This window comes from Podarcis bocagei (assembly GCF_964188305.1).
Source record: "Podarcis bocagei genome assembly, chromosome: 11".
Taxonomy (NCBI): Eukaryota; Metazoa; Chordata; class Lepidosauria; order Squamata; family Lacertidae; genus Podarcis; species Podarcis bocagei.
In genome coordinates, this window is record NC_138136.1 from 42353645 (window position 1) to 42584534 (window position 230890).

General features: G+C 43.2%; 4 protein-coding genes and 2 long non-coding RNA genes across 12 annotated transcripts; 2 read left to right on the forward strand and 4 right to left on the reverse strand.

Annotated features, from left to right (window-relative positions):
- Positions 1-20323: 20323 nt before the first annotated feature.
- LOC308597024 lies at positions 20324-22106 on the reverse strand. Its single transcript, XR_014012807.1, has 2 exons — positions 22027-22106; positions 20324-20596 (listed from the first exon to the last, which is right to left on the reverse strand). It is a non-coding gene; the product is annotated as an uncharacterized lncRNA (long non-coding RNA).
- Positions 22107-76592: 54486 nt separating this feature from the next.
- On the forward strand, positions 76593-116022 carry ANKRD55 (ankyrin repeat domain 55). The gene is given in 12 exon segments (XM_081212891.1): positions 76593-76975; positions 83564-83686; positions 87616-87746; positions 88511-88620; positions 92443-92503; positions 94929-95057; positions 99055-99239; positions 100600-100767; positions 105848-105975; positions 105978-106508; positions 108834-108935; positions 114230-116022. Coding segments are annotated over 12 exon segments (1989 nt in total). The 5' UTR covers positions 76593-76935; the 3' UTR covers positions 114511-116022.
- On the reverse strand, positions 92496-94933 carry LOC308597412. The gene is made up of 3 exons (XR_014012956.1): positions 94660-94933; positions 93692-94482; positions 92496-93458 (listed from the first exon to the last, which is right to left on the reverse strand). It is a non-coding gene; the product is annotated as an uncharacterized lncRNA (long non-coding RNA).
- A 27467-nt stretch (positions 116023-143489) lies between the features above and the next one.
- On the forward strand, positions 143490-178404 carry IL6ST (interleukin 6 cytokine family signal transducer). Its single transcript, XM_081212733.1, has 16 exons — positions 143490-143673; positions 147716-147796; positions 149215-149526; positions 151263-151401; positions 153072-153226; positions 156635-156786; positions 159589-159745; positions 162809-162891; positions 163755-163974; positions 165531-165707; positions 166656-166757; positions 167400-167546; positions 169194-169334; positions 170349-170445; positions 171674-171755; positions 173447-178404. Exons 2-16 carry the CDS (start codon positions 147730-147732, stop codon positions 174140-174142), a joined length of 2727 nt encoding a protein of 908 aa, XP_081068859.1. The 5' UTR covers positions 143490-143673; positions 147716-147729; the 3' UTR covers positions 174143-178404.
- A 4283-nt stretch (positions 178405-182687) lies between these two features.
- On the reverse strand, positions 182688-204402 carry LOC308597153 (interleukin-31 receptor subunit alpha-like). 6 transcript variants are annotated; one of them, XM_081212755.1, is made up of 19 exons: positions 203964-204402; positions 203325-203517; positions 201405-201479; positions 200937-201118; positions 199905-199993; positions 198777-199067; positions 198429-198546; positions 197480-197691; positions 195919-196076; positions 194695-194848; positions 193683-193762; positions 191414-191636; positions 190604-190786; positions 189532-189633; positions 189114-189260; positions 188057-188197; positions 186861-186954; positions 186485-186551; positions 182688-184115 (listed from the first exon to the last, which is right to left on the reverse strand). In XM_081212755.1, the coding sequence occupies exons 4-19, from the start codon at positions 200972-200974 to the stop codon at positions 183642-183644; spliced, it is 2571 nt and encodes an 856-aa protein (XP_081068881.1). In that variant the 5' UTR covers positions 200975-201118; positions 201405-201479; positions 203325-203517; positions 203964-204402; the 3' UTR covers positions 182688-183641. The 6 variants fall into 6 exon arrangements, with proteins under 6 accessions (XP_081068881.1, XP_081068883.1, XP_081068882.1 ...); XM_081212757.1 differs by lacking the exon at positions 200937-201118 and having other exon boundaries at positions 203964-204401; XM_081212756.1 differs by lacking the exon at positions 200937-201118 and having other exon boundaries at positions 201361-201479; positions 203964-204401.
- Positions 204403-213403: 9001 nt separating this feature from the next.
- LOC308597324 (interleukin-31 receptor subunit alpha-like) lies at positions 213404-228693 on the reverse strand. Of its 2 annotated transcripts, none has more exons than XM_081213218.1 (6): positions 228661-228693; positions 222563-222651; positions 221406-221523; positions 219093-219304; positions 216376-216530; positions 213404-215184 (listed from the first exon to the last, which is right to left on the reverse strand). In XM_081213218.1, exons 2-6 carry the CDS (start codon positions 222630-222632, stop codon positions 215014-215016), a joined length of 726 nt encoding a protein of 241 aa, XP_081069344.1. In that variant the 5' UTR covers positions 222633-222651; positions 228661-228693; the 3' UTR covers positions 213404-215013. The 2 variants fall into 2 exon arrangements, with proteins under 2 accessions (XP_081069344.1, XP_081069343.1); XM_081213217.1 differs by lacking the exon at positions 228661-228693 and adding an exon at positions 224584-225174.
- Positions 228694-230890: the final 2197 nt, after the last annotated feature.

A 230890-nucleotide genomic window follows, 5' to 3' on the forward strand; every position in this document is an offset into this window, starting at 1 on the left:
TGCGCTAACCCGGAAGTTCAATCTGGAGTAACTATCAAGGACATACAGTGGTACCTCAGGTTACATACGCTTCAGCTTACATACGCTTCAGGTTACAGACTCCGTTAACCCAGAAATAGTGCTTCAGGTTAAGAACTTTGCTTCAGGATGAGAACAGAAATCGTGCTCCAGCAGCGCAGCAGCAGCAGGAGGCCCCATTAGCTAAAGTGGTGCTTCAGGTTAAGAACAGTTTCAGGTTAAGAATGGACCTCCGGAACGAATTAAGTACTTAACCCAAGGTACCGCTGTATTTTAAATACCTGGCTCCAAGATCAGCATATAGAATTCAATATATAGTATAAATGATTTTTATGGTTATTGCTGTTTTTCCTTTTGTTATTTTTCTGAATGATGCCATGGCCTATGGCTAGTGCAATAAAAGTCGATGATGATTATGATGATATATAGTATAAGCATCTTCGCTTTTCCCTGAATATAAATACTCAAACTGTTATAGCTTTTATGGAAGCTTATCTATCTGTCTGTCGGGCACAGATGGCACCTGCTAGTGTGAAGGTGGGGAGATGACTGAGTTCTGAATCAGCCACTCAGGTTAAACATCTTCTGGCCATGCATGTGCATCTGGCAGAACCTCCTACCCAAACACGTTAGCTGGAAAATGAGTCCCATGGGTGTCAACAGAACTTATTTCCAGGCACGGGTGCTTGGGGTGTTTCATAGGCTGCACCATTGTGTCTGAATCTCAGTTTCAAGCTCCACTAAGGAAAGACCTTAGTGAATCAGTAATTCTTCAAAGGGCAGCCTAAGCAGCTGTATGTTCAGCGGGCTCTTTGTGTAGTTAATGTTTTTCTTTTAATCTGCCTCATGAATGTGTATTGCTGAAAGAAGAGATTACCACATGTAGCACAACTTGAAACTAGTTGGCATAAATATTTAAAAGAATTAACAAAATGAGCACCACCGCAGCAAAATTACCATATAAAATGGCACATTGTGTCCTTTGAACTAAATTTAGTTGTTGCCAAGAGTATTTGCACAATGTGCAAGCAATGAAAGGAGTAGTGGCTTAATTTTCCCTTGATGCCAATTCTGCCCTTTTATAGTAATGACTAACTAATACCAAACCTGACTGGCTGCTTCCTCACCTGGATCCTTGTTTGGTGACTCATACCCAAAGCCTCATTCAGGCTGTTCAGGTTGTTTGATTCTATGCCACAGGACAAGCTCTTCACAACCAAGAGATATGCTGCAAACCGTTGACAAACCATCAATTAATTGCTCTTTTTTATTGGCTTTATTTACATAAACTCCAAAACTACTTTAGCAACACTAAAAACATGCTTGCCCAGAGGGGGAGAGAGAGAGAGAAGTGCGTGCTTTATGGCTCTATCTGCACTATATGGCCATGAGATTTGGGGGGGGTGTGTCAGTCTAGAACAGCAGTTCTCAACCTGTGGGTCCCCAGATGTTATTGGACTACAACTCCCATCATCCCTGAGCTCTGGCCTTGCTAGCTAGGGATGATGGGAGTTGTAGTCCAACAACATCTGGGGACCCACAGGTTGAGAACCTCTGGTCTAGATGATGCCGAGTTCCTCCCCATTCTTAGGATCCTGTATCTGTGAGGGTCGGATGTATGAGAGCCAGTTTGCCCAACTAGTTTATTTATTAAGGTAATGACTTTGGCTAGCTAGTTAAGCATCACAATTAACTGTGATAGGAATTTTATGGTCTTAGATATATGGTAATGTTCATAACTGCACATACATAGATCAACACAGGAAGACCAACCTGGAACCATTTTGATTCCTAAACTGACCAAATCCTTTCTCTGCAAGGTTAACCTGGAAAAGCCTCCCCATTGTCTCTTTCCTCACAAATCCTGTCTCAAGGATATGTCTGTTTGAATAAGGTGTGAGCCTGTGACCTGGCCCAGGAAATAAGTATTTTACCACTACAAAAGAATGGCCAGGCTCCCCAGGAAATCCAATCAAGTAACCTGCTAGACAGGAGATAAACAACAACAGGAGAAAAACAATATTAAAATTTCTGTGATGTAGGTGGGATGTATCTGAGGGGTGGTCTTAGGTTACACCCCTTCTGTGATGTATGCATAATGTTTCTGGGGGTGGTCTTGATCTAGAGGATGGGAATTTCAAAAGTCTTTATAAGCCCTTGCACAGCATTTTTGTGGGTCCTCCTCCTCTCCTGCGAGCACCCTGTTGCAACAGATCAATAAAGATCAGGCTTACTAGCTGCTTTGCTTCTCAATATTCTCTGGTTGGCCTCTGTTATTTTCTCCTACCAATAGGGAACCTATGTAAGGACTCTATATGGGCTCTTGGATACCCCATAAGGGAAAAGGGCATATTTTTATTTACAACATAACATAATCCAAAAAGTTGCTCTGTGCCATAGAACAAATGGGTGGGCCTCCTCCCCTCCTCCTTCCTGCACCTAGCTGATAGGTAGGAGAACAACAGCCAGAGTCATGTGGGTGAGCTGCGCTGTGAACAGGTTGGGAGCTGGAGGCATAAAGACATGCTTGTTCTATGCTGGATCCAAAGCTGCGACTAATGAATAAGCGAGATATTTTGGGGTGTTAATGCTGTGAGCCCCTCCATCTTATGACCACAGTCTCTGCTGACCTTCGTTCCAAGGAAATAGAACCTGTTCCTGAATCTGTGCTAGAACCCCCTAGAACCTCTCACTGCTTGGAGAACAGTTCTGAAAGTTTTCATTTTCTCCACTTCCCTAGTGGAGGTTAGGTCCCCCCCCAAAAAAAATGTTCCATCATTTATTGTGGCAGCTAAAAGTCCTCTCCTCCAGATGAAAGTTAAATCCTGTACACACACAAAAGGCTAGGTCAAGGAAATTGTGGAGGATGCAAAATGGTGGTCCCCGCTGTTGACACAGTTGTTGCCGTTGTCATATACAGTGGGAACATTGCGAGCGAGCACCCACCCACACCTCATTTGGGGGTGAGGAGAAAGAAGTTGTGCTACTGCCACTGCTAATGTGGAGTCCCATCCCCTCGAAACTGTTGGAGAATTTATCCTGTTCCTGGAGAAATTTGGTAAAATGGTACCTGCAGTTTCTCTGATCACAACTAGGGTGGAGAATCTCAAGAGCCCCTCTGAGCACAGCTCTGTTACAAATGTTTTTGGCAGGCAAATTAATCTGCAATGCAATTCCTGTGCAGAAACTGGAAAGGAACCAAAAACAACCCCTCTCCGAACAATATAGTTGAACCAGATTTTACATTTCATGCCCCAACAGTGACTGTGCTATATGTTTTTTCAGTGGTGCCAATCAGATTGCAACAAAAGAAGTTGTGGATGGTTGATTGTGAACAATTTCTCCACCTTTATTTATGTAAAGAGGTTGAACAAATAACAGGACAACTTGAAACATGCTCCAGTATTATTATTTTTCTGCTTCAAGGAATGGCACCTGGTTCTTCATCTTTTACCTTCAAATGTCTATTCATTCATTTATTAAATCTGTATACCACCCTTCATCCAAAGGTCACAAGGCGGTTCACAACATAAAAATACAAAATGAGAACACAAAATTATCTACTTTGGGACATAATGTCAATAGTTTGAATGCACTTATCTGTGAAGGAGCAGGTGCCTTGGGGGACTGGTACTCCCTGGTACACAATATTTCAAAAACTGAGATTCATTAGGGCTATTATCTATCTGTAATTATGCACCTCACAGACTATTAGAAAAGCAGCTATGGGGACTTGCCAAAACTGAAAGGTCTAAGCGACCTCCCACTACTCCACTTATATCACAGCCTTCTGAAGCTGCTTTTGAGTTTATTTTTTAAAAATTACATTATTATGTACAGTTTCTGTACACAATATTAATTCTGCCAGTTAAGTACTGCCTGTATTAAGGAAAGCTAAAGCCTTCACTATGAGGCAAATTCTTCTCTGTGTGATAACAGTTCTTCTGCAGTTCCCTTTCTATGAACCTTGGCAACCATGGCGAAAGTGGACAGCAATGGACAGGTACGGATTGCCAGAAAAACATGGTGGGATTTCACTTAAAACATCTTATCCACATTCGTTGCAGGGCAGAGTTCCGTCAAAACATTACAGGAATTCCAGAAAAGCGTGTAATCTACTTTCATCGCTGCATGACAGTCTGGATAATGTTTCTTTTAACTAGCTTGGATTTGCATAGTGTTAAGCCTCTTTGTAGAAGGGGTAAAAAGCAAAGTTATTCTGCTTCAGAACTCCTCAGGCTGTTCCAGCTGGTAATTTTTAGGAACGCTCATCACTCAATTTCATCACAATTCTTTTGCACCAGAGAAGTAAAGTCCATACCAAAAATGTAGGGCATCGCTATTTGTTCCACCTTAGCTGGGCTTCCCATGTGGTCACATTAGCTGCTGAATTTTCAACATTTTAATGAATCTGTGGACTGAGACATTTTGGACTACAGCTTCCATCTGTCCCTGGCAGAATGGCTGGTGGTTAGGAGTGATGGGACTTGCAGTCCACAACATCTTGAGGTCATCATGTTGGCTCTCCAGGCTGCAGGCACTGCTACTTAGAGATGGCATGAAAAATTGACTAAAGGTACTTGAAAAAGTCAATTATCCCTGCACAATTCTTGCAAGGAGAATCAAGGTGAAAAACACTGCCCACCCCAATTATGCTTACATGCCCCCCTATCCCATTACTCCAGGACAAAAGCATACATTGGGTACAGGCAGGTAGTTCTGACAGCACAACAGCTCCTTGGGCAAGAGTGGTCCATCTCTTTGCCCTGTGCGTTGTTTAAACATGAAAAGAGGCACAGCAAGCATCTACTTCTGCTTCTGATTGTGAGGGTTGAACTACAGCTCCCATAATCCCTGGCAGAGAGTGCCAGTGGCCAGTTGGCAAGAATTGTAGTTCCACTGGCTGCTGGAGACAGTCATCTCCTTTTAACAACAGTGTCCCTGGGAACTATGCTACGTTATGTGTTATTCCCATTTGTGCATTCTGTAGGATGGAAGCAGTCGACGCAAGTTCCTGCTGGCATAGTCCGGCTACTTCAAGCTGCAGCAAACACTTTTTTCAGTTTAAAAGGAAGAAACAAAAGGAAACCTTCTGTCACCCTGTGTCATATAGGTAAAAGGTAGATGTAAAGGACCCCTAGATGGTAAAGTCCAGTCAAACACGATTAAGGCGTTGCGGCTCTCATCTCGTTTTCAGGCCAAGGGAGCCAGCGTTTGTCCACAGATAGCTTTCCGCGTCATGTGGCCAGCATGACTAAACCGCTTCTGGCACAATGGAACACCGTGACGGAAACCAGAGCGCAGAGGAACACCGTTTACCTTCCCACCACAGTGGTACGTATTTATCTACTTGCACTGGTATGCTTTCGAACTGCTAGGTTGGCAGGAGCTGGGGCAGAGCAACGGGAGCTCATCCCATCGTGGGGATTCGAACCGCCAACCTTCTGATCGGCAAGCCCAAGAGGCTCAGTGGTTTAAACCACAGCACCACCCACATCCCTGGAAAAAGGTAAGGCTCAATCCCCACACCACTTAATATATGGAAACATCCTGCCACAAACACACTTTTGTAGGGCACAGAGAGTGAGGAGAGATTTCTAGCATCAGGAAAGGAGGAAAGATTCAATTTGCATTTAAAGACAAACTTATTTAATCTGCACTTTCTGATAAAGGATGTGAACCAAAGGACAGCCATCCTCTCAAATTCACACTTTTCTGAATTTTGCAGTGCTGTTCTCCAGCAAACTAATGCGTCCAAAAACTTTTACTAGCATAACATGTGCCTATAGCAGTGAAAATAACACATTAGGAAGAATTGCTTTCAAATTTGTGTATATTAGTCAAAATTGCATATAAAAATGTTTCTTAGGCGAAATTCACACTGAATTGCTGATGAGTTTTTGCAAAGTTAAAAAAAATCAAAAATTGCTGCAGAAATGCGGAGAACTGGATTGGAAAGAACGAGAAATGCAGAGAATCAACACTGACAGATCCACCGTTCTATGTGTTCTTATGATTCTTGACCTGTTGGCTAAGGCAGGGATGAGAGACGCTGTGCTCCTCCAGATGTGCTTGGACTCCAGCTCATGTCAGTTCCAGCCAGCATGGCCAATGGTTAACGGAACATCTGGAGGGATACGAGCTCCCATCCCTGGACTAAAGGATCCCCAGACCTGTCCCTTCTCCTCTCCAGAAAATATTTGAGTCACATCCCATACTAAATACCAGCTATTACTGTTGCCCACCAAAATCTTGTATGCTTGTGACTACCGTACATTTCTTGGGGACACACCTTCACTGCATGTAGCTTAGCTTGTGACCTCAAATATTCTGTTACGCAGAGATTAATCCACTCGGGGGCATCCAGAAAATTCTGGGCTTCTCGGCATTTACTTGCATAATGATCTTGCATTGATCTCCAAAATTTGAGCATTCATCATAACATATTTACATTTCACGGCACTCTATTGTAACTTCCTTCAAGTATGGACAGCTGCCCACAATAGTTCAGTATCTACTGTCCAGTTGGCCTGATCATCATGTATATAACATAATGTGAAACAAAACACACACACACAACCAGGAGCTACTGTGCTGAACCTTTTTGTTAGTTGTTTAAATTTCCTTTAGACATCCTGGAGCATTGCAGAAGCACAAGCCTTGACTTTTTGCCAGCCCTGGGGGGGAAAAGAGTGGGTTGGGGTTTTTTTTTCCTCTTGAGGGGGGGAAAACCCTAACCTATCAAATCATTTCTGTTGCCAGGGGAGTGGAGAGAAAATTCAGGAAACATCCTTTTAATGTTCTTTATGGTGTTTACTCTGTTGCAGGGAAGCCAAGAGAAAGGCAAGAAAGGTTCTAGGGATGCAAAAGCTGTGTGTGTTTAACAGGAGTGACACAAACAGTTGTGTTTCTCTTTGCCCTCTGCTGAGAGCCTCAGGGAAGGTTCCCTAAATAACGAAACAGGGAGAAAGCACACCCAGGAGATTGAACGTTAGCTCTCTAAGCCTCCTTCTCCTCCCTCAGGCCCTCCAAAGACCAGTCTCAGTGCTATGACAGGAAGCACACAGCGGATGTTTGATGAAAAGGCCATAGAGCTTATCTTTCATTTGCAAGGGTTTTTTTTTTCCCTCCCAGGAGAGGGGCATTGGAACTGCTTTGTGAACATGTTTGCTCTGAGAGATACGTGGTCCAGTTCTTTTGGAATTGTTGGCTTCCTCCGCTAAGGCCAGCCACATGATTCATAGCATTGTCTGATATATTTGCCAAGGAAAGCCTAGTCAGAATCAGATCAGCTCCTACCCCCCTCAGGGAATAAGGCTCTCAGAGAAGGCCACGACAGAGCCTCACAAGAGGAGCATGTTATTGCATTTTACAGGAAGGAAGATATGTTGTCTTGAGATCAGCTTATCAGCTGACTTTCCTGTGAATAAGAGAGAGAACTGTTTGGGGCCTCGCCCCCCCTCCCTTCTTTCCTTTTGGTCTTGTGGATTGCCACCCCCGTAATTCCCAACCAAAATCCTCGGAAGCTCCTTTCAGTTCAGCTGCATCCAGGACTAAACAGTCCAGCATTAAGCAAACAAATAAAAGCCCATTGTGAGGCCGGTCTTTTTCTTTAACAAAAAATAAAAACAATATTTCATATCAAATGGACTAAACAACAAAGCAGAGCTCTCTTTGGCTACTGCCCGACATCTCAGCCTGGTTCTTCTGCTGCCCCTTCCCACCTCTGACAATGAACAATTAAAGCTGTTGTGGTGAAATAAGAGTTCTGCAATCATTGTTCAGAGAGTCACTTAAAGAAAGCTTAGTAGGTTTTCGCTGGGGAGATTTCAGTCGCTTTTGATACAGTGTGCAAGTGGAGATGGGTGTTGGTGTTGGAAGAGAAAGAGTCACTGTGCTCTCTTGTTATTTCTCCCTGAAGCTCCTGCTTTCATCGGGTTTTCTTCTCATAAATGGTTGCTGGTTTCCTCCTGTTCTCGCTGTAACAAATGCAATTCCGTGATCAGGAAATTGCAGAGGATTATCACATGTTTGCTAAGGCAAAGATGATTGGCTTCCTATTCCAAATCTCTGATAGTTTGCACATACTGAAGAATGCTGTGTGTGACAGAAGGGTTAATTGCAACTGTTATGGTTTCGAAAGTATTTTGATGATGGTATGAACTGATGTCCTTCATTTCCTCTGTGCCCATAGAAAGCAACTACTTGGCTTAAAATAATGCACGTCTTTTTAAAGAGCTGATTGATTTGGCCAGAACAAACAATTAACTGAAGAAACTCCCTGGTTTCCAAGGAACACATGTTTTATGAGACAGAAGTCACTTTAAATCCTTGCATTGAGCTGGCCACATTTATTTAACATCCACCGGTTTGTGTAATGATATTTCAGTAAGGTTTTTATCTAAGTTGCTTCCTTTTGCTTTCATCTATGCTGAATTCCTTTAGCTGCTAATACTTAAAGCCTTTGAATTCCACTAATAGTCAAGAGGTCACTAAGGGGTTGGAAATTGGGTCACTGGAGACTTGATTTCATTCCTAGTGAAGTCAATTGGAGTTCTGTAATAGACTGAAATGAGAGCAAGGAGGGAAGCTTTGGTAAACTTCTTGAGCAATGCACTATAAAGTGTGTCTCTTCCCTCTTCTGAAATTTGCAGTGTCGGCTGCATCCAAAAATATTTTCAGTTTGAGACTCAGTGCCCTGGGCTAATTCCTCCCAAGCAATTCATATTCATGTAGATCAAAAGCTGAGTGACAACATTATCACAGTTTTCATTCTCATGCATCAAACGTCTGTTTGGTATAATGAATTGTGCTAGGCAAAAAGTGAGAGAGGGTGATTCTGCTAGCAATCTATAGATTCTGTTTTAAACTTTTGAGTATCAGCTGCTGAAATTGATATTAGTTAAGTAATTAATAATACCTTACATATTGAAGATATTGGGACGCGGGTGGCGCTGTGGGTTAAACCACAGAGCCTAGGGCTTGCCAATCAGAAGGTTGGCGTTTCGAATCCCCGCGACGGGGTGAGCTCCCGTTGCTCAGTCCCTGCTCCTGCCAACCTAGCAATTCGAAAGCACGTCAAAGTGCAAGTAGATCAATAGGTACTACTCCGGCAGGAAGGTAAACGGCGTTTCCGTGTGCTGTTCTGGTTCGCCAGAAGCGGCTTAGTCATGCTGGCCACATGACCTGGAAGCTGTACGCCAGCTCCCTCGGCCAATAAAGCGAGATGAGCGCCGCAACCCCAGAGTCGGTCACAACTAATGGTCAGGGGTCCCTTTACCTTTAGGTATTCAAGATGTTACTTATCTCCTGTCCTCCTAAAGCTCCTTGGATTAAGTATTATGCTGCAAGGATGGGATCCAGAGAACCCAAAATGACATCCCATTTGTACAACAGGGATGTTTGACCCCCTCACCATTCCTGTTCCCTGAACACCCTGAAAAGGTTGTGGGCTTCGAGGGTCCTCCTGAATGGCATGAGGGAGGCTGCAGCTTCAGGAAGTAATGGCAGAAATTATAAGCCCCCACCTGCACTATACCTTTAAAGCACTATGATACCACTTTTAACACTCATGGCTGCCCGCCCCCTCCAAGAATCCCAGGAACTGTTAAGGGTGCTGAGAGTTGTTAGGAGACCCCTATTTCCTTCCCAGAGCTACAGTTAACAAGCAATCCCTCATCCCATTTTTTTTGTTTTTGTTTTTAATGGAAGTTGCTTTGTGAGGTGTCGGCCCTAAAACAGGGATGTGGAATCTGTGGCCCTCCATATGTTGTTGGACTCTGACTCCCATCAGCTCCAGCCAGTATGACCAATGGCTAGGAGTGGTGGGAATTGCAGTCCACCCAACAACATCCATAGGGCCAAAGTCTCCTCATCCATGCTCTAAAAGTGGAACATGTAAACATCTCAAAGTAATGACTCGCTCCTTGCTACTCACAGCTCGTTAAGTGCAAGGATACCTACAATGAAGAGCAACAAGTGCAAATTAAGAGGGGGGAAGTCAAGCAAACCAGGTCCTAGATATTTTAATGTGCTTAGTCGCTTTGTCAAAAACTGATTCCGCACTATGGTGAGAAAACTGATCAGGTGACCTCTGCACCTGCCCAGCTGCCCAAACTGTTGTTGGCCAACTTCAAGGCCCCTGCTGCTCTCTCTTCTTATGGCTCTGTGCCTGGCCCATAGCTTCCAATGAATATCCCAAAACTTTTCCCACCAGAAATGTCCTGGTGTTTTTTCCCTACCATTTCTGATGTACTAGAGTTGCATGGCTGGTACACAAAGGTCCTGCTTGCTGGCTTCCCATCTGGCTGGCCAGTGTGAGAACAGTTTGCTAGATGCTTGTGCTTCCGGCCTGATCCAGAAGGATTCTTCTTATGTTCTTAAGTCCCAGACATTGTGGAGGATCCCAGGCTGCAGCTCCTCCCCATAGCAGCTTTAACCTAGTTTCTGGTGAGTTACTAATGACAGGCTGGGGAGGAGCAAATATGTAGATTGAAAATTTGTAGTAATGAGTCATAAGGGGTGGAGAGTCATTGCAGTACAGCTACTACTTCAAGGTCCTGTGCCTAATTGTGGTACTACTTAATAGGCACTTGCATATTCTCTCCGGCATGCTTTTCTCTCCACAGGGCTAGAGGCTTAAGTACACACACACACACACACCATAGTTGTCAATTTTTCCCTTTTCTTGTGAGGAATCCTATTCAGAATAAGGGAATTTCCCTTAAGAAAAGGGAAACGTTGACAGCTATCACACACACACACATTGTTTGTAATTTTAAAAATAAAATATGACATAGAAACACCATCAAGGGACATATTATATCACAGTAATACTACACATACTATGAATATCACAAATAACAAAGACTGCATTAAGAATAAAAGGGGCAGCACAACTTCCGGCCTCCCAGGAGAGTATCTGGTTAAAAGATGCACTGTGAAATGATCCATCCTTCTTTGAGTCTGTCTTCCTGTAAAATAAAAAGGACCCAGAAGAGGTGAGAACAATACATCTTGCACACTCCTTATGGTGTCGGTACCTGAAGAAAAACAGCAAAAGGGAACACTTTAAGAACACCGCAGTACGGTATTCAGTTCTACAGCTGCCTCTTCGCTGAGGCTAAATCAAATACTGCTCCTCTGCAGCAGTAGTGGATCTGGCCCTGAGTTTTTCCACCAAAAGGATTTTTGTCAGCATGCCACTTGGGAATGGTTTGTAAACATGTGAACTCTTAACTTTCAAAGGGTCATTTCTTTGTAAATGAAGTGGCTTGGAATTTTCCATATATAAATCTTTCATCCCCTAAAATGATCATGAGCTGAATATAATGGAAGGGAGGGGTTTGTTTTTGTTTTGTTTTGTTCTTTCCATATTTTGGCATCCTGCAAGCTAATAATGTCTGCAGATTCTGGGTCTCTACGGAGCATATGCATCAGGGTACTGGTTTGTCTGGAATAGATGCAGGACACCAGGCTGCTCCAAGATGGCGGCTGTCAACAGGATAGCAATATATGACTAGCTATGTGGGCTTATTCGGATCACAAAGCACTTACCAGTTATTTGCGTTTGGGGCTGCTTAGGGATATAGGGTTTAGGCAGTGCTGGATTTATGTACAGGCTAAGTAGGCTGAAGCCTAGGGCCTCTAAATCTAAGGGGCCTCACCAGCTCTCCTGCTCTCCCAAAATTGCAAACCCAAGACTTCATGCAAGGGCAGGGCAACTTGGGCCTCTAAGTCTAGGGGGGCTCACCTTATGTCCTTTAGAGGAGAAATTGTGAATTAATTTGTAGAATTTTAAATATCCATCATCATCCTTGACTTTACTCAATTTTGTTTATAACACTCTTCCATTTTCTTTTAGTTGTAAGGGTGGGGGGTGGGAAGGGGCCTCAAAAGTGGTGTAGCCCAGGGCCCCTCTTCATCTAAATCCGGCCCTGGGTTTAGGGGGGTATTTTGTTTCATGGTGGGGAATCGAGATTTCTTAACTTTTTTTCCACACAGCTACTATGGAAAGAAACATAAACATTAAGGCAATACTCGACTTTCTCAGCAAGTTGAAAAGGTTACTGTCACTGAGTTCCCTTCTCAGCCTGTCTTTCTGGAGCAAAGGTTTTCTATGCAATCCTCAATGCCCACCCACAGAGTATGATGTTCAGCTTAAAAATAGTCATACGGTCCAAAAAATGTGGCTGCAGATCTTATCGGCAGCTATTTTTGCACCTGACTCCATCTAGGTCAGTAATGGGCTGATTCAATCACTGACCTAATGGTCAATGTTCTAATGAATTCAACAATCCTTGGCCCTCAAAACCTAAGACCCGTGGTTGTGGCTTCCCAGGGGCCATCAGCATCACTGAGTGAGAGACTAGGGTGATGTTTGCAAACCTGTTCTTAAATCTTCACTTGTCATCTCCCTTGTGAAAATTCCACCGTGGGTTGCTTTTACTGGTTCCATGACCAGCTTTGCAATTTGGAGCAGAGACACACAGCTATCTGGGTCATCTAATCTCTGGGTGCCTTTAAAAATCTGAATTAAAAACAACTTCACCCAAGTGACACAAGTGAATACTGCAAATATGAATTCTCTGACGTGGCACGAACATGTTTAGGAGGGACTTTGCTTCACTATTCCACTGGATTCTGAAAGAGGATTGTGGAGCAGAGAACACTAACCACAGAACATGATTTTAATCTTACTTTGGAAGGTTATCCAGAACTAAAATGTCCTGAACTGAGCCAACCAAGCCAATCTCTGTCAAGAAGCATGACTGCTACATAATGCAAAGTCCTCGTCGACATAAGCATATAAAACAGGACAAATCCAGCTTAAAGGATTCCCTATCACTTTATTAGATTTGGCGGATGTCGGAGCATAAAATGTTGTGCCAACTGCAACTCTCAGTTTACACCAGTGCTAATTTTTATAAACTGGCCCATTTAAGAACAGAAGAGGGTAAAATTTCTCCAGATTCTAGAGCAGATGGAAACAGCCAATCCCTCCTCTGAAAACAAAGCAGAGGAAGATCAAGCCTGCTTGTGAATTTTTCGGTATCTGCTTACCAACCTTCTCCTCTTTTCCACATTACTCCTGTAAATCTAAAAACAGAAAACTTTTTCCCTGGACAATCATGTAATAAATGAGAGCATTGTAAAGCTGATGGACCCCGTTCAAAAAGTTTCCATTTACAACTCGTATATCAAGTTGTGGGTTGTGTATGGGATTTCTGTGCTCGCAAAAACTCCATGAAAAAAAACCAACAATTGGCACAGAAAGCTGTCTCGGAAATAAAGATGTTCTGTATTGTACAGCTGAATAATTAATGTCTCAAGAACAAGAACGTTAAGTCACGTATTTAGCTTGAATCAGTGTAAAAGGGGGGGAGTTGCAAGTTTAAGTAGGCAACGATTTGCAACAGGAATTGCTTTCTTCTTATAACAAATGAACTCTGGGAAAGTGCAAAAGTTGAAAGATTTTTTTTTAAAAAAAAGAAAATGATCAAAGGTCCCAACAGCCAAAATTTGAGATCTCTGAAGGCTGAAACTGGATCTTAGTTTGCTTCTTTCGACCATAGTACTATCCATGGGCCTTGTGCCAGTAGTTTAAAGCCATTGATAAGCACAGTTAATTTCTCCTTCATCTCACTCCCAGCTGGCCAGCACCACACACTCTTGATTCGTCTGTAATACTTGTTCCTCTTTGTCAGAAGAAGGAGAACCAGTTCCAGCTATGGAGGTAAGTGTCCCAGAGAACCCCCTCTGCGCTCATGTTGCAAACCCATCACTCTTCCTAATTACTATACACAAAACCAGCTGGGAGTTTTTGTACAACAATGATCAACCACAAATGAGTCAAAAGAGGCCCAACAACAGGGAGGCAGGGTGGGAGATCTGACAACCAAGGTGCTGGATGAGAGGCTAGAACATGGGTAGGCAAACTAAGGCCCGGGGGCTGGATCTGGCCCAATCACCTTCTAAATCCGGCCCGCAGGCGGTCCAGGAATCAGCGTGTTTTTATATGAGTAGAATGTGTCCTTTTATTTAAAATGAATCTCTGGGTTATTTGTGGGACATAGGAATTTGTTAATCCCCCCCCCCAAAAAAATAGTCCGGGCCCCCACAAGTTCTGAGGGACAGTGGACCAGCCCCCTGCTGAAAATTAGACATTTACATGATGCTTTTATTATATTTTAGGGAAAGTACTTGGCTGGATAAGTTACATGCAATGTGGCAGTTTCCTAGGTAACTACTTGCTTTTAATTGAACAGTAGGGAAAATATTTGTGCAACTTATTGGCACATAAATTAAAGTTGCCCTCTAACAGCCTTAAATTCACACAATGTGCTGTTAAAACCCAATTGTCCTCGTTTTCTAGATTTTCCTTGAATGACCAAACATCACCAGAGTGCTGAAGGATTCCACAGCCATTTCCATGGTCGTGCTCAGTAATGGTGTGCGCAAGCTTGGTGTTTGGTTGGTAACCTCCACTATTTTATCACAAGGCCTTGAATATCTGACATTTTATTGAAAGGCATAGCTCTTGGAGTCATGCCCAGCGTCAGAACATCAGTTCTTAATTTAAAGCAAGTTTCTAGTCCTTGGGGTGGGCTGTGCGTGTGTGGAGCAGCACAATAAACAACACAAAAGCAGGAAGGCAAATGGCATGAACTTCACATTTATATATGCAAACATATAAAAATCTATTAAAACCATACAAATAAGTACAATTTAAAAAAGAATGGCACCAGCCCTTTCATTACAAGAAGTTAGTCAGAGAAAGCCTTCTCCCGCATTCCTACCCAGCATGCCTCTGAGGGTGGTGGGAGAGAAGGCCATCTCCTAAAGATCTCAAAACCTGGGCAGGTTCATATGAGGGAGTGCAGTCTTCCAGATTGCTTGAATATAATAATAATAATAATATTTATACCCAGCCCATCTGGCTGGGTTTCCCCAGCCACCATGGGCGGCTGCCAACAAAATATTAAAAATACAATAAAACATCAAACATTAAAAACTTCCCTTCAGATGTCTTCTAAAAGTCAGATAGTTGTTCCTTGGCACCTGATGGGAGGGTGTTCCACAGGGTGGGCACCACTACCAAGAAGGCCCTCTGCCTGTTTCTAGACACACAGGGCTTTATCTCAATTCTGCTCAAGGAGTTTCAGAAACAGTAGCATCAGTCAGTTGTGTTTTCTTTTGTGTTTCAGCCCTGATGCACATCTGGATTCTCTTATATTTTGCGTAAGTAGGTTCTGGACGGTAAAGTCTCTGAGATACTGTGTTAAAACCAAATGTATCCTCCCAAGGAGAATGTGCTGATAACGTAAGTCAGAGTCAAATGAAAAGTCAGTTTTATAGAGTTAACATGGAATGAAACTACTCTTCAAATAAGTTGGAAAGCACTGCTGGGCCTCTCTGGTAATTTATTTTTTTAGGAGGTAATGATGAATGAAAATGATTGGCTTGTCTCAGGGTATTACTAGGGAGTGATCCCAACATGACAGCGGCCCTTTGAATGGCAGCGTTTGGCAGGGCATTAAAGGAGAATAAATGAAGATATACGTGGAAATTAGAGCAGTACCAGCGTTGCATCTAGTGCAGGATTTTACAAACTAGGAAGGTTAACTGGAGAACCTGTTTAAAAGAAAGCATTTATAATTGTCATTCATTTTATTAAGAAACTCAAAGAGCCCTTTTCACTTAATAAAAAAAGCCCAGCTTCGTACAAGGTACCCTTTGAGAACTTCATCAAAAGAAATATTGTTTGGTTAATGGCTAAGGCCAGGTGTCCTCCACTACAGAGAGGCATCTTGTTGATATTAAAGTGAAGTCTGAAAGCGAGAGTTGGGTCAAGATGCCCTTTTGTAGGCAGTATAAATATGATGCAGTAATTCTCTAATAAGGATCGCAAGGCAGTAGGCTTCCAGAGTGCTGAAATGTGCTCTTGTGACATCTACCTGTATCACTCACCATTCTTTATTCAGCCTCCACAGGCCGTTTTTTTTTAACAGCATGAGACAATTTGCAGGTCATAATCTTATTTTATTTTTTGTTTATGTCATTAATTTCCTTTCTTCCTGGTGGTCTGTGGAAAATGGCCATAGCTGAAGGGCAGAGCATCTGTTTAGCATGCCAAAGATTCTAGGGCCAATCCCTTGCATCCACAGGTAAGACTTCGAGAAGGATGTAGGAGGGCTCTAGGACCCTGCCATATTACCAAGGTCTGCCTCTGTTCATATCACCCCAGACCATTTGTCATGCTAGCTGGGCCTGATGGGAGTTGGAGTCCAGTGACATCTGATAAGTCACAGATTCCTCATCCCTGGCCCACATGACAGAACTAAATATGAAATAATACTGGGTCTCTGTCAGATACACTAATATTTTGGCATTGCATTTTGTTGTTTTCAGCAGCGGTTGGCCAAACGAAAGGAATGCCATCATTTCTCTACTGCTTTACTCAGGAAGGGACCATGGTTCTTGCTCGTCAGCAGTAAAAGATGAGTTTATAAATAGACAATTTCTGAGAGGCAATGGGGAAGAGGAGGGGTTTTCTTCCTGGATGGTTTCTGGCACAGGCAAGTGCTATTTCTGACAAATGCAGGGCTTCCTGTCATTTCTATCTCTTAAGAGCAGCTCCACACTCAACATGGAAAATGTGCTTCAAACATGTAGACAAATGTTTCCTGAAGCAAATATGTAACAGTGTGGATGCCATAGAAATGTTCCTGCTTGCATGCAAATGAAATCCCTGAACTAAATGGGACACTTGGATGCAAACACATGGGTGTTTAAAGAGTCATGGAGGCATGGGCTGGCGATCCACATTTGATGTCTTTCCTGGAAGCACCTGAGGATGGGCACCAAGAAAAGTGTGAAGCTTTACCTACTTTTATCAAAGAACAATTTCAGATAAAAAGCACAGAGATAGGCAACTTCTCCCAAGCTTGAATGGAAGTAAGCAAACAGCTTGCAAATGTTGGAAATAGCCAGGGTTATTTTCTGAGCTAATCCTATTTTGGAAGATGACCATCAGTGATACAGAAGTAGAGTTTTGGGTTATATTTCCCAGTAACCACTGAGGTGTTTTTTTAATCCTTGTGTGCACTGGAGCACCAAAGCCAGAGAAGAAACTTCCCTTACTCTCTCTCTCCTGACCTGGCCAGGAAAACCAGATTTACAAGGAAGATTGGGGAGGGGGATTAAGGGACTCCACAGATGAGAAAAGGTAAATCAAGAATTATTCCCTGGTATGGGTTTTAACCTGTCAGAGAATTCAGGGGCCTTGAATTTTCTTTGTAGTGAGCATAGGATGGCACACATTTCACATGTTTTCAAAGGAATCCTTCTGGTTAGGATGCGATGGTGTATGTTACTAGCAAATGTGCCAATCCACAGCTGACAGCATATGCTGTCAACAGCTAAAGCAGTATCATATGGGAGACAAATGGAAAAGAGTCGAGGAATATTTGAAAATTCTGAGGTAACCCCCTTACTTTGAGATTTTCCCCATTATCGTCTTCTTCTTTGGCGACCACTCATAGTCAAGTAAGAACACGGTCTTAACAGTGAGTCTGTAAGTGACTGTAGAGGCCAATTCTGGATCCACACGTCCTTCCACAGTGGGGACATAGGTTTCCGGGCAGGAGTTGATCACAGCAAGGGTTTGCTAAATGTGCCTTCCTCTTAGCACATTTCTCCCTTTCGTCCTGAGTTCGAGCATCTTCAAAGATGCTCAAAGATGCTTTCCCCAATGTAACCTTATGCCATTGGCATGGAGATGTCCTGATTTCCTTATGATAGGATAATGGATTGTTCTCCCCCACACTATTTATCTGAAAAGCATCTTGCAAGAGCACCCACAAAGGGCTGACCCCACGATCTGATTCCTTCCCACTCCCCTAAAAAAGAAATCTAATGACTTTTTCAAATCCAGCTATGCTATTTCAGATGTAGAGGATGGCCCTAGTTTATGAAAAGCAGAGCAAGGAGGAAGTTTTAAGCTTGAGTGATTTTCTTATGTAATCTCTCTCCCTGCGCTTGGCATGGTCATTGAAGGGGGATATTGGCCAGCTGGCTGTTCCAGGAATTTGAAATGTGAATTATACCCACCTGCCAAAGTGGAGGCTGAAACCTGTTTTGCCCAGCCTCGTGGATAATTTATACTGGCATTTGAGGCAACAAGAGTTATGAGAATTTCAGCCAATGCCTAGCATATGTTTACTAAGGTCACATCCACACCATATGTTTAAAGCAGTACTGTAACACTTGAACAGTCATGGAGAATCCTGGGAATTATAATGCTGACCTCACAGAACTACAATTCCCAGCACCCTTCACAAACTGCAATTCCCAGGATTCTGGAGGAAACCCAAGTTGCCATTTGCTCCAATTGAGCTAAAGAGCAGTTTTCCCCGGGGGAAAGCAGCACGACAAGAGGAAGTGTGGATGAGCCCTGATTTGCCATAAATGATAACAGGCTCAAATTTCCACATGAATAAGCCACAATAACTGACCAGAAACTGGAGGAGATTGTACTGTATCAGTTTGCATCTGTCTGGGCAGCTCTGGTTAGGAATTGAGGAAACTAAGCACAAGTTGCTGTGAATCTGGTTCTGCCTGTGTAATTGCTTTTGTGATCCAATAATACCCCTTCCATTTCTTTACATGTAAATAAGCATATTATTTTGAAGACATAATAAGTTTCCTGCATGCTCTTCGCCAAAGTAACTAAAGTCTCTTCCAGCAGATGTATTTGTTGAGTATCCATTATGATTTGCTTGCACAAAGCTTATGCCAAGGTTAGACTATGACTGGTCTTCACTGAGCTTTCACTCCAATTTGTTTACAGGGCAGTTATACAACAAATGAGCATTCATCCTGATTTGCTTGCAGGATGCTTACATGCCTTCCTGGCAATCATCCCACACTTTTCAGTGGACTCCCTCACCATTTGTTGTTGTTGTTTAGTCGTGTCCTACTCTTTGTGACCCCATGGACCAGAGCACGCCAGGCACTCCTGTCTTCCACTGCCTCCCGCAGTTTGGTCAAACTCATGCTGGTAGCTTCGAGAACACTGTCCAACCATCTCATCCTCTGTCGTCCCCTTCTCCTTGTGCCCTCAATCTTTCCCAACATCAGGGTCTTTTCCAGGGAGTCTTCTCTTCTCATGAGGTGGCCAAAGTATTGGAGCCTCAGCTTCAGGATCGGTCCTTCCAGTGAGTACTCAGGGCTGATTTCCTTAAGAATGGAGAGGTTTGATCTTCTTGCAGTCCATGGGACTCTCAAGAGTCTCCTCATCATTTACCTAACTGCAAAAAGTCAAGCGTTTTTCTTTAAAAGTGGATTTGTTGTGCTAGGGCAGGAGTCAGCAAACTTTTTCAGAAGGGCCAGTCCACTGTCCCTCAGACCTTGGGGGGGGGCAGACTATACTGTATTGGGGGGGGGGATATATGAACGAATATATGGAAAAAAAATATGAACGAATATGAATGAAATAACCCAGATATGCATTTTAAATAAAAGCACACATTCTACTCACGTAAAAACACACTGATTCCTGAACCATGTGTGGGCCGGATTTAGAAGGCAATTGGGCCGGATCCAGACCCCAGGCCTTATTTTGCCTACCCATGTGCTAGGCCAGGACAGAGACTTTAATTCACTTTACTTGTTCAAATTAAAATTTCTGGTATGTACTTAAAACCCTTCCACAAAATAGTGACCGTCTGGAGGCACCCTGGACTGTCCTGAATGTCTCATCGGCCAGAAAAGGAGTTATACGGAACATTGTATTTTCACTGAATAAACAATGCTTGAAGTTAATCTTCAGCTGACTGTCCTTCCCTAAGTGGTTTCTGGATTCTTGCCTGAGTGCATTAAGAGATGAAAGGATGCTGCATATCAGTTTGTCTTATTATTTTGTCCTACAGCAGTAAAGGAACTTGAGATGATATAATAGCAAATAGCAATTATTTTCAACCATCAGTGGGTACATATTTGGCCACAGAGTAATGTTCCATCTATTATTGTTACTATTATTCAGCATCTTTTACTGTTTTCTTCCAGGAAACTACAAGTTTTGCATTCTTTGTTGCAGAATGTAGATTTACCCTGGACTTTTTAAAACTACAGTACAGTATTTAATCCACAGTACTTAGGAATATAAGTGCCTTGTGTCCTTGTTCCATGTTCCCAGATGCTCTGGGTGTTCAAACTCTGTTCACATGATAGTAACTATATGCACATCAAGCTATTCTAAATATAACATCAGACGTGGGCATTGATTACATTTTGGCTCACAGGGTGTCTTCCACAGTAGCGGAACATCATTAATAATTTCAAAGATATAAGAATAGATGGGAAGGGGAAGCAGAATTGCAATGCCAGATCCAAACTGCCCATAATCTATTGGTACATTTTAAAGCTGTGGTCACCTCAGCATAAACTGAATCCCCACAAACAAATGAATGGTCAATAAAACAGACCCTCCGGAAGCAACCTTGGTGGTCTTGTATACGACTCTTCCACAAGCCCAGCTGCTAACATGAGAAGCATAGAAACCTTGATCACAGGGCTGCTGCAAAGATAAAGAAAATAAGATTATAAAACATAAATGATAATAGAGTTTAACCGCAGATCTCCGTGGCAATCCTTTGACTGCTCACTTGGGAATGTGGCCCATTGAACTCACTGAGGGTAACTTCTAAGGACACAGGCAAAGGAAAACCGGCGCATATGCTTGTATCAGAGAAAAGAGTTTGATCTGGGGAAAGAGGATTCAAAAGTCTGTGAAGCTCAGTAGCCAGTTGAACAAAAAAAAATCTAACCTTTATATTGTCTAGTGTACATGAAATTGGTGCTCTAAAAACAACCCAATCGAGATGCGTCATCGCACCAGCAAGTTTTTAAACATTGTTCACTGTCTCTGACAGAGGTGCTGAGTTCCACCCAAAAATTGGAGGGGGGGCTCATCGCATGCACGTGATGTCATGTGTGTGACACACACGTGTGACATCACGTGCATCGGGAGGAGGCCACAAGGCCCACTGCCACCATGTAGAGGCCCAGCAAGGCCCACCGCCATCGCAGGGAGGCCCAGGGAGGCCTGCAACCATCGCAGTGAGGCCCGACAATGCCCAGCCCCTCAAGATTGGGGGGGGGGCTCAGTCCCATCCCAACATACTTTGGGGAAACTGAGGTGTCTTCGGCCCCATGGAGTTGGTGCCTATGGTCTCTGATCGTTTCCTTTCTGTTTGTTATATTTTTTTCTTCTGTGCTCCTTTAAGCATCTGTTTAATACCTTGCACTGCCTAATGGTTCTTTTTTGTTTTGTTATGATGGAGACTTTCTTCTCCCTCATATGTTTCTTATTTATGCTCCACATTATTGCATTTGCAACACTCTTTCATTTCCATGCAAACGTCCGGAGGTGCAATGAGGTTTTGCAATGTTCAGCTTCATCCCACTCTCCCCACACTCACAAAAAAAAATTAAACATCTGGCTCAACATGTAAGTGAAAGAAGACCCTATTTCCCCAATTTTTTCTCCTTCAGCAGCCACCCCTTGGAAAAGACCTTTCTAATTATTGTTGTTTTTCTGTTTTATGCCTATTTATTGATTGTATTATTTTACTTCTGGTTTCTGTTTGTTTTAAACACTGTTTTATTTTGAGTGCTGGGTTGTGTTACTGACTGTTGTGCAAACTGCTTTGTGACCATCTATGGTGAAAAGCTGTCTATAAACATTGGAAGGAAAAACAAATAAATTTACAGGGATTTCCTACATATGCTTAACCAGGAGTAAGTTCTACTGTGTTCAGTGAGACTTAATGCCTTGCGAGTGGGCTTAGGATCACAGCCTTCATTACTGCACAATCCTGACAGATTTCACCGCAGAGCCGTCTGACGTGGCATCTGTTAAGCAACAATGCCCCAGAGGTTTTCCCCAGTCTGTGTCTTGCGCATGCTGCTTCCCCAAATGCTTTAGGGTTGCAAAACAATACTCACAGGCTGCAAATAGAACTGAGAAAACGGCAAGTTCGACACTTTCAAAGAAACACAAATACAATGTTTGTCATGTGGCCCTGTTGAGGGGAAGAGACCGGAAACCTGCACAGGAAATCCTCACTTGAAATATTATTTAACTTCTTCTCTGCTTGCAAATTTCTTATAGCAGCTGATGCCAGTCCAGCCCTCTGAAAACTGAAGGCTTGTAAGCTAGCAGGAACCTATTACGTAATCATCACATCGTTTCCAAAAAGGACTTCAGTTCTATGCAATTGACTGTGGCAAGCAGTTATTTGGCACCGGGTTGAGCCAAAATCTGAACACATTCACACCAGCTAATCTTCGGTATGCTCCTTTACAGTTGTAGCTTGTGTAAGGCAAAGGGACCCCTGACCATTAGGTCCAGTTGTGGCCGACTCTGGGGTTGCGGCGCTCATCTTGCTTTATTGGACAAGCGAGCGTACAGCTTGCGGTTCATGTGGCCAGCATGACTAAGCCGCTTCTGGCAAACCAGAGCAGCGCACAGAAACACCGTTTACCTTCCTGCCGGAGCGGTACCTATTTATCTACTTGCACTTTGATGTGCTTTCGAACTGCTAGGTTGGCAGGAGCAGGGACCGAGCAACAGGAGCTCACCCCGTTTCAGGGATTCAAACCGCGACCTTCTGATCGGCAAGTCCTAGGCTCTGTGGTTTAACCCACAGCGCCACCCGCGTCCCTTTTTGTAGCTTGTGTAGTTTGCTCCTAATATTATCTCCAATCCCAATATGCAGGTTTGCCATGTGGTGCCCAGTTGGCAGGCCCTTCCTGCTAGTGGCCCCCCATTGGTAAAATGCCCTCCCTGGTAAAGTGTGTTTGCCTCCCTCATTACTGAGTTTGAGGAGAAATTTTAAAACATTCCTGTTTACCCAAGCATTTGATGGCTGAAAGATACTGTTCCTGTCAGTTTCCTGGTTGAAAGATATAGTTCGTTGACATCTGTGCTTTTTTTTGTTAAAAAAAAATATGTTTAGGAGTACTCTCATTTTCTTACTCATATTGAAATACTACCCATCAATGAGGCCAAACTTAGATTCACAAAATGTTGCGTACACCCAGAAAAAAAGCACTGGTTGACATTCTTAACCATAAGAGTACTGTATGTGATTGTTTCACATGTTTTGAGAGTTTTAAAATGTTTTAAACATGTTTTGTTTTTAATTGTATTGTTTTATCACTTTTGTGTTTGCTGTCCTGGTATCCTTTAGGAAAAAGGGTGGGGTATAAATTTTAATAATGATGATGAATAATAATAATACTTCATAAAACAGTTTTAGAACTACTATAATGTACCTTAACAGCATCTTCAATTGTTTTAAATTATTGTTTTTTCTATGTTTTTAGCGATTCAGTGTCAAGCAAGGGAACAACCCTCCAAAAAAATCACTGAAAGGAGTACACTTTTAATCCTGACAGGTATCAGGGACAGTGTATCATCCATCCCCCTATCCAGCATCTTGGCTGAGCCCTAAAGTCTGTAAAAATTCCCAGTGAGGCTATCCCTCTTCTTTCATTTAATGCAAAATGAATTTTGAGATGTCCTGAGGGCTTTAAAAAAAAAATTATTTTCCCAAGGAACATTTAAAGGCCACACCAATTAACATTTCCTCCTAAGGCAAAGTGGAGCTATCTATTGTCACGGGAAAATACTGGTTCCACGTGCTTCCAAACGACTCTGCATATTGCTATGATTTCTGTAAAGCATACCAGCCATTAAATGTGACTGGAAAACCTCAGCTTCAGCCCTCTTGCTTTGAAGTTCTATACTCAGACTAACCCGAGGACACCAGAACTGCCTAGAGCCAGGGGAAAGGCAAGGCAGCATTTCAGTGAGGTCATTTGCTTCAGTAACAGTTTGAACATGGGCGGGGGGGCGGGGCTGGCTGAGGGAAAATCATTACTGGTAGGTTACAAATATCCACTATCAAGGATGATGGGTATTTTCACTTGAAAAATAATAATAAGTGAAGCTTTTAACCTACTTTCAAATAAGCAAACAACATTTTCCCCATTCCAAACAAGCAGTACAAAAATGTTTGCGAATTTGTCGATTTCAGCTTTTCTCCGTTTCTCATTTTTCCAGTCTCAAGTTCAGTTCTTCACATTCCCATATCAGTCTGCAATTTCTATGGTTGTTTGTTTTTTAAAAATATGTTTTATTAATTTTCAATTATTGAAGTCCAATAACAGCCACATTTTATCAGGCAATTTCTATGTTTTTAAAAATCCTCATGAAAATATGTCAGTGTTTTAGTAAGGATTTTTTCTAACATACAGGTCTTTGTATGTAATTTTGCCTACTATGAACATTCTTGCAAATCACTTTTACCTCACATAATGCATTTTGTATGCTATTTTCACTAAAATACACATTTTTATGCACACCTTATTGTAGAATGCACATTTTTGTGTAGGTTACTTGGCTGGCGAACTACATTGCAAAATTTGGAGAAGTGTGAATTTCAAAGAATGGCTGCATTTTGTTTGGTATTTTGTTTTGTGAAGTGTGAATTAGGTAGGTTCACCTTTCAAGTGTGAACGTGACTGAATTTCTCTCACCCATTCCTACTCGGGTTTTCTGTCCGTTTCTTTCTTCTTCTTTTTTAAGAATAATTTTTTATTAACCGACCAATCACATCAAATCAAACCAAATTACATAAATTCCAAATTACACAGCCGAATTTAAAATTTTTGTTGGGGGTACCCATATTTCAAGTTCCGAAGGGGATCCAATCAACTTCTTGCTTCTTACTGCTGTTTTAATGTCAGCAAATCTAACCTTATGATGTTCACAGTACTATCCAGTCCTTTCTTATTGTTTTTCCACATCTCTTGTTATTTTCATATATTTTTCCTTTCTCTTTGTGACCTCTGATAGTCTCCACAAGCTGGTTAGAACAGTTTGTAATCCTGCGTGGATATTTTTTTTTTTATCCAGTAGCCATATCCAGACGTTTTCCATATAACATCACTTCCATACATCAAAACAGTCTTAGCGTCATTAATCTTCACCAATCTGCCTCCTTTCTCAAAACCTCTGAGGAGATTCACCAGGAATGCAGTCTGAAAACAGGTCCGTTCCTCCTCCCGGCTATAAATCCTTTGGCAAGATGGTGACTCCGAATTAATTGCTGCGCCATTCCAAAAGCTCTTATTGCTTCTCGATCTCCATAAAGCATACTTTTGGTTAAAGTTTATCTCCACACAGACCTTAATCATCCTGCTTGGGTCAGTTCAACCGACGATTCTAATGAGGAGGGGTTCTTGTAAATCACATAGAAGGAAAGTAAAAAAGTCCCCCCCCCCGATTCAGTCCCGTTGTCAACATACCCAGCCTTTGGTGTATCTTCATCGTAAAATATTCCTGTTTCTCCAACCCGTCGTCTTCTTTCGCAGAGGTCACTTAAATTAGCAGACTTCACTCCCCTTCTTCACTTGAAATTTGTGCATTTGCTTCTTTTGTAATTAATTATTCCAAATTGCTGCAGTTAGTGCGCGATCAGAGACAGCGTCCAGGAGAGCCGAGGTCCACACGGGGGCATTCTGCCTAGGGCCCTCACCCCCTTCTTTCGAATTAGGGGGTGATTTATGGGCACAGCAGGCAAGGGCAGTGTCCCCCATTTCCTTGGGGCAACAAGGGAGGCTGCCTACTCCCATAACAGCCTCTTAATTACCCCGTGTGGGTCGGAGAGATGGTATTATCGGCCATCTTCCAATGCGCCCCTAGTGGCCCCCCCTTCTGTTCGTTTCTTAAAACTGCTTGGATAACTCAGCCAACTGGTGTCAAGGAAAGATAGAACTTTTTTTATGTATGCTACTACAGCAGCAAGAATACTCATCGCAAAGCATTGGAAGACTCAAGATCTACCCACCCTGGAAGAATGGCAGATGAAGGTGATAGACTATATGACATTGGCTGAAATGACCGGCAGAATCCGTGATCAGGGGAAAGAGACGGCGGATGAAGATTGGAAGAAATTTAAAATCTATCTTAAGAAATATTACAAAATTGATGGATGCTAAAATGTTGAGGTTTTTAGAAAAAAAGGAGATTACAGCGACAAAAGATTAAGTAAAAGAAAAGAATAAATAAGGAACAAATTTGATAAAATTAAGTTTAGGATTTGCTGAAATAATTTTGGAAATTGGGATGTAGAAAGGGGAGGTTTGGGGGAGTCGGAGAAGTGAGGTTTATGAAAAAAGGATATGAAATTATACATGTTTGTTTGTTTCTTTATTTGTTTGTATTGTTTATAAAAATTTGTAAAACCAATAAAAAAATAAAAAAATAAAACTGCTTGGATATGGCATCATTCTGGAAAAATATGGGAGGAGAATAACGCCATCAGCGAGGGGGCTGGGGCACGTTGGGAAAAGAAAATGGCCATTGCCAAGAAGGAGCTAACATGAGACTCTCTTTTGCAACTGTAGAATGTAGCCACACGTACTCCCCAAATGAGTAATGGATGGGTACAAGTGGGTAATGAAAACAAAGCCCTGTTTTTTTACCCTTGGCATTCATTTTGTAAAATAAATGAAAATCCAACTGAGTGTGCCTCGTTCAGTTTAATTTTTTCATTCATTATTAAACCGATTGCTTATTCCCTATAAAGCACCTGTCAGGCCACAATGTATTGTTCGTGGGGTTGTGTCTGCAGGCCTAACCTAATACTGCTTGTTACAAACACCTTCATTATCCCATTCATCTGTTAATTTCCATTTAAAGGTACATTTACATTCTATATTTGACATGGCCATCCAAAATGAAAGTTATAGATGGGTGATTTTTACACAAGCTGACCTGGTTTCTCTGCTGCTGAGGGAGTGTTGTTTTTAACTGGTTGATTTATTAATCTGATGTGTTTTCTCTCTACTTGCTTTATATACTGTTATATTTTACAAGATGGTTTGATGTTGCATTTTATCTTGTTCATTGTTAGGCTACATGGGTGCCCTAAGCAGCTATCAACTGAAATGATAAACAACGGCAAATACTAAGCACACATGCAAGGTGTAAAGCACTGCAAAACATGAATTCAGTGTTCAGGATCAGATCTTGCGAGTTAATTTTGCTCAGGGAGGTACCAGGAATCTGTAATGTACAGTCTTAAAGCTAAACATCCTTTTGATTATCATGCCCCAACTGACTTTTTATTTTATTTTATGGCATGTCATTTCACCAGGGACATTGCTTTGTTTCACAGATGGTTTCCCCACAGATAATGATTGCTGGTTGGCCAAGTTGGAACCTGACAGGATTAAGGAAATCTAAACTGACAGCTGGTTTTGTGCAAGGAGGCATAATGTGGCTGTTGTTGCAAGAAGCAATGTGGCGTGTCAGTTCACAAGCGCAGAACAGGAAGGCCTCCTCTTTGCAGGATATGTAAGCGCAGTTGAGAAGTTAAAAGAGCACATCGGGGTTAGTTTTCCAGTGTACAAATGCAGTCTAACTATTTTGTAATGACATGGGGTGGGGTGCCTAGATGCAGCGATCTCCTGCGTCTAGAAAAGGGTATGTGGTTCAGTACAGCTTCTCTCACAAGGCCAAGAAAAGCTGCACCTTCTGAAAATCCCTTTCCTAAATCAACAAAAATGTTGTTGTTGTTGCTGCTGTTGTTCTTTATTATCATTTGTATAACGCCCTATACCCATCAATCTCTGGGTGGTTCACAACGTAGAATTACAATATTAAAAAATGCAAAACACATGATAAAAATAAGAACAAGACAACCCAATAATCACCCATTCCACAACTCATTTAAAAGGGCATCAGATGTCAATCAGCCAAAGGCCTGGTTAAAGGAAATTTTTTGGCCTGGTGCCTAAAGGTTTATATTGAAGGCGTCAGCTGAATCTTCCTGGGGAGAGCATTCCACAAACGGAGCAACTGCAAGAAAGGCCCCTTCTTGCGCTGCCACCCTTCAGACCTCTCACAAGAACGGTCACAAAGAAGGGCCTCAGAAGATGATCTCAGGGTCTGGATTCATATGGAGAGAGGCAGTCCTTGAGATATAGTGGTCCTGAGCCATTTAAGACTTTATAGGTCAAAATCATCACTTTGAATAGGGCATGGAAGCGAATTGGCAGCCTGTGCGGTTTGGACCAGAATCGGTGTAATATGCTCAAACCATCTTCCCCAGTGAGCAACCTGGCAGCTGAATTCTACACCAGCTGAAGTTTCTGAACTGTCTCCAGAGGCAGCACCATGTATAACGCGTTGCGGTAATCTGACCTAGAGACAGTGGCCTCCTTTGCATCTGGTCACCTTATACTGGGTCTGTGCACTGGATTCAGTCAAAGCCCAGATACCGAACCAAATTTTCTGGCAAACCCCAGATACTGAACTGGGCTTTGGCTGGATGGGACTGAGATACACACACCTTAGATCATTCCAGGATAGCTCAGCCCACCCAGAGCAATTCAGGGCTGTCAAATGGTGGGAAAGTTGGGTAGCGGGCAGTGAGAAAAGGAGAGGGAGTCAGCCTTTGCAGGCTGACAAAGCAGCACCCAGCAAGATTGAACTCTCAGCTCATCACCTGGTTAGGAGAGGGTTCAAGCCTGCTCTCTGCAGGGGTCTGCTTTGCTGCTGAAGCAGCACTGAGAAGGATTTAACACAGCAGCTCCTCATTTTACTGCTTCCTATTGATCTTGGCAGTGAGATTTGCGATGAATAGCTCTGGGCAGAGCTATAGAGTCCTATCAGTTTTTGTTCTGGGGGAGGGGGGCATAATTACTGATTTCTGTTCTTTGTTTATTTTTCCCCCATTTGCCTGTTATGAAATAGCATTCTATAGCTTTTTAAATGTTGGGAAATGCAAGAAAATCTGTAAATGAAGCCTTCCTACCCCTGTGGGAACAGAAACTGACTATTCAACAGTAATCCCCCAGTTGCAGTCAACAGGAAGCAGTAAACAAGTAACTTTTTAATTAACTGTAGAAAGGGCTTTGCTTAATGGAAGTTACTTATGGGTAAACATTTTAGATGGATCTTGGTCAAAGGAAAAGGACATTGCTGGATGTGATATTGCAGAGCACTATTGTGGGTATAATTTGGAACCTCCAGAGCAAATTATACTTTCAGCTAATTACAGAAAAGCAATGTCTCAGGAGTGCTAGAGGAAGTACCATAAGTAATTCTAGTAGTAAGACGCATAATAAAAAGCAACAAATCATTTTTGTTTTTCTTTTGAAAAATACAAATGAGACTTAAGGGAATGTTACAGATCTGAACGAGACATTCATATCAACATTGTAATTAAAGCTCCAGTACTCCACAAAATGCTGTCAAACTTTCCCCACATGTTTCTACTTGCGGATAGCTCAGTTGGGTTACAGCATGGTTCTGATAACACCAAGGTCGCAGGTTTGATTCCCTTATGGGACAACTGCATATTCCTACATTGCAGGGGATTGGACTCCATGATCCTCAGGGTCCTTTCCAACTCTACAATTCTATGATTCTATGATTCTACTGTGGCCTTCCGGAAGTTGTTGAACTCCAACTCCCATCAGCCGCAGCCAACATGGCGAATGGTCAGGGATGGTGAGGGTTGAAGTCCAACAGCATTTGGAGGGCCACAGGTTCTCCAGGCCTGGACTAAGTTGAAATGAAAGGAGAGGTGGCTGCCTATTTCATTCCCTGGTGCCTACAGATGCAGTGTGGAGGTGGGGCAAACACAGTGGCATGTTTGACAAACTCCTTTGTAGAGTTGTAACCTAATTAAGTGAAGTAAAGTGCTGGGCTCATAGAAACTCTGACAACAAAGTTTTAACAGACCTGAAATGCTGAGTTGCTATGGCAACAAAGGAAAAAGTCCAAAGAGCTGAAATCTGGAAAATTCTGGGGTGGAACCAGAAATTAATTAAGGAACCTGTCAGAAAGGAGAGACTCGTTTTTCTCCCTTGCTCTGTTTTTTTCTGAGGTTTCTAGTTTTAAACTTTTTATTATTAGGCAGTTCTAGCAGATTCACCCGGTGCATTGCCCAACCTATGAGGACTGCCAGTAAATTAGGGCTCTCTAATTATTTTAATTCAGACCACAATGTGACTAAAAAAAAGGGGTCATTATTAACCATAAGCACAGCTGAACAAATAAACAAGACACAAAGGCTGCAATGGAGACGAGAGGTTATTACTGCAAGATATAAAGATGTTTGGGGAGGACAGGATGCTATTTTGACCTGCATTGATTTCTGCCCCTTCCCATGACTATGCAACTGAGAAAATGCATGAATTTGTATAATTTATTTATCACACAAAATTCTGCTTTTTGTTGGCATGAAACTGATATTTATGTTTATCTTTAATGTAGTATCATCACAGCTCATGCCCCTTGATCTGATGTCCTTATACAGTGGTACCTCAGGTTAAGAACTTAATTCGTTCTGGAGGTCTGTTCTTAACCTGAAATTGTTCTTAACCTGAGGTACCACTTTAGCTAATGGGGCCTCCCGTTGCCGCTGCGCGATTTCTGTTCTCATCCTGAAGCAAAGTTCTTAACCCGAGGTACTATTTCTGGGTTAGCGGAGTCTGTAACCTGAAGCATCTGTAACCTGAAGCGTCTGTAACCCGAGGTACCACTGTACAGTATAATTCATCACCTCCAGAACACATTGCTAGTTCCTAATAGCTGTGTATAGGGAAAAGTACATAGCAATGCTACTGGGACATGAGATAAGGGAGTGGGGCAGCCATTTTGGTGTCAGCCTCCTTTCAGCGACACCCCTCTTCAACCAGATCACCATTTTCACCCCCTCTACCTTGCCCACCAGCAACTGTTTTGTAGCATCAAGATGTTTCACACTTGCAAGATCTACTTTCCTTTTTTGTTAGGATCCAAGGCCCACAAATCAGAGCAGGGCTGCCCCAAAACATTTTGCTGCCTTCAGCGAGAGACAAAATGGTAGCCTCCAGTACAAGATGGTACAGAGGGAAACTGGCAAACTGAATGTAGGGTTTTAGCCCCGATTTTCTTCTTGGATTTGATTCAGACTTGGCCAGGCCCTGTCCCTGGAGAACATTTCAGTCTTGAGATGGCTAGGGAAGAAATGCCTGGGAAATATATCCTAACATTATAATTTTATCTGGGGAAACCCTTCTGTAGAAGGATGCAAGTCACTTCTGTAGAACACTATGGGGTAGGGAAGGGTTTGGCTGAAACATTCCATTTTCCACAGTCTATGCAAAAATTTACCCACTCACTTGCATGGCACAAGATGTAGACTATGCCCACCCACAATTCATTCCATTGTGGTTCCCCCTCTTCATGGGATTCTCAGGGGAAAGACTATGCAAAACAGCAAATCAACACCAAGTAATCATTCAATAAAGGCATTTCATGCTTAGAATTAGCATAAATTCATAAATTCCAGTGAAAGTCACCCAAGGACTTAATGAATAATGGAACAAAAAATAGGTTTTGTACTATGATTTTTTTTAAATTCTTTTTACACTGATGGAACCAGCTGCAATTCTGAAATACTCTTACACGTAATTTTATAATTGCTTTGTTTTGACAGTTGTGCTGCTTTTTTATAATAATTTCCCTGTTCACACAGTTTTGCTTTATTTGAATGTATATTCCCACAGCAACTTAGAAAGTGCTAATAATTAAAATGTTTATGTCTTCTTACAGTAGAAAAAGAGCCTTTAAAATGGGGGGGAACCTGTGGCCCTCCAGATATTATTGGACTACAACTCCCATCATCCCTGACCATTGACTATGCTGGATGGGGGTTAAAAGATAATGAAAATGGTAACTGAAAGATAGTGAAAAGCGTGTTCATACATTACACTGATAGCTCGGTTGGTAGAGCATGAGACTCTGATTTTCAGAGTTGTTGGACCAAGACCCACGTTGGACAAAAAGATTCCTGCATTCCAGGGAGTTGGACTAGATGATCTTTGTGGTCCTTTCCAACTCTACAATTCTGTTTCTTTGAATTCACACTGTATGTACAGCTGTAAGAACCTAGCACTATTCAGGGGCAATAGGAGTTCCCTTGGGGCGTACGATCATGCCTTTAGCCTTGCCCCCATTCATTGCGCATTTATTGACAGCTTCAAACATGCTCATGTGCAACTTGTTCAGCAGTAGACCTTTTCTACTCCTGTAGACTCTCTTTGCAGTTTAGAACTGTGGGGTTCCACCAAACAGAAATATTACAACCAGGTATTTTTATGCTCAGTTTCAGGCTTTGGGGAATCAGCTTCCTCCCCCATGACCATAAATGAGCAAATCAAACAAAAGGAATTCTTACCAGTTAGTTTCTTTAATAAACACAGCAAAGGACAAAAGAAAGCATCTACCCAGAATGGCAGTGCTCCCAACTAAGGCTTAACCCCCCTCCGTTCCTATTAATCTACATCACTCCTAAATTTTGTAACCTGAGCTTGTACCTTCTGCGCTTTCTGTTCTGAGACTTTCTGAGCTCTTCTTGACCTTGGGTTGAGTGGAGGAATACTGTCCAATGACCGTGAATCTGCTAACCCTCTCTCTTCCAGTGTTTCTTCTCCTATCTGTTCCCCATCCAGTATTTCCCAGCTTTTGCCTTCTGAACTATGCCCCTCTGCAAACCACTGTTCCAAATCTATTCTGTCCTCCTGCTCCTGGGAAGATGCAGGAGCAGGGGGAGGGGGAGGGGGTGGCTCCCACCATTCCTCCTCAGTGCAGCCCTCCACAGCACGGTCCCTGACACTCAGGTTTTTTCCTACCCTGTCTTGTTAAAGGTAAAGGGACCCCTGACCATTAGGTTCAATCACGGACGACTCTGGGGTTGCAGCGCTCATCTCGCTTTATCGGCCGAGGGAGCCGGCGTACAGCTTCCGGGTCATGTGGCCAGCATGACTAAGCCGCTTCTAGCGAACCAGAGCAGTGCATGGAAATGCCGTTTACCTTCCTGCCAGAGCTGTACTTATTTATCTACTTGCACTTTGATGTGCTTTCAAACTGCTAGGTTGGCAGGAGCAGGGACCGAGCAACGGGAACTCACCCCATCGCGGGGATTCGAACCGCCAACCTTCTGATCAGCAAGCCCTAGTCTCAGTGGTTTAGACCACAGTGCCACCCACTTCCAAACAGTTTGTTAGTTGAGCATTAAGCAAATGTTACCCCACACTTTCCAGTACATTTCCCCATAATTTTCCTTATCAGAAAACACTCAATTTGGAAGAAACTGGGTTTGTTGCAGAAAAGTGCTAAATCAGCTTTAATGGTGCAACATGAATTTGTCGGCTTGTGATTGAATCCACCTAAAAATAGGGTCTGGAAGTGCCATCTGAGGTACTTTGCCCTTGTCTCATCAATGGCAGCTGCAAATATGAGGGTCCTGATGGATATTTCTGTCCAGAGACATAAACTGGGGTACCTGTGAGACTCTGAGGACTTGAATATACATTTATATACTGCCCAAGCCGGCACAGTGGGGAACTAATTGTGGTGCTGCTAATGCAACGGTTTGACTTCACCCCCGGAGGTGGACTCCATTGTCTCTTGAGACAAAGGCCAATGGCAGCATTTATATCCCACCTTTCTTCCAAGGAGCTCAAGGTAACATACAGAGTTCTCCCCCCTCCTCATTATATCCTCACAACAATCCTGTGTGTGGTAGGTTAGCTTGAGAGACAGTAGGCTATATTCAACTAAGTTGTTGCACTAACGTAAGCTAGAGTAGCAATTCCCACCAACAAAATGAGACACCCCCCTCCCCACCTGTGAAAATATAAATTAATAGGAGGAAACATGCAAATTCTTCTCTAAAAATGTTGTAACAATCCCAGTTAAAGTCTGGCTTTGGTTGTGTTGCTTTGTGTTGCTCCCAGAAGGACAGCTTAGAAATTTGCAGAAGCTTTGCCTGATGTAGACTTTGGAAGTGCATATAATTTCAATGGGCCAATCTCTGTGGCTGTCAATCTATTAAAGTGCTTAATAATGAAATCTGTCAGATCATCCACATCTGGCGGAATAATACACAGAGATTAGTTGAGTAAAATGCAGGGTTATTTGGCGAAATTTCCAGAAAACCACTACATGGCACTGTGTTTGTTTTTTGTTATTTATTTATTATTTTAATAGGTCAGCAACTTTGGTCCAGTCTATCTCAAGTACTGCTTGGTTCATTCTATGCCATGCCCAATCACTGAAGTCTTCGGGGGGGTCCCTGTTAGTGGTCACCTTTGGATTGGATGCATGACACATACGTATGCACCAGGAACTGTGCATTTCAAATTGCAGGCCAAAGTTTATGGAATTCTCTTCCAGTTGAGGTCAGACAGGCCAGGTCATCTGGGGAGTCACCCCTAACATGCACCAGGTGCTACGATCCCACTCAGGCTACCATTGGGAGAAGAGCTATGACCCATCAGCCCCCATGTGGACTCCCAGACAGATTCGCCCCTCCTGCACCTCTTTAACAGCGTACCCAATCAGCCAAAGATCCGACCCAATGCCAAGTTGTGACTGTTGCTATGAGGTAGGTGAAAACCCACAGGCCAGCCAATTTCCCTGCTGGAAAAATGGCCCCAAATACAGCAACCAAAAATGGTCCCAAATACAGCAAACCATAGCAAGGTCCTCGCACTGGTCTGCCTGCTCACCTTCAGGCAGAACGCTTACAGCCCAGGTGGGCAGGGGGTGAATCCAATGGCAATTTCCCAAGAGGGTTACTACATGAGGCCTCTTATATACCCCAGGGGTGGGCCTAGCTTAGCCCCTGCCACACCCTGATTGGCTCATTCATTGAGTCCTCCTCAGAAGACCAGTGAGGCCAGAGAGGAAGCACTGGGTGTCCCCTCCCATGACCATGCAGGAAGAAGACGACCCCTGGGGCCGGGCCATGACTGCCCCACATGGCAAACAATACTCTGCCAGAGCCCCAGATGAGCGAAGATTGTAAGCCGCTTTGACATATTATATATAGTAAGTGAGTGAAGTGAGTGAAGTGAGAGCTGGACCATCAAGAAGGCTGATCGCTGAAGAGTTGATGCTTTTGAATTGTGGTGCTGGAGGAGACTCTTGAGAGTCCCATAGACTGCAAGAAGATCAAACCTCTCCATTCTTAAGGAAATCAGCCCTGAGTGCTCACTGGAAGGACAGATCCTGAAGCTGAGACTCCTATACTTTGGCCACCTCATGAGAAGAGAAGACTCCCTAGATAAGACCCTGATGTTGGGAAAGATGGAGGGCACAAGGAGAAGGGAACGACAGAGGACGAGATGGTTGGATAGTGTTCTCGAAGCTACAAACATGAGTTTGACCAAGCTGCGGGAGGCAGTGGAAGACGGAAGTGCCTGGCGTGCTCTGGTCCATGGGGTCACGAAGAGTTGGACACAACTAAACGACTAAACAACAACAACAATATAGTAAGCGATGAGTAAATGTAAATAATAATAATAATTTTAAAAATATGAGTCTGCAGCTTTATTTCATTGCTGATAATACTGAACAGATATAGGTCATCTTATGCTTGATGCAGAAAGTGCACCATTAGATGAGAGAGAGAGAGAGAGAGAGAGAGAGAGAGAGAGAGAGAGAGAGAAGAACACATTAAACCTTCCAGACCAAACAGCTTATTTTCCAACCCAAACACTGCTTCTCTTTAATTGCTTGCCTATTAAAGAGCACAGTGGCACAAAGGAATGCTGCAACGTAGCTACGTGCCAAATATGTTCATAAGGTTCCAGGGTAAAGTTGGGCTACATGAATCACAGCACTTCCTTGCCGTTCTTGGCACTTCCGCACGATTCCTTTCATTACTCCACCCACAGCCTCCTGAATCCTGATGGCGGCCCAGGCCAGGAGGAAGAACTGGGTGCGATTGTGGACCTGCCTCCTGAAATGAATGGATCGGAAGGAGAATCTGCTTTGCACGGTCAGGAACAGTGCCGGTTTCCAAAAGCCTGCGGAGAAGCCATTGACGATTGTTCCTTCTCTGCAGGCATTGGTTGTACGATCCTGACATTTGATCGGAGCCGCGTTCAAGCTTTGTGTCACCTTCCTTTGCCATTTGTGCGACAAAGGGGCTTCTATTAATCAGTGGAAAGGAGGGAGGCAACAGGACTGGGTACTTATCAGGGAATGGGCACAATGACAACATGGACTCTGTGCCAAACGGCAGAAAGGAAGAAGAGCAAATGCTCACTTTGGCACACTCCTTGTTCCTCTAGCGCTGAGGGGTCAGTTTCACCACTCTTATTCCTTTGCTGTTTCTTTCACACTCATCTCTCTCTCTCTCTCTCTCTCTCTCTCTCTCTCTCTCTCTCTCTCTCTCTCTTTCTCTCTCTCTTTTACCTCAGGGATTTAACTTTTACCTTAGGGATTTAACTTTTTAAAAAAACAACAACACACAAATACTCGTGATCTTTCAACACTTTAAAAACAGGAGTGGAAGCGGAGAGAGGAGAGCCGTACAATAAAATTCAAGCAGAAATGATATTCCTCTGTTACACAGTATCCAGAAAACCCAGCATGAAAAAGCTGAGAATGATGCTTACATATTGTAATGCCAGGCCAGTGTGTCTGCGCACATGCATGCAGAGGGGGTGAGTGAGAGATCCGTGCATTTCATTCATTCATTCATTCATTCATTCATTCATTCATTCATTGACTACGCTGGAATATTTATATTCCGCTTTATATATCTGAGGCATGGGAGGAAAACTGAGCAGCTGGATCTCACTCAGCCCATGATGGAGGCAAGTCTTCCTTTGTGTATCTGAAGAAGTGTGTATCTGAAGAAGTGTGCATGCACACGAAAGCTTATACCAAGAACTAACTTAGTTGGTCTTTAAGGTGCTACAGGAAGGAATTTTTTTATTTGTTGGCAAAGCCTTCCCAGATCTATTCCTCCCAACGGCACCATAATAAAGACACTGTGGTTATCTATTGCACAAGACTCATCAAAACAACTTCTCATAAGGTGGTAACTTTCACAGAACATTTTGTTATTGGGAAAATTCCCTTCTTCCTGCTGTCTAGCAGAACCATTTGGAATTACTTGTGCTTTCTGACATTATCATTATTATTGAACACATGGGAGTAAGTGGTACCTTGGTTCTTGAACTTAATCCTTGGTTCTTGAACCTAATCCATTCCGCGAGTCCATTTGACTTCTGAAACCGTTCAAAAACTAAGGAGTGGCTTCCAATTGGCTGCAGAAGCTTCCTGCACTCAAGCGGAAGCTGCATTGGACGTTCGGCTTCCGAAAAACGTTCGCAAATCGGAACACTTACTTCCAGGCTTGCGGTGTTTGGGAGCCAAGCCATTCGAGTACCAAGGTACCACTGTGCTTATTTTACTTTATTTACTTGTAAAGTGCCGATGTCAAAGTTGCTTCTCCACCAGCGGCAAAAGTGGCACAGAAGCCATGTTGATGGGGGGCATGGCGGCAGTGGCACTGGAAGTGGGTGGTGCTGCAGTGCCAATGGTGGAGGCAGCGGAGAAGGCAGTGCAGCAGAGTGGGGCGGGACTTCCTGTTTCGCCTTGAGCAGTGAAACGGGACACACAACCCCAGCCATCAGTCCTAACTCATGAGGGATGTAGAAGCAGAGAGCATGTTCATAACCCTTGGCCACCACATAATTAAATGTAAGACCACAGCACCTCCCAAAAGTTCTAAGAATTTCCCCACAACCGTATATTAATTCCATCTTTGAAGGCATTTCACTGGCACTCACCCCGAAACTTGCAAAAATTGCTGGGTCAAATCTTTCAGCCCAGTGTTAGTGAGAGCTAGTCCTGCTGACAGGATTTATAGGCCATGGAACATATATGAGGGAAAAGGTAATGACAGTATCTGCCAAGGACAAGAAACTGCATCTAAAAGACAATCGTCTCTGAATTCCTCATTTAACATTGACATATATCTTCCATTCTGCTGCATAAATGCCAAAAAAACTAAGCCAGGAACAGGAATCATTCATGTTCTTTTTGATCTATTTGTTTAAGGGATATTAACCAATGCTTCAATTTTTTCAAAGCAGACAAGGGGTTGTGCAGAGGGGGGCATGTTACAAGTTCGTACCAGACCAGAGAAATTATGGTTGGGCAATGACAATACTTCTTTATTAAGACAGTTTGACCTGATTGAGCTTTATGCCTAAAATATAGTGGGATAGCTAAAGGACTCTCAGCTGGAAAGGAAACCTTAAAAGGAATTGTTTTGCCTTTAGGCTCAGTTAAAGCTGCACATTCCACAGTTTATAAAATCACCTGGTAGAAAACATTAGTGGAGGAAGCATAACTTGCACTCCAATCTCCAGACTGAACCCCTGTGTCGATTTGCACTGTGTGCATAATTTCAACTGTTTATCTGGAATCAGGGGGGAAACTGTAGCTGGCATTATGCAAAGTTCCCAATTTTAAAAGATTCCCATTCTTTATTTGGCAATGGTGGTTGGGTGGGGGGGTTTGGGGGGGGTTGTCTCCTAATCAAAAGTTTAAAACAATTAAACATACATACATACAAACTAACAAATTCCATACCTGAAACCTTCACAGGGTCTAAAAACTAGTCAGTGAGTCTTAAAAATAGCTGAAAGTTCCACATTTAATAGTATGAGTTTATTAAATCTTTTCCCACAATAAATTAAATTAATGTAAAGCGCTGCTCTATTAGAAAGATGTAGGCATCATCCTTATAATGTGAATTATAGCACAAATTTCCCGAGAAGAAGAGATGGATAGGTTTGTCAATTTTGGTTTTTCTCCGTTTCTCATTCATCCAGTTTTAAGTTCAGTTTTCCATATTTCTGCATCTGTTTGTGATTTTAAAAAATGTCTTTGTAAAAATTCATCAGCATTTTAATGATTTTTCCTCCCAATACACCTTTTTCTGTGCATAATTTTACCTAATATACAGACACATATACACATTTTAACCTAATTACCATATATTATCCTGCCTAATATACTCAACTTTATATAATGCATTCGTGTATGTTATTCTCACTGATATATGCAGTTTTGTATACATTCCCCTAATATATACATTTGCATATACAGATAAGTGCGGATTTCAAAGGATAGCTGTGTTTTGCTTCATTCATTGTTTGCGAAAGTAAGAATTAGGTAGTTTCACATTACAATTATTCAAACAAAACTGAATTTCTTCCCTAATCTTAGTTAGAAGTAAACCCTGCTATGTTCTGTGAAGCTTACTCCCTAATAAGTGTTTAGGATTGCAATCTGAAAATAAAAACTAAAATTAGAGCTGTCACATGGCTGGCAAGTTTTCCCTTGCCACCCTTTCTTAAGCTTGTTCCACGGAGCAATCTTCTGCCCTCAAAATCATGAATCTTTGCCTTTGTTTCCGTCTCTGCGTTTATAAATCAAAGCAGCCAACCTATTTCTAGACATGTCTTCAATTAGTTCCTCAGCAACTTGCAACTGTATTAACACAGCTGTCTGAAGAGGGTAGTTCAATAAAATGTAGCCTTTGTCAAGGGAGAAGAAAAGGAAATTTTATTAGTAGGCCAGCCAGGATGTTCCCACAAGCTGAATCTTCTTTTCTGCTTTCTATCATTGCTCAGATCTCTGCCTGTCCACCCAATTCCATCGCAGTCAGCACTGCGTTCCCGTTTTGTTTAGCCATTTTCAGTGTTGCAATCTAAAGCAATTATGTAGATGGACGGAAGGCTACATTAAAGATCTTGCTAAGCTCTATTCTTTCATTACGAAAAACAGATGTGGCTCTTCCATAAAAAGATCATGTTGTGATTCCACAGCTCTGGTTTTCTGTATTCACAAACCAGCTGATTGTGAGATTTCCCTTCTTTCATGTTCCTTATAAAGAGAGATGAACCCACCCACCCCCGCCTAGCCTAATTCTCTGCTGAAAAATAAAGATGCCAAACTCTGTCAACTCCTACATGCCTGTGAGTTTGCTCACTAGGTCTTGCATTGATCTTCTGGGCATGCCTTCCCCCAACCTGATGCCTCCAGATGATTTGGATCACAGCTCCCATCAGCCCCAGCCAGTAGGGCTAAGGGTCAGGAATGATTGGAGTTGTTGTCCAAAAACATATGGAGGACAACCAGGTTGGGGAATGCTGGCTGATGTAGGCACCTGGATGCAGCTGTAGTCTTTGGTGGACAGTAGACAAGCTCAAGCTGACCAGATGCTTCATCCTAGCAGGATGGAAGTCTTTGGCATTTAAGTCCATTGAATGTGCTGCTAGCTGTTTCCTGCAGCAGTGCGTGGAGCTACAAAGCAGCCAACGTGGAAGAAGGTGGAGGACCAGAAGTGAGATCATTTTATAGTAGGTCAGTGCATTTGGCTGTTCACCAGAAGGTTAGTGGTTTGAGCCCATCCAGAGATGGCTGTGAGCAGGATTCCTGCATTGCAGGGGGTTGGACTAGATGACCCCTGGGATCCCTTCCAACTCTACAGTTCTATGATTCAGGGATCAGAGAATGGTCAGCTGTCAATCATTTAACTATATCAGCAGTCCACTCCAGTGTTACACCATGTTAAGGGTCTAGGAAAGTGTCCTAATAGTGAAATTAAAAGGATATAAAATAATTGCACTTTTATTGCAGACCTCTTTAGGAGGGGGATTAATATTCTTCCCAAGCTAACTAAGGCTACAGTCCTAACCCCTCTTACCTGGAAATGAGCGCCAATGAATTCAGTATGGATTACTTCTGAGTAGACATAGTTAGGGTTGGGCTGTAAGTCCAATGCATCGTCTCACCTGGGCGCAAACCCCATTGAACTTCATTGGGCATGTATAGGATAGCATGTTTAGAAGCCCCATTTATATTTGCAACTCCTGTGTTCCAAATTCATTTTCTTTTTCAAATGAAAGCTGAAAGGGTAAACCCCGTTAACTGTTTGTTTGGTTGTTTTTTTTTAACTTTATCCGCCTGTATGAGTCATTGAGAAAGGAAAAACTCTGCTACAGATTCCACACATGAATATCTCATTTCCAGCTCTGCCCCCTTTCCTTACATATTGCCCTTGCGCTAAGACAACTGACAGTGCTAATTACTGTACTTGTAGACATTAACTTAATTATCCTAATCAGCCCACCACGGAGCTGACAGGTATGCTTTTTATGTCACAGTTAGTTCATAACATGTAATCCACTGTGAATAGGCGCTCTCTACTCACTTCCCTTGCTATGTTCACAAATCGCTGGCTTGCCTCTCTCCTCTGGACAGCAGCTCACTGTGACCTTGTTGTTAGCAAGGAAGGACTATGAGGCGGGAGTGTAGGTCAGAGAGTCAGTCTGCTCTGACCTACTTTTTCAGACACAGCGTGAAAGATGAAGTTCTAGGGAGGAAAAGAAGTTGTAACCGGACTAGTTGTAGCAGCGGCAGCAGTAGCTGCCATCTTAGTAGAGCTGTATATCATACAATTAAAACACCCACCCACCCCCAAAAAATAATCCTGGGAAATGTAGTTTGTTAAGGGTGCTAGGAATTGCAGCTTTGTGAGGAGTAAACTATGATTCCCAGGTTTCTTAGCAGGGGTGCTCTGAATATGCTTTAAAGCCCAGTGTATTTGCAGCCTCTGTGTTTTCAAACCACAAACTGGCTGGGCTAGTTGGGCCACTGGCCAGAACAGCCCTCTCTTTCAAGAGATTCTTTGTGGCACTAAAGGTATGAATTAGAGAGGAGATGCAAATGCAAATAACTACTCTTGCAAAAAAAGGGGGGGGGCAAAACACCAAAACTGCAGCAATGCAAGGGAAATGCATGCACAGGTAAAGGGCTGCTGTTATACTCAGCACAATTCAGCCAATGGCATCATGCTGCCATAGATCATGCTGCCACCATTGCTCCTCCTTTGTGAGGCAACAGCACAATCAGTCCCCATCCCTACTTTAGTTTCTAGCGTTGTTTGCTGGTACAGTATTAGTAGTAGCACTGACCACATCCCTTAGCACCTGTGTGCTGAGAAAGAGCCAAAGGGGTCCCTTGCAGCTTGGACGAATTAGATTGGAATGATAATGTATAGTTTCTGGAGTTCAAATGCTTTATTCATACAGGAACTGTGTACAGCATGAATGGAGATGACAGAGAGAATATAGCAGACATTTTCTCAACAAGTTGGGAGAGAACAAACAAACAAAATGGCTCAACTTTTAGGGGCAGACTTAGACACAGAAGCAGAAACAAGTGTTTGCTAGATTGCTAAACAAACAATGCTGTCATGTGGTTTGAAGTAATGCATGCATTAACCAGAATTTCAGAAGTATATTTGCTTCTTTCTAACAGGTCCTTCTTCTCAGAGCCAGGCATTATGGGAGAGGTAGCCAAGAGAATGTCTGTGCCACCACAACATTTTGCTGCAGTGGCTAGAAAGAGGGGTGTGTGTGTCTGTGTGTTTAATTTTTATTTTTAGTTTTTAGTTTTAAAAGTCTTTCTAGCTACCACAACAAAATGCAACAGAAGGGCAGGCAATGCCAGTGCACCTTACCCATAATGCCAGGCTCCAATAAGCACACCCCTGGCCTTTTCTCAGTGCCCAGGTAGGGCAGGGATGTAGAAGGCAAGTAACTAATCAGCTATTGTGGAAAGCTGGGCCCGGTGGTAAGTGAGTGTGGCAGGTCAGGCCAGTGATAGGCCCTTCTAAGACCTAGGGCCCTCAGCCCAAGCCCAACCTGGCTAACTGCTGGCACCAGACCTGCATAAATCCCACAAGCTACCCAGAATGTCTGCAGCAACCTTTCTCTGACATATGGCTTTTCTGTGTGCAGAGGGGAGCATTTAAACATGGGAAATCTCTCCCCACTTCATTCCCAGCTGAAATGGTACAGTCTTATCAAAGCTTTAACACTTTTTTTCTGCTGAAACTATGAGCTAGTCTCATAATCTTCCAGAAGCATGGCAGGAAACACACCAGGCTGTATGTGATCAGCCCTGTGATTTGCAGACAATTTAGACCAGCAAGACCTGGTATAAATGCAAGCGCAAATTACAAAGTAGGACATGCTGCTCACTACATGTTGAGGTTCTCACCTTTTTGTCTTAAGCCACTGACTTGAGGGGCTCAGGACACATTCCTCATGTCTCAATACAGGTCCAGTCGCCCACAGCACCCACTTAGCCCTAACAGGTCCAGCTTAAAATTCACATGCTGGGAATCCTGGATTTCTTTTCCACTCAACTGATCTCTGGATTGTCCATGGTCGGAGGAGGAGCTGTGAGGAACATGAAAAGTCCTCCTTGAAAGCAATGCCTGATGAAATTAAGCACCTAGATTCCTCAGAGTGAACCCCTAAGGGCCTGGGAGTGGGCAACTTTCACAATCATTGTAGAAGCTTCTCAGGTGACGTGGATGCATGCAAACCTTCGATCTTCATCATAATCTGATAGCTCTTCAGCATAATCTGATAGCTCTTCAGCATAATCTGATAGCTCAGTGTGGCTCCTCGTGAGAGAAATGCCCTGGGGGTTTAGCCAGGCTGAATATGGCAACAGGGGTATGGGAACAGATTGTAAACATTTTTTTTTTACGGGGGAAGTAATAAAAAGGTACAAATGCAAGAAGGCAGGCATGTGATTCATTAACTGAAACTCGACTATCAGCGATTGAAAATCTAACAAAACAAGACATCTGTCAGTGAGGCTGTGGTTTATGAGAACAAGCCCCCAAGTTCTGTGCGTCAACAAAATGGTAATTTTGACATGGCTTTCCCAATAAGCAATGCTAAAGATTTACAGTCTTACAGGTACCAGTATGCAAAGGGAGCTGAGAAGCCTGCCAAATGGAAGATCAGCCACTAACATCAGTGTTGCACAGGCAGCACACCCTCCAGCCTAACAAAGGGACCTGTTGAACAGACAAGTGGCAACAGACAGTGGGCGTCTTTTCACACGTAAGGTTTAAATCAGCTTATGTGTAAATTGGCCTATGATTACATCCTCACCATACTTTTAAAGCAGATTTATACCACAGAGCCTAGGGCTTGCCGATCAGAAGGTTGGTGGTTTGAATCCCCGCGACGGGGTGAGCTCCCGTTGCTCGGTCCCTGCTCCTGCCAACCTAGCAGTTCGAAAGCACGTCAAAGTGCAAGTAGATAAATAGGTACCACTCCAGTGGGAAGGTAAACGGCGTTTCTGTGCACTGCTCTGGTTCGCCAGAAGCGGCTTAGTCATGCTGGCCACATGACCCGGAAGCTATACGCCAGCTCCCTCGGCCAATAAAGCAAGATGAGCACCGCAACCCGAGAGTCATCTACGACTAGACCTAATGGTCAGGGGTCCCTTTACCCTTTAACTTTATACCACTTTAACAGTTATGGGATCTCTGAAAATCCTAGGAACTGTAGCTTACCCCTCACAGAATTACAGTTCCCAGTCATGTGCTCTAAATATATAGTATGGATGTGATCTATAATCCAAGCAAAAACTTTTCTTGGGTCAGAAGAACATTCAATGATTACATCCATCCCACACATTTAAAGTATATGACTTCCACTCACACACCAAAAAAAACCCTGGGAACTGTAGTTTGATGAGAGGGTTGGAAAGTGTGGAAGCGACCAGTTTCTCTGGTATATTTTCTTACTTTAATCATTTTTCACGCATGAGTAAAAACGGTGCAAGAGAGACACAGAGGTGCTTGTTTGTCTCGCATATGGATGCTGTCTGAACCTAATGAGAAATGGAAATATTGTAATATTGGCACTGGAAAAACAGAACAAACTAAAAAAAAGGGTTGATGCCCTGAACACACATTTGCATTAGTATGTCTGCCTGCATCACAGAATAACATCGCATTGTATATATAGAATTGAGCCAAAAGAGAATTTTTGGCATAGTTTTCACTGTTGTAAAAAAAAACACTTCTTTTTTTTTGTATGCTTTGCTGCCTTGAAATTGCTAGATTTTATTCTATTTTATTTCTCCCACCACCACCCCCGCAAGTCATAGGCAGTAGAAGGAAGTGTCAAACAGTCGTTTTTAAGTCTCCCAGGTATTGTGCAGTCCCTTAGCTACCCCAGAAAGCACATTTTAGGGAAGCAAGGGAGACATGTGATCCCTGAGCTCATCCAATCCTGGTCTGTGATGCTCCAATGCTTGACTTAACTAAAACAAAGGCAAAATCACTTTACACACCCTGAAAGTCCCCTGTCCATATGACTGGTAGCATCTCCAGCCTAGACCCAGCCCCAGCTTTTCCTGTGGGCTGGTGTCTGCTTACAAAGGCTCTGCCTAAGCTTTAACTCACTCCATTGTGGAGTTTCCCTGAGCTTGGGCAGACGAGCTCAGAATTGCACAAGGAGCCTTTCTGCCAGGACTTACAATGTTCCTTGTGGGCTAACTCAGGGTCTACACAATTTCCTGGAATCTGGAAAATCAGCCTTGGAGGGCTTTTGTCTTGCCATGGCTCAGTTGTGATTAGCATTTAAGACATTGATAAAAGGCAGGAAATGCTTTTGATTTTCCTGCAATTTGCTTTGCTGTTTGATTAATCGTTCAGTCTCTTCAAACATGCAAATTCAAATACTAAAATTGAAACTCATGAGAATTCTGGTTATCTCTGGTTTTATAGCAATTATCTTGTGTGGTTCTGGTTTGAACCCTAAGTAGAGCCTACACATAGCTGAAGACTCCAAGTGACTGTAGTAGCTAACTTGTTGTAGCATTGCTAAGAAGTAGAAGAACCACAGCAACCATTTGTGGAAAATGCCCTTTCTGCCCTCAATCATCAGTGCCACTTGCAGTTGGCTTACTAATTACTCTCCAACAGTGCACCAGCTTGTATGTAGTATTGTTTTTGTTTTTATTTTAGTTGAATATTCATAAACCACACTTTCCAGAAAATATAACAAGCTCCAGCTGTTTAGGATTTTGTGAATTAGCACAAGTTGCTTGGACCTGGTCTGACAGCAAATCTGCAAGCAATGCTGCTCTCTCAGCGAAGGACTCACAGGGTGGCAGTAACCTGCTCCCGTGAACAGTCTAGGTCTGCATATCAAAGGCAAAGAAGTCAAAACAAACCCTTCCCATGCAATGGATGGGGCTTCAATATGGCTAGGCTCAGACTGGGAAGACCCAGGTTCATCTTCCTTTGCTCAGCTATGAAGCACCGTCCAGGCTTTGGGACCAAACTGATTCAGAACCATGCGGGGAACCTGCAGAAAGTCTGGTGCAGATCTTCAGTCCCAACGCATGGAAGGTGGGGGGGGGCTGGGCCTTCAGAAATGTGATGGAGGAGGAAGAGCTGGTGAGTGTGTCCCCACTCTCCACCCTATGCCCTACCCCCATGCAATGGGGAACATGTGAGGGTGTGTGCGTGTGCCCAAAGAATGCAGAGTAATTTATTAGCCGCTCTTCATATCTTTTGCTTCTCCCACCATCAGCCTCATTTTGAAAGGTAGAGATTTACTACGCGGAACAAATGCTCTTGTTCATTCATCCAAGGGCAAGAGAGTCTCTGGTGCAGGGCTAAGGCAACTGGCTGCCAAAGAACGCCTTAACTCTCTGAACCTGGGAAAGGCCTACACCTCCCACACCAGTGGCTTTCAAATTGGAAATTCCTCGGCACAAAAGCTTCAGCCCACGGGACTTTTCCAGACAAACAATCAGCTGGCAGTGCTGCGCAGGGCATAAGGGTCTTGGCTGGGAGCCACTTACTATCTTTTTTTTAAGCATGCATGCTTTATCCTCTTTTTTAAGTTCATTCGGAGAGCCAGATTCATTTTTTATTTTTATTATTTCCAAGGCAGGCTTCCATACCCACATCTTCTGTGGAATGTGTTAATAATTTGCTATGTGGAGATGAAAGGCTCTTTGATAGGATGCAGCATAAACACATCTCAGCCTGTTCAAAGGTCTTTGTCCAGAGAGAGAAGCACAGTTTCTCTACAGTGGTTTGGATGGACAAATCTGACATTTTGAGCAGAGCAATCCCATACCCTAGTTATGCTGGGGGTGGAGATACACTAATACTATGCTGGTGGGATGGCCGCTGTGACCTATACATGCTCAGCTCAGGAGGAGGAAAACACAACACCAGAAAATGAAAGAGGAGGAGAAGAAGAGGAGGAGAAGGAGGAGACAGGCACACCCACCGCATCTCTGGAAACACAGAAGGACATAAGAGGGAGGTGTTGCTATTGTCCATGGAAAGCACTATCTCCTTGACCAGAAAACCTCTTAATTTTGGGACAGGCTTAAAGAGTATATGCATGGTGTTGGGCCAAAGAGACAGACTGAGGATGCTGCTAGTTCATTGATTCCTGATCGAGATGACTGAGGGGGTCACAGAAGTATGGTTGGAGGACCCCAGGATGATAGCCATGGCCAGGTGACTTCAATATCCACACAGAGGCTACTGCTGGGCCAGCTTGAAGCTTCATGGCCTCTGTAGCAACCATGGCTCTCTTCCAAATGGTCCCCATTCCAACACTTCAGACTGGGAACACTCTTGATGCAGTCTTTTCCCCAAGCAATATGAGGGATGCGGGATTCCCTTGCCATGGTTGGACTGGCAAATAAGGTTGGACGACCAATAGCAATCCCCCCTCCCCCATAAGTGGTGGGCCCACTTGGATGGTCTGTGCTTGGAGACTGATGGATAGCCCTGAAGTGGTGTACTAACTTAATTATACCGCAGTGGAAAAGTGACAGTGCATAGTCAAGCCAATGATATATGGTCATGTAGATACACCTAATTAGCCACAACACTTTGGGGAAGTTCTTCAGTTTAATTTGGAACAGAGTCTTTTCTTCTTTGTGTAGTGAATTGGTGTCTGAACAGTTTTTTGCAGAGGTCTGAAAACAATACGTTATTTTTAGACTGAAATAAATAAAAAACCAATCAAAGGGTGTTTTTTCTTTTTTTCTTTCTTCTCAGCGTATTTCATGGGGAGAGCACTCCACTTTTATTTTTGCCATTCCCAGGCTAGAGTGTCATTATGTTCATCATTCTTGAATAAACACTGCCTCTGAGATTGTATAAATAACCCTTAAAAGATAACTCAGGGAACATTAGAAAGCACATGGAAAGCACGAACTGGGCACAGATGAAACCACTTTGAGGGGTCACATTTGGGAGCTTTCTGAGTAGGGAAGATGATACAAAACGAGGGAAATTTGGGATAAAATTTTAACAACCCTCCTTTCTTTTATGCCTTGCGAATTCCTTCTTTTAAAAAATAAACACAGTTTATTTTTGGAAAGAAAATTAAGGGCCATAAATTTTGCACTGATACTCAGCGGATCTGATTGAATGGAATGTAGCTTTCCTACAGACTGGAATTATTAGAATGCAGACTTTTTACACCCTTTTATTATGGGAGGCTTTTCACTAGAGTTGGTGCGTGATAGCTGCTATTTTAGGAACCAAGTTTTACTATTACTACTTCTAATTGGAAGAAGTGGCAGGCAGCTTGTAATTTGCATGTTCCCGCAAAGGGCTGTTAGCAAATTCTGACATCTTGAATGCCAGGCACTTCCCTCCCCTTGCATCCCATAATGCATTTTAATGAATCCCCATAACGTTCTAATTATATGTTACAAGACAGCTTTTATTTTGGATGACACGAAGAAGCGGCTTTCTATAGTTCTTGCCCTTTCAGTAAGAAGGGCTGGGGAAACTGCAGCCCTCGCATGGCCAATGTGCTTTCTTGTCAAAGGTAGCACTTAACAGTCGCTTCTATGGCTCTGGATATCTACACAGACCAATTTAGTGGTCCACGCTCTATGGAGCAGTTGCAGCAACAGAGGACCACTCAACCCTCCCCACATCCCAGTTTATGTCCCTTCCCACAATGCAGCCAGAAACTGTGCCTACATGGCAATTTTCTCTGCTCATCCCCTTTCAATCTCCTCCTAGTTCTGGGAGACAATGTTACAGCAGAGAGCAGAGAAGCACCTAGTCCATCACTTGCCTGTCCTGCCTCTTCCTCATCTTCTTCCAACCCACCTTGTGCTCCACCTTCCAGCTCCGAAGCTCCCATTGCCTCCAATTCTTGTCTTCTGGCTGGTACAGTTCCCCACAAATCACTGACGCCCTCTCTCTCGAGCCAGACTCCAGCTTCCACCGGTGTACACCCATCAGCGTCCTGCCAGTTGCCTACAGCCAGCAATCAGAGAAGATGAAAGCTCTAATCCTGCAATGTCTGGAGGACCACAGGTTCCCGGTCTCAGCGCTAAGAGGTACTGCTTTCCCTGGTCTACTTCTCACTAGTTACCTGTGTCTGAGCAGGACTACCGGTACTTCAGACTGCAGGAGGATGCCCATTTCACAGAATGGTCCCTCACAAGGAGGGTGGCAGTGACCATGTTTACTAAGGCAAGTAAAAGCCTCACCCTGTTTGCAAGGGTTAACAGGCAGCAGTGATAGTGGTGGTGCTTTCTCCTTGGAAGGGAGTTATTCAGCCATTTCAACAGACAGCAGCTGATGAAAGAATCGGACGTAACTAGAAGAGGAGACTCAGTAAATGAAGTTGCTCATTCAAAGGGTAATTTATAATTAACTGGTATGTGTATGAAAGGGAGGAAGGTATGGAGGAAGGATCAAGAATGTGTTGTGAACGTATATGTGTGTGCAAATAAGTCATTTCCATGAAATTTTGTGGGTCTCCATTTGAATGCACATAAATTACGAGAGAGAGGGGAGGGGTATTATTGCAAACCTAGTGTTATATTAACCATAATTCTTGTCATGTCATTGATAAAGCAAAGCTATTTTCTTTGAAAGCTAACAGTTTCCTGCCTCTCCCCTCTCTGCCCTTTTTATAGGATGTTGTTAAATTAGCCATCAAAGCTGCCATTCCTCTTGTGATAGATTTCCAGCGCCCTACCACTAAGAACTCTTGCCAATGCAATCATTTTAAGAATGAATTTCCGATCCTTCTTAGAAACATCTAATAATAAAAAGAGAAAGATTAAGCAGATCCAGATTTAAGTCAGGGCCAGGGATTTCTTTAATAGGCCTGGCAGTCCTTTCCCAGTTGAGAAATTGGAAGCAAAGAAGACCTGTTCGTTGAAAGCAAGTGTGTTCAGCTGTGCTTAGCTATCTCCTTTTCACCATTTTGAACAAGAGCACACCAGCTGCACTTACAGTCCGTCCAGTCAACCACAGAGGTGCAAATGATAAAAAGTGATCATGACAAGCCAATTTTCATCATAATAATTAAAAAACCGGCTGCATCCTCACAGGATTTTGTTGGAACCTTTCGTAGCAAAACAACTCCATCCAGAATCACCATTAAACAGCATGCATGTGTCTAGACATCTGCCAAATGGAATCAAGATCTTTTTCTATGAATATTGTAGGAACAACAAAGAATCATCAGAGTCTCACCAGTGCTTAGCTGGGAACTATTTATTTGTTAGAGGGACGCGGGTGGCGCTGTGGGTTAAACCACAGAGCCTAGGACTCGCTGATCAGAAGGTTGGCGGTTCAAATCCCTGCGACAGAGTGAGCTCCCGTTGCTCGGTCCCTGCTCCTTCCAACCTAGCAGTTTGAAAGCACGTCAAAGTGCAAGTAGATAAATACGTACTGCTCTGGCGGGAAGGTAAACAGCGTTTCCGTGCGCTGCTCCGGTTTACCAGAAGCGGCTTAGTCATGCTGGCCACATGACCCGGAAGCTGTATGCCGGCTCCCTCGGCCAATAAAGCGAGATGAGCATCACAACCTAATGGTCAGGGGTCCCTTTACCTTTACCTATTTATTTGTTATAGAGAACTACCTGGAAGATCCAAGCTAACATTTAGACTGGTGCAATCAAATAAACAAACGTTATGAACATTAGGTGCCTTATACTAGTCCAGACTATTTGCCCATCAAGTGCAATATTGTTTGCTCTGACTGGCAGAAGCTCTATAGGATCTCAGGCAGAGGTTCTTTTCATATCACCAGCTGCTTGAACCTTTTAACTGGGAGTGCCAGAGGTTGAAGTTGAGACCACCTGCATGCAAAGGATGTAGCGATATGCTGTGGTGCTTTACTTGTCTCAGTTTGTCTGTGGACTTAGCTCACTCCTGAGCAGAAAGTTTTAAACAGTAACTGGCTATGCACTGAATGCATTGAGTGTATTACCCAATCCCTTTGCTGCAGTACTGTTGCAAAGCAGGTTGAGATGTTGGCACAAAGCACTCTGCTATAAGGCACTATCGCTGGCAATGACAAATGTTGAGTCATAACCATTAGAACGTCTGGTGGACTCTCTGAAGAAGTGTGCATGCACACGAAAGCTCATACCAAGAACTAACTTAGTTGGTCTTTAAGGTGCTACTGGAAGGAATTTTTTTATTTTGGTGGACTCTCCCAATTGTTCAGAAATCCATCAACCAACCAATACAAAGCAAAATGCTCTGGATTCCCTTTTTGTGATTGGATAATAGAGATGTGGATTCTTCTTCCTCCTCCAATTTTGCAGAAATAAATTAGGTTGATGGCTGGCACACCAGTTTGGTATACAACTGAGGATTTAGTGCAAGACAATATGTTCTCTCAGCTCTGCTTACACAATGCAGCTGCGGCATTCAATGAGTGATGCGGTTGATTAAATATCTGCATTCCATAGACATATCCCTAGGATTTATACTGCGCCAAGGCATTTCTCATATTTATAGCTGATACAGAATCAGGTCATGAAGCAAATAGTCTTTCTTTGGCTCGCTTCCAGCAAATTACCCTGGCACCAATTGCTGTGCTTCATAAATTATATCTCATCCATCACCTGCAAAAATGCATTTGCCGACCTGCTTCCTATAGTTCAGTCTGAGTAGAAAATCCTGGCCAAGCAAACAGACTGCAATCCTAAGCAACTTTCTTGGTAATAAGGCCCATGGAAGTCAGTGACAGTTTTCATTGAGACCTCAGCAGGAACTCTTCCCTCTTGAGTTGTGATCTTCATGCAGTCTTCCCACTGGGCATTGCAGGACATAATGGGTGCAGGCACACTGGGCACCATGCTCCAGGGGGCAACAAAACAATGATGTAGAATGAAGCATGAGGGGCAGGGGGGAATTTTAGTGTCGCACAGGGCGGCATAGAAATTTGAGAGTCCAAGGTCCGTCACTGCTCCCACCCCAGTTCTCTTGACATAGGAGAACAGTAGGCAGAGTTGTGTAGGGAAGGGGAAAGCTGAATCCCAGAAGCTGCAGATGGAGGAATATGTCTTGCTCTGTACTGAATCTAAGCAGGACTTTGGAACTTCTCTGGAAACCAAAGTGGAAGCAAGATCTGTTGGGGTGCTAACACCATGATACCCTCCATCCTATGCTCAGGTTGTACATAAGTATAATTAAAATCATATATCCTGAATATATGTGGTCAATATCTCTATTGACCTTTATTCTAATGAAACCAAACCCTGGAAAAGCACTTGGATCCCTGTTTAGAGCCTGGGGTAGCACATAACAGTATTATTCACAGATATAGCTGCAATTTCTAGAGAACGAGCCCCTCACGGTTTGTTTTTCCAGTAGCGCGCACTCAGTTGCAATAGCGGTCAATAGTCCTATAGAGCAACTTTGAGGTTTGCTGCTCTAACCGATTTATTTTCTTTGCCTTCTTTTCATGTGTGCATTGGGACAGAAAGGGAAGACCCTCTAGAGAGGAATATGCTGATACTGTGCAGGCTGATCAAAAGACCTCAGAGGTCAGCAACAGCTTTTCCCACTAACTTCAGAGGGTTTTGCGTTAAGGCCAAAGAGCCGAAAGTGAAGCGAATGTTCATTTACATTGTTTTATGCCTTTGTGTTCGGGCTCAATTGCATTTACAACACCAGAATTATCTGCATGTGATCACATTATACTTGTACTCACAAGAAACAAGTCGCTGCCAAAAAACCCAAAAAAACCATGGTTTTTCAAAGCTAAATCTAAAGTTCTCACATGGGCCAGTCAAAACACCAGCCAAATATTTAGCACCCACATCTTTTGTCACATTGCCTCTGAGACACACATGCTCAGTCTTACATGTATTCCAAAAGTGCTATGTTTGTAATATACAGCACTTTAGAATTGAGTGGGATACTTTTATGAGCTGCTAAATGTAATGCAGAGAGTTTTACATTGTCAGTTGGGGCCGTTCTGGAACAAGTGTCAGATGTCAGAAATTTGTTCAAAGAGGAAAAAATTCAGCGAGAATAGGCCTGAGTACAAGGTGAAGCCAAGAAACATGAATGGAGATTTGGCGGATGAAACAAAAATGACAGGCTGAGAGAGACCCGGTGGAAAGAAAATTGGCCAGTAACTAAGCAAAGGGGACTTGGCAAGCATTGTGCAACATTCCCTGCTGGAAAACCCATGAGCTTCAGTTTGTCGTACACATGCATCGGATTTCACATATCAAACCTTATATCCATGGAATTATGTGTGCCAGGAAGCGTCATTCCAAGGAAGTGTATATTTTTACCCTCATCTGGCTACATGCCTAGCACATGGTGAATGAGTTTTGCAGAGCAGAAAACTGACCCTTAAAACTAGCAACTCCTAGATGACAGGCATTATCCGACAAGGCACCAAAACACTTCAAAGCGGACTCACCGGGATACTGTGGAAGCAACTCAACACCCATTTATTCCCCTTCCTGGACTGCTTCCGTTTTACCCAGCCAAGTTTTGTTTTAGACTGAATCCTATCCACACTTACTTGGAAGTAAGCCCTACTGAAATCAATGGGAGTCATCTCTGTGGACTCACACTTTTAACATTTTTTTGGGGGGGAGGATAGTGCTCATACTTGAGTAACCCCAGAAAAAGCATTGTCCCTCTATCACCTACAACTGAACTAGATTAGATGTGGTGTTATCCGTGTCTTTAGAATTATTATTTTTTAAAAACCAAATAAATAGCCAGACAAGCTGGATTGGGACCACAGCAGGAAGGAAGGGGGCTTTAAGCCTTTGACCCCACCATGGTCCTGAGCCTTGTTCCATTGGGTGGGAATCACTCTTCTCTCTGTGTAGATTTATGTAGTCAATAGCCTCTGACCTTTCACTAAGAGTTCTCTGAAAACTGTTGGAAAATGTCGACAACAGTGGACTAGCTTACTCGTTTTATGGGGAAACACACAAGGACGGAAGGAGGTGCATTTACTGAAAAATTGGGCCTGGTTTGAAAACTAATGGTTTCCCCACTTTTGAGAGGATGCTGAGAATGGTCTCTTAGGGAATACCAGTCCTTTCAAAAGATCTAAGGGAAGAGGTTGTATGCTGGTACTAGAGCACGTGCTTTGTAGGAACACAGCTCCACCTTCAATCCCCGGTATCTCCAGTTTCATTTTTGTTCTTTTGTGGTGGAAAAGATTTCCTTCTGCCCAATACTACATTATTTATAATGTGGGCATGCAATTGAAGTGCTGTATGCTTCTACAATACCAACACGAGAGTATCCCCGGAAGCTGTTTCTCAGAAGAGCCCAACAATGCTTAGACCTGCCATAGTCCATGAGACGCCAGTGGCGTAGCGTGGGGGGTGCAGGGGGGGCCGGCCGCACCAGGCGCAACATCTGGGGGTTAGGGTTAGGCAAATCCACGGGTTAGGGGCGCAAATCCATGGGTTAGGGGGCACAAATTACTTGCCTTGCCCCGGGTGCTGACAACCCACGCTACGCCACTATGAGACGCCATTTTAATTGTCCTGCAGCGACATTATGGTCATATCCACACCAAACATTTAAAGCAGGTGGCTGCCCCTGGAGAATCCTGGGTAGTGTAGTTTGCCCCTCACAGAGCTGCAATTCCCAACACCCTTAACAAATTACAGTCCCCAGGATTCTTTGAGGGGAGCCATGTGCTTTAAATGTATGGTGGTGCGGGTGTGAGCTAACCTTGGCCACTCCAGGGCATTGTGAAAAATTTCAGTGGCAACTCCCAGCCACCCTTGGAGTGCTGTGGCCAGTGGCGTAGCGTGGGTTGTCAGCACCCGGGGCAAGGCAAGTAATTTGCGCCCCCTAACCCGTGGATTTTGCGCCCCCTAACCCGTGGAGCGCGCCCCCCAGATGTTGCGCCAGGTGCGGCCGCCCCCCCTGCACCCTCACGCTACGCCACTGAGTGCCACGCTTAGCCTTTGTGGCCAGGAGCCATCGCGAGCATATTTTAAAGAGGTCTAGAAAGGGAGAACCCCCCTCTCTTTTCCCAGCCCCCCACCCTCGAAGATGATGGTGGCGGTGAATTACATTTGTATACCGCCCTTCATCCATATATCTCAGGGCGCTTCACAGCATAAACATGGCCGTTCACATCCTGCACCGGGTCTTTCCGCGCTCCCCACGATGCCCACCGGCTACCGAGGAGAGACCCCAGACCCGGGCTTTGCGCAGGGGGGTGTCTATTCCCTCTGTGCGCCAGGTGCCTCCAGTGAGGCTGAAGGGCAGAGGGATGGGTGCTCCTGACAGATTTGGATTTTTATGACTTTTTTGTATTAGGCTTCTGCATTCTGGCCATCTTTTAGCGCAGTGTTTCTCAACTGGGGGCCATATGGCTCCCTGGGCACTCCCCCCAGGATATTCCAAGGGGGCCACAGATGAAAATCGTGTAAATGGGGCGGGTACGGCACGAGACTGGGGGGGGGGGCAGAGAGAGAAGTGAGAAGTGAAGAAAACAGAAGTGACCTAGAGAAATAAACAAGAAAAAGACGTTGCTGTTTCTTTGCAAGAAGTGCTGCTAGAGCTGCAGAATGAAGTAGCAGCCAGAGTAACTTTCAGTCAAGAAAAACACCGTTTTTGGATAAAGTGTACAATATCTTTAAAGTTTCCACAGCTTTGGGATAAAGCAAAATTGTTTTAGTGGCATTTCTTACGTCTTACTTAGTAGAAGGAGGTTTCTACCTGGCCTGAGCAGTCTGAAGGGCGGGGGGGGCAGCAGAGCGTAGAGGAGAGGGTCCCTGCCTAACCCCTTTCCCACCAGCCATTATCCAACTCAATATTATTCCAGGCTGAGCCTGCTTCTCTCAGCCCCGGGAAGCCATGAGTCAAGAGAGAGCCGGAGAGCCAGCGCTGAGAGCCGGAGCCAGCGGCGCCCCCTTCTGCCGGGAGACCCTCGCCCACCCGCCGGCTTCCTCTCGGAGGGTTTAGGCGCAGTGAGGCCCCTTGGAGCTCTCCTCCCTCCCAGTCGGCAGAAGCAGCTGCCGCCTGTGGCTGGGCCGAGGGGATGGCGTCGGCGTCGGGGTGCGGAGGCTGCCCATGCCCGGCCAGGCGTCGGTGGCAGCGTCGGCACTGCTGCAGCGGCTGCTCCTCCTGCGAGCAGTGAGTGGAGCGCAGCTGCAGCGGCGGCGGGGGGCGCGCGCGCTAGGGGCGCAAGGCTGGCGGTGGCGGCGGGGAGCCCGGCGGAGGAAGGAACTTGTCCCTTCCCTCTGGACTCGCGCCCCCCCCAGATGTTGCGCCCGGTGCGGCCGGCACCCCTGGCACCCCCCACGCTACGCCACTGGCTGTGGCCTCTGTCAGGTAAGCCCATCGATGGAAGAAGGCACTTGGCCAGGAACTCCCTCAAACCTAGATACATCTTGGCTGGTTTTCCTATCGCAACAAAACACAAGGTATTTTTCTAAGCAAGCCCAGAACTGGTTTTCTGCCTTTCATCTATAACGTTCTGTACCTTTATCAGCATAGTTATGTACATAAACTATATCAAATGGACCTTTAGTTAAAATGTGGCAGCTGGCTTATGTCAAAGCCGAATGATTTTTTATCTTTAATCTTGCTGCTAGGACAGCTAGACTAGCACTTTTAATGATTCACGCGAGGCAGGGAAAAAGTTGGCCTCTGGAGGAAAAAACACCAAGAGGTACCATTAATCTATTTTTAAATAAACGGGGCGGGGGGGGGGTTGTAATAAGTGCTTTAAGCTGAAGAGGAAAGATCCTGAGCTGGAAAAGAACACCTATGTCCTAGCCCAGCTCTTTGAACCCTGAAAAGGGTGTATATAATTTGCTGTGGATTCCCCTCCCCTCCCCCGCCAAGTCTGCCAAAAAGCAAAACTCTTTCACAATCTTGCCCATTTCAAAAGAGGATTTTAATAGTTGCTGAAACTGCATAAAAGAAGGAAATACTTGAAATCACTTCTCCTTTCGAAAAGGATTATTATGTTGCCACTGGGGAGGGTGATGCACAGCTTGGAATAGGCAACTTCCATCAGGACTATGGTGCAAGGGAGAAAGATTAGCCCCCTCCCTGCATGCCACGGGGTCCCAACCTTGCTACAATAGGCAGTTACACATTTTACCTAATGTCTGGTTTGGCCCTGAATTTTGAGAACTTGCCATCTTGTGCATTCACTTTCTAAGAGGCTACTGTTTTTCCTTTGACCCCATGGCTGGTCCTACTGGCAATGCTTCTGGGGACAGGTCTTTCCTTTTGTGCTTCTGGGTCCTCTGATTTCTCACCTGTAGAGGCCGCCTGGTTGCTAGAATCGAGAGAGGAGCAAAATCTCTGCTGGGGTTCTCTCAACCAGAGAGTACTTGCCCCAAACCTGGATCTTGGCATCCAGGAAATTCTCCTTTAATATGCCAATTTTTCCTTGCCAACCAACAGATACAACTAAGTCTAGTGCCATCTAGTGATCAAACCATATTATGACACTATCCACCCAGTACTTATGTGGTTTTAAAAAAAATAGTATGACATCAGGCTATCAGGACTAAAATAGCATCTACATTGAGCACATTTCAGTGCTAGGATTCTTGAATATACTCTATTCTGTCCAGGACCCAAGGAACCATGCAAACAATTCCATGAGCCAAAAGAGGCTTTGGGCTTGAGTTTCCCCAAAAACAGTATTATATGCTGCCTAGCAAGATGCTTTTGAAGTGGAAGGGACTTTTTAAAAACAGTTTAGGGTGTGACATGGAGGCAGGGTCTGATGAGGAGGGGTGAGATGAAGACTTGTTAGTTGATCTCTTAGATTTGAAAGGAATTGATGAATTAGTCGATGTTGTCTTTCTTTTGCTGTTCTTAGAGTTATGGGTTGTTGTTTTTTAAAAAAACATCTTTGACTTGTATTTTATTGTCTTGTTTTCATATTTTATTGTTGTAAGCCACCTGGGGCCTTATCAGCAAAGGGAAATTTATAAGACGGATGACAGATAAACAGACAGACAGATAGATAGATAGGGCAGCTTTATATGTTCCTACATGTGAGATAAGTTACTACAGACTTTATTTTCAAAATATTTGACTTATATTTTTATTGCCTTGTTTTCAAATTTCATTCTTGTGATCCACCTGGGGCCTTATCAGTGAAGGGATATTTATAAGACTGATGACAGGCAGGTAGACAGACAGATAGGGCAGCTTCCTATGTTCCTATATGTGAGCTAACTTACTACAGACTGCATGCCATGGGCCCTCAGGCACAATTTTTACTATCCCTGTTGAAATAGAATATATTTCCAGGTAGAGAGAAACTTAGATATGGAAGATAAAAAAAAAAATCAAGGCAATGCCTATTTTTCTGTAATAGCCTCTTTTTTTGCTCTCTTCTGCTATCTCAAGCAATTAGACATTTGGATTAGCTGGATAAGGGAGGTCACAGACAATGCATGATGAAACTGGAACAGATGCCCTGGAAGCATATTGTGCTCTGCTAACCTCTTGGTGCCCATTTTCTTTTCTCCACCCCCACCCTGCCTCTAGTTAGGAATGTACATTTGTTTCAGACTGGTCAGTGCTGGTGATGCTTTTCATGTGCACGGGAATCATCCAAATGAACTGTAGACAGTCTGTTCCTTTGGGTCTTTGTTGCATTTTGACTCATGTGTCAGAAGCACGTCTCACAAGCAGCATTATATAGTACAAATGCAATGTACCATATCATGGATGAGGATCGGGGAATTAAGATTAATCCAGATAAGGTTGGGATTATGATAGTGGTAGTGGGGAACCTGCCAGGCTGGCTAGCAAGGGAAATATTGGTCCTGGAAATAATCAGTCCTATCTGTTAAGGTATGTGTCCCAAACAATTAAACCCCTGTGTTGCAAACAATTACTTTATGACCACTGCTCCATAGCAATTGTTGGTATACAATTCCATTCATCATATAGATGGGTTTATGAAGCATTTCTGTATCCTTCTGCTGTGCTGAGGAAGAATTCCACGAAACAGTGGGTATATCCAGAATCACTGTTCACTAAATCTGTTTGCGGACCACTTCGGCAGCGTTGGACGTCATAAAACAAAGCTTTACGGCTTGTTTTCACCAGATAAGAATCTGATCCATTGCTTCTTTCAGAGACTTGCATATTCCACAAAGATTTTCAGTGACTTATATGTTTTCAAGAGAATCCATCCAGAGTGCATAATTTGTGACTTCCAGAGATTTATAAGATTTCTGTTTATTTGGTTTTGCAGAGGTGCATATTTCATATATTTCATACTGTTCAATGTTCTGTATAGATTATACATAGCTTATATTGACATTGCATTGTTGTACTTGGTCATCGTGTTGCCTTTGATATCACTGAAGGTATGTGTCCCAGCACGTGGGATGGAACACAAGACCCATCAGACCCAAACAACATGGCCACTGTTCAGGGATGACAGATGTTGTCAGGGCAGGCTCAGGACATTTTGCAGCCTGAGCCAAGCAACAAATGCCTCCCCCCAGGCACCAGATGGAGACACAGAGTTATTTTTGCCACGGCCATGTTATTTCCTGAGGATTAAAATCCCACAAGCACCTCTTCCTAGCGATAAAAATACAATAATAAATCAACTCTTTACTGCCCTTTTGAAACATCCAGAATCAGCTAACTGAATCAGTCACTTCACTCTGCCTCATGGTAGGGCTGGGGTTGGGAGTCCAACAACCTCTGGGAGGCCACAGATTCTTTATTTGGTGGAGGGAGTCACCTGGGGGAACTTTGGGGCCCAGCAATGGCAAAGTGGCAGGTCATAAGAAGAGGATCTGACCCAAGGCCGATTTAGTCCAACATTTTGTTCTCATGGTGGTTAACCTATGGGAAGCCCATAGACAATCCCTGCTTGCAACAGTAGAAGAAAAAGAGGAGGAGTTTGGATTTGATATCCCGCTTTATCACTACCTGAAGGAGTCTCAAAGCAGCTAACATTCTCCTTTCCCTTCCTCCCCCACAACAAACACTCTGTAAGGTGAGTGGGGCTGAGAGACTAGCCCAAGGTCACCCAGCAGCTGCATGTGGAGGAGCGGAGACGCAAACCTGGTTCCCCAGATTACGAGTCTACCGCTCTTAACCACTACACCACACTGGCTTGTGATTTGCAGCTACTCAGAAGCATACTGCCTCTAACCGTTGAGTGAGAACATGGCCTCTCCATGAATTTGCATAAGCATCTTTTTCAGTTGTTCAGGTTGATGGCCATCACTACATCTTGTGAGAATGAATAGTTTGAACTATGCACTGTGTGAATAAGTGGTTCCTTTGTTCTATCCAGTAGTGCCTTTGGCCAGCTTCAGTGTAGCCACTGCTGGCAAGACCTTTATATCAGTTGCTCCTTCCCCTTCCCCAAGGAACATACTTGCCTCTTCTTTGGTGGCTTTCATGGACTTGTTCACATTTGAGCATTGAGCTTTTTCTCCATTTCTTCTGTTTCTCCACTTTTTCTCCATTTGAATTAGAATGAAGAAGTTCATATCCACACATATTTGAATTTTTATACCATGTTGTTCTCCATTAACAATGATGTTACTTTTTCTGTTTTACTGGGGTCTGTCCATAAAATGCAAATTTCAGTGGCAGAACATCTGGGTGTTGCTTCAAGGAGCACTTTTGCAAAGGGTTTTCAGAAAGCTCTCCTGTTTGGGGCTCCAGAGGTTCATGCAGGGTTTGTCTGAAAGCCCTTTGCAAACTGCAAATGAACACAGAAGCCATTGCATGTTCCCAAGTGTGGAAAATAAGTGAGTAAATTTGGAATTCGTATTGTATTTCTTAGGTTGATCCCTTTTTTGTTGGGCGTATATAAACCGCTATCAATAAAAAACAGGATTGTTGCCTAAAATGCCTTCAAAATTATTAGAGAGGAAAGAACTGATGATATGCTTATGGTACACGCTTGAGCTGCATCTTAGCTCTTCTGTTCTAAACAGAAAAGCAGACAACCCAATTGCCATGGGTCTTGCAACAGCTTTATGGTCTGCAAACATTCCTTGCTGTGAGAACACATGTACAAAGCTGCACAGGGAATTTCCTCCTCTGCCGCTCCTCCCCCAAACAAACTGCTAAACGGCATTATATATATCTGGTATAAATCTGTTTCAGAGATAACAAGACCTAAAGGAGGTGTAGCAGGTGCTGAGCATTGAAGTACCATCTGGACCTGTCGAATTCCAGTCAAAATAATCTCCTCGGTGCTTCACTGAAGGGTGGAAGTGGGAATCTCATAATATGAGCTCATCACAATTCCATTTGACCCGCTGCTTCCCCCTGAGGGAAACTCACTGTTTACCACTGAATTGGTGCAAACCTCAATCGGGTTTTCTCCAGAGTGGCATTTGCTCTGATTTAGTGCCAAATGGTGGGTTTTCCATGGAAAAATGGAGGTACAAATGCAAAATCATTCAGACTCAAGCCTAGAAAGCACGGGAAACCGCTCAGACCGATACTTTCCAGGCATGGGACAATTGGAAATGTTAACAAGCCCTAAGTCTAAACCACGATGAATTGAGGCAGAATGGGGACCTTGAATGGAAGCATCGGTGTTGTTTGTTTGCTTTTAGAAATTGCAACGCCGCTCTGGAAGCATTGTTACAGGACCATCCAGACATTATGATCCAGGGCCATTCACCTGTATTTGTTTGTTTCCATTCATAACCAGATCATTCACTGAAAAATCCCGGGTGGAAAATACATATTGCTGCATTTCGCCCCAGTCTCCAAGCAATGTGCGATTCCAAGGGTTCTAGACCCTTACCCAGGGCTTGCTTTCCTCAGAATGAAGGAGACTGTGGTGTCTTTATAATATGTGGCTTCTTTACACATATATACAACCTGAGCCTGCAATGGAGGCATTAACACACCAAGAAGGTGTCGCTTCTCCCATAGCCACAGCCTTAAGGTAAAGGTAAAGGGACCCCTGGCCATTAGGTCCAGTCGTGACCGACTCTGGGGTTGCGGTGCTCATCTCGCTTTATTGGCCAAGGGAGCCGGTGTACAGCTTCCGGGTCATGTGGCCAGCATGACTAAGCCACTTCTGGCAAACCAGAGCAGCGCACGTAAACGCCATTTACCTTCCCACCAGAGCGGTATCTATTTATCTACTTGCATTTTGACATGCTTTTGAACTGCTAGGTAGGCAGGAGCAGGGACCTAGCAACAGGAGCTCACCCTATTGCGGGGATTCGAACCGCCAACCTTCTGATCAGCAAGTCCTAGGCTCTGTGGTTTAACCCACAGCGCCACCCATGTCCCACCAGCCACAGCCTTCGCTTTCAGCAGAAGTCAGGCATGGCTCTGTCTCTCAGCTGCCCAGCCTGCAGTCTGCTTCTAGCTTCTGACTTTTGTCCTTCTAGCTACAAGCCAGGTGAGGGAGGGGAACCCACCTACTTGCCCTCTGGCACAGAGTTACTTCCTTGTTACCTTAATGACCCATACCTAAGGGCTCTTGCCTGGCTAATTCAACAATTGAATCCTTGCTGTGTCCAGGAATTAGAAGGCTCACTATTCTCTTTCAGCCTGGGTCAACTTGTAGCTGAGGGAAGTCATTAGGATGCCTCTCCTGAGATCCAGACCACTCCCTGCCTGCCTTACTCATCCCTTCCGCTGCTGTATCTGGTTCTTCAGCATCCTGTTAGCAATGAACTCCAACCTGGCCTGCCTCTTGGGCTTCTAGTTACCTACAACTTCTCCAGCTGCTGGATCCTGCCAGCACTTGAGAGCTGAGAGCTTGGCAAAGACACACAGCTTGAAATTTAATCTAAACTGCTTTTGCCGGTGTTTTTACATGACAGTATATCCCTCTGGAGCACACTTCCTTGTGTATGTGATCACATAAACTGCAGGAAATCTGGAGAGAGACCAAGGGCATCTTCATCAGGTTGTGAAACTTCCTTACAGTATATTTCTTGACAGGACTTTCCTGCTTGCTTTTAAATAGCACACTTCTTCCCTGCAGCTTTCCTACTCAATTCCCGCCCCCCACGGGTTCCAAATTTTGTACTAGTGCCCCCTTCCTTTCAAACTGGAGTATAGACACCTATCACAGCATACATGGTAGCATCCTAACTATGGTCACATCCACAGTGTACATTTAGAGCACATTTAGAGCACATGACCTCCCCCAAGAATCCTGGGAACTATGGTTTTTAAGGTTTCTGGGAACTGTAGTTTTGTGAGGGGTAAACTACAGGTCCCAGGATTCTTTTGGGGAGACCGTGTGCTTTAGTGTGGATGGTAGCCATATAGTTAAGCTGCATGTTTGGGTCCACTGACTTCCATTTCTGCCTTGGCAGATCTGATCTGCCTTCTCCTCTTTGCTTTGAGCAGTTTCTGTAGTTCTGGCAGGTGGGCAGGGCGATGCAAACTTAGAAATAATAGCTATACTCTAAACCGAAATACAGTATTGGAAGACACAAGACTTACCCACTCTGGAAGAATGGCAGATGAAAGTGATGGACTACATGGAATTGGCGGAAATGACTGGCAGAATCCGAGACCAGGGAGAAGAGTCGGTGGAAGAAGATTGGAGGAAATTTAAAGACTATTTACAGAAATATTGCAAAATTAAGGAATGTTAGAATGATGTTGGATTGAAGTTAAGTGGTTTCTAGCTGTAATGGTTTAAAAGAATATGGAAAAATTGGATTTTTAATAGGTAAAAATTTAATGTCATAATATATTAAGATTAAAGATCAGGATAATAAGGAGGGAAAGGAATTGCTGAACTAATAAATTGAACTGGAATACAAAAAAGGGAGGTATGAGGAGGTCCGGGAAACAAGTAAATGAAAGATAAGTGATGTAAAGATGGAATTCTTCTTAACTGTTTTTTATTTCCTATTTTTTCTTTTTTCTTTTTCATTATGTAATACTGTGAAAACTTTAATAAATATTTATTAAATATATATATATATATACGCTAAACCGAAATACACCTCACAATAGTGGGGAAGACTGTGACCTGTGTGCTTGCTGAGGGAGTCACTGATGATGGTTAACTTCAATACTTTTCCTGTCTTACCTTCATATAGTTCAGTTGTCATGGGAAAAGGTGAGGTATAAATAAAAGTAATAACGATGGTGGTGGTGCAGGAAGCATGCACAGCCTAGCACTCAGACTGCTAACTTCCTAGCAAAATTTGTGCAAACAAATCAGGATGCATGTTCACTCAACATGACTGGAAGTGAGCTTATTCAGCAATTGTATCTCCTATAATTGAACTTTCCTTCCATAGTCAATATCAATACCAATTTTGATTTTGTTGCCAGGGTGGGTGTGAACTTCCACCGTACAATAATTTGGTTTGAAAAACAATCTCACATTGCATTTCAGTATTTTCATTTAGGTCCTAAACATGCTATGAGTGTGCTATTTGTTCTTTCTTCCAAATCCCTTAGACTTCGGTTGCAGGAGCCCTTCTAATTAACAAGCAGTATTATCTAGATAATCTCATTAGATGCTAGAAGCCTGATTAAAATGTCCAGCCTACCAATGACTGATAACATGTGACTAAAATACATTAGGAAGAACTGGGCTCTGTGGATCCCCCAAAATTCTCAGTGGGCAAAGCCGTGTCTTTTATGTTTGTGGGATCTTTTAAAAACAGTTATTAAGCTACTCTGTGTTCAGAGACCATTCCGGCTGCTTCAGCAACCTCTGTGTCAACATTCATAGTGTGACCAACACTTATAATTTATTAGACCTACTAAACATAGGAGAGGCAGAGCAGTGCTAGTCACATGATACTTGGGACAGGAGCTGGAGCAGGAGAAAACAAGCTTGCTCCATCTTCCATGTGGCAACCCTTCAGATATTTGAAGATGGATATCATAGCTTTTCCAGGTTAAACATACCCAGCTCCCTCAGCCGTTTCTCATAAGGCTTGGTTTCCAGATTCTTGGTGATCTTTGTTGCTCTTCTCCAAGTCCTCCTTCTTCACTGTTTCTCCTTCTTCCTATCTACAGCTACTTCTCCTTCCTGCCTGATGCCCCACCCATTGAACATTCCAGATCACTCTGGACCACCCAACCCATGATGATCTGAGGCTGTCTCAACCTTACCAACCAATCCCTCTGAACAGGCCTGATTTAGCTCAGGCCTCAGCCCAATTTAGTATACAGCCTTAGGACTTATCACTGCTCCTCAGTGAAAGTCCTAGCTCATTTGTCAAGCTGGGAAGAACCATCTGGATTTGACTGACCATTTCTGGCTACCCTAAAACTTTTAAAAAGGAACAGGCAGGGGAGGAAACTGATTTGCAAATACCTGTTGATTGCTGAGATATCATCTGGCCACCATAGCATCCTATAGCAGAGAATGCTGAACTTGTCTGTCTTGAAGCTCTTAATATATTGTGCCTTGCTTTAATTGCTTTTTTTTAGATTACATTCTTTCAGTGAATACATTTAAATAAATAAATATAAAGAAACAATTCCTTGTCTGTCTTCACTGAGATAAACTTGGATACCTTATTTTTCATGTTTATAGGTGAATTATTCATCTAGGTGAGTTGCTCTTTTTGAAAACAATTGCAAAGCACTCCATTAGCTCAGGTATATGTAGTAGATAGGTAGCCGTGTTGGTCTGCCATAGTCAAAGTAAAAAAGTATCTGAAGAAGTGTGCATGCACACGAAAGCTCATACCAAGAACTAACTTAGTTGGTCTTTAAGGTGCTACTGGAAGAAAAAAATTTTTTTACTTTGACTCAGGTATATGGTCATCCTCAGTTCAATTGAAAAAGTTCATATGTGGTATGATTATACAGACCAGTCATATAGAAGGAGCATCACCCGCCTTGATGATTCCCCTCACCTATTGTTATAAGAAGCCTTTGGGGAGGGGTGGAGAATCTGAATAACAACAACAACAACAACAACAACAACAACAACAACAACAACAACAACAACAACAGTAATAATAATACCTTTATTGTACAACCTGTGTGCAAGGAAATTAAACAAGTCTCCCTCCTCCCCCCAAACACTCAATCTCTTATCGAACAACACACCACCTTGCAAGTCAATTTCGCTGTTATTTTCCGTTCAACAGCCCATGGATAGAAGCTATTTTTTAGTCTGTTGGTACGTCTGATTATACTTCTATATCTCCTGCCTGAAGGTGGAAGATTAAAGAGGTGATGGCCGGGGTGTGAGTCATCCCTGAGAACTTTTCTCGCTCTCCTAAGGCAACGATACCTTGCAATGTCATCTAGTGGACTCAAGGGACAGCCCATGATATCATGTGCTGTATTCCCCACCCCTCTGAGTGAGTGAGGATGGGGTTTCTACACACACACACACACACCTTCCTCATAATTTGAACACTAATCTTATGTTTGTCTTTCCTACTTGCACTGAAATTTTAATAATTGTATAACAAAGCAAGAACAGTGCAAAAATGAAGGAGAAAACTACCCCCCACCCTGATTAACAACAACAACAAAAACCCATGCAATTTTTGAAATATGTGTACATAAGCATATAGGCAATTTAGGTGTCAGTTCAGCACTGCAATATATATATCTTTTAGGATATCAAAGAGAAGCAAAAAAGTAGCAAAGAGCAGACCTTTTATGCCATCTGGTGGAACTTTATTTTATATGCATCTAATGACAATGTGCAAGGATACCTATCTATAGCTGCCTCGGGAATATGGAAACCATGAGGAGATATAGGTAATGTATTTATTTTGTCTCTTGCACTCATTGATCATTATTATTGAGGATTTAGCAAAGTTTATAAACAGGAACCAAACAGATTCAAAGGTGTCCATTTTCTGCCCACAGGCAACCTGACATAGATCTAATGTCACCCCATGAAAATCCTTCCAGTTGTGAGCTATGATGGTTATTGTATGTTTATTGTATGCTTGGGAACAGGAATGCTGTCTCAAAATGGATGTTTTTTATATTCTGTTTTAACATGTTTATGTATTTTTATTACAACATTTTATTCTTATGTAACGTGCTTTGGGATTTTTGTTCATACGTACATTCAGTAAACCAAAGAAACAAACCAAGCAAAATTCCAGTCTAATATTCAGCTACTGACTTTGCAAATAATAGAATAATATTTAATAGCATTGGCCCCATATCATTTGTATGGTACTCAGATGCATAAGCAACTTGCACAGTTTGGGGAAGTTAATAATAATATTTGATCAAGAGATTAGTTTTAACACCAAGATAATTGAAAAAGTTTTTATTCAACTCTTATAAAGTTGATCGGTTCAGTATGTGCAGTTGCTACATGTTTAGCTTTCCTAAAAGCTAAATTTGTGGAATTTGGTTTCCTAAATCCTATTTTGGACTGTTTTCCTAGTTGCTGTAAACTGTTACAGTGTTTCACATACCAAATGACTGGTGATGCCTCTCTTAATTTTTCAGAATTACTTGCTATAATAGAAACATTATTCTGACCAGCTCATTTGGCCACTATTGCTGTTCTTCAGGACTGAAAACTCATGCCAATCAAAGTCTGCCATCTCTTGGCATTCTAGAGCATTGCACACATTATAGAACTTTGAGGCAAAGACCTTGTCAAATCAGTGATGGTGATTTCTTAAAATTTGCAACAAAAACTCAGCTGGAAAGCCCAGGCACAATATTTGCATGGAGGCAAAGCCTTCCATGGAACCCATTGATAAGTGAGGCCTGAGAACCATTGGCCAGTTATTCCTGTGGAGCAAATTAGCACCCCAGGAAATCAATAGCTAAACATTTACATGGTTAAAGTCCATTGACAACTAAGGAGGAAGAAAGAGCATCAGTGGCTTCTAGTCATGAAGGCTGCGTCTACAGGGGAAGTAAGAGTGCAATTGACTTCTTTTGGATGAGCTATAATCCCAAAATTTTCCTCATTTATTTTGCCTGAGATTTAGGAAAGGCCAAGAGGCCAATTAGGCCAAGAGGCCAAAACCCCATTATCTACACTCTTGGTTTTATTTTATGATTGTCTTCCTTGGTGGAGATGTAATTGCTGCCCCACAGAAAGCAGTTTGGCTATCTAGTATATTAGTATGGCTGTGATTGCCAAGTAGCAGACAGGAGTTCGTGATCTTTCTAATTCAGGTTTTATTTCATACATAAAAATGTGAGATATATTTTCCTCCAGTGTGTAAATGTTTCATATTGCAGCTATCATGACTGCAGTTTGTACATTCTCAAGCCAATAAGCACATTCTCCTGTTAGTATGCATAGTCTCCAAGGTAAAAAAGGTAAAGGACCCCTGGAGAGTTAAGTTTAGTCAAAGGCGACTATGGGGTTGTGGTGCTCATCTCGCTTTCAGGCTGAGGGAGCCGGCGTTTGTTCACAGACAGCTTTCTGGGTCATGTGGCCAGCATGACTAAACCGCTTCTGGTGCAACAGAACACCATGGCAGAAAGCAGAGTGCATGGAAATGCCATTTACCTTCCCACCACAGCGGTGCCTATTTATCTACTTGCTCTGGTGTGCTTTTGAACTGCTAGGTTGGCAGGAGCTGGGACTGAGCAACAGGAGTTCACCCCATTGCAGGGATTCGAACTGCCAACCTTCTGATCAGCAAGCCCAAGAGGCTCAGTGGTTTAGACCACAATGCCACAAACATCCCTTTATAGTCGCCTTTATACTCTCCAAGAAGCATGCCTTTCCTACCGTTTCTCTAGTTCATAAGTGTGCAATCTGCTCCCCTCTCACCCTAGTCCCTCTAGCCTACTGTCTAAACTTACATAGCTCACAACAAACCTTTACACAGCTTGTAAGCTTAAACAGCTTATAAGCTTTACCAATTCGTACCTTTTTGTGTGTCAAGACCCCTAAACCACCCCCTTGTTGATGAATAAGACACAAGGAAACGGATATTAGGTTAATGTTATTGAGCAAATTTAGGCCACAACTTTATTGGTGACAGAATGTGAGCGGTATTGGCTTAGGCATTGGAATTGACCCAACTATATCAGACTCCTGCACGTCATGCAGGGAGTCCTGTAAGGGTCAACCATTGATAGGGGGAGCCCCGTCAATACAAACCAACACGAGCTCCCCCAGGGTTCCCGACGGGGTCGTGGCATGGCCCTAGCCCCACCCCAGGCTTCGGTCAAGATCCACACCTCTGGATTCCTTTAACGGAATACCCTTAAGCTTGGAGGAGCAGGTGATGGCCACACACACCCTCCCTCAACATAAGTTCAACCAATGCCTAACCGCCAAACCTTGCAAAGTTGTGATGATTGCTACGAGGTAGGCGAATACCAAATGGCCCATGCCAATTTGCCAAGTGGAAACATTCCTACCAGGCCCCTCAACGACGACCAACCAAGGTCCATACCAAGGGAAATGTCGAAACCTGAAAATTAGGGAGGGAGATTGAGTAAGTGGGCCAAGAGGAAGCTCTCCAGCTTGTGCCTCAATTTAAATGGGGCCCGGCCACACCTCCCCAGCAGATTGGCTGGCTGGACAAGGACGTGCCAGGAACCTCCGGGTGATGTGGGACTTCATCCCCTGCCCCCAGAGGGGAGTGGGTGGCCACCTGGTCCACCGCAACTCCTTCCCACTGGGAAGTGGAGCAGATTTGCTTTCCATTCTGTTATGACTGACTTAATCGTAGAATTGTACAGTTGGAAGGGACCCTGAGGGTCATCTAGTTTAACCCCCTGCTATGCAGGAATCTCAACTGAAGCATCCATGATAAATGGATTTGAGCCTTTTCTCCAATATTTTGCATAACACAATCTTGCTGCATCAATCCTATAAGATGTTTGTTCCCTTTGCTATGCAGGGTACTTTCCATATTAGTTAATACACATAAACAGTGTCAAGATCTAACTACTTTGGCTGTTCGCTCTGTTTCGTTTCTTATTTGGGACAAAGCCTTCTCTGGTTTGCTACCCATAGCTCCAGCACAGTGGTTCACTTAAAGAGAGTGTTGCAACACTGTCTACGATTACAAAACCTTAGAAATTCAACTGGGAACATGCATCCTTTCAACATTCTTCAAAGCATCGTTGAAAAATTAGGAAGTGAAATCCAAAGAGGAATCAGATCCTGTTCCTCTTGCAGATGAGAGACCAGATGCCAGCTGTGTAATGAAAACTCAATTGCTATATACAAATTATAGATGAATGCCCTACAGTCTCTTTAATTTTTTAACTCTGTTTACTGACGGTTGATACATTTTTATGTGTTCTTCAGAAACATTTAGAAGCAGACTGTCTCTGATTTGAGACAACTAAGTATCAGGTGCATATATCTCATCCATTCACCACATTTTTGAAAATTTGAGATTGATGTCCTTCATTCAGATTGATAGCCCAACCTGTCCCAAAGACATGGGATAGGCAGCAATAATCTCTCCCATGTAATGCTTCAAAACAAAAGGAGATTTTCATCCTGTCACTGTCCAGTCTCACTTCTTAATATTATTAATGTTAGTATTAGTGTAATCCATCATTCATCACCACTGAATATTTCAGTCCCAGAGCTGCTGAAGATGGAATGAATCCAATTAAATTTTACTCACAGTAGACCCACTGAAAGTAATGGACCTAAGTTAGTCATGACCATTAATTACACTGGGTAGGACTAGCACCAAATACAATGCAATGAAATCAAATAACAAAAATCTAAATGAAAATAAAGATTAATAAAAAAATTAAATGGCATAAAAAGTCCAGTAAATACAAGAAACAGATGAACAACTCCCTCATAAAATTAGATAGCAGTGAGGACAACAATTAAACTTTTCAATTTAACCAGATACTTGGTAAAGGAAATGGGATATACAATGACTAAAACAATCAAATAGTTATAGGCACAGTTCCCATCCCATCTCTCTCTGTTACTATTTTTGAACACGGACAACCTGTGCAGGGAATATCATGGAGGCTGCAATTCTGCAATTCCAGCCACTGAAAGACATCGGAGTAGCCTGAGCCGTAACCAAATGAACTCGGAAATGCTGCCTATATGGCATACTGTCAGCATATCTGTGGTACAGTATTCCCTTTGTTTTCAACTTAATCCTTTTGCTTCCTCTGCTCCTTCTTGGAAATGCTTGTTAAATTGGAAAAGTAAGCCCCTGGCTTGGAAGTAACCAACAGGTATGGTCCCAGTTACTGCTAATTTTTTTACTTTCCTTTTGATATGGCTTCTTAATCCAGGCATACACATCCTAAAACGAGACTATAAAATGGGATTGTTAACCTTTGCTTTTGTTTTAATCATTCAACTCCACCATACACCCAGCGGCTTTTTGCCTTAGCAACCAGGGATTTTGAGAATCCCTAAGAAACTTCAATCTTTCCACCCAGGAACACTTCTTGTGTATTCAAACCCACCCCCACCCCATCCCCGTTCCTCTCTTCTAACTCTCATTTCCCTACTTTCTCTATCTCCTTAAGCTGCTGAAGAGGTACTCTCAGCTCCAACACAGCAAGACACCACCTCCCAGAAATAAGGAAAGGTATTTTAAAAATTACTCCTTGTCTGGAAACCTGGAGAGCTGATGCCAGTCTGTGTCAGTGCATTAGACAGACCAACAGTCTGCTCAGCATAAAGCAGCATTCTGTGTTCCTAGCCTAGAAGAAGTGCAAAGGGTTTTGCAGGTGACTCAGGGACTGCTGCTGCACTGCACATCACTTGTAAGACGGCAAAACATTCAGGAGAAGATTCCAGGCTGCTTCCGGGAAAGGGACTGAAGCAATCCAGGCAAGAAAAAGGTGGAGGGGGAAATGAACGGCTTGTGTTTCACAACTGCTTCATGTGGCATTTCACCCTTTATTTCCAAGTGATTTTGCAAAGCAGGTTAATTATTTAGTACTACATAAATGGGTTGGGGGGGGAGTAAGTCACTCATGACATCACTTAGGGTTGCCAGGGCAACAGCATCTCTGTTCTTGAGGCTCACACAGGGGTGGAGGGGTGCGCAGGTGATGTCACAAGACTGCTAACTCTTCAAAGACAAAAACAAAACAAAACCTGGTACCAAGGTAGATAGCCAGCAGTAAAGAGACAAGAAAGCCAAGCTGCGTGAAGGCCTGCAAGACTGAGGGCAAGACATGACATGCTATCAAGATTAAATCATGCTTTAGTTCTGTTTAAATGAACAGTGCTTAGTCGTGATCCAACTCACTCAGCCCCCTACTGCAAGCCAACCCCCCCCCCCCACTCTTTTAATAGGCTTTTTCCCTCTGGAAAAAATACAAAGGATTTTTAAAATGACAACAACAACTTATGCAACATTTTCTTTTTTAAAGTGGTAAGTGAAACGCTTTTCATAAAGCCCATTACACTCAGAGTAGAGTTCCTCATTCTAAGTTTCAAAGGCAGTTATGTTAATACATTGCTACTGCATTTGTGAGGATTACTAAATTAGGCTCTCCAGCTTTTCATAGATGAAGACGGAGACATACTGGAAACCCTCCCATCTTCATCCAAGGATCACTGCCTGGCTCCATACACCCACCCTAAGTACATCCACCATTTTTATTCCAGAATCAATGGAGACTGAGTACTTGTTTTTCCTTTGTAATCTACACAATCTGCCAGCATCCTGGCATTGAAGCCTGCATTTATATCTGTCCTGGGCCCCACATGGAAACACAGACACCTGTCTTATATTGAGTCCGGCCACTGGCCCACCAAGCTCAGTATTGTCTATTGTAGCTTTCTTTAATTTCAGTGCCACCTTTCATTTGAGGATCACAGGGCAGTTTACCACATAGAGACACAAAAAGCATAGAGTGAGAGACTAGGGTGATGTCCACTGTTTCCAGAAACTCTTCTCACTGTGAGATTTTGTGGGTGAGCTAAGAGTTTGTTTGGAGCCTGGGTGAGAACCTAGAGGCTGAGAGGGAGGGTGCGTCAGAAGGAAAAGGAATTGATATTGATTTATATATTTAAATGCATTAATGTAACATTTCTATATGTAACTGTGTGTTATTGTAATATTTAAAGTTGTCTGTTGTTGCTTCAGTTGTTGTTGGGGGGTTTTTTGTATACTGCTTAGAGATCTTTTTAATATATTAAGCGGTATAGAAATTAAACACTCAATCAATCAATCAATCAATCAATCACCAGGCAAGCCTCGCTAGGAAGAGCATTCCACAAGTTGGGAGCCATTGCAGAAAAGGCCTGCTCCCCTCCAACATTTCTCCAATGAAAATACAGGTGTCCTATTCAATGTTGTTGTTGATGATGATGATGATGATGATGATATCCTGCCCATCTGACTAGGTTGCCCCAGCCACTCTGGGTGGCTTCCAACACACATAAAATGCTAAATAATTTTTTTAAAAAAAAAACCAAAAACATTTTCCTATACAGATCTGCCTTCAGATGTCTTCTAAAGATTGAATAGTTGCTTATCTTTTTGGCTCGGGGGGGTCACATAACTCCAATGAAAATAGGGACATCCTAAGGAAAAGTGTCACTTCCGGGTTAGCGCCTCTGGCAATGGCGGATTTCCTCTGATCGGGAGGAATCCGCTCCATGGAAATCAGGGTCTGGACCACCATGGCGAGGCGGAGACCCATTAAAAACCACAGGCGGGAGAAGCCTGTGGACGTGGGATTCGGTGGGCACCTTTTGCGCCTCCCCTACTCGCGGGGAAACCCGGTTTTGGGGTTCCGGAGTGACGTGGGGTGAGTGGCGCGGTGCTTCGAATCGACTGCTTCTTTCACGGAGTGAAGCCGCAATGCTGTTGCCGGAGAGCGCTGACTTTTTCTCGTGGACAATTGGATTTTAAACAACTACCCGTGAGTAGAACGGAAAATTGGATCTTTAAACATCGTAATTTGGCATCGAAACGGGAAGGTTTCAAACAGGAAGTCCGCCTTCCCCTTTTGTAAATAGATTGAAGCAAAGACGTTGCAAACTAAAGTCTTGAAAGCCTTTTGTAAAGGATTAAATCTCCATCGGTTAAAACTACTAAACCCCCCTTGGAAGCAGGAGAAGTGGGGGGGAATTTTAGACTGCCTAAGCCTGCAGGAGAGAGAGCGAAGGAAGATAAATTACCACCGTTTTGAACCTGGGAACGGGCTGCCAGTAATCGACGTTTTGGGAAAGTTCATTGACTGTGAATAACGTATGTTGACAGACAGCTAAATAAGAGAAATATATTGTTTCCATTGTTTCCTTTTGCACTTGAAAAGGAGCAAATGTAACTGAAAATCGAACTAACTTTGTTGCTGGATCTGTGTTTAAAAGGACGGATACAAATAGAAATTGTTTCCCCTAGAGGGAGTTTTTGAAACTGTTGCAGGAGTGGAGCTGGGGAATTTTCCAGCTGTAGAGATTAAAGACCGTGAGAAACAGAGATTGACCTTGGACAAGAATGTTGACAGAAGAAGCCTTAGTGATTGCATTTTGCAAGACAAGTGCTTTATTGGAACAGCTTCATAAGAAGATGGATGTGAGGATTATTAAAATTGACAATATGGGACAAAAAATGACTGATTTGGGACAAAAAGTGAATACCTATACAGAAACAACTCAGGATTTGATTCAGGAACCTGTTTTGACATAGCAAGCTGTGGAGAAGACGAAGGAGAAAGTTGTTGTTGAACCTCAAGTAATTCAAGTGGAGGGAGCCCCGGCCTTACAGAGGCAATTTGATGAACATAAGTTGTTGCCCTTTACGATTGAACCCAGAGAAAGCCAGATTTGGAGGGATGGAGTCCCGCTTGGATTGGAGAAGGAAAGTTGGATAGATCACCTTATGCAGGTTTGGGACCTGGATTTGGGTCAGGGGGAGATTGGAGTTGTGGGGGCCTTTAGTTTTGGAGGGACTTTGAAACACGCTCTGAAATATCTTTTGGACTTTAGTTCTGACTATGGAGAATGGGCTGACCCGTCGAGAAGGAATAAAGACATTGTTAGGTTGGAGTTTCCCCGAGATCTACTCCTCAGTGCCAAAGGAAGGAAACTAAGAACAAGATCAGCAGAAGACAAAGTAAAGCACATGTATAAATATAAAGAAGATCTGCAGAAGGGACATGGAAAAGAGTTAAGAGCCTCGGATAGAAGATCACCAGGTTGATGGACCATATGGAATTGATAGAAAGGACTGACAGAATCCGAGTCCAGGGAGAAGAGACGGTGGAAGAAGATTGGAAAAAAGTTTTAAAAAATTATTTAGAGAAATATTGTTAAATTAATGAGTGTTAGAAAAATTGTTGGAATGAAATTATACGGCTTTAGTAGAAATGTTATAAGGAGTTAAGTATAAATAAGTTTTAGGGTTTTAATGGTAAGATAAGGTTAAAATAAATTAAGACAATTAAATGACAGAAAATAGTGAAAGATGGAAAGGATTTGCTGAAATAATTAATAACTAGAATACAAAAAAGGGAGGTGTGAGGAGGTCGATGAAACAAGTTAATGAAAGATAAAGATATGGAAATATTGGATGTGTTTCTAATTGTTTTTGCTTTTGTTTTTGTTCTGATGTATTGTGTTTTTTGTTTTCTTTTTTTTTCCTTTCTTTTTTATTATACGTACTATAATGTATTGATTTGTATTGTTTATTTTTTCTATTTTTTCTACTTCGTTTTGTAATTCTTAAACTTTTAATAAATATTATTTTAAAAAAAACAAAAGTGACACATTCCGAGATTAAATCAGAAACTTTTGTAAATCTGTGACTGTCCCTGGAAAATAGAGACAGTTGGACACCTCACTGATGCTCATACCAAGGTGATGGGGAGGGTCGTGAGGTGACAGGAAGGAGGTTTGGGGTTTGGTGAGGCATGTGCTAGGAACAAGAAAGGACAACAAAAGCCAGTCACCACCAGTGATAGGGAGATGTGTGGGATGAAGACATGTAAACACCCCACAGACAAATCAGGATGAATGCTGATTGTCCAGTAACTGTTCTGTAAACAAAGCGGAATGAATGCTCATTAAAGAACAGATGCAAGACTCCTCCAGCCATCCTTTTTATTGTGACTGCATTATGGTTTGTTCTCATGATGGTATCAGAGCAGTTGAATGTGGTTCCGCTTCAGGTTACATACGCTTCAGGTTACAGACTCCGCTAACCCAGAAATAGTGCTTCAGGTTAAGAACTTTGCTTCAGGATGAGAACAGAAATTGTGCTCCAGCGGCGCAGCAGCAGCAGGAGGCCCCATTAGCTAAAGTGGTGCTTCAGGTTAAGAACAGTTTCAGGTTAAGAACGGACCTCCGGAACGAATTAAGTACTTAACCTAAGGTACCACTGTATATTAAACAATGCATGTTTAATATAATATAAAGACTGCCATTCTAAATATACCTAATGGGCTTTTTCCAAGTGAATATGCATAAGATTGTGGGCTGATTAACCCAGGTTGCTAGGTGTTTAGAGTTGGGGGGGGTATTGTTAATGGGCAGCAATATTCAGAGAGAGTGTGTTGATTCTTTTTGCCCCAGTACAGGCTGTTTCACCTGAGTAATGAGAACATCAGCTTGCAAACGGCACCGCAAGCTTTGCACATGCTCTGTCTGGCGCGATGGATTCTCATTCATCTGCGGAGACTTCAGTTTAAGCACGGCATTCTTGCAGCTGACGGTGCATTCTCAGCAGTGCCCTTCTCAGACACAGGATGAAAGATGGTTTATTTTCCCTGTGAAATGATGGTACCTTAGGTCATTTCCAATCAACATTTTGAATAGGGTCTTTTACAGATGGAAGATATTGTTCTTCGTACATGACTGGAGTGTGGTTGCCTTTCTGATAAGCTGCAGCCATAAAGCAAATTTAATCCAGAAAGGAAGACTGGCGGCAGCAATCATTGAATGCGTTGTTTACTGGTGTAATATATGGGCTATTGCTACGGCGATTGCAGAGGTGAGGGGGGAAATGCAATAGGCAACCATGGATTTTAGTACTTCATCAGTGTTTGATCAACAGAAAGGTAAGCTGTTTGTTGTTAATGCTCATATTCATTCATGCTCATATGCCTGTTGCTGTTGCTGTCTCATTCACATCAGACAGAACGTTTCATGTTACATGTGGGAATTCTTAGACCATTTGAATTTCATGTCAAACTGTTCAATTCGACTATCTGCACATGTTGATTTTAAAAGGGGGGTCTATTTCAGTTTGTTTTAAAGGCAGCCATTTCAGTATGCTACAGTATGGAAATGGTTAACCAAAAGAGGCAAGTTCTATGGAGAAAACTGACTGTGTTTGACATTTTCCTCATATTTGACAGGAGATTTCTACTTTTACAGCTAGTAAAAACCTAACTAATTAGGCTTCTTGGTTTAAATAAAATATTATGAATTAAGTGCAAGCCATTGAAAATTCAGTGGCTGGAGATGCTCTCATCTTTCAATAAATCCTTAAATTGATGGCATGGATACTGACAAACTACAAACGTCCAATTGTGTATTCCAATCCAATAAGCAAAGGTGCATTTTATCCAGGAAAAGTTACTACAGAAATAAAATCGCTTGCTCTGTAGTGTGATGGAAGAATTTTATTTCTTGGATTTCAATTTAATTTACTCTATGATTTTTTATTCTAAGTGCCCGATTCCAAAATTTCAATAACTTTTCATATGGCATTTGTACCCACCAAATGATCTGAAATCATGTCAGGCATTGATATTGCACCAAAGAACAAGAACCAAAGAACAAGGTGTTGATGATCGTCCTCTGGTCTTGTGTCTGCACCTGCAAGTTGTACATGTTTGCTAGGAAAGCAGAATCAGGCCGACATTGAAAAGCATCTTGGCTCTATGACTTCATGAACGGGCACAAGCATAATGTTAGAGAATGAATGCTGTCTGCTCAGTTTCTTTGCCATGTCAAAACAGTTGTACTATTTTATGTATAGACCAGTTTTCCGTGCTGAAGTCTCTGCACTATCTATTAATTTTTAAGAAAAGGATAGTAATTCTAATCCACTCTAGTCACTGAGATGGGCATGCAGAGCTCCTCTACCCACAAATGCTTCTCCAGTTAATTTGACCAAGGGAGCAAAGCCATGAAAGGTTTCCTTTGAGTATGTGGATCTGCCCACGTCATGAATGTGAATGGAGACAGAGTGTGCATAAAAGCGTAAGAACTGCTGTATCAGACCAAAGGTCTATGCAGTCTGGCACTCTCTCGTCTCCAGCAGCACCCAAGCACACACAATCAGGAGAAGCTGAGAAGCAGAGAATGATGGAGAATCCTTTGGTTCCCAGCATCTTGGAAAAAGGAGTGTCTAATAGTCTAATTCTCTTGGAATAAAGAAACTCATTTCCCAGCTAATGAGGCTAATAGCCACTGACGTACCTGACCTTCATGAATTTATCTCATCTGTGCCTAAAGCCATCAGATCACTAAACCTTTGCATCTTCATCACATGGGAAGGAGAGGGGGGAAGATAACTATGGATTCTGGAAAGTGCCTCTGAGGATGTGCAGAGGGCATGCTGTGCCTCACTGAGGCTTCTACACATTTGAAACTTAGGGCAATGATAGAATTAGGTAAAGGGTAAAGGGACCCCTGACCATCAGGTCCAGTCGTGGCCAACTCTGGGGTTGTGGCGCTCGTCTCGCTTTATTGGCCGAGGGAGCCGGCGTACAGCTTCCGGGTCATGTGGCCAGCATGACTAAGCCGCTTCTGGCGAACCAGAGCAGCACACGGAAACACCGTTTACCTTCCTGCCAGAGCGGTACCTATTTATCTACTTGCACTTTGATGTGCTTTCAAACTGCTAGGTTGGCGGTAGCAGGGACTGAGCAACGGGAGCTCACCCCGTCGCGGGGATTCAAACCTCCGACCTTCTGATTGGCAAGTCCTAGGCTCTCTGGTTTAACCCACAGCGCCACCCACATCCCTTTGAATTAGAATTAGCACCTCTCATTTTACGAATTAATCAATTTATTGCTTTTATCAATGCCCACACCTCTGCAAAGCTGCACGTGAGGACTAGCTTTTGCCTGTGTGTCTCCTCACTTTGTACTTGGCTTTTTCTGTATTCAAAGACAAGGCAGACAATAGGAAGCAACCCGTTGCACTCCCCACTGTCCTCCATTGACCTCATCCCACCACTGGCAGTCCCCACTGCCCCTGGTATTTGACAGTTTCTGCCAGGCTTCCCAGCATTTGGATATCACATGTTCATCATTCACCAGAAGATAATAGCATGCAGTTTGCCTGCTTTCCATCACCTTCCACAGAAGTATCCCAGACTTTCGGATGCTATGGGAATACTGAGAGGAAAAAGAGAGGGGGGGAATGCAAGCATTTTACCTTTGGATGTTCATGGACAGGCATAAATTAAAACCTGTGCCTGCAGCTGTGTGTGAGAGAGTCTTCCTTCGTGAAATCCAGAGCCCCAAACGTGCAGTTGTATGCATGGGGGGGGGGGCTGTTATTAGACATTATTATGAATGAATGAATGGGAGTGACAGGGCCAGCTCCAGATTGAAGGGATCCTCAGTGTAGTATCCTGTGGTAGACCGGCTCCCTTCTCAGAGCTCCCCACCCCCTTGCTCATGAGGCTGGTGGCAGGAGGGAAGCAGAGCAAAGCAGCTACGAAGCTGCTCTGGTGGTAGCTTGGAGCCACCATGTAAATGACCCTCCAGTGCCCCTGACACAGTATCACTGCAGTGCATTGTGGGAAATCTAAATGGTGCTCCTCTCCCCTAGAGCACCTGAAAAGGGATGTCCATCACCAGGGAGCCCTGCCAGGTCAGGTGCGAACATTTGTTTACTTATTTATATTTGTTTAGTTCTTTCTTTATTGTGTTAATATCCTGCCTTTTTCTCCAAGTAGCTCCAGGTGGCAAGCATGGTTCTCATACCCTCCAACTGGGACATGCAAAAAACTGGGTCATGCATCTTCCGGGAGCGGGCTCCCATGCGAGTCACGTGACCCACGTGTGATCGTGACCTTACAAGATGTGTGTTTTTAAGGGCTGGGGCGTGGGGGGCCGTGACACCATAGGTTGATTGGATGGACCCAAAGTGTGGTGAATGTGTCTTTACATGACGGTGGATTGCCTACTGCCCTTAAACAGGAGGTAATGCATCCATTCCAGAATATGCCCACCTATCTGCCTGCATCTTGGGTAAGGTGGTGGACAGAGGGATGGGTAAGACACTGCAGGAGTTCCTGGAGAATATGAATTCTTTAGATCCATTTCAATCTGAGTTCAGTTCTGGGAGTGAACTAGCCTTGGTCACCCTGATACATGACTTCTATCATGAATGGGACAGGGGGAATACAGCTCTGTTTCTGTTTCTCAGTCACTCAGCGGCTTTTGATACCATTGAGCATGGCATCCTCATGGACCAGCTCTGTGGGATGCGTACTGGGGGCACTGTTCAACAGTGGTTCCGCTAAGGGTCATGTCCAGAGAGTAGCACTAGGAGATTGTGTTTCAGCTCCACGGTGTCTGTGCTGTAGTGTACCACAGGGTGCAAATTTGTCCCTAATCTAACATCTCTGTGGTGCCCATCCATATGAGGCCACTGGGTGCGGTCATTCAGACTTCTGAGGCAAAATGTCATCAGCATGCTAATGACACATAGCTCCACTTCCCCTTAAAATCTGAATCAGGAGAAAGAGGCTGTACATGATCTGGACTATTGTCTGGCTGTGGCAGAGGAAGGCCCATAAACTAAACTAGAACCCTGGGGAGATGGAGGCACTGTGGGTTGGTAGTTTTTGTGTCTGGGACACTGACACATGATCCGGGTGGGATGGCACTCTGGACATAACAGATATGGAGTTCGGATCTATCTTTGTCACTCGGATACCCTCAGTGTCTAAGTAGGAGTGCCTTTTGCCAGCTATAGCTGGTGCACCAGCTATGGCCATTCCTGGATAGGAAGAATCTGGCCTTGTAACAAGAGTGGCAAACCGCTTTTGGAAATGGTTTTAAGTTGAATTAATTCAGTAATGATTTGTAATAATCTGGAAAATCAATAAAAAATAATTGGGGGACTGTGGCTTGCACTGCCCATGACAGCACATGGGCCTCTGGCTCCATTCAATAAACATGTGCATGTTCAGCTTATCTGAAAAGGGATGCTTTGAAATTTGTAGCTCTGTGCATGCCACATAATCAGGATCCCCAGTCAATCAGGAGTCTCTTATCATACAGAACTCCTACAGGCACGAAGCTGCTCTAAAGTAGCTTTGCAGATGTTGTGCTGAGCAGGCATATGGCAAGGGATGGCGCCAGCAGCATAGTCCCACTGCCCCCTTCTTCCCTTGCATCTCCAACAGATGAAGATGGTCTGAAGAGGGCTTACACATATGTGAATGTCTTATCCCACTCTAAATATCAGCGGCACAGAACATGTGATTTCTTGAGCACTGACCAAAGGCCACAGCACGTATAAATAGTTTCATCTGAGTCAAAGGACTATTAGTTGCTAGGCTACCTTTCTGCTTACCAGAAAGAAAAGCGCCTCGTCTACTTGACAGTTACTGCTGTTGGCTGCAATCATGCAAATCGATGTGAGAGGAGGGAGGGGATTGGCATAAACCCATTGCAGGCTTCGATGCCTTTGAGACATCAGCAAGTGCTGAGCAGCAGCCTTATTGTGGATTCCTCTTACGTAGAAATCACAGACTGACTAAACCACAGGCTGTTACACTTCCCTCCCACTGTGCTTCCTCTTCTGCACAGGTCAGTGAAGCCCTGCAAGATGAAAGCGCAGGCATATAGCATGGGGTAATATATTGTTACAGAAATTGGGTGCCACCCCCAGTCTTTGCCGAGTGGTGGCAAGATTCCAGGGGGTTCCAGGTGTTCACCCAGGGCCTGTGCTGCTTTGGAGAATTGAAGATGAAGTGGAGACTGTGTTATACAGTACCATAACTGCATCAATGTACTGCCAAATCCCAAGAGTTTAACCCCCTCTAAATATGTATGTATGTACATATTTTAATTGTGTGTGTGTGTGTGTGTGTGTGTGTTGGCAGGCCCCCCCCCTTTGATGGCTAACAACCAAAAAAGAATCTTTTAAAAATGTGTAACTTCTTTAAAAATTAAAGCACATTGAAAGCATATATAGCAATACTAGGTAAAGGTAAAGGGACCCCTGACCATCAGGTCCAGTCGCAGATGACTCTGGGGTTGTGGCGCTCATCTCGCTTTATTGGCAGAGGGAGCCGGCGTACAGCTTCCAGGCCATGTGGTCAGCATGACTAAGCCGCTTCTGGCGAACCAGAGCAGCACACGGAAACGCCGTTTACCTTCCCGCCGGAGCGGTACCTATTTATCTACTTGCACTTTGACGGGCTTTTGAACTGCTAGGTTGACAGGAGCAGGGACCAAGCAACGGGAGCTCACCCCATTGTGGGGATTTGAACTGCCAACCTTCTGATCGGCAAGTCCTAGGCTCTGTGGTTTAGACCACAGCGCCCCCGCGTCCCTTTAGCAATACTAAACTAATACTAATACCAGCAGAACCAGCATTAAAAATATATTAAACTCTCAGATTCTAAAAGTTCTGGGGAGAAAAACACCTCCACCTTTTCCCCCCAAGCCAGGTAGAGCACACGGGGCCTCTACTCCAGGCATGGGGACCCTGCGCCCTTCCAGATGTTGCTGAATCATGACTCCCACCCAACAGTCCCAGCCTGCATGGCCAATGGCCAGGGGTGATAGATATTGTAGTTCAGCTGTTAAGTTGTGGGTGAACATATCAGACGACACAGCGATTCTTCAAACAGCTCTTGTTTATTCAAGGCCAGGACAGAGCTGAACTGAAGGGTCCAGTCAGCCTGCTTATATAGAGCTCCAGTACAACGTAACTGTAACAACTTTCTAAAACTATCCAATCACTGAACATCACTTTTGATCCCTTATTTGCATAACTATCTACAGTATCCCCCTGCTGGCCCAGGGTGAGAACTTCAGTACATAACATCAGCAACATCTGGAGGGCCAAAGGTTCTCCACACCTGTTTACACCAAAGATGTCACAACTGAAAAGGCCTTGCCTAACTGCATTTATTATTATTGTTATTTGCTACATTTATACCCCACCCTTCTCACCAAGGTGCCCATGGTGGCAAACACTTCTATGATAGAAAAGTAGTTAAAAATAAATTATAGCTATATTTTAAAACAGTTTAAAATATCTAAAAGCAATTAATCACAATGAAATAATTATTTTTTAAAAACTAATTTAAAAAAGCATGTGTCTGAATAGGCCTGCTGAAATAGAAAAGTTTTGAGTTTCTTTTTGTTTAAAAAGTGACTTATAAGTGCAAATCATAATCTTAACAATCTAGATCATGATCTGCAGCTTCCGTCATCACCAAAGTGCATTGAAGACGTTTGGATTGGAACAGCAAAATGCCTGCCTGCCCTTTTATGTTAGGATTTGCTCCTGCGTTGTGAAATGATGTTTTTCTTCCTTCTTCTATGTGACTGTCTTTAATGTGAGGGCTGTATTTAACCTTGTCATCGATCTTCTTCAAACCCCACCACCAACAAAGACAAAAACAAAATATTTTGTTTTCCCTGCTGCTTTTATTCCCACAGGCGATTCAGCAGAAGAATTCGACTTGACTCTGGTATATCAAGCAGCAGCTAATGGGGATATCAACACTTTGACGGCTGTCATTCGTGAAGATCCCTCAATACTAGAATGCTGCGACAGTGATGGTAAAGTGATTCTTTCTCTGGTTTTCAGTTGCTAAAAGTTGTAACTAATTGCTATGGTTCTGCTGTTTTTAGCATCACTTTCGACATCACAGTATCACGGCTAGAGACTTCCTTCTTTACAAGTGAAAGAAAAGGGGTAGTGATTACGGTAGTTCTTTCTTCCTCCTCTCTGTTCTCAACAATATATGGCACAATCATATATTATAGCTGCACAACTCCCAGAAAGTGAATTCTTCTCCAGTGTACCTAATAACAAGCTGAAGGGGCTGAAACTCAGCTGGACAGCACTGCTTTGTATGCAGAAAGTCTAGAGGTCAAATATTTATTTTTGACATTAATTTATTTTTGACATTTATATACAGTCATACCTCATGTTGCATTCTGCTCTTGTTTCGGACTTTCAGCTTACGAATGTGGAAAACCCGGAAGTGTTTACTTTTGGGTTTGATGCCCACGCACTCACAGAAGCGCTCAATCGCGCAATGCACATACACAGAAGAGGCACTCTAGTTGTGGACTTTTCGGGGTGTGAATGGCACCCTGAAACAGACTAAGTCCGCAACTAGAGGTACCACTATACCAACTTTGGGATGCGGGTGGCGCTGTGGTCTAAACCAGTGTTCCCCAACCTTGGGCCTCCAGCTGTTTTTGGACTACAATTCCCATCATCCTTGACCACTGGTCTTGCTAGCGAGGGATGATGGGAGTTGTAGTCCAAAAACAGCTGGAGGCCCAAGGTTGGGGAACACTGGTCTAAACCACTGAGCCTAGGGCTTGCTGATCGGAAGGTCGGCGGTTTGAATCCTCGTGACGGTGTGAGCTCCCGTTGCTCGGTCCCTGCTCCTGCCAACCTAGCAGTTCGAAAGCACGAAGTGCAAGTAGATAAATAGGTACTGCTCCGGCAGGAAGGTAAACGGCGTTTCCGTGTGCTGCTCTGCTTCGCCAGAAGCAGCTTAGTCATGCTGGCCACATGACCCAGAAGCTGTACGCCGGCTCCCTCAGCCAATAAAACGAGATGAGCTCCGCAACCCCAGAGTCGACCATGACTGGACTTAACTGTCAGGGGCCCTTTACCTTTTTAAACCAACTTTGTCTTCCAGCAATCTCAAGTTGGTACATGGTTCTCTTCCCCTCCATTTCATCCTGACAACAACCCTGTGAGGTAGGTTAGGCCCAAGGTCACCCAACGAGCTTCATGGCTGAGTGGGGATTTGAACCCTGCTCTCCCTGGTCCTTTTAGTCCTACACTCTAACCATCACACCGCACTGGCTCTCAATCTCCACAATCCCCAGCATCTCCAGGAAGGCCTTGAAAAACCTCTTGCCTGAAACCCTAAAAAGCCACTGCTAGCCAGAGCAGACAACACTGAGCTATGACCAATGGTCAATTCAGGATGAAGCAGCTTCATATGTCCATAACTGTAATCCTAAATGTTCACAAACAGCAACTGTGAAAGAGTGAGAACTATATACTATGGGAGCAGCTCTGAGTTGGTTGGTTGGTTGGTTGGTTGGTTGGTTTTCAGTGTAGAAACAATAATGTCATCTGTAAGAGTTTCAGGACAACTGTTCTGGTTAATGAATGAGGTAACATCAGGACTGCTTTACTATTGCTTGTGACAGTTATACATACGAGAAGTCAGAGGACCAGCAAGGATGGGGGAATAAAGAAAAGGCTGGTGAATACTTTCCTTTGCTTTGATGGCAAACTTCACCCTAGCAGTTTAAGCAGCATTGCTTCTTTGCAAGATTGTTTGCCTTGCTGGATAAAAACTAAAGGTTGCCTTTCAGCTGGCTGCACATCTTTTGTTTTAAAGCCTGCTGTGTTCTGTCAGTTGAGCTTATGAAATCTGAAGCACCACCGAGTTGACACCTACGCCCAGGTGAATTTTAGCAGTATCAGTCATTCCTTCTTGTATCGAAAAACCCCATGCATGTGGGGATGTTTCCAGCTTAGCTAGAATTAGCTACCTGAATTACTAGTTTTCCATATGCAAGGAGCTTTTGTCATGCTTTGAACAATAGTCATTTGAGTTCCTGAAGTAGCACAGTCTAAGGAAATCTGCAGCCAGGAAGGCTGAACTGCATGGTTTTTCTGAACATTTGAATTAGCTGCTGGTGTGTAAAGACATACCCCCCAGCTGCCTGAATAGCCAGCACTGTGGCACAACTCTGCTGACCAGCGCCAGAGTGCCAAATTGGAAGGAAATCCCTCCTGACGTCCCAATTTGGAGGGCAACAATATTGGAGGGTATGTAAAAGAGCTATCTGTACATTTCTGTGCCACTCTACGTAGCTTGGTGTTCACGACAGAAGTGTGGAAGATGGAAGCGAAAAAAGAAAGTAAGAGGCCGGTGACTAGTTCCCCAATTAACTTGGATCTGGTTAATTTTAAAAAAGCTGCACCTAAAAATGAAAGTCATTAGGCTGGTCTTTCAGTCACAAAACATTGCTCCATCCATGATGGTTGCTGCTCCTCATTCCACAGTTTTGCTTTTGATTTGCCTCATTCGGTTTCTGTGCAGCTTTTGCATTGCAGAGGACAAACATTTGCCAACATGCAAAATGATCAGTGCATTAATAAACAAGGGATAAGAGACAAAATGGTGGGCACATGACAGGCTTAGGAGGCAAACAGTGATGTGGAATAGTAGATATATGTGTTGCAGGAATGACTATTATGTCGGGCTTCTACAACATGAGAGCTGTGAGAGGAATTCTAGATTGCAGGAAGCCACGGTTTGTGGGTCTAGCATCCTGTTCCCCACCCGCATCTCTCTGCCTCACTCTCAAGCTAATAGTACTGATTCCTTTGCCTAGGGGTGGGAGAGAAATTTGAATTAGTTTAAAGGTAAAGCTGCCACATTTTCACTTTCCAAACAATACAGTACGTGAAATGAAATACAGGCATCTTCCAAAATGTGCATATTCCTGAATTTTGCAGTGATGTTTTCCAGCCAAGTCGGGTGTACAAAAAATTATATACCAAAGGGCACATTTTAAAATTCATCTATTTGTGAAAATAACACACACGCATTCTGTGGGCTTCTTTGGGAGGAAGGGTGAGATAAAAAAAGTAAATTATCGTTATAATTATAGGGGAAATTACTTTGCAAAAAGGCTTATGCATTTTAGTTAGGACTTAAAATAAGGAAACAAATCGTCTGCAACCCTAAGTGAAGCAGTTTGGAGCCCTATCTCCCCCAATTTTTTCTGCCCAACGGGGGCAACTGGTGGGTAAGGTAAGGCGTGAAGTCACCCTGAAAGCTCTTGCTAATGTTTAAAATAAAAAATCTTGAAAGGGTAGTGGGTGTAATTTACTTTGGTATCTGCCTCAGATTATTTCCCTTCCCGTTTCTCCCCCCTAAGCTAGCCAGGTACAGAATGAATACACACAAACACACGTCAACTAACACAGTCATATAATATAGCTAACTTATGTGGAGTTTGAAATTGGACTCTCCTGAGAGGTAACAATACTTCCAGGAGTGCAAGCACTTTTTAAAGCAAAATGAAGCACTTGATATACTATACATGTGTTTTTTACTAAAGGTAAAGGTAAAGGAACCCCTGACCATTAGGTCCAGTCGTCTCGCTTTATTGGCCGAGGGCGCCGGTGTACAGCTTCCGGGTCATGTAGGCAGCATGACTAAGCCGCTTCTGGTGAACCAGAGCAGCGCACGGAAACGCCATTTACCTTCCCACTGGAGCGGTATCTATTTATCTACTTTCGCTTTGACGTGCTTTCGAACTGCTAGGTTGGCAGGAGCAGGGACCGAGCAACGGGAGCTCACCCCGTCACGGGGATTCAAACCGCCGACCTTCTGATCAGTGAGCCCTAGGCTCTGTGGTTTAACCCACAGCGCCACCCGCGTCTCTGTTTTTGTACTAACTGTGCCTTAAATGAAATACATTTTTTCCTTTCCAAGGCTGTACTCCCTTGATGCACGCCATCTCAGGACGCCAGCTTGATACAGTGAAATTACTGCTGAAGATGGGAGCCAATATCAACACCCAAGATGCATGTGGGCGCACTAGTTTATCTCTGGCAACCTACCTGGTATGGAGCTTTCCTTCCCCTGTACATAGTTTTTAGGAAAAATCAACAACAAAAAAGCAGCATTCTGGAACTATTATAGCATATGATTAATACTGGCAAAATACGACATTATCAAAGGGACTGCTGACAGTTTATATCATTAAAGATGCATTTGTTAAACTTGCAACAGCTCCACTAGGGTGTTTTTTTAAGCACACACATCATCTTCTGAAGTAAACATTTCCTTTGTCCAGCGTTATGTTGGATATCTCTTCATCAGAAAAAATGTCATTCGGTAATCATATGCTGCGGAACTAGAAATTGCAAAACAGAAGGACATGTCCTATAGATTCTTCCTCCTGGTTGCTATAAATTATTTTATTGCACTAGAAATCATTTTTTGCATTGTGTTCATGGACCCCCACCAATGGCTCCCCCTAGTTCTATGGACCACAGGTTAAGAACCCCTGCTTCAGCAGATGTAATGCCATGAAACATCAAGGAAGGTAGACCTACAAACTAGCACAATCTCTGGGGTCTTAAAAGTGCCAGGTGCCAATTAACTCAGTATTTAGGTCCCAAACCTAGAGATATACGTCTACATCTTACCTAGGAGTAAGACATGCTGGAATCAATGGGACTTGTTTCTGAGTAGTCGTGTACAGATTGCACTGTTACCTTTTTAAAAAAATATATATTGTTGAAACAAATTCATATCCAGTACACATATTTTTTCAAAAAAGTTTCCAATTTGCACAGCCTCTTTCCTTTTGATTCACTTTCAGGGGTGGCTGGAAGGTTGCGTCAGCCTGCTGAGAAATGGTGCCAAACAGAACATCCCAGATAAAAATGGAAGATTACCACTACATGCTGCCACTGCTGATCCCAATGTCAGGTATGTTCTTTGAGCTACAGATAATGAATCTTTTAATAGATCTGTAATCTGTAGCTTTTTCATTATTGCTCATAGTGGTTATAACATGTTCCCTCTTAGGTAATAAAAGAGGTTGATAAGACTCATTAGAATTTCAGCCTTTTTGTATTATTAATCAGACTTCTCTACTTGCCTGGGCGTCCTGTACTAATAATTAACTGCACATAAAGGGTTGCTGATGAAGGTTTTCACAGCTGTGGTGTTGCTTGCTGTACTTCAACCCTGGCTTGGTATTTCATGCAAGTTTTAGTCAGAGTAGACCTATTGAAATCAATGGACCTTAGTCATATATCCCAGTGGGGCTTCACATATACTGTAGTTTCTGTAACAAGTGCAATTGCACCAACTGCAGGAACCAATGAGTGTTCATGAGTATAGCCTACATATGGAAAAAACTAGTTCATGCAAATACTCTTCCTATTTAGAAATGCCTCTCTGCTGGGTGAACAATGACCAGGCATTAGCATAATTCACACGAGAAACAATAAAACGGGATTTAAGCCTTGTGTAAGTTTCTTCAAGGTAGTGCCAAGGTAAGTAAACAGCCACAATTCCAGACAACCACATCCAAGACTGTGCAAAAGGTTGATAGTTCAACTCTGTAGCTAAGATTTGCCTTGAGACTACTTTTCCTCAGTTGTGGAGAACCACTGCATGGAACTTTTATACTCATGTTATCAAGAAAATCCATTGAATCATTGTGGTTCTTATGGGTTGTGATCCTGTGCACAATTTTGTGCAGGCAAGTCCCATTGGTTTCTGTGACGCAGATGCATGCAAAACCAAAGACAGTGTCATTCTTATTTAATTTAATATTGATTCCCTTGAAGCAGGGAAGAAGCAACAGGAGCACTTGCTTCATTCTGTGCAAATCACAGCTTGATGTGGACGCATGTATGCAACAACACCTAATCCATTTTAAGGAAACAAACACAATATTACCAGCGTGTGTGCTACCTCTGATGAAAATATTGAACATTGTGCTTTCATGAGTGTATCACACACCCATTATGCTTCTGAAACTGCTTCCATCCACTTCTCTCAAGCAATCTCAATTTTCAGTTGCTTTCCTAATTTTCTGGCATCCTTGTTCTTCTTTATACACATCATTTGAACAGTACTCTTGGAAGGTTTCAAGGCAACCAAGAGGGCATTATCATTAAATAAAACATCCACAGAATAGGGGCCAGCACTGATATTTGGAAAGGGAGCGGTAATTTAGTTTAGCAGCAACACAGAGAGATCCCTGCAAAATAAATTTCTACAGTCCCCATGGTAACGGGCAGACCTTTGGTCTGAGCAGAAGTGTGCCAGCTGTTCAGCTCCTTTTCATCTGTCTTATTAGCCCAAATCAGCAAAATTAGATCTTCTGAATATGATCACTCCATTACCAGAAAGCACTGCTGAAATGCCACAGATCTTCGCCATGTCCATTTGTTTTTCTCTTCATCTTTGCTCAACATGGCAAGGAACACAAACAGCAATGTCCATGTAAGAAATCAATGTGTATCCAGAAGAAAATATAATATAATAATATTATTAATACTAATTTCAGCACTAAGACATCTCAAATTGTGCAGCAAAAGGGTGTGCTCTGATACTTGTATAAATTCAACAAATTAAGTCATGTTACATCATGTTGCCCACATTTGGTGGGGGTGCAGGGAGCAGCCCAGGAAAAGGGAAGAAAAATAAACTTTGTTGCATGAACATAAACTCTGTTTCATGGATGGAAAGAAAGTTAGGATCTCAGCCACCCTTTCTATCTTTCTCCTAACACAACTGGTGTGTGGGTGTGATAATTCCAAAACTTTTTGAATGATTGACATGACCATTTGAAAATCCCAATTCATTTTCCATTCATGGAAAGATAGTTACACACATGGTAGGATCTGTTTCATAAGAATAGTTCTCATTTCGTGAACAAACTCCCTTCTGCTCATGGAACAACGGTGTTGGAGCCCTCTCTGTGGTTTACACATGCCCTACAAACCAGGATTGCAAACCATCTTCAAAATGTAGTTTGCAATCTTGGTTTAGTGGGCAAGTGCAAATTTGTCAGTTCAGCTGTAGTACGGTCAAGGTATGGTTTGTCTAAATAACTATTTGAACTGGAGCATGCAAGAAGGAAGCATGTGAAACAGGGCTTGTTTTTCCCATGGTGCTAAACCTTAGTTTGATGTTATGGTAAATGCAAAATTCACATTGCAATAAATTAATGCCTCTCTTGCCATATCTCTTACCACCAAAAGGTAACTCAAATAAAAAAACATCCTGGAATATATTGCTGAATTGGGGCAAGTCTATAGTTATATAGATTTTTCCTAATGGTGGCATTCATATCCATGAAGATCTATTTTCCATCGTACAGTGGTACCTCGGTTTACGTACTTAATTTGTTCTGGAGGTCCGTTCTTAACCTGAAACTGTTCTTAACCTGAAGCACCACTTTAGCTAATGGGGCCTCCTGCTGCCGCGCGATTTCTGTTCTCATCCTGAAGCAAAGTTCTTAACCCGAGGTACTATTTCTGGGTTAGCAGAGTCTGTAACCTGAAGTGTATGTAACCTGAAGCGTATGTAACCCGAGGTACCACTGTACTGTAGGTTTGTTTCATTTTGGGGGGGGAAATGTTTTATGGTTTATTATTGTTTATATTTTGAATTTGATATATTTGGGGGCACCAAAATCTTTTAAGTGTTTAGGGCCTCTCAAGGTCTGAACATAGTCAGATAATTTAACTCAAGAACAAGAGGCACACTAGTGCACACAACTTGAGCATTCCCCGCTTTGATCTGCCTATCCTAGAGTAAGAAAACAAATCCTGGAACAGCTGCCTTAACCTGATGTGTCAGCCAGCACTCATGCTTTGTTTCACCCAAATAAACCATGAACAGGAAACCAATAATGACCCCCTGGATTCTTCTTTGTTTGGAGAAAAACTATAAGCACTGGTTTGCACATAATGCTAAGCTAGTTGCTTTCCCCCCTTTAGCAAGGGACTATAGAGGGAGGCGTGCTCGACGGTGTAATAATTTTTTGTTTATTTTATATTCTTTATTGAAAATTAAAAAGAATAAATAGTACTAATTTGAGAATGATGTGTGTGATGGAAAGAGGATAAATATACCAGTTGTGGGGAGGGAGGGGGGTCGTGACTTGGCAGAGTCAAAGGGAATGTATGGTGCTATTACAATTTGTTGGAAAAGAATATGTAAGGAAAACAATAAAAATTCACTTGGGAAAATTAAAAAGAATAAAATACAAGTGCAGAGTAATACACAAAAAAGAAAAAGAAACAAGGTCTGGTTAACTACAATAACAAGTCATCGTCCCCGTCCCCCGTCCCCCTTGTAATGTACACAATATCTTTTTTCTGTTTTGTTTTCTATATGGGTACTATTTTTTTGTTTTTTTAACACAGTGTGATAACGTGACACTGGATCTGAACCATATTTGGGGAAGTATGTGAACAAGGCCATTGACTCTAAGGTTCTAGCTTTTAGGCTTATACAGTACTGTTAAAAACATTGTTTAATTAAAGCTTCAGTAAGTTTATTGTGCTAGCCAAAGGCCATGACAAAAGCATAGAAACTCAAACAATTAATTAAAGTTAAGTACATTTAGGTTCCATTGACTTCATGAAGTGAAAGCTAAGCACATGTTTAATTGTTATGTCACTATGACATAAAGGTGCTTCGTTCTTACTGAAATGGCACCATGACTTTCTCTGAATTTTGTTTTGCCTTTTATTTTAACGTGGAATGTCACTTTGTCCTCCTCAGGCTTTTATCTGTGCTGCTACAGCAATCTGATCTCAGCGAAATCAACCACCAGGACAATGAGGTAAGCAAACTAGCATCCCCTAAATTGTCATGTGGTGTATAAAGGTTGTTATTGACGGGTGAAGGAGTGCTTCATGCTTTAAAATCTGAGGGCCGGTTCACACAGACATTTAGCATCCACTTGGCCACTGCTATTTTTCTAGAAAAAGAGGTACAGGAACTCACCATGAATGCTTCCCTTGTTCTCTTATAATGGCAACGGCGCCCAACAGAGAGGGGCCGGAACGGAGTTCCAGTGAGTTCCGGATGAAAAAAAGCCCTGCACTTGGCCATTGTTATTTTCTGTCCAGACTACACCATGCTTGGTGAAAACAAGCCAACGGAACTGTTTTCAATGACTGCAAACTAGGATTGAACACACTGACATACTGTTATAGTTTGTGGGGGTCAGTCTGGATGTTATCAGTAGGTCCCTTCTGATCCTGTATTTGTGAGGTTATAAGCTATATGAGGAAACCTGCTGAACTGGTCAGACCAGTTTCTTTGTAAGATAATGGCCTTAGCTGGCAAGTTAAGTACTTCCATTTACATGTCCAAAAAGATTGATTGCCCTGTGGTCATAGAGACAAATGAGTGGGCCTTTTCCCAGCTCACCTGGCTGGCTGCCATGTCGTCCTAAGAGGGATAACAATAGGTTAAGGGGACCTGTGTTTATGTGAGTTTTGGCTGATACTGGAAGCTAGAGACACAGAGACTTGTCTTGCTCTGTGCTCAGGGAACCTAATGGGGAAGCAAGACCTGAGCAGTGTTAATGCTGCGATCCCTTCCATCCTATGTTCAGGTTGTATATGTGTACAAATAAAGCCATCCTAGGCTGGATCTAGACACAACAAAGAAGCGTTTCAGGAAAACACACTGTAAACTTTATATGAGAAATCGCGTTGGCAAAAATGGAACTCCACAGTGCCATCTGGTGTCGCAGTTTTATAATGCATGTACCATGCATATAAAACACTCTTTATTTACCAGCTCCTGCCAACCTAGCAGTTCAAAAGCATGTCAAAGTGCAAGTAGATAAATAGGTACCGCTCCGGCGGGAAGGTAAATGGCGTTTCCGTGCGCTGCTCTGGTTCACCAGAAGCAGCTTAGTAATGCTGGCCACATGACTGTACGCCGGCTGTAAAGTGAGATGAGCGCTGCAATCCCAGAGTCGTCTGCGACTGGACTTAACGGTCAGGGGTCCCTTTACCTTTATTTACTAATCTAGCTGAGTTCCCAGTCTCCATTCCAAGGAAACTGCACCCTGGGTAAGCACCGACACCCTGGCGATTGGGAGGCACACATCATTACAGTTGCCTCTATATTCAGAGATCTGTGCCATTGCTTATGTAGCCATAATGGTGCCATGCACAATAGGGAGGTATTAGCAGAATCAGGAAAACACCCAGATTTGTGGACGTTAAAAAGGAGGGTTTTTTTTAAAAAGCCCAATGAGGACTAAGCATGGCCAAGGAGTGCTGGGTTGAGGCACAAGGCCCCGTGAGATAACCTGTTTATCATTCATCCTGATTTGCTCACACAGATCTTACACAGTGGTTAGACTATGCTTGGCTTTATTGAGCTTTAATTCTAGTTTGTTTATGGGGTGATTAATGCACAATGAGCATTCATCCTGTTTTGGTAGCTGGGTGTTTGCACATCTTCCCATTCATCATCCATTCATAGAATCATAGAACTGTAGAGTTGGAAGGGATCCCAAGAGTCATCTAATCAAATCCCCTGCAATTCAGGAATCCCACACTTTTCAATGCATAGCTCTGTTACATTCCTCACCCCCGAAAATGCCAGGGTGATTTTTTAAAGTGGGTTTGTTGCACTAGTCAGGGTTGGGGAACCTTTTTCTCCTGAGGGCTACTGCGCAACCATCTCAAGGCCACATGCTGGACCAGGGAGAGGGGCAAAAGTGGGTGCAGCAATTAATGTAAATGTTACTTTTGTCCAATGGGCTAGTTTCACCACACATTCAAATGCCCCTCTAACCTCCATCCAGTGGCGTAGCGTGGGGGGTGCAGGGGGGGCCGGCCGCACCGGGCGCAACATCTGGGGGTTAGGGTTAGGGGGCGCAAATCCATGGGTTAGGGGGCGCACATCCACGGGTTAGGGGGCGCAAATTACTTGCCTTGCCCCGGGTGCTGACAACCCACGCTACGCCACTGCCTCCATCCGGGACAGAAAGAGGCATGACCAGAGTTCAAAGACACATTCCAGGCAGGCAAAGGTCTTTGGGGTGTGAATACCGCCACACCACCCCCTGTAAATCAGTGGAAAGTCTCCACAGAGGTAGAGTTAGGTTCAGGCAGAATGGCTGTTGCTGTTGGCTCCCTCATGGACATAGGCAGGTCTATTGTTTCATAACCTTATTATCCCTACTTCTAGGGCTCTCATGCATTGCCCCAAGCTTTGATGTCCTGGGTTGTGATTTTCAGGGGATGACGTCTCTTCACTGGGCTGCGTTTCACAATCGACCCCAGCACACACAAATCCTGCTGCATAAAGGAGCTGATCCGGTGTTGGTGGACAAAGATTTTAAAACAGCTCTTCACTGGGCAGTCCAGGTATAGTACAGCTGTCAACGTTTTCAAAAGCAAATGTGTCTCTTCATTTGATCCTGTTGTGTTCCATAATGTGAAACCAATGAAAGTATAAACAACAACAACAAATGAGTACAGTGGTACCTCGGGTTACATACGCTTCAGGTTACAGACTCCACTAACCCAAAAATAGTACCTCGAGTTAAGAACTTTGCTTCAGGATGAGAACAGAAATCGTGCTCCGGCGGTGCGGCGGCAGCAGGAGGCCCCATTAGCTAAAGTAGTGCTTCAGGTTAAGAACAGTTTCAGGTTAAGAATGGACTTCCAGAAATAATTAAGTACTTAACCCGAGGTACCACTGTAATCTGTAAGATGAGCATGGGAAGTATATATTTCTCAGGATCCCAAATCTGCCTGGGGGTCTATAGAACCTTTTTCATAAAAGTTAATCCAGTTCTGTTTCTCAGACACACCATTTGTAGCTAGGGAAGCAGAGAAAAGAATGCGACCGGGATTTGGCCATAAGGACAGAATTTTTATAAAAAATGAATTATTTCGCCTCTTATAAAAAGGCATAGAATTATGTCACTGTTTGTTTTGAATATGTCAGCATGAGTTACGTTCATACACCCACGACTACCTTCAACATTCAAAGAAATGATTCACCTTTGTACAAACTGGCTCACCGCAAAGGCTGCTTAATGACAAGAAATGTAAAAGCACTGGCTTGTGGTTGAAAGAGGGGTGGAAATGGAATGTACCACTGGCTTAAAAGACACCTGCTGAGATCCAAAAATATACATTTGTGCAAAGGCTTCAGCCAGGCCCCACACCGGCACATAGTGTATTTGGACAAATGCCCAGCATGAACAGAGAAGTGCCAAGCCAGGCAGCTACAGCTACCATCAACACCAGTATGCACAATGCCTCTGGGGTCTGCCTCCAATTTAGTGTCCCTCTCTGGTGGTCCATCGAGGCCCCAAGGCGATCTGAAGATGGAAGCTACAGGTACCTGACCCAGGGCTTCTCTTCAAAGCACGGGGCTGAGGGAGGACTGGATGGCAGGAGGTGATGCTGTTGCTTTCAGGGGCTCTCATCCCCATTGCTACCCACCCCCACCCCCTGCTGCCACCAGCCTCCGCCCGTCCCTGTTGCATCTGCTATCTGGTAAGCTCATCTGGGAAATCCCTAAAAGGGTGGTGTTTGGGGGGGGTCTAGGGGCCCCCTGAGACGCGGGTGGTGCTATGGGTTAAACCACAGAGCCTAGGACTTGCTGATCAGAAGGTCGGCGGTTCGAATCCCCACGATGGGGTGAGCTCCCATTGCTCAGTCCCTGCTCCTGCCCACCTAGCAAATCACATGATGTGTTTGAAAGCACATCAAAGTGCAAGTAGATATTTAGGTACCACTCCGGCGGGAAGGTAAATGGCGTTTCCATGCGCTGCTCTGGTTGGCCAGAAGCGGCTTAGTCACAGTGGCGTAGCGTGGGGGTGCAGGGGGGGCCGGCCGCACCGGGCGCAACATCTGGGGGTTAGGGTTAGGGGGCACAAATCCACGGGTTAGGGGGCGCAAATTACTTGCTTTGCCCCGGGTGCTGACAACCCACGCTATGCCACTGCTTAGTCATGCTGGCCACATGACCTGGAAGCTGTACGCTGGCTCTCTCGGTCAATAAAGGGAGATGAGCGTCACAACCCCAGACTGGACCTAACCCTTTACCTTTATCTAGGGGCCCCCTACCCCTTCACACCTAGCTCTGATCCTGTCTCAGGAAGTTTTTAACTTGCTTTTTCCTTCTTTGAACAACAGGGTCTTAAGTCTTAAAGTGAAACCCTTTTCTGAATCTGTTTTAAAAGTGTTTTGCTATGCTTGACAGGGCACTGTTTTCCCAGTCCCCTTTGGGAGCACAAAACTAGTTCATTGGATCCTGGTCATCATTTGCTATCTACCCATTGGGAACATTTTTTTAAATGATGCTGCCAGGAGACATAAGCAGAGCTGGGTGAAATACATATGGTTGAGCAATCTAAAACGATATTTCAAATGGGCATTAAAAATATTTTATTTGTGGTGCAGAATGGACTCTAGGTTTAGATTCCTCTTCATAAAAAAGAGCAGTGGAGACCTAGGGTGTCTTTGTAATGTTTGCTCTATTTACAAATACTCAAGCAGAGCTTACGTGGAGACAAACAAATAGCAGATCTGCAGAGAAACATGGAGACTCCAATGAGCTTCACCTTCAGCTGACTCATAGCTCTCTCTGTCCCTTTCTTTGTAGTATCACATTCGAAACTCAAATCTGCTCTTTTGCAGTCTCTCTGGCCCTACCCTTCCGCTGTAAATGTGTTATGTTCTCCAAGCTCTGGTGGCATCACATTCAAAACCGTAAAGAGATTCCCAGCTATCAGGAGAACTTAGTCATTGTCTCCCATTGATAACATATAAACTGACCGTTCTCCACTATTCAGAAGCAACCCATTCGACAGAAGCACTTCTAACACCAGTTTTGCAAAGATTTGACTAAGAGAAGTAAAACAGACTATTGATGCATTTATCAAATCTATTGTAATAGGTTGTATATTCTCACCCTGATTCCTCAGGTTTGAAGAACCACTTCTTCCAACATCTCTCATTCTTCTCTCATTCTCCCTTGATTCACCCCCTAATCAATCTTCTGGTCTGTCATCCTGGGGTGTTGTTGGCTCCTGGGGTGCCCCTTGCCTTCTAAGTTCATTTCTGGGCACAATTCAAAGTGCTCCCACTAATGCTTAAAGCCCTAAACAAGTTAGGCCCCGAAATATCTGAGTGACCACCCCCACAGAACACCCCCCCCGGGTGTTAAGATCAGCAGAGAGAGCCCTCTTGGTAGTTTGACTGCCCTCAGAAGTTCAGTGGGCATTCCCTGGGGCAACCCCTAAGTTGTGGAATTCCCTCCTCGCAGAGGTATGGCTGCCACATTCACTATACAGCTTCTAGCAAATGCTGAAGACATTCCTCTTTACTGTGGCTTTTGACACCTGATATGTGTGTTTTGAGGACCCACCCTATTCCTGTGACTGTAATTTGTTTTAAAGGTTTTTAATACTGAATTTTAAATTGTTGTAAACTGCCCCAGAACCTACTGGTGAAGAGCAGGTAGTAAATTTAATAATAATAAAGTGACAAGGCTGGACTCATAGCAACCACTTTGACGAAGAAAAGGTAGCTGTGGTACTTTCTGCATTAGAGACTACTGTATTTTTTTCCACATCTCACAGTCAATTGTTTGTTTGTTTGTTTGTTTGTTTGTTTCTCCCCCTCCCCGCTTCCTCCCAAAGGAGCTCAGGGCAGGAAACAGACAAGTAATAAAACAATTAAAGTTTCTAAAAACCTATCCTGCTGCCAACGGGAATTTTTTCCTACCGTTAACAACAAACTAGCTTTTAAAGCACAAGTTACCATTCAGGAAAAAAATACCCCTGAAAATGCTCTATTCATGAGTCTCAAACTCTGACTGACACTATAAAAAGGTAAAGGGATCCCTGACCGTTAGGTCCAGTCGCGGACAACTCTGGGGTTGCAGCGCTCATCTCACTTTACTGGCCAAGGGAGCCGGCGTACAGCTTCCGGGTCATGTGGCCAGCATGACTAAGCCGCTTCTGGTGAACCAGAGCAGCACATGGAAACGCCATTTACCTTCCCGCCGGAGTGGTACCTATTTATCTACTTGCACTGTGTGCTTTCAAACTGCTAGGTTGACAGGAGCAGGGACTGAGCAACGGGAGCTCACCCCATCATGGGGATTCGAACCGCTGACCTTCTGATCGGCAAGCCCTAGGCTCTGTGGTTTAACCCACAGCGCCACCCACGTCCTGCTATACATCAGTTTAAAATTAACAGACTGGTTGAATGCTAAATATAAAGCACATGCCTTTGCGGTGCATGAGGGAACATCATAAACACACAAAGTTAGTAGGAGCAGGAGTTGCTGTTGTTCATTACATCTTCTCTGCGAGAACACACATATATGGTTGGTTTTCAGAGCGGGAATCGGATCCTTTGCTCTATCATCCTGAGCCACCGCCAGGGTCCGTCGATCATAAACTACGACGATGAGAACGGGAAGACTTGCCTCCACATTGCTGCCGCTGCAGGATACAGCGACATTATCAGTGAGCTGGCCAGAGTCCCAGAATGCAACCTGCAGGCCCTCGACGTGGATGACAGGTGACCATGGAAACCAACTGAAAAGAGCTGCAGAGCTCTGGCAGGGGCCCTCGTTGTTTTTTGACCTACAGTGAAGGAGGTTTGGCAGCTTTGTTATGAAACGTGTCCCCTAATAAAATGATACTCTCCATGGATCCTCCTTGCTCAGCAACAACTCAGCAAGTGGGTTCCTTAACCTTTACTGTTACGGTTCTGTAAAGGAGAAAAAGCAAGTGTTTTTGGAAGGCGTTTCTTAACATGTTGTTTGCTTAAATGTTGGCCGGAGTTGATTTTGTGGCACCACGGCTCAGTAGGGAGGAGGCTTGTGAGTTATTATCTAATAAGTAATAAGATAAAGGAGGAAGTGCTTCTTGCACGTCTGGGGTTTAAAAGGGAAAGGCTTACAGGGTAGACGATGAGAATCTCAGGTAGGCTTTTGCCCTTTCAGACAGAGGGCTCCTTCAAATTGGGAGCCGTCTTCTGACAGCCCTTCAAATAGAGGACGGTCCCCTGTAACATGGAGCGCATGGCCTCCCTAGGTCCCAGAAGCTCTCATTTTATTTTAAAAAGCCTACTGTAAAAAAAAGAAAAGCCCACAATAGATAAGCATTTGTGTTTTTAGAACCAAAAATCAGTATAGAAATGTTTTATAATTTTTTAAAAAGAGTTTCAAAATATAAGGAGATTTTTTTTTAATTGTTAAGAATGCTTTAACACTATGCTGTAAAAGCATATAATATCTGTTTTATAAAATAAAGTAATGCTCATGTAAATGATCTTGGAGCACTGAGGTTAAGCAGGTGTGGACTGGGTAGTTTTTTTCTGGATTGGAGACCGTTAGGAGCCCCATGTAAAAGTTGAATGCAGAAATAATAAACAAACTATTAAAAAAACAAACCTCTCTCCAACACACAATTTAACACAGAGAATTCAGTCTTCAAATATTTGTGCTGTGATGCAAAACTTTGATCTCAGCACAAAGTCCTACTGGCAAATCTCAAATTACATCCGAGTGTGAGATCTGCAAATATAATATTGGCTGTGCTGCCTAAATCCAGGTTTCTTTGGCTGCTTAATGTTCAAATTCAACTCTTTTGAAGTAGAGTCAGAGGAACAATGGAGGTGGTATTTCATAGGCAAGTATCAAGAAGATTAACTGGACCTGAGTGCATCTCATGAGCTCCAGGAATCTTACAAAGTCATGCTATATAGGAAGTGGTGAACTACTATGTTGCCTCTGACATGTAATTGCATTAAAATGAACAGTTGCCATGCCTCAAAAATCCTGACTCCATAGAGGTGCTAACCTCCTCAGCTGGTTGTTTTAGTCTGAATTTAAACAGCACAAAGCTATAAAATGATTTGTTTTTCTGCTCTCTAGGACACCTTTGCACTGGGCTGCAGCAGCAGGAAAAGCTGACTGTGTAAAGGCCTTGTTACAACTGGGGGTGGATTGCAGCCCAAGAGACATCAATGAGAACACCCCCCTGACATATGCTATGTACTGTGGGCACACAGCCTGCATCAAACTGCTGTCCCAAGAGAACAGGTAAAAACCTTCCCTTTCACTTCGCCCAAAATAGCAAATAGGAACAATTTTAACCTTGGAGGTTGTCCCTCACTGTAGTTTTCCCTGAGGACCTTCACCTTGCTTCCCCACTCCCCACCCAACGTAATAGCCACACCGTTGCAAACTGAGTTGCAGTGAACATAGGAAGCAGCCTGATACTGAGTCAGGCCATTGGTCCAGTAGCTCGGTGTGGTTGGCACTGGCTGGCAGCACCCATTCAGAGAACGAGACATGAGTCTCTCACAGCCCTACCTGGAGATGGCAGGTACTGAACTTGGCACCCGTCTGTATGGAAAGCAGATGCTTTATCACTGAGCTATGTCACTTTTCCAGATTCTATTTTTGAGTTGAAACTATTCTGTGAGGTCATTTTTTAAAAAAAAAGAAAGAAAACCCTCCTGAAAATTCATCAGCATTTTACAGTTAATTTCTCCCAAAAAACACATTTTATGTTCAGCTTTGACTAATGTTCATATTTTTGCAAGCTATTTCCCCTAATATAATGTGATTTTCCATGTTATTCTCACCAATTTGGTCATTTTCATGAACATTTTCCCCTAATATATGTATTTTTGTAAACATTGGTTGGCAAACTGCATGGTAAAATTCAGATAAATGCAAAATTCAAGCAATAGCCGTGTTTCAGTTTGCATATTGCTTTAGAAAGTGTGGATTTGATAGGTTCTGCTTTAAATGAGAACCTGAATCAAATTTCTTCCTCAACCCTAGTCGTAACAGCATTTGTGATGATTAACAAAACTCCCCGCAATACCAGTGCCATTTTGAGAACTATTTTCATATTGTGTTTTTATACTCAAGTACTTTCCACTAAAGCTTAGAACAGGGGTGTTGAACTACATCATCCCTGACCACAGCCCTGAAGCAGGTGGAAGTTCACCAATATTGGGAAGGTCACAGGTTCCCCATCCCTAATTTAGAAGTTGTGAGGACACTGTCATTATAGTTTAGTCACTAGGTTTCATTGCACTTAATTGCATCTGGGTGGAGCATGGGTAGGCAAACTAAGGTCCATAGGATGGATCAGGCCCAATTGCCGTCTGGATCTGGACCATGGACGGTCCGGGAATCGCCGCGTGGTTCGCCAGCGCGTGTGTTCTTTCCCTCTCACTCCCTTTCCCTCACAAGGTGGTGGCGCCTCCTCCCTCCTCCTGGCTTCTCCCCGCCCTGCCTAGAGGAGGAAGGGGGCTGGGCTTTGTTGGTGCCAGCAGCAGCAGTGCTCGAGCGGCCGCCATTTTAAGCAGCCGCTCTCCGGAGCCCTTTCGTGCGCCACTCATCGTCCCGCCGCTGCCAGCCCCTGCCGCTCGCAAGACACAGGTCACCAGGGCTCATGGTGCTCTTGCATCATTTCCCCCCCCCAAAAAAAATATAGTCCGGCCCCACACAAGGTCTGAGGGACAGTGGACTGGCTCCCTGCTGAAACAGTTTCCTGACCCCTGGGGTGGAGACAGCAGTTGGTGCTGCTTTGCTCTTGTTTAAAAGAGTCGATAAAGTTTTTGTTGCACTTCCTGACTGGAAAGTCCTCTAGCTTTCCATCAGAGAAAAGTTTTATTAATGTTTAAGTAGTGAACACAAACAAGGCTACCTTCCTCTCACATCAGTGCCGCACATATAAAACAAAAATGTACCTTTTGCTTTATATGTTTGTAGTTGCAACCCCAAGCTTTATATACACCATACATTTAAAGCACCCACAAAATCCTGGGAACTGTAGTTTACCCCTCAAAGAGCTACAGTTCCCAGCAACCTTAACAAACAGTGCCCATAATTCTTTGAGGGGAGAAATGTGCTACAAATCTGCTTCAAAGGTATCAGGAAGGATTCAGCTAATGAGTCCTATCAATGGAATCTCTGAGCAAGGGCAGGTTATAAATCTGAACTGGAATTTGTGAGACTAGAATCAGCTAGTCATGCAGTCTTTGTTCACTGTTCTAAATTAAGTTCAGAACAAACAAACCCTAGATTAGGTTTCAGTTTACATAATACTCAGTCTGATACATACAGTATCACATTCAAAGAGTCTTGGACTATATATAAAAGAGAGTTCTTTGGATATCTAAGTGCAGTTTGAGAGATCTACCTTTGCATGCACATTCATTTTTTTCTCTCCCTTAATAGTTTATGATCAAACATGTTTTGCAGGTTTTAGTAGTACTTCAAGCACCTGCAAAGCCTGTTTTGCCAGAGATCAATTGAAGCAGGCAAAATTATGTATACCCAAGGAGTCTATCATATCATCATTAGGTACTACCTTAGAGCTGTGGTGGTCGTCCGTTTGTTCTGGATTATTGCCAGATTCACTTGCAAAAGAGGTTCATGGTTTTCCTTAAAATACCACCACGTACTGAAAAAAAAATCATTCTGGATACAAGATGTAACAATCACACAACTGCCCTACTAAATGGCAATGCACTATGAATCCTCTGTGCCTTTTGTATCGATATGCTCTCCATTTTTGAGGACAGTCATCTATGAAGGTGGAAATTTAGCAATGTTTCCCCCCTGTCTTCTGAATATTACATTTCTCTGCCCTTCCCCACCCTCCGGTTAATGACTACAACTAGCCTTCTTTCCTGTGCTGTGAAGTGTGAGAGTGAAAATGTTTAAGCCTCTTTTCCGATAAATTTTCAGCAAACTGCAGTACACTTCCTGTAAAGGTTTAGCAGAAGCTCACTACTTTGAGAACAATCCTCTTGCTGCAACCATACAGAGTTTAGGATATTGGTTGGTTGGTGGGGGTTTTTAAAGTTAAAACTAGAACCTACTCCCATTGTATAAATGTAGCTGGTTCTCTTAACCAGTTTGTGAGCTTCAACTTTATCTATGTGTAACATTTTATTTAAGATAAACTTTTTTCGAATACTGGAGAATGCTGCTGGGATATATGTTTATCATGACTTAGCAGACATATCAATAGGTCTAAAAATAGCATACCAGTTGAAAAATGAATATTAATTCTGTGTACTTTCACTATTGCAAGAATTTTATATGCAGAAATGTAGAAACATCCTTTTTAAGTCTAGGAAGTAACTATTGCACAAATTATGGGAATGGACTGAAATTCTTAAATTAACAGCTATATTGAAAGACCTAACAGGATTATGTTGCAAAAAGTAACCTACAGACATGGATCCCTGTGATTAAATATATTAGACAGAAATTAGTTTTTAAAGGAACAGAGGTAGAATTAAAGTACTCTGAATTACCGTATTTTTCGCCCCATAAGACGCACTTTTTCCCCTCCAAAAATGAAGGGGAAATCGGGGTGCGCCTTATGGGGCGAATGCCTGCAATCCTCGCGCGCCCGGCAGGAGGTCCCACCGGGTGCGCAAGGCTTGGGGCGGCAGCCTGTCGCCCGAAGCACGGGGAGCCCTCCGGAGGGCTCTCCCTGCTTCGGGCGAATGCCTGCAAGCCTCGCGCACCCGGCAGGAGGTCCCGCCCGGTGCGCGAGGCTTGGGGCGGCAGCCCGTCGCCCGAAGCACGGGGAGCCCTCCGGAGGGCTCTCCCTGCTTCGGGCGAATGCCTGCAAGCCTCGCGCGCCCGGCAGGAGGTCCCGCCCGGTGCGCGAGGCTTGGGGCGGCAGCCCGTCGCCCGAAGCACGGGGAGCCCTCCGGAGGGCTCTCCCTGCTTCGGGCGAATGCCTGCAAGCCTCGCGCGCCCGGCAGGAGGTCCCGCCCGGTGCGCGAGGCTTGGGGCGGCAGCCCGTCGCCCGAAGCACGGGGAGCCCTGGGGAGGGCTCTCCCTGCTTCGGGCGAATGCCTGCAACCCTCGCGCGCCCGGCAGGAGGTCCCGCCCGGTGCGCGAGGCTTGGGGCGGCAGCCTGTCGCCCGAAGCACGGGGAGCCCTCCGGAGGGCTCTCCCTGCTTCGGGCGAGTGTCTGCAAGCCTCGCGCACCCGGCAGGAGGTCCCGCCCGGTGCGCGAGGCTTGGGGCGGCAGCCCGTCGCCCAAAGCACGGGGAGCCCTCCGGAGGGCTCTCCCTGCTTCGGGCGAGTGTCTGCAAGCCTCGCGCACCCGGCAGGAGGTCCCGCCCGGTGCGCGAGGCTTGGGGAGGCAGCCTGTCGCCCGAAGCACGGGGAGCCCTGGGGAGGGCTCTCCCTGCTTCGGGCGAATGCCTGCAAGCCTCGCGCGCCCGGCAGGAGGTCCCGCCCGGTGCGCGAGGCTTGGGGCGGCAGCCCGTCGCCCGAAGCACGGGGAGCCCTCCGGAGGGCTCTCCCTGCTTCGGGCGAGTGTCTGCAAGCCTCGCACACCCGGCAGGAGGTCCCACCGGGTGCGCGAGGCTTGGGGCGGCAGCGGACTGCTTGCGCGCACCTAGAAGCTTGGGGCGCGCTGAGCTCAGCACGCCCCAAGCTCCTGGTGTAGCGCAGCGATCCTCTAGCCCTGGGAGAGCCCCGCGGCTATCCCAAGGATAGCGGACTGCTTGCGCGCACGCAGAAGCTTGGGGCGCGCTGACCTCAGCTCGTCCCAAGCTTCTGGATTAGCGCAGGGGTCCGCTAGCCCTGGGAGAGGCGCCCAGCTCTCCCACGCTAGCGGAGACCTTGCCTGCACGCAGAAGCTTGGGGCGCGCTGAGCTCCGCACGCCCCAAGCTCCTGGTGTAGCGCAGCGCACCGGGGGGGGGGAATAAAAAATTTTTCCCAAAAAAACTAGGTGCGTCTTATGGGCCGGTGCGTCTTATGGGGCGAAAAATACGGTACTTTTTGTATGTTCAGTATGTTTGCGTGTGTTTTTGTGTGTGTGCAGATAAATTGGTGTTGTATAATAATAAACATAATGTGTATTGTTAAACCTGATTTTTGAGAATAGAAGTATATGACCTTGTGAAAACTGCAAAAGTTGGGATATAAATTTGTGGGCAGAATTACATGTTTTAAATATGGGTATGATGGGTGACAGTGTTTATTTAATAGTATTTTAATTAAAAATATTTCCCCAAAAGTCTCAAGTTTTGTTTTTGCTTTTTAAGTACAGTGTCTAAAACCCTATAGTTTTCTCACCATGGATTTATTTTTCATTATTGTTGTTGTTTTTATTATTCTTTAAAGATCTGAGTTTGTCCATCAAGTTTCCAACCAGAACAATAAATTCCTGAAGAAAGAAGGCAAATTCAGCATGCTTAACCAAATCTTCTGCAAAAAGAAGAAGGATGATTGGAAGTCAAACCCAAAAGACAAGAAAGAGAGAGATCTCAGAGGGACGAAACCTCGGAGATGGATGACATTATCACCACATTTGACTGCATTATGGATGCCAGCTGCAAAGGTTCCTCTGAGGAATGTGTCACAGCGATTGACTTCAAACGAAGAAGCGCGGACACCAAGAAGTACCTCATCTCAGAGAATAACCCCTCAGACTGCAATGGCCTTCCACCAATAAGAGCCCAGAGTCTCCCGCCCATTACTGTGGGTCATTCTTTTTTAACAGCTTCTCACACAACAACCCCTAGCATGAATTTGGGTACTGACATCCACCATTTTGTACACCGGTCCCAAAAAAGCAGAAGTGAGCATGATTTGTCAGATCAGAGGAGCAGCCGTCAAACCCTGGACAATCCTTGGAAAGTTGACACCAACCAAATACTCACATGTAAAGTCTGGACAGCAATGCCTTCTGATAATAAACTGATAGACGGATTGTACCCAGAAAGATCCAGTCATGTGCTGTTGTGCCCTCCCCATCTTCCCCACCTGCCCAGTTCTCCATCAGGTATTTCCCCCCTCCTCTCTGTATTTATTGCATGTGGTCCACGAAGGCCCATAAGTGCTTAGAATGGCATCATTGCATGCAGCAGTCAGAACTGTGCTTATTGCTCTCAGTATGACAGTTTCCATACTGAAGAGTCAAGCCCCTATTAAGCTGAACTGTGGCTTTTTTCTTCAGAAGTGAGAATGAATAAACCCCACACAGTTCACATCATTCTCTTCCACACATTCGTCATCCGTCCCCTTTCTGGACATAGTACCGTAATTCATATACTCTTTTAGTTCCCAATACTCAAACGAGGGGATCAAGGAAGTAGGATAGTTTTGTTTCAAATAAGGCCGGATCCACTCCAAGCACTGGTCTAGCCATAGCATTACTATAATACCATTTCATTTGTTTTATATTACTTTTCAGTAATAAAAATTACAGTTTTGTTTTGTTTTTAATAATCAAATTCTTAATTTAGCGCTACAGTCTATTACCATCATGCATGGATGGCCAAGTTACAATGTAAGCCTTTATTCCATACAGATATCTAAATTAATGGGGGGCGGATTTGCACATGTACTAATTTGTCCCCATTTGTGAAATACCATCCTTCTTTCTAGTCGTCTGGCACCAAACTTCACAGTTATTAGGAACCTGGTAATAACTGTTTCATTTCCCTAGCCAGGTTTTTTAGCTGGGATGGATGAGTTTGAATATTTTAAATATACAGCGGTACCTTGGTTGTTGAACTTAATCCGTTCCGGGAGTCCATTCAACTCCTGAAACCATTCGAAAACCAAGGCGTGGCTTCTGATTAGCTGCAGGCGCTTCCTGCACTCAAGCAGAAGCCGTGTTGGATGTTCGGCTTCTGAAAAATGTTCACAGACCGGAACACTTACGTCCAGGTTTGTGGTGTTCAGGAGCCGATTTCTTCAGGAGCCAAGCCGTTCAAGTACCAAGGTACCACTGTATATCATAAAACACAACCACAAAATAATAGCAAATGGTTGTGTGTATCTGCAAGGCATCTGGAATGGCTTCTGGTTTGTGTTTTTAGAAATGAACACTTACTGGATTTAGAACTGGCATTTATTCCAATGACAGTGTCTGTGGCTAGTGCTGTGGGATGTGTTACACAGTTTTACCACTGGCACAGGCAATTTCTCTTGGATTGCTTTCATGAATATCATGGCTCAAGCATGCACAATCTGTTATATTTCAATTGATACTTTCAAAAATTGGAATGGAAACTCATGAAAGCTTACACTGGTGAGATCTCTACTGAGAACTAGTTCCTTGGCTCACATTCTATAGCAAAAATTGGCCATCCTGGTACATTTTAGTATCACAACTGGTGAGCACTGGACTGTTGTTCATGGTGCAGGTCTTACAAGGTATCACAAAACCTAAAGTGCGGTTGGGGTACATGTTCATCACGGGTTAAAAAGCCCATATTTTGCTGTCACTGCAAAGCTCTTACGGAGTTCCTGAAATTTAAGGCCAAACTAGATGTAATGTGAGCAATTGCATGTGATTTTTATTATGCTAGCTAGTGGGTCTAGGATGTGTTTACTAGCCATGATGGCATTATGCCTCTGAATGCCAATTGCTGTGAATCACAGGTGGGCAGAATACTGCTGTTCTCACGTCCTACTTGCTATATGTCTCTGATCGGCCACTATGAGAACAGGATGCTAGACTGGATGGGTCTTTAACCTGATCCTGCAGGTCTCTTCTTATTTTCTCTTGTAACTCTTTTTCCTTATGGCCTTTCCCCAAGATAAACTGAAATATACTCAGAGTCGCAAAGTGATTTCATGCTCTTTATTCAGCTCATAGTGGTGAGGAGGAATGAATGAAAGTCCCTTCACAGTATCTGCTTTATATACATTATTTACACAATGGGCTGCACATGATTGGCTAATTCCGGAATTCTACTGTAAGCCAATCAGGTTGTGGATTCACTTCTATCTGGAGCAGGATTGGGTGGTTCCTGCCAACCAATCATACTGCTGCATTGTTCTAGGACCAATCAGACTGCTGCATTTTGGATCCTATTGTTCTAGGACCAATCAGACTGCTGCAGTTTGGCTCCTATTCAACTCAGTACATAACATAAACCATGCCTGATCTTTGGTAGGGAGACAGCAGCACTATCTGCATGTAGGATAATACTGCTTTGTTGATCACTTGGGAGGTGAGAGAAAGGAAAGGGGCTTACAGAATCAATGTCGGCCCTCCTTTCCCCCCTGCCCTCACCTCCATATCCCACCCTTGTTAGGCTCAGTGTCTTTTCAAAACAAACACAATTTGTGTGTCTGTATTTTCCTTCCATTTCAGGGAAAAGCTTTCAACAAGCAATTCTAGAACGACCCAAAGTAAAAGAACTAACACCCATTCGGAACAACTTGGCTCCCATACTAAACCACTGTGTTCAGAAAGGTAAGAGTATTATCTATGTGTAATGTGTAAAAAATGATGGTTTACTGGCCACTTCCTCATCCCCTGCCCCCCAAAAAATGCTTAATCCAGATCATCTAAAAAATATTCTGCAAAGATTTTGGTCAGGTGTGGGGAAGCTTTGGCCTTCCAGATGTTGCTGAACTGTGACTCCCATCATCTCTGACTTTTGGCCATGCTTGCTGGAGCTGATGGTGAGATGGCGCAACAGCACTTTTCTCCCCGGCGCCGTTGGGCCCGCCCTCACTTAAATATAGTGCACCCACCTCACAGAATACCAATTACCCAAATTCCTACAAACTACCCCAGATTATCTTATGGGGGACTTGTGTGAGGGAAAACTTAATAATTTGGAGTCTAAGGCAGGATTTGATCAAATAAACAAGAAAGATTTTATTAAACAAAGGAAGTTTATGACACAATGTGGGTAAAACATAGGATACTTCAGATTATATTGTTCTTTCACTTCAGTTCTTCCTCAGTTGTTGCACAGTTGTTGCCTCTTAATACTTTGGTTCTTAAACAAGGTGGTACTTCCTGTCAGTTACACACCCCTTTTACAACCCTACTCCTACCAATGTATGTAACTCTTTACAATAGCTTTTCAAATAAATTATAAACTTTCCCCATTCTTTATTAAAGAGGTCCTCTTCCTAGTTTCTAATTCTGCCTGCAAGCTTTGCCATCTCGACGTCGTTCATCAGTTTTGTCTGCCACTCTTCTTTGGTCAGAGTTGTAGACCCTTAGGATCATCTAGTCCAACCCCCTGCAAAACACAGTCAGTCGCAGCAAAAGCATGGCTCCATCAGTGCCGGATTTATGTATAAGTTAACCAAAATTCCTTATTTTGGTTGCTGATCCCTTATTTTTGAGGCTGCTGGTCCCTTATTTTCAAATCTGTAAGTTGACAGCTATGGGTTTGGGAGTCTTCTCTTTTTGTAGAAGAATCTCTCCCCCGCCTGACTGGAATGAGTCCTAAGTAGACTGTATCCTCACAGCTTCTACTTCTCCTGGCTCAGGCGCAGCCTCCTTCCTGGCCTCTTACTCTCACAGGACACCACACACTGTCCTTCACACTAAGCTCAGAGACTCCTTTCTCTAGCTTTTGATATATTCCTCAGTGTGGATGTTTCTACAGTATCCAGAACCAACTCTCTCTCCTCTCACTCCCTATCTCCCAACCTATTCTCCCAACCTCTATCCCAGCCAAAAACTGTTTCTCCAAATCCTCTCCTTTTCAACTCCCCCTCCTGGAACCCCGGCCAATCATAAGCTGCCGTTCATTAGCCATTTGCTGGCAGGGAAAAAGAAAACACTCGGTGAATCAACCTGCCCAGCAAAAACAAACTTTTCCATCATGCTGGGAGCTGTATTTCAGCAACAGCTGGAGGGCCAAAGGTTTCCCAGAACTGCGTTAGGTTGTGACCATTGCTTATCCTATTGCGTGGACAGGCGGCGTCCCCAGATCCCGAGCGGTCCCCCCCCCCCGTCATGTGGAATAACGACTCAAGACAATGTGCTATGGGATTAAATTGGCCACAACTTTATTAAATTTCAAATGTGGGTAGACCTTGGCTCAGGCATTGGGCGTTCTCCCTCCCCAGTCCCAAGCCGGGGACCTAGGGAGCTTCAGGGTTATCCAGTGGGGGGGGGGATTGGCCGGCTCTGGAGAACATATGTTCAAGCAGAGATAGCCGCCCCCATTGTGCCGCCGCAGGGGAGAGCAATGACGAGCTTTTGGCGTACTGTCAAAGCCTCCCTTCAGAAACCCCTTTAACGGGGAACCCTGGTATCGCCACCGCAAAAAGGAAGATGGACTAAAGGATTCCGCCCAAGGCCTGATACCGCCAAAGTTGTGACGTTTTGCTATGGGAAAAGCGAAACCTGCCAATGCAGGGAAATTCCTTTCCGGCCCTTTAACAGCGACCTTAACGTAGCAGCCCCTGCATACCTGTGAAGATAAGTTAACCTGCAAAAGAAGACATTAACTGAGGGTGGGTAGGGTGGGAGAAGCTCTGGAGCCAAGTAAGGATTCCCAGGTAAGATCCTCCCTCTATTGTGTGGGCAGGTAATCCCTCCCCTACCTGGCCTGGTCTCCTTGGCAACGCTTCCCGCAGGTGGGATTGGACAACTGACTGAGGTAGGCGGAGACCTCCAGGTATCCCACCTGAGGGAAGGCAAAGCCAAGCCTATGCTGATGGGGCCGCTCCAGATCTAGGGCTGCACGCGTCCACGCAAAGGGCGCCCCCCGTTTTAAGCGGGGAGCGGTCATTCTTTATTTCTTACTATCAGAGCCAGTACTGTGCACCAATAAATCCCTGTTGCAGTGTAGGAATAGCAGGCTATACTATATTGTAGTACAGTATAGACCTTGTAATGTTGAAAGGCTGGGTGGAAAATGTTCAAAACAAACGTTGGTGTTTTTGTCTGAATCACTTAAAACTCCTGCAAACAAAGTGATTTCTCCAGTAGTTTACCACAAACTCAATTTCCCCCAGTAGTCAGCATGTTGCTTCAGTGGTTTACAGTAGCAAGTGGTGAGGCAAAATATCAGCTAGCAGAAGCACTCTATTTGGAGCACAATGTTTGCATGGCTTTTCTGGGTTGTTTTTAAAAACGTTTCCCAAGTTAATAATTATTCTGTTGTACAAACAGGAATCACATTTTGAAGCTATAATGGGTAACTGTACTGTGATCTGAAAAAAATAGGCAATACTAGCTGTCAGAGCAACATAATTTAAAAACAGTCAGCCTGAAACCACATCCCGATAAGAGCCAATGTGTGACTTGCATTTTGATTGGTTGAGAACCTTTTAAATTAAGCACAATGTTGATTAGTAAAGGCATATCAAGATAAAACTTCTAGCCATTTCCTACTATGGAGAAAGGGTTCCTGCCAAGACAGAGAATTTGAATTAAGTTAAATTCAGGTTTAAATGTATATTATAATAAGAAGTGAACCCCACAAAAAGACATAGTGATAGTCAAAAAGAGAAGGGGTGGAAAGCTGTATAGCTTAGGAGAAAACTTTAAAACCTGAACTTTTTAACGGTAAAATATAAAGAAAAACAAAATAGAATGGGTGTAAAAAGTAAAGAGGAACCACTTAAAAATAGAACTGCAAAAGAGAAGTATGTTATTCAGTGTTTATAACAAGTAGAATTGGCATAAAAAGAGAATAATGATTCAGGAAATGATATTTCCACATTTCTTTGGAGCAGGGGTGCATAATCTACGGTCCTCCAGATTTTTCTGGACTACAATTCCCATCAGCCCCAGCAAACATAGCCAGGGATCAGGGATGATGAGAAGTATGTCCAACAACATCTGAAGGGCCACTGGCTGGGCACCTCTGCTTTGGAGGAAGGCCTTGAACAGAAATAAATATATCTCCCCTCCCAAGCTGCTATTTGCTTTTGGGATATTTAGTACCTTTAGCACCAAAGGCTGCATCCCTTGAAATGTGGATAGCCACTTCAGACTGAGCATTTTGCTTTTAATGTTATAAGGAGAGTAACAGAGACAGAGAGAATTATACCTTCCTTTACTTTCCTTCTCCGCTTGCCGTATTCCTGAAGCTCCTCACTTTCCCTGTTGCAACTATTTACATACAGTTAATTGCATGCAATTATTAGTGTCATGTCTAATTTGGCTCTGACTTCTGGTGTGAGTGGAGGGATTTGTTTTGCAAAGAAGCAGAAAATAAACCAAACTCAAATACCTTTCACTCCCCGGTAAAGGAAACTTGCTTATGTAACTATAGGCAGAAGTCACGTAATCTCTCAGTAATTGCCACAGTCAGCAAATAAAGTGTTCATTATTGGCGGCTGTGCATTTGGTTGGAGAAAATGAAGAGCCTTAGAAGCAAGAATAATTTGACCTCTATTCTCAGCCATATCAAAATAAAGCTGGCCAAATATTTGTAATATTGGTTTTGTTGTTTTTTTAAAAAAGGCATATCCATTGCAAAACAGTTAATGTATAGATGAAAAGGTAGATTAGCATAAACTAAAACATCAAGACTGAACAGCAGCAGCAAAAGGAGTACTCGTAAAACATAATTGAGCTATTAGAAGAAGTTTAAGGAAATAAGGTTTTAAGTTTATGTTATTTATTAAATTTGTATTTAAATTTGTATCATCCGAAAATCACAGGCAGTTCACAACATCAATTCACAAAATACATGACAAAACAAACAAACTAAAGCAAACCAATACCCCTCCCCCCTACTCTCACAAGCACATTTTAAAGGCCATAGATTGTTCAATCTATCAAAGGCCTGGCTATAGAGAAACGCTTTTGCCTGGAGCCCACAGGGACGTGGGTGGCACTGTGGGTTAAACCACAGAGCCTAGGACTTGCCAATCAGAAGGTTGGTGGTTCGAATCCCCGCAACGGGGTGAGCTCCCGTTGTTCGGTCCCTGTTCCTGCCAACCTAGCAGTTCAAAAGCACGTCAAAGTGCAAGTAGATAAATAGGTACCGCTCCGGCGGGAAGGTAAACGGCGTTTCCGTGCGCTGCTCTGGTTAGCCAGATGTGGCTTAGTCATGCTGGCCACATGACCCGGAAGCTTTCTGTGGACAAACGCTGGCTCCCTCGGCCTATAGAGCGAGATGAGCGCTGCAACCCCAGGGTCGGCCACTATTGCACCTAATGGTCAGGGGTCCCTTTACCCTTTACCTTTTAAAGATATGTAATGAAGGCTCCAGGAGAACCTCCCTAGGGAGTGCATTCCACAGACAGGGAGCCACCACAGAACAGGAATGAATTCAGCTTTGTCTATGCTCAACTTTAGTTTGTGTTGTGACATTCTAGATGAGGCTACAGATAGAGAATTATAAGGGGATGTCAGACACACCTACCCCTCCACTTATCATGATCTCCATTCAAAAGCCACATACTGGGTTGACATCTTCATCAAGCTGTCCAGTACAACTCCAGGGTCTGCTTCTTCATCACAACCAGTTCAGACCTAATTAGCATATATGCAAAATTAGGGGTGAGGTTGCCTTGGTGGTTTGCAAGAGGCAAGTACCCAGTTTGCCCATGGAAAGCAAGAACAGTTGAAGTGTTAAGCATGCATAGTATAACAGTTTGACAGAGGAGCAGAAGGCCAGTATTACGATGGTGCATCTTAAAGCAGTTATGAGCAAGTCATACATACATATTGCCTGCAGCATAGCCCACTAGAATGCACTAAAAAATATACATCTGACAAGCTGCATTATCTCTTGGTTTGTTCTCTCATCTCACTTTTCTCTCTTTGCCTTCTTCCAGCCCAGCTACCACCCAGCCAAGCTTCTCAGGGTGTCAAGGAGACGAAGTCGTTGTCTTTAAACTCCTTACGGACTGGCGCCTCTGTTCTCCCACCAGCACTTACCACAAAATCCCCCAAAGCAGGACTCTCTCAGAGTAATTTGCTGTACTCTTTTTTACCAGTGCTGTCAGCAGAGCCTCTCCGAACAAGCCGAGTCCTGCCTGCCATTCCAAGGCAGAAGGAACCCAGCCTCGCGGAAACACTTAGCCAATCACACTGCAAATCAAACAGCGACAATTAGCTGAAGAATCCCGGGCCGTCCAACAACTGGCAGATAAAAAAAACATTTGTACACATTGCTTTCCAATCCATTGTCAAAGAGAGAGTTAGCAAACAGACTGTTTTAAAATTCATGCAGCACTTATCGCAGCAATCTATTGGGGGCATTTATTAAACTTAATAATATATTGGGAAAGTGCTAGCAAATGTGCTGTGGAAACAGAAGGGAGACGATGAAAACACAGTTTTTCTTGACTTTGTTATTTAGGCCTGGGAGCCAAGCAAGAGTGCCTGTTATCAGTGCCCAGTCAAATGTACTTAATATTTAGCACATGTACATCTCTTTGAGGTCTGATTTGCATACGGTGCCGCCTTCAGGAGGCCACTCAAAAGGATCTACCTGTGCAGGTACTCCAGACACCAGGCATTACATTTATCTGAGTTGTAAGACATACATATGCAGCATTTATATGCCAGTATTCTGTGGCCCAGATGGCAGCCATGTTCAATGTGCAAATGCTCCAAATTTATCAGTCACCATATGGGCTAAGAACCTTTTAAACAGGATGTCCCTTATATAAAGCATGCACCCAGGTAAAGTGCCTTTCAGAACTATCCCCACACCATGGTCTTGTTCATTCATCATGATAGGCTACAGGTTGTCTTCAACCATGGTTTAATTAAGAACGCCCCTGCCCTGCTTCTATTCCTTCTTTGTATTTTTCTGTTTTGTGGCTCATGGTTTGTTTGAACCAAGAAAATCGTGATCCAGGTTCAGATGATGAAAGCCATACTATGGCCTTTTTGGGTGCCGCGAGATAAGCAGGAGAGGAATGGCAAGGGGAACAGCATGGCAGGAAGCAAGCACATTTATGATTAAAGAATGGTTTAAGGCAAACAGGCTTGTTTTCCTGTGCAAACCAGGCCATATGGCTGACCCAGTTCAATCATCTCTAAGACCATTTTGAAGGTTGCATTGACTAGTAGGAGTGAAGCACACTTAACTTCCAGTATTTTGTACCCTGAGTGTTGGCTAGGATTTTCTTTTCTTTTTCCCTTTTAATTGGTGAAGGTTTTTTAATATATCGAAACAAAATATAAACCAACGGTAAAAAAAAAAGTTGACTATGACTGTAGAAAATCTATGAACTATAAATAAAACTCATACTTTATAAATTTCTTGATGTTGGATTGTCAAGAAATATGCATTTCCTGTGTTAGGAACTGTTGGTCCCTGTGATCTCTGTGCTAAATATAGTGCAGAGAAGGGCAGACCAATGAAGAGCATTGCCTTTTCAGTTGTATAGTTGATGATTGCAAAAGAAATATATATGATGTATATATTTGCAAATGTACATATCTGCATTCAGCAAACGTGCTTGGGGATTTCTCCACACAATCAGTTTAAACTTATTTGTGGTGCTTTTTCAAGCCATTGCAGCAGCACTGCTATATTGCTCTGTTCACAGTTACTCAGTTTTGCCAGCACCACCATGACAAATAAAGTACCGCTATCTAGGGCTTTTTGCTACAAGGGCATGTGTGGCGGCATTATTATTCTTATTATCATAGTTGTTATTGCTATTTATTAAATTTCAATACCACCCTTCAGCTGAAGATCACAGGGTGGTTTACAATATAAAAACACAGAAATATACAAACCACAATAACAAATTAAAACAATAACCCACACACACACAAACAAACATAGATTGCTTAATTAGCCATAGGTCTGGGAGGAGGAGAATGTTTTTGCCTGGTGCGTAATAATATGTCATGATATACAACACATTCACCATTGTGTGGAAGGCTGTGGTCTGGTGATTTGTGTGCTAGTTGTTGGTGGGCCCTACTTTCCCTTCCTGCAGTTCTTTATCTTTAAACTGGACTTGGACCAGTCAGCCCTTCAAATAGAGCACCGTCCACCATTCATTTTCCTTCCTTCCTTCTTTCCTTCTAGAAATAAACAAATAATATTGTTCATTTGCCAGTAAGTGTGGCTAGAAGAATAAGGCATAACTATACAAACAGATTTTCATACTCTTATCTAAAGGAGGTCACACAAACCTATGAAATCTCTTCCACCACCATCCCACTTCCTGCTCAGAGGGATCTGCTCCTTCTTCTCAGGTTACTCCTTCTCTGAAAGTTCAGATCCTTTTCCTCCATCTCACAAAGGTCATGGTTATGCATAACTCCCTTTCCATCTTCATTATATCTAGCCTAAGTATGTACCTACCTACTAAATTCATAGGGAAATTTCTAAAATCTCTCCCAGACTATTCTCCCTAAATCTAGTCCCTAATCCTACCCAGGCTATTCTCCCTAAATCAAGCCCTGTTGAATTTTAAGCTTACAATAGGCACTTACAGATGGCCTCTTGAGAAGGCTATCTACTACTAGCCAAGATATCTATGCAGACCCTCCAAGTGTCCCTATTTTCCAGGGACATCCCTGATTTAGAGAAGCCATCCCATTTTCTGATTTGATCCCGGAATGTCCCAATTTTCCTTAGGCTGTCCCTATTTTCATTGGAGAAATGTTGGAAGGTATGGAGTTATGCGACCCCCAAGGTGTATGAAGGCAATCCTGTAGAGGGAAGGGTCTTTTAAATGTTTAATGTTTTATTGTGTTTTGTTTATATGTTGCAAGCTGCCCAGAGTGGCTGGGGCAACCCAGTAAGATGTGTTGGGTATAAATAGTAAAAATCACCATGGAATGGGACGTCCCTTTTTTCGTTGGAGAAATATTTGAGGGTGTGTCTGTGTAGTATTGTAGGTGACCACAAGTGCTGTTGTACTAATTTACTTCATGACATTTTGTTTTCCTACAATTTTAGAAAATCTTAGTGAGATTTTGCAAGCTGATTCCAAGCAAAACAGTATGCTCACAAACCTTCAGGCAATGATCTGTCTTTTATCCTCCAAAAGTACCACGCCAGAAATGTTCATGACTTCTTTAACCAATGTAGGGCAATGCCATCATTTTGGTAAGTGAACAAGACAACTGCATTACAGTCTGAATCTCTTCATTTAGAAGGGTGTGTCCATTTCATTTTATTGGAAGTGATTGTGGTCCTTAAGCAATAACAACCTTTTTATATGGTATTTTTTTTAATGGACGCCAACAAAGCAGCTGGTCCTGATTAACACTACTGCTAATTTGTTGCCAAGAAATGCCTTCCTTGTAATTTTGTAGGAATGTATTTCCTTTTTTTATTGCAAAAATTGTAATTATGTTTCCCAGAATATTTCTGAGACAAGGACCAATCATCGCTGAATCGGAGCTCCATCACAATTACCATACCTTCCCCCATCCTTGAGTACAAAGTTCATCAGTGAGGAACAACCTACTGCAATCAAGTACATCAACAGGGGCCACAAGATGAGCAGAAAACAGTCACGGAAACCTGAGAATGTGGGTGGAAATTATACCATCAGCTTTGCTGCATGTCTTCAAAGTCTGCAGTGTAGGGAGAGCAGTTAAGCTTCACCATCACCACCAATGGCCTTCTGTAACCCCAACTCTCAACAGCTGTTCTCCTAGTTCAGTTCCAAATGAATGGTTTTGATGGAAACACAGTTCTGGGCTGGAGAAAAGAGAAGATGATGAGGGAGAAATTGAAGTAGAAGGCAGCACATAAGACAGGGGTGAGCAACCTAGGACCCTCCAGACATTCTTGGACCCCAGCTTCCATCATCCTCAGCACAGACAATGGTCAGCGATTATTGGAGTTGTAATCCATCTGAAGGGCTGTATGTTCCCCATAAGAGAAGTATTTTTTTTTTTTAAATAGATTTTTTATTGCGTTTCTTTTCATAGGTTAACAAATTTGTTTACATGGCAACATACAAGAAACATTTTTTATATATATGTATATGAAGAAAAATAAACAAAGAAAAAATATTAAGAAACTTTCCTTAACGTCCTTCAACAATTCACTTTTGGACCTCCTCACATCCTCTCAGCATTGCATTCATTGTTCTAGCCAGTTCAGCAATTTGTTATCTTGTTTCCCATCTTATTATACCTTTAAATATATTATGTTACCAATTTCAAAAATTTGTAATTTAATTTTAAGACTCTTAATAAACATAATATTTTGTTTCAAATATGTCTCGTTTTTTTCCATCAATGCTTACTTTATCATTTGCTTAAAATAAATTGCAGAAGCATAATGTTTCTTAATCGTGCGCTATCTTAACATTCAGACAACTTATAATGTTTTTGCAAATAGTCCTTAAATTTTTTCCAGTCCTCCTCCATTGTTTCTTCGCTCAGATCTCGGATTCTGCCAGTCATTTCTGCCAACTCCATGTAGTCCATCAACTGCGTCTGCCAGTCCTCCAGTGTGGGTAAATCTGGTGTTTTCCAGAACTTAGCAATGAGAATCCTAGCTGCTGTGGTTGCATACATAAACAAGGTTCTGTCCTTCTTTGGCACCTTCCGGTCCACCATGCCCAGGAGAAAGGCCTCTGGTTTCTTAGAAAAGGTATATCTAAATACCTTTTTCAGCTCATTATGTATCATTTCCCAAAAGGCCTTTACTTTCGGGCAGGTCCACCAGAGGTGAAAGAATGTCCCTTCTGCCTCCTTGCATTTCCAACACTTATTATCAGAAAGATGATATATTTTAGCCAACTTGACTGGGGTCATGTACCACCGGTATACCATTTTCATAATGTTCTCTTTCAAGGCACTACATGCCGTGAATTTCATACCGGTGTTCCATAACCTTTCCCAGTCCTCAGACATAATGTTGTGTCCTACATCCTGTGCCCATTTAATCATAGCAGATTTAACTGTCTCATCCTGTGTGTTCCATTTAAGCAGCAAGTCATACATCCTCGAAAGTACCTTAGTCCTTGGTTCTAGTAACTCCGTCTCCAGTTTCGATTTCTCCAACTGGAAACCCACTTTTTTATCCATTTTGAATACCTCTTGAATTTGAGCATAATGTAACCAATCTCGCACCTTACCTTTTAGTTTGTCCTGGCTTTGGAGCTTCCAATTATCTCCAACTCTTTCAATCAATTCCCAATATTTTGGCCAATAGGCCTCCATATTGGGCCTTTTTTTAGAAATCTTAGCTTCCACAGGTGATAACCACCTCGGGGTCTTACTTTCTAATAGATCCTTATACTTCATCCAGACGGCAAAAATTGATCCCATAAGAGAAGTATTAAGTGCCTTCCTTCCAACTTCTACTTCTGCTCTGAAAACTGTACCTTCCCAGTCCTGCTGTGGAGCTGAAGAACCCTGTGCTAAGTAATGAAAGTCTGCTCCCACCCACCCTGTACATTTAGAGCAGTATAATGCCACTCTAAACAGCCATGGCTTCCTACAAAGAATCCCAGAAACTTGCTGAGAGTTGTTGGGAGGCTCCAATTCACAGAGCTATAATTCCCAGTGTGGTTTAGCAGTCAGGCCACTTACATCTTGGTAGCATAGGTGGGGGTTGGTCACTGGCCCCGAGAGGGTTTACTTGAGCCTGCAGTGAGCCCATTGTGGCAGGAACTTACTGGGCTCCTGAGAAAACAGGGACTTGCCAGCAGCAACAAAGCAGAATCCAGTCCAAAGTCAGAGTCCAAGCAAGCAGAGTCCACAACAAGGGTCAGGTGAGAGGCAAAGCCACAGCAGTCTACAAACACTGGAGCTATTTCTTGTATCTAAACAGAACTGTTAAGTTCCCTGAAATTAGTTATTGCCTCAGTTATGTTCTTGGATTTGTGTATTCAGTTCAGGAACCGTTTGTACATGTCCCTTGCCAAAGGTTAGAAGCAGCTATTGGAGAAAAGGTACTAGTGGATGGAATGCTTTTGTTGTGTTTTCTTTTAAAGCCGGAGACTGTGTTGATCTGCAAACAGTATCAGTCATGCCAGGCAGGGCAAAGCAGCCTCACCCCTGAAGTTCTTCCAACTGATTGGTGCAGCAGCAGTAGTGAAGGAAACTTGCTTAACATTTGCACCTAGATGTTCCCGCTTGTTTGTCTTCTCTTTCATCATTTGTGCCTGTTTCTTTCTCCTCCACATCTTCAATGTAGACTTAATTCACATATGGGATGCACAAGAGAAACCACTCAACAGGAGTTATAGTTTACAAATTTAAAATAGAGTCCTCCCAAAACCAGCTCCAAGATCACAACATGTCAAAGATGTGAGATATATTTTATTTTAATCTTCGTTTTATGACCTTTGTTTCTCTTTGGGCTTCTTTTAAACTAAATTCTTCATTACCTAATAAATAGGAAGAATGTATGTTTGCTCCCATGTGCTTCTCTCACAAAGCAACACCTTACACTTTTCCAATGTGGTGATAATTATTGTGCTTTAAAAAAATGTGGTCTATAATTGCTGAAGTACAACTTCATATTCTTGTTGCTTCATACAAAGCAAAGGTTTAACATCTATTCAGAGATATCACTTTCTGTAGACAAGAAACCTTCACTTAGCTATTCGTAGAATCATAGAATAGTAGAGTTGGAAGGGACCCTGAGGGTCATCTAGTCCAACCCCCCTGCAATGCAAGAATCAACTAAAGTATCCATGACAGATGGCCATCCAACCTCTCCTTATAAACCTCCAAGGAAAGAGAGTCCACCACCTTCTGAGAAAGTCCATTCCACTGTTGAACAGCTCTTACCATCAAAAGTTCTTCCTGATGTTTAGTCAGAATTGCCTTTTTTGTAATTTGAATACATTGGTTCGAATCGTACCAGTTCTATGAAATCCCCTAAAATATTCACCCACTTCTTATAAGAATCAAGGTTCTGAGTTACAGGAAAAGGCATGGGATGGGGTGCAGTCCATTTTCTTCTTCTTTTGTCAATTTCACAATAATACAACTTGACCTTGACCTTGAAAACAAAAAAAGAGGGGGAATGTTCACCCTTTTCCTGTTTTTGTTCTTTGAACTTTTCAGTTGGGTGAACTCCCTGAGATTACTTTCTTTTCCCTTTTTTAAAAACTCACAAATGCAGAGCAAAAATGAAATGGACAAACAAGTGTTACACATCAGTTATCATTTTTCTATACAAAAGTGGAAACCGAGTGGAAAATATGTTGATCAAGCAGCCTTGCACTTTGACAAATTTAGGTTCATATTTGATCTAATGCTTTATTATTCCGTAGCCTATAATGATTTACATGATCCACATTTGGTTTGGCCATTAGGTAGATGGGGGTTGCGGGTCTCTGCCCCCCTGACCCAACCACAGTTATTCTACCTGAGCAGGCAGGCAGTAAACCAGCCAAAGCACTCCAGCAGGCAATGTGAGTTTGTTCTTGCTTGTGTAGGAAGGGAGCAGGCACCAGGTGGAGTAGTGAGTGAGATGCAGACAGGTATTGGAAGACCAAGCTGTATGTGCCACACTGTGACCTGCCTTGGTCGCCTAATATTGCTGCTGTCTCAGCAGAGAAGCTGGAATGAGATCAAGCTGCAGTCCAATCAGCTTCCGCACAAGGAATGGGGGTGAAAGCATAATCCTGGCCCGATTGCGCTGCCCCAATTCAAAGTGCTGGTTTTGACCTATAAAGCCTTAAACAACTCAGGACCCCAACAGCTCATGAACCGCCTCTTCCCATGTTAGCCACCCCAGACCCTGTGATCAGTTTTTTTCATTAGTAGTAGCAGCCGTAGTTGCAGTACTATTTTGTGTTCTCATTTTGTATTCTTCTGTTGTGAACCACCCTGTGATATTCGGAGGAAGGGCAGTATCCAAGTTTAATAAATAAATACTCTCATTTACTTAAGGCAGCAAAATGTCTTGAACTGATCCTGCTTCATTCTGGCTCTACCAGGAATTGACTGGTAACACCAAGCAGTCAATTCAAATGGGCAGTTCCTGAGATCATCTGTGTTCAGATATAAGTGGGTGCTGTTTTGAATAAAGACGGAAGCTTTCAAAACTGCACGGATTTTAGCCACCGATTTTGTGTACCACCTTGTATATCACCAGCAGTACCACCCTGGATGCAACCCAAGGGACATTCCTACTGGCTGTAGACCAGGGAGGAGGATCCTCTAACTTCCAGTTGTTGCTGGACTCCCATAACCTCTGAACATTTGTTATCTTGGCTGCAGCTGCTGGGAGTATGGATAACTTAATGCACAATAAAAAAGACAACTGGAGAGACCCTGTGTCAGACCAGTGATGCATCTAGCCCAGTTCCACCTACATGACTCCATCCTGTAGCCACTCTCAAAGATCTCTGTAAGAGGCCTTTCAAAAGCCCTTCTAGCTGAGATCCATTTACTGAAGATGCCAGGAAGTGAACCAGGGTGGCCATCTTTCCTACTTTTCAGAGGAAAGTCATCTATTTGAAAGGCTGCCCATCTAAGGGTGGCTGCAAGATAAAAAACACCCTAAGAAGGAAGAGCAGGGCTCTGAAGTTGCCCGTTGACAGAGAACACCTAGCCAACAGTCACAAAGGTCACCTGGTCACAATCTTCCCCATTATGAGATTTTATGTGTTTCTATTTAAATTATAGTAATTCTTTCTATGCAAATAAATTAGCACATTGCATATGTATCCTGTTTTGTCTTTTTTGTGACTTGTGTCCTCTTTTTTGGCAATGCATACCTGGCCACCCTGCAGTGAACTTGGGATCTTCTGCATGGAAAGCGAATGCACCACAGAGCCAGTGAAAAAGAGGTGCCAGAACCAGTGGCGGCGTTAGCTGCATGGGAGCCCAGAGTGGCAACCATGCTGTGCACCGGGGGGGGGGCGAGCTGCGCGGCGGGGCCATTCATCACACACAGGGTTGGCAAGGCGAGCCCCCTGCTGTGTGCCTTTTTGTCACCCCACTCATAGATGACATCCAGGGCATCCTACACCCCTGGCCAGAACTCACCATGAACACCTCCCTTGTTCTTCTATAATGGCAATGGCACCCACTTGAGAGGTGCTGGAACTGAGTTTCAGCAAGTTCCGAATGGTGAAAAAAAAGCCCTGCACAGAGGTATGGCCAAATCCCTTTTCACAGAGAAGCATTTTCACTCAGCACAGACTAGGACACATTTCTATTACATTACATTCTAACTCTGGCCTTGAAAACATATTTGGGATCTGTTGGTTAAGGAGAGACTGCCAGTCCCATAATCTCCAGAATCCGGTTTGCCCAAAGAACCAAAATGCTAAAGGGCAGAGTTGTGGTGAACCAACAAAGACTGCTGTGTGGTTTTCCATAGTCTATTGTGTTCCTTATTTACAGCAGAGATGCATTTCTTTGGAAATGTGATGGCTTCATTGCCAAGAATCCCATCCTCTATAATCTGCTCTGCTGAGAAATGTTTGTAAAAAAAATATAGCGGAGTTTGACGGGTGAGCAAAAAAAGCATATGGGAGGACAGATGTGGAGATCTTTGGGGGAACATAATCCCTCTGCTATCGGTCAGTGAAAATAAAGAATGGCCTTCCTAGAAACCATTGTCATATCCTGAAATGCTCCTTTCTCTGAAATGTTTCAAGGGCTGTTCTCTCAACGGCACAGCTTTTTCCTGGTAAGTTTAATTAATTTGGTCTTGGCGGTCATGTTAAGGGGAGAAACAGATGCTACTTGGGAAAGCCAGAGGTCTCAACCCCATGATTCTTTCATAACATTAATGGAGGCAGTTTCCAGCAACTAGTATTCAGGAGTATTACTGCCTCCAGACGCAGAGGCAGAACATAGCCAGCATGGCTAGTAGCTGTTGATAGCTTTATATCCCATTAATTTGTTTAAGTGAAAGGAAATGAAAGCTGGACCATAAAGAAGGCTGATCGCCGAAGAATTGATGCTTTTGAATTATGGTGCTGGAGGAGACTCTTGAGAGTCCCATGGACTGCAAGAAGATCAAACCTATCCATTCTTAAGGAAATCAGCCCTTAGTGCTCACTGGAAGGACAGATTGTGAAGCTGAGGCTCCAATACTTTGGCCACTTCATGAGAAGAGACGACTCCCTGGAAAAGACCCTGATGCTGGGAAAGATGGAGGGCACAAGGAAAAGGGGACGACAGAGGATGAGATGGTTGGACAGTGTTCTTGAAGCTACAAACATGAGTCTGACCAAACTGCCGGAGGCAGTGGAAGACAGGAGTGCCTGGCGTGCTCTGGTCCATGGGGTCACGAAGAGTCGGACACGACTAAACGACTAAACAACAACAACAAATTTGTCTAAGCCTCTTTTAAAACCATCCAAGTTGGCGGCCATCACTGCCTCCTGTGGGAGAAAGTTCCATAGTTTAAACTATGTTCTGCACGAAGAAGTACTTTCTTTAATCTGCCCTGAATCTTCCAACATTCAGCTTCATCGGGTCTCCACAAGAACGAACCTATAGATGCAGCCCAAACATATATAAGTTTGCTCAAAAGTTAAGTTTTGCTGAGTTTGGCAGGACTTGCTCCCAGGTAAACGGCCAAAAGGTTACCAAGAGAAAGGTTAAAAGTAAACTTCTTGAGCTTCTTGTAGAAAATGGGTGGGAGATCTTGGGTGAAACAGAAGTCAGCGGATAGTTTACAAAAGCTTCTTCCTCCAATTCTTTTGTAGAAAGCAGGATGCTGATAATTAAAGCATGAGTCCTTGGATATGCAACTGGAACTGGCAACAAACATGTAGAATCCAAGAGAAGGCTGAAGAGTTATCAGTCTAAACAGATTTGTTTGCTCTTAGATGGAGACTTCTCACCCACTCCTCATATATAACGTTGACATGTTGACACCTACAGTACATATATTTGTGGCTTTGTATGCACACATAGGTGTGGTATGTGGAATGCCTTCTTCGAGATCCCTTCTCACCAATTCAAATACACAAGCCCATTCATGCCCATTCAATTTTTTGGGAGGAAGCACCTCAAATATTTTATGGGGTGACCCCGAAGAAACCTTGGCCCTTAGGAGTTGACTCCTATGTCGGTGGCCAATTGATTTATTGTCACTTGAATATTGGACTTTAGGTCTTCAGCAGTTGCAGGTTCCTACATTTTGATTGCAAGTTTGCAGATCCCATTAGTTAAGGGATCCAAGCAAACATTTACTTAATGCCCCTATTAATGTGGAACAGGCTGAAATGTTTACATTGGCACCGCGGTTTTCAAACGTAATCCGTTCCAGAAGACCATTCAAGTTCTGAAACATTTGAAAACTGAAAACTCAACAGCCGACAGCTAGGCCTCAGGATCTTGCACTCAGTGGAAGCCGCGTGGCATGTTCGACTTCTGGGGCATGTTCAAAAACCAAAGCATTTACTTCCAGGTTTACAGCAATCGTAAACCGAAATGTCCATCAACAGAGATGTTTGAAAACTGAGGTACCACTGTATAGCACTTTCAAAGTTATTCACAGTTTTGTTTATAGGGGTGAAATGCTCAAACCTTTCCAACATTCAGCTACAAGTGTCAACACTGCAATTTGCCAATAAAGCCAAAGTTAAGGATTACAAGCAATAATTATTTTGGGTTTACTTATAAAGCCCACCACACAGGCTTTGTGACCCACTTGCAGAACACGACCCACAGAGTAAGGAAACACTACCCTAACCTAACAGAGGGACCCTCCTGACTGGTTTTTTGGGAGTTGTATTCTACATTCTTGAGCTGCTGTAATGAAGTTTGTTTGTGGTTGATTTATACTGAACCATCCACACATACCGTATTTTGCGCCCCATAAGACGCTCCGGCCCATAAGACGCACCTAGTTTTTTGGGGGGGAAATAAAGGGAAAAAATTATTTCCCCCCCAGGCGCGGGGCTGGGGCAGCCCGAGCTTCCCCCGACCCCAGCCCCCAAACAGGCAGCTCTCTGCAAGCCGTGGGAGCCCAGCGGTGGTTCCCGCTGCTTGAGGAGAGATCCGCGAAGCCTGCACGTGCTGGGATCAGCGCTTGCAGGCTTCGGGATGCCTGCAACTCTCCCCAAGCAGTGGGAACGTTCCCGCTGCTTGGGGAGAGATCCGCGAAGCCTGCGCGTGCTGGGATCAGCGCTTGCAGGCTTCGGGATGCCTGCAACTCTCCCCAAGCAGTGGGAACGTTCCCGCTGCTTGGGGAGAGATCCGCGAAGCCTGCACGTGCTGGGATCAGCGCTTGCAGGCTTCGGGATGCCGGCAACTCTCCCCAAGCAGTGGGAACGTTCCCGCTGCTTGAGGAGAGGTCCGCGAAGCCTGGAGAGCGAGAGGGGTCGGTGCGCACCTACCGCTCTCGCTCTCCAGGCTTCAGCGAAAGCCTGCATTCGCCCCATAAGACGCACCCACATTTCCCCTTCATTTTTGGAGGGGAAAAAGTGCGTCTTATAGGGCGAAAAATACGGTATTTCTCCTTTGCTAGTTGCACTATGATTCTTCCCCAAGATTACCATGCTAGTGCCCTCTGGCAGGACACTGTTTTGCTACAGCGCAACAAAAGCTGGACACACAAAAAAACCCCACTTGGAATATTTGTGGTGGTATGGTTTTGAAATGAAGAGGTATATCCACAAAACATTTGCTGGCACAAACAGCATTGAAAGCGCATTGTGTTTAATCACCCCAATTCCATCATGAGCACAAATCATAACTGATGCACATTAGAAATGACATCTGGAGAGGCCCAGATTATTCAAAGCTAGTAGTAACGTCACAGAAATTGTGAGGGCAGTGGAAGGTGATGAGACACTTACTTCTGGTCTTCCTAAACCAGGAAAGCATGAGTTTCTGGGAATTAGAGAGAAAGCCATATCTTCCAGGACATAGGTTAAAATGGGAGGACAACTTTTGAATCAACCTACCTGCTGGAGAGCTGAAAAGCATTGGAGGAATATTGCTTCTAGTTTGGCTGGAAAGTAGGGTACTGCTAGCATCTCACTCTCCAGCTAAGCTAGTAAAGAATGGCATTGAGTATAGAGAATCCAGCTCCCCAGGCTCAATTTGTTGACCAAATTCTGATATAGGGGGTGAGATATGGGAGGGAGCGCATTGCTTTGTGTATATGGGCATCATTTCAGGACACAATGCTTCTGTTGAGTCACTCTTGGCCACAATCAAACCCAAAATTATTTATTTGGAAAGCAACTCATAGTGAACCACTGATTCACGGCCATGTGAATCCTTCTGGTCATGTGGGATACCATCAAATAAAACTGCTATGAACCACTGTCACCTAAAAAGGACGTTAGCATGCCATCTAAGTGTGCTTTTCATGAATCATGAGACAATGAAACATTCCTTTCTGGCTGTCAGAACTGCCCTAGTCTACATCTTGATGTCGAGTACAGGGCAGAAGTACTGGCAAGGATCCCTTACCCCACTTTTATAGAGCAAAATGAGAGACGGCTGTGGAATACCATCTCCAGTTCCTGTTAGATTTAGCAACACAACCACATTACAGGGTGTGAAGCAGCATCTACTGATCTGCCAAACTGCTAAACAGAAGAGAGAGCAAATCACCTAACATGGTGATATGCATTGACTAAGCAGCTGAGACTTGCTCCATTTGTGTGTGGAAGAGGCAGTGAGCTGGTTCTCTCCCCTAACATTCTCCTCTCCAAGCTGGTGCCCTTCATATGTGTTGGTCTACAACTCACTTTACCCCTGGGAGAGTTGTAGGCATCATCTCTGGAGAGCACTGGGGACAGAGAAGCTGCTTTAGAGATAAAGGTGTGTTGATTCTAGTCCATCATGGAACTTTGGAGTGTCAGGCATAGCCCTACTGGCTTTAGCCCAAACGTAGCAGAGTTTTCCTGCACAGCGAAGAAGCTAGTCGCGGCAGTAATGACTAGTCAGCTAGACTCAGAATAACTATTTACAGGATTTATTAAAAAGGAAAAATAAAACCAGCAGAGTTTCTGCATACAAATAAAAGCAAAATAAACCCTCTCTTTCTTTCTCTCAAAACCATACACAGCACTTCTAACTCCTAACACACCTCACACCAAACTGTGCTAGCAATCCCTAGATAACAGAGTTGAGTGCTGCTCGTTAACCAATCAGAGTGAGTAGTTTCTAGGTCAAGCAGACCTGGGCTTTCTGCCAAGAGTAAATTGCCACCAGCTGGAGTTAATTGGTGAAGCTAGAATCTGCAAGTTTCTCACGAGAACCAATTAACAGAAACTGAAACCGAAACTGAACACCCCCTCACAGATTCTGCTGAACAATTAACACCAAATACACCTATGTAGGAGATTATTTTTCCAGCAAACCTAAACCCTTGCACATTCGCTTGTTCTTTACCTTTGCCAATGGTTTAGTTAACACATCTGCTACATTTTCTTCACTTGACACATAAGTACAGGTGATTACATTGTCTTGTACACAGCAACGTACATTTTGGTATTTTACAGAGATATGTTTTGAACGTGATTTGAAACCCTCTGTTTTACTTAAGGTTATACAAGCTTGATTATCAATGTAAACTTGTACTGGTTCTCCACAATTTACATTTAAATCTGTTAACAAATGCTTGAAATAAATCACCTCGTTGCACAATTCACTCAATGCGGCATACTCTGATTCCGTTGATGACACACTTACAATGTCTTGCTTGCGTGACCGCCAGCTGATTAAAGCTCCACCGACCATTATGACTAGTCCTGTGACAGATTTTCTATCTGGCAAATTTCCCCAGTCACTATCACAGTAGCAACTCAACATTTCATCCTCTGAAGAATTTAATTGTAACATATAGCCAATTGTCTGTTTGAGATACCTCAGAACTTGTTTTACCCCTTTCCAGGCATTTAGTGTGGGTTTTGAGACCAATCTACTTAATATGCCTACTGCATAGCTAATATCAGGTCTGGACCACTGTGCTATATACAATAAACTTCCAATTACAGAGTGATATACATCAGGATGTTCAAATTCAGGACTCTCATCTGTATGAAGTGTTTTTATGAAACCTGGATCCATAGGCACCGCTGCCCCTTTGCAATCCTGCATCCTGTATGTAGTCAGTAGTTGTTTAACTTTGTTCTGCTGACTAATTAGACAGCTGCCATCTTGGGCCCAGCACACTTCCAACCCTAGATATGTCCTAACCGGGCCTAAGTCTTTCATACACCCACCTGCAGCCTACAATCTTTGCCCCCTCAGGCGCTGCTACTGGTGTAAAGACCTTATGCTCATTCAGAGAGGACATCTCTTCCTCCATTGCCTGTTTCCAGCGCTCTGCCTCCTCTTTTGGTAACTTTAACACCTCCTGAAAACTTTTGGGTTCTGCACTTACACTAAACACATTTGCAGTATCAGGAGAAAAACGCACCGGAGGCACTCCTTTGTTTTGTCTTTTAGATCTTCTGGGAGAAAATTTTTCTTCTGACCCACTTTCCTCCTCAGAACTACGACCTCTCTTTTGTTGCTTAGCAACTGGTCTTCCACTTTCTTGAGAGCTCTTGTCTGAACTTTCCTCCCCCTCAGACTCTGACTCTCTGTGTCTACCTTCAGAGTCATGAAGCTCCTGGGAAGGTTCAAACCAAACCTCAGTATTGGCATGTAGTCTCTCCCAGCCACTATGTTCACAAAAACTGGCATTCCTGGAGATCACAATGCCATTTGTCCCTTCAGCAAAGCGGAAACCTTTTCCCAGCTCCTGGTAACCCACAAACACTAGCTGTTTGGTCTTAGGATCTCCCTTCTTTCTCATTTGTTTCGGAATTAATACCCAGGCTTTTGATCCAAACACATGCAAATGGTCAATTTTAGGTTTTTTCTGAAACAATTTAAAGTACGGAGTTGTACCTATTGTTTGGTGAAAGAGCCTATTTTGGAGATAACACGCGGTGAGCATGCTCTCCCCCCAATAAGACATGGGTAAATCAGCATCATCAAGCATGGCAAACATCATATCTTGTAAAGACCTATTTTTTCGCTCTGCAACGCCATTCTCCTCTGGGGAAAAAGCGTTCGTTTTTCTATGCCCAATGCCACGCTTTTGTAACCAATCTTTAAAGGCATTTGACATAAATTCGCCACCTCTGTCCGTCTGAATCCTTTTGAGTTTAACAGACAGAAACCTTTCCACAGATGCCACCCAGCCTTTAAACTTAGTGAACACGTCACCCTTATTTTTCATGGGAAAAACCCAAGAATAACGCGTGGCGTCATCCACAATTGTTAGTGAAAAGCGCGATCCACCCCTGCTTACAGCAAATGGACCAATTACGTCCATGTGAACCAGCTGTAGCGGTGACTCACTAACTCTGTCACTTCTGGGGTAAGAGACTCTGTGGGTTTTAACCTTTTTACACACATTACAATCAAGGTACTTGTTACAACTCTTTAAATTACCCCCATCAGCCAATTCAGACATTTTTAGTACACTTTTCCAGCAAGCATGCCCCATTTTCCTATGCAATAAGTGCACACAGTTGTCATGTATAGCTTTGTTATTTACTGCAGGCTGAGATTTACTGACTACTGCTGCAACTTGAGATCCTGCTTTAAGCCAAAACAAGCCTCCCTCTGACTTAGCAGTGCCTAAAATCTCACCAGCCTTCTTAATAATGCAACTGTCTCCTTCAAAATACACTTTAAACCCAGCTTTCAGCAAACAATCTACAGACATCAGATTGCTCCTTAATGAAGGCACACAAAGTACATTTTGCAAGCATTCACGAAGACAAGGAACAAAAACTGCACCCCCCGAAATCACTTCGGAAGTACTTCCGTCTGCTAGAGCCACCTGGCTGCGCTGTGCTGAGTTCTTGGAAACAAACAAGTCATCTGAGTTCACGATGTGCCGAGACGCTCCCGAATCGACCACCCAGACCGCTTGTTTCTCATCAGCAATCTTGACCTCGCCGGTCACCAGCTGAGCCGACTGTTTTTGTTTGAAGAATTTCCTTTTACGCTGCTGCTGCTGCTGATCTCGTCTCTGCTCCTGCACCGGCCACTGAGACTTGACCAACTCCGGACATTGTCGTTTTAGATGCGCTGAAGACCCACATCGGAAACAACGCCTAACAGCAAACGCTGACTCCTCACCGGTACGCTGCTTTTGCTTCACCTCTGGCACGGCATGGGAACTCCTTCCAAACCGCCCACCTGTAGAAGCCTCTGCAGCCACCGACCTTTCTTGCCTCTTCTGCCATTCTTCAATCAAACGCCCAGTAACGTAACTGACTGATAAATCACGCTCCTGTATGCCTTCTAGAGACAAAACTAAATTATCCCAGCTTTCCGGGAGAGAACTCAAAATAATAGCCACCTTCTTCTGCTGGTCTAGTGCACAGTCTCTTTCCTGGAGCGCAACAAACTTTAACTGTAAACTGTGTAGGTGTTCCTGCATTGTAACCCCAGGCTGTAACATTGCCTTGTACAATGCCTTGCGAATGAACAGCTTGGAAACCGCTGTCTCACGCACATGGAGTTCTTTAAGTGCTTGCCACACACCTCTAGCTGTCTTGATTCCCCTCACATACGGCAACTGGGAATCTTCCAGCCCCAAGACAATTGTGGCCCTTGCTCTTTGGTCTTTATCGAGGTCTTCATCATCAGGCTTCGCAGGAAACTTACTCACCACTTGCCAGAGACGATCCCTCTGCAGCACTGCCTGCATGCGTTCCGACCACAGCAAGTAATTGGAGTCATTCAGACGCTCAAAAGCCATCTGAACTGGTTGTGAGGTCATCTTGAGAGCGATGTCCCTGGAACCCGGAACCAGCTACTCACGACCACCGAGAGAGAAAACAGGAACCACAGCACCCAGCACTCACACGCTGCAGCTGTTGTCCTTGTGTCCGCTGCGTCACCAGCTCACCACGGTCAGGAACCAGCCAGAGTACAACAACTTCTGGAACTACTGGAACCAACGCCGTTGATGCTGACACCACCGCAACTCAGGCTGGCAGCACAATGCCCATAACCTCATGGAACTTTGGAGTGTCAGGCATAGCCCTACTGGCTTTAGCCCAAACGTAGCAGAGTTTTCCTGCACAGCGAAGAAGCTAGTCGCGGCAGTAATGACTAGTCAGCTAGACTCAGAATAACTATTTACAGGATTTATTAAAAAGGAAAAATAAAACCAGCAGAGTTTCTGCATACAAATAAAAGCAAAATAAACCCTCTCTTTCTTTCTCTCAAAACCATACACAGCACTTCTAACTCCTAACACACCTCACACCAAACTGTGCTAGCAATCCCTAGATAACAGAGTTGAGTGCTGCTCGTTAACCAATCAGAGTGAGTAGTTTCTAGGTCAAGCAGACCTGGGCTTTCTGCCAAGAGTAAATTGCCACCAGCTGGAGTTAATTGGTGAAGCTAGAATCTGCAAGTTTCTCACGAGAACCAATTAACAGAAACTGAAACCGAAACTGAACAGTCCATACTGTGGGAGAGCCTACGGACCCTGGAAGTGGCTCTCTAGGTTTTGTTAGTTGCTTGATATTGCCCAGGGCAGCCCAAAGTGACTTACTACCAACCAGACAGAAAGACACAAAAAAGACCAAAAGAAAAAGATGCCAGGATTTAACCTGGAACCTTCTGCATGCAAACCAGATGCTCTACCACTGAGCTAAGAAGGCTCTTCCCTTTAGGCAGTGGTGGCTCTTCCTCAACCTTAGGCAGGAGCCTGGAATGCTGAGAGAGCAACACAACAGAAAAGGTATTGGGGGGGTTAAAGAGAGAAAGTCTCCATCCTACCCCATAAACAGCAGGTTGAAAAATTTCTTCATTCAAAGAGGATCTGTCGGCAAATGCAAGGAGCACGACTTGCAGGTGTGATCCTACTCCTCCATCACTGCCTAAGGATGTTTACTTAAAGACAGTGTTGTTCACCTTAAGACAAGGCGGTGGAGAATCACTTTTGTCACAATAGATGTGAAGGTGTCAGCCACTGTATGAGCTTTCCTAGTTGTACCACTTTGTGCTCGGTTCCGACAAGCCCATGGCTTTCAAACCATTACATTTAAAACCAAACTAAATGAATAATGGTGTCCTGTCATGCTCCCACTGAACTCCGCATGCTATCAATATAATTAGTTCGCATTTCCATACCTAGTCCTGTGACTGTGATTTGTTTTAACTGTGTTGTTGTTGTTGTTTACTCTGGGTTTGGAATGGTAGACACCTGACCTGGGACTTGCTGGTGAAGGGCAGGGAATTAATGTATTCATCATTGTTATGATTTCATAAAATGTATTTCATAAAATTTAAATGCTGCTTGATTGGAAAAGAAAAAGAAAAACCTCAAAGAGGTTTACAAAAAGAATAAGAATAAGAATGAAGGGGTGTCAATCATGGTCACCAAATCTTGTGCTGTTTGCACTTGAACATCTGCTACAGAAAATGCAGTTGTCTTTACCTTAACCCTTCTGGTTTTTCAACAAAATCAACCACTTGTCAGGAAGCTGTATGGCTATGTGAGCATCATCTGCCTTTACCAGGCCACTTCACACTGATATAGGAAGAGGGCTTGTTGCTGCGTGCTTCCTTCCTCTTCAAAGCACAGGCCGCATTCAATTGCTGGGGCATCTTGCCCTTGCCCACATTGAGGTGCTTTATTTTTGGCATACTGCTTCAGTGTTGAGTGGCAACTACTGCCCGAGTGGCTCAATGACATCACACATTTGAATTCCAAAGGGGAGTTGCCAAAATCAATCTTTGACGTTCCCTTGCCTAGCAGATCTCAGGTTGGAAGCGAACAGGGAGGGCTCCCTGTGTAGATTAAATACTGGGAGCAAGCAGGATCCAAAGCCCTACAGAGGAGGAGCAAACTGTTGGGTGCTCCAGGTATCCAAAAGATTGTTTATTCCCTAAGGACGCCCTGATTTTCAAGTGCTTTTTGATATTATTAATGCTTTTAAAATATTTTAGATGTGTTTAATTGTAGTTTTATTTGCAACAATGACAAAACCAGAGGAATAAGAGTGGGTAAGCAAAATTATAAAACCAAAGCATTTGCAGACAATAAGCATTCGCAGTCTTAACTTTGGAACAACCCTTAGAAAGTGCATTAGAGTTATTAAAGGAGATAAACGAATTTGCAAAACTGGCAGGCTTTAAAATAAACAAAGATAAAACCAATATGTCAGTCAAGAACATGGATGATCATGTTAAAAAGAAATTAGGGGAAATTGCTAGTTGGGAAATAGAGGAAAAAAATGAAGTATTTAGGAATGTGGTTGATGGCAAATAATCATAATATCTATAAGGATAATTATATGAAGACTTGGAAAGAAATTTTAAAAGTCCTAGATATATAGGGCAGAATATAACTATTTCTAATGAGGAGAATCTGGGCGATAAAATGAATATTCTCCTAAAAATGTTATTTCTGTTTCAAATGACCCCAATGCTTAATGATGTATGCTGTCTTAAAGAATGGTAAAAAGTTCTGTCTAAATTTATATGGAGGGGGGAGAAATCCAGGATAAAACATAATATTCTTATTGATATAAAGGATAGAGGCTATAATCATTCATGAGTGATTTCAGCAGCAAAACCCAAGGAAAAATCTGTACCTGCTGGTTTGTGGTATATCTTCAGGAGAAGAAAAGGCTAATTGTAAACCCTACTCAAATCTGAAGTGGGTCCCCAAGATTGTATTGCGGAGCTGCTAATCTGCATGTTATTTTCACTGAAACATGCATTTTTATGCACTCTTTAGCCCAGGTATATGCATTTTCGCACACTTTACCTGGCTGAAGAACTACATTGCAAAATTTGGAGAGCTGAAAACTTCAAAAGATGGCTGCATTTCAGTTCACGCATTGTTTCAAAAAGTACAAGTCTGGTAGGCTCTCCTTTTCATGTGAACTAAACTGAATTTCCCCAGCATCCCTCCTTCTAACTTCACTTCTATCGTGTTTTCCCTCCTGTTAAGTGTGCAGAGCAATACAGCCTCATCAGCAACAATGGCAAGAACCTGTTGAAGGCAGTGGACATGGTTGACAGGCTTAAGAGCCATGAATCTGGGGAACAGCTGCTCTGTCCAGAATAAAGTTCCAGATGAGGAACGAGGGAGTTGAGCCAAATAGGTTGGGGGTGAGGATGGGTTGAAGAGTGTCTGAGAAGTGGAATGGCAACGTGCCAACAAGCAGACTGGAAACGTCGCAGGAACCAATCCAGCAATGGCAAAGCAGGAAGCCAGGCTCAGAAAGGTCACATCCACACCATGCATTGCAAGCACTCTTATGCCACTTTAACAGTCACAGTGGCCTCCTGCTTTGCCAAAGGCAAAAAGGGGTTGGTTCCCCCCCTTTTTTTTTGGAGGGATTTCTGAAGCAAATGCAGCACACAAGTAGTGAAGAAAGTCTGAAATTTATCAAGCAGCAGGCTTATCTCGCACAAGAAGAAAATAGATTAGGCAAATAACAACCCCTCCTTTCAGCTGCTGGGAGCCCCAGGGACATAGCAGCAGAGTAGACCTTCATCTAGCCAGGCTATGCAACACCTACATCAGTTTGTGCCTGCATCAAACCTTCTCTCTCTCTGGCTCAGACCCTATGGTTTTTAATACCCTTGTCCACCCCAAGTCATGAGGCTTAATTGCTTAACCAACGTCACCCGGCTTGATTGTTAAGCTACCTTCACCTGGCTTTTTTTGGGGGGGGTGGCTGATCTCATGATTGAGGCCAGCAGGCAAGCAAAGTAATTAATCTACAATTGTGTTATCTCTGCGCAAGGAGCATTCCTGCAAGCAATCAAGTCAGCAGGAATCACTACTGCTGAGCTTAGGAGAGTGGTGAAGCCCTGCTTTATTAAGGGTTAATTGCACAAGGCCACCTACACCTCCTTGGGTTAACCGTTTATTTTCCACTACACCTCCTTGCAACTCTCAGCACACTTAATGAATTACAGTTCCCAGGTTTCTTTGGGGGAAGCCATGACCCTTAAAGTGGCATGAGATCATAAGACGAGCCAGCTGGAACAGGCCGAGGGCCCATCTTGTCCAGCATCCTGTTCTCAAAGCAGCTAACTAGATGCCAGTGTGGAAACCTGTGTGGCGTTCATACAGAGCCCCCGGTCATCTCACGGACTATTGACCCATACACCACTAATCCACTGCCACCAACCAGCTCCTCCCCAGTAAATCACTTAGTCTCACGTCAGGTTCTTAAATTAACAAAGAAGAGTGCAGTTTACTGCAAACACAAATAAACTTTAACTGCATTCAAAACATTGTTACTCTTTACCTTCTTAGTCTTATTTTATCCTGTCTCTAACTCTTCTACCTCCCCTCACACAAGAACCAACTGCCTCTCTATTTCCAACTGCTTTTCCAATTGCCTTTCCCAACCAACTAAAACCAACCAACCCAAACCTCGGGCTAAGCCCTTTTATAAACAGGTAGGCTCCGCCTTTGGCTTTTCTATTGGTCTACCTATTAACTCTTTCTCCGCCCCTGTACAGACATTTTTAAAAAGAACAGGCAAACGCCACACCTGCAAGCAGGATTTGATCACGAGAATGCTCTTCCCTCCTGTGCCAGTCATGTTGCACCCCGGGAGCTGCCAGAGGGGTGACAAGTGAGGGTGCAGGCCTGATAAAGTGAATGTGAAAAGAGGCTTGCAATGCAATACACAAAGCCATTGGAAATCTGAAGCCAGTGGGATCAAGATTGCTCTGTTACAGGATAGCTAGCTTAAGTGCTTTGTAGGCAGTACTTCCCTCCAGAGTCTACCCCTTTCCCTGATGAAATGTGAGGCTGAAAGTATGAAATAACTGCAAAAAAAGAACTGCCAGCAATGTCAGATCATTCAATCCTTAGCTCTTGATTAGTTCTTGGGTGGATGTGCAGCTGGGATACCTGATCAGGACACCTGAGTTCAGAAACAATAGCCAAACAATTCCAGGGAACAGTTGTGGCTCAGTGGCAGAGCATCTGCAAAAGGTTCGACTCCTGGAATCCGCAAGAAGAAGAAGAAGAAGAAGAAGAGTTTGGATTTGATATCCCGCTTTATCACTACCCGAAGGAGTCTCAAAGCGGCTAACATTCTCCTTTCCCTTCCTCCCCCACAACAAACACTCTGTGAGGTGAGTGGGGCTGAGAGGCTTCAGAGAAGTGTGACTGGCCCAAGGTCACCCAGCAGCTGCATGTGGAGGAGCGGGGAAGCGAACCCGGTTCCCCAGATTATGAGTCCACCGCTCTTAACCACTACACCAAGCTGGCTAATACTACACCAAGTATTAGGAGAGTTCCCTGTGTGAAATTCTTGAGAGCTGCTGCCAGTCAGTATAGAGATACAGACTACCTGGACCTTTGGACTCCTCCCAGGCCACAAACCCCTTCCCATGTCCTCACCAGCCCTGCTCCTTGCCCTTTTGCCAGACTGGGAGTGTCCTTCAGCTACGACAATGCCTCTGGCTTGCCTGGGTGGAGAGAGCAGTATGTAAACTTCTGGCTTTTGCATGGCTGAATGCATGTCCTACTGTCCGCAGGTAAAACAACTACATCCGATGCTCTGCCTACTGTTGCCACTGCTTCCACCCACTGCCCGCATGTGGGCTCCAGAAGATTGCCTATGAGAGTCAATGTGTCCCTCTGGCTGAAAAAGTTTCCTGTGCCCTCTGCAGTTGGCAAGGTTTGTCTCCAGTTATGGAGGCTGGGATTTGGTGGGGAGACAAGGTGTTCTTCTTTCCCCAGCAGGACTCAGCTTGTCCCCATAGGTGTTGTCTTGCCTCCAGGGAAGGCTCAAAGGTAGGTGGGAACTGGGCTAGCCTGGAGACAGCCTATGTTCTGCAGTGGCTGGGCCTGTCCCTACATGACAAGTCAGGTACGATGGTATGAAGAAGTACCTGGATTCAGATGATTTCTGTATTTCCAGTCATTAAACTCATGTAAATGTACACTGATTGCTCTCTCTTCCCTCCAAATAACCTCTATGCTTTTCAGTTACAGAGAGCAAAAAACTGGTTTCTCTCAATCTTCTCAATTCAGCCAATCTACTCTGATCCAATAGTAAACCATTCCCATGGTTAGGATGCCACCCTCTATCTCCAGTACAGAACAACAAACCCCCGTGTTGCAAACTTAACACAACAAACAATACAAGCAACACGAAGACCAGTTTACTAGATAGCACTGCAATTCTTATTGCATTACATGATTTAGTACAACAAAAACAAAATGCGTACACTTGTGAATTCTCTAACATATCTGAAAGCGAATGAACACACGTCTGTCAATCTTTGAAAGTCTGTAGAAGTATAAGAAGTCTATGGCTGAAACAAAGTAATAGATGCTATCCTGTGGGCAAAAGTCTACGGACTTTCAAAGATTGACAGACGTGTGTTCATTCGCTTTCAAATATATTAGAGAATTCACAGGTGTACACATTTTGTTTTTGATGTAAAGGTAAAGGTAAAGGGACCAGGTCCACTCGTGACGGACTCTGGGGTTGTGGCGCTCATCTCACTTTATTGGCCGAGGGAGCCGGCGTACAGCTTCCGGGTCATGTGGCCAGCAAGACTAAGCCGCTTCTGGCAAACCAGAGTAACGCATGGAAACGCCATTTACCTTCCCACCAGAGCGGTACCTATTTATCTACTTGCACTTTGACGTGCTTTCAAACTGATAGGTTGGCAGGAGCAGGGACCAAGCAACGGGAGCTCACCCCATCACGGGGATTCGAACTGCTGACCTTCTGATCGGCATGTCCTAGGCTCTGTGATTTAACCAACAGCGCCACCCGCGTCCCATGTTTTTGTTGTACTTACCCTCTATCTCCAGGGCAGAAACAAAGTAAACACATAAGCACAACATGTGAAAAATTACCATTTTACTGGCCCAAGATCAACTCATTTGCCCTATGGAGGAAGAGATATGAGAATACAGCTCCATAAGAACTCTCAAAATATAATTTATGATGTTAGTGTGTTGTCCTTCCCACAAGGAATTCAGGGTAGCAATACAGGAAGCTCTCACGTTTTATCCTCACAATGACCCTGTGAGGCACAACAACTGGGCTAAGGTTGAAAAACTCACGTTGGAAAGATTTAAAATTGACAGTGCAACCCAGTGAAACAATCCCCTTGAGTTCAGTGGATTTTATTCCAAGCTAAGTGGGTATAGAATAGAAGGTGAAATTATTGAATTGAATCTCCTTCATTTCCTCTTTGCAACTTCCTCAGGGGAGCCACCTTTCTTGTGCAATTCTATATACATGTACTCAGAAGTAATTCCCACTGAGTTCTGTAATACTTGCTCCCATGTAAAGCAGTATAGAATTAGAATTTTATTCCTATAAACCAGGCATGGCCAAACATGGCCCTCCAGATGTTTTTGGGACTACAGTTCCCATCATCCCTGACCACTGGTCCTGTTAGCTAGAGATGATGGGAGTTGTAGTCCCAAAACACCTGGAGGGCCAAGTTTGTCCATGCCTGCTATAGACTATAACATTTTTCATAATTCCTGATCATTGGTCATATTGGCTGGGGCTCAAGTGGGTGCAGAATAGCAAGGCAGCTTCAGAAACAGGATTGAGAAAGTAAATGGTGGAACTGAGAAGATTCATGTAAGGGACCATCACTGATCAGTTTGATTAAAAAAACTAAAATGTTACTTGCAACCAGGGAAGGATCCTCCCAGTTTCTCATATTTCCAGTCTTTTAAGTTCAGTTTTCCAGATTTCCATATCAGTTTGTGGTTTATTTGTTTTTTTAAGAGAGTCCTCATAAAAATTTATCAGTACCTTAGTACAAGTTTATTCTCATATGCACATTTTGGCAAAGCAGCTTTCCCCAAGAGAATGTATTTTCCCCAATAGATGCATTAATATGCTACTCTAACATGTTCGTTTTCGCATACAACACTTGACCGGAGTACAGTGGCACCTCAGGTCAAGTACTTAATTCATTCTGGAGGTCCGTTCTTAACCTGAAACTGTTCTTAACCTGAAGCACCACTTTAACTAATGGGGCCTCCTGCTGCCGCTGCACCGGCAGAGCACAATTTCTGTTCTCATCCTGAAGCAAAGTTCTTAACCCAAGGTACTATTTCTGGGTTAGCAGAGTCTGTAACCTGAAGTGTATGTAACCCAAGGTACCACTGTACTGCATTGCAAAATTTGGAGAAGTACAAATTTTGAAGGATGGGCGTGTTTTGGTTCACATGTTGTTTCAGAAAATGCATATTAGGTAAGTTTGCCTTTAAATGAGAACTGAAACAAATTTCTCCCTATCCCTATTTGCAACTAAAATGGTTTGGAAAGATACTTCTTTTGCGTACAAAGCCCCCAAAGTATGGCAAAAGAATCTTTGAGAAACATGGACTCAACAGTTTTTATTAGCAGCATGCTAAGATTTTCTGAATTGTCAATTTATTTAAGTGTGCGCTTTATATATTTGTTACAGCTGATGATATTGACAACTAGAAATACTGACTGTTTTCTGGATTGCATCTTCAGCCTGAATATCTTCTGTTAGTAATGTTAATATTCAGTGCCAGAATTACATGTAAGCTAAACAAGCTATAACTTAGGGCCCCACTCTCTTGGGGGCCCCCAAAAAATTCAAAGAGAAAAAAACTAGATGTACATTTCCAAAATATAAGATGAAAAACAAATAAAATAAAACCTACATACAACAAGTGCTGTATGTAGGTTTTTATTGTGTTGTGTATGGACCTATTGGGTGCATAAATTACCATATAGCATATATTCAACACAAAAAACAGCGACAATTTGTTGTTGACAAAGCACAGGTGGATATATAAAGGGAACCATTACCTTCAGTAGCTTAGGGCCTTATAAAACCTAAATCCAGCCCTGCTGTTATTTGAAAGGCAGAGAAACACCAGCTGTTTGCAATTTTTAAAGGATTCTGTAATAAGGGTAAGACACTGAAATTGAACCCATCTGAAATCAATTTAATAAATTTGCACGTGTAAGGTCACAGGTTGGTGTAAGATCACTTTTCGTTTTCAGACTAAAACTAGAGTTATTCATGTGTCCGAGTTTTAATTGTTTCTCACAAACACAGTTCAAAGCACACACACACAATTCATGAGGTATGCCAGTAGTAATTTTTAGAATATTAATGACTAGTTTCCTTTGCTATTCATAGCTTTGTTTTCCAAGTAAAAGGGGGTTGAGAGTGTGAAGTAGCTACTTCAATTTTTCCACCAGGATTTCCTTGAGCAGGTAGAGGATTGACCTTCTTGTTCTTATCTAGGTAAGTTTTGTCTTTGTTCCATTATTTTAAGTCTATTGCTATGGCCACTTGTGCTCCTGGACTAACCACTTCCATGTGGCCCCCAGAAGATTACCCGCAAGGGAATATGGACCTCTGACTGAAAAAATGTCCCCTGTCCCAATGCAGAGGAACCATTTCAGAACAGAAACAAGAAAATCCAGAATTTTCAGCTCGCCGGGAGCCTGCTGTTTATCTGTGTTCCTTAGGTGATACAGACATGGAAACAAGGCAGACACACCCCTGCCTTGGCCTGCACCAACTGATACAGTGTTTGCATGGCTTGTGGCTGTCATCACATTAGTTTTCTGTGTGGTGGTGTTTCCATAGGTTCTGAGGGTGTGTTTGTGTGTCATTTCCACATCATCTGCAGATTCTGCATGGGGTTTCTTTTTTCCCACCTGGGCTGAGTGGTCATAGGATATTGTGGCTGTAGTGGTAGTGCATCTCCCCCTTCCCCAAGGTCATTTAATTAATATACTTATTTACTGCTCTTCATCACTGCGGCAGCAATCCCAGGGCATTAAAAATACAAATTGCAGCTCATATAAACAAGCAAAACTTCACCAACCTGCTCTTAACTAACCCAATAATAAACAGACAGAGGATGCCCGAATGTAAACTTACATGAAGAGCCTTCTCCAACCTTGGGGACTGGAGTACAAAACATCTGGAAGGCACTAGGTTGGGGAAGACTGGTTTATGCAATGGGCCGCCATTTTGTTATTTAATAATAACAACAGACACACTGTCACAAGAGCTAACTGTTTCTCATATTTTCATCCTTTATTTCTGTCCTGCTCTGTTTTATACATTTGAAACAGAATCTTCCCAGCAGCTTGTAAGCAATGCTTCTGTGGAGAAACTATGCTTTAATTTCTGGAAGGATGGCTGTGAAATTATTTTGCATTAGAAAAATGTGGTACAGTGGTACCTTAAAGATAATCAAATGCCTGTGTCAATAATAAGTGAACTCTGACAGATGGAAGCTATTATCATAAACAAAGATTGTTGAGGCACCTTACAGTGCAATCCTATCCATGTCTACTCAAAAGTAAGGCCCAGTGACTTTAATGGGACTTGCATCCAATAAATGGGGAATTGTTTAGGGGGGGTTTTGTTACTGGTATTAGTATTTTGTAACTTTCCTTTTCGATGCTATTATGATTCCTGTGGAAACAGTTTCCATTTGGTTGTGTACTTTTTGACTACTGTACTTTTGTTATGTTTGTAATTATGCAAACCTTTTCATGCTGTAAGCTGCCTGGAGCAGGGTTTTAACTATCATTATTATTTAGCAAATTATACTGCCCTTCATCCGAAGATCCCAGGCTTACAAATAAAATGATGGTGACTGAAAGGACTGCAACTGTAATATAAAGACTTAACAGATTCATTATAGTCATCAGCTTTCATGGCCTTTCCCTTTCCCTTCCCTTTTCCTGTAGTGAGAACCTTGCTGGTATTTGAAGCGCTACATAATAAAAAACCCAAAATCAGATCAATTATCCAGTGTATCTTGCTCACGTGCTAATAAGGAACGGAGCTCAACCGGGCTCCCTTCCAAAGTAAGCCAGCATTTCGGATTGCACCTTCAGCCTGCAAAGTGCACATTCAGCCAAGCCCTGGGAATGTAAAACTGTACTAGGTTTACTTTTGCTGGTTAATTGATTGGGGCACGGAGCGAGGGGGGGGGGATGTCACACTCTCTGAACATTCGCTGCCCTGCGCGCAGACGCTGTTGAGCGCTTGCGGCTCGCCACGCTCAATCGCAGCGGGCCCCCCCCGCCCACCTCCCCCTTTCCCGGCCTCTCTTCCCCTCCCTTCCCCCGCCCCTGCTGGGACCAGGAGCCCGGAATCCTGGCAGCCCAGAGGCCCGTTACGGGAAGCACCACCTCTGCCGTCTGCCCCGCCCATGACCGTGACGTCACCGCCCTGCTCACCAATGGCGGCTCGAGCGAGACGCTCGAGCTAGCGGAGTGAAGCCGTCAGTCAAGGCGAGCGGCGCACCGCAGTTCATAAGGTGTGCGCGGCGGCGGCGGCTCGTGAGGCGTCTGGCGGGGACGGTGATGGTCCGAGGCCTGTGGGAGTAGCGCGCCAGGAGGAGGTGAGTGAGGGGTGGGTTTACCGGCCCGCGTCGGCCTTCGGCCGAGGGGAGCAGCCTGTTGGCCAGGCCGAAAAGGAAAACTTGGCAGCTGCCCTCAGGGGGGCGGGGGGAGCCGCTCTCCGCTTCCCCCCGCGGACAGGCCTTGTCCTCCGAAGGCTGTGAGGGAACGAAGCCCTTTCTCGAGCAGCCCGCCTCGGTCGGGCTCTGGCCTCGGAGGCGGCCCCTGAATCGGCTCTCTCCTCAGCGGAGCCCTTTTAATGTGCGCGGCTGAGGCGCGTCCCGCTTTTCGGGCGCCTGGCTGGAAAGGCGCCTCGCGTTGCTTTGGGACGCCCACGGGCGCCTCAGACCGTCAAGCGCTGGGTCGGCCTGGTTTGCGACGCCGCCCCCTGGTAACATTTCTCTTAGAAACCACCCTCCTCCAGTCGCGGCCGAGGGTGGCAGCAGAATTCCCTCTGCCCTCTTCTTCCTGCGCGTTCTTACGTGCGCAAAGAGGGGTCGGGTCGGGGGGGGGGGGCTACTGCTCCGTACTCCGGTCTGCCTTGAGTTCTCAACCGAATGTGGCAAGTGGTCGTTCTTCCTCGACTAAACATTCAAACTAATATCTATGGAAATATCTATTGAAAGGCTACCCTGTCGCGAGCGGTTTGGAGAACCTGAGTTAATTTCTCACGGTTATTTCTTCCCCTCTTTTACACGATAAAGCTCAGCGGTCGTAGCAGATAAGGGTGTATACAACCTTATCTTCTGGGTCGCCTCTCTTTCCTCCGCTGTTGCAATCTGGCCGTCCCTGATCTTTTCACGCCTGCTATAACTTTTTTCCCCCTTTTCCAAATTCTTATCTGTGGGGCGTTTGTTCAGGTAAGCCCCACCCCACATAATTGATCACATGATGCAGTGCACACACCCCATCTGAATGGGAATGTGCGTCAACTTTGTGGGGGCCCAGCACCTTGAAATATGTTACTGTGGGGGCCAAAACCCCTTGGGCCCCTAGGAGTTGGCTCCTATGGTGGACACCCATTGCCATTCTAAGAGAAAGAATGGCATGTTGAGTTCCAGCACCTCTTTTTCTAGAAAAATAGCACTGCCGATAAGTCAAATGAGGGTTGTGGTTGTGCCAGTGGCATTCGATCAGTGGACTAGGGGTACTAGGCTAGTCCCCTAAATGTCCTCCTGGTGCCTCCTCCCCAAAGCCCAGAAAGCTGCTGCCCTGCTTAGGGAGGGAGGCACAGTGCTCACCTGCAGTTGCAACTTCGGAGGGCCTCAATCACCCTCACAAGCTGGTTCCTCTGGCCCTAACTGATTACCTATGAAAAAATCACTGCATGCCACTGGATTGTATGTTCCCTGGCCAGGAGCTGAATCATACCCCTGCAGTCTAGGTCTCATTGGTGGTAAACCTGTTCCTAAACTGGGGGCTACCTTTGTGGTGCCCTTTAGACACTACTGGGCTACAACTCCCATCAGCCTTGGCAGCATAGCTAATGGTTTGGAATGATGGGAATTGTAATCCAGCAGTATCTTCCTTTCACTCCCGTTCTTCGACTTCCACTTGTACAGTTTTAGACCAAACTGCTTTGGAGGAGGATGCAGCCTTTTTGTTGTTATATGCAGTTCATGGCATGCTATTATAAACAATAGTGATAATGTGCAGTGTTCTTACACATTCTTGATGTTGAATAGTACTGGGATCAAGCTAGAAGTACATGGTGGCATAGAGATTGGCTGTCATTCACCCTAGTTGATATCTCTTTTGAAAGGCAGACTGGTGCATCTCAATATTGTCTCTACTGTATTTCTGGGCTTGCCATTTGTGTACTTCCTCTCCCCACCCTCCCAAGGATGCTAGGATCATCAGTATGCCTGATTAGGGGATTTCCACAGGGTTACTTGACTACAGTAGTGTATGACATATAAAGGAAATAAAGGAAATGATACTATTTTTATTTTTATGATAAATTTGAGTAGAGTGCTGAGACTTAGTACAGCAGAGTGGTGAGAATTTTCTCGGCATGTGGTTCTTTTACCTGAGTTGATGGTTTGCCTTTGACAAGATGGGAAACATAAGCAGTAGCCAGTAAAATTTTCTTAAGGTGCTTCTTGGTTTCCTATCAAAGTAGGCTTTCCATCCCCCCCCCATAAACTTCCTGTGGATTCTGATTATCTTCTGTTGTGCATTAATAGTCTACTATTTTAGCTAAAATTGTATTGGTACTTTGCAACCAAAATTTATTATAATATAGATTTTGGTTCTAAATACTGTATTAATGTAATGTGCAGCCTGATCATTGCAGTTAGGCATGTCTAGTCCCATTGAAGTAAGAAGGGCTAAGAATGCATATGCATAGGATTGTACTGTTAGTGGTGGGCAGTATTAAAATTCTGTTCTATGATGTAAGATGCACTGGAAAGAACTATGTTGGCTTTCATTTTAAAGCACTTTGCTCTGCCTAGAAAACGTATGCAGGCCTTGTAAAACAGAAATGTATTTCAAATCTGCACTAGCATCAATTCTTAAGAGTCATATTTCAAAGATCCAGGTGTCAGCAGATAATTTCTAACTTATAAGATCTGCATATGGGAGGGGTGGGGGATGTGTGTGGGGGAATTCTATATGCACACAAAATTATAACCTGAAATTGTAACATATGCCTGGGTTGTATTTTAACCTGTAGTTAAATTAAACTTATTTAATGTGAACAAGCACCATGCCAGTGTGTACTCCTCAAAGGTCTGTGCCTTGTTCCTCCCTTGCTCCAGCACCTCTGGGGAGAAAACAAATCAGAATTTGGCTTGTTACTTGTGAACCCAAGCTTTTGGTTTGTTACTCTTCAGACAAACCATAAGCAGAAGCAAGGCAGCAGGAGGGAGAGAGAAGTGAAGCAGGACATATTAACATTAAATCACAGTTTCAGTGTGACACACAAACCAGACCATGCAAACATCTGCTTCTAAATGGGAAATTTTATAATGCACCTTATTTTTGTAGTTTTAACTTGTTTTACACTGATTTTAATATTGTGTCTTAATGGTTTTAACTTTCCCGGAGACCTTAGGATGAAGGATCAGGTAATAAATTGTTATTATACTAATCCAAACACACTAAATCAGATATATATACCTTTTAGAAAATGTGCATCATTGGCCAAGGAAAGTTCTAGCCACAAGACAAAAAAATGGACTTTATCAGTATATTTAATCATGATCATTAAGTAAACCACAACTGTCAACTTTATATTTTTATAAAATCAATATTGTGATAATAATTAACAAGCAAGCTAGACATATGTTATATATAAAATGGAGGGTGTGTTAGTTTATACTTTTCCCTCACTTTATTGCATTGTGATAATGGTTGAGAAGTGAGTTCAGTAGCCACACTCAGGCGCATATTGTACCTGGTCATTGACCACTTGTGACCAAGTGAAGATGCCTGGGCACCAGGATGGCACCTGACATCTCCACCATTTGAAGGTTCATGCCTGGGAATCATTGGATCTGAACTGTTTTCACACACTAATACCACATCCTGTAGAATTCTGTCAGATTTATTTATCTTTACAATTGAAATGGATTTCATAAAGCAAAATGCTTTTTCTGTGCAGCCTGAACAGGAGCTGGTACCATTAAGAAAAAGAGGTAGGAATAGGAATATATGTGGACTCTCCCTGGATCGAGTACTTTTCTTCTTTAAGTTTTCAGAGTTCTTAAGCTAGCTCAAGGTGGTCATCCGAACTAACCAGATGTTTAATTGATATTCAATCAATCATTTGAAGAAGAAAAAAGACTTTAGAGCCATCTTGCCCCAAAATGGCAACTAGACAATTGGGGAGTTGCCTGTGTTCCTGTTCTCACTCTTAGCTGTTTCCCTGAGTGCTATTCTTTTCTTGCTTTCCACAAAACCTTTTTGTTCATGGTTAATAAACGTGTCAGAACAGAGGAAACTACAGAACCTGTCTCCTGAGAAATGTCTTCATAAAAAGAAAATAGTGGCTGATTGAGCAGAGTAAAAATATTATATATAAAAAAATTGTTTTTACAGAGACTTGGTTCAAGATGTTTTCAAAATGGAGTTGGTTACTGCAAGCTGTGTGTACTCTCCTGAGCATTTACTCCTTTGGAGGTAAGTCTGCAGGATTAATAATAATAAATTGTTCCATTGTATTATTAAGCTCTGTCAGTTTGTTGATTTGTATACATTATAGAAAACGATTCTTGATTTTTAGTTTGAATCTATTATATGGAAGGCAATGGCATAGAGACCACAGGCTTGTCAGATCTATTTGTGTTTTTTTGTTAAAACCACAAGATCTGTGAGCCAGAGCCAGGTGTAAAAGGCATACAGTTAGATTACATTCTGAGTCTTTGTATTTGTTTTTGGTAGCAGAAATGAATCAAGTTCACTGAAAAGTCCACTCCTGGTTAACCCAAACTTTCTTCATTTCAGGAGCCTAATGTAAGGGGGGTCAGTATTCTAGATAGATACTGTTGGCTTGTAAAGTCAAAATATAAAAAGTTGTGAAACAAGCCAATAGTTGATGTGGTAATATGAAAGGAAGGATATTTAACTTATTATCAGGTTTTCTAGCTTGCTAGATTCCTCTTTTTAAAAAGAAATCCTGTACAGTAGAGAAAGATTACACACAAACCAATTAAGTTACAACATGTGGTATGTTGCGGTGGAAAGTGAGAAAATGGTTGAAATATTTCCTGCAAGATTAATATTTAAATTGCACAGACAAAATTGAATAATATGCTTTTAGAAATGAAATATAGGTGAAATTTCAAGACAATGTTTCTCTTTACATAATATTAAACAGGCCTAAGGAAATGTAACACATGTACTGCTACCTCTGCACATTTCTATCTTTTTTATTCACTCCTAATTCTGATGTTTGATAATGAAACTATCTTTGAAATCATGAGGTGTGGGGGAGTTCACTTAACTAGCACAGACAAGAAATGCAAATAGTCATTAGGAAAATGATTAAAGTTGCTAGACCTAATGTCTTGGATCCTTAGATATGAGAACAGAAGCAAAGCGTCTTTTCCCTCCCCCATCCTCTGCATTACCCTGAACAGCCTCTGGAGACAGTTGGGGTTCCTCATGAGCAATGTGGGATGGGTTTGCTATGGTAGGGGAGGATTTTCCCCCAGATTGGAAGGAAATTCCCAGCTATCCCAGCAGTCTCTGGTACCCCATCCCAAATTGTTCGGGGGGGGGGGACCTTTTGGAGTAGCTTTTCAAGGTGCAGAGCTCTCACAAGATCTCACTGGAACCCAGAAGCTGCTGCTGCTGCTTGTGGGGGGGGGGGTGCCCATGGATGGGCAGGCCCAGAGGTGAATTCAAGAAACCTATCTATGAACTTCCATCCAGTCATTTATCTTGGATCCAAACAAATGTTGTCAATTAATGTACACTTGAAAAGTAAAGGGGGAAATGTATTTTCTAGGTAACTATTGTCTTCCTTTGTCATATTGTATGCTTATAGCAATAGTAGCCATCTTAGTGAACAATACCAAACAAATGATCTCTCTCAGTTTCAGATGGATATACGCGACCATGTGGCTATATAACTCCGGAGTCTGCTGTAGTATCCCTTGAGTCCAGCTTTACAGCATACTGCATTCTTCGTGACTATTGTCCAGATTATGGCAACCTTCGTGCTGATAAAGTTATCTGGAGAATTCAAACTAAGGTTGTTCCTAAAGAACACTATAGCGTAATAAATGAAACTGTTTCAAGAGTAACATTCAATGACACGTCTATATTGGCTTCTCCTCTGACTTGTAACGTCTTACTGGCAGGAAGCATTGAGCAGAACATCTATGGAATTCAAGTTGCCTTGGGCTGTAAGTATTTCTCCTTAAATTCTTCCTTGTGGGGATACACATAAAAGGAACAATCTATTGCCATACAGTGGACCCTCTAATTACATACCACTCTGGATATGTAACTTTCAAGTTACGAACGTGGCAAACCCAGAAGTGTATACTTCCGGGTTTCACCGCATGCACAGAAGCGGCACCTCTGCTTATGGACTTTTCGGGTTGCGGATGGACCCCTGGAACGAATTTAATTCATATCCGGAGGGTCCACTGTATAGTCATTCTCCTGCTCCTTATAACACTCTTAGAGGATGTTGGATTTTGTCGAATATATTGTAGACAACATGGAGAAATGAGAAACTTTTATTTCACATAGTTGAAAGGTACCAAGTAAAGAAGAAAAAAGTTACATCGTCACTTGGCAAATATGTCACCAGGCAGGAGTAAGGGCAGAAATTGCTGCCTGAATGATGTTTGTTCCACATAGTAACTACACAATTTCTGCCCCTGTACTGTATTATGAGATTCTGAGTATGATTTTATTTTGAGAATAGTGGTGACCCACCTGGAGAATCTGTCAAAGATGTAAAACGGGATATAAGTTTTCTAAATAAAGTTTAACTATGTTACATGGGGATAGGCATTATGCTTCCATAAGAAAGGCAGTTCAGCAGGTATGCCTGTATTGTGTGGCATCAGTTTCAGCGTAGCCCCTTGACCCCTGTTCCTTCTGGCTTATTCAATCTAGCAGAGAGGGTGGTTGGGTACAGAGTGTGATTAGCACTTCATTGATTGCAGGGGTGGTGCATGCTGCCTTGGAAGAGGTAGTGGTGTGTCCTCCCTTAAATAAACCAGTCCTGGGCCCCTTAGTTATACTAGTTCCTCTACCAGTAAAAAATACCCTCTTCTTGGGTAGGTGGTAGAGAGAGTTTCAGTGCAGGATGACCACCTACTCTTCTTGGATAATGCAATTTTTTTATTCCAGTCTGGGTTCAGGCCTGGTCATGGGAATGAATTGGCCTTGGTCACCCTGATGGATGAGCTGTACAAAGAGCAGGGCAAGCAGTGTGCAATCTTGTTCCTGCTTCTCGAATCTGCAGCTTTTGACACCATTGGCCATGGCATCTTCCTTGACTGGGAGCAGCCATTGGGCTTTTTTGTACACAATTTTATGGCTCCTGTTACCCCTTTAGGGTTGTCTGTCCTGAAACCATATAGGTCAGCAGTTAGTAGGACACACCACCTTCGTTGGCACCATGCCCATTCTGTTTGGAGTGTCATCTGACCCTAAGCTATTGTAGAGTAGCAGAAATCCTTCTGTGAGTAGCCTGCTTGCACAATATTGGATGCAACTTGGGGAATGAACAGGTGAACAATATTAGATTTTGATACACAAATTCTATTTACAGCTGTATATGTTGCCTCGTATGTAAAAATGATACTATTGCTTCAAGTGTTTTTATTTTCCTATTTTATTTGTAAGCTGTCTGGAGTCCCTCTGAGGGAAAAAGGCAGGAAATAAATACTTCCCTTCTTGTAATATTTTATGTCAACTGTGGTGTTTTGATGTACTTCCTTTTTACCTTTACCTTTGATGACCTTTTGACATGAATGCTCTGCTTTACAGTATTGAAAAAAACAATTAAAAATGAGTTTGTTTGTTTTTTGAAAAAATTGATTAGGACCAAAATGAATTCATGTTGTTTTTGCAAGTGTACTCCTAGATTAACTTCTGTTTATTTGTGTGTGTTTAAATGCAGTTTCTCCAGACAAGCCTGAGAATTTGAGTTGCATTGTGCATCAGCTTCAGACAGGAAGAAAGAAATATTCTCAAACTTGTACTTGGGAGCCTGGAAGATACACATTTCTGGACACCAATTATACTTTGAAATCTCGATGGTAGATATATTTTTTCAGTTTTAAAGACCTGTAGTTAATTTGTTGAATACAAAACTTTGAATTCTTAATATTTGTTGTTAAGCATACAATTTTTTAAAGGGAAGTCACTTGTTCAAAATATTTAAACATTGCTCTACACTGTGTCTAAGCAGCACAGTGGTCCTGCTAATTTAAAAGAGCTGAAAGCCAAAATAGGCAGTGGATGAGAAAAAGGGGACCAAAACTACTGAATAGCTGAATCTTGAGGGACTATAACTTTGGTTACTGATATGGTTTGCAACCAGGGTGGATAAATAATCAGATTTTTTTTTTTAGTTAAATCGGATATTTTTTTTAAATAAAATGCTTTTGGACGAAACCTCTTTCTAAAGATAGTTTTTTATTTAAGTTAATTATTGTCCAAAAGTTATCCATCAGGAAATAAGGATTTGTTTTTAATTATGCAGCATGAGGTTTTATATGCAGTGTTTAAATTTTTTGGTAAATGAATTCCACTAATCCATTCACATTGTCATGTTCTTTCAGAGGTTTCTATAAGATTATTTGGGGCATTTTTTTCTAACAAGAAGATATTATCACGGATGCTTGTTTTTGCTGTTCTAAAAAGTTTAAATTTGTGTCTGCAGAGATAACATGCCTTTTCTTCACAGGAAAAATGTTATAAAATAAACATGCAGAGTTGAGGGGGAAAAACTTAATCCCATTGTTCCTTTGCAAATTTATATACACAGAATCAACCCCTTAGCTCTTAAATGCTAAGTTCCAAGAGGTTCAATGAATAGATTGTTTGGAGTGGAATAGATCTGCACAAGTACCTAAGTGTGAAGCAGTAAAAATGAAAGTGCAACCTTGTGAGCAGAATACTCACAATATATGCATATTCATAATAATCATAATTATCTGTCTATGTATTTCTAATAGCATAACCAAATCAGTAATTTTTGATATAACTGTAAAAACTACTCTGAAAATTTATTATTCCAAAAATGAAACCTTCATCTGGTTGTGAATATTAAGATTATACCAGCAAAAATGACTCCTTCTCTAAAAAAATTATTTAAATCAGTAAATCTTACTGACTAGTGATTTAAGTTGATTTGATTTAAATCAAATCCATGCTGTTTGCAGCAAGATTTTTTTTTTAAAGAGCAGAATATTTTGTAAGAGGAAAAGAGAGAACAATAGTTTGCTTTAAATCCCCCCCCCCCCACAACAGAAAACAACATAATGTTTAGAGATATCTACCAAACTTTTGGTTGATGCATACAAGTCAACCTACTTATGACTGGTTAGATGGTGTACCAGTTAATAATTAATAAATAAATAAATAAATAAATAAATATGAACAGCCACTTCCTATTTTACTTAAAAGTATTTCGATTAAAGCAAATTGCTTTTGGATTAAAGCAAATTGCTTTTGAAAAAAAGTCTGATTTGGTGTCCTTTTATCAAAGCCCCACCTTTAAATAAATAAATTTCTTTGTGATATTGTGGAGCAAATGCTACAGTCGAAAGCTCATTTACTACAGAGTAAGTTTCATTGAATTCTGCTAGACTCACCTCTGTTTAAATCTGTCAAGGATATGTACATATAGTTGTGGTTTTTGAAGTATTAGGACCAATATAAATTTTAGTGTATTCAATCCTGCTTCTTTTTCTCCAACTTCTAGGCCAAACGAAGAGTTTCCTGACTGCCTGGGTGCCAATAATTCTTGTACCAGTACTGTGGTTGTATTTTTTGTTGACTTGGAAGTGTGGGTAGAAGCAAAGAATGCTCTTGGGATAGTTGAATCTGACCGCATTGTGTTTGATCCTCTAAAACATGGTAAATATATCAGCAGAGCCACTCCTATGAATGATTTCATATTGTCATATCTTCTAAGGAAGATAATGTTTCTTTATATGGTGAAAGAAGGAATAGGGTGGAAGAACAAGACCACCACCTCATTGTCATACTTCTAGTTAAAAGTCACACTGGGGAGAGTCTAAAAAATTATGGTAAACCAATGTGCCTGAAGCTGGAAGGCAGTGGCTTAGGAAAAATATCTAAAAATTTTAAGAGGACAATAGCTGGCAAAGAAAACCGATGAGACCTGAGAGACTTTAAGCAGGGACTGACCAACCAAAGATTCTGGGTTCATCAAGCAGCCTGCTCCCCTTCCATAATGGGATTGCTAACTCCAGGCATCAAAAGACGCAGCTTCTAACAGTTGGATTTCTGTAGCCAAAATAGATACACTAGCCTTTCTGGAGGTGGCTCCTCTTAATAATTTTAGTTGCTTCTCCTCTAGTTCTCTGATAATGGTTGAGACTCATAGAATGGACCCGAATAAACCAAACAATTGGTTTAATTTACTGGTTTTAGCACAAAGCAAGTGTCACTTGCACTCAGGTCATTCCTATCTACTGTTTGATTTTATTCAACATAGTTCCTACACAGAGTTTGGGTGAACTGAACCCAAAAAAAGGTACTCAAATGTAGTTTTTTAAATAGAATTATTAATAAAATTGACCATATGGTTTATATATTTCCCGTGTTAAACTAACTCAACTGGCATGATCCGAAGTGTTTTTTTAACATTTTAAAGAGATCTCGCCTGATTTCATAATGGCATCCAGTGATTAGCACATGTCAAATTTCAAAAGAGAATGCTAAATAACTAATCAGTGGTTACAACAAGCACCTTTGAATTCACTTTCAGCACCAGTTAGCTGTTTTGTGCAAGGAGCCTGCCTTCAAAGGGACTTGCTATAACTGATCAACAATTACAGGAATCTCTGTTGAAGTCTGTTTGGGGACCTGGCCCCCTCTCCTGTATGAACCTCTCCAGTAGTTACGATATTCAGAGCTCCTTACCTTGTTGCCCCTACTTTTTTTATTTATAAGATATTTATTAAGATTTTTTTAAATATATTACAATACAAAATGAAAAAAAAGAATACAAAATAAAAATGATTAAAAACCACTCCATTTTTCTATTGCTTACTTTCCTTAGCTTGTTTCCCGGACCTCCTCATACCTCCCTTTTTTGTATTCCAGTTCAATTTGTTGGCTCAGCAAATCCTTACCCTCTTTGTTTATCCTAATCTTTGGTCTTAAAATAGTAACATTAGATTTTTCCCTATTAATAACCCATTTTTCATATTCCCTTAAAGCATTACAGCTGGAAACCACTTAATTTCTATCCAACATCATTCTAACATTCATTAATTTTACAATATTTCTGTAGATAGTCTTTAAATTTCTTCCAGTCTTCTTCCACCGACTCTTCTCCCTGGTCTCAGATTCTGCCAGTCATTTCTGCCAGTTCCATATAGTCCTACTTTCAGAGGTTAGGCAGGTGGCAAATGTGGAATAGGACCTTTTTGTGGCTATAGAAAACTCACATTCAGGATACAGTCACTTTCGAGTTTTAGGCACAAACTGAAACATTTCCATTTTTCTGAGATTTTATAATTAGGTTGGTGCTTTCATTGCCACTTCTGAGTGTTACCCTCCAATTTTTGTTTTATTTTGTTCACTTTTTTATCAGGTGTTTTATTTTATTACCTTATATTTACTAGGTACATTTTTATACATTTTGCAGAGCTTCCATGACATCAAATGCCAACAGTATTGCATCTTTTGAAAGTTTTCCCTCAACATATAGCACACCATGAATTTCCAGTTAACTTTCCATAAACTTTCCCATTGTTTCATACCAATATTATACCCAAAATCCTGGGCCCATTTAATCTTGGCGGCTTTAACCTCCTCCTCCTCTTTGACATCCCAGTCAAGGAGGAATCAGTATGTCTTGGGAAGAATTTTTGTTTTGGAATTGATCAAATCTGTTTCCAGTCTGGGTGCCTCTGTCAAAAACCCCTTTTTTATCCATCTTAGATGTCTCAAATAGTTGATAGTATTGAAACCAATCTGCTATTTGCTCTCTTACTTCTTCAAAACTTTTTAGCTTTAACTTGTTTGTTTCTTCCTTTAGTAAAGTTTTTTAAGTTGGCGAGTTCCCTTCCGTATTTTTCCTTTTTACCGTGGTTGCCTAAACTGGTGAAATCTACCAGTCTTAGGCTTTAAAAGATCTTTATATTTCTCCCAAACTGTGTACGGGGATTTTCTAACAATATGGTTCAAAAAGTTTTTATGTATTTTTACTTTCCCATATCCCAGGTACCCATGCCACCTGTACCTGTTATCGTAACCCTCGTAAGACCAGGAGGTTGGGATCTTAAAGTGTGCACCATTCATTTAGCCAGGTGAAACAGGCTGCCTCATAATATAATTTTAGGTCAGACAGGGCAAAGCCTCCTCTTTCCTTTGCATCGATTAGAATTTGATGTTTAATTCTAGGTCTTTTTCCCTGCCATAAAAATTTTGAGATTTCTTTTTGCCAGGTTTTGAGGCAGCCCGTTCCACCCAGAATCAGAATTGTTTGGAATAGAAAGAATAATTTGGGAAGCATGGTCATTTTGATGATAGAGATCTTTCCTAAAAATGAAAGGTTTAGCCGACTCCAAATCTCGGGGTTCCTCTTAATCTCTTTTCAGGTTTTCATATATTCTGAAATAAATTGATGTTTTTTGGAGAGATCCAGATACCTAAGTATTTTGCTTTATTGCAGATCTTTAAGCCAGATGTTTTTTCCAGGTCTTCCTTTTCTTACGTTGTTACATTTTTAAGCAGCAATTTTGTTTTGGAGAGGTTTAGTTTGAAGCCCACCACTTCTCTGAAAGTTTGTGCTCCTGTCATAAAGGTGCAAACGTTGTGCTGTGTACCTGAATATTAGACTTCAAATTAATTGTAACCTATATATAAAAAGGGACACGGGTGGCGCTGTGGGTAAAACCTCAGTGTCTAGGACTTGCTGATCGTATGGTCGGCGGTTCGAATTCCCCACGGCGGGGTGAGCTTCCGTCGTTCGGTCCCAGCTCCTGCCCACCTAGCAGTTCGAAAGCACGTCAAAGTGCAAGTAGATAAATAGGTATCGCTCCGGCAGGAAGGTAAACGGTGTTTCCGTGTGCTGCGCTGGTGCTGGCTCACCAGCTGCAGCTTAGTCACGCTGGCCACGTGACCCGGAAGTGTCTTCGGACGGCACCAGCTCACAGCCTCTTGAGCGAGATGAGCGCGCAACCCTAGAGTCGGACACGACTGGCCCGTACGGGCAGGGGTACTTTTACCTTATATATTAAAAACAGTGAAATGGCCTGTGGCTAATTGAGTGCACCTTTTTCCCCCTAGTAAAACCGCTGCCGCCATCCAATCTGTCCCTCAACTCAGGAGAACTTCCCAGAGTCCTAAAGCTATCATGGGAAAACCTATTTCATGAAGTACCACTGGAGCTGAGATTTCAAATTCGATACAAGATCATTGACAGTATAAACTGGATCCAGGTAACCCCACACCTATTATTTGTCAATTATTTTTTGTAGCATTTGGTGTGTTTGCATCCAAAGAGCTGTGACAGTTGCATTTTATCTACTAGAATAGTATTTGTTTAAATGAGAGAAAATATAGATTTCAGTTAAGTGTTCAGTGGAAACATTTATAAATTAAATAATGTGAAAAGAAATATAAAAAATCCTTGTTGGGAAAAGTGAAATAGAAATTTAAGAATAAGTCAGAAGGAAAATAAACTGTTGAGGAAGCTTGTCGATTCTACTTCACAGTAGTTTCTAAGGGATTGACAGGCTGCTGGCAGGATAGGAAAATAAGTTTGACTTGATAATTGTCGAAACTAAAAAAAAAAAATCCTTCCAGTAGCACCTTAGAGACCAGCTAAGTTAGTTATTGGTATGAGCTTTCATGTGCATGCACACTTCTTCAGATCCCACATAAGCTTTATATAAGCTTGTATATAAGCTTTATATTGATAGCAAATGTCTATCTCTATTGGGGATAGGTGTTGCATCTTTCAGAGGGAGTAATTCTGACTTTTTCCAGTAGTAGTACTGTGAGATTTGCAAATCGCTTCCAAGGCAAAATCATTTGGATTTCTGCTGAACCTAATGCTTCAGTTGGTTCAAGTCCATTAGTGGTCCCTAGAACATAATCAAATCACACCTTGTGGGATCAGTTTCAAAGGTTGCAGTCTGAATATGTGAGCAGGACACTTGTGCCAGTGAGGCTGACAATGTGCTCTCCTGATCCCTACCCATCATGGCTGATAAAATCAGGACAGGATTTACTGAATGGGTCAAGAGTGTTGGTAATGCCTCGTTACAAGAGAGAGTTATGTCCATCACTCTGAAGGTTATCCCCCCCTGAGGTCCTCCAAGGTTTTAGAAAACTACCATCCGGTGTCTTAATACTCCCTGCACATATGCCCGGAGGAAGCAGACTACATAGATCTATTCCAATCTGGTTTCAGGTCCAGTTTTAACACTGAAACAGCTTAAAACATCCTTTATTAAAATATGCCATCCTCTTGGCTGCCCTTGACCTCTTAGAGGCTTTTGACACTATTGGCTATGGTGTTCTTCTGGTGCAACTCAAGGAGGTGGGAGTTGAAGGTACTGCATTACAGTACAGTGGTTCCATTCCTACCTGCAGGGTCACAGCCAGAAAGTAGTTCTAGGAGGCTGTTCCTCGGCCCTGTGGCTTTTGATTTGTGCAGTCAGGCAAGGGTCCATTCTGTCTTATGCCAGTCAACATTCTGTATGAAACTGTTGGGGACTGTCCTTTGAGGATTTGGCACAGTACCATCGCTATGCCAGCAATAAACAGCTCTACCTCTCCATTCTATCTGAATCCGGAGAGGCTGTGAAAGTGCTGGACCAGTGTCTTGAAGCAATGATATAGCTAAATTCCTAAAACCGCTGAAAGGGAAACTTTAAAAAAAACAGCAAGAGCTCTTGCTGCAAATTCCTTCTCATAAGAATGGTGTGGTAGAAAAAGGAATAAGTGCCACAGCAAATATAATGTGAAGCAGTATGGATCTAGCTCCAAGGGATACTTAATCTACTTGGGTCTTTTATGATGAAGGGAGAAGGTTCCATCTGCTTAAGAACCCTGTCTCTACCTCCTGCTCCACATGAATTGCAGTACACATTAATTTGTGTGCTTTCACATGTTAAGACTATAAGCTTGGGATATTTTTTAAGACAGCGGAGGCTAAATTTTAGAATCCTGGTTTCAGACAAGGAGTGTGAACTCCTTGGAAAACTAGGCAGCTGCTTGAAACTAGTACTGGGCCAAAGTAGTGCCCAGCCAAATTTCATAGGTTTGAAGGATTGAGGGCAGAGTGAAATCTCTGCAAAGACTGCATTACTTATCACTAGGTGGCAGACTTCAAAAAGTATAAGATATATACTGATGCTTGTTATCAGCATACTTCAGAATTGCAAAAAGAATGATGCAACGTAAGAATTATTATAAAGTATAGTTACTTTCTCTCTCTTGATAAGATGTTTAGCTTCATAAGCTTTCTCAGTTTTTTAATCAGGCAAAAAACACTAAATGGAGGGTGGAGAGAATAGTGACTAAACCAGTGTTTCCCAAACTTTTTTGGGCAACGGCACACCTGTTTACTGAAAAAAAATCTCGCGGCACACCACCATTAAAGCCCCGCCCCGTGACGTCAGCGCGCAGCGTCACGCCGGGAGGACGCACGAAAGTGAAAGTTTTTCCCTCCCCCCTCAGTCCCTCGCTCGGAATTCAGCTCGTTTGGGGCATCGCTCCGGCTGCTCCCTCTCCCGCCGCGCAGGAGCGATGCCTCTCTCTGGCTCTCCCTCAGCGCAGGCTGAGGGAGGGAGGGAGGTGCGCGTGTGACCCGTCTCTGCTGGGAGACCAAACCCAGCGAGGCAGAGTCGCGCGGAGGCGCCCAGGCAGCGCTGCCGGCTGCGAGGAGGAGCGCCAGGCAGCAGCAGGAGGCGCGGCCTCTCCTCGCCGCCGCCGCCCCGCCTCTCACCGCCCGACTCGCCCGCCTCCCTCCAGGCATCTCGCGGCACACGAGGCAACGTCTCACGGCACACTCGTGTGCCGCAGAACACCGGTTGGGAAACACTGGACTAAACAATAGTGTAATTTGAATTTAAGTTCTTGATCACAATTTCATGTTTTCTGCTAATGAGGGTCATTCAAGCAAAACATCTAAATTTGCCATGCTGATTTTGAGAGAGAGCTAGAAAATTCAGTATAGTGAATGTTGTTTATTCACTAGTAGCACTTCTTAAAGCCCAGTTTCATTTTGACAGGTTCCTCTTGAAGACACAGCAACACAGAGAGATTCCTTCTTCATTCAAGACCTCAGACCAAACACAAAATATGTGTTTCAGCTGCGTTGTGTAACTAGTTGGGGAGAGTACTGGAGTGACTGGAGTAAAGAAGTAGTTGGGTTCACAGCTGAAGATAGTAAGTAAGATTCCAAACTTCTCCAGTTTGCTCCGAATTGTCAAAATGTGTTTCTGATTAAAAGGTTTCTACACAATAAATATGTATACATATGTGTAATAACTATGATACAATATAATGCAATTTGTCATTTAAATCATGAGTAGCAAACAGTAGTTATTAATATTTGTGAATTTACTCTGGTGTTTGTTCATCTCTTATTAACTTCCAAGTAATGGTTCAGCATTATCTTGTACTTTATTTCACAATAGATGATGATAAAGCTCAATTTCTCAACAAATTAACAAGTTTTCTTCCTTCTCTTACCTTGACCAAATTTGTCAATTTTACCATTGGAACTGTAAATCATCCCTGTATCTCAGAGGGTTGGTTCCCCACCCCACCCCCAGTTATAGCTGATTACCATATGGCCAGCTGCTAATTAGTACAGTAGGCCTATAACTTACAAGCATTTACCTTGTGTACATTCAGCTTTACATGCTTGACAAAATAATAATATAATAATTAAAAAGGGGAACCCAGGATATTCCCAGGGGAACTGAAGGAGGCAGTGGTGCACCCGCTCTTAAAGAAAACATCATTAGATCCCTTAGATCTATCCAATTACCGCCGGGTTTTGAATCTTCCATTCCTGGGTAAGGTGATTGAGAGAGCGGTTGCTGAACAGCTTGGCAGGTTTCTGGATGAAACATCGACTCTGGATCCATTCCAGTCCGGCTTCTACGCTGGTCATGGGACCGAGACTGCTCTGGTCGCCCTAACAGATGATCTCCGCAGGCAGCTGGATCGAGGCGGGTCAGGGCTGCTGATTCTTCTAGACCTGTCAGCAGCCTTTGACATGGTCGATCACGAACTCCTGGACCACTGCCTTGCCGACGTGGGGATCCAGGGCACAATCCTTCAATTGCTGCGCTCGTTTCTCTCTGGTCCGGGGACAGAGGGTGGCGCTTGGGGGGGGGGGAATTGTCATCGCGCCACTCCTTGGTGTGTGGAGTGCCTCAGGGTGCGATACTCTCCCCAATGCTTTTTAACATCTTTATGTGCCCCCTCGCCCAGCTTGTCCGGAGTTTTGGGCTGGGTTGCCATCAGTATGCCGATGACACGCAACTCTATCTGTTGATGGATGGCCATCCTGACTCAGCCCCAGACACACTGACCAGATATCTGGAAGCTGTGGCTGGATGGTTACGTGGGAGCCGGTTGAAATTAAATCCTTTGAAGACAGAGGTCCTCTGGCTGGGACGGGACGATATGGGATTGAGGGGGCAACTCCCATCTCTTGCGGGGGTGCAATTAGTGCCAACACCGTCCATTAAGAGTTTGGGTGTAATCTTCGATACCTCCCTCTCTATGGAGGCGCAGATTACACCTATAACAAAGGCGGCATTTTTTCATCTCCGCCAAGCTAAGCAGTTGGCTCCTTATCTCTCTCGCCCTGACCTAGCCACTGTGATCCACATGACGGTCACCTCCAGACTTGATTACTGTAACTCGCTCTACGTGGGGCTGCCCTTGAGACTGACCCAGAAACTCCAGCGGGTGCAGAATGCCGTGGCAAGACTCCTTATGGGGGTCTTCACTGCGAGATCACATTCATCCGGTACTATACCAGCTGCCCTGGCTCCCGGTGGAGTACAGGATCAGGTTTAAGGTGCTGGTTTTAACCTTTAAAGCCCTATACGGCCACAGAGAGGTTAGGCTGGCCTCAACTAGAGCCAGGGCTTTCTCGGCTGCGGCTCCAATCTGGTGGAACGCTCTGTCACAAGAGACTAGGGCCCTGCGGGACCTGACATCTTTCCGCAGGGCCTGCAAGACAAGAGTTGTTCCACCAGGCCTTTGGTTAGGGCGCAGCCTGACTCCCTCCTCTGGCAACCTGCACAGAATTTTGCTTAACGGTTGCCATCAATTTGATTTTAATTAATTTTTATAATTGAAATGTTTTTATAATGTTGGATTATTTGATTGTTTGATTATTTGATTGTTGTTAGCCGCCCTGAGCCCGGCTTCAGCTGGGGAGGGCGGGATATAAATAAAATTTATTATTATTATTATTATTATTATTATTATTATTATTATTATTACCGGGGAAAAAGACTTTGGCAATTCCACTCACCATTGCACCCAATGTGTTTTGACTATATACAATTTCGGCTTTAGGCACGATTCCCAAAACGTAACCCTCACATGAGTTGAGGGCTTACTGTGAATCACCAGCTCTCTTATCTTCTGACAGAATCAGATCTTTGACACAATCAAATAGAGTAACTATTGGGTTCTAATGACCTCTATTTCACAGATTACCAACATACAAAAAAGATTTTATTTTTGGAGAAGACCAAATTGTTACCTGTCTGTATTTTAGCATTAATTCTATAACATACTTGATTTGAACCCCTATAAATGTGGTTTAAACCTTAAAGAGATTAAGAACTAACAAAAATGGTTTATAAAACAATTATTCTAAATTGATATTAAGAGTTTGATTTGGAACATGTTTCCAGAGCTATTGACATGTTCATTACAGCTATAACATTGACTTGAAACACCAACTATTATTCTCATTTGGATTGGTAGTTAGTACAAGATAAATCAAAATCCATGAACATGCTGTATGTATTCCTAAAAAACTTATTCTAGAAATAAAAAAAGTATAATGACTTTCTGTACCTGCTTTCTTATCTTCCCCACTCCCTTACTATATTCCTAACTGGTAGTGAGTAAAAAGTTTGGGCCTTTTAGCCCTCCTGGGTCTGTCTTTCCTTCAGATCACACAACTGTGATCCTTACTTCAGAAAAGCTGTAGGAGTCTCCCAGCCACTTTTCCTAGGTGCTTGTCCCAAATCATGGAGGTGATATCAGCAGACACATGCCCGGTTGTATGTCACAGCCAACCATTGGATGACTAGGCGGCTGCTATTCTTCATGCTCCATCTACTGCAGCAAAGCACTTGTGAATATATATATAGGCTTGAATCTTTTTCAGTACCCTACATATATATTAAAGAAAAATGAATAGTGGGCTAAATAAACATGATTCTTAAAAGAGATGTTTGTCTTTATCAGAACCAACTAAAGGACCAGATCTGTGGAGGAAGATTAGTCCTGTTCACTCACCAGAAAACTGGACTCTGGTGCTGATCTGGAAGGTAAATAGTACCAAATTTACTACACTCTGAATGTCTGATTTCCTGACGTTCTTACTAATATCTGTCATCTGCACTCAAACATAATTCCTGTTATATGTAAACTCATGATACCATAACACATACTACTGTAGACACTTTCTTCTAGGTGGTAGCTTCTTTCACAACATATTGCACTCAGGATATATTGAAGTGTAAGATATGCACACGTGTAGCTTATGAAGTAAAAGGCTCGTGTATGTCACATTTGCTACTTGTCCGTTTTTAAAATAAACAGGGATGAAGATCTTATGCTTTCTTAGTCCTTGCTTCTGCAAACTGCAAGTTGTGCAGGTATATATGTGCCCTTCTCCATAAACATGGCACACATGGATGTAGTTTCTGGATAACAGTTCTGTGAAATACTGCTTGAGAATTGTCCATGTTTAGCTTATGAGGCAAAATAATTTTGAGTGGAGTAATTTATTCTCTTTGAACAAAGCTTTAACACGTAAGCCTGATCTCAGCAAGTTACAAGATAGTGTGTTCCTGTCATAATGGATGAGAAGCATGAAATTATGTTAGTTGGAGCATTGTGCCCAAGGCCAGATGGTAAATATTATGGCTGAGTAGGACTTTGGAAAAGGTATCATGCATAGCTCTGTAGTAGACATGCTTTGCATAAAAAAGGATCCTTGTACAATATTGGTTAGGATCTTGGTTAGCAAGTCCAAGAAAGGCTCTGCCTTAGACATTGGTGAGCTGCAGCTCATCAGAATAGATGGTTCTGGCATAAGTGACCCCTAAAGGTCTTACTCTCATTAGCTAATCTCAGATGTTCACATATAAACTGTCAAATAAAACAGATCTTTTTCTATTTTGGACAGGAGTTAAATCCTTCTGAAGCTAATGGAATAATTTTGAAATACGATGTATCTATCTTGGGAAAGCCACCACTTCATTTTCAACAGCAATTCTACAGTCTAAACACCACACAGCTGACTCTAAATGTAGAAAATGGGACATATGAAGTGAGAATTAAAGCATCGAACAGTGTGGGTGAATCTCCTGCATCAGTTTTGCTGATCCCAGCAACTAACTCAAGAGGTAAGTTTTCCTACATGGCATTGAGTATATATTCCACTTTTTTGCCTACTTCACACATCCCATTAGAAGAGTTGCATGTAAGATTAAACTAAATGGTCAACCACAACACTTAAGTGAATGCTACAGAAAAGTTTGTGCTGCACTCCTTCCTTGCTCCTGCAAGGAACAAAAAAAGTTTGGCTTGTCATGTCATCTGAGCCCAGGTCCTTGGTTTGTATCTTGCTATACAAACTAGGAGCAGCAGCCAAGGTTTGTGCTTGCTGCTTGTCATTTGTTAGGGGAGAAACAAACCTCAAGCCTGAGTTTGGAAGACACAACAAAGCCAGAGAAGTACAGCAAGAACTTTTTAGCCACATGTTGCACATTCACACTAAATCATAGTTCGTTTCTAACTGTGGTTTAATGTGATGTGTAAACTGGATCCCCGCAAGAGGAGGAAATATTTCAAACTTACTGAAGGATATCAGCCTTTCAGTTTCTGTTTGTTTTCAAATTAGCATTCCATCTGTCCAGTTCATTTTATTTTATTACGTGTATAATGCACCTTTCTTCTGTCATGGAACCCAAAATGGCGTACATGGTTCCAGGCCATCTAGGTATTTGCCATACCCAGAACTGCTTAGCTTCAGCCATAAGGTGGCTTCAGAAAATGCTGCTGCTTCCTCATCAGATCTCTTTTATTTTAACTTAAGATCCAGGAGCTTTACAGGATAGCTTCTAAATGTTTCTGACTTATTTAAGGCAGTGTAGGCATTAGTAAACGGAAGCAAGCTTGTGAGACTTGGCATCTTCATTCTAACTTAGACTATTAGCAAAGCAAATAGAAAATACCAATACAGATTATTTATTATGAAGTCATAACCCGCAACAAAATAAAACCAATAATCCTACAAGCATCTGTCATGGGTGCTTTAGCTGAGATTCATGCATTGCAGGGGGTAGGACTAGATGACCCCTGCCATGTCTTTAAAATTTATGAATCTATGATAAGTAAAATACTATAACATACAAATACATTAAAATGGGTTGTAATACTTACAGCCCCATTCTACAGAAGTCTATAGGTAAGAGGAACAAGTGGGGATTACATATCTGGTATCTGTAAGACTTCCTCTGAAATACGTGGCACCACCTAACAACTGAAACAGGAATAAGTACATATTAAAAACATCTTTTCTTCCCTTACTATATACTGCTATATTTATATGGCAATTTCTCAGTGTGGTGGACCTGACCACTAACAGGTCATTTTTATTTTCCGCTTTCGGCCATTGCAGCACAGTAGCTATCAAGAAGCAATGAAACCTTTATTAAACGTGCTTCAGAATGTAAACATTTGAATTCTCTTTGGGTGTCAAAACTTGATTGAATTGCAGCTTACCTTTGATACTGTTTGATCTGTGACCTTGGGCGTCTGCTCAGGCTTTATTAACATTTTGTTGTAGTGAAATATAATTACAACTCTCCGACAACCCCTTTTAGTTTTTTAATGTTTGAAATGTTATTCTTTTAGAAATAAAAATACTAATTTCACAGTATGTTTATGGTCATTTCAGCTCCTGTGAAAAATCTTACAGCATTTCCTAAAGATGGCAAGCTCTGGGTAGAGTGGATAGCTCCTAAAACTGATGTTAATAGATACATAATTGAATGGTATGAAGAGTGTGACAATTTGACATGTGCTAGTGAATGGCAACAGGAGTCTGGAACGAAAAATTGCACATTTTTAAGAGGTAACTCTCAATATTTATAAACTCTTGGATATTTGTAGAGTATGCAAACTTTTTTTATACCTTAAAGAAATGTGATTTTGGGGGTTTTTTAGATAAAAAGGCACTTGTAATTTGACATCTTTTTAAATATAAAAGAAATATAAATATGTCTGTAATATCTGATATTTTTAGTGAGTCTCTAAGCTCCTGTCACACATGGGGAGGAATTCCTTTAGGGCACTTTTTATAGGTTGAGAGAGATGAATTCAATGTTACATGATGCCAGTTTTGTCCTTTTGTGAAGTCTATCAGTGTGTGTGCCCTTCTTTGCCAATGACTGAGCTCTGAATAAAATCAGTCTCCCTTTCATCATAGTCCAGAGGTGATCCTGCTTCTCATCCCTTTTGTGTCAAGGGAACATATTGAAGCCTGCAAGAGAGACAACAGAGTTCAGTAGCTACACTAACAACAGATGGGCAAACAGACCTTGGGTGTCGCAGCTATGCCAAGAGTACATTTAGTTTCTTCAGGATTACAGTTTTCCAGTATAGTTAAGAAACTCTCTAACACTGCATTTACTAGGTAGCTTCAAAGATTTATGTGGAGAATGCTGTTCTGTCCCCACCCATGGATAGCTTGGTCATCGCAACCCCAAAAAGTTCCCTTTTAGACATTTCAGATAGAGAATAAGTATGAAACATTTGCACAATCACTTGCCAGCATGTCCTGTATAGCATCCAAGATTCATTCAGGTGTATTTTAGAATAGCTTCTAGGCTGTTCAGCTGACTTTCCAGGTGTTTAGAGTATTTGTACCCCACTCTTTGGCTGAAAACGCTGCTGGAGTGGAAATGAAGGGATTTGATTAAAGGTATGGAGGAAATTGATGAACTAGTGTTCAAAATGGAAATGTCAGTGGATCTATATATTTGAGAATATGCAAATCTGATTTTTAAAATTATTTCCTTAGGAGGCATAAAGCCACGGAAAAGCTATAAAATAAGTGTGTATCCATTATATTCAAATGGTCAAGGAGAAGAAAGATCAATACAAGCATACCTTGAAGAAGATGGTACGTTTAAAGCACCAGAATTTCTCTTGCATGACGGTAGCCAAAAACGTCTTCGGACTTCTGCATCAATAGGTGGCATGACTGCATTGGGCAGATGGTGTTTTCTGAGAAATTAACTCGCATTGTGCAGCTAGCTTAAGGGTTGGCCAAACCAGATTCATGTGGTCATATGGTTTCTATTTTTAATGTGATAAGTAAAGAAAGAAACCTCCAGAGTCTTTAGCTTTCTTCTGATGTGACTAGTGATCTAGTGTTTACTCATGTGCTCCTCTCCCCTTTGCTCTGGAAATATTTATGAAAATCTGTGATAAATGGCCTATACTTTTTAAATGTAGAGGTTTTTTTACTTTTTACTTCTCTGTACATAGTTATTAATATACGAGCTCTTATTATGCAAATCTTGTTGTCTTTGTTATTATAATAATTTCTTAGAAATCTCAACAAAATACAGACTTTGAAAATTAAAGGTTCTTCTTTTCTTACAATACAATCAGACATAGTATGTCATTTACCAGTATACCTTCAGGCTTGTTCCATATTAAAACAGAAAAAAACAGCATTTTAATATAACAAACTTAAAAGATAAGCAATTATCTAGAATTTGCTCTTCAAAATTAATTTTTCAATATTTTCCACTAATAGCACCTGCTATAGGTCCCACTGTTCGCACAGCAAAAGTTGGAAAAACTGATGCCCTTATTGAATGGGAACCTCTTTCAGTAGAAGAACAGAATGGATTTATCAAATACTACAATATAATTTACAGAACAGCTACTGGAAATGAAACGGGTAATTGAGTTTTGCTTATCATGTATAAATATATGATTCAACTGTGATTACTTTTTCTAAAGGTATTTTAAGACTTCCTTTGCCTTTTTCTCTACCCAAACTCCAGACATTTTAAGTTAGCATTTATGTCTGCAGCAGCATCATAATGTATAGTGATGTGGCACAAGTGTAGTAATTGCTATACCTCATTATGCATATGTTTTTTGCTGGCTCATATTTCTGGGAACAGTTTTTTTCTTTTATAAAATCATTCCTTTTGACTGTGATTTATAGGAACTTTCAGTCATAAGTTAAGTTCACTTCCTTCCAATTACTGAGTCGGCTCTCTTTTAGCCTTTTACAACTTCCGTGAAATATATAAAAAGCTCTTCAAGCTTTCATATCCTGACAAGCATAATATGCTCTATGTGAGCTTGTTTTGGTGATCTGGAGGTTGCAGCTGATGTAGAATGCAGAGGATACCTCTTGAATAGTGGGGCACTGGAAAGTCATTAGGCATTAAAGCATCTGAGTGCTTGCTGACTTTTCTGCAGCCTTTTGTGCACAGCACCAGCTGCTCATTTTGACTAATGAGTAGCATAATCTAAATATCTTACCTCCTCCCATGTGCTCTACCACAGCCCCGAAAGATAAATGGAGAACATGCCCATTTGCCAAGATAGTAAGGTATCTCAGCAAATACTTTTTCATAGATTTATGCCTTGGAGTTTCTTCAAACCTTTTCATTTGATAGAGAGGAGGGTTTCTCCACACCTGCAGAAAGAAGGGGGAGCTTGTGGCCTGCTTCAGAAGTAACATTAAACCATGGTTTTGTACTACATGGATAAGCAGAAACACAAGCAAGCCTTGGGTGATCGCTCTCCTCTTCTCCAGTGTTGACTGCAAAGGGATTGAAAGCACTTCATGTTTTAAGGAAACTTAGGTTTATCATTGTTTCTAAACCACGGAAATGCTGGTTGGTGTAACATATAATTTGTTAAAAACAAACTAAGATCAAATTGTGGTTCCTGATCTTGGTTTGTATAGTTTAACTAACGAGTTTCACCAGTTCAGGTCTAATGATATTTCGGTTAGTTTAAAAAAAAAAACTGGAGGGGATGTTTCCGGTCCTCTTGTAGTCATGTCTGGAGAAGGAAGTGGGGGGGGGGAGAGAGAATACATGAGGCTGAAACTTGCTTCTGCTCACTTAACACTAAGTCATAGCTTAGCGTTTTTTAGAACCAGTGTTCTCATAGCAAACTTCATTACTGGTGTGTTAAATATTTTTGTTTAAAAACACTTTTGAAGTTTGATCTTAAAGAAAGTGAAACATACATTATTTTACACTTCCTTTAAATTTTTAATTTATTGAAATGAAGGTCACAAACTTCTAACAAGATCTCTGTTTACACTTTCACTTCTTTTCTAGTAGAGTATTGAACTTGAAACAAGTACTGCCTTTTTGGTGGTAGGGGTGTTATAGAAGAGTTTTATTTACCAGGCATGCAAGTTGAAGTATAGTCTTCACGTTTTATTTGAATCATGCAAATTATAACTCAAGGGTGAAACTGATTTTGCTTGTATAGTGTTTGTATAGCTTGCTTGTATAGACAAGAGCTGTCTACTGTTTTATATAATGCATATCAAATGGGTGATTTTCATTTCCAGTTGTGTTTGTGGACCCTTCTAAAACGGAGTACCCACTGTCGTCCTTATCAAGTGACACTTTATATATGGTGCAGGTAGCAGCATACACAAAAAATGGAGGGAAAAGGGGTCCTGCTTTTACATTTACTACAAAGAAATTTGGTAAGTTCTTACATAAAATGTTTAATTGTTGAACTGCTCAGGACCTAGTATGAGTTGGTAGTGCCACATGTCTAGTTTCATACTTAGTTTAACCTTAAGTAGTACTCTGGGACTGTATTCCACACTTGAATAACCCTCACTTGATCATCAAAAGCAACCATTGGTCTCATCTGAAAGGTGGCTTGAGTGGCTGTCCATCCATCATGTGATGCCATCTAGTGCCCAATGACAGAAATGACACTTGAAGTCAAAGCATCCGCTTAAAAGAACTGGAAGGAATAGAATACCTGTGCATACCTGTGCATTGACTGAGTTCATTCCCTGTCTTTGGACACTAGGTGGCATCACACCACACAGGTTGGATGGACACTCACTGAAAACATGAATTAAGATGGGTCAATATTACATGTTTTCTCACCTCTGCATATTACGTACCTAGAGATACCTTTTTACATTATCTTCACATACTTAAGAGAGGGTCTTTTGAGTGGCTGTATCCGGGCTTTGGAACTCCTTACAGCGGAGGCTCATAGACCTAGCCCCCTTGTTGATGGCCTTCTGTTGGCAGGCAAAGCCCTTATGTAAGTGGGCATTTGACCTGCCAGGGTGGATTTGTTCTGCCATATTGCTGTAATTCATGTTCTCAATTAGTTGTCCTTTCTTACGTTTTAAATCTGCTCTTCCTTTCTTTTGATATTTTAATTGTATTACTGCTTATTTTGTGTGGATCAGTTACTTTTTATTCTGGATTTTATTGTTAGTCACCTTAGGCTTTGCCTTATTATTTATTTTTAAGTAGGGCAAAAGTGTAACAAAAAAAAGCTTTTGCTTATTATGCCTTAAACCTCATCTAAATCATTTAAACTTTTTTCTCAAGCAAAGAAGACTAGGGTCAGGTTCTGAAAGACTTACTTTATACTAATGGATTTCATGTTTTTAAAATATGATTGTACTAAGCACAGCATTTTTCGGGAGATATTAAAAACATCTAACATTTTGTCTTTTACCTTTTAGCGGAAGGAGAAATTGAAGCAATTGTTGTCCCTGTGTGCCTATCAATCCTGCTATTTACTCTTTTAGGTGTATTATTTTGCTTCAACAAACGAGATAGGTAAGCATCCTTATTTCAATACATTGCATGGATAATATGCTGCATTAACACTGAAAGAGGTATTAGGCAAAAGTTCTGAGTTCTGAATTTGCTCTGATTGGGGTTTTTTCCTTTCAAGCCCAGGGCTGTATTTCCCCATGGGCAGTCTTGAGGCAGGGAGGGGCTGCTGCTTGACACTGGTGGAGACAAAATGCCAGAGAAACAGATGTTGTTCTTTGGATAATAGGCTGCATTGCAGCCATGCAAAAAGCAGAACTTTGTACACTCATATCTCTCCATCCAGGCAAGCAAGGGCAACTATCACAATTCAAGGGCGTGTACCAGCCAGGCAACAGCAGTAGAGCACAGGGTCAGGGAAAGGAGTATAGCTTGGGGTGGGTCCCATGTTCACATTCAGGCCCTGAGCCTGACATTCCCCACCCCTGCTTTTTGTAATCCTACAGAAAGAATTTATAACACTACTCATATTTTAGTTGGTGTATGTGTGTGTAATAATTTACATATTACCTTTCAGCTCTTGAAAGTACCCTCAAGACAGTTCATAGCATTAAAACAGCTGATGAGCAGATTCACAACCTGGTTGGAATTAAAGCAAGTCAGAATCCTTTAGTTTTAACCCACCTGCCTAAACATTGTTGGAGTGGAGGAGTACAGTTACCTCCTTTTAAGCGAATGTTCCACAGCTAGGGTGCTGCAGCAGCGAAGGCCATTTCATATCCTAGCCAGCCACGCCTCCTATGGAGATGGCACACGGAGCAGTGCATCTGGCTGGGGTGTGGAACAGAACCTTCTTGGTTGCGTCATGGATTGTATGCATTTGTTTAGAAAGAAAGAAAGCAGACTTTTGTCGTTTCTGGGCCTTATTGCTCCTTCTTTTTACAACCATAGTGATGCTAAGTAAGGAAAACATTCCAACCTGGCCCAGTGCAAGTCTCTCCTGGCTTCCTTTTCTCAGTCAGAGCTGCCCTCACTGTGAAGCTGAAAGAGGCTGGCAGTGGTTTTCCAGATCTAGCATCAGATCTAGAATACTTGAAACATCCTCTGTCTGCATAATCTTTTCCCCTATTCACAAGGTGTGGCCAAGACCACAGGATCCCTGCTCACCTATATACAGAGCTCAAAAATCATAACATTAAGAATCTGAAAGTTGGAGCTTAACATAGATGTACGTTTATCAGTAGGCACTTGCAATTGCAATGCAATGACTTTTCTCTTGATCCTTTGCCAGCATCAAGAAGCACATCTGGCCTAACGTGCCTGATCCTTCTAAGAGTGTTATTGCCCAGTGGTCACCACAAACGCCATCAAAGGTAAAAACAAAAACAGACTATTCTGAAGTACTTTGTTGTCCTCATCATTGTTTATTTGTATGCTGCCTTTCCATAGTTAAACCACTAATGTGGCAGTAGGATGCAACTGCCCTAAGCAAAAGGATAGTAATGGTTGGGAAAGGGAAGTGAAAACAGGCTAGAAATAAAATATTTTATTGTGGAATTTAATAGCATCCATTCTTGGGATATGAGTATCCCTGCCAAAAAACTTCTTCATAGTCCGACAGTAACTGTGACTTTGTGTTTAAAACAGGACTTGCATTAACAGAAACCAAAACTGAGAAACTGAGTCTTCAGAACAGTGTAGATAAGTTACAGGTTGCTCCAGAAATTAGTAGCTGAAAAAGTGTTGTACAGTTCTCTTGTTACGTTCAATTCAGGTTACGTCTTTTCAGCAACCCAGAGGTACCGGAAAGGGTTACTTCCGGGTTTTGCCACTCGCACATTCGCAGACGCACAAAATGATGTCTCGCGCATGCACAGAAGCGGGTTGTGTTCCTTTCAGGTTGCGAATAGGGCTCCGGAATGGATCCTGTTCACAACCAGAGGTAACACTGTATTGTGAGGGAAAATCTGAGTGGAGAGTGGCTTCTTGGCACTTGACCTCAGCTACAAATACAGAAAGAAGGGGAATAATAACTTGACACTTAAGAGAAAGGGCATTTCAGATATTAGGCCCAGAACGAGTGTTCACCGCCAGGTGCACTCTTGCACCCTTGAAGTAATAAATATGATTGCCTTTACGGCAGAGGTGAACAGAAGATAGATAATGAATTTCAGGTAGATCTTTGGATGGTTTTTAGAAGATTACTGATGTTGCTGCAAACAGTTGGAGATCAGAAACTTTTTCCTTTGGATAACAGTGCTGAAATAAAGCTGGGGGGGGGGATTTGGAATGGAGAGCTCATTTCTGGTAATGAAAACAAATTCTTGGGCTGAGAGGCACTCAGAGGTGCTCTCATCTTCAATTCTAAGAACACCTCTGCCCCTCTTTCTAATCCACTGAATTGTGCTTGGCTCCAGCTGGTGGATCTGTGGGGTCTGAGAAAAAACCAAGATCCAGCAGGCTTGAAATCTGCCTACTCCTTTAGGGAACATGGAGATTGCTACAACGAACTCTCATGTATTGAGATTTAAAGATGAAAAATAAAAAGGAATGCCCAGTTAGATGCAAGCTCCAGCACTTCTCATTTGAAAAGTTGTGGTGGAGGGAATTATTGTTTCATTTTTGTATCAGTAAACCAAAATGTCAGACAAATATATTGACAGTATACAAAAATGTAAGTTTATCAATTAGAAAAAAATCCTTACATGGTAGAAAACATGGAAGAAACTTAATATTTTTAATCCTTTAAGTAGAAATAATTAATTTGGTATGCTGGAGAGAATCCAATTTTATATACATAAACTTTTTGAACCATATTTGGGGAATAATGCAAATACAGCAGTAGCGCTGCAGTGAACTTTGAATAATTCAGTATTTAGGTGAGAGGGGGTTAAAGCCAAAAGACTGAATTGGAGCTGCACTAACACACTGCTCAAGTAACTGTAAGTCCTAGGCGGCTTTTTGAGTGCATGCTAACGACAGCATAAAATAGAACCTGAACATAGTTAATCAAGTTGCATCATTTAAAGGTAACATTAATTAAATCTGTGGGTTTTTCCCTTAGCATTTTCATCATTCCAAAGATCAGATATATCCAGAAGGCAGCTTTACTGATGTCAGTGTGGTTGAAATTGACAAGAAGTCGTTTTCCGAACAGGATCCTAAGCCTTTTGACTTGCTTAGAAAGGAGAAGAATGCCTCCGAAGGGCACAGCAGTGGTATAGGGGGGTCATCCTGCATGTCTTCTCCTCGACAAAGCGTTTCTGACAGCGATGAAGGCGAACCTGCTCAAAATACTTCCAGCACTGTGCAGTATTCAACTGTTGTACCCAATGGCTACCGGGACCAGATACCTTCAGTCCAAGTCTTTTCAAGGTCTGAGTCAACGCAGCCTCTACTAGACTCGGAGGAGAGGCCTGAAGATCCGCCAGTGCTGGGAAGCGACAGGTCAACACCAAGACATCGCTATTTCAAACAGAATTGTAATAACGATGATACAGTCATGGATGAGCCTCATTTGGATGGGGCAAAACAGATTTCTCCAATAAATGAGGAAGATGCTGCTGGACCTCAGACTTTGCAAATGTGTAGCTCTGGCCCAGATGAACATGATGTTGCCTTAGCAGGTGCTTTCCACCCAAGCCCCAAAGGACTAGCTGCAGAGTTTGAAACAATGAGAACAAATGCAGTGACAGAGGATGAGGTCCCAAAGTGTTACTTACCACAGACTGTAAAGCAGGGTGGTTATATGCCCCAGTGAGGAGACACTGCCACCAGTAGATACTGTTACATTATTGGTTCTGATAAGTTAAACTGTTTTTTTAATCTTGCTTCTGCTGAACAATTCAGGTTCATTTATGGAAGAAAACGTGGACAACATGGGTTTGTGGACTTTGATTTAAGTTGGAAGTTTCCACCCATTCTTGCAGAAATATTCCTTCACGCACTACATGTCACTCAACTTTTCAGGCAAATTAGTTGCCATTCAGTTTTCTTCTGGGGCATCACACTTCTTTTAAAGTAAAATGGAACACACCTCGTTTTGTTAGAGGTAAAGGCATAGAGATGGAGACTGACTGTGAATACCTTCTTACAGGATGAAGAGATTAGTGTATTATATTATGAAATGTGCTCTTTTCATCAACTTTGTTGTCAGCTTTGTAAAAGTACAGTGTTTTATACTGGAACGACTGTGCTTTAAAAATAATCTGGAGACCAAATCTGTGGCCAAACCTATGGCACAATCAAAATATTAGATGGCATCTAATATTCCCAGATTAATGGACCAGAAACACTTTGTTTGGAAATGTGCCCTCCTTGCCAGTCAAGAACTACAAGCCAGTGGAGTGAGATATTTACATGAATCATGACTATCAAAATACTATTAACGTCAAATGCCAGTATTTCATACCCTTCCTGTCTTGCAAATTGAGCCAAATCTACTGCCGTTTAAACACTTTTAGAACTCATAACCTGTGCACTTATAAGTGCACTTTTTTGCTTTTTATCAGGATAGACTTGGGTGAAGTAAACATATTTAATAATAGATAATGAAGTTATATAGTAAGTGTGTTTTTAAGGGGGAAAGTCCACTGCTCTTTCTGACTGCCAATGCCAGGTTCTAGTATTCCCTGCTGCCATTATTAATTCGTAGAACAGAAGAAGAAAACTGCATAGCCATGGCGGACCCACAAAGACATCTTGAAGAACTGCAATATTGGCACTCTGCATGGAGGGTTTTCTCTTTCGCCAATGAATAAATCTAGAAACATTTCTTGCAGATTCTGTTTGTATTTAATATAAAATCATTAAGTTGAGACTGATTTTTGAAGCAATCCAAAAGCACTACAATTGTTTTAACAGGAAATAAAAGTTAATTTGATTCTTCCTCAACAATTTAACTATGGTAGTGATTGTGTTTTGAAATCTCAGTGGCTTTTACTTTATAAGCTCTTGCACTGTAATTGGTGGCTATGAAGATCAGCCAGCCAGTCTCTTAAGAATGAATAGCTGTAAAACACATTTTAATGTTTTAAGGGTTTCTTCTCCAAAAACAATTGATAGCAATGTTCTTGGAGTTCATAAATTATAATAATGAATTTCTGCCATAACCACCTCCAGACTTGTTTTTTTATGTTGAGCTAATAGATTTACTCTTCACCTGCTTGTAGTGCATGGCTCCTTAATGCCACTTTTATGATGCAGTTATACTTCATCCAGTGCTCTAAAAATGTAATGAATGCCAACAATATTGTGATTTTTCTATTTTTCAGAAACAAATCTTCCCAAGATTTATTTTGGGGGAAAGCAAAGTTAACACTGTGAATAGTGTTCTGGGTGCTTAATTAAACCCGCAATCCTAACACCTTACCTGGGAGTAAGCCCCATTGTGCTTTTTGAACTTCTCCTATACAGGCCCCAGTAAAATAAATGTAAGTTTCTCAGTGGCAAAAGCAGTCTGTTGTGACCATAATACAGTCTTCCTGTAGGGTATCACAAGTGTCAGAATCCCATTTTGATGCTTGAGCTGTCTGTCTTCATGTTAGTCTCCAACACAGACAATTTAGTTCTACAATCACCTTACTTCATTACAGTTAAATATAGTTTAAAACACGTTTGAAGTTTAGACTCGCCTTTCCTTGTTTAGCAAGCTTACTTCATCAAAATTTAAAAATATTTTAAAATAAAATTAAAAAATGGATCTTCAGTGGAAGTACTCATGAAAGTTTTATTGAGCATTTTCAAAAGTTTGTCACAGGGTATGGTATGAGACAACGTGGAACTATACCTTGCTAAAGCTTAGTAGGTTTAGGTCTGGTCTGTCCTGAATGGGGACTACCTAAGAGTCATGCATGCCTTGCCTTGGGTTCCATAATGAAAGAAAGGCAAGCTATAAATTGTTTTCCTTCTCTGGTACTCTAAATGCGCTATCCCTCTTAGTGATTTGTTATGCAGAACACAGAGTATTGTCTTGACATTTATTTGGGAGGGGCTGTCTCAATCAAATCAATGCCACTAACAGTGCAATCGTATACATGTCTACTTAAAAATAAGTCCCAGAGTTCAATGGAGCGAGCGCCCAGGTGTGTATGAAATAAGAGTACAGAATTCTAGCCTTAAGTTAGCAATCCTATGCACACTTCCTAGTTCCATTGAAACCAGTGGGATTTAACTTCTGAAGCTTTTCTGGTGTGCAGAGAGGAAATGTCCAATCGCCCATTGCCTGTGAAAGTTGGGCTTTAGTTCCACCTGGTGGTTGAAGGCAAGATGAACTCTTGGGAAGAGGAAGCTCCCACAATTCAGTTTACTCCTGCCTTTGTGTATTGTTTAATACACCATTCTAATGTTGAAAAGAAAGTTTTGAGATTTTGCTTCATTTGGCCGCACCAAAAGCTGATTTGTGACAGTAAAAAATAGCACCTAACATCTTCCTCAGGCATGTCAACACTAAATTGTTTGAATCCAGTTAACAGGCAATGTAAGGTAAAAGGTTATTTACATGCTATATATATATATATGTATCTTTGTGGGGGAGATTTCACATGTGACATGCTTATTTTCTGTATTAAGAAACCCACACTGCAGAAATTGGCCTTAAAGCACTGCTTTCAAAAAATACAAAACAAAAAAAACCTGAACGCCTGTTTTTAAACCAGAGTTCTGAAGCAAGCTGAAATAAAAATGTAACTTTTTTAAGGTTAAGTATTACCCATTCCTTTGTGAGAGATAGAATTGTTATGTAATAAAATTCTACATGTAATTTTGTTCATAAAATTCAAACTAATGTGGCATTAAGTGTGACTTATAATTAAACACTGTGGTTTATTTTATCATGCATGGATTTAAACCAGATTCTGTTCTTAAATACTCAGAATTAAGGCTGAGTTCAGTAGGACTTGCACATGGATGCCTTGCTTGCATTTGGTGTCAGTGGGGTGAAACAACAAAGACCTTCATACAAGCTCTGGGTTCAGATGTTCTGGAGCAATGCATTCCCTAACTCTGAATAGCATTTGTACATAGGCTGGTTGCAGGGATAGTACAAATACATTAACAGTTTGTGCTGATACATGCATTCCATCCTATGTAATATGCTACCCATGTCTCTTTCTCACCCAATACTGCCTCCTTATGTTGCTTGTTAGCTAAAGTGATGAACCAACAAAATGTATGGAGATATACCATGCTCTGTTCTGACTGCTGGATGGAATGTTAGCTGGAGAACTTTGTCTTTTAAGTCTGCAGAAAAGTTGGAAACCTCATTTGATTTCAAAACAGCTGTGAAAATTTGATACTGAACATCAGTATTGTAGCTTACTGCTCCAGACATATATCTGGTAAAGGTTCATAAACGCCTTTTGATTGTCAACTCAGTAATGCACACAGTGCTTAATTTTTCATCAGGACCTGTCTGTGCTGCAGCTTGATTCAACCATTTACAATCATTCACATGACTAATCTCTGTACTCTAGGAGGAAGGTTCTTGTCTGGGGCAATTAACTAAGATGTACTTCCTACTTCCTGTTTGGCTTGGCTAGATGTGACCTGTTTCAACCAAGACCGTACAAATGCAAGAGAAAATCTCAAAGATAAGGCACGGTCTTGAAGTTGCAGCCACTCAACTTCAATAGGTCACACTTTAGTGAAGACAACCTTCCACAAAAAAAAAGGAAAGCTGTGCAAACATCTTTCAGGCCTGCCTGGAGCAATTCCCAGAATTTCTTGGACAGTTGTTTCAGGTCAACTGACAGTCAATTCAACTCCCAACTAAGCACTGACATGTAGTCAACTGCTAGCATAAACAAGCCCTTGACCATCCCTTATATAAGAACATCTGATACCCATTTTCATCTCTATATAGGTGCATGTTTGTCATCCTCACAGTGTTGTGCAAAGTATTGTTAACATATCTGCGTAGCCTTCAGTGTTTTTGGAGTACCGTATGTTGTATGTGTATGTTGCTTTTCTAGCTGCATAAGACTATGAAGTCATAATTAAAAGTTGTCTTTTTGTTTCTCAGTATTTCCCAGCAGTGTTTTGCTTTGTGTTTGGTTTGGTTTGTTACATTATATTCATTAGTGCAGTGGCTACAAAACTGTACAGTGGTGCCCCGCAAGATGAACGCCTCGCAAGACGGAAAACCCGCTAGACGAAAGGGTTTTCTGTTTTGGAGGCGCTTCGCAAAACGAATTTCCCTATGGGCTTCCTTCGCAAGACGAAAGCCCATAGGGAAATCTCCGGGACAGCGGGGAAGCGCAGCGCGTCTTCCCCACTGTCCTCGGACATCCTCCGAAGCCTGGCGGTGGGGCGGAGAGACCTCCTCCCGCCGCCAGGCTTCGGAAGGGTGCTCCGAAGGCTGGCAGCGGGAGGAGGGCTCTCTGCCCCACCGCCAGGCTTCGGAAGGCTGCTCCGAAGCCTGGCGGCGGGAGGAGGTCTCTCCGCCCCACCGCCAGCCTTCGGAAGGCTGCTCCGAAGCCTGGCGGTGGGGCGGAGAGACCTCCTCCCGCCGCCAGGCTTTGGAAGGCTCCTCCGAAGGCTGGCGGTGGGGCGGAGAGACCTTCTCCCCGCGCCAGCCTTCGGATGGCTGTCCTAGAAGACTTGCGGTGGGAGGAGGGTTTTCCTTCCCACCGCCAACATTCAGAATTCTGTTTCTGAATGTTGGCGGTGGGGAGGAAAAACCCTCCTCCCACCGCAAGCCCCGGGAACAGAGGAGAAGCACTGCGCCGCTTCCCCTCTGTTCCCGTACCTGTCCTGAAGGCTTGCGGTGGGGAGAAAAGCCCTTCTCCGCACCGCCAGCCTGGCAAGCGGTTTCCATAGGAATGCATTAATTGATTTTCAATGCATTCCTATGGGAAACGGTGCTTCGCAAGACGAAAAACTCGCAAGAAGAAAAAACTTGCGGAACGAATTAATTTCGTCTTGCGAGGCACCACTGTAGGTCCTTATATACTGCTGTGCTGGAAGAGAAATATTTTGGAAAAGTCTCACTTGTTTGATGCAGCCACCTCTGCCCATTAAAGCAGATTGACATTCAAAGCATCGATCCCTTCTCTGCCACTATATGGGTAGCAACATCAATTGGAGAGAACAAGGATGTAGTGGGCTTCACTGAGGTGGTCTGTGCTACAGCTGAGTTAGAATCTGTAGCACAGGCATTGTTTACTGATTAAGAAACTCATGAGTGTGAAGGCTACCTCAAATTTTAAACCAGAAAAAGGAACTGGTCCAGTTATTAAAAGTATGGGGGAAACAGGATAGCATGCAAGGTAGCCAACATGATGCTCTCCTGCTGTTGTGGACTCCTCAACCCAGCCAGCATGGCCAAGAGTTAAGAGATGGAAGTTGTGAACTACAACACTTGTAAGGTTGGCTATCTCTGCCCTAGAGGCCACTAGGTCAGAGAACTCTTGCCCCTTCACAAGTCCATCTCCTTTGTGCAGGACTACTGTAGATTCCGCCGTATTAGGCAACTGGGTGTATTAGACGACCCCCCAAATTGGCAGCTGCAATTTGGGGGGGTCGTCTAATATGCCCAGTCACCTAATACACCGGGCAGCTCCGCGCCGGGAGAAAGCTGCCCGGTGCAGAGCTGAGCCTGCCCACTGCTGCTTCCGCAGCGGGTGGCAGACTCCTCGCCGGGTGGCTTTCTCCTGGCGCGGAGCCCACCTGGCGCGGAGCGACCCCCGACTTTTTAACCTATTTTCCGGGGTTAAAAAGTCACCTTATATGCAGGAATCTACGGTATTTGTATTCTACCATCTTGTAGGAACTAGGATGGGTTCGGTGGTCAAGTATGCTTCCGAAAACGGGCTGTACAAGTATAACAACATAGCTTGACTTACCAGAGATACTGAAAAGGTTCCTCAAGACTTGCAGAGAAGCTGTGCCTCTTCCTTGAATCTGAAAGCCTGAGCTACAGTAATCACCTTCCTTTTCCCTGGTGTCCAGAAAAAGACAAAGTCTGGAAAGCAATCTGAAGATGAATGCCTAACATATATTGTCCTCCTCCCTTGGAGCTCACAGAGGGGGAAGTAACAGGAATAGTTTACAACAACATTAAATCTTCTCTAAGATGTCACACAGGACTTGTGTGTCTTTAACGCAACAAACCATTATGCCCATGTCACAGAAGTACAAAACTGATGGCCTGGAACCATTTTAGTTTATTTGGTAACAAAAAGGAGCATCCATGGAAATTTGTCACATCCACACCATACACTGAATAGTCATGGCTTCTCTCAAAGAATCTTGGGAACTAAGAGGTCTGTGAAGGGCAAACGACAGCTCCCATGTTTCTTTGGGGGAAGCCATGACTGCTCAGGTGGCATAAGAATGTCTTAAATGTATGGTGTGGGTAGAACCTCTAATGTTGCTTTACTGAACCAATTCCCCACTCTGCCACACAAAAATCTAGCAATGACTAGTTATGTCCTAATGCTATACTGTATTATCTTGCTTCACAATAGAGCTGCAAAGTCAACAACTGCACAGACACTAGCAATGACGAGTTGGGAATAGGCAAACCCTGTGGGAGTTATCAGGCAAAAGTGAGGTTAATATGAAAAACTGGCATTTTTCTATTACCATTGGTTGCCTGAACTAGTCACAGTATACTCACATTCTGTTCATGAAATGGATTGTTTCAAGATGTCATTGAAAGATTGAACTCCACTCCTATTCCCTTCACTCCAGTCTCACTTGTTACTCAGGGCTGAAACATATGCTCTCCCAAAGCCATCTAGAATTTAGCAGACTATTTAATGCTTTAATTGGCATTTTTTTCCAGCAGCTCAGAGTAGGATGGTACATTAAATAACAAGTCTCACACCAATATATACAAATTTGATCTTGTTCATGTATCTTGTATCAATGTTTTGTATATGAGCAATTTATGCAGCATTTCAATATATACCATTTTTGTTAATATTTATGATGTTTGTCCTCACAATAAATCTGTAGTGTACATCACTACTGTTTCCACTGACACATGGAAACTGGGGTCTTAAGCCATTGAAGCACTAGTCAGGTGTTCATTAACTGTATGAGCAGAGACTGTGCCAGTTCCACATCTGACTTTCACACAATTTAAACGGGGCTTGTAAGCCTCTTAGGCTGAATGCAATGAAAGCCTTCCCCCAGATCAGGAATTCAGACTGCACAGTTTAACAGGCTTACAATCCCCATTCAGACCTTCCTGCGTTGAGCAGTTGGGGCAGCTACAACCTGTCTAGATACAATGTCTTGAATAGGCAAATTTGTGGCAAAAGCAGCACTTCTACTATATAGGAATACCAACAGGGCTGCCATCTAGAAAAGGCATGTAGATCTCCTGGCTAGGGCGTAGGTAGATAAAAAGGCTTTTTGGTTTCCCAAGGACCCAGGTCATCACCGCAGTTGATTGCGTGCCATGTGCTTAACCTCTAAAAGTGGCTGGCGTGGTCAGCTTTGGTAGTTGTGATCACCTGATCTGGGAATGTGATGGAGCAAATTCCAAGTCCCATCCTTTGCTCATCATTTCAGCATCTGTTTGGACAACTGACAGCAATTGTGGGGGGTTATAATCTATGGAGTTTATTTGTGGTGCTGTCTCATTTCACCCACTCAACATCTACTTGCACCTTGCTGCTGTATTAGGAACACCTACCACCAACAGTATGCTAGGCAGTCTGCAAAATACAAAAAAATGATACAGAACTTGGCTTGGCGCTTAAGTATATTATCTTCATCAGAAGTATGAGAATCTGTGGTGCTGAAGATGCTGGTGACCTCTGGCCACATTGTTGGAGGCTGAAGAGAGTCGATTCTAGCAACATACAGAAGGCTAGAAGTTCTAAAATCCTGGTCTACATGCTGTAATTGGTATGCATGGGCCCTGTATTTCCACAGAGGGTTTGGCTGGGGGGGGGGGGGCTAGAAATAGAAAAAGAGCTGCATAATGGATGGAGAAATAGCTATCATACTTCTCATTTTGACAAGATCTTTGGAAGCTTTTTTCTCTCTCTTGTCCTTTTTCTTTCTGGAAAGCCTAATATGCTTTCACAATCAGCAATAAGCCCTAAATATATTAAACTGGTAGTTTAGCAACCAATAATGCCAAATAGCTACAAATGGACAAGTAAGCTGAATGAAGTTGGACTGCTGTCATGATTCCTCTACTACAGGAAAGGCTGAAACCACAACTTGGCTAGTTTTCAAATTCTTCGGCTAAAAACATTTTTTGCCAAACCTGACAAGTCTTCCCATATGAGAAGGTACATGAGATTCAAACATCCAATGTGAAATGGGAGTGGAATGCATTTTTTCCCCATTTACCTATATGCAAACCAAGTAACATAAGACTCCACAGTAAGGTAGACTGAAACAATGGAATATTTGTACTATGTACGTTTTGGTATCTATCCAAATAAGGTACCATATCAGTCACTTGAATAGGATTTTTGCCTAAGGAACTTTGTCCTTAATGCTTTTACTTTTCTTTTTACTTGGTTGTATACAACCCATTGTATTTTAAAGTCATACCCAGAGGAGACCCACTGAAACTTAAGTCTTTTGACTTCAGTAGATCTATGCTGAGTATGACCTTGTGGGATACAGCCCCATGTTTATTATTGTTTCCTTTGAAGGAAATTCCATTTAACTTTTCAATTACATGCTTTGATTCCTTCCCCCTGCCTATTCAGCTATGCTCCCATGCTTACCAGGTAGGTATGAAATATTAGGGCTAAAATCATTATAGGGTTTTAAAAAGGTCCTCGAGTATTCTAGAACACTTTGAGGATTGTGAGCATTTTCAAAAATATGTTTTCAATCCTCTGGTGTCAAAGCTTCCCAGTTGACTTTCTCCCCACATTCTGATGGCCACAGAGGTTTGGGATGCAGAGAGATCGCCACCCCCTCCATCTCTGATCACTCTTTCTTTGGGTAGAGGGTGTGGGGGAGAAATATAGTGCCTCCATATGAATTACACTACTTTGTTTTTGCTAATGAACAGTGGACCACGGAAAGCCATCAAATGCCTGATGCCAATTTAAAATAGGACGGAGAACTTCATATCCTAAATAATGGTCACAGCTAAACAGAGTCTGCAACACTCTCCTTGACTCAGGCAGCAGCAGCAGCAGCAGCATCATGCTTCTTTCAGTGAATCATAGAACTGTAGAATTGGAAAAGACGAGGGTTATCTAGTCCAACTCCCTGCAATGCCCAACGTGGGACTCAAACTCCTGACCCTGAGATTTAGAATCTCATGCTCCATTAAATTACTCTGAACAGGGCTTTGAGAACAGTTTAACTGCATCCAGTGCCACATAACACTGTCCTGTTACAAAAACTGGTTGGCCTTTTGTTCCTTCTGTATTTTGGCCTAAGAACTCTCTTGTATGGACCGAGTTTTTCAAATATAGGTTGAACTCAGTTTTCTCCTTCAACTCTGGCTGATCTTGAACTTCGTCATCTCCATAATCTCTAGAATCCACTTTTGGAGCTGGAATTGGTGGATTCCTGAAATCATGCCCCAAAGAGGTTGATTGTGCGAGAGGTACTATAGCTTCATGTTCTTCACTGCACAAAATCTCATGGTTGGCCATCAAGAAGTCTGAGGTAACATCAGTCTGGTTCAACCAGGTTTCAAGGGTCAGCGAGTGTAATTCATCATGATCCTTTCCACAAGGATCTACCCTCAAAACACTGAGTGTCTCATTCTCAGAGGGTGAGTTTCTTAGCATTGTCTTCTCCTGGGAGGGGAAAAAGAGAAAGAAAGAGGATGTAAAGTTAAGTAATTAAGTTCCTCTTGGGTCTTTACCAACAGGAAAAAAATGATTAAGTCTCCAAAATTTGCAGAAGCTTTGAAAGTGTAATTTCCTCCAAGGAGTCCTTCCCTTTTGGAATCTTGCAAATGAACTACAAGTAAGCCTGCAGATGAGCAACTGTCCATCTGTTACACTCATAATCTCACATTCTTTGAATGATCCTCAAAGTAATATGAGTGCAGCCTGCTTGCTAATAATCAATAGCATGGAAGCAAAAAGGAAAAGTCTCATTAACAAGTCTGTTCTGTCCTCCTTCATTCTAAGGAGCAGATGCTGCCTGGTGACATTTTCCATCCACTTGAGTTCTCAACCCCACTATAATATGCCCTAGTCCAGTGTTTCCCAACCTTTTTTGGGCAAAGGCACACTTGTTTGATGAAAAAAATCTCGAGGCACACCACCATTGCAGCCCCGTGACGTCAGCGCGCAGCGTCACGCCGGGAGGGACGCACGAAAGTGTAAGTTTCAATTTTTCCCCCTCCCCCTTGCCGGGGAACCTCCAAGCTTTGGGGGGGGGGGAGGAGGCAGCAAAGCGAGGCAGGAAGGAGAGCGCGGCTTGGCTGGGTGAGCTTTGGTAGGGGCAGGGAATGAGAGCCGCGAGGCGGGCGCTGCGGACGGAGGCGCTGCCCGCCGAGCTCGCAGGCAGCCAGGCAGGCAGACGGCGAGAGCCCCGCGCTGGGCGGCCTCTCCTCGCCGCCGCCCCGCCTCTCGCTGCCCGACTCGCCCGCCTCCCTCCAGGCAACATCTCGCGGCACACCAGGCAACATCTCGCGGCACACTAGTGTGCCGCGGAACAGTGGTTGGGAAACACTGCCCTAGTCCAGCCTGACTAACCTTTTTTGGCCCTAGAATCACCTCTCTCAGGGAAAGGCTGGAATCAAAATTCAATTTTGTTTACATTTTAATGAGAAGCTACCCAGTTCACATTTCTCAAACAAATACACAGATGTCCTTAGAAATTCACACTTGTCCAAATTTTGCAATGCAGTTTTCTAGTCAAGTAATGTTACAAAAATGCATATACAGTGGTACCTCTGGTTGCGAATGGGATCCATTCCGGAGGCCCATTCGCAACCTGAAAAGAATGCAACCCGCATCTGCGCATGCACAGGTCATGATTCGGCACTTCTGCGCATGCGCGTGACGTCATTTTGCACGTCTCCTCATGCACAAGCGGCGAAACCCGGAAGTAACCCTTTCCGGTACTTCTGGGTCGCCGTGGGACGCAACCTGAAAACACACAACCTGAAGCAAACGTAACATGAGGTATGATTGTACTAGGGTAAAGTGTGCATAAAAATGCACACATTGTTGAATATAATATGCAAAAATGCATTATATTGGGGAAATTGCTTACAAAAATGTGTATATTATTCAGAACTGCTTACAACAATGAGTTTATTAGGGGAAATTCACAATGAAATGTTGACTAATCTTAATGAGGTTTTTAAATTATTTTTTATTGCAAATTGCTCTAAAGAAATGTAGAGAACTGAATCTAAGATTGGAAAAATTTACCCATCCCTTTATGAGGGCCACAGTCCAGCAAGTAAGCATGGTCAATGCATGTGCATGAGCCCACCCCATTCCATTTGCCGGGGGGCTGGGGTTGCTGGAAATTCTGCCTTTTACTTTGCACTGAATGGTGTCTCTAAAAGCCTGGAATTAAATAACACTCTTCTGTAGAAAGTGATCTCTAACGATCATGCAGTAACTCCAGATCAGATCGAAAGACTACCTGTGGCTTTGCCAGCTGAATCAGGCTCACAGGTTAGCCACCCTAGCCATAGACCAGTCAGAAAGAGAGAAATGATAACCATATTTTTATGAATGTTTAAAGCACTTCACATACACTATCCTAGTAATCCTTGCAACCACCCTGTAAGTTAAGCATTATCCTCAGGAAGAGGAAGAGGGGACTCCTGGAAGAAGTAGCCCCCTCTCTTCCCTCTACCACTGGCCACACTTTCCACTCTTCAAGCAAAAAGGGCAAGTGTCTGTTGCTTGCCTTTGCAAGTCATCAGCCGGCAACAGCTGCTACTGGGAGCTGCTAATGCCTAATGGAGAGGGCGGGCAAGTAGTAGTTTGGTGGAGGGGAAGGGCAGGAGGAAACATAAGCATGAAAGGGAGCGCAGAGCAAAGCGAAGTCTCGTGCATGCCCACAAGGGAAGTCAGGTTGCAGGGCAGTGTAATGATCAGGGACAGCCCTGGCCAGCACACACATCTATTAGATATTATTTTTCTTCTATTTTCAAACAAATTATCACACTGGATCAGCAAAAATTATTCATTACCTGAAATCCATTGGGAAAACTTGGTAGTACCGGATGTGGGATTTCAGGCCAGCAAATCTTTTTCAACCTGCCAAAACAAAAATTATCCATCTAATACAGGTATTTATTGACACCTATTAACAAGAAAAACCATTTAAATTAAGTTAAAGTCAAGCCCCTTTTCCTCCGTCATAATAAGTTTTTAATTTATGTAACTTGCCATAATTCAGTAATATGATTTCTCAGCTCAGGGAGTGGCTCTGCCTGTCCTTTGTAGTGGTTTGTTTTTCAGACACATATTTAACAAGCAAGAAACTTTTTTAAAAAACTATGCTTCCATTTACTACAATGCCTCGTTTTCACCCATATAAAAAGACTTATGCAAACATTTACTCACGTGCGTCTTTTCAGAGCCCACAATAACCCAACAGTTGTTAAGCATAGCATGAAAAATCCAACAATGACAAACAGAAGAATAATATCTGTCTCACCTAGGAGGGGAAAGAGGAAGGGCAAAATGACTTCAAAATACAAACATCCAAGAATTTTAGGTTATCTCAAAAGTAAGCGCCAATGAGTTCAATGGGACTTACTCCCGTTTACTGAACTATACTATATTTTAGCACTTAAAAAGGGGAGAAGGGGCTACAGTCTTGTAGAGAGGTCCCCAGTAAGAAAAAGAAAGAAAGAAATCCCATCAAAGGACTTGTGGTGCATCTTCTTGTTGCACTTTTGACATATATACTGAACCACATAGATGGCTGCTATAGAATGCAACTACATGGGTGTCACACAGCGAGGGGGGGGAGGCTGTTTGTGTGTAGCAGCTGTGTGTGGCGGTCAGCTTAGCGGGATCCCACCTTCGTCACCAGTGAAAGTCGAGAGTGGATTTCATGCTCTTTATTCAGCTCATAGTGGTGAGGAGGAATGAAAGTCCCCTCAAAGTATCTTCTTTATATACATTATTTACACAATGGGCTGCACATGATTGGCTAATTCCAGAATTCTCCTGTAGGCCAATCAGGTTGTGGATTTACTTCCATCTGGAGCTGGATTGGGTGGCTCCTGCAGACCAATCATACTGCTGCATTGTTCTAGGACCAATCAGACTGCTGCATTCTGAATCCTATTGTTCTGGGACCAATCAGACTGCTACATTTTGGATCCTATTCAACTCAGTACATAACAAGCTTCCTGTCATGACACTGCATATCCTCCCCAGAAAGCCTTCAGCACAGTGCCCTGTCCATACAGTTGTGACCTGATTTAGTACTACTAAGCTAGGAGCAACGCAGCAGGGCATGTGTATTTCAAGGAGGTAATAACCTCAGCACTAGAGGAGTGGCCTGTAAGAACATTCTTACATGTATAATGGAAAAAAGTGAGATTACGTACAATCACAAGTTGGAAGTGCACCCTTTCTATGAGTTTATGTCAACTGTACATTCTTTCAATCAACAGAATTAAGGTTTCCTGGATTTCACTTTGTGTTATAACAGTGTTGGAGAAATACGCTACCCTTTCTGAGGCCCAGTTCAACACACATTAAAAAGCGACCCATGAATAGAAAATTATTTGCACTGAGTAACTTACTAAGTTTATGGGTGATGAAATCTAGCTCTGTTCCATTGGTTCCTCCAGCCATGGTGCTTGCCATAACATGAGCTGTGTACTTGGTGTTAGCTTGCAAGGATTTAAGGTGGTATTCTAGCACATCAGCACTCACTGTTTCTCCTAATAAGACACAAATTCAGGGTTAAATGTTCATCTGGTCTAGTATATACGAAATTCTTTTAAGCCTGAAGGATCTTCAAGAGCCAGACAAAAGTAAACAGAATTTTTTTTACTACCAAGAGTTATGAGATGCTGCTGCTCAGCAAAATGGACAGCAATGACGCATGTGACAAAATGTAAAATGATATTTTATTAGAGAGAGAGAGTGGAATCTGCAACAAAATACTGTAGTGCATTCATGCCCCCTAAGAAGAGCAATGCAGATAGAAACAGCTTCATGGTGCAATTCAGGCTTCTTGAGGTTTGTGTTTCAGGAGTTGAGAAGTAATCACAAACACTCTTTTTCTTCCCCCACTGGAAATATGGGGCTGGAGGGCTGGCAGCCCCAAGCCTCAGCATTTTATAGTCATATAGCACACACAGTAGTGGGTGTAGCCAAACTTTATTCAGCAAAGGTTTTCAAACTATGTCACAGTAAGCCAGAAAAACAAAAACAACAAAAAATGAATTCCCCACATGTAATAACAAACTTGTTGACAAAACTAAGTTTGGCACCAGGTTTGTGAACAGACAAACCAAAGGAAACAAAGAGCCATTTAAAAGACAGGAAAAGAATTAAGTGGTTTGTTTGGAATGATATGTTTGGAAGGTCCAGGGATGGCTGTGAGACAGCAGGTAGCATTCTGCCTCCACACCAAATCACATGTGCCATTTTCCCTGGCAGTTGTACCAAGGCAAACGTGTTGGATTACAAACAGAAAGCTTCCAAATTTTTCAGTTGTTCCTTTCCTTACCAACAATCCATGCCAACATATGGAGGCCACCTGAGACTAAAGAATAGCACTACAGTCGAACGCTGCTAAGAAGTGGTATTATGACAGCCTTCTAGCTTTCTGCCTCTTATGTATATACGTACCCAATTCTTTTCCACCATCAGCTTTGTAAAATATAGTGTAGTTAATAATATCACCACGTCTGTCTGCTTTTTTAATTTCCTCCCATGTTATGGCAGCTTCACTTTTATCAAAATATTTCACCACAGCAGCAGGACCTCGGATCGGGCCTAAATGATGTAGGAAAATACAGACAACAAAACTTTAATAAAAGAAATGATGTCGTGAATGATGTTCGGTGTTGCAAAATGCATAGCAATGTAGAAAAACAAGTTTCTCAATAACTAATTGAGTTTTACAAATTTAACAGAACAATCCTATTGGAGGTAGTCGTAGGAAGGCAGAACTCAAAGCAGAGGAACTACCAGATTCAAAGCTGACTTATTCAGATAGGATTAAGGGAGACTGATATTTGCCACAGAGGCAGTCATTTATACGTACTTCCTTCTTGAAAGTAGGTTCTGGTGGAACTCGGAGCTTTTACTTCACCTTTATGTAAGGGATACACTGAAATGTTGTAACATATATAGGGATTGAAGGTTCCTGGAGGGAGGGGAAACAAGATGCACAGAATGTTACTGCTCTTTCAAGATGTGCAGCAAGACTTTTAATTACACATAACGTAACAGAACAGAACATAAAACATAACATAATATTCACTCACACAGCAGCAACAGAAAAGCCACATGCCAGAATCAGGACTTTACAAACTTAGGACCTTTCCTTTATGACATATTTTCCTTGCTATATTGAAAAGCAGTATAGACTAAGAAACCTGCAAGGCCCAATTTTTATGTAGGATAAAACCAATATAAATGCAGTAATAGCTATTTTTAGACTTTTTCTTTCTGAAAAACGACTCCTGGAACAGCTGATAACCAGACTTTTTATGCCAATACAGAAATGGAACTAGACTGTTTTGAGGAGTTTACATTAAAACAAAGCACCATCACTAGATGGGATATAAACACTAGAAGTAAATAAATGTGTTTCCAACTTGTGGAGCTTTTCTCCAATAGATATTATGTATTGCTTGCAGCCAAGGAAATAAGGCTGCACAGTAGTATAAAGACCTTCATGTGACAGAAATCCACTCCCTTCTGTCTGTCCCTATCAGAATAGTCCAAATATTCAAAACCAATAATCTGAAATAGCTCAAGCAATTTCAGCATGGACTATTCTAGAGGACTTTAGCAGTGAAGAACAGCATTGCACCCATGTGCTTACCACTCAGAGATATTTGCTAACATGCAACCAAACGCAAAAGTACATAAATAAATACCCAACTGGAAACTGTCTCAACATAATGCTGTATTGTTTTAACACTCGATTGGGAGCTGCCCAGAGTGGCTGGGGAAACTCAGCCAGATGGGCAGGGTATAAATGATAAATTGTTTGTTTGTTTGTTTATTATTATTATTATTATTATTATCATCTTTAGATAGAAAAAATGGGGAGTGAAGATACAGAATTAAATACATTGGGTTTAAAAGATAGTCTCCAGAACCCTTACCTTTTGGAAATGTCCAGTTTGTGACATTTGTTATGTATTCCCAAGATCTGTTGTATGGATCTGTCTCCAATTCATTATACCATTCTATAATGTATTCATTTATTTCTAACTCTGAAGTTTCCCATTCCAAAAACAAGTGCTCCTTTAAAGCAGAAGTATTCAAGCTAAGAATCCTTTGGCAATCTAAGAGAATGATTGCTGACATTAGCAGGTATGTTGACTTAAGCAGACTTCAGGATTCAACTGAATATTATTGTGATTAATAAAATATTTGAGAACGGAAGACAGAAGGAAGCAGAAAGGTATGTAGCAATAGCAAACCTTCCTAAGAAAACCTTTTAACATGATCCCCTACAGAAAACAAGGTACTCTGAGAAGCAGTACTCCAGTACAGTCTACATTTTATCAATACAGTATAGGATGCAAAATTAAATACACAATGAATAAGCAGTGAGACTGCATAGCAATATCCTTGCAGACAGGGATTCAAGTAGAAAGAGAGGTCTTGGATTAGAAGTCCCGTTTTCTTAATTCTACCTGCACTAAAGTAATACTGCTTACTCAGTATCAGATAAGTCTTGATATTTAGGTGGCTATTTAATACATTTTTGTTTTAGATGTAGGCTCCATAACTAAGTATTTGCTGTTTTGCTCTTTTGCAAGCAAATGCTGCAACCATGTAATTGTATTTTAAAGAAAATCTGAAAGGGGATACACATTTACAAACACAATGACACATATCAACACCCGAACCACAGTGACCTATTACTACATTTTAAAAAATCACACATTTTGATCGCATAAACTCACTCATGCTTTCTTCATGTATTGATGGAATTTTCAAAACAGCCTCAGGAGAATCTCCAGCTATATTATGAGCAACAACACTGATCGAATAGGCTTCCCCTGTCAATCCGAAATTACTGGAATTATTTTTAGCGTTGACAGTTTTTTCAAAAGGAGGATTGGTTTTTGTAAAATACTTTATTCTGTAGCTATCTATTCTTCCAGAAGATGGGAATTCTTCATGTTTCTGTTTAAAAAAAAGCAAAATAGGACAGCACAGCAATTGAAGAAGATAAGACTTGTGTGCATTTACCTGAGAAAGCAGCGCTGAACACAATGGGACTTCTGAGCAAACATGTATAGGATCACATACATTGCATAAAAACTAAAATGCAAGTCACACACACACCGAAAAGGACAGAGATGGGATCCTCTCTCTCCCTCTATACATATACACATATACTTCTCATGGAATCAGAAAGCTCTGAAATATGCCAACCAGTTTTGAAAAGTTGGTTATCCAATAAGTTTGCAATCCATACACACTTGAGTTTACATGTCCTGTAAAGGACTGCACTGTTAAATCTGGTCTTGAAATTTATTTCCATCTTTTGCTTACAGGAAGTTTACAGCAAGTGCTTTTGCACTGTACCTTGCGGTCTTGATTCACTTAATACCAGCGATAGGTCAGCAAATCATTACAAATTTATTTACTGTTCTTATTTCCATTACTCTCAGGAAGCAAGGGCAAGCTGCTGTTTCTCAGCTTAATGATCTCCAATCCAATCATTGCATATCTACTTCATCAGATTGACATGAATTTTGCAATAATGCACTAGCAGGTTGCTTTCAATATCAAGGGAATAAATAAATGGTATGCCTATATATGCCACAATACCTACTACTCTGCATTAAAAAAATAATTTCCACCAATTCTGTGCTACTTTGTGAGCCATACTAACACTCCAGTTTTTTGTTTTTCCTTATTTTACTGTTTATATTTTAATGTATTTTATTTATTTCTATTATGCAACACCCTAGAAACTTATTCTCAAGGGGAGCTCAGACATTTTCAGGATAAATACATAAACATTTCCTGTATGTACCCTCCAGGCAAGTTTACAACCTAGTGCCGATTGCCTGGCTTATAGGAAACGGCGCTTCCGTGTAGGACTTTAACACACATCAGTGGCAATGTGTGCTATTGTGGATTTTTGTCTGCACTCACCCTAATTGTGCAAATTATTTCATTTAATACATCTGTATATTACCTTTCCAATTCATTGTTAAAGGTGTTTCACAGAAAAATAGAAACTTTACAGAAGGCATCAACAGGAGGGAAGGCACGAGATAGTAAAATCTTTTCCCAGAGCCTAAAGGAGAGCTATGTAGGTGCCAGTCAAACTGCCCTTGGGAGGATGCTCCATGGTCAGGGCAGCACAATCCAAGCAGTAGAATCGCAGGCTTGTCCTCCAGTAGCCACCTTTCCCAACTCCAAAGCTGGGGACACTTGGAGCAGCACAATGGCCTCACACAGATGTACTGCTTTGTACAATCTGGGGATTCACACAATCTCTGCAGAATTGCAACACCACTACAACATGTGTGCACTTCCATAAACTACTGTAGGAAGTTGCAGGGTGTATAAGACCAATTGATTTTGAGTCCTCACCACCATCCTGCCACTTGCTTCTGCTTTTGGCAATTTTTCTCCCAAACATTTATGCAACCATTAAAAAAAAAAACCCAACACCACCAGCCAGGATTCTTAAGACTTCTGTATGATACTGCAAGCTACACTGAAGAATCTCATGAACCAAAGCATGGACCATATTTTTCCAACACCTGATTTAAAAAAGTGCATACACACACATACATTTCCTATGCCAGTCTCTCCTGAATAGTATCCTGGTAAACTAATATGGACACCACCTTAGATAATCCACCTTTATTAATGAAAACAAATAATTCCTTCACAGAATTCAGCAAAACAGTTTTTTTCTCAGAGAGATCTTTACTGCAAAAAACAAAGCATCACTGGGAAAGTCTATTCAGAAATCAGAGTAATCAAAATGACAGAGGTGTTTGCCAGTGTAATGGCATGTATATGCATACGAGTTAGAGTGATAAAAAGTACGTAGTGACTCATCTCAAACATGAAAATACCAATTAACATAGTATATAGGCTACTGAGTTGTATCAGAAATAATGTCAGTCAAACCTGACAGCACATTCACCATTCAAATACTAAACCAAAAAAAACCCAGAATCTCAAAGTGTCAATTTTTTTTACCTTCCACAAAAGCTGCACAGTTCTTCTTCCAGTGGGCTGATGCGATTCAAGTACTCGCCACAAGTCTACTTTCAAGGGAGCTATCAAAATTAATACATCATAATTAAAAATATAGAAATAAAAGGCATGAACAGACTACTCCTATAGCCCACCAAGATAGCCACTTCTATGCTGCTGAAAAGCTAGTTAGCATCGTATTCTCATCCTGCAGCAAGTGGATATTCAAGAATAGCACAAGAATAGAACACATAACAACTAGTTCTGTGTTGTTATCCAAAACTGGGGAGGCTGTCTATGAACAACTCCCCTATCAAATGGGTGCTGGAACACCATGACAAGATGGCAACACTAAACACATACACTTTCCCTCTAGACCACTGGTTCCCAAACGTGGTTTTTTTGGCCATGCCCCACCTAAGCATCTCTAAAATCCTGGTCCCTCCCCGCCCCCCGTGACATGTGGTTCTTATTATTCAAAGAGTGAACTCCTATTCATGTGGAGGAAACCTAAAAGGCCATTCATTTGCCCCCCTTAAAAATGAAATTGCCCCCTGTGGGGCATGTACCTCATGTTGGGAAGCGCAGCTCTAACCATATTCAAGAGTAAATGACTGGAAACAGCAGCAATATCCAATACTAATACTGAATTATTATTATTATTATTATTATTATTATTATTATTATTATTATTATTACCCCGCCTATCTGACTGGGTTCCCCCAGCCACCCTGGGCAGCTCCCAACAGAATACCAACAACAACAATGAATGATATAACCAATATGAGAGATAGCCCTGCCTGACAGATACCCCTTCACTGCCTATCCTATTTAAGATATACACTACAGTATAAACATTCACTGTGGATTCCCTAGAGATGGAATTAGTCTTGGATATATAATAATAACAATAACAATAATAATAAACTTAATTAACATAAACTGATTTTTTTCTTAAGTTTTGTAAATATAAAACTTAGCAACAGCATCAAACTGTATCAGCATTTTTGCGTACCTTGTTCTTCTGTTGTTCCCATTTTTTCTGCACTCCACTCACTCCAAAACTTTGAGTCATTATGAGCGCACCGAATGTCAACAGTATAGGATGTACAATCCCACAGATTAGTGAGATCAATTATTGCGCTGTCTTCTTCCATGAAGTAATCTTTCTAGAAATTGGGCAGAATAACAGTTTTCCTTCAAAGAACACAGCAAATATCATAGGAGGCAAAATATAAATTCCATGGTCTTTCTTTTCATCACTTGCATCCGTATTCTTACATTCATCACCCCACAACCCCAAGTGTGGCTCAGATGGTAAATTCTACTTGCCAAAAACTGGCATGCATTCTTGGCTAAAATCAGGGACGCGGACTTATAAAAAATATTGGGGGGGCCCGGGAAAGCTCATGAATAATAAATAAGCTCATGAATATGCAAATAAAGTGGCGCCGCCTCCTCGTGAGCGAGCGTGCTGCGCCTATTAATCAGCTCCGGAACAGCTGATATGCGGGAAACGTGGGGCTAGCCGGAGAAGAGAGGGCGAGCCCCCTCCGCTCCGGCCCTAAATAGGGCAAGCCACACACCCCCAGCCAGCCGATTGGTACCCGGTCGTTCTCGTGGGGGCTGAAACCGCCAGGAGGAAGGAAATTCCCCCCGGCAGTGCCTTGGCAGTGGCGGTGGTGCTGCGAAGCAGCGAGGCAGGAGCCCCCGCCCCCGGGGATTCCCTAATCTCGCGGGGGACGGCCGGGGCTCTCCGACTAGGGCGCGCGGCTGGCTGGCGAGGGAGCAGGTGGGGAGGAGGCGGGGGACGGCAGCGGCGCTCTGCTGGAAGGGCGCCCGAGATTATTGGGGGGGCTGAGCCCCCCCAAAAAAATTTTTGAGGGAGCTCGAGCCCCCTCAGGCCCCATGGAGTCGGCGCCTATGGCTAAAATAACTGCTTACCAAAAGACAGCACACGTGTGTGTGTGTGTGTGTGTGTGTGTGTGTGTGTGTGTGTAGGGAAAAGTTCAGAAAAGGGGAACCAAACTGATTAAGCGAATGGGGAAACTCTCCTTTCCGGAAAAGTTAAAGCATTTGGCACTTTATAGTTTAGAAAAAAGGCAAGTAAGAAGAGACGTGATGAAACTGCATAAAATAATGCTAGGAAGAGCAGACTGAGAAGATGAGACCAACATGGGCTACATACCTGTAGTCATATGAGCTGGAAAAATTGCTACTCACTTACATTTCAACTTACCATGCCATTTTCCTTTATGGATTTATATCGAATTTGGCACTTTGTATTGTTCTCAGCACTTCGAGGCATATACCGAGGTTTAATCCAATGAACTCTTAGTGTTTGCTTCATCCCTGGAACTGTTTCTATTTTGGTTATCTGAGGAGGATCAGGCTTCACTGGAATTGAGAAAGAAAGCTCTCATGCTTTCAGTGCTAACAATTTCACAACCAATCCTTCCGGCAGTAGCAAGAGAGATTCTGTTGGAATGGAGAGTGGGGTAGGCTGCACACTTGAACCCCATTGCAGAATTTACATTTCATTTCTAAGCACAGCTATAAAAAGATAATTAAATTACTTCTGTTCGGTGGAGGGGGACGGATGAACCAGATCAATGTGATGCAACACCACTGCCACACTTGGAATTAAACCCAGCTGGGTTGGAGGTAGAGGCAGATAGTTGTTGTTGTTGTTACAGTAGACCCTCTGGATACAGATTTAATTCATTCCGGGGGTCCATGCTCACCCCGAAAAATCCATAACCAGAGGCGCCGCTTCTGTGTGCACACGCAGCGCGATAGAGCGCTTCTGTGCATGTGGCGAAACCTGGAAAAATACTTCCGGGTTTGCTGCTTTCGCAACCCGAAGATTATGTATCCAGAGGTACATAACCCAAGGGTCCACTGTATTTCAATTTATAAACCACCTTTTTCTTCCAAGGATCTCAGGTGGTGTACATGGTTCTCCTCCTCCCCATTTCATCCTCACAACAACCCTTTGAGGTAGGTTAGACTAAGAGAGGGTGACTGGCCCCAGGTCACTCAGTGAGCTTCATGGCTGAGTGGGGATCCAAAGCTTGCTCTCCCAGGTCCTAGTCCAACACATGAAGCATTACGCTACACTGGCTTTCAGATGGTGATAGCAAGAGCTGGCAGGTATGAGGGACAGGACCTTCTTAAAGGTACAACTGTTATTATGGAACTTCCCTCTCCAAGATATACAAGCAGCTTGCCCTTTAGTTTTATTTAGGCAGGCACTGTTTTCAGTGAAAAAAATCCACATAGGAATGTAGATTTATGCAAAATAGAATTCTTCAGCAGGGTGCTGTCAGTGTACTAGAGAGACTGGGCTAGTACCCTAAATGTTCCTGGTAACTTAAGAGTATTAAAGTATTCAAGCTTGTTGCCTCCTTCTCAATGCCTAGGAAGCTTCTGATCTGCTTAGGGAGAGAGGTGCAATGCTCCAAGGGGGTCCAAGAGACCATCTACCATCTTCCCTAAGCCCGCTCGTCTTTGGTAAGGAGGCAGCAGGGCTCCAGTATCCTGTCAGAGGCCTGACAACTCCTTCCCAAAGCCCAGGAAGCTTCTTCCCAGCTTAGAGAGGGAGGCACAATGTCCATGCGCATGCCCTGCCCCAATCACTCAAGCTGGCGCCTCTGGCCCTAAATGCTATCCTACGAAAATGTTCACTGCACGCCACTGGAATTCTTTAATCTCTGCAGTAGCAAAAAATGTATTGCATAAAAACTGGTTGTTCAAACACAGTCTATTTTTCTCATATTTTAAATTGTTTATAAACTTACAAATCTTTGTAGAAATTATGCAAACAGGCTCTGAGGTTGCTTCCCCCAAGCGATTTCTTGCTGTCACCCGGACACGATATTCCCGAGCAGAAATTGGTTGATTGAATATTGTACATGAATCATTTTGGGTTGAGCAGCTTTGTATCTCATCGCCTACTAATGTTGAAGCCCTTTTCATTGAGCAGTTTTCTTCCTCATTCGGTGCTAACATCCTGTTTGTGAAAAATTCAGGCGGTGGGAAGAAGAAGAAAATTAGTAAATATTTTTGGTGGAAGAAGTGGTTAAGAAGCTCACAATTAGAATCAAATCCAGGACTAAAATATGTTGAGCACAATTTAGAAAAGAACAGTAAAAGGTGAATTATGCTTTTAATGACAACCAAAAGTTGAGAACATTCAAGTGCCACAGATTTCAACAGAAGAAATTTAAACCATGTGTTTTTCCCTCCCACAGAAATTAAAAGGATGAAAATGTGTATTTACATGGGTATTTTTATTTTTAAAGATCTCTGTATGTATTGGTAACCACACACAGCTGCTTTGAAGATTTAAAAAATGGCAGCCATTTGTACTATGCCACACCACACTCACGGCAACCACTTCATGGCCACAACATGTTTTCAGAATTCCAAGTGTGCCCATGGACCCCAAAAATCTTGGCAACTCCATGTATCATTGAAAGATGACCAGCTGAATGAACCTTGGAGGTTATGGTTGAGGCCATGGAGCAGCACTGCCCAAGCAGATATAGAGACAGAGTTGGCCTCTGAGTTTGCCACTGTGTTTGCATCTCGTTGGCTGCCCTGTTTGTGATGAATAGCTATTTAAGATTACTGGGGTAATCCAAAAGCAGTTGAACTAAACATTTGATTAAAGGGAGGAAATGCAATTATCTAACTCACATGCTACACGCTTTGCATAACATTAGCAGCCAACCACTTAGCACTTACTGTTTAGTGAGAGTATAGACTGTTTCAGGGTTCCTCTCATATGTCCATGTGCAAGAAAGAGTTGAGCCACTTTTGTAATAAAAGATGCAGAAAATAATTTCAGGAGGCCGTGGAGGAACTGCAACCAAGAAAGGCAAAACAATACATTTCTCAGGCATTTGAATGACCGGCTTCATTTGGTAAAAAGACTTTAAACTACTTGGCATCAGTAAAATCTTACAATTTACATCTTTTAAAACATTACACCCACCAGGATCCCATTCTACGTAAATATTGTCAAAGGTTTTTAAGTATTGTTAAACTGCTTAAATCACCCATTTTAAGTTCAAGACTTTTAAGCTTACTTACACCCTGATCTAACTTCAGAGTGAGCCAGGTGTTGCTTTTTAACCGGAGAATCAACAAAACATTTAACGTGAGCTCTTCCATAAGTGAAATTATGAATAACTACTCCAGAGACAGAATCATTGATAATTTGGTAGTTTTCTTCTGCAATCACAACATCATTCAGTGTCCAGATGATATGACTTGCATTTTTATAAGGAAAAAGTTTTTTGCCCAGTCTACAAAAAACTTTCAAGGTAGAACCACTTTCAATTAAAGGGGATGAAGGAAAGATGTGAGCCACAGCATCTCCATCTATTTTTAAAGAAAAATCACTTAGATCAGTTATACTAAAGCAAAACACAAAGCAACAAAGCAGTGACGGAAAAATGAACAAAGAAGACACTATTCATGTATATACAGTTCTACCACATCCCTTTAAGAGACTCAACTATTCAGTACTACTCCTCATGCTCTGGATACACATGCTTTAATTCCCCGTGTAGTTTTGCATAATAGGGCATATTGGACTTTTCGCCATCATACAAAGACTTAGGAGCCAGTTTAGACTTCACACATTTGCCAAACTTCTTTGTGTCATCCAGGGCCAAACTAGACACAGCATAAACAAGTAATATCAGTGTGTGTTTGCTTTTTGAATAGCAGATATGGTTTGGGACTGTAGCACATATGATAAGTGGGTTTTCCTCCCCCACGGTGGTATTAGCAATTGACCATCACCACCTTATTTGGGATTTAGTCCAGTTAATTTAGAAGCTTTAAACTGTCTATACAGTCAAACCTTGGCTCCCGAACGCCTCCGTTTCAGAACATTTTGGTTCCTGGATGCTGAAAACCCGGAAGTAAATGCTCCGGTTTTCGGAAGCTGGGTGTCCAATGCGGCTTCTGCTGAGTGCAAGAAGCTCCTACAACCAATCAGAAGCCGCACCTTTGTTGTCGAATATTTCGGAAGCCTATCAGGCTTCTGGAACAGATTACGTTTGACAACCAAGGTTTGACTGTATATGGATCACCCACCTTCATTCAAGAAAGCAGATTTCCTTACTGCCCATCCTAACTAAATGCTTAATTGGAATTTTCTTCTAAGCTAGTTTGCACTCCAACAATAAGTAGAGAAAAGGTTCAACTTACCCGCTAAACAGAAGTTGCAATGCATGGTTAAGATCCCAAGCATAGTATATAAAAATTTATTTAGAATCATTGTGCGTAGGCAGGAAACACTGTAACAAAATTAAGATTTTTTTTCTCCAACAAAGTCAGTAATGCTGCTGTATTATATAGTATATATTTCTATCTGGTGAGCATACCATTACAGTTAATAATGAAAATAAAATTGTTTTACATATCTTCCCTCAGCTAAATTTCCAAAGGAACCAGAAATCACCATTCTACTATTACTTCACACATTTCAGAGTTGAATCCTGAAAATAGGTTCCAGATCTGAACTTTTGACTCTTTGCTTTTGACAATGTTATTGCAATAGTACAAAGCTTTTGAAATGGGCTTCCCATTTTTTTAGGTCAAACAATTTAGAAAAACCTGCAAACCACAAAGCAGTATTGCCACCATTTGAGCTATGTAGCATTTTGGGCTCCCCCTGCCCACAGTGCTCATGGGTAGTTTTTCAAGAGTACTGCATGTACATATAACAATTATTAAAAACTGACAAGTGCTCATCAGATGCTCTCCTGTCCCCAATAGTATGTGCTTATTCTTCTACACACTCCTGAAAATAGATCTTACTCATTTACGCCCATATGTTCTGAGGTCTATAAATCCTATCAGCAGCACTGGCTCCCAAAGTCCCTGGGATCTTAGTGGTTATAATGATTGTCCCCTCACCTGTTGCTATTTAGCTGACACATCCCATTGGCCCCTCCTGCCTATGTTAGATGACATTAGTAGGATCTACTATGAAACTTGTAGTTCTTGAGAAAGAATGCCACATAGTACAACACACTTCTTTCCGACTCTCAAACTACAAGCCACACAGTTCCAGTTTGCAGTTAACATTATAGTTTAAAATAAGCACTGTGGGTTGGACTAGATAACCCTTGGGTTCCTTCCAACTTTACAATTCTAAGATTTAATAAAAGGTCCTTACAACATAATAAAATTTAGTCCCATATGATTAAGCAATTATAAATAAATGAGTTTCCCCACCTTGAGAAGATTGCACTCAGATAAACTGGTTTGTGCATATCTTTTTGGGTAAGATACTTTTGTCATAATAACAGGCTACATCCAGCTAAATCCTACTTAGGGCAGAGCCTTTGAAATTAATATTTGGATTTTTAATTCATTTCAGTGAGTCTACTCTGAGTAGGACTAGCATCCGAGGCAACCTGTGAGAGATTGGGGGGGGGGAGAGATATATGTAAATTTACATAGCAGGAGGACAAATGAGGGCTGACAGCAAATTAAAAAAAGGATGGGACAGCTGTATATTCCTGCACTGCAGAGGGTTGGACTACATGATCCTCAACAGGGTCCCTTAGAACTCTACAATACTATAATTCTAGGGGTAGGAGCTATAACTGTCTCTCCCACGGTGGATCTAGGCACTGCTATAATAGACAAATCCTACCTGTTGAAGGCTTTGTTTTAAAGGGACCGGAAATCGTGTTCTACCTGAGCTATACATATATCACGTTTCTGTAGGGATGATTTGCATTTGTTGAAGGATGGAAGCCACCTTGAGTAAACCTTTTGAGAAAGAATGCAGGGTATCAATGATAAAAAAGAAAGAAAAATTGGGTCAAGCTAGACATGACATTAATTGTGTGAACGTGATTAACTTAGAATCTTTATTTTGTTATGTTTCCCCTAGGATTTTGCCCTATAGGCAGGTCTTACGTTTCCCCAAACCTGTCTATGCACCATTGATCTTAAATTGTTTAAGATGCTGTACTTAAAAGGATGGAAAGTACTCTATTAATTGACAGCTTCTTTTTCTAGTGTAATGTTAATAAACTGACAGTGCAATGTCAAGCATGTCGACTCAGAAGTAAGCCCCACTGTGCTCAACTGGACTTGCTCCCAAGTAAGCAGGTGTTAGATTGCAGCCTCTCCTGCTGCTTCTCCTGTATTCTCCCTGTTCCTTCTCCTCACTTTTCTCAAAATGTGAAATCCTTGTGTCTAATAGGGAAAAAAATCTACTGACAGAGCTGAGCAAAGCTGAGCATATGGAGTACAGCCAAAGTAACAGGGGAGCACGGGTAGAAAAATCAAGGCAAAAACGGCAATGTGTGTGTGCCACTGACTCCGCCAAAGCTTAGGCTTCCTGATAATTATGCAATGATCTCTTTTAATAATAAAGGATACCCCGAATTTGGTAACAAAACACGGCACCGAACATCAGGGCCGTCTCTGGTTGCAGAATCCTGGGTGATAGAAACATGCCCTTGTGATGCATCCATGCGTTGGCGAGATACATGTTTTGTCCAGGGCTCGGGACAGGGACGCGGACTTAGAAAAAATATTGGGGGGGCCCGGGAAAGCTCATGAATAATAAATAAGCTCATGAATATGCAAATAAAGTGGCTCCGGCCCTAAATAGGGCAAGCCACGCCCCCAGCCAGCCGATTGGCTGGCTGGGAGGTGTGGCCAGTCGGGATTCCCCTGTTCTCGCGGGATTTCCGGCAGTGCCTCCGATTAGGGCGCGCGGCTGGCTGGCTGGCGAAGGAGCAGGTGAGGAGGAGGCGGCGGGGGACGGCGGCGGCGCTCTGCTGGAAGGGCGCCCGCCCGAGATTATTGGGGGGGCTGAGCCCCCCAAAAAAAATTTTTGAGGGGGCTCGAGCCCCCTCAAGCCCCATGGAGTCGGCGCCTATGGCTCGGGAGGGGTAGAGGGACCATGAAACTAAGGAATGGGGGCTCCAGATTCCACAGGGAGACATAAGCAAGTGGGAAACTTTGCCTTCACCCTGTTTCTTCCAAGAATCGCGCCTCCCCTTCCTGGCTGCTTAGCCCTCCCCAGCCTCGGTTTCCGCACCAGTGCCTGTACTGAAGAGCTGATATTGATGAGAAGCAACTCTCTCTCTTCCCCACCCCACTTCACCCCTTTCACTTTCTTTCTCCTTCTCCCCCAAAGTGTCTCTCTCCCCCTCTTTTTTTTCGCCCTTTCGGACTTGCCTACATTACTACGGATTGTGGTGGTGGAAGGTGTCCTTTAGCTGCTGTCGTGGTTAAAAAAAATCAGGAGTCAGAAATGCTTCAGCTACTGCAAACTTCTACAGAACTACCAGTAGAACTTGACTTACTATCTGCTTACTCCTGCTAGAAGTCAAATTTCAGTGCAGAACAGACTGTCCACACACTATACCTTAGAATCACATTCAAATCACATCTCTCTCTCTTTCTCTCTCTCATATATGGCAACTTTTGTTTTATTAAGGGTTGCAGGGAACTGGGGTAAACTACAGTGCCCTAAATTCTAAGAGGAGTAGTATGCACTTCAAATGTACTTTAAAAGCATTGCACATGGAGCTGAGAGACATTTAAAGATGAACAACATGCACAGGTGGCCCAGAATAAAGCCCTTTAAAGTCTCACCTGTCCAAAAGTCCTTAAAGAGAATTTACGTCTTCGGTTTGAGGGTCCAGGAACCCAGCGCTTGCAAACTGCAGCCGACAGCAGCATTCAAGCCGCTTTGGGGTTAGTTACCAGGAATACGAAGTTGCGAAACTCGACGTCGTTCTCTACCCGGCGGATCTTTCAAGCACTCGAATAAACTCCTCGATTCTAGCTATTAAAAACAACAATACAAAAAACAAAAGGGAAAAAACCCACTGAGTTTGGACACTGTGTGAAAAACAGCTTTAAAAAATAATAATAATCCTGGGAAGCGAGGAAGGCGGGCGGGGTGGGTGAGAAGTGTATACCGATGACGGGGGACGGGAGAATGAAAAGTAAAATGCGGTGCTCGAAGCCAAATGACTGTCGAGGGAATAGCTGAGTAAGAAACTGCCTTTGCGCAAGAAAGACGAAAGAGAGGAAGCCGGAGAAAGAAAGGGAAGCGAGAGGAGCGGCTTTTCGGTTGAAACTGCCAGGAAGCAAAGCGGGGAGGGCGGGAAGTGCCAAGCGAACCAGCGAAAGGAGCTTAGCGAGGCGGGGAGAAAGCAGCGTGGAGTGAGAGAAAACCTCGGGGTTCAGCCCGCAACTGCCTCGCCGGTTCCTGGGGCTCCTCCGTACCTCCTCAAGCGAGAGCAGCCTCTCTCCCGGCCGACGAGGCCTCGCCTTCCCCGGCCCTCCGGACCCACCCGCGTGTTCCCTGGCGCCGCCCATCATGTTCCTGTCCCGCTAAACTATTTGAGAGAACCCGTGAAGGGATTCCCAGTTTGAACCCGGCGGTTACGGGCAGGGCTGGGCCCGAGGCCAAGGCTAAGAGTGTATTGCGACTAAAAGTGAAGCCACACAAGGGAGGGAGAGGAGAGAGGGAGGAATACCACATGCCCAGGCCTGTGACATCATTTTAGTTACAAATAAAAATGAAATAAACAGGAGTAAGATCTGACGAAATAGGGTGGAAGGCCCATGGTGCTTGTTTGAGGCAATGTCGCCTGAGCTCTTTTACCTTGGTGGAGGTTGCCTTGGGGTCAGTGTGTGGCCAAGGCTGCCATGGGGGTTGTTTTGTGAGGGCTGTTTTTTGGGTTTTTTAAAATAATAATAATAATTGCACGGGTATTTTTATTTTCCCGTGAATGTGAATCTATTGTATTATATGTATGTTTTAAATATGCTGCGGAAACCTTCCCCCCCCAACAAACGGTTAAGGAATATAATAATCTTAAGAGGTGAAACGTGCAACTGAAGCATAATTTGCTGCTTTTCTCTCTTGTCAGAGAGAGAGAGATCAGTCCAGAACAAGTCACTATGCTACTTATTGTGTAAGAATTCTGAGTCCTTACTGTTAGGCCAAGCAAGGCAGCTGCAGGAAGCCCAATTTTGCCTGTCATGAAATGACAGCAACTTTTTAGTTATTATTGTATTTTTACTGCAAGGGGAGAAACGTTTGTGGGATGTTCTCCTGGTGCCAAAATAACTTGGCTAGCTACTATTGGCTTTGACATGAGGGTAGCAAAACGGTCTTTTGCACCAACCTGTAATGTTAAAAAATGTGAATAACCATATCTTCCTTTTTTTTAAGGGCGGAAAGCAGTTCATTTCTTTAAAAAGAGAGAGAGAGAGGTGCTCTTCAGAGGCAGGGCACTGCTCATCTAGGACCTTCTTTCCATTATCTACTGTGCATGGCACATGTGAGGTTTTTTCCTTCCAACAAGGAACCCAAGATGGCATATCGTTTCCAGTCCACACATTGACCAGACTCAGACTTTCAACTAGATTTACATGCCTTAAGTTAAGACTTTACTCCCTCTCCAAGGGAGAGGTGTAGAGGATAGTCACACAAGAACAGGCCTTTTCAGTGGTGGCTTCCCATCTGTGGAAGCACACTACTGTCTCTTGGCAGGAACCAAGCAGAAACATTTTTATTTATGCAGGTTTATGTGTGTGTGTTTTTAATTGGGAAGGTAATTAGACATGACTGTATCCTTTGTTGCACTCATCCTTTAACAGAGGTGGGGTTCAGACTTGTTCCTTTTAAATGCAGTAATATTGTTGTATGAGTATTTCTGGTTTTATCTGCTCTTGATACCTTTTTTATTTTAGTTTTACTGTGTAAATCATTTTAGGCACTAGAGTGCAAAAATGTGACTAATACCCTGGGATCACAATCATAGAAAAGACTGTCTCTAAATATGTGTAGTCTTGACTTCCCCCTCAAGTACTAAGTGACCAAAACAACTCTCAGACTCAGGCTACTTGGAAAAAGGTTGGCATGACTTCATTAGTGCTCATGTTCCGGATGTGTCTTCCTTCCAAGATTTAAGCACTTCTCAAGGGACAAGCCTGCCTTGAGGGCACTGCCTAGATGACCCTTATCTGCATCAACACCCCTGAAGTCTTTTTATTTTACAAAAAAAAGTCAGGAGAGCAATTTGGTTGAGGGCATAAACTTTCACCTCTTCAGTTTCCCTGCTCAACCTCCCTCCCTCTTAACTTCCCGTTTCTGGAACAAAGCGCTGCTAGGGAATTCACCTGGAAAATTGTGTGTGAAGGCTTAAGAAAACATCTGCCACATCATCTACACCACATCCCAATCCAACGAAAGAAAAAGACATGGGAAGTCCCAATCAGGAAACCCAACAGTCACATATTCCTTGTCCCTAATGCTCCAATCCTATCTCCACTTACTGTGGGGGAAATTCCAACGAACTCTATGGGACATACTCCTAACATAAACATATCTAAGGCTATGTTGTAAGTCTGTGCTTAACAGGCTTTCAGTCTTTTAAGATGGAAAATATTGCAACCATCTTCACATTTGTATGGCAAAACAGGCAGAAAGAGGATTTGCTTATCGATGTTTTATTTTTTGGAAAGCGGTTTGCAATCCTTTTTTCATTCATTTTCACATCATTTCCAGTGAGTGGTGCTTGCTGGAGACGGGCTTGCTGGAGACGGGCCACATCTCCATGGAAGAGTACATGTATTGCATGTGGAAAGTCCCAAGTTCAGCTCCTGACATTGCTGGCTTAAAAAGGATTACTAGGAGCAGAGCTAAGATATGGAGCTTTAATAATAGTGAGCCAATATAGGCTGTCGTCCTGTCATGTAGAATCCATCACTACCCTAAATTAACACTGTGGCTGCTGCTTTAAATCATGGTGTGTGCCAACAATTTACCCATTCAATTGCTTCAAGCAAGTTAAAGCTACACAACACTACAAATAACCTAAACACCCAACAAGTTTGGAAGCCTACTAACATACTAACGAGGGACGCGGGTGGCACTGTGGGTTAAACCACAGAGCCTATAACTTGCCGATCAGAAGGTCGGCGGTTCGAATCCCCGCGACGGGGTGAGCGCCCGTTGCTCAGTCCCTGCTCCTGCCAACCTAGCAGTTCGAAAGCATGTCAGTGCAAGTAGATGAATAGGTACCACTCTAGCGGGAAGGTAAACGGTGTTTCCGTGTGCTGCTCTGGTTCGCCAGAAGCGGCTTAGTCATGCTGGCCACATGACCTGGAAGCTGTCTGCGGACAAACACTGGCTCCCTCGGCCAATAAAGCGAGATGAGCGCCGCAACCCCAGAGCCGGCCACGACTGGACCTAATGGTCAGGGGTCCCTTTACCTAACATACTAACAATGTAAAGCAGTCACATGTGCCCAGGATTTGCGTGAAACACCTCCAAGGAAGTAAGTGCATGTCTGTATGGAACATTTACTTTCTTAAAGGGGAGGAGTGGGTTCTGAAGAGCTAATTTACATTTTGTATTTCTTACAACTTTCATAATAGCCCTCACAATAGTATTGGGGTGCATAAAATGACTGAAATTGATATGAAGTAGGATGCTATGCAATTTAAAGGCCCACACATGAAGGCAACATTGCCTAGCTTTTGTTCATTCATCTGAGATTTGCTCAAGACATCTTCACAGTTAACAGTTGCTAATTGTATGGGTTCTTTGTTGCAATTCAAGAAAGCAAATCATTTGCCACAAAGCAAAATTCAAAAACTTACTATTTTAATCCAGGGGTCAGCAAACTTTTTCAGCAGGGGGCCGGTCCACTGTCTCTCAGACCGGACTATATATTTTTTTTTGGGGGGGGTGAACGAATTCCTATGCCCCACAAATAACCCAGAGATGCATTTTAAATAAAAACACACATTCTACTCATGTAAAAACACCAGGCAAACCCCACAAATAACCCAGAGATGCATTTTAAATAAAAGGACACATTCTACTCATGAAAAAACATGCTGATTCCCGGACCGTCTGCAGGCCGGATTTAGAAGGCGATTGGGCCGGATCTTAGAAGGCGATTGGGCCTTAGTTTGCCTACCCATGTTTTAATCAATTTCTCTGTTTACTGCTGTCTTTCCCTGGGGGCAGGGAAAAACAGAATGAACTCAATGTCTTCTATATGTATTTTTTTTTTTTCAGATGAACACTCATATCTTAGCTTGCAGAGTTTCCTGTATGAATCTTGGATGATAAAAATGTGTTTCCCCAAGATACCAAGTAAACTGCATAATTTCAGGGAAAAGTCCTAGACATGACTGTATGCAACCAAGCAGAATTCTAGAGCTCACTTAAAAACAACTATAGGAAAAGCCAGGAGAGGGGATGGAAGTGTTTGGTGCTGCTCTCTGAAGGCACTTAAACACCACCTGCTCCCCTTAACCCAGCCTTTGCTTCAGAGCTCCAACCATCCAACATGTACAGAGACAGAAAAGCCAAATAATTTTAAAGTGGGAAAATGTTTCGGGCCAAGAAACAGCAACAGCCATCCGGAGATGGAGATGGTTAAACGTACCACAAAATACTGTGAGCGTTATTCTTAAGGAAAACTGTTATTTAAGTGGTATTTTACTTTTATTCAACTGCTACAAGCTGGCGGGTATACCAGTTCTGTTTGGGATATATGCCAAACAGTTGGAATTATCATTGCTAGCAAAATGAGAACATTAAATGGTAAAGGGCTTTATTCAACAGGATCGCACTTCAATTTTCCGTGCAGCATTTGGAAGCATACATTAGGGCAATGAAAGGGTAGCTGAAAGGACTTCAGGAAAGTATATATGGAGTCTTGGATAAATGGTGTGGTGAGCCAGATATGCATTTCTACTAAATAGACTTCCATTTAAAAATGAGCACTTATATCCATTTACATTGTTTTTGGTCTGTTCCATTATCCTAATTACAATGCAGGGAACAAAATATAATATCCCTTTGCCCAAGCTTTAAAATTATGTTCTAAATAAGAGCAAATATTTGAAGTCATTCCACTCACTGCTTATGCATGGGCATAATGCAACACGGATATATGAAAAAATGAGATTAATAAATAATTTGCTAAGAAATGCAGGTTAAAGTCTCTCGTGCCATGGTCTCAATCTGCTTAGGACCTCCCACACAAGCTATTTGATTTTTTAAGAAAACAAACTACACTATGAAAGTCATAGTTTGAGCCTGTGCAAGATATATTCCAATTTAGGGTCTGCCTCCCTGCTACAGAGCGGGACAAAATCGCAATACTTCCTTCCTGTTACTGTTTCTTTATCATTCTACAACAGAACACCACAATCAACAGAGAGAAACTTCAGTAGGAGATAAGTTGTTTTTTCCATTTAGGATGAATAAAGCATGCAAGCTGTGAATCAAGGTTTCTTGTCCATCATGCTTCTTAACATTTCCATGAAACCAGTGGGGAATATCATTTGGGAATTTAAAGTGCGGTGCCATTAGAATGCTGATCACACCCAGTTCTCTCTCTTTTTCACCACCAAGCTCAGCAAAACAAAAAACCACAATGATAACACAAAATGAAACAGCTAAACGACAAAATTGAAAATATAGTCTTAAGGCTGCAAATGTTTCAATGGCCTTACTTAATGGTGGTTTGACAGATGAGATGTACCTCTCTTTGGCCACTGAAAGCAGGGGTTCAAAGCTGAAACAAGACTGTATTGGGTAAGTTCACACCTAGTAAACTGATGGAACCAATTAAAAAGTTTCACCAGCAGCCTCTTGAATCTCTGTTGGCTTGAATGGGCACCACAATTCAAGGAGGACACTGACAAACTGGAACGTGTCCAGAGGAGGGCAACCAAAATGGTCAAAGGCCTGGAAACGATGCCTTATGAGGAACGGCTAAGGGAGCTGGGCATGTTTAGCCTGGAGAAGAGGAGGTTAAGGGGTGATATGATAGCCATGTTCAAATATATAAAAGGATGTCACATAGAGGAGGGAGAAAGGTTGTTTTCTGCTGCTCCAGAGAAGCGGACATGGAGCAATGGATCCAAACTACAGTACAAGAAAGAAGATTCCACCTAAAATTAGGAAGAACTTCCTGGCAGTAAGAGCTGTTCGACAGTGGAATTTGCTGCCAAGGAGTGTGGTGGAGTCTCCTTCTTTGGAGGTCTTTAAGCAGAGGCTTGACAACCATATGTCAGGAGTGCTCTGATGGTGTTTCCTGCTTGGCAGGGGGTTGGACTCAATGGCCCTTGTGGTCTCTTCCAACTCTATGATTCTATGATTCTATTCTATGATTCTATGAATGCGTTTGAGGGATGAGGGTGCTGATGGCTTGAGTCTTTCTCCCAAGGAGGTGGAGAAAATCTTTGTCTTCACCCAAAAGGAAAGCCCAACCTGGTGTTAACAGAATAAATGATATAAAGAGGGAGCTGCAGCCCCAATATAGGGAAAGAGGCAGTAAGGGAACACCTAGCTACTTTAAATGAATTCAGCTCTCCAGGGCCTGATGAGCTGCATCCAAGGGTTCTAAATGAGCTAACAGATGTAATTTCAGAACCTTTGTCTATGATCTTTGAAAAAATCTTGGAGAACAAGTGAGGTCCCTACAGACTGGAGGCATGCAAATGTTGTCCCCATCTTCAAAAGTAGGAAACAGGAAGACCCAGGTACATGGGTGTGGCCAGAATTTTTGTTATGGGGGGCAGGCTTTTGTTGGGAGGGCAGAACCAGATTTGTATTGGTTTTGATTGAATTGGGTGGTCAGCTGCCCCCTGCCCCCCCTTGGCTACACCCATGCCCAGGTAACTACCGACTGGTGAGCTTGACATTGATACCAGGGAAGGTGCTAGAACAGATAATTCGACAGTTGGTCTGTGAGCATTTAGAAAAGGATAATGTGATTACTAAGACCTAGCATGGGTTTCTCAAAAAATAAGTCATGCCAGACCAGTCTGATTTCTTTGTTTTATGGAATTACAAACTTGAAGGATCAGGAAAATGCTGTGGACATAGTGTATAGTGTCCAGATCAAGGGAAGTAATAAAGGTAAAGGTAAAGGGACCCCTGACCATTAGTTCCAGTCGTGGCCAACTCTGGGGCTGCGGTGCTCATCTCGCTTTAATGGCCAAGGGAGCCGGAGTACAGCTTCCGGGTCATGTGGCCAGCATGACTAAGCCGCTTCTGGCGAACCAGAGCAGCGCACTGAAACGCTGCTTACCTTCCCGCCGGAGCGGTACCTATTTATCTACTTACACTTTGACGTGCTTTCGAACTGCTAGGTTGGCAGGAGCAGGGACCGAGCAACGGGAGCTCACCCCGTCATGACCTTTTGATCGGCAAGTCCTAGGCTCTGTGGTTTAACCCACAGCGCCACCCGCGTCCCTAAGGGAAGTAATAGTCCCATTCTATTCTGCCTTGATCAAACCACACCTGGAATCCAGTTCTGGGCACCACAATTTAAGATGTTGACAAGCTGGAACATGTGCAGAGGAGGACAACTAAGATGATCAAGGGTCTGGAAACTAAGCCTTATGAGGAGCACTTGAAGGAGCTGGGTATGTTTAGCCTGGAAAAGAGGAGCATGAGAGGAGATATGATAGCCATCTTCAAATATCTTAAGGGCCATCACATGGAAGAGGGAGCATGCTTGTTTTATCCTGCTCTGGAGGGTAGGACTCGAACCAATGGCTTCAAGTTACAAGAAAGGAGATTCCAACTAAACATTCATAAAAACTTTCTAACAGTAAGAGCTGTTTGGAAGCGGAACAAACTCCCTTGGGAGGTGGTGGAGTCTCCTTCCTTGGAGGTTTGTAAACAGAGGTTTGCATCTGTCATGGATGCTTTAGTTGAGATTCCTGCATTTCAGGGAGTTGAATTACAGAAGAAGAAGAAGAAGAAGAAGAAGAAGAAGAAGAAGAAGAAGAAGAAGAAGAAGAAGAAGAGGAGGAGGAGGAGGAGGAGGAGGAGGAGGAGGAGGAGGAAGAGGAAGAAGAAGAAGAAATTTATACCCCCACCCATCTGGCTGGGCTTCCCCAGCCACTCTGGGCGGCTTCCACCAAAATATTAAAATACCGTAATGCATCAAACATTAAAAGCTTCCCTAAACAGGGCTGCCTTCAGATGTTTTCTAAAAATCTGGTAGTTGTTCTCTTTGACATCTGGTGGGGGGGGGGGTGTTACTACCAAGAAGGCCCTCTGCCTGGTTCCCTGTAACTTGACTTCTCGCAGTGAGGGAACCGCCAGAAGGCCCTCGGCGCTGGACCTCACTAGAACAATGTGGGTGGAGACTCTCCTTCAGATATACTGGGTCCCTTCCATCTCTAAGATTCTGTGATTCTGTGAATATAAGTAGTGTAGCAGCACACCCAGCTTTATGGCAGAGGCTTCATGGAGCTCGAGGAATGCAAGGGAATCATTCATTGCTCGAGTGGTTGATAGCAGCTTGCCTGATGTTTGGGGGAAAGACACTGAGATGGAGATTGAGGACAGCAAAGTTTAAGCTGTGTCAGATAGGGAGGGGTAGCGGGAATGCCCTCCAGGAGGTTTCCTGAAAATGAATATGGTGTGTGACTTCGTGCTAGCACTAAGGGAAAGGCTATGGCTAAGGAGCCTAATGTGCTCTGGTTAAAATTGTGGAAAAACTTGCTCGGAGAGAAGCAGTATGTTACAAAGACCCTGTGCCTTCTGCTCCCCTCTCCGCTGAAGAGGGGGATGATGTCCCAGCTTTTTCACTAAGAAGCTGTATCCAGCATTAAGGCATGAGCAGTAAAGCTGTTTTGCGGGAAGTGTAATTGCTTCCACTTGTGTTGTAGCAACCAGCAGTATCAGTTGCCAGAGGGGCAAGGTGACATTTCCCAAAGTGTAGATGAATTAGCTAATGTCTTTTAAAATATTAAATATTGCCCTTGAGTCACAAGACCAATTTTATTTTTCTTGGCAGGGGACACAAGGGATGTACTAAACTCAATGTTTTTTTTCCTTTTCTTTTCTTATTGTATTCAATCGAATGAATATCATATTAATTTCTGGTGCTTTATCTTCTTTGGAGTGGTGTGTTCAAGATTTGCTAAACCATCTGCAGTGCCAAATGGCTGGGCAGTAAATCCTGCCAAAGTTCAATGACAGGCAATAGAAGTTGAGGTTTCTAGGCATGACATGGTCAGGTAAAAAGTATACAGCTCTTTGAAGGAACGAATACCTGCAAGATAGCAGACAGGTGTTGTGTATCATGCATTGAAGCCACAAAATGCATTAATGGATTACTGGAATAGTAAATCCAAATTGTGAGTCACCCAAATCCCATAGGACCCCTATGCTGGAAGATGCATTCCAGCTGCCAAACAACAGGCAGATTGGAAAGGTATTCCCTGTGGAAGAGCAAAAGGCAGGATAATGGGTGCTTCTCCAGTACTTTGAGTGTGAAAAGTGCACCCGGCTGTATGGTTGCCAACACAAGCCTCAAAAGGTTCTACACTGGTGCCCCGCAAGACGAATGCCTCGCAAGACGAAAAACCCGCTAGACGAAAGGGTTTTCTGTTTTTCAATGCGCTTCGCAAGACGAATTTCCCTATGGGCTTGCTTTGCAAGACGAAAACGTCTTGCGAGTCTTGCGATTTTTTTCGCTCCCCCCCTTTTTCTAAGCCGCTAATAGCCTTTAAGCCGCTAAGCCACTAAGCCTTTAATAGCCGCTAAACCGCTAATAGCGCTAATCCGCTAAGCCGCTAATAGGGTTGCTTTGCAAGACGAAAAAACCGCTAGACGAAGAGACTCGCGGAACGGATTATTTTCGTCTTGCGAGGCACCACTGTATAGGGATGGATTGATGTGCCTTGATTGAAGGAGTGATAGGCACAGCTCCTACTCCTACTGACACTTATGGAAAATAGCCCCAAGATCTGGGTGGACCCTGGAACGAGTTGCAAGTTCTCAGGGTTGTGATAGACTCCAACTACCAAGGAGAAGTAAAAATGGTGCTTCAGACCCTGTGGGAATTACCCTACCAAGCAGGGGAAAGGTTGGTTCAGCTGGAGAAAGCTGCCTACAGTGTCAGTTGAACAGAGAGACCCTAACCCTATGGAAAAACAAAGGGTTTGGGCTCAAAAGGAGCTTCTGTTTGGTGACAGGAGCCCTCTAGCTAACTGCAGGCAGCTGAAGTGCTGAGCCTGGCCGAGACAGCTACTAGTACAATGTTGGTGCAAAGCGAAGATGTGCCCAGAATTGTGCCTAACTGATATCAGTTCGCTGACTAATAGGCTGCCACCCGAGAGGATTGTGGCAGTCGCAGTTATCATGGTCCTAAGCTTCCTCTACTGACTATATCCATCCAACTATCTGTAAGACCTGGGTACAGTGGTACCTCAGGTTACATACGCTTCAGGTTACAGACTCCGCTAACCCAGAAATAGTGCTTCAGGTTAAGAACTTTGCTTCAGGATGAGAACAGAAATCGGGCTCCGGCGGCGCGGTAGCAGCGGGAGGCCCCATTAGCTAAAGTGGTGCTTCAGGTTAAGAACAGTTTCAGGTTAAGTACGGACCTCTGGAATGAATTAAGTACTTAACCTGAGGTACCACTGTATTTGTCCTAGACAAAGTGACATATGCTGCTTTGTGTATAAAGACACTTGCTTGTTTGTAAAAAAGCCATCTCTTTGGTATGGTGTTCATCCCACATACGCAAAGGTTAGGAAACCTGCCAGGCTGCTTTACTGTAAGGCTACACTTTTCTTTAATAAAGCATTAGAACTGATCATTCCAATGTTTTTGACATCATTCTTTGGTATCCCTACACAAAACCACTCCCACGAACCCTCGTTTGGGCCTGTGGTTCAGAACAATATCCACCGGTTATATTGCAATGCTGAATGATAGATATAGCTAGTAGATAAATGTATAGCAGTGTGAGATAGCCTCTCCTGAGAAATAGTGCCATTTTTCGCTTCTCAGTACGAGTCACATGAGATGTGAATGAACATCTGTGCCAGTCCCAAATCCCAGTTATTATTTAGTAATTCCACTCAGTTCAGCTGGACCTTGGTTGAAGGACTAATAGTTATGCACAAGATATTACTAGATGGTGTCTGCCCAACCTCATAGAAGAGAATGCCACAACCTCCCTGTAGGAAGTTTCATAGAAGATAAAAAGTTGGGTCACTTCTCCAGAACTGCCACCTAGGTCTTCCATTCAGTGATATGGATCTGTTCCCATCCTAAATGAATATGGTTTTCACGCATCACACTTAAACAGGGTAGGCACTGGATTGTGAAATGTAAGACATACACACTGTAAGCATTCATTGTGGATCCCCTAGAGATGGAATGAGTCTTGGTTATATAATTTAGAAAAACAAACTATTAACATGAATTATTTTTTGTTTGTTTTTTTAGATCTGCCAACTTAAAACTTAACAGAAGCATCAAACTGTATCAGCATTTTTGCTCGCCTTGTCCTTTCGTTGTTCCCATTTTTTTGGTACTCCACTCACTCCAAAACTTCGAGTCATCATGAGCGCACCGAACATCAACAGTATAGGTTGTACAATCCCACAGATTAGTGAGTTCAATTGTTGCGCTGTCTTCTTCCATGAAGTAATCTTTCTGGAAATTGGACAGAATAACAGTTTTCCTTCAAAGAACACAGCAAATATCATAGGAGGCAAAATATAAATACTGTGCTCTCTCTTGCTATCACTTGCATCCATATTCTTACATTCCTCACCCCACACCCCAAGTGTGGCTCAGATGGTAAATTCTGCTTGCCCAAAATTGGCATGCATTCTTGGCTCCTTCAATAAAATAACTGCTTACCAAAAGACAGCACACACACACACACACACACACACACACACTCTCTTATGGCAAGTACATGGAGAATGGAGAATGTGGAAATGGAAAAGGTTCAGAAAAGGGCAACCCAATTTATTAAGTGGATGGAGAAACTCTCCTTTGAGGAAAAGTTAAAGCATTTGGCACTTCTTAGTTTAGAGAAAAGGCAAGTAAGAAGAGATGTGATGAAAGTGAATGTTCCAGCCAAAAGTTGGAAGATTCAAGACAGAGAAAAGGAAAGGGAAAGGGAAAGGGAGAGGGAAGGGAAGGGTAGGAACTATGGAACTCGCTGCTACAGGCAGTATGTCTCAGAATATCTGTTGCAGTGATTCACAAGTTGGGAGGGTAGTGTGGCATTCAAGTTCTGTTTTGGGACTTCCCATAGGCTTCTGGTTGATGGACTACTCTGAGAAGGAGGATACTGGACTGGGTGGGCCCCTTTGGCCTCATCCAGCAGAGCCCCTCTCATGTTCTTAGCTACTGTATTCTTACTCTTCTCACAAAAACTGACTTATCTGCCTTTCACCTGGAACTCCAAGAAGGACTTATTCACCAGGAATCAGAATAACAAAATGTCACAAAGGACCTGGGGATGTGGCAGTCATGCCCTTGACTGACTTTGAAGCTGTGAGACACCAGACAAAATAGGGGCACAATTGACAGCTTAAGAATACAGTCAGAATGTCACCCAGATAAGGATGAGCATCTACATTCCACTACCTCGGTAAACTACTAGCTGATACTACGAGGATCAGACTGAGAAGTTGAGGCCAACATGGACAACAACACCGTGTGGTGGCCTTCCATGCTGTTTTTGAGATGAGTGTGGGAAGTGTTCTAACTGTGTGTGCAGAATGAGGCAAACAATTTTATGATAGAATACATAAAAAGATTCATTAGAGGTCTTGCCCACTGTCTGTAGTTATATGAGCTGGAAAAATTGCTACTCACAATTCAACTTACCATGCCCTTTTCCTTTATGGATTTATAACGAATTTGGCACCTCGTATTGTTCTCGGCACTTAGAGGCATTTCAGATTTTTTCCAATTAACTCTTAGCTTTGGCGGCATCCCTGGAACTGTTTCTATTTTAGTTATATGAGGAGGATCAGCCTTCACTGGAATTGAGAAAGAAAGCTCTCATGCTTTCAATGCTAACGATTTTACAACCAATCCTACCGGAATGGAATGGAGAGTGGGGTAGGCTGCACACTTGAATCCCATTGCAGAATTTATATTTCATTTCTAAGCACAGCTATAAAATGATAATTAATTTACTTATTTTCGATGGAGGGGGACTGATGAACCAGATCAATGTGATGCAACGCTAGTGTTTTCATTAAACGTTTTTTTGCTTGCGGAGAGGTTCAACAGGCAGTCTTATAGCTGATTAGCTGTAATATATTGTAATATATTGAAGTGAATAAAATGAAGCAGGGGGATTGGAAGTGCTTTTACCTTTGCTGTTAAGATTACGGTGTTCTCTGTTTGTTGTGGTTTTAAGCAGTTTTAAATGTTGTAAGCACTGAACTGTGGCTAATATAGGCCACACCTCATTTATGTGGGGTTTACGTTCTGGGCCTCTGCATCCGTCAGCAAAATGCACATAAATGGAGAGTCCTAATGGCTTGCAAGGAGACTCTCTTCTGGCTCTGGGGAGGGTCTACATGCGAGCCAGGAGGACTCTCCAGAGTGCTCCCCACTTCTGGGTTCTGGGCACCATGTGTGTGTGCGGTCACACAAAGAGCATACACAAATGGGGCACTGCTTGCAGTGGCGTAGCGTGAGTTGTCAGCACCCGGGACAAGGCAAGTAATTTGCGCCCCCTAACCCGGGGCAAGGCAAGTAATTTGCGCCCCCCCTAACCCCTAACCTGCCGCATCAGGTGATCTGAGGCGAGTTGCCGCTGGCGCTGCCGCCCAAACGACACCGCTTGCCCGGAGGAGGAGGGGGGCAGAGAGGCGAGGAAAATGCAACATGGCCCAGCAGCTGCAGCAGCAGCGGCGGAGGCGGGGCTGTGAGGAGGGGCTGCCTGGTGCGTCCTCCGCGGCCCTGACGCGCAGGGACCGTGGCGAGCGCTGAGAGCCACTGCCTGCCGGACGCCTTCAGCCCGGACGCGCGCACAGCTTGTCGGTTCCGCGAGACATGCGGCTCTGCTACAGCCTGCGCCCGAGGCTCTTCGGCGACTCCGGAGGCAGTGAGCGCGCCCCCCCCCAGATGTTGCGGCCGGCCCCCCTTGCACCCCCATGCTACACCACTGACTACTTGTACATCTAATACAAATATTGCCTCTCTAGGGTCTGAGGCAAAGGTCTTCTACATCATTTGCTACCTGATCCTTCCACAGGAGATCTGAAGGATCAAGCCTGGGACCTGCATACCAAATATGTACTCTGTCACCAATCTAATGACTTTCCAAGACAAAACCATTTGACCTTCAACAAGCTGATACTCTAGTGTAAGATGTGCCATCACAAAACGTCACTAACCAAAGCCAGAGTACATATTGAACCGCTAATCCTAACAGCCATACAGCAGGTATTGCAGTCACCATGAGTTCTGAGGCTGTCCAATCACAGAGATCTCAGCCATCTGTCATGGATGCTTTAGCAGAGTGTCCTGCGTTGCAGGGGGTTGGACTAGATAACCCTTGGGTCCCTTCCAACTCTAAGATTCTATGAATGTTGGAATTTCCCACTCATTCAAGTTGGGGGGTTGGAATTGGCTTGACACCTTGATTGCGTAGCGGAAAACCTCATTAGTTTTCTGTGCCCTTCTACCTTCAGCCTCCCTCCTTGTATCCTACCCTCTAGCAGTTTTAAGAGCTGTTTGAAAGGCCTTATGCATACATCAGAGCTGGACTACAAAACAGTTTTTTTAATTCAGGAAAAAAATAACCACGCCAAGTAGACATGAAAGTGACAAGTAGGCTTGCCTCCTTCAAAAGGCAACTGATTTGTACTGCTAAGGGAAGAAGCGAGATAATGTGGAAATGTAGCTATGCATTATATTATGGCACTGCTTATGAGCCATATTGCAGGAAACTATGGACCACTTAGAAACAAAAAGCTGAATTTGTCCAAAGTGGTAATGCATATAAATGAAATCACGGAAAGATTTCCAAGAGATGAAGCCTTTCAAAATCCACATAGGAATGTGGATTTATGCAAAATAGAATTCTTCAGCAGGGTGCTGTCAGTGTACCAGAGAGACTGGGCTGGTACCCTAAATGTTCCTGGTAACTTAAGAGTATTAAAGTATTAATGCCTGCTGCCTCCTTCTCAAAGCCTAGGAAGCTTCTGCTCTGCTTATGGAGGGAGGTGCAATGCTCCAAGGGGGTCCAAGAGCCCTTCTACCATCTTCCTTAAGCCCACTCGGCTTTGGTAAGGAGGCAGCAGGGCTCCAGTATCCTGTCAGAGGCCTGGCAACTCCTTCCCAAAGCCCAGGAAGCTTCTTCCCAGCTTAGAGAGGGAGGCACAACATTCATGCACATGGCGTTGTCCTGTCCCAATCACACTTGGAAGCTGGCACCTCTGGCGCTAAATGTTATCCTACGAAAATGTTCACTGCATGCCACTGGAATTCTTTTATCTCTGCAGTAGCAAAAGATGTATTGCATAAGAACTGGTTGTTCAAATACAGTCTATGTTTCTCATATTTTAAATTGCTTATGAACTTACAAATTGTTACAGAAATTATGCAAACAGGCTCTGAGGTTGCTTTCCCCAAGCTATTTCTTGCCGTCACCTGGACACGATATTCCCGAGCAGAAATTGGTTGATTGTATATTGTACACAAAGCACTTTTGGTTGAGCAGCTTAGTATCTTATCGCCTACTAATGTCGAAGGCCGTTTCATTGAACAGTTTTCTTCCTGATTCGGTGCTAACATCCTGTTTGTGAAAAATGCAGGCGGTGGGAAAAAGAAGAAAATTAGTAAATATTTTTTGGGGAAGAAGTGGTTAAGAAGCTCACTTTAGAATCAAATCCAGGACTAAAATATGTTGAGCACAATTTAGAAAAGAACAGTAAAAGGTGAATTATGCTTTTAATAATGACAACCGAAAGTTGAGAACATTCAAGTGCCACAGATTTCAACAGAAGAAATTTAAAGCATGGGTTTTTCCTCCCATAGAAATTAATAGGATGAAAATATCCTGCAGCCAACCTAGATGCAATACAAAATTCTTGATTAAGATCTTACATGCGTATTTATTTTATTTTATTTTAAAAAATATCTTTGTATGCATTGGTAACCACACAAAGCTACTTTGAAGATTAAAAAAAAGTGTTCTGGGACAGTAAGTTAAACTTTTTCCTCTCTTACCCCTCTCCCACAGAGCTATTAGTTCTACAGGTGAAAAATCAGACATGGGTGGGAGTTAATTTAGATCAAAGAAAGGGCAAAGGAGAAAATGATAAACTTGCTCTCCCAGTAGCCATCTAAGGCTGCTAACCTGAGAGAGGGCGTGCTAAAAAAGAAAAAGAAAACAACCCTATGGGAGATCTACATCACAGATGTCCCATGTATCGTCTGAAGTCTCGTTAGGCCTGGGTCACCACCATAAAAGTGCCCAGCTGTATACCAGCCAGAAAACCCAACGTCCCTACCACTCACCCTGCTAAGGACATGGAGGTACCTTGTGCTTAGCAGCTGGAGCTGAGTATTGCCTCTTACTGCATCTTCCTGACCACATATCCCCAATTAAAAACAAAAATTATTATTTGCATTGTCAGTGTGGAAACACTACGGATAGTAATAAAGTTCTAGGCTGGATATAGTCAAGGGTTTTTATAAGCAGTACAGGTGGCAAAGAGAGAAGCACAATTCCTTTCCCTATAGATATGAGTTAAGGCTGTACCACCATTGTCATTTGTCAAGCACATATGGCCGTTTTTGGAAGCCTTATTACAAACAAACAAGCCTCAGAACAAAAGCTGACTTTGAGATACATATGGAACAAATATTATTTCTTTCCCACTCTGAAAAAAATGTTATCGCAGTGAATAGATATTGAAAAGAATACAGTGAATGCACATGGATGAAGACTTTTTGTGGGCTGTATCCATCCTTTGTTATAACTACAGACCCATTGAAATTAATAGACATAAATGGATAGATATATGACACATATGAGTGCAAAGAGGGGCAGAAAGTAAAACTTTATGGTACAGGCCACCCCCAAGCCCTGCCAAGCTTGTGGATGGGATTCCAAGGGTCTTGGTCCTCAACCATGGTATGTGCTCCTTTGGAGAATTGAATGTGTAGCAGAGACTGTCATAGCTTTAATAAATATGATTTATTCACATATTAACACCAGAGTTTGGAAGGAAGGAGTGCAGCACTTGAGCCCAAGGCATCTCTCCCAGCCTGCTTTCAGCCAACCTGCCCAAGATGGATCTCAGTCTTTTCCCCCCTCACCCTTCTTCTTCCCAGCACACCTTGCTCTTTTCCTGTCACCTCTCTCACACACAGTTACGCTGGCAGCCTTTGTCTGCCCAGGCCCAAGGATTCCTCTTAGATGGGTAGTCAACACTCTGCCATGTTAACAGTTTTGCTCTTCACTAGCTTGGCCAGGCTGACTGCATAAACCAGCATAGGAATTCTTTGTCTAACGCAGTTCTGCAGCTTGTATTTTCATTCATATCTCAAATAATCAAAATCCTACCATTTATAGGGTTTAGGGCAGTCCCTGCCTAAACTTCCAGCTATATATAGATATATCTATATATATCTATATATATCTATATATATATATCTATATATATCTATATATATAGATAGCTGTTGTAGAGGTATTTTTTAGCAGGTTGTATGGCTTTATTCCTCTTAATCTCACAGTATTTCTGAAAATTTAATTATATTGGTGTACAACCCTGGAATTCATTTTTGGATAAAATGCATTTTGTGTTCTGCCACATCCCCCATGGAAGCCATTTTGTACTGTGCCACAACATACCCATAGCAACCACTTCGTGACTCTTAGCACTTACTGTTTAGTGAGAGTATAGACTGTTTCAGGGTCCCTATCATATGTCCAGACGCAAGTAAGAGTTGAACCACTTTTGTAATAAAATAAGCAGACAATAATTTCAGGAGGCGGGGGAGGAGCTGCAAGCAAGAAAGGTAAAACAACAGATTTCTCAGGCATTTGAATGACCAGTTTCGTTTGGTAAAAAGACTTTAAACTACTTGGCATCAGTAAAATCTTACAATTTATATCTTTTAAAATATTACCCCCACTAGGATCCCATCTGCGTAAATACTGTCAAAAAATTTCAAGTATCATCATCTATTTTTAAAGAACAATCATTTAGATCAGATATACTAACAGCAAAACACATAACAACACAGTAGTGATGGAAAAATGAACAAAGAAGGGTTCTACCTCGTCCCTTTAACAGATTCATGTGTTGTCTACCACCCCTCAGACTTGACATACATGTTTTTTCTTTAAAAAGTAATTCTTATTAAAGATTTTCTTGGTTTACAAAAGTATGTGCATTGTCTCTTTTTTCAGGTTGTAAAGTCTTTTCTACAGATCAGTTACATTTGTTATGAGACATTAGTGTTGAGTACAGTATAAGGTTGGGGAAGAAGTGGGGGGCAGGGGTGATGGTGAAATTTATATTTTATTTTTTGGGGGGTATGTGTGGGGTTTTGTGTCAGCATCAACTGGATAACATGTTTTAATTCCCCACATAGTTTTTCATAATATGGCATCTTTTGACTTTTTGCCATTATACAATGACTGTGGAGCCAGTTTAGACTTCATACATTTGACAGCTTTCTTTGTGCCACTCGGGCCAAACTAGACTCAGCACTAAACAAGTCAGTGGGAATCACATCAGTGTGCGTTTTTCTTTTTGAAAAGCAGATATGGTTTTGGAGAGCAGCACACAAGGAATGCTCACTCCCAACTGTGGTATCAACAGCTTGCCTAAACCACCTATTTGGCCCTAGGAGGAAGTTCTCTTATTTGGGGTTTAGTCCAGTTAAATTAGATGTTTTAAACTGTTTATAGTGTATATAGATCGCCCACCTTCATTCAAGTCAGCAGGAGGAAGTTGATATTATTGATTTCAATAAAAAAAATTCTGTAGGCTTAGGATTGCAGTCTAATAATAAGTGCAGAAAAGGTTCAACTTACCTAGGGAACAGAATCCACAAGGCATGATCAAGATCCAAAGTGAGGCTTGGAAGATTTTATTTAGAATCATTGTGTGGGCGCAGAAAACACTGTAACAAAATTAAGATTGTTTTCTCCGTTCAGGTCTGGAGCACTCCTGAATTATATAGTACAGGCATCATTCCTCCCCCCCCCCCTTACACATGTTTCACTTGCGCATGACCACAAGTCTGCACCGTACCGGGAAAGGAAGGAAGGAAGGAAGGAAGGAAGGAAGGAAGGAAGGAAGGAAGGAAGGATAAACTCATACCAGGAAATGGCAGGTGAGAGCTGGAGAGTCCTTGTGGCTTACAAGAAGACCCTCCCCAGAGCCCAAAGAAGCACCAGTATGGGTGGGAGGAAGCCTTGAAAAGACCTAAAAGAGCTAAATTTCCAAAGGAACCAGAAACCATCATTCTACTATTACTTCACACATTTCAGAGTTGACTCCTGAAAATAGATTTCAGAGCTGATTTTTTTTTGCTCTTTTGTTTTTTGAGAGTCCTATTGCTGTAACACAGAACTTGTGAAGCAGGCTTCCTCTTTATTGGGGTCAAATGATTTAGAAAAAACCCGCAAACCACAAAGCAATATTGCCACCAGTGCCACTCCCCACAATCTCAGTGCTCATAGCCAGTTTTTCAACAGTAATGCATGTATAGTATAGTATAGTATAGTATAGTATAGTATAGTATAGTATAGTATAGTATAGTATAGTATAGTATAGTATAGTATAGTATAGTATAGTATACAGTGGTGCCTTGCAAGACGAAAATAATCCGTTCTACGATTCTCTTCATCTAGCGGTTTTTTTGTCTTGCGAAGCAACACTATTAGCGGATTAGCGCTATTAGCGGTTTAGCGGCTATTAAAGGCTTAGCGGATTAGCGGCTAAAAGGCTATTAGCGGCTTAGCGGCTTAGAATAAGGGGGGGGAGCGAAAAAAATCACAAGACTCGCAAGACATTTTCGTCTTGCGAAGCAAGCCCATAGGGAAATTCATCTTGTGAAGCGCATTGAAAAACGGAAAACCCTTTCGTCTAGCGGGTTTTTCGTCTTGCGAGGCATTCGTCTTGCGGGGCACCACTGTAGTCTAGTCTAGTCCCTGGGATCGTAGTGGTTATAGTGGTTGTTCCCTCACCTGTTGCTATTTAGCTGCCACATCCCATTGGCCCCTGCTGCCTATGTTAGACGACGTTAGTAGGATCTACTATGAAACGTAGTTCTTGACAAATGATGCACACTTCTTTCCAACTCTCTTTCCAGGATATAGCTCAGTTGGTAGAAGTTGAGACTCTGAATCTCAGAGTGATGGGTTTGAGCCCCACGTTGAGCAAAAGATTCCCTCAAAGTTTCTGTCTGAACATAACATTACAGTTTAAAATAAGCTTTCTTTTTGCTCCCTCGGGAAGCACTGGGGCAAGAAAAAAGTATCCGCTGCCAACACTGCCCTACATTTGGCACCTGCATGGATGCAGGAGTTGCTAGGAGGAGGCATACAACATGCCATCCTTAAGGACTCTACTCCAGATTTGTTAAATCCATTATGGGGAATGGAAAAATCAGGTTGCTACCTCCGTGTATAGGGCAGTATATAAATTTACTAAATAATAATAATATTTTTTTCAGCTCATTGTTAATTCATGAGTCAATTGCTTCCATTCTATGATGTTCACTATTTGTAGGAATAATAGAATCATAGAATTGTAGAGTTCATCTAGTCCAATCCCCTGCAATACAGGAATCTCAGCTAAAATGGCCATCCAAGCTCTGCTTAAGAACCTCCAAGGAAGGAGAGTCCACAACCTTCTGAGGGAGACTTCTCCACCGTTGAACAGCTCTTACTGTCAGAAAGGTTTTCCTGAGGTTTTGTCAGAATCTCCTTTCTTGTAACTTGCAGGATTTACTTTTTTCTTTTCTTTTATACTATCTAATGCAAAAAAACCCCAACCCCTTATAATTAGAGAAATCCCAATCCAGGACTAAAAACTGAATGAAGCTTACTTTTGGTTACTCCAAGCTTTGATCATGACAATCATGAGGTGGTGAAAGGCATCCTTTTGTTGCTGTTGTTAAAAAATCAGTCAGGAACACTTCACCTACTGCAAAGCTTCAACAGACTTACCAGTAGAACTTGACCTACTATCTGCCTACTCCTGGTAGAAGACAAATTCCAGTGTGGAACAGGCTGCCTACACATCCCCCCTTCAAGGCAACTTTGCTTTGTTAAGGGTTGCCGGGAACTGGGATAAACTTCAGTGCCCAAAATTCTTAGGTGGGAAATATGTTCTTCAAATGTACTTTAAAGATATTGCACATCAAGTTGAGAGTTATTGAAAGATAAACAACATGTGCACATGGGTCAGACCAAAACCCTTTAAAGCCACACCTGTCCAAAAGTTCTTAAAGATAATTTATGTCCTGTTTTGAGGGTCTGGGGGTCAGGAATCCGAAGTTGTGAAGGACGAAACGAAGCATCTTCTCTACCATAGCTGTCAACGTTTCCCTGTTTTTTAAAGGAAATTCCCTTATTCTGAATAGGATTCCTTGCAAGAAAAAAGAAAAGTTGACAGCTATGTTCTCTACCCAATGGATCTTACAAGTCGTCCACTGGAACTGTTAATATCAACAGCACAAAGCAAACAAAAAACCCCGCTGAGTTTGGGCACTGTGAAAACAGCCTTAGAAAGAAAGAAAGAAAGAAAGAAAGAAAGAAAGAAAGAAAGAAAGAAAGAAAGAAATCTGGGGAAGTGCAGGAGGCGGGGGTGGGAAGAAGTGTACAGTGGTGCCTCGCAAGACGAAATTAATTCGTTCCGCAATTCTCTTCGTCTTGCGGGTTTTTCGTCTTGCGATGCACGGTTTCCCATAGGAATGCATTGAAAATCAATTAATGCGTTCCTAGGGAAACCACCTTCAGGCCAGGTCCGGGGACAGTCTGTCCCCGGACCTCTTCTGAAGGCTGGGGGGGGGGGGACAAGGGCTTTTCATCCCATCCCCAGCATTTTAAAAAACCCTGGGACAGCGGAGGAGATCCGCTGTCCGGGGGATCTTAAAATGCTGGCGGGCGGCATTTTAAAATCGCCCCGGACAGCGGAGGACTTCTCCGCTGTCCGGGGCGATTTAAAAGCCCCTGGGAAGGCAGGCAGGGGGGAGCAAAGACTTTCGCCCCCTGCCCGCCTTCAGAAGGTGTTCCCACCCCCCGCCCGGCTTCGCAGCAGCGCTACGAAGCCCGGCAGCTGGGGCAGCTGTTCCCGCGCCCCTCCCCCCTTCGGAACATCGTTCCGAAGTGGGGCGGCTGGGGCAGCTGTTCCCGCCCCCCTCCCCCCTTCGGAACATCGTTCCGAAGTGGGGCGGATGGGGCAGCTGTTCCCGCCCCACCTCCCCCCTTCGGAACAGCGTTCCGAAGTGGGGCGGCTGGGGCAGCTGTTCCCGCCCCACCTCCCCCCTTCGGAACATCGTTCCGAAGTGGGGCGGCTGGGGCAGCTGTTCCCGCCCCCCCTCCCCCCTTCGGAACATCGTTCCGAAGTGGGGCGGATGGGGCAGCTGTTCCCGCCCCACCTCCCCCCTTCGGAACATCGTTCCGAAGTGGGGCGGATGGGGCAGCTGTTCCCGCCCCACCTCCCCCCTTCGGAACATCGTTCCGAAGTGGGGCGGATGGGGCAGCTGTTCCCGCCCCACCTCCCCCCTTCGGAACATCGTTCCGAAGTGGGGCGGCTGGGGCAGCTGTTCCCGCCCCACCTCCCCCCTTCGGAACATCGTTCCGAAGTGGGGCGGCTGGGGCAGCTGTTCCCGCCCCACCTCCCCCCTTCGGAACATCGTTCCGAAGTGGGGCGGCTGGGGCAGCTGTTCCCGCCCCACCTCCCCCCTTCGGAACAGCGTTCCGAAGTGGGGCGGCTGGGGCAGCTGTTCCCGCCCCACCTCCCCCCTTCGGAACAGCGTTCCGAAGTGGGGCGGCTGGGGCAGCTGTTCCCGCCCCACCTCCCCCCTTCGGAACATCGTTCCGAAGTGGGGCGGCTGGGGCAGCTGTTCCCGCCCCACCTCCCCCCTTCGGAACATCGTTCCGAAGTGGGGCGGATGGGGCAGCTGTTCCCGCCCCACCTCCCCCCTTCGGAACATCGTTCCGAAGTGGGGCGGATGGGGCAGCTGTTCCCGCCCCACCTCCCCCCTTCGGAACATCGTTCCGAAGTGGGGCGGATGGGGCAGCTGTTCCCGCCCCACCTCCCCCCTTCGGAACATCGTTCCGAAGTGGGGCGGCTGGGGCAGCTGTTCCCGCCCCACCTCCCCCCTTCGGAACATCGTTCCGAAGTGGGGCGGCTGGGGCAGCTGTTCCCGCCCCACCTCCCCCCTTCGGAACATCGTTCCGAAGTGGGGCGGCTGGGGCAGCTGTTCCCGCCCCACCTCCCCCCTTCGGAACATCGTTCCGAAGTGGGGCGGCTGGGGCAGCTGTTCCCGCCCCACCTCCCCCCTTCGGAACAGCGTTCCGAAGTGGGGCGGCTGGGGCAGCTGTTCCCGCCCCACCTCCCCCCTTCGGAACATCGTTCCGAAGTGGGGCGGCTGGGGCAGCTGTTCCCGCCCCACCTCCCCCCTTCGGAACATCGTTCCGAAGTGGGGCGGCTGGGGCAGCTGTTCCCGCCCCACCTCCCCCCTTCGGAACATCGTTCCGAAGTGGGGCGGCTGGGGCAGCTGTTCCCGCCCCCCTCCCCCCTTCGGAACATCGTTCCGAAGTGGGGCGGCTGGGGCGGCTGTTCCCGCCAGCCCTCCCCCCTTCGGAACATCGTTCCGAAGTGGGGCGGCTGGGGCGGCTGTTCCCGCCCCCCCTCCCCCCTTCGGAACATCGTTCCGAAGTGGGGCGGCTGGGGCGGCTGTTCCCGCCCGCCCTCCCCCCTTCGGAACATCGTTCCGAAGTGGGGCGGCTGGGGCGGCTGTTCCCGCCCCACCTCCCCCCTTCGGAACATCGTTCCGAAGTGGGGCGGCTGGGGCGGCTGTTCCCGCCCCCCCTCCCCCCTTCGGAACATCGTTCCGAAGTGGGGCGGCTGGGGCGGCTGTTCCCGCCCCCCCTCCCCCCTTCGGAACATCGTTCCGAAGGGGGGCGGCTGGGGCGGCTGTTCCCGCCCCCCCTCCCCACTTCGGAACATCGTTCCGAAGTGGGGCGGCTGGGGCAGATGTTCCCGCCCCCCGCTTCGGAACAGCGTTTTAAAATGCTGGGGGTCGGCAGCGAACGCTCCCGACCCCCAGCATTTTAAAACCTCCCCGGGACAGAGACTTCTCTGCTGTCCCTTGGAGATTTTAAAATGCTGGGGGTCGGCAGCGAACGCTTCGCTCCCGCCCGCCAGCATTTTAAGATCGCCCGGGGCAGGTGGGGGGAAGGCAGGCGGGGGGAGCAAAGACTTTTGCCCCCCGCCGGCCTTCAGAAGAGGTCCTCTTCTGAAGGCCGGCTGTGGGCGAAAGTCTTTGCTCCCGACCGCCAGCATTTCCCTATGGGCTTTCGTCTTGCGATGCAAGCCCATAGGGAAATTCGTCTTGCGAAGCGCCTCCAAAACAGAAAACCCTTTCGTCTTGCGGGTTTTCCGTCTTGCGAGGCATTCGTCTTGCGGGGTACCACTGTACAATGACGGGGAGTGGGAGAATGAAAAAGGAAATGTGGCGCTCGAAGCCAAAGGACTCTTGATGGCGTAAGTTGAGTAAAAAGCTGCCATTGTGCAATAAAAGATGATGAAGAAGAAGAGTTTGGATTTGATATCCCGCCTTTCACTCCCCTTCAGGAGTCTCAAAGCGGCTAACATTCTCCTTTCCCTTCCTCCCCCACAACAAACACTCTGTGAGGTGAGTGGGGCTGAGAGACTTCAGAGAAGTGTGACTGGCCCAAGGTCACCCAGCAGCTGCAGGTGGAGGAGCGGAGACGCGAACCCGGTTCCCCAGATTACGAGACTACCGCTCTTAACCACTACACCACACTGGCTCCTGCAGGAAAGGAAGAAAGGGAAGTGAGAGGAGCATCTTTTCGGTTGCAACAACTGCCTAGAAGCAAGGCAGGGAAGGGTCAGTCGAGCCAGGGAAAGGAGTGTGTGAAGAGGGGGAAACCTTGGGGCACAGTCCACTCACTGCTCCTGGGGCTCCCCTACTTCCTCAAGCTACAGCAGCCTGCCACGTGGTCCACTCACTTGGGGCACAGTCCACTCACTGCTCCTGGGGCTCCCCTACTTCCTCAAGCTACAGCAGCCTGCCACGTGGTCCACTCACTTGGGGCACAGTCCACTCACTGCTCCTGGGGCTCCCCTACTTCCTCAAGCTACAGCAGCCTGCCACGTGGTCCACTCACTTGGGGCACAGTCCACTCACTGCTCCTGGGGCTCCCCTACTTCCTCAAGCTACAGCAGCCTGCCACGTGGTCCACTCACTTGGGGCACAGTCCACTCACTGCTCCTGGGGCTCCCCTACTTCCTCAAGCTACAGCAGCCTGCCACGTGGTCCACTCACTTGGGGCACAGTCCACTCACTGCTCCTGGGGCTCCCCTACTTCCTCAAGCTACAGCAGCCTGCCACGTGGTCCACTCACTTGGGGCACAGTCCACTCACTGCTCCTGGGGCTCCCCTACTTCCTCAAGCTACAGCAGCCTGCCACGTGGTCCACTCACTTGGGGCACAGTCCACTCACTGCTCCTGGGGCTCCCCTACTTCCTCAAGCTACAGCAGCCTGCCACGTGGTCTCTGCCAGAGGCTGAGGCTGAGCTTTATATGTCTTCCCTGCCCACCATGTTCCTTCTCTCCCTCTAGGTGGGCCTCATCGGCCTCCAAACTGGGAGAATAGTTGCAGAGACTTCCAGTTCTAACCCACGCAGAGCCCAGCTGAAATTATTGAAAAGCATTAAAAATGTACTCAATGAACTGAGGTTCTGCTCCCCACCCACCCCGTAATGTCCTTTTTTCAAGGAGATGAAAAGATGGGCTAGAATGCATTGCGCCTAAAAGTGTATCTACTTAAGGAGAGGGAGCGAGGAACACCACCACATGTGCAGATGTGGAATTATTTTGTTATAAAGTAAGAGTTGTGCCCATCACCTCAGACAAAATGGAGTGGAATGCCACATAGACTGAACTCCTAACTACAGAGGGCATGCCGATTAATTCTTGGTGGACTTATAAATGATGTTGCCTTCCCGTTTTGGGAGTTTGTAAAAACATTAATTGCATAGCCTTGTTTGGTTTTTGGTGAATGTGCTTCTATTGTATTATATGTCTATTTTTAAATATGCTGTGAAGACTTTCCCCCTAATAAATCATGGTCGTCTAAAGAGGTGAATGATGCGACTGAGGCGTTATTTATGGCTTTGTGCTGTCATGTTCTTTCAGAAAGAGAAATTCATCCGTAACAAAATTGCTATATTGCTTCTTGTGAAAACAGTCCTGAAAGTCCTCCTTGTGAAAGTCCCGTGAGGGCTAGTCTTACTATTGGGCCAAGCGAGGCAACCACAGGACACATGAAAGGACCTCAAATTCTTAGTTATTATTGTATTTTTACTGTGAGGGGAAAGACAGTTGTCTTTTGCACCAGCCTGAAATAATAAGTGTGAAGAGCCACATCCACCTATTTTTTTAGAGCACAAAGCAGTTCATTTCTTTATAAAGAGATGCTTTTCAGAGACAGGGCACTGCTCAGCTAAGAACTTAAACATATTATTGTGTGGGAAATTTAGTTATATTCAGGGATGCCAACTTGAATAAAATATTAGGGGGGGGGGAGGCCCACCCCACATAATCAAGCACAAGACATGGCACATGAACCCCATCCGAATGGCAATGCCGATCAACTTTTGGCTGGCAGCCCCTCACATATTTCAGCTGGGATGAAGGGACCTTGGCCCTTAGGAGTTGGCTCCTATGGTTACTTTGTTGGTTTTCTCTGATTTTAGTATCTTCTGAATAAGTTCTGAAGGGCTAATTTATTTTATGTAGTTCTTACAACTTTCATAATGGCCCTCACAATAGTACTGGGGTGCATAAAATGACTAATGGATATGAAGTGAATTACTATGCAATTTACAGGCTTGCACAAGCATCTTACATGAGGTTAACATTTGTTCATTCCCCCGAGATTTGCGCTCAGGAAAACTTCAATGTTGACTGTGCTAACTGTATGGATGCTTTGCTGCAATTCAGGAAAGCAAGCTGTATTTCCTTGAGAGCAAGGGGAAACAGAAGGAATTCAATTGTTTGCTTCTGTATTTTTAAAATGAGCAATCGTACCTTAGCTTGCAGTGTTTCCTATAAGAACCTTGGATGGTAAAAATGTTTCCCTAAGATACCAAGTAAA

Coding starts and splice junctions, on each gene's coding strand:
- IL6ST (XM_081212733.1), top strand. CDS start 147,730: ATGTTTTCAAAATGGAGTTGGTTACTGCAAGCTGTGTGTACTCTCCTG. Junction 151,402..153,071: donor TATACTTTGAAATCTCGATG/GTAGATATATTT, acceptor TCCAACTTCTAG/GCCAAACGAAGAGTTTCCTG. Junction 163,975..165,530: donor CCCAGCAACTAACTCAAGAG/GTAAGTTTTCCT, acceptor TGGTCATTTCAG/CTCCTGTGAAAAATCTTACA.
- LOC308597153 (XM_081212755.1), bottom strand. CDS start 200,974: ATGCACAAACCAGTTTATCTGAGTGCAATCTTCTCAAG. Junction 199,994..200,936: donor CTGAGTGCAATCTTCTCAAG/GTGGGGAAACTC, acceptor ATTTTGTTACAG/TGTTTCCTGCCTACGCACAA. Junction 186,955..188,056: donor TTTCATCACCCATAAACTTA/GTAAGTTACTCA, acceptor TTCCCCTCCTAG/GTGAGACAGATATTATTCTT.
- LOC308597324 (XM_081213217.1), bottom strand. CDS start 224,618: ATGATTGTCATGATCAAAGCTTGGAGTAACCAAAA. Junction 221,524..222,562: donor TTGTGGATTCTGTTCCCTAG/GTAAGTTGAACC, acceptor TCTTGCTTGCAG/CTCCTCCCCCGCCTCCTGAA. Junction 215,185..216,375: donor CCATAAAGGAAAAGGGCATG/GTAAGTTGAATT, acceptor TCCAATTTCCAG/AAAGATTACTTCATGGAAGA.